This window comes from Rattus norvegicus, chromosome 2 (genome assembly GCF_036323735.1).
Source record: "Rattus norvegicus strain BN/NHsdMcwi chromosome 2, GRCr8, whole genome shotgun sequence".
Lineage (NCBI taxonomy): Eukaryota > Metazoa > Chordata > Mammalia > Rodentia > Muridae > Rattus > Rattus norvegicus.
This window is the reverse complement of record NC_086020.1, coordinates 189,243,829-189,532,186: the sequence shown is the minus strand read 5'-3', so window position 1 is coordinate 189,532,186 and position 288,358 is coordinate 189,243,829. Positions and strand designations below refer to the sequence as shown.

The 288,358-nt window shown below is 42.0% G+C and overlaps 1 protein-coding gene, 1 long non-coding RNA gene and 1 pseudogene across 3 annotated transcripts; 1 reads left to right on the top strand and 2 right to left on the bottom strand.

The window, feature by feature from the left end:
- Nucleotides 1-136,272: 136,272 nt before the first annotated feature.
- Rps10-ps12 (ribosomal protein S10, pseudogene 12) lies at nucleotides 136,273-143,504 on the bottom strand (annotated as a pseudogene).
- A 12,216-nt stretch (nucleotides 143,505-155,720) lies between these two features.
- On the bottom strand, nucleotides 155,721-266,814 carry Tbx15 (T-box transcription factor 15). 2 transcript variants are annotated; one of them, NM_001395075.1, is made up of 8 exons: nucleotides 266,054-266,814; nucleotides 208,487-208,700; nucleotides 204,671-204,772; nucleotides 202,717-202,888; nucleotides 201,555-201,722; nucleotides 191,442-191,506; nucleotides 177,454-177,551; nucleotides 155,721-158,115 (listed from the first exon to the last, which is right to left on the bottom strand). In NM_001395075.1, exons 1-8 carry the CDS (start codon nucleotides 266,256-266,258, stop codon nucleotides 157,331-157,333), a joined length of 1,809 nt encoding a protein of 602 aa, NP_001382004.1. In that variant the 5' UTR covers nucleotides 266,259-266,814; the 3' UTR covers nucleotides 155,721-157,330. The 2 variants fall into 2 exon arrangements, with proteins under 2 accessions (NP_001382004.1, XP_008759507.1); XM_008761285.4 differs by lacking the exon at nucleotides 266,054-266,814 and adding an exon at nucleotides 223,190-223,738.
- On the top strand, nucleotides 157,947-158,797 carry LOC102553016 (uncharacterized). Its single transcript, XR_351882.5, has 3 exons — nucleotides 157,947-158,087; nucleotides 158,484-158,601; nucleotides 158,709-158,797. It is a non-coding gene; the product is annotated as an uncharacterized LOC102553016 (long non-coding RNA).
- Nucleotides 266,815-288,358: the final 21,544 nt, after the last annotated feature.

Sequence of the window (288,358 nt, the reverse complement as noted above, 5' to 3'; positions counted from 1 at the left end):
CATTACTCAGAATTAAGTGCCTGTGTGTAAATGCTTATTTTGGATAATTCAGAAGTGCCGCTAACTCCCTTCTAATTTTTATTCACGATCAAAACACTTTCCTCAGGACGTCTAGTCAGTCCAATTGGAGGACAAGTTATTAAAAGTATGTCATACTTGACAGAGCCAGCTTGCTTTTTAGTCTTTCTCCCAGCTCCCCGCTCTACAAGATCTTTGACATCTACCAACTAGCACACTCCTGAGAAGTCTTGATAAATAATCGGGATTTCCCTCCAATGGCTATTGTACTGCTGCCATAACCCTTCTGCGCAACCACAGAGGGCTCAAGTAAGAAGTGAGACAATAAGGTAGGAGGTGGGACAGAGCTGGATGGACTTTAGGGAGGGGACACCATAATCACAATATATTGGTTGAAAAACTCTGTTTTCAACAAAAAATGAAGCAAGGCCAGCTGTGAGATGGTGTCTTCAATATGCGACAGGGAGGCTGCACCCATGAAATCTCAACAATATGGCTGCCTATACAAGGCCTGAACAATGACAACACCAAGTGACATGCCAATATGCGTGGGAGAAATCTCACAAGGCCTCACTCCCAGGTGGAGACCTACAGGTAACTGATAACTGCAGAGAGGAGAAGCAGTTTGCACCGGGGATGAGCTCCTGATAGGTTAACCAGTCCCGAACTGTCAGCCCTAAATGAACCCAGCATGTAAATTTGTGAATAGATATAATAATAACAATAATAATAATAAGTAAAGAATAAGAGGCCATGAACTTGAAGGGAAAAAATGAGAGTCACTGGAGACAGGATAGTGAATATTATGTAAATGTATATTCAATCAAATTTTCAAAAATTAATAAAATAGTTAAAAGAAGCACAACAAAGGTGCCGCTCACACTTTTTCTCATCATGATGTCTGTGCAATCAGCAGGAGTCCCAGTCTGAGACATTTAGATATTTAACCATAATCCTTTTAAATACCAAATACATCATCTTGATTTTTCCCCGCAAGGTACAGAAGTTTTCATCAAAACCTACATAAAATTTAAAGTTTTATTTCAAATGCCATCTTTCAACCCCACCCCTTATTAAGACACTGGCTTTAAGATTAATGTATAAGCATTAAAATGTAAAAGTTTCCTGTCAAGAAAGGCTCTGCAGATTACCATGGTAAGATGGTGATTGCACTTCAGAAATGGAGAAGCAGCAGCTCTGAGGGAGAGCAGAGGTGAGAGGGAAAGGGGAGAAGGATGCATTGTATGAGAGAAGAATGAATAGATGAATGAATTAATTAATTAATTAATGAATGAATGAGAACATAAATAAATAAACAAAAAACAAAACCAAAGTCATGTTAAGCGAAGAAAGATAACAACATTCTCTGGAGACCAGAGAAAGCCAGGGAGGCAGGACAAGGAAGTACAGTGCGGCACAGTGGCCAGGATTCCAGAAGAAAGAGAATTCTGGGGAAGAGGAGTAAGGACCTCTGTTGACGAGGCAGCCATGAGTCAACACTGGCTTCCCGGCTTTAGGAATGTATCAATGCAACGTTGGATAATACTAGCAGAAACTGGGTGAGGGGGACATAAAAATACCAGTTGCTCGATAATTTACAATGACTCTAATCTCTTACCAAAAATAAGATACTGTCTAAAGTAATCATTAATTCAAATATCTGTATACAATAGCCAAGCTTTTATATAAAAATGTAAGTCAGCAACATTGCCTGGACCATAAGTAAACAATATTTGTGTAATAGTGACCATAATGCATGCAAGCATATAATTAAACCACAATCTGTGCTATAGGGCTGCAGGTGTAGTTCAGTGGCTTGCCTAGCATGTCATGGGTTCAATTCCCAGCACAGGAGAGAGGCAGGGAGTGATAGTCAGCCCCAAACTCTGATATAGCAGTGGTGACAGAATGAAAAGAAAGTGGAAGAGGAGTGTGAAAAAGACCTTTATCACCACTCACCTAAAGACATCAATAGTGCCTATAAAAAGTTCAAGTTTTCTGATTCTTATAATTATTTTTATTGTAATGTTACAAAACGAGACAATTTTATGTTTTTTTATTTTTTATTAGATATATTTCTTTACATACATTTCAAATGTTATTCCTCTTGCCAGTTTCCTGTCCGTAAGCCCCCATTCCCTCACTTCCCCCTCCCCCACACGGGTATTCCCCCCTACATTCCCCTTACTGCTCCTCCATATTCCCCTGCACTGAGGGTCCAACCTTGGCAGGACCAAAGACTTCCCCTTCCACTTGTTCCCCAACAAGGATATTCTCTGCTACATATGCAGTTGGAGCCCTGGGTCAGTTCATGTATAGTCTTTCAGTAGTGGTTTAGTCCCTGGGCGCTCTGGTTTGTTGGCATTGTTGTTCTTATGGTGTTGCAAGCTCCTTCAACTCTTTCAATATTTCCTCTAATTTCCCCCAGGGGTCCTGTTCTCAGCTCAGTGGTTTGCTGCTAGCACTGACCTAGGTATTGGACATGCTCTGGATGTGTCTCTCAGGAGAGATCTATATCTGGTACCTTTCAGCATGCATTTTTTAGTTTCATCAATCTTATCTAGTTTTGGTGGCTGTATATATGGGCCACATGTGGGGCAGGCTCTGAATGGCCATTCCTTCAGTCACTGCTCTAAATTTTGCTCCCATATTCCCTCCTAGGGATATTTTTCTCCCTTTTAAGGAGTGAGAGCATTTATCTGCATTTTGGTCATCATTCTTCTTGAGCTTCCTGTGGTCTGTGGATTGTATCTTGGGTAATTCGAGCTTTTTGATTAATATCTAATTATCAATGAATGCATACCAAGTGTGTCTTTATGTGATTGAGATGCCTCACTCAAGATGATATTTTCTAGTTCATTCCATTTGCCTATGAATTTCATGAAGTCATTGTTTTTGATAGCTGAGTAGTACTCCGTTGTGTAGATGTACCATATTTTTTGAAATCATTCCTCTGTTGAAGGGCATCTGGGTTCTTTCCAGCTTCTGGCTATTATAAATAAGGCTGCTATGAACATAGTGGAGCATATGTCTTTGTTATATGTTGGGGCATCTTTTGGGTATATGCCCAGGAGAGGTATAGCTGGGTTCTCAGGTTGTTCAATGTCCAATTTTCTGAGGAACCTCCAGACTGATTTCCAGAGTGATTGTACCAGTCTGCAATCCCACCAACAATGGAGGAGTGTTCCTCTTTCTCCACATCCTTGCCAGCATCTGCTCTCACCTGAGTTTTTTTATCTTAGCTATTCTGACTGGTGTGAGGTGGAATCTCAGGGTTGTTTTGATTTGCATTTCCCTGATGAGTAAGGATGTTGAACATTTCTTTAGGTGCTTTTTAGCCATTCGATAATCCTCAGCTGAGAATATTTTGTTTAGCTCTGTACCCCATTTCTAATACGGTTATTTGGCTCTCTGGAGTCTAACATCTTGAGTTCTTTTTATATTTTGAATATTAGCCCTCTATCAGATGTAGGGTTGGTAAAGATCTTTTCCCAATATGTTGGTTTCTGTTTTGTCCTAATGACAGTGTCTTTTGACTTACAGAAGATTTGTAGTTTTATGAGGTCCCGTTTGTTGATTCTTGACCTTAGAGCATAAGCCATTGAAAACCAGACATTTTTAAACAAAAAGGGGGTATGGAGTAGAAGTTTCCAGTAGTGTCATGTGATGCAGACTCACATGGTGTTTTGCTGAGGCAAGACCTGTGGGAAGACACATGATGTTTGAAGTTAGTATAAATAGGATTCAATGGACAGTTATGGGGTGTTTTCATAGCTTTGTTGAGAGAGGTATGGCAGAGAATTTCTGGTAGGCTGGTCCCGGTTGCTTTGCTGACTCATGCTAATTAGGCGGAGGCCTGGCAGTTTCTGCTGTATTGTGCCACCACTGCTGATTTATGTTTGGTATGCTGACACTACTAAACTGGACTGCTGGTATCCTGACAAATGGAGATTGAAATTACCCCCCAAAAAACTACTTCTAAACAAGTCCACATCTTCATGTTCTATTTACCATCTTTGGATGATGGGCCAGAAGAGGGACAAAGCATTTAAAAACCCTTATTACTACAATCAGTAGTATCTAATACTAATAAAGAATGAATGCTGAGGTAAATGTTGCTGAAAGGAGCTAAATTGCTTTGGAATTTAGGAATAAGAACTAGGAAACAAAAATCACTGTTACTTTGTTTTAGTGTTGTATACCATCTTTAAAGATTGAAACCCTGAGATTACAACATGTTCACTGGTATAAATTCCTCTGCATTTTTCTCTGTGAATAGCTTAGCCCCAGCAGACTCACAGTTGCAGCATTTTGTAGTGGGGATATATCATTCAAGATATCCTGAGGTGTATCATAATTCAAGGTATAGAAATATGAAGAAAAGGAAAGAGATTGGAATACCATAGCCATGAGTCACAGAAGTCACAGGGATACCAGCATCTAGGTGAAGCAGGAAGCATGCTTTACAGAGGCTCTGGGGGAGCATGACCTTTAACATCTTGAGTTTATAATTTTAGCTTCCAGGACTGAGGGGAAATGAGTAGCTTACTTTAAGTCACTATGTTTGTAGTGCATTGGAAGCCTTAGGGATCTCATAGATCCACCACCTATAGCTTTCACCCCAGCAAAAACTACACGTGTTTTCAAATAAAACTGTAATTGCCAGAAATTTGAAAATATTGTTTAAGATTCATGACTTTGAAGTCACAATAGGGACTGATTGCTTAATAAGATAATGTATAGCAAATTTGTTTTTGAAAACTATTCAGTAAATTAACAGAGTTTTCTCCCACTTTATAAGCATAGACAATGAGTTTTTTCTAGTTCACGTTTCCAAGATACAGACCATCATGGTAAGAAAGTCATAGCAACGGGAGCTTGAGACAGCCAGTCATACTGCATTGCAAGCAAGAAGCAAGGGAAGATGAATGCTGAAGACATCTACCACTCTGTTTTTATGTGGTCCAATACCTAGTCAAGAAATTGTACATTTTGTCAAAATGGCATTCAATATTACTCATCATGAGTCACTTCTTGTCAACTTAACTTTCAAACATAGCATTTTCAAACCATAACTTTTCACCCTTCATCCTCATAAGCTCATGACTCTCTCATAATTCAAAAGAAACTCATTCCAATATTAAAAAGCCCCCATAGTCTTAACAATTCTAGCACTATTTAAAAGGTCAAAATCTCCTCTGGCATTCAAGAAAATTTCTTAATTATGAGACCTGTAAAGTTAAACTTATAAGTTAGAAGCATCTATTACATAACAGCACAAAAAGTGAGAAGACTAGGAAATAGGAATGATTAGACCGAAATCCAGAAGAGAAGTTGTCAAATTCTGCAATTGCTTGCATGGCATCTGGGGCTCATATATTAACATCTGTGCTCGAAAGGTCGTCGTGAGTATCTTTCCTCTTCCAATTCTGATGCCTGTAGCACATATGGCTTCTCAGACAAGCTCCATTGCATGCCTGCAGCTTCCCTTAGGAATTTCCCACATCATGGCATCTAACGTCAAGGCATTTCCACTAGCTTCACAAAATGAGCTATCAAGACTTCCATAGAGAGCCACACACGCTCTGGCCCCAGTGCCTCTCTGCACATTTAGTATAATGCTTCAGGACTGACCCTATCCTTCATCATTTATGCCAAAAAAAAAAAAAAAACGAATACCATGAGGAGGAAGATGGCAAACTTTGTTCCCAGTGGAATTGATCCTAGCCCCATTGGATCATTAGCTTCTGTGTGGTAAACCTGGAGAAACAATTCCCTAAAGCATTGCTTTCAAGGAAAAGGAAACCCCTTTCAGTTGCATGCTCAGTTCACTTGGTCTCCTTTCAAATAAGTTTAGATTTTATAAGTAAAAGCATTTGATAGTCAAGTTCCTGCCCATAAGGCACCTTCCTACTGCTTCAATGCAGGCCAGATATTCCATTTAAATTAATACCCTATTTCCCACCATGCACCTTGGGTGCAACTTTTAACAAATTTTTTTCCTCCGAGACAACCTGAATTTTTTTATTTTTCTGCATAACCTTTTGCAAATTTCCAGTGTGGAGTTGGATATGTGTAGTAAAAGGTAACCACGTCTCATCAAGAATTATCTCCTGTGTAGACATTTCCTCTGCCAAGGAAATTAGTCTATCACCTTTAAATTTAAATTTTCTTTTTCTTTTCTTTACAATATTACATTGCATATATTAGCACTGGGAGGAATAGCAGGTTTTCAACACATTATTTACTAACAAAAAAAATACTTCTTTACAGCAACTACTGCCGCATAATTTCCTAAATTTTGAGTATCTCTCCGTAGTTTTAAATCTTAAGGAGTAAACAGTACTTGAGAATGACAATCAATACAGCGCACACGAACTATAGTTAAAATCTAGTCAAGGTAATGAGAGGTGAGAAGTGTATACTACAATATGAGATGCAGTTTGGGCCTGTACTACATGATTTGCTGTCTTTGTGATACATGGAGATAAACTGAAATACTGACAGTTATTTGTAAACTAGCTCTTTCTCAGAAACAGATCAAAGAATATAAACATCTAGTTCATTATACCTGGCATCCAAAACACTCCACATTTTATTCCCCTCCCCGCCCCACCCCACCTGTCTCCACAAGGATAATGCCACACCCCTTACCACACCAGACCTCTAAATTCCCTGGGCTCTTCAGTCTCTTGAGCCCAGACCCCATAGTCCTCTGCTGTATATGTGTTGGGGGCCTCAGCTGGTGTATGCTGCCTTGTTGGTGAACCAGTGTCTGAGAAATCTTGGGAGTTCAGGTAAAACTGAAACTGCTGGTCCTCCTACAGGGTCGCCCTCCTCCTAAGCTTCTTCCAGCTTTTCCCTAATTCAACCAGACTGGTCAGCAGCTTCTGTCCATTGGTTGGGTGTAAATATCTACATCTGACTTTTTCAGCTGCTTGTGGGTCTTTCGAAGAGCAGTCATGATAGGTCCCTTTTTGTGAGTGCTCCATAGCCTCAGTAATACTGTCAGGCCTTGGGGCCTCCCCTTAAGCTGGATTTCACTTTGAATCTGTCACTAAACCTTTATTTCCCCAGGTTCTTCTCCATTTTCATCTCTGTAGTTCTTTCAGACAAGAACAATTATGGATCAGAGTTTTGACTGTGGGATAGCAACCCCATCCCCCACTTGATGCCCTGTCTTTCTGCTGGGCTCTACAACTTCCCTCTTCCCACTGTAGGGCATTTCATCTAAGGTCCCTCCCTTTGAATCCTGAGAATCTCTCTCCTCCCAGGTCTCTGGTACATTATGGAGGATCTTCCCAACCTCCTACCTCCCAAGGTTGCCCGCTTCCATTCTTTCTGCTGGCCCTCAGGGCTTCAGTCCTTTTCCCCCACCCAATATACCAGATAATGTTCCCCTCCCCACCCCACCCCCATCCTGTACTGTCCCCTTTTCCTCCCAGGCTATTTGGCATCATGAGAACCTAGTTCTCCCACCATAGCAAGTCCTGGGTAGCCCAACACACTGGAAAAGCAAGATTCAGATTTAAAATCACATATCATGATGATGATAGAGGACATTAAGAAGGGCATAAATAACTCACTTAAAGAAATACAGGAAAACACAGGTAAACAAGTAGAAGCCCTTTAAGAGGAAACACAAAAATCCCTTAAACAAATACAGGAAAACACAACCAAACAGGTGAACAAAACCATCCAGGATCTAAAAATGGAAATAGAAACAATAAAGAAATCACAAAGGGAGAGAGCCCTGGAGATAGAAAATCTAGGGAAGAGATCAGGAGTCATAGATGCAAGCATCACCAACAGAATACAAGAGATAGAAGAGAGAATCTGGGGTGTAGTATCAGAAGATCCCATAGAAAACATTGATACAGCAGTCAAAGAAAATGTAAAACACAAAAAAACTCCTAACCCAAATATCCAGAAAATCCAGGACACAATGAGAAGATCAAACCTAAAGATAATAGGTATAGATGAGAGCGAAGATTCCCAACTTAAAGGGCTAATAAATATCTTCAACAAAATTATGGAAGAAATCTTCTATCTCTTGTATTCCGTTGGTGATACTTACATCTGTAATTCCTGACCTCATTCCTAGGTGTTTCATTTCCAAGTTTGCCTCCATTTGTGTTTTCTTTATTGTTTCTACTCCACTTTTATGTCTTGGACCACTTTATCCAATTCCTTCACCTGTTTAATTATGTCTTCCTGTATTTCTTTAAGGGATTTGTTTCCTCTTTAAGGGATTCTACCTATATATCTGTGCTTCCTGTATTTCTTTCAGTGAGTTATGTATATCCTCCTTAAATGAGTCTTTTATCTTTATGAGGTGGGATTTTAGGTCAGCTTCCCGATTTTCAGGTATGTTGGTGTATTCAGGGCTTGCTGTGGTAGGAGAACTGTATTCTGTTGATGGCCATGTATTTTGGCTTCTGCTGCTCATGGTCTTGCACTGACTTCTCATCATTTAGCTATCCTTTGTGTTTGCTGGTCTGGGTAACACTGTCTAGAGTCTGCCTCTTTTGTCCCTGGGTTACTTCCGGTCTCCTGGTAGGCCTGGGCCCTGGCCATAGCAGACCTCCTGTGGGGCCTTCCAACTGGAAGGTCTTCGGAGGGGCAGAGAAGTTCTGATCTGTTGCCCCAGCTGCAGTAGATCTCCTGAGAGGCCTTCAGACTGTTTGGGTCTTCAGAGGAGCAGTCAAGCTGTTGTCCTATGTGAAGCTATTCTCTAGGGGAGTGGGTGTGGGTGTGCTATGGACTATGGTTTCCATTTCCCTGTGTGCAGCAGAACTTTAGGGAGGCTTTCAGTCTTTTGGGTCAGTTGCCCTGCATGCCAGAGAGTCTCTGGGAGGTCTTCAGACTATGGTGTCGTTTGTCCTATGTACAGAGGAAGTCTTAGGATGCCTTTAAGCTGTGGTGTCCTAAATGCAGAGGATCTTCTGGTATGTGACTGGCTGTGGTATCTGAAGTCCTGAGTGCAGCAGATCTCCTGGGATGCCTCAAGATATGGTGTCTTTCAGGGAGCAGACCAACTAGCAATCTATCCCAGCAGAAAGGACCAAATAGAAGGGGAGTGGTATTGGACGGGTGAGGGTTTTGGGGGTGATGGGTCCTGAGTCCACTGAGCTCCCAGCTGCAGCTGTGGGGCTTTAGGAGGGTTCTTACCAAATGCTCTGAGTGCAGAGGATCTTCTGGAATGCTTCAGGATATGTTGTCTTCTGGGGAGCAGATTAGCTAGCTGTGGGGTGGAAGGGGTGAATTTAAATTTTCTTAACCTCTCAGCTTATGGGAATAGCAAAAACTAGATTCTTGGCCAAAATAGCTTATGAATGGATTGTAGTCCAGCTCCTGATAGAATGCTTATCCCCCCTTGAGACTTCATGAGCCAGATGGACTTAGTCTGCACTTCTTTCAGCCTTCTTGTCTACCAGAATTCCATCAGAGTAGCCTACCAAGCTCTGGTAACAGTATCTGACGGGATTTCTTGCCTAAAGTTCCAAATTCTTCACATTCCTCCTATGAACCAATTCCAAAGTCCCAAGAGCCACCTGGTCAAGTTTATCATATAACACCTTCTCAGCATAACTTTTCTTAGTTAATTGTCTTATTGCTGTGATAAAATATTTTTACAGAAACAGCATAAAGTAGAAAGTGTTTTGATTGTATATTTGATTTGTTTATTTTGGATCATAGTTCTGATAGACAGTATATCATGTTTGGAAAGTCACTGCAGCAGGAAAATGAGACAGCTGATCACATTGTATCCATAGTCTGGAAACAGAGGAAGATGAATGCTGACACTCAAGTATCTTCCTCCATTTTATTGAGTCTAGAATCCAAATTCAGGGAATAGTTCTATTCACTTCTACGATAGAAATAGGTCTACCTCATTTAACCCAATCAAAGTAATCCTTCATAGACATGCAAGTGTCTTGTCTCTTTGATAATTCTTGACCCTGTAAAGCTGATAATCAATATTAATCCTCATAGTTATCAAGATGAACAACTCCCAACATGTACAAACAAGGACCATTCCCACCCACTTTAACTTGTTTTATCTCTTACTGTGGATCCAAACTAATATTTTGAATCAATGAAGTGAGTATGAGATGTGGAGAGAAATTCGCACTGTATTCCATCACTGACTACAAATCATCTTATGATAAAAAAAAAACGAACTAGAAGGTAAGTATTATGATTCACATATTATGTGGGTATTTGGTGGTTAAATAGTTAAATAGTAAGTGACAAATATGATGTATTTATGGCACTGTCAGCCTCCAAACCTCACAGTACCTTGTCACCTTCACCAGCCTACTTCCTATGACCCCCGTGGAGGGGGGAACAGAATGTATTTAAATGGTTAAAGATTCTTGAGGACGGAAATATGAAATAACTAGAAAGAAATAGTAGAAAACTGGTAGTACTTTAAAACAAAATGTGTGAGTGACCAGAGGAGGGAAACATTAGGCCATGAGAATCATCTAGTAACTAGTCAATAGAGCAAGGTCAATGTGGGTTGGATGACAAACAAGTTTCTCAGTATCCACCTATGATGACTTCATATTTTTTTATGTTTGAATCTTGGTATTGTTTTGTGATAAGTTTTTATTCCCTTTTTATCACAGTAAAACTAAGCTTCAAGATCTGACTATAATAAATATCTCAGTTCTGAGATTTAGGAAAAATATTGGAGCCTCATATGCCATAATTTCTTCCTCTATTAAGTGTTCTAAAATAGCCATATCTTCAAGGAAATTTTGGAATGAATGAAAGTTTGCTATTGCATAAAATTTAGGCCCAATTTATTAAGATCACAGTGATTTCTATTATACAGGTTACTTGACATGTCATAAAACCATTGCCATGCCTCACTCTAGCCCAGAGCATCCTCACAGTGGAGATAACTCATAGGAAATGGAAAACATTAATGTGCCACATCTCCTGTGATAGGTTCAGAAATAAGAAAGACAAGCTTCCCTTGCCCAGCTATCTTACATCAAATTCTGCTTGATACATAGAGCATCTCTATCTGACTGACTGTCTGTCTGTCTATATATCTACCTATATAACTATAATCTATATCTATTATCATCTACATATATATACCTATCATCTATCTAACATCTATCTCTATCTGCCTAGCATCTATCATCTATCTCTATCATATATATGTACATATATATAAATTAAATTTAAAATGGAAATAGAAGCAATAAAGAAAGCACAAAGGGAGACAACCTTGGATATAGAAAACCAAAGGAAGAGACAAGGAGCCATAGATACAAACATCACCAACAGAATACAAGAAAGAGAAGAGATAATCTCAGGAGCACAAGACTCCATAGAAATCATCGACACAACTGTCAAAGATAATGTAAAAAGGAAAAAGCTACTGGCCAAAAACATACAGGAAATCCAGGACACAATGAGAAAATCAAACCTAAAGATAATAGGTATAGAAGAGAGTGAAGACTCCCAACTCAATGGACCAGTAACTATCTTCAACAAAATCATGGAAGAAAACCTCCACACCTAAAGAAAGAGATGCTCATAAACATACAAGAAGCCTACAGAACTCCAAATAGATTGGACCAGAAAAGAAACTTCTCCCATCACATAATAGTTAAAACAACAAATGCACAAAACAAAGAAAGAATTTTAAAAGCAGTAAGGGAAAAATGTCAGGTGTCATATAAAGACAGACTTACCAGAATTACACCAGACTTCTCACCAGAGACTATGAAAGTCAGAAGATCCAGGACAGATGTCATACAGACTCTAAGAGAACACAAATGCCAGCCCAGGTTACTGTATCCAGCAAAACTCTCAATTAACATAGATGGAGAAACCAAGATATTCCATGACAAAACCAAATTTACACAATATCTTTCTACAAATCCAGCCCTTTAAAGGATAATAAATGGTAAAGCCCAACACAAGGAGGCAAGCTACACCCTAGAAAAAGGAAGAAACTAATCATTTTGCAACAAAACAAAGAGAAGACAAGCACACAAACATAATCTCACATCTAACCATGAATAGAGCAGGAAGTAACAATCACTATTGCTTAATATCTTTCAAAATCAATGGACTCAATTTCCCAATAAAAAGACACAGATTAACAAACTGGATACACAATAAGGACCCAACATTTTGCTGCCTACAGGAAACACACCTCAGAGACAAAGGCAGACACTACCTCAGAGTAAAAGGCTGGAAAACAACTATCAAAGCAAATGACCTGAAGAAGCAAGCTGGAATAGCCATTCTAATATCGAATAAAATCAATGTTCAACCAAAATCATCAAAAAAGATAAGGAAGGACACTTCATATTCATCAAAGGAAAAATCCACCAAGATGAACTCTCAATCCGAAATATGTATGCTCCAAATACAAGGGCAACTATGTGCATAAAAGAAACCTTACTAAAGCTCAAAGCACACATTGCAACTTACACAATAATAGTAGGAGATTTCAACACCCCACTCTCACCAATGGACAGATTATGAAAACAGAAATTAAACAGAGACATAGAAAGACTAACAGAAGTCATGAAACAAATGGACTAAACAGATATTTATAGAACATTCTATCTTAAAAGGAAAGGATGTAACTTTGTCTCAACACCTCATGGTACTTTCTCCAAAATTAACCATATAATTGGTCATAAAACAGGCCTCAAAAGATACAGAAAGATAGAAATAATCCCAGGAGTCCTATCAGACCACTCTGGGTTAAAGCTGGTCTTCAATAACAATAAGGAAAGAAGGGCCACATATGCATGGAAGTTGAACAATGCTCTACTCAATGATAACCTGGTCAAGGAAGAAATAAAGAAAGAACTTAAAGACTTCTTAGAATTTAATGAAAATGAAGATACAACATACCCAAACTTATGGGACACAATGAAAACTGTGCTAAGAGGAAAACTAATAGCTTTGAGTGCCTGCAGAAAGGAACAGGAGAGAGCATATGTCAGCAGCTTGACAGCAAATCTAAAAGCTCTAGAACAAAAAGAAGCAAATACACCCAGGAGGAGTAGAAGGCAGGAAATAATCAAACTCAGAGCTGAAATCAACCAACTAGAAACAAAAAGGACTATACAAAGAATCAACAGGACCAAAAGCTGGTTCTTTGAAAAAATCAACAAGATAGATAAACCCTTAGCCAGACTAACCAGTGGACACAGAGAATGTGTACAAATTAACAAAATCAGAAATGAAAAGAGAGACATAACTACAGAATCAGAAGAAATTCAAAAAATCATCAGATCCTACTACAAAAGCCTATATTCAACAAACTTGAAAATCTGCAGGAAATGGACAATTTTCTTGAAAGTCCTGGAAAGAATAGGAATTCAAGGCCGATATCTAAACATAGTAAAAGTCATAAAGAGCAAACCAGTAGCTAACATTAAACTAAATGAAGAGAAACTTGAAGCAATCCTACTAAAATCAGGGACTAGACAAGTCTGCCTACTCTCTCCCTACTTATTCAATATAGTTCTTGAAGTTCTAGCCAGAGCAATCAGACAACAAAAGGAGGTCAAGGGGATACAGATCGGAAAAGAAGAAGTCAAAATATCACTATTTGCAGATGATATGATAGTATATTTAAGTGATCCCAAAAGTTCCACCAGAGAACTACTGAAGCTGATAAACAACTTCAGCAAAGTGGCTGGGTATAAAATTAACTCAAATAAATCAGTAGCCTTCCTCTACACAAAAGAGAAACAAGCCAAGAAAGAAATTAGGGAAATGACACCCTTCATAATAGTCCCAAATAATATAAAATCCCTCGGTGTGACTTTAACCAAGCAAGTAAAAGATCTATAGGATAAGAACTTCAAGCCTCTGAAGAAAGAAACTGAAGAAGACCTCAGAAGATGGAAAGATCTCCCATGCTCATGGATTGGCAGGATTAATATAGTAAAAATGGCCATTTTACCAAAATACAATGCAATCCCCATCAAAATACCAATCCAATTCTTCAGAGAGTTAGACAGAAAAATTTGCAAATTCATCTGGAATAAGAAAAAACCCAGGATAGCTAAAACTCTCCTGAACAATAAAGGGACTTCAGGGGGAATCACTATTCCTGAATTCAAGCAGTATTACAGAGCAATAGTGATAAAAACTGTGTGGTATTGGTACAAAGACAGACAGATAGACCAGTGGAATAGAATTGAAGACCCCGAAATGAACCCACACACCTATGGTCACTTGAATTTTGACAAAGGAGCCAAAACCATCCAATGGAAAAAAGATAGCATTTTCAGCAAACTGTCCTGGTTCAACTGGAGGTCAACATGTAGAAGAATGCAGATCGATCCATGCTTATCACCTTATACAAAGCTTAAGTCCAAGTGGATCAAGGACCTCCACATCAAACCAGATACACTCAAACTAATAGAAGAAAAAGTGGGGAAGCAACTCGAACACGTGGGCACTGGAGAAAATTTCCTGAACAAAACACCATTGGCTTATGCTCTAAGATCTAGAATCTACAAATGGGATCTCATAAAATTGCAAAGCTTCTGTAAGGCAAAGGACACTGTTCTTAGGACAAAACGATAAACAACAGATTGGGAAATGATCTTTACCAATTCTACAACAGATAGAGGGCTTATATCCAAAATATACAAAGAACTCCAGAAGTTAGACCGCAGGGAGACAAATAACCCTATTAAAAATTTGGGTTCAGAGCTAAACAAAGAATTCACAGCTGAGGAATGCTGATGGCTGCAAAACACCTAAAGAAATGTTGAACATTTTTAGTCATAAGGGAAATGCAAATCAAAACAACCCTGAGATTTCACCTCACACCAATGAGAATGGCTAAGATCAAAAACTCAGGTGACAGCAAATGCTGGCAAGAATGTGGAAAAAGAGGAACACTCCTGCATTGTTGGTGGGATTGCAGACTGGTACAACCATTCTGGAAATCAATCTGGAAGTTCCTCAGAAAATTGGACATTGAACTACCTGAGGATCCAGCTATACCACTCTTGGGCATATACCCAAAAGATGCGCCAACATATAACAAAGACACATGCTCCACTATGTTCATATCAGCCTTATTTACAATAGCCAGAAGCTGGAAAGAACCCAGATGCCCTTCAACAGAGGAATGATTTCAAAAAATATGGTACATCTACACAATGGAATATTACTCAGCTATCAAATACAATGACTTTATGAAATTCATAGGCAAATGGATGAAACTGGAAAATATCATCCTGAGTGAGGTAATCCAATCACAGAAGAACACACATGGTATGCACTCATTGATAAGTGGATATTAGCCCCAATGCTCAAATTACCCTAGATGCACAGAACACATGAAACTCAAGACGGATGACCAAAATGTGAATGCTTCACTCCTTCTTTAAAAGGGGAGCAAGAATACCCTCAGGAGGCGATAGGGAGGCAAAGTTTAGAACAGAGGCAGAAGGAATACCCATTCAGAGTCTGCCCCACATGTGGCCTACACATATACAGCCACCAAACTACATAAGATGGATGAAGCAAAGAAGTGCAGGCCGAAAGGAACCGTATGTAGATCTCTCCTGAGAAACACAGCCAGAATACAGCAAATACATAGGCGAATGCCATCATTAAACCACTGAACTGAGAACGGGACCCCCATTGAAGGAATCAGAGTAAGGCCTGGAAGAGCTTGAAGGGGCTCGAGACCCCATATGAACAACAATGCCAAGCAGCCAGGTCTTCCAGGGACTAAGCCACTACCTAAAGACTATACATGGACTGACCCTGGGTTCTGACCTCATAGGAAGCAATGAATATCCTAGTAAGAGCACCAGTGGAAGGGGAAGCCCTTGGTCCTGCCAAGACTGAACACCTAGTGAATGTGATTGTTGGGGGGAGGGTGGTAATGGGGGGGAGGATGGGGAGGGGAACAACCACATAGAAGGGGAGGGAGCGGGGTTAGGGGGATGTTGGCCCAGAAACTGGGAAGGGGAACAACAATCGAAATGTAAATAAAAAATACTCAAGTTAATAAAGATGGGCAAAAAGTGGGGTTCGGAGCTAAACAAAGAATTCACAGCTGAGGAATGCCAAATGACTGAGAAGCTCCTAAAGAAGCATTCAACATCTTTAGTCATAAGGGAAATGCAAATCAAAACAACCTGAGATTTCATCTCACACCAGTCAGAATGGCTAAGATCAAAAGCTCTGGCGACAGCAGATGCTGCTGAGGATGTGGAGAAAGAGGAACACTCCTCCATTGTTGGTGGGATTACAGACTGGTTCAACCATTCTGGAAATTAGTCTGGAGGTTCTGCATAAAACTGGGCATTGCACTACCCGAGGACCCATCTATACCTCTCTTGGGCATATACCCAAAAGATGCCCCAACATATAAGAAAGACACACGCTCCACTATGTTCATAGCAGCCTTATTTATAATAGCCAGAAGCTGGAAAGAACCCAGATGCCCTTCAACAGAGGAATGGATACAGAAAATGTGGTACATCTACACAATGGAATATTACTCAGCTATCAAAAACAATGACTTTATGAAATCCATAGGCAAATGGATGGAACTGGAAAATATTATCCTGAGTGCGGTAACCCAATCACAGAAAAACACACATGGTATGCACTCATTGATAAGTGGATATTAGCCCAAATACTCGAATTACCCTAAATGCACAGAACACGTGAAACTCAAGAAGGATGACCAAAATGTGAATGCCTCACTCCTTTTTTAAAAAGAGAAAAAGAATACCCTTGGGAGGGAACAGGGAGGCAAAGTTTAGAACAGAGACTGAAGGAACACCCATTCAGAGCCTGCCCCACATGTGACCCATACATATACAGCCACCAAACTAGATAAAATGGATGAAGCAAAGAAGTGCAGGCTGACAGGAACCAGATGTAGATCTCTCCTGAGGGACACAGCCAGAATATGGCAAATACATATTCAAATGCCAGCAGCAAACCACGGAACTGAGAATGGGACCCCCATTGAAAGTTTCAGAGAAAGGACTGAAAGAGCTTGAAGGGATTTGAAACCCCATATGAACAACAATGCCAAACAACCAGAGCTTCCAAGGATTAAGCCACTACCCAAAGACTATACATGGACTGACCCTGGGCTCCAACTGCATAGGTAGCAATGATAGCCTAGTAAGAGCACCAGTGGAAGGGGAAGCCCTTGGTCCTGCCAAGACTGAACCCCCAGTTAACATGATTGTTGGGGGGAGGGTGGTGTGGAGGATGGGGAGGGGAACACCCATAAAGAAGGGGAGGGGGAGGGGGATGTTGGCCTGGAAACTGGGAAAGGGGATAACAATTGAAATGTAAATAAGAAATTTAATAAAGATGGAGAAAAAAGAAAGAAAGTTAAAATATCAAGGTAGTTAGCAAACTATTGAAAGATTAAAAAGTCATTCCAAGGATATAAAGTGCCAAAAATTCTCATTTGTTAGCAGTGGAAGTCTAATCTGGTGAACAAACCCTGAAAAATTCAACATGTCCTTGGTGGATCTAAAAATGTTTATTCTTATGACCAGAAATTTGTCTTTTACATATGTAAGCATTTAAAATTTCTAATCCAAATCATCTAAACTTCTTTTACAAATAAGCTAGTTTGTAAGAGCAAAAGGAACAAAACAAATATTCATAAGATAAATTGTGGCACTTCACAAAATAAAAGTGAAGGAAGGCAGCCATGGTATTCCAAGGATGATTTCAACAGCATATGGTACCAACTGGAAGAAGCAAGTCACCAGGGAGAACATACTAGAACAAAACTCATGATAGCCTCTATTTCTGGACTCAAGTTTACTGGGGTATAGTGGGAGGTTTAGATAGTTAATTCTGTTCTAGTTTTAATGGTGCATGTAAGACTTTTGTGTTTTTTTATTTTCCAGAAGGTTCAAATATATATTACAAACTTTCATATTATAACAATAACAATTAGATGTTTTATATGTGGGACCACAGAGATTACTCAGCAGGTAAGATTGTTTGCTGATTGTGATGGTTTAAATGATAATGGCCACTATAAGCTCAAATGTCTGAATGCTTGGTTCCTAGTTGGTGGAATTGCTTGGGAGGAATTAAGAGGTGTGGTCTTTCGGAGAAGGTGTGTCACTAGGGGTGGGATTGGGGCTTCAAAAGTCCACACAATTCCCAGTTAGCTTTCTCTGCCTCCTACATTTGATCAAGATGTAAGCTCTCAGCCTTATGTGATGTTCAGCACCATGCCTGTTTATCTGCTATCGTGTTCCCTATCAATTATGTCCATGGATTCACCTTCTGAGAATATAAACATGAAATAAACTTTTTCTTTTATTAATTGCCTTAGTCACAGTGCTTTATCACAACAATAGAAAAGTAACTAAGACATTATTCTTCCAGAAGTCCAGAGTTCATTACCTTTCTACACAGGAATTCTACAATAACCTATAATCACAATTCTAAAGGAATCTGATACCCTCTTATGGTCTCTAAAAGCATTCCCACACATAACACACGCACACACACACACACACACACACACACACACACACACACACGCATGCACGCACGCACGCACGCACACACACTATTGGTGAGGATGATAAATCAATTTTTATGTATTCATAAGCTCAAACTGAACATATTTATATGAATATGTGAAACTGCACAGATTTAACCTGGAATTCCTATAGCCTCTTTGCTAGCACTTGGCACAGCATAAGTGACTTGAGATGAAATGCTCAACCATAGATAACCTTGTTTTTTGCTAGTCTTGTTTTCTCAACTTGCTGGTAAACCAGTGAAGGAAAGTGTCTGACATTTACTTTCTTATACTTTTTGTAACTGCTCTTTCCTTTGGAAAGAGTTTTAAGTAAAGACAGTCAGTGCCTGTTCACATATGGTCCATATTTATTCAAAATAGTATTTTATTCTGTAATAACTGTGTGTGTGTGTGTGTGTGTGTGTGTACACAACATATCTCAATTATACTCTGACATTCTCCCTGCAAATTACTCTCACACCTTTCAGTGTTTCTACCCTTTAACTTCATCCTGTTTTTTCACAACTCACTGAGTGTTATAAGCATTGTAGACCCATTTACTGTGGCATGGACAGCCATTCCTAAAGAGAATGGGCTCAGCCATCTCCTAGCAGCCATCAACTGTCAATAGCTCTTCACCTAGGTTTGGGGCTCCTATGCCTTCTCCATCCATGTTGGAATGCTAACTGGCTTGATCCTGTACAGGTCTTATGCAGGCAGCCACAGCTGCTGAGTTTATGAGTGCAGTGGTCCTGTCATGTCCAGAAGATACTACCATCTTGTCCCAGGCCTCCTCAGCCTCTGACTATTACCATCTTTCTACCCTCTCTTTTGAAGTTTTCTGTGAGATTAGAGTGGAAGGGTATACTGGCTGGTTTTTGTATCAACTTGAGTTATCACAGAGAAAGGAGCCTCGCTTGACAAAATACCTCCATAAAACCCAACTGTAAGGCATTTTCTCATTATTGGTCAAGGGTAGGAGGGCCCATTGTGGGTGGTACTCTCCCTGAGCTAGTTGGTAGTCTTGAGTTCTACAAAAAGCAAGGTGAAAAAGCCAGAGAAAGCAAGCCATTAAGTAACATCCCTCCATGGCCTCTGCCTCAGTTCCTGCTTCCTGCCCTGTGTGAGTTCCTGTCTTGACTTCCTTTGGTGAAGGACAGCAACATGGAAGTCTAAGCTGAATAAACCCTTTCCTCATTAACTTGCTTCTTGGTTATGTTTTGTGCAGGAATAGAAACCCTGACTTACACAAAGGGCGTGCATATAGAGATATTCCGTGTAAGACTGAACACTCCAGAGATACTGAACTCTGATCTCCTTTGAGTTCCTCATTAACCATTGGCCATCATACAAAGTTGTCTTTCTGATGAGGACTGAGAGGTGCATTAATTTATGGATACAGAGATGCTGATTTAGATGGCAGTTTGATACTGTCTATTTAGCAAACTAGTAGGAGTGGGTTCACTCCTCCAGCCCATGAGCTCCCCAGATATGGAATCTTGGCCATATTTGTGGTCTCAGGCAGTCAATTGACTTCCATCACATCTCTGACTATTATAACTGTGGGAATGTCTTGTCAGACTTGTTGTAGCTCACAGGAATCACAGCTGGGCAAGACTGTTAATAATCTCTTCCCCAGCAGCCTGCATTGTACTTTTATGAGTGTTAGCCAGAAGGGAAGAAATTTCCAGGTCAGTATAAGCTTGACACTTTTCAAGTCCTATGACTGAAGTCTACGGTACACTCATCAATAAGGACTTATAATCAAGTTCTGAAGGACAAGCAGTAGCAAAGGCAATATCCTGCACTGTTTTTGAGGTCTCTGGGAACTTTCTGACCAACAACTGAAAAAAGATATCCCACACCTGAACTTGGATTTCTTTTTTATCAACTTGTGGCTTTAGGGGAGAAGTAGTGTCTTCCATGTGGGGTAATTGAATTTAAACTTCTATGTGGGGGGTGTAGAGAATAATGGGAAATTATGTTTCAGTGGGCAGGAAGATGGCAGGGTAGGAAATAAGTGTATGGAGGAGTTGGTTAATATTAAGAATGTTTGAGAAAGCAATATGGAAGTCTACTATTTTATAAACTTCATAACATAAACATATTAGGAATTTAGATAGTAACATTTATTTATAAATACACAATAAAGTAATTTCTAATGCTGGGTTAGTAGGACAAGCTTGTAATTGTATTTAGTTTTCTTTATGTTTTTCCACCATACAAAGTTTTAATATGGTAACAATCTAAAGGGAATAATCTTACCTTTTCTTAGTTAACACCAGTGAATCAGTGTGTCCTAAATACTTTCTGCTGTTGAATATATATGAGCCAACAAATACATAAAGATCAAGTACATAGAAATACAGACTGTGCTGGTCCCCTGCTCAGTGCTCCAAGGGGGCTTTTCTCCTGTAGGAGAGATATGGAGGTGAGTGTTAATGTGGGGTGGGCACTGGAGTCTACTTCTGTCATGCACATGGCTTCATCACATCTGTGACCATCGTATTTTAGCAAGGTCACCAAGGATTCCTTACTTGGGGTAACATAATTTGGACCAAAAAGTAATAGAATAGCCCTTATGAGCAAGGTATTATCTATGGTGCTGAAATTATAAAGAATTCAAGTGAACCAAGCCTCCTCTCCTCCCTTCTTCATCCTTTCCTCTCTTCCTTCTCTTCCTCCCTTTCTACCCATCTATGTTTCTCTTTCCAAATGGCTGTGTAGAATTGCTTTCTCACTGTCTGGATTAAGATGTAGACCTTCTGCTCTTTTGAGTTTCTTTCACTGAGGATATATCAAAAAAAAGTGCTGCAAGAAAAATCAGATCTCTCAATGAGCCCTATGTAGTGATCTCTGCTGTGAGTGTTTACCAAAACCTTAGTGTGGATGACAGTCTCCATGCATTGAGAGGAATAACAATCAAACAACCAAACAACAACAAGCTACCCCAGTTGTTCATAGCTAAAAAATCTTCAAGAAGAAATGGGACTAATCGGTACAGTGCAGCAATCCAAAAGTTGGAAGATGCATGCAGTTAAGTAGGGATAATTGGATGCTATTGACACCTGACAGGCCACCAGGGATGCTGCACAGGGAAATTTAGGCAGGATCTCAGAATGTTTCACGTACTCAGAAGCAACAGAATCTTTTCTTCACAGATCACTTCAGTTGTAGACAGAAATGTTTAAGTTCACTGCAAAGAAAATAGGACTCTGAAATTCAAGGGTATGCATGCACTGCTGCTGTGGAAGGCCCTACATGGTGACAAGAGTCTGCAGAAGATAACTCTGCCATTCCTCCCCTCTTGGGTCTTTGGAAGGGAGTGTTGTTAGATGGCAGGAATAAAGAGAAAAAGGCAAGCAAAAGACTGGGAAACAAATGAACTGGGTAGAAGGAAGGCGCCAAACTGGAAGGTGTATGAAAAGGATTATGCAGCCTTGGTGCCAGTCACAAGACTAAAATAAATCCCACAAGAATCACAGCCTGGTCTTAGCATGACCCTCAGCAGTCCCCTCACAGATCCTCAGTGCTTTTTCATCCTCTGGTCCTGTCAGTATTCCTGGAAGGAAAGTTACCATTTAGAGCACCCTGTTGAATGCAACACCCTTTTTAAATCAAACCTGACACACACATTCCCTCTCTCTCTCTCTCTCTCTCTCTCTCTCTCTCTCTCTCTCTCTCCTCCTCCTCCTCCTCCTCCTCCTCCTCCTCCTCCTCCTCCTCTCCTCTCCTCTCCTTCCCAAGGCATTTCTCTCCCAGATTTGACAAAATCCACATCCCTAAGCACCAAGTTCTCACTATTGTCTATCTTTTGGAGAGACGTGTGGTGTGGCGATGTGCCAGACCCTGATCATTTAGCCTGGGGAGCCCGCCATGGGGAGTTAATCTGAAAGGCAGAATCAGGAGCAAGCCGCCCTCTCTAAAGGTACTGCTAGACCATCAGTGTTAAATTGTATCTGACATTTAATTCCAGCTTTGGGCAGTTTCGTGTGAAACCTGACTTCAGTGAGACATTGATCAGCTCACAACTCTTCATGAGTTTTGACAAAATCAATTTTCTCCAGTTGATTGGGCGATCATTAGCTGACTTAGAGAAAGGCCTGGGTCATGTACAGCTTTCTGCAGGCCTTGAAACTGAGTGTGTGGAAGAAATGATGAAAAATTGCCACTGTCAGTCATTGCCCCTTTCCCCACAGAACAAGACCAACTCAAGTCTACAAAGAGTAGACTCATCTTTCATCTCATTGCTTCAGAAATATGGGACTTTGAGAAAATTATCTAGTCAATTTAGAAAACCACATATTCAACTTAGAGAAGGAGGCAAAGTTGGAAGAGACCGATTACTGGAACTTCCTCCAGTGTATCTTACTCTCTCGTACGCCTTTACCTCATCACCACATCTTTATTTACCCAGAAATGCATTGAAACAAAGACACCTGCTTAATGTAGGGGGTCACATGACTTATTGGGAAGTTTTGTTCAATGAATTGGTTCAAAATATTCTAACAAAACAGAGCAACAGGATTTCCACCTGTAACAATCATTAGTTTCTTAGATGATTCGTAACATACAGAAAACCCTTTCCTCTCAAAAGATGAACTGTACTATCAGAAGCTAAGTCTACATCTGTTTCCTGTAGCTAGCTCAGCATTGGCTACATAGTTAGCACTTGTTAATTCCCTGTTAAATACACTAATGAATAATTCAGCTATCATATTTTTATATTGGAACACTTTCCTAGGGGAAAGTGTTACTGAAAGCATGTCTTTAATATCCCCATTTTTACAAAAAATACCTAAAGACTGATTTATTTATACACCTGCATGGGTTAGCATAGCATAGCATAGCATAGCATAGCATAGCATAGCATAGCATAGCATAGCATAGCACAGCACAGCACAGCACAGCACAGCACAGCACAGCACAGCATAGCATAGCATAGCATAGCACAGCACAGCACAGCATAGCAGGGGTTTAATATTTATAGAGGGACTGAACTTTGTTCATATTCACAGTCACATTGTCATTGTGGAACATGGAGTAGAACTTTCAGGTGACGGGGTAGTGTTAGCTGCGTCACTAGAAACACAGTTTCAATGAGCAAGAACCTAGGTCATCTGACTGTGACATTCTCCAGGGAATCTGTGTACCATCCTACCTGCCTGTGTAACAGGGAGCTTTATAACTACACAGATAGTCACTACCCTTGACATGAATGACTCAGAATGAGACTGGGCCCTTAGTTTGCCTTTCTTCTCCTCTTCTGAAACCTTCTGCATTTTTTAAGGAGAGACATTCTTTAATCTTTAGTGAGAAGTCTCAATGAAGTTGGCTTTGCATGAATCTCTCTTTGAGTGACACTGCCTAAGGCAGCACTAACCATCCAGAAAATGACAAGATAGTGTAGCATAGCTCCGTCACATGATAGGCATTCAAGAAAGTCTGGGACACACATTTAATATATACTCAGTAAAGTTTGACAATGGAATTCAACTTTGTTGGCTTTCAGTAGATTTTACTTTCTGTTGTGTGATGTGAAATGAATGTGTCTCCTTCCTTCCCAAACTTCATCTTTTGAAGTCCCCAGAGCCACTTTTGAAGGTGTTTTGATTTGTTCTCTGTTCCTGTGTTAGAACACTGTGGTCAAAAGCAACTTTATGGAGGAAAGGATGTGTTTGCTTTGCATTCCCAACTTATAATCTCATTTCAGGGACACTTCCAGTGGATCTAAAACATCTCATGTGATCCCTTACTTACAATATATCACATGTAATAAGTGTAAACTGATAAGAGCAGCTAGCCATTGACGGGAATCCCTAAACTCTGACCTAACTCAAATCTTTTTTTCAAGCATACTGTTACAATACTGAAACATAGCTCACACCGAAAACTGGCATAGAAGATGCATTCTCATGATACATGATGGTGTTGTTCAAAAGCCTTGGGAATTAATTTCACAAAAAGTTTGGATTTTCCAAGCTAGAGAAAGCCTAGAATATTAATGTAGAACTTCAGTAAGAGTTCAGAACAAAGCTTCCAGTCTCCATCTGAGACCTGAAGTTAAGGCTATCCCAAAACCCTCCATATACAAATCACACTCAGAAAGAGCTGGTCTCTCAGGAATGCTGTCACTCTTAAGCACATGGGTGAGACCACTACTTTTGTTCCAAGAACTGTCCGAAGAAGTACACGGCAGGAGTGTACAATGCACAGGAACTTCGGAGAAGTTGGGGACAGGAGGCTTCCACTTTCCATCTATGCCCCAGAGTTAACCCTGTGACATAGCTCTCCACACCCAAAACCTACCCAAAGAGAGCAGGTCTCCCAGGAATGCTGACACACCTAAGATCACAGGCTCACAGGCTCACAGGCTCACAGGCTCACAGGCTCACAGAAGGATGTGCTCCAGTCAGAGACAGCAAGACCAGCTAAAACCAAAGATACTCAAATGGCAAGAGGCAAGCCCAAGAACCGAAGCAACAGAAACCAAGGCTAGGTCGCATCATCAGAACCCAGTTCCCCAACCACAGCAAGTCCTAGATATGCCAAAACACTGGAAAGCAAGATTCCAATTTAAAATCACAGGTCATGATGACAGTAGAGGACTTTAAGAAGGACATAAATGACTCCCTTAAAGAAATAAAGGAGGGGAAAATGTAAATAAAGAAATATATATAATAAAAAAGAAATATAGGAGAACACAGGTAAAGAGGTGGAAGCCCTTAAGGAGGAAACACAAATACACCTTAAAGGATTACAGGAAAACACACCCAAACAGGTAAATGAATTGAAGAAAATCATCCAGGATCTAAAAATGGAAATAAAAATGAAGAAATCACAAAGGGAAACAACCCAAGAGATAGAAAACCTAGGAAAGAGATCAGGACTCATAGATGCAAGCATCACCAACAGAATACAAGAGATAGAAAAGAGAATCTCAGGTGCAAAAGATACCATAGAAAACACTGATACAATGCCAAAGAAAATGCAAAACACAAAAAGCTCCTAACCCAACATACTTAGTCATCAGAGAAATGCAAATCAAAATAACCCTGAGATCCCACTTCATACCAGTCAGAATGGCTAAGATCAAAAATTCAGGTAAAAACAGATACTAGCAAGGATATGGAGAAAGAGGAACAACCCTCCATTGTTGGTGGGATTGCAAGCTGGTACAGCCACTCTGGAAATCAGTCTGGAGGTTCCTCAGAAAATTGGACATAGTACTAATTGAGGATCCAGCTATACTACTCCTGGGCATATACCCAAAAGATGCTCCAACATACAACAAGGACACATGTTCCACTATGTTCATAGCAGCCTTCTTTATAATAGCCAGAAACTGGAAAGAACACAGGTGCTCTTCAACAGATAAATGTATATAGAAAATGTGGTACATTTACAAAATGGAATGCTACTCAGTTATTAAAAATAATGAGTTCGTGAAATTCATAGGCAAATGGATGGAACATGAAAATATCCTGAGTGAAGTAATCCTGTCACAGAAAAACACACATGGCATACACTCACTGATAAGTGGATATTAGCCCAAAAGCTCTGATTACCCAAGATACAATCCACAGACCACATGAAGCTCAAGAAGAAGAAAGACCAAAGTGTAGATATTTTAGTCCTTGTTAGAAGGGGGAACAAAATACCCACAGGAGGAAATACAGGGGCGAAGAGTGGACGAGACACTGAAGGAAAAGCCATCCAGAGAGTGCCCCACCTGGGGATCCATCCCATATACAGTCACCAAACCCTTGCTGATGCCAACAAGTGCTTGCTGACAGGAACCTGTCTCCTGGGAAGCTCTGCTAGAGCCCTACTGACACAAATAAGGATTGCAGATAACCACTGGACGGAGCATGGGGACCCCAGTGGAGGAGTTAGAGAAAGGACTGAAGGAGCTGAAAGGCTTTGCAACCCCACAGGAAGGACAAAAATATCAATCAACCAAACCCCACCAGAGCTTCCAGGGACTAAACTACCAACCAAAGAGTACACATGGAGGAACCCATGGCTCCAGTCGCATATGTAGCAGAGAATGGCATTGTCCAGCATCAGTATGAAGAGACACCCTTGGTCCTGTGAAGGCTCATTTCCCCAATATAGGGTAATGCCAAGGCATTGAGATGGGAGTGGGTCGTAGGAGTGGGAGCATCCTCATAGAAGCAGGGTGAGGTGGGGTATAGGAGAGGGGAAAGGGAATAACATTTGAAATGTAAATATATAAAATATCAAAAAAACCCCACAAAATTAAGAAAAAAAGAATAGGGCCTCAGAATGCACCACATACCCTGAACCAGCTGTCAGGTGTCATTTCCCTAGAACTTAACGAAGAAAGGGACTCAAATTGCTACAGTTATGGTCTAAGCAGACACACGTACAGTTCACATTGTCACCAGAACTTTGTGGCATCTGTGTGATGTTGCTTTCCCAAATATATAATAATACAGGAGATACAGCTTTATGGTGTCTTCCACTGAGTTTTTAGGGAAAAGAATTGAGGGCCAGTCAGGATCTCTGCAAGTACTCTATAATACGGAAATATACAGGGCTGTGAGAATGATGCCATCATCACCATGAAGACAAAAATATGATAGAAATACCAGAAATGTGGATGCTGGCAAGGAAGCTTCAGGTGGTGTGCAAAGAGCTAGCAAGAGACCATCTATAAAACCTGCCACCAAGGCAACCTGGCCAAGGTCCAGAGAGCTGTGTGCATGCTGAGCAACACCACAGCCACTGCTGAGGCCTGGGCTCGCCTAGATCCCAAGTTTGATCTGATGTATGCTAAGCGTGCCTTCATGCACTGGTACGTGGGTGAGGTCATGGAGGAGGGAGAGTTCTCTGAGGCCCGTGAAGACATGGCTGCCCTAGAGAAGTATTATGAGGAGGTTGGTGTGGATTCTGTGGAAGGTGAGGGTGAGGAAGAAGGGGAGGAATACTAGTTCATTCCTCCAGTGCCTGTATCGTGTCAAACTCAAAACTCCAGCTCCAGCACTAGCTGCAGGCATTGATGCTCTGTGCTATTTCCCTTCTGTGATCATGTCTTCTCCATGTGTACCTCTTAAGTTTTCCATGATGTCTCAAAGTAAAAGCATTAAGAAAAGAAAAAGAAAAAAACTTGCCACCAAGAAGGCTATACAAGTGGCCCTGATGGTCTACACTGACACTGCCCAATGACAGCCACCAAATTGACCCGTTGCCATTAAGTACTGGATTTGTGACCAATCAGAACAGAAACATGTTAGTCTGAAACACAGGCTGGGTGAAATCCTAATAATTTTTTGCTCTCATTCTGTGTAAAATGATAATGTAATGTTTTGATTAGACTTAGGTAAAATATATTAAAATAAAATGAAAGTAAGTGTTTTACTTATCCATTTGTTCTTTTTAATGGAATCTAAAGGCACTTAAAATATAATATTGCTCTTCAGTCTAAGTAGAATATAGGTCTTCAGTCTCTGTACCAGTATAGGGCACAACCCAACTTCCTTTACTGCATTCTTTCTGTCTTTTGCACATTTGCTTGTTTGAACATTGGGATGCTAAATCCCAACTGTCAATGGGTAAGGCCCAGAACTGACTAGGAGACGGGCCCCTGGGCATACCTGTGGAAATTTTCTTGATTGGGTTCATTGGAATAAAAGGACCGACTCATTGTGGGTGACAGCACTCCCTGGTTAGAATCCTGAACTATATAAATGGAGATAGAGAATTGAGCAGCATTATTCATCTAAACTCTCTGCTCTTGTGGATGGGAAATGGGAAAGCTTATCACTCAGATCACTCTCATCGCTGAGGAAAGTTGGGGTAGAAATCTGGAACTGGGGATGTGGTGGTTTGAATATGTTTGGCCCAGGGAGTGGCACTAGTAGGAGGCATAGCCTTGTTGGAGTGTGTCATTTTGAGTGTGGGCTTTAAGACCCTAAGCCTTAAAGTCTTTAAGACCTAGCTGCCTGCAAGCCAGTCTTCTTCAGATGAAGATATAGAACTCTCAGCTCCTCCTGTACCATGCATGCCTGGATGCTGCCATGCTCTCACTTTGATGATAAAGGACTGAGCCTCTGAACCTGTAAGGCAGCCCCAATTAAAAGGTGTCCTTATAATAGTTGCTTTGGTCATGGTGTCTTTTTACAGCAAGGCAAACCTAACTAATACATAGGAGCTAATACAGAAACCATAGAGGAGTGCTGCTTACTGCCTTCTCCTCATGGCTTGCTCAATCTGCTTTATTATTATTTTTTCAGCATATCATCATTATTATTAGAAATAGTTTTTTATTCAATATATTCTGATCACAGTTTCTCTTGCCCTTACTCTACCCAGGCCCTCTCCCTCCCATCCCAATCCACACCCTAAACAGACATCTAAAGAACAATAATAAAACAAAACAAAAGCAAAAGAATCAGAACAGGACAAAGGAGAATTACAAATAAATAAGAAATACAAATAAATGTAAAAACAAATAGGAAAAAAGGTCCAAAGGAAAAAGCATAAGCAGCACATAGAGATGCAGAGGCACACAGAATCAGCCCTGTAGTGTCTTGAAGACAATAAACTACACATGGGCTTTTTAAAAAATATATTTAATCATAGTAATAGGGAACAAAACAAAGACAAACATTTTCACACCTGAAACCCAGTCAGGACCTCTTCACTCCTGTTAATCTCTCATTAGACGAAGTATCAACTTCTGCTTGGCAGAGACATCAGTCAATCCTATTTTGTTCACTCAGTTGTAGATGACCAGAGAACATAAGATTCATCTTTTAGACGTCCACATATGTTAGTATAAGGCCAGATCAAGTATAGACCAATTCAATGGTGCCTCAAGGCTGGGCTATCAATTGTCAAAACAAAACAAAACAAAACAAAACAACAACAACAACAACAACAACAACAACAACAAAAACTTACAGCTTTATGATAGGGGAAATCATTGTTCTTAAAAAAAGAAAAAGGAAAAAACTGCCAGGTGTCTTGCTTAGAGTTTCTATTGTTTCAACAAAATACCATGACCAAAAACCAAGTTGGGGAAGAAAGGGTTTATTCAGCTTATATGTCCACACCATAGTCTATCACTGAAGGAAGTTAGGACAGGAACTCAAATTGGGCAGGAATCTAGAGGCAGGAGTTGATGCAGAGGCCATGGAGTAGCATTGCTTACTGGCTTGCTTCACATGGCTGGCATTTTTATAGCACCCAGGATCACTAGTCCAGGAATGGCACCACCCACAATTGGCTGGCTCCTCCCAAGCTGATCACGAACTGAGGCATTTTCTCAACTGAGGCTCCTTCCTCTCTGATAACTCTAGCTTGGGTCATGTTGTCACACAAAACCAGTCAGCACACTAGGTCAACTGCTTGTCTTCTTTCCATTTATAAACAACTTTTTCTATCATTTGCTTTTCATGGGATTCTCAACTGATAGGAATTAAATTTATAAAAAAGTTCAAGGGCCTCAATGCTGATTCCGAGCATACTGTTGTAATTTTAGAAGAAAATCTAAAGGAGGAAATTCCCATGGGAGAAAAGAGAAAAGGTCCGAGAATTTATTTAGTCAGAGATTTTTGTTGCTATGACAAAATACTTAAGGCATGTTAAATGGGGAAAAGGCTAATTTAGCTTTTTTGTATGCTGGTCATCCACACAATATTGATCATGCTGTTACATGGGTTTCTGTCTACTTTCTTGTTCTTTACTCTGGCTGCATCCTCCCATCCCATTTTATCCTGAATTAGTACAGAGTGGTACAGTAGATCACCAATCAATGGAAGTCAATGGCCCACTGAGTGCCAATGATTCAATGTATGTGAGCTAAACTGGGGGATAAATTAACCCTATAGCAGTCCCACACCCGCGGATCCCGGCCCGCAGCAGCTCTCTGCTCCCAGACCCGGTGAGAGAGAGAGACCCAACCGCCTGGTCAGGTGGGCACTCCTGAGGCTGCAGAGCGGAGGAGACCACCAACACTGCTCACCCCTGCCCACATCCCTGGCCCAAGAGGAAACTGTATAAGGCCTCTGGGCTCCCGTGGGGGAGGGCCCAGGAGCGGCAGGACCCCTGCGCCTGAGACATCGCCTGAACCTGAAAGAAACAGACCAGATAAACAGTTCTCTGCACCCAAATCCCATGGGAGGGAGAGCTAAACCTTCAGAGAGGCAGACAAGCCTGGGAAACCAGAAGAGACTGCTCCCTGCACACACATCTCGGACGCCAGAGGAAAAAGCCAAAGACCATCTGGAACCCTGGTGCACTGAAGCTCCCGGAAGGGGCGGCACAGGTCTTCCTGGTTGCTGCCTCTGCAGAGAGCCCGTGGGCAGCACCCCACGAGCGAACTTGAGCCTCAGGACCACAGGTAAGACCAAATTTTCTGCTGCAAGAAAGCTGCCTGGAGAACTCAAGACACAGGCCCACAGGAACAGCTGAAGACCTGTAGAGAGGAAAAACTACACGCCCGAAAGCAGAACACTCTGTCCCCATAACTGACTGAAAGAGAGGAAAACAGGTCTACAGCACTCCTGACACACAGGCTTATAGGACAGTCTAGCCACTGTCAGAAATAGCAGAACAAAGTAACACTAGAGATAATCTGATGGCGAGAGGCAAGCGCAGGAACCCAAGCAACAGAAACCAAGACTACATGCCATCATCGGAGCCCAATTCTCCCACCAAAACAAACATGGAATATCCAAACACACCAGAAAAGCAAGATCTAGTTTCAAAATCATATTTGATCATGATGCTGGAGGACTTCAAGAAAGACATGAACACACTTAGGGAAACACAGGAAAACATTAATAAACAAGTAGAAGCCTACAGAGAGGAATCGCAAAAATCCCTGAAAGAATTCCAGGAAAACACAATCAAACAGTTGAAGGAATTAAAAATGGAAATAGAAGCAATCAAGAAAGAACACATGGAAACAACCCTGGATATAGAAAACCAAAAGAAGAGACAAGGAGCTGTAGATACAAGCTTCACCAACAGAATACAACAGATGGAAGAGAGAATCTCAGGAGCAGAAGATTCCATAGAAATCATTGACTCAACTGTCAAAGATAATGTAAAGCAGAAAAAGCTACTGGTCCAAAACATACAGGAAATCCAGGACTCAATGAGAAGATCAAACCTAAGGATAATAGGCATAGAAGAGAGTGAAGACTCCCAGCTCAAAGGACCAGTAAATATCTTCAACAAAATCATAGAAGAAAACTTCCCTAACCTAAAAAAAGAGATACCCATAGACATACAAGAAGCCTACAGAACTCCAAATAGATTGGACCAGAAAAGAAACACCTCCCGTCACATAATTGTCAAAACACCAAACGCACAAAATAAAGAAAGAATATTAAAAGCAGTAAGGGAAAAAGGTCAAGTAACATATAAAGGGAGACCTATCAGAATCACACCAGACTTCTCGCCAGAAACTATGAAGGCCAGAAGATCCTGGACTGATGTCATACAGACCCTAAGAGAACACAAATGCCAGCCCAGGTTACTGTATCCAGCAAAACTCTCAATTAACATTGATGGAGAAACCAAGATATTCCATGACAAAACCAAATTTACACAATATGTTTCTACAAATCCAGCACTACAAAGGATAATAAATGGTAAAGCCCAACATAAGGAGGCAAGCTATACCCTAGAAGAAGCAAGAAACTAATCGTCTTGGCAACAAAACAAAGAGAATGAAAGCACACAAACATAACCTCACATCCAAATATGAATATAAAGGGAAACAATAATCACTATTCCTTAATATCTCTCAATATCAATGGCCTCAACTCCCCAATAAAAAGACATAGATTAACAAACTGGATACGCAATGAGGACCCTGCATTCTGCTGCCTACAGGAAACACACCTCAGAGACAAAGACAGACACTACCTCAGAGTGAAAGGCTGGAAAACAAATTTCCAAGCAAATGGTCAGAAGAAGCAAGCTGGAGTAGCCATTCTAATATCAAATAAAATCAATTTCCAACTAAAAGTCATCAAAAAAGATAAGGAAGGACACTTCATATTCATCAAAGGAAAAATCCACCAAGATGAACTCTCAATCCTAAATATCTATGCCCCAAATACAAGGGCACCTACATACGTAAAAGAAACCTTACTAAAGCTCAAAACACACATTGCACCTCACACAATAATAGTGGGAGATTTCAACACCCCACTCTCATCAATGGACAGATCATGGTAACAGAAATTAAACAGTGATGTCGACAGACTAAGAGAAGTCATGAGCCAAATGGACTTAACGGATATTTATAGAACATTCTATCCTAAAGCAAAAGGATATACCTTCTTCTCAGCTCCTCATGGTACTTTCTCCAAAATTGACCATATAATTGGTCAAAAAACGGGACTCAACAGGTACAGAAAGATAGAAATAATCCCATGCGTGCTATCGGACCACCACGGCCTAAAACTGGTCTTCAATAACAATAAGGGAAGAAGGCCCACATATACGTGGAAATTGAACAATGCTCTACTCAATAATAACCTGGTCAAGGAAGAAATAAAGAAAGAAATTAAAAACTTTTTAGAATGTAATGAAAATGAAGGTACAACATACCCAAACTTATGGGACACAATGAAAGCTGTGCTAAGAGGAAAACTCATAGCGCTGAGTGCCTGCAGAAAGAAACAGGAAAGAGCATATGTCAGCAGCTTGACAGCACACCTAAAAGCTCTAGAACAAAAAGAAGCAAATACACCCAGGAGGAGTAGAAGGCAGGAAATAATCAAACTCAGAGCTGAAATCAACCAAGTAGAAACAAAAAGGACCATAGAAAGAATCAACAGAACCAAAAGTTGGTTCTTTGAGAAAATCAACAAGATAGATAAACCCTTAGCCAGACTAACGAGAGGACACAAAGAGTGTGTCCAAATTAACAAAATCAGAAATGAAAAGGGAGACATAACTACAGATTCAGAGGAAATTCAAAAAATCATCAGATCTTACTATAAAAACCTATATTCAAGAAAATTTGAAAATCTTCAGGAAATGGACAATTTCCTAGACAGATACCAGGTATCGAAGTTAAATCAGGAACAGATAAACCAGTTAAACAACCCCATAACTCCTAAGGAAATAGAAGCAGTCATTAAAGGTCTCCCAACCAAAAAGAGCCCAGGTCCAGACAGGTTTAGTGCAGAATTCTATCAAACCTTCATAGAAGACCTCATACCAATATTATCCAAACTATTCCACAAAATTGAAACAGATGGAGCCCTACCGAATTCCTTCTACGAAGCCACAATTACTCTTATACCTAAACCACACAAAGACACAACAAAGAAAGAGAACTTCAGACCAATTTCCCTTATGAATATCGACGCAAAAATACTCAATAAAATTCTGGCAAACCGAATTCAAGAGCACATCAAAACAATCATCCACCATGATCAAGTAGGCTTCATCCCAGGCATGCAGGGATGGTTTAATATACGGAAAACCATCAACGTGATCCATTATATAAACAAACTGAAAGAACAGAACCACATGATCATTTCATTAGATGCTGAGAAAGCATTTGACAAAATTCAACACCCCTTCATGATAAAAGTCCTGAAAAGAATAGGAATTCAAGGCCCATACCTAAACATAGTAAAAGCCATATACAGCAAACCAGTTGCTAACATTAAACTAAATGGAGAGAAACTTGAAGCAATCCCACTAAAATCAGGGACTAGACAAGGCTGCCCACTCTCTCCCTACTTATTCAATATAGTTCTTGAAGTTCTAGCCAGAGCAATCAGACAACAAAAGGAGATCAAAGGGATACAGATCGGAAAAGAAGAGGTCAAAATATCACTATTTGCAGATGACATTTAAGTGATCCCAAAAGTTCCACCAGAGAACTACTAAAGCTGATAAACAACTTCAGCAAAGTGGCTGGGTATAAAATTAACTCAAATAAATCAGTTGCCTTCCTCTATACAAAAGAGAAACAAGCCGAGAAAGAAATTAGGGAAACGACACCCTTCATAATAGACCCAAATAATATAAAGTACCTCGGTGTGACTTTAACCAAGCAAGTAAAAGATCTGTACAATAAGAACTTCAAGACACTGAGGAAAGAAATTGAAGAAGACCTCAGAAGATGGAAAGATCTCCCATGCTCATGGATTGGCAGGATTAATATAGTAAAAATGGCCATTTTACCAAAAGCAATCTACAGATTCAATGCAATCCCCATCAAAATACCAATCCAATTCTTCAAAGAGTTAGACAGAACAATTTGTAAATTCATCTGGAATAACAAAAAACCCAGGATAGCTAAAGCTATCCTCAACGATAAAAGGACTTCAGGGGGAATCACTATCCCTGAACTCAAGCAGTATTACAGAGCAATAGTGATAAAAACTGCATGGTATTGGTACAGAGACAGACAGATAGACCAATGGAATAGAATTGAGGACCCAGAAATGAACCCACACACCTATGGTCACTTGATTTTTGACAAAGGAGCCAAAACCATCCAATGGAAAAAAGATAGCATTTTCAGCAAATGGTGCTGGTTCAACTGGAGGGCAACATGTAGAAGAATGCAGATCGATCCATGCTTATCACCCTGTACAAAGCTTAAGTCCAAGTGGATCAAGGACCTCCACATCAAACCAGACACACTCAAACTAATAGAAGAAAAACTAGGGAAACATCTGGAACACATGGGCACTGGAAAAAATTTCCTGAACAAAACACCAATGGCTTATGCTCTAAGATCAAGAATTGACAAATGGGATCTCATAAAACTGCAAAGCTTCTGTAAGGCAAAGGACACTGTGGTTAGGACAAAACGGCAACCAACAGATTGGGAAAAGATCTTTACCAATCCTACAACAGATAGAGGCCTTATATCCAAAATATACAAAGAACTCAAGAAGTTAGACCGCAGGGAAACAAATAACCCTATTAAAAAATCGGGTTCAGAGCTAAACAAAGAATTCACAGCTGAGGAATGCCGAATGGCTGAGAAACACCTAAAGAAATGTTCAACATCTTTAGTCATAAGGGAAATGCAAATCAAAACAACCCTGAGATTTCACCTCACACCAGTGCGACTGGCTAAGATCAAAAACTCAGGTGACAGCAGATGCTGGCGAGGATGTGGAGAAAGAGGAACACTCCTCCATTGTTGGTGGGATTGCAGACTGGTAAAACCATTCTGGAAATCAGTCTGGAGGTTTCTCAGAAAATTGGACATTGAACTGCCTGAGGATCCAGCTATACCTCTCTTGGGCATATACCCAAAAGATGCCTCAACATATAAAAGAGACACGTGCTCCACTATGTTCATCGCAGCCTTATTTATAATAGCCAGAAAATGGAAAGAACTCAGATGCCCTTCATCAGAGGAATGGATACAGAAAATGTGGTACATCTACACAATGGAGTATTACTCAGCTATCAAAAACAATGACTTTATGAAATTTATAGGCAAATGGTTGGAACTGGAAAATATCATCCTGAGTGAGCTAACCCAATCACAGAAAGACATACATGGTATGCACTCATTGATAAGTGGCTATTAGCCCAAATGCTTGAATTACCCTAGATCCCTAGAACAAACGAAACTCAAGACGGATGATCAAAATGTGAATGCTTCACTCCTTCTTTAAATGAGGAAAAAGAATACCCTTGGCAGGGAAGGGAGAGGCAAAAATTAAAACAGAGACTGAAGGAACACCCATTCAGAGCCTGCCCCACATGTGGCCCATACATATACAGCCACCCAATTAGACAAGATGGATGAAGCAAAGAAGTGCTGACCGACAGGAGCCGGATGTAGATCGCTCCTGAGAGACACAGCCTGAATACAGCAAATACAGAGGCCAATGCCAGCAGCAAACCACTGAACTGTGAATAGGTCCCCTATTGAAGGAATCAGAGAAAGAACTGGAAGAGCTTGAAGGGGCTCGAGACCCCAAAAGTACAACAATGCCAAGCAACCAGAGCTTCCAGGGACTAAGCCACTACCTAAAGACTGTACATGGACTGACCCTGGACTCTGACCCCATAGGTAGCAATGAATATCCTAGTAAGAGCACCAGTGGAAGGGGAAGCCCTGGGTCCTGCTAAGACTGAACCCCCAGTGAACTAGTCTATGGGGGGAGGGCGGCAATGGGGGGAGGGTTGGGAGGGGAACACCCATAAGGAAGGGGAGGGGGGGATGTTTGCCTGGAAACCGGGAAAGGGAATAACACTCGAAATGTATATAAGAAATACTCAAGTTAATAAAAAAAAAAATAAAAATAAAATAAAAAATAAAAAAAATTAAAAAATAAAAGAAATACTCAAGTTAATAAAAAAAAATTAACCCTATAGTGACAGTAGTGAAACACAGTGCCCTATGACAATTCCAAAGTCGTGTTTCTAACCTTGCACTCAGAGAAACAGAAAAGGTCATTCTCTCACAGATGTATTGGGGGTTTCAGCACAATCAGAAATGAGAAAACAATGGGTTTTATTGGCACTGAGATCAGCTTATTTATACTTGGGAATTCCTAGTAGAAGCTCTCATATAGCTCAGTCAAGGCTTAAAAGTTTAGTTCAGAGACAACACCCAGAACTAAAGGGAACCGCTCAACAGTTCTTTGCACCCAAATCCCATGGGAGGGAGAGGTAAACCTTCAGAGGGGCAGACACGCCTGGGAAGCCAGAAAATACTACACTCTGCCCACATTTCTGACTCCAGAGGAAAACACCTAACACCATCTAGGACCCCAGTGCACGGGGGTCTCCAGGAAAAGGCGGCTCCTGCCCTCCTGGTTGCCACCCTCACCGAGAGCTCAGAAGCAGCCCCCCACAAGCAACTTGAGCCACAGGACCACAGGTAAAACCAACTTTTCTGCTCCAAACAACCTGCCTGGTGGACTCAGGACACACAGGGGCAAAATTCCTCTGGGACCAGACACTTCTAGTTTTTAGCTGGAGCCCCAACCTCCTGATCCCTGCCCACAGCTCACTGCTCCCAAACCCCTCGGAAGAGAGAACTCACCACCCTGACAGGTGGGCACTCCTGAGACTGCAGAGCAGGAAAGACCGCCAATACTGCCGACCCCTGCGCACATCCCTGGACCAAGAGGAAACTTTATAGGGCTCTGGCAACTGGAAGATAGGGGCACTGGAGCTGCAGGTCCCCCATGCTCCAGACACCACTAGGACCTGAAGGGACCTGATCAACAGTCCTCTGCACCCAAATCCCGTGGGAGGGAAAGCTAAACCTTCAGAGAGGCAGACACACCTGGGAAGCCAGAAGAGACTACAATCTGCCCACATTTCTGACTCCAGAGGAAAACACCTAATGCCATCTAAGACTCTGGTGCACAGGTACCCCTGGAAAAGGCAACACAGGCCTTCCTGGTTGCCGCCCTCACCAAGAGGTCAAAAGCAGCCCCCAATAACAACTTGAGCCATGGAACCACAAGTAAAACCAACTTTTCTGCTCCAAGGGACCTGCCTGGTGGACTCAGGACACAGGGCCACAGGAATAGCTGAGGACCAGTAGACAGGAAGGACTATATGCCTGAAGGAGAACACTCTGTTCCCATAACTGGCTGAAAGAAAACAGGAAAACAGGTCTACAGCACTCCTGACACACAGGCCTATAGGACGGTCAAGCCACTGTCAGAAATAGCAAAACAAGGTAACACCAGAGACAACCTGATGGCGAGAGGCAAGTGCAGAAACCCAAGCAACAGAAAAAAAGACTATGTGGCATCATCAGAGCCCAATTCTCCCACCAAAGCAAACACTGAATATCCAAACACACCAGAAAAGCAAGATCTAGATTTATAATCACATTTGATCATGATGCTGGAGGACTTCAAGAAAGACGTGAAGAACTTCCTTATAGGAAAACATAAATAAACAAGTAGAAGCCTACAGAGAGGAATCACGAAAATCCCTGAAAGAATTCCAGGAAAACACAATCAAACAATTGAAGGAATTAAAAATGGAAATAGAAGCAATAAAGAAAGGACACAGGGAAAAAACCCTGGATATAGAAAACCAAAGAAAGAGACAAGGAACCATAGATACAAGCATCACCAACAGAATACAAGAGCTAGAACAGAGAATCTCAGGAGCAGAAGATTCCATAGAAATCGTCGACACAATGGTCAAAAATAATGTAAAACGGAAAAAAATACTGGTCCAAAACATACAGGAAATCCAGGATACAATGAGAAGATCAAACCTAAGGATAATAGGTATAGAAGAGAGCTCAAAGGACCAGTAAATATCTTCAACAAAGTCATAGAAGAAAACTTCCCTAACCTAAAGAAAGAGATGCCCATAAACATACAAGAAGCCTACAGAACTCCAAAGAGATTGGACCAGAAAAGAAACACTTCCTGTCACATAATAGTCAAAACAGCATATGCACAAAATAAAGAAAGAATATTAAAAGCAGTAAGGGAAAAAGGTCAAGTAACATATAAAGGCAGACCTATCAGAATTACACCAGACTTCTCACCAAAAACTATGAAAGCTAGAAGATCCTGGTCAGATATCATACAGACGCAAAGAGAACACAAATGCCATCCCAGGTTACTGTATCCTGCAAAACTCTCAATTAACATAGATGGAGAAACCAAGATATTCCATGACAAAACCAAATTTACACAATATCTTTCTACAAATCCAGGGCTTCAAAGGATAATAAACAGTAAAGCCCAACATAAGGAGGCAAGCTACACCCTAGAAAAAGCAAGAAACTAATCATCTTGGTAAGAAAAATAGAAAAGAAAAACACACAAACATAATCTCACATCCAAATATGAATATAACTGGAAGCAATAATCAGTATTCCTTAATATCTCTCAACATCAATGGTCTCCACTTTCAAATAAAAAGACATAGATTAACAAACTGGATATGTAATGAGGACCCTGCATTCTGCTGACACAGGAAACATACCTCAGAGAAAAAGAGAGACATTACCTCAGAGTGAAAGGCTGGAAAAAAACTTTCCAAGCAAATGGTCAGAAGAAGCAAGCTGGAGTAGCCATTCTAATATCGAATAAAATCGATTTTCAACTAAAAGTCATCAAAAAAGATAAGAAGGACACTTCATATTCATCAAAGGAAAAATCTACCAAGATGAACTCTCAATCCTAAATATCTATGCTCCAAATAAAATCGCACCTACATCCATAAAAGAAACCTTACTAAAACTTAAAGCACACATTGCACCTCACACAATAATAGTAGGAGATTTCAACACCCCACTCTCATCAATGGACAGATCATGGTAACAGAAAATAAACAGAGACATAGACAGACTAAGAGAAGTCATGAACCAAATGCACTTAACAGATATTTATAAAACATTCTATCCTAAAGCAAAAGGATATACCTTCTTCTCAGCTCCTCATGGTACTTTCTCCAAAATTGACCATATAATTGGTCAAAAAACAGGCGTCAACAGGTACAGAAAGATAGAAATAATCCCATGCGTCCTATCAGACCACCACGGCCTAAAGCTGGTTTCAATAAAAATAAGGGAAGAACGCCCACATATACGTGGAAGTTGAACCATGCTCTACTAAATGATAACCTGGTCAAGGAAGAAATAAAGAAAGAACTTAAAGACTTCTTAGAATTTAATGAAAATGAAGGTACAACATACCCAAATTTATGGGACACAATGAAAGCTGTGCTAAGAGGAAAACTCATACCTCTGAGAGCCTGCAGAAAGAAAGAGGAGAGAGCATATGTCAGCAGCTTGACAACACACCTAAAAGCTCTAGAACAAAAAGAAGCAAATACACCCAGGAGGAGTAGATGGCAGGAAATAATCAAACTCAGAGCTGAAATCAACAAAGTAAAAACAAAAAGGACCATAGAAAGAATCAACAGAACCAAAACTTGGTTCTTTGAGAAAATCAACAGGATAGATAAACCCTTAGCCAGACTAATGAGAGGACACAGAGAGTGTGTCCAAATTAACAAAATCAGAAATGAAAAGGGGAGACATAAGTACAGATTCAGAGGAAATTCAAAAATTCATCAGATCTTACTATAAAAGCCTATATTCAACAAAACTGGAAAATCTACAGGAAATAGACAATTTCCTAGACAGATACCAGGTGCCGAAGTTAAATCAGGAACAGATAAACCAGTTAACAATCCCATAACTCCGAAGGAAATAGAAGCAGTCATTAAAGGTCTCCCAACCAAAAAGAGACCAGGTCCAGACGGGTTTAGTGCAGAATTCTATCAGACCTTGATAGAAGACCTCGTACCAATATTATCCAAACTATTCCACAAAATTGAAACAGATGGATCACTACCGAATACCTTCTATGAAGCCACAATTACTCTTATACCTAAACCACAAAAAGACCCAACAAAGAAAGAGAACTTCAGACCAATTTCCCTTATGAATATCGACGCAAAAATACTCAATAAAATTCTGGCAAACCGAATCCAAGAGCACATCAAAGCAATCATCCACCATGATCAAGTAGGCTTCATCCCAGGCATGCAGGGATGGTTTAATATACGGAAAACCATCAACATGATCCATTATATAAACAAACTGAAAGAACAAAACCACATGATCATTTTATTAGTGCTGAGAAAGCATTTGACAAAATTCAACACCCCTGCATGATAAAAGTCCTGGAAAGAATAGGAATTCAAGGCCCATATGTAAACATAGTAAAAGCCATATACAGCAAACCAGTTGCTAACATTAAACTAAATGAAGAGAAACTTGAAGCAATTCCACTAAAATCAGGGACTAGAAAAGACTGCCCACTCTCTCCCTACTTATTCAGTATAGTTCTTGAAGTTCTAGCCAGAGCAATCAGACAACAAAAGGAGACCAAGGGGATACAGATTGGAAAAGAAGAAGTCAAAATATCACTATTTGCAGATGATATGATAGTATATTTTAGTGATCCCAAAAGTTCCACCAGAGAACTACTGAAGCTGATAAATAACTTCAGCAAAGTGGCTGGGTATAAAATTAACTCAAATAAATCAGTAGCCTTCCTGTACACAAAAGAAAAACAAGCAGAGAAAGAAATTAGGGAAATGAAACCCTTCATACTAGTCCCAAATAATATAAAGTACCTTGGTGTGACTTTAACCAAGCAAGTAAAAGATCTTTACAATAAGAACTTCAAGATTCTGAAGAAAGAAATTGAAAAAGACCTCAGAAGATGGAAAGATCTCCCATGCTCACGGATTGGCAAGATTAACATAGTAAAAATGGCCATTTTACCAAAAGCGATCTACAGATTCAATGCACTCCCCATCAAAATACCAATCCAATTCTTCAGAGAATTAGAAAGAACAATTTGCAAATTCATCTGGAATAACAAAAAAAAAAAAACCAAAAAACAAAAAAAAAAAACAAAAAAAAAAAGGAACGCAGGATAGCTAAAACTATCCTCAACAAATAAAAGGACTTCAGGGGGAATCACTATCCCTGAACTCAAGCAGTTTTACAGAGCAATAGTGATAAAAACTGCATGGTATTGGTACAGAGACAGACAGATAGACCAGTGGAATAGAATTGAAGACCCAGAAATGAACCCACATACCTATGGTCACTTGATTTTTGACAAAGGAGCCAAAACCATCCAATGGAAAAAAGATAGCATTTTCAGCAAATGGTGCTGGTTCAACTGGAAGTCAACGTGTAGAAGAATGCAGATCGATCCATGCTTATCACCCTGTACAAAGCTTAAGTCCAAGTGGATCAAGGACCTCCACATCAAACCAGACACACTCAAACTAATAGAAGAAAATTGGGGAAGCATCTCGAACACATGGGCACTGGAAAAAATTTCCTGAACAAAACACCAATGGCTTATGCTCTAAGATCAAGAATCGATAAATGGGATCTCATAAAACTGCAAAGCTTCTGTAAGGCAAAGGACACTGTGGTTAGGACAAAACGGCAACCAACGGATTGGGAAAAGATCTTTACCAATCCTACAACAGATAGAGGGCTTAAATACAACACATACAAAGAACTCAATAAGTTAGACCGCAGGGAGACAAATACCACTGTGAAATAACGAGGTTCAGAACTAAACAAAGAATTCACAGATGAGGAATGCCAAATGGCTGAGAAACACCTAAAGAAATGTTCAGCATCTTTAGTCATAAGGGAAATGCAAATCAAAAGAACCCTGAGATTTCACCTCACACCAGTGAGAATGGCTAAGATCAAAAACACAGGTGACAATAAATGCTGGCGAGGATGTGGAGAAAGAGGAACACTCCTCCATTGTCAGTGGGATTGCAGACTGATACAACCACTCTGGAAATCAGTCTGGAGGTTCCTCAGAATATTGGATATTGAACTACCTGCCGACCCAGCTATACCTCTCTTGGGCATATACCCAAAAGATGCCCCAACATATAACAAAGACACATGCTCCATTATGTTCATAGCAGCCTTATTTATAATAGCCAGAAGCTGGAAAGAACCCAGATGCCCTTCAACAGAGGAATGGATACAGAAAATGTGGTACATCTACACAATGGAATATTACTCACCTATCAAAAACAATGCCTTTATAAAATTCATAGGCAAATGGTTGGAACTGGAAAATATCATCCTGAGTGAGGTAACCCAATCACAGAAAAACACACATGGTATGCACTCATTGATAAGTGGCTATTAGCCCAAATGCTTGAATTACGCTAGATGCATAGAACACATGAAACTCAAGATGGATGATCAAAATGTAAATGCTTCACTCCTTCTCTAAAAGGGGAACAAGAATACCCTTGGCAGGGAATAGAGAGGCAAAGATTAAAACAGACACAGAAGGAACACCCATTCAGAGCCTGCCCCACATGTGGCCCATACATATACAGCCACCCAATTAGACAAGATGGATGAAGCAAAGAAGTGCAGGCCGGCAGGAGCCGGGTGTAGATCTCTCCTGAGAGACACAGCCAGAATTCAGCAGATACAGAGGCGAATGCCAGCAGCAAACCACTGAACTGAGAATAGGACCCCCGTTGAAGGAATCAGAGAAAGAACTGGAAGAGCTTGAAGGGGCTCGAGACCCCTTATGAACAACAATGCCAAGCAACTAGAGCTCCCAGGGACTAAGCCACTACCTAAAGACTATACATGGACTGACCCTGGACTCTCACCTCATAGGTAGCAATGAATATCCTAGTAAGATCACCAGTGGAAGGGGAAGCCCTGGGTCCTGCTAAGACTGAACCCCCAGTGAACGTGATTGTTGGGGGGAGGGCGGCAATGGGGGGAGGATGGGGAGGGGAACACCCATAAAGAAGGGGAGGGGGAGAGGTTAGGGGGGTGTTGGCCCAGAAACCGGGAAAGGGAATATCACTCAAAATGTAAATAAGAAATACTTAAGTTAATAAAAAAAAAAGTAATAAAAAAAATATATACAACTCTTGGCTCCTTCTCCAGCACCATGTCTGCCTGGATGCTGCCATGCTTCCCACCATGATGATAATGCACTGGCCTTCTGAAACTGTACGACAACATCAATCAATTATTGTCCTTTATTAGAGTTGTCTTGGTCATGGTGTCTTTTCAGAGCAATAAAACCCAAAACCTATACAAAAAAAAAAAAAGAAAAAAAAAACAGGCCTAACAGATACAGAAAGATAGAAATAATCCCATGTGTCCTATCAGACCACCACGGGGTAAACCTCGTCTTCAATAAGAATAAGGGAAGAACACCCACCTATACTTGGAAGCTGAACAATGCTCTACTCAATGATAACCTGGTCAAGTACGAAATAAAGAAAGAACTTAAAGACTTCTTAGAATTTAATAAAAATGAAGGTAAAACATACCCAAACTTATGTGACACAATGAAAGCTGTGCTAAGAGGAAAATTCATAGCTCTGAGTGCCTGCAGAAAGAAACAGGAGAGAGCATATATCAGCAGCTTGACAGCACACCTAAAAGCTCTAGAACAAAAAGAAGCAAACACACTCAGGAGGAGTAGAAGGCAGGAAATAATCAAACTCAGAGCTGAAATCAACCAAGTAGAAACAAAAAGGACCATAGAAAGAATCAACAGAACCAAAAGTTCATTTTTTGAGAAAGTCAAAAACATAGATAAGCCCTTAGGCAGAATAATGAGAGGACACAGAGAATCTGTCTAAATTAACAAAATCAGAAATGAAAAGGAAGACATAACTACAGATTCAGAGGAAATTCAAAAATTCATCAGCTCCTACTACAAAAGCCTATATTCAACAAAACTTGAAAATCTGCAGGAAATAGACAATTTCCTAGACAGATACCAGGTACGGAAGTTATATCAGGAAAAGATAAACCATTTAAACAACCCCATAACTCTTAAAGAAATAGGAGTCATTAAAAGTCTCCCAACGAAAAAGAGCCCAAGTCCAGATAGGTTCAGTGTAGAATTCTATCAGACCTTCATAGAAGACCTCATACCAATACTATCCAAACTGTTCCACAAAATTGAAACAGATGGAGCCCTACCGAATTCCTTCTATGAAGCCACAATCACTCTTATACCTAAACCACAAAAAGACCCAACAAAGAAAGAGAACTTCAGACCAATTTCCCTTATGAATATCGACACAAAAATACTGAATAAAATTCTGGCAAAGTGAATCCAAGAGCATATCAAAACAATAATCCACCAAGATCAAGTAGGCTTCAACCCAGGCATGCAGGAATGGTTTAACATACGGAAAATCATCACAGTAATCTAATATATAAACAAACTGAAAGAACAAAACCACATGATCATTTTATTAGATGCTGAGAAAGCATTTGACAAAATTCAACACCCCTGCATGATAAAAGTCCTGGAAAGAATAGGAATTCAAGGCCCATACCTAAACATAGTAAAAACCATGCACAGCAAACCAGTCGCTAACACTAAATGTAGAGAAACTTAAAGCAATCCCTCTAAAATCAGGGACTAGACAAGGCTGCCCACTCTCTTCCTACTTACTCAATATAGTTCCTGAAGTTCTAGCCAGAGCAATCAGACAACAAAAGGAGACCAAGGGGATACAGATTGGAAAAGTAGAAGTCAAAATATCACTATTTGCAGATGATATGATAGTATATTTTAGTGATCCCAAAAGTTCCACCAGAGAACTACTTAACCTGATGAACAATTTCAGCAAAATGTTGGGGTATAAAATTAACTCAAATAAATCAGTAGCCTTCCTCTACACAAAAGAGAAACAAGTCGAATAAGAAATTAGGGAAACGACACCCTTCATAATAGTCCCAAATAATATAAAGTACCTCGGTGTGACTTTAACCAAGCAAGTAAAAGATCTTTACAATAAGAACTTCAAGATTCTGAAGAAAGAAATTGAAAAAGACCTCAGAAGATGGAAAGATCTCCCATGCTCACGGATTGGCAAGATTAACATAGTAAAAATGGCCATTTTACCAAAAGCGATCTACAGATTCAATGCACTCCCCATCAAAATACCAATCCAATTCTTCAGAGAATTAGACAGAGCAACTTACAAATTCATCTGGAATAACAAAAAAAAAAAAAAAAAAAAAACACAGGATAGCTAAAACTATCCTCAACAATAAAAGGACTTCAGGGGGAATCACTATCCGTGAACTCAAGCAGTATTACAGAGCAATAGTGATAAAAACTGCATGGTATTGGTACAGAGACAGACAGATAGACCAGTGGAATGGAATTGAAGACCCAGAAATGAACCCACATACCTATGGTCACTTGATTTTTGACAAAGGAGCCAAAACCATCCAATGGAAAAAAGATAGCATTTTCAGCAAATGGTGCTGGGTCAACTGGAGGTCAGCATGTAGAAGAATGCAGATCAATCCATGCTTATCACCCTGTGCAAAGCTTAAGTCCAAATGGATCTAGGACCTCCACATCAAACCAGATACATTCAAACAAATAGAAGAAAATTGGGGAAGCATCTCGAACACATGGGCACTGGAAAAAATTTCCTGAACAAAGCACCAATGGCTTATGCTCTAAAATCAAGAATCGATAAATGGGATCTCATAAAACTGCAAAGCTTCTGTAAGGCAAAGGACACTGTTGTTAGGACAAAATGGCAACCAACGGATTGGGAAAAGATCTCTACAACAGATAGAGGGCTTATATCCAAAATATACAAAGAACTCAAGACCGCAGGGAGACAAATAACCCTATTAAAATGGGGTTCAGAGCTAAACAAAGAATTCACAGATGAGGAATGCCCAATGGCTGAGAAACACCTAAAGAAATGTTCAACATCTTTAGTCATAAGAGAAATGCAAATCAAAAGAACCCTGAGATTTTACCTCACATCAATGAGAATGGCTAAGATCAAAAACTCAGGTACAGCAAATGTTGGCGAGGACGTGGAGAATGAGGAACACTCCTCCATTGTCGGTGGGATTGCAGATTGGTACAACCATTCTGGGAATCAGTCTGGAGGTTCCTCAGAATATTGGATATTGAACTACCTGCCGACCCAGCTATACCTCTCTTGGGCATATACCCAAAAGATGCCCCAACATATAACAAAGACACATGCTCCATTATGTTCATAGCAGCCTTATTTATAATAGCCAGAAGCTGGAAAGAACCCAGATGCCCTTCAACAGAGGAATGGATACAGAAAATGTGGTACATCTACACAATGGAATATTACTCAGCTATCAAAAACAATGACTTTATGAAATTCATAGGCAAATGGTTGCAACTGGAAAATATCATCCTGAGTGAGGTAACCCAATCACAGAAAAACACACATGGTATGCACTCATTGATAAATGGTTATTAGCCCAAATTCTTGAATTGCCCTAGATGCACAGAACACATGAAACTCAAGATGGATGATCAAAATGGGAATGCTTCACTCCTTCTTTAAAATGGGAACAAGAATACCCTTGGCAGGGAATAGGGAGGCAAAGTTTAGAACAGAGACAGAAAGAACACCCATTCAGAGCCTGCCCCACATGTGGCCCATACATATACAGCCACCAAACTAGATAAGATGGATGAAGCAAAGAGGTGCAGGACGACAGGAACCGGATGTAGATCTCTCCTGAGAGACACAGCCAGAATACAGCAAATACATAGGTGAATGCCAGCAGCAATCCACTCAACTGAGAACGGGAGCCCCATTGAAGGAATCAGAGAAAGGACTGGAAGAGCTTGAAATGGCTTGAGACCCCATATGAACCACAATGCCAAACAACCAGAGCTTCCAGGGACTAAGTCACTACCTAAAGAATATACATGGACTGACCCTGGGCTCCAACCTATAGGTAGCAATGAATAGCCTAGTAAGAGCACCAGTGGAAGGGGAAGCCCTGGGTCCTGCCAAGACTGAACCCCCAGTGAATGTGATTGTTCTGGGGAGGGCAGTAATGGGGGGAGGATGGGGAGAGAAACACCCATATAGAAGGGGAGGTCGAGGGGTTTGGGTGATGTTGGCCCGGAAACTGGGAAGAGGAAGAATAACTGAAATGTAAATAAGAAATATTCAAGTTAATAAAGATTAAAAAAAGAAGTTTAATTGATCTCAAGCTATATTAACGTCACTTGCAAACTCTGTCCTACTGAGTATCTGCCTTGCACTGGAAGTGTCTTTGGAATTTTCTTGTTTTCTACTCTTAAGGGACTCTGTTATCTCTTTATTGACTTCAAATGAGAGTGTTTTTCTTGATATGCATTATGAAACTTGCACAAGAATTCACGGCCTGTTAGATAGATAGATAGATAGATAGATAGATAGATAGATAGATAGATGATAGATAGATAGATAGATAGATAGATAGATAGATAGATAGATAGACAGATAGATAATTTTTTTAAAAAATGTCTTCTTCTTGAGGGTTCATTCAGTAAAAAGAACTCTCAAGTTCTTTTGGAGACCATGTCTCCTCTTGACCCAAGAATTTTGGAACAGAGACAAGTCTACAGGAACAAAGAGAACCTGCCCCAAAGTCTAACTTCTAAGAAAAAAATATAAATTGCACCTCCACAAAGAGTACATTATAAGCAAATTAAGGCTACCAAAATTGTAGCTTTCATCGGAGGCCCCTACTCTTAACCCTTTGCGTTCTGGATGCCACATTCAGTGATCATGGGCCACTTCTCTGGCTCAAATTTAAAGGGTCTTTCCAAACATCTTTCTGGAAATTCTGTCACATCTACCTCAAATCCATGTATGGGGGTGAAAGCAGCGCACTTAAATGCAACTATTCTTCCCCTTCACTGCATCAAATGGAAACAAAGGAAGAAGGGGTACAGGGGAGAAGGGAGGTTTGCAGCCAGAAGCAGAGACAGCCATACAAATACATTAGATGATGTCTGCCTTGGACTGTAGAGATGATCTGCTCTTCCAGAGGTCTGGGTTCAATTCCTAGCAACCACATGGTGGCTCACAAGCATCTGTAATGGAATCCAAAGCCCTCTTCCGGTGTGTCTCAAGAGAGCAACTGTATACTCACATAAAATTTAAAAAAAAAGAAAGGAATGAAGAAAAGAAGAAAAGAAAGGAAGGAAGAAAGAAAGAAAGAAGAAAGGAAGGAAGGAAGGAAGGAAGAAAGAAAGAAAGAAAGAAAGAAAGAAAGAAAGAAAGAAAGAAAGAAAGAGAGAGAGAAAGAAGGAAAGAAAGAAAGATAGATAGATAGATAGATAGATAGATAGATAGATAGATAGATAGATAGATAGATAGATAGATCTACCTCCTGACTCAACAAAGGTAAGAAGAATGAGTTGGGGGCTGGTCTTGAACCCTAGCCAGAAGCTTTGCTGTTATCAGACATATGCATCCAAAGTAAGATCAAAAGTCCATCTTTGAGGTCACTATTGGGAGTTCAGTTCTCTTGTCCTCTGTATTATTATGTTATCATAAAATAATTTGCTGAAAAACTTGAGGTTTAAAATAACAAACGTGCCACATCATAATTTCTTTAAATTAGAAATGGAGGCCAAATTAGTCCAGCCCACACATGTTCTCAGCAGGTGGTGGCTAAGCTGTCTCAGCCAGAGCTCTGGTCCTGTGGATGTTTAACTTAGAGTGATTACTACCAAATTCATTCATGTGGCTGTGGACAGGACATAATTTCTCTCACTAAGGAGTTTACTAGACCTACTATCTGTTGACTCAAGAAAAACCATTTTCAGCAGGACACCAGTGTAAATTCCTGGAAAGAAGCAAGTCTACAAAGAATGATTGACAGATTAAAAGGTAAGGATGTGGAGGGATTGGAATATTGCAGGACAGGAGGCTACCCATAGCCCCCTGTAAGCCATTCCTCATCCACCTCTGTGTCAGAACTAACACACTGTGACTAATAGATGAAAAACCTCTTGCAAACTATTAACTTAGCGGACCAGTAGCTTCTACAGACCTCAAAGCTAAGAAAGCAGTAAGATAACATCTGAGGCCTATGGAAAAACTTTCTACATCTTGCAGCATCCCCTTCCCTGATATGCCTACTAATATATCTTAAAGTTACCTAGATTTGTGACTTTCTTTGTTCTATAAAGCTGTAAGATTTCATGAAACTGCTTCCACATGGCAACATGGAATTTGAGGCAACCTAAGTCTCTGTTCCCAGGCCATGGTCATTCAAACTTGGCTGTAGAAGAAACTCTTTTTTTTTATTTTTTTAATTAACTTGAGTATTTCTTGTTTACATTTCGAGTGTTATTCCCTTTCCCTGTTTCCGGGCCAACATTCCCCAACCCCTTCCCCTCCCCTTCTTTATGGGTGTTCCCCTCCCCACCCTCCCCCCATTGCCACCCTCCCCCCAACAATCACATTCACTGGGGGTTCAGTCTTACCAGGACCAAGGGCTTCCCCTTCCACTGGTGATCTTACTAGGATATTCATTGCTAACTATGAGGTCAGAGTCCAGGGTCAGTCCATGTATAGTCTTTAGGTAGTGGCTTAGTCCCTGGAAGCTCTGGTTGCTTGGCATTGTTGTTCATAAGGGGTCTCGAGCCCCTTCAAGCTCTTCCAGTTCTTTCTCTGATTCCTTAAACGGGGGTCCTATTCTCAGTTCAGTGGTTTGCTGCTGGCATTCGCCTATGTATTTGCTGTATTCTTGCTGTGTCTCTCAGGAAAGATCTACATCCAGTTCCTGTTGGCCTGCACTTCTTTGCTTCATCCATCTTGTCTAATTGGGTGGCTGTATATGTATGGGCCACATGTGGGACAGGTCCTGAATGGGTGTTCCTTCTGCCTCTGTTTTAATCTTTGACCCCCTATTCCCTGCCAAGGCTATTCTTTTTCCCCTTCTAAGGAAGAAGTGAAGCATTGGCATTTTGATCATCCGTCTTGAGTTTCATGTGTTCTGTGCATCTAGGGCAATTCAAGCATTTGGGCTAATAGCCACTTATCAATGAGTGCATACCATGTGTGTTTTTCTGTAATTGGGTTACCTCACTCAGGATGATATTTTCCAGTTCAAACCATTTGCCTATGAATTTCATAAAGTCATTGTTTTGGATAGCTGAGTAATATTCCATTGTGTAGATGTACCACATTTTCTGTATCCATTCCTCTGTTGAAGGGCATCTGGGATCTTTCCAGCTTCTGGCTATTATAAATAAGGCTGCTATGAACATAGTGAAGCATGTGTCTTTTTTACATGTTGGGGCATCTTTTTGGTATATACCAAAGAGGTATAGCTGGATCCTCAGGCAGTTCAATGTCCAATTTTCTGAGGAACCTCCAGACTGATTCCCAGAATGGTTGTACCAGTCTGCAATCCCACCAACAATGGAGGAGTGTTCCTCTTTCTCCACATCCTCACCAGCATTTGCTGTCACCTGAGTTTTTGATCTTAGCCATTCTCACTGGTGTGAGGTGAAATCTCAGGGTTCTTTTGATTTGCATTTCCCTTATGACTAAAGATGTTGAACATTTCTTTAGGTGTTTCTCGGCCATTCGGTATTCCTCGGCTGTGAATTCTTTGTTTAGCTCTGAACCCCATTGTTTAATAGGGTTATTTGTCCCCCTGCGGTCTAACTTCTGGAGTTCTTTGTATATTTTGGATATAAGCCCTCTATCTGTTGTAGGATTGGTAAAGATCTTTTCCCAATCCGTTGGTTGCCGTTTTGTCCTAACCACAGTGTCCTTTGCCTTACAGAAGCTTTGCAGTTTTATGAGATCCCATTTATCGGTTCTTGATCTTAGAGCATAAGCCATTGGTGTTTTGTTCAGAAAATTTTTTCCAGTGCCCATGTGTTCAAGATGCTTCCCCACTTTTTCTCCTATTAGTTTGAGTGTATCTGGTTTGATGTGGAGGTCCTTGATCTACTTGGACTTAAGCTTTGTACAGGGTGATAAGCATGGATCGATCTGCATTCTTCTACATGTTGACCTCCAGTTGAACCAGCACCATTTGCTTAAAATGCTATCTTTTTCCATTGGATGGTTTTGGCTCCTTTGTCAAAAATCAAGTGACCATAGGTGTGTGGGTTCATTTCTGGGTCTTCAATTCTATTCCATTGGTCTATCTGTTTGTCTCTGTACCAATACCATGCAGTTTTTATCACTATTGCTCTGTAAAACTGCTTGAGTTCAGGGATAGTGATTCCCCCTGAAGTCCTTTTATTGTTGAGGATAGTTTTAGCTATCCTGCGTTTTTTGTTTTTTGTTTTTTGTTGTTTTTTTTTTTTGTTATTCCAGATGAATTTGCAAATTGTTCTGTCTAACTCTCTGAAGAATTGGATTGGTATTTTGATGGGGAGTGCACTGAATCTGTAGTTCGCTTTTGGTAAAATGGCCATTTTTACTATTTTAATCCTGTCAATCCATGAGCATGGGAGATCTTACCATCTTCTGAGGTCTTCTTCAATTTCTTTCTTCAGAGTCTTGAAGTTCTTATTGTAAAGATCTTTTACTTGCTTAGTTAAAGTCACACCGAGGTCCTTTATATTATTTGGGACTATTATGAAGGGTGTCGTTTCCCTAATTTCTTTCTCGACTTGTTTCTCTTTTGTGTACAGGAAGGCTATGGATTTATTTGAGTTAATTTTATACCGAGCCACTTTGCTGAAGTTGTTTATCAGCTTTAGTAGTTCTCTGGTGGAACTTTTGGGATCCCTTAAATATACAATCATATCATCTGCAAATAGTGATATTTTGACTTCTTCTTTTCCAATCTGTATCCCCTTGATCTCCTTTTGTTGTCTGACTGCTCTGGCTAGAACTTCAAGAACTATATTGAATAAGTAGGGAGAAAGTGGGCAGTCTTGTCTTCTAGTCCCTGATTTTAGTGGAATTGCTTCAAGTTTCTCTCCATTTAGTTTAATGTTAGCAACTGGTTTGCTGAATATGGCTTTTACTATGTTTACATATGGGCCTTGAATTCCTATTATTTCCAGGACTTTTATCATGAAGGGGTGTTGAATTTTGTCAAATGCTTTCTCAGCATCTAATGAAATGATCATGTGGTTCTGTTCTTTCAGTTTGTTTATATAATGGATCACGTTGATGGTTTTCTGTATATTAAACCATCCCTGCATGCCTGGGATGAAGCCTACTTGGTCATGGTGGATGATTGTTTTGATGTGCTCTTGGATTCAGTTTGCCAGAATTTAATTGAGTATTTTTGTGTCGATATTCATAAGGGAAATTGGTCTGAAGTTCTCTTTCTTTGTTGGGTCTTTGTGTGGTTTAGGTATAAGAGTAATTGTGGCTTCATAGAGGGAATTCAGTAGTGCTCCATCTGTTTCAATTTTGTGGAATAGTTTAGATAGTATTGGTATGAGGTCTTCTATGAAGGTCTGATAGAATTCTACACTAAACCCATCTGGACCTGGGCTTTTTTTGGTTGGGAGACCTTTAATGACTGCTTCTATTTCCTTAGGAGTTATGGGGTTGTTTAACTGGTTAACTCGTATTTCTCTTTTAAGGTGAAAGCTGTGGTGTTTTCTGTGTGTTTTTTTTGCATTTTATTTTTGGTTTTTGCATTAATAGAAAACACCAAAGCTGCCCCAGATCCTAAGAGGACCTGGCATGACCATAATACTGTTTTTAAAACAGGGAAACACCAACAACTAGTTGCTATACCTACTCTTTAGTCTCATTTTGATTTTTTTATATGCACTTTGTAGTGAGGACTTTCCCCGGTGCTAAAGAACATGCGAGTAACATACTCCTGCAGCAATATGTATTCCCTAATAAAACATTATTTCCAAAACTGAAGCTACACTGTCCTCACCTTCTAACCTTAGACAGTTGTAAAAGAACAAGGTAACAGATAGGATGTCTCTCAGCCCGTCCACTATACTGTCTTCAGAACTAGATCAATTACTCCATCCAGGATCCATCCAACAAGGTAATACTATACAAGATCATAAAGGGCAAAAGTGACTTACTCTCCTCGGGGCTTCCCATTCCATTCCTCATTGTTGATTCATCTCAGAGTGCCAGTGCATTGTCTTTAATAGAGTTACAGAATATGTTTCTTAATGTTTTATAGATCAATTAGAGGTGAGATATAAAAAAGGACTACCACATGATGAATGATTTTGCCAGAAACAATTTGACTGAAAGCAATTTTGTGGAAACAAGAGTGATCCAAAATCAATTTGGTCAAAACATATCCTGGTCACCAGAGGAATAGAAATATAAAAGCAAAATACGAGTAAAAGTCCCCCAAATCCTAAAAGACAGATGAAAATTACTAAAGACTAATAAAAGGTTGCAAAAGTACTTTCTGTCACGAACCAAAATAAACAATGTCGTGAAACTAGAGCCAGACTATTAATATTCCACAAATTATCATATTGGTCAGCTTGTTTCATAAGAAATTGTATTGAGCCAAATTGCTCTCAGCTGAATTGCCCTATCCCATTAGAAAACACAACAGCTCCTAACAATGTGGTTGAAAATCTATGGTCAGTTTAGAGTGAGAGTTCCAGGAGAAGTAATTAGTGTTAGTAGGCCAAGAGCTGGTGTGAAGTAAGCAATTACCCTGGAACTTATTCTTTTAAAATATCAATAATTTATAATTTTCCTGTTCATTTGAATCAGGAAGTAGGGACTATCTTAGACAACATCATTAGAATCTATCATGAAACAATAATCAGATGCTAGCTGACGCTGTCATCAACTGAAGGCTGATCCTCTGGAGCTGGTTCCTAAGTGGTCCAACAGCATAGCTATCAGCTTATGTCAGTATGTCTGTACACAAATCTCCCAGACAGGCATTTGGTGTCGATCACCACAGGTATGTCAAACTGCTTGCCCCAAAGTGAAGGAGCCAGGAGAGGATGATGGGAGCTTACTGCCTTGACCTTAGCACGGGAAGCCACATACTCTCATTCTTACTACAGTCTCTTTGTGGCATAGATCCATCTGATCTAAAGAGACAGAACACTACAGAGGTGTAAATTCCACAAAGCATTAGCCATGGCATGTTTTCTTGGAGTCTAGGTGTCTTATAAACAAAAAAGATGAGCCACTTCCAGCCAAATTTCCATAGCATCTCTTCCTACTTTCTTATTTGAAAGACGATGACTGCTCTCTCCTTTGTTAACAAAAATCCTAAGTCTAAGAAAGTTCAGGTTTCAACTGCATCCAAGATGGATAGTTCAAGCACAATGTACGGAAGAGCCAGGCTTATCCACTAGAGCTACCTTGCTCAGTCAAATAGCAGGTCTATTGCTTGGGACTAGAACTTTAATTCCTCTAGAATTCTACAGGAAGAAAAGTGGCGTTGTGTATTTAAAGGGGGAAAAAATCATCAAATGCAAATACCCTTGGGAGAGGTAACATGCTCGCCTAAATTTGCATCGAGGTGTGAATGATGTGTGACAGACCATTTCCTGAGCCATGTTCATAAAGGCCAGGCAACAAATAGAAAGTGGAAAGGGCCCTAGGAGAAACATGGGTGAGGCATCCAGGGAAGTGGAAGTAAAAGCTCTGACATCACCGTTTTTTCCAGAGCCCACACTTCTCCCACAGCAGTTCAAAGAGAGAATTATAGAAATTTAGACCTACTGCCCAAAGGATATAGCAATGAGCCCTAAAATAGAGTACAGTTAGGAATCAGCAATTTAAAGAAAAGTCATTTTTAGATTGGGGCCCAAACCCTGTGGTTTATATTGTAAATTATCTGTGCCTTTTGATTAATGGCCTCTCCAGATGTGTAACTCTGCACATTCTGGCTCTAACAACTCAGATAGGGCACAGTATTAATAGGAGAGTGGCAGGAACTGAAGGAGTGGCACACAGTGAAGACACACTCGTAAAAGCACACTTGGACCAGGAGTGAATAGCCACTGCCAAGTTTGTGTTGGTCCTTTACACCACCTGGCATGGCCCCAAACAGGCAGAAAAAAGTCTATCAATGTGAGTTTGTATTTCCAGGAATGACTAAGAGCTGGCGATGTAAAGAGTGCTTTAAGCCAAATTCCATGACAATGACCTTCAAAAAGCAAAGTGGGGTCTTTAAATGTCTCCACGGTTCTGCAATTTGGTTGCACCAAATATTACTCAGGATCACTCCCGAATACCTGAAAATTGTCCCAATAAAGTAGTTTTATTCAAGTCAATTATAACTTATAGGTTATAATCTTGAAAAAAAAATCAGGGGGAACAGCAACTCCTAACTCTCTTTCTGGGACTCCTTTCTTTTTTCTTAGCCCCAGCTGTGCTACCATGTTCTCTCTTTCTACTAAGACAGTTCTCCTGCTTCTGTCTCTTTCCCTTAAATATCCATAGCCAAAAGATTCCAGTTTTGCTACTGAAGATCCCACAGGTCGTCTTGCTTTCCTACCATCCCAGGCACCTGGATGGTTTGTATTTTGATTTTAAAGGGAAATCCATCAGTTCAACAACAAATCTCTCTCTCTCTCTCTCTCTCTCTCTCTCTCTCTCTCTCTCTCTCTCTCTCACACACACACACACACACACAGAGAGAGAGAGAGAGAGAGAGAGAGAGAGAGAGAGAGAGAGAGATCATCAGAATGCCCATATACATAAAGGAACTTTTAGCAAAGTCCTTCACTGATGAAACCCTGTTGATAAAAAAAAGTTATCTTCAGCCAGAGTCCGAAAAGAAGCCCTCAATCATAGGAACCAAATATCTAAAATGGCATCTATCTGCTTTTTTTCTGATTGCTTCAAAGGATTATTGTGTATTTTGTTCAGTGTTGTGAGTGATGAACTACCTAACATATAACAGACACTCAGTAACTACTCATGAGATTTATATGATAATAAACTGCCCAAGAATTGAAGGAAGTCTATTTTGATTCTTCCCCTAAATGGTTAGGGCCTAACCTATGACATAACACCCCATAAATATTGGGTATTTTTTAGGCTCTAAATCTAATCCCACACCTTGTACTTATCTGAATCGCCTATATTCTTTTCTTACTACCTGGCTGTGATGTACAAATGTGTAAATTCCTACTCTCTCTCAACTCTGCAGTCCCTACTGATTGCCAAGCTTTAGATGGATAGTTTTATAATTCTAAGGACAAAACAAAATTAAAATCTTACTAAGGAAAATGGAAGTTTACGGGGAAAAAGCCACCTACTTATCTTACTATATCCCACCTAAACACTGATGGCAACCAATCAGACATTCCTGCATTAGCCTACATACTATTTCATCAATAATTGAGTAATTACTGATACAAAGATACATTAAACACAGAGCCTCTAGGAGAGGAAATTCAGTAATCAACATCTGCCCCCAAAGAAAGGAAAAAAAGAAGAAAGGAAGGAAGGAAGGAAGGAAGGAAGGAAGGAAGGAAGGGGAAAGGAAGGGAAGGGAAGGGACAGGAAGGAGGGAGGGAGGGAGGAAGGAGAGAAAGAGAGAGAAAGGAGGGAGGGAGAGGGGGAAGGAGGGAGGAGAGAGAGAGGGAGGAAAGAAAGGAAAGAAGGAAGAGAAAGAAGGAAAGAAGAAAGAAGGAAAGAAACAAACAAAGAAACAAAGAAAGAAAGAGAAAGAAAGGAATTCCTAATGCTGAATTGCCAAGTTTCTGCTAGGGCTGAATCCCATTTTAGTGATGATGATTATAATAGAAGTCTGTACTGTGTGCCAGGCACTGTACTGGACACTTTCCATGTGTCACAAAACATTATCACTATGGAGCCTGAGTAATGTCCTCAGATTCTGTTTTTATTGCATTGGAGCAATAGAGCTCCCCAAACTTCCAGAATCCCCTGGTTGTTGTGAGGCCAACAACTGAGTCCCAGGTAACACAAGCAACTATAACTATCAAGTCTCAGATCTTGCCTGTGTTTATGGAGCTGTAATCCCACCAGAGGTAACTTTGACTCTGGATATTATTAAGTGTTGGGTTAAACTTGCATTGCTCCCAAACTTCTCAAAAAGCTTAACTGCAAGTTAGTCACAAAGGAGGTGACTAAGTCTCTGAGAATAAACATTAAGGAAACCAAGAATGGGTCCACTGGGAAAGGCTTTGGGTCAATTAAACTTTTTTCAAAATAATATATCCATGTCTTTTCTTTTTCTATCATGTAAGCTGCTTTCTTCTCCATTACCTGGTCCTCAGTCCCATTTCCCCATGCCCAGGTATGAATTATTTTACATGCATTAGCATTGGGCACTTTGAACACAGCACACCATCCAAAACACTTCTAAGTTTGAAGACCTCCTTCTAAGAATCAGGAAAGTAGAAATAGCTTTGCCAGGTGTACGAGTTCTCAGTGCAAGCCAAGTGTAGTGTGCCAGATCGCTGGACAGACTAGAAGACTTTTCAGTATCCAGATGAGCCAACGGACTGTTTTAAATGACTGAAGTATAAATTGACTACATTTTGTGAAAAGATTCTCTGTTATAGCTGGAATCTGGCAGGACGAACAGCAAGCTGAGGAAAATTTCTCTCCTCTCTAAATTGAAACCTCCAAGGATATGGGGTTTCCCTTTTGTAGGTATGGTTCCCAATGAATTCAGTGTTGTTGTACTTTATATATTTTGAATTCCAGAAAATGTCCACTAAAGAGAAACTTGACCATTTATGTTCATAAAATTCCAGACCATTTGGTACGTTTATTCATACCTGGAGTGATGAGTGGACACAGTGGTTCAGTTTAGTGAATTAAGCATCTGATAAAGCAGGGTCTGCAGGAGCATTTTTTGGGGGTTCATAATTAAAAAGAATCGTCGCGATTGTTCTAGCAAAATCTACTATGGGCAAATGGTAGGCATGGAAGTATCTACATAATCTTTTTTATAGTTGATCTGAATCAAAAAGGCACCTAGAATAGTTACAATGATTGTCAACTTGACAGAATCTAGAATCATCTAGGAGGTTTGTCTGTTGGAGAGCTTACAGATCCGATGAGCTGAAATGGAAGGATCTATGCCAGACATGAGTGGCATCATCAGATGGTGTCTGGATTCGGGTTTTATTGATGTGAAGAAACACTGTGACCATGGCAACTCTTAGAAAGGAAAATACTTAATTGGTGTTGGCTTTGAGTGTTAGAGGTTTAGTCCATTATCATCAAGGCAGGAAACATGGAAGAAAGCAAGCAAGTGTTGTGCTGGAGAAGAAACTTCCCAGTTTCCACACCTAGATCTGAAGGCAGCTGAAAAGAGACTGTGTATCACACTGGGGAGCTTGAGCATAGGAGATCTCAAAGCCACTCCCACAGTGACACACTTCCTCTAACAAGGCCACCCCTACTCCAAGGAGGTCATATCTCCTAATAGTACCACTCTCTATTACAAAGCATTCAACCACATGAATGTCTGAGGACCATCCCCATTGGAGCCCCTCCACAAAGCTAGAGTTTTAGACTGAATGGAAAGGAAAAAGTAATCCATGCACCAACATTAATCCCTCCCAGCTTCCTGACTGTGGATATAAGGTGACCACCTGCCTAATGCTCCTGCCACCATCTCTGCCATAAGGACTGTATCCTCAACTCTGAACTAAAAGAAACCCTCCCTTAAGTTTATTTGACAGCCATTTGTGACAGCAATTAGAAAATTAACTAATACATGCTACATAGAAGCAGACAGATCTCTGTGAGTTTGAAGCTGGCCTTGTCTACATACGAAGTGCTAAGACAGCCAAAGCCACACAGTAAGACCGTGTACTGAAACAAAGAGTAACTAATACAGTACATAAAATCTAAATGATAATTGTAGATGATTAGCAACACCCATGATATTTTTTAATTTACAAAAAAATCTGTCATCTTCTGTCCCAAACATGAAAAATGTCAAAAAATAAGTCAGACTAAAAGAATAATGGTCAGAAACATTTACTATTGTACTGATTTTTGCATTAAATGAAAAAAAATTACCAAATATTTCAGAGTTTCAAAAATAGTCTAGTCTTATTTTTGTCCCAACTCTTAATTAATAAATGTCATCATTGGGAACATTTATTACACAAAAATGAAGAACTGAGCAAATTCTCCAGAAATTCATTCTGGATTGTTATCATCAATAATATTTTCTAATGCTTCACACTATTTTCTTCAAAGGAGCATGTTGTCACACGGAGACGGTGATGAACCATACATCCTCAATGGCATTCTGTTCTTCGTGCCTGGGAAGATCACAAATAGCAAAGATTTCTTCCATCCCTTCTTTTCCTCATATGTAAGTAAGACCTATGTTAAGAGAATTCATCCAAGTAAGAGTTGTGGATGATGAAATAGGGATGCATTTGTTTTAATTTTTGACTAGAATAATCTATGAACAATCAAATCAGAGGTGACTACTGACAAACACATAACAAGAGCAACAACAACATGAAGTCTAAGGGAAGGCTGTAGGTTGCAATTCCCAGTGGAATGGTTTTTCACCATAAAGATGGACAAGACTTGATGCCTTGAGTTCTTCTGTAATGCTTCATTCATATTGCATAGGCTAAGGAACACCCAAACCTCATATGCAGGACTCGTTCTAGGGTCTTCCCAGTAGTCCTCCTCTGCATGCATGGAATTCGATTCTGAGTTGTTTTCAGATCCCACAGGCTTCCCCAGTGGAAGCACAGTTACATAGCTACCACTCCCTTCTAATGTGTAGAACAAGACCCAAAATATAAGGCCTTTAATGTTTGGATTTACTAAGCTCCTCCTGATAGGGGTCACACTAACATAAAGAGCTTGGCATTCTGTAATCAGATTGCATTACTCTGGCTCTTCCTCTTAAAACCAAAGAGAGTAGAATACACGTTTCTTCCTTTCTGGTCTTGTACTTCTAGTGACCATCTCAGGTTATGCAGCTGCTAGACTCCACACTGAATATAGTGGCATGTCACAGAGCATAAACTAAGCCTGATCATGTTGATAAACATGGTTCTTTATATACCCTATGGGTATTTTTAAATTCTGTGTTTTTGGTTCTCTTTTCCTTCACTCTTCCCATTTCTGTCTGAATTATCTTCCTTCCCATTCTAGAAAATAATTTTCTTAGTTACAATTACTATTGCTGTGATAAAACACCATGACCTAAGCAAGAGATTATTTGGCTTAAACTTCCATATCACTGTACATCATTGAAGGAAGTTAGGACAGGAACTCAAACAGGTCAGAAATCTGGCAGCAGGAGCTGATGCAAAGGCCATAGAGGCTTACTGGTTTGCCCCCATGGCTTCCTTAGCCTAATTTCTTTTAGAACCCAGGGCCACCACCAGTCCAGGGATGGCACTACCAACAATGGCCTAGGCCCCCATCAATCTCTAGTTAAGAAAATGCGGTAGAAGCTTGCATACAGCCTTATCTTATGAAGGTATTTTCTTAATTGGAATTCCCTGCTCTCTGATGAATTTAGCTTGTGTCAGGTTGACATAAAACTATCCTGAATTGTCATGCTTATAACATTTTTAGCCTTGTATAATTTGATGAACCATACACAGACATAGACATGCATACCTACAAGGAATCTATTAAATATTTTTGTGGTACTAGTTATTGAACCCAGGTATGTTAAGCAAGTGCTGCACCACCAAGTGACTGTCAGCCTTCATTTATTTTGTAAGCAAAGTTGGGATTCTAGATTTTTCCTATATCCTGTTTTGATTCTCACATACTCATTTTTAAAGAATTGTTACTTGTTATATTTACTTATGTGTATGTATGCGAGTACAAACACATATTCTGTCTCCTGGAGGCCAGAAAATGATGTAGGATGATCCTCGTAAGTTAGAGTTGCAGGTACTTGTGAGCTGCCCTACGTGAGTACTGAGAAGTGAACCTTGGTTCCCAGGAAAAAATAGCAAACTCTCTAAATCATGGAGTCATCCCTACAGTTGCAATCATATAATTGCCAGCATTATTAATACAATTTTTGTTTGTTTGTTGTTATTGTGAAATATGCCAATGTATAAATACAGCATTTACTCTGAAGTCTAGGAGTAATACTCTGTCTGGTTCCCATACTTTCCTTGTGCTGACACTGTTGCTCACCATAGGTAGGAACTGGAACCAAGCCTAGACAGCCATCAACTGATGAATGAGTGATGATGAGATGGTACATTTATCCAGTGGAATTCCAATCAGCACTGAAGAAAAGGCAATCATGGGGTTTATGGGAAAATGTGCAGAAATGGAAAATATTATACTAAACAAGGTAATCCAGGCCCAGAAAGACAAATGTCATAGATTCTCTCTCATATATGGATCCCAGCTTTGAAGTTTTAAGTTTCCCCGTTTTGGACAAAACTTGTCTATAGAGAGCCGAGAGCAAGAAAAGACCCTGAGAGGTAAGGGAGACTTGAGGGTAGCCAATCCATGAAAATAGAGCTGGAGAATAGTGTTAGAGTTGGGAAGTTTGGGGGGGTTGGTATTTTATGAATGCACTGTAGCTGTCTCCAGACACACCAGAAGAGGGCATCAGATCTCATTGCAGATGGTTGTGAGCCACCATGTGGTTGCTGGGATTTGAACTCAGGACCTCTGGAAGAGCAGCCAGTGCTCTTAACCACTGAGCCATCTCCCCAGCCGTGAGTTGGGAAGTTTTTAACAGGGATGGTTAAGTCAGAGATGCGTAACGCGTCACCTACCTAGAATAGAAGACTGTTGAGTGCTCAGCCCCAAATGTGACATCTACAGCACCAAGAATGGGGGACAATCACAGGACAGGGGACCAGGATATTGTAAAGCTGGCAGTACGGAGGAGCACTCTGAAACTCTTCTGGATACAACACGGCTGTTTCAGTCAGGAAGGCACAGCAGTAATGGTCACCTGCACAAGAAGACATGAAAGTTGAAGGGGTCCAGGTATGGTGGCACGTACCTTTAATACCAACATTCTAAGGGCAGAGGCAGGTGGATGTCTGTGAGTTCCAGGATAGCCTGGTCTACATAACAAGGTCTAGGTCAGCCGAGGTTACATAACAAGAGCCTGCCTCAAAAATAAATGAATGAATGAATAATTAAACAAATAAGTGAGTAAAGCAAACATATGAACGAGAAGAGCTATGAAGAAGGTACTCTCCAGGAGAGGGAGGGCCATGAAGAAGGTGGGAGGAGTTGAATATGTTCACTACATGGTAGGCATGTATGTAACTGACAGAAATTAAATTAAAGAGTAGAAAAGATACAGCAAGTATGGTTGATAGTCCCTTCCCCCACCAATTTTCCTTTCTCTTAAGCAATAACCTGAAATTTGTACATATTCTCTTTAGTTTTCTTCATGCTTTTAACAAGCGTGTATAGATTCTAATTTGCACTTTAAGCAGTGTTCCAGTTTGGGAATCATGCCTTTTGCCACCATTCTTTTAATGAATATCTTTTATTTTTTAATTTGCCTACTTGACAAAAAATATGAAATTGATCATTATCACTTCCTTACAAAACTATACAGGACATTAAAACACCTGTTATATCACCCTCCCTTGAATCATGATGTTTTAAAATTAGTGTTTACTTACACTTATCTACTCTTAAAATGTTTTTTACATTGGGACTGGAAAGCTGGTTCCACAGTTATGAGGAGTCGGTGCTCTTCCATAGGCTTCAATTTGGCTCCCAACACCTACACTGGGCAGCTCGCAACACAAGAAAGAGGAGGGAGGGAGACACTTGGATGAAAAATATTTTTAATGGTTTTAAGTACCTAGGTGCATATGATTCTTTGCATTCTAGTCCTTTATAGCATTGCCCTCCTTTGTGTCACTTCTTTCTGAAAAACTTCCTTCAGGAGTTCTCTCAGTGAGATTTGTGGACCAATGGTCAATATTCACTCTTACATAAAAACGTGGGAATTCTAGTTGGCTGGATCTTAGCCTTTGGCTCTAATTTCATTTTTCTTTCCTTTTCTATTTCCTACTCTTTGGAAAACAGTTTAACTAAAAGTTATGAGCATATTTTCCTTAGTTTTGTTTGGGTCTCACTGGGTTTCTCCAAATAAGCATTTACATCTAAAATTTTTATTCTAAAATATTATATAACTTTGATTATTAGCTTTTATTTAGTTTCTCACTTCTCCCATTATGTGTCTTATTTCCTATATGTTAGTCTTTTACCTTGTGTTTGTGTGTGCCCATGTTCATGTGTGTTCGTGTGTGTGTGTGTGTGTGTGTGTGTGTGTGTGTGTATAGACCTCAGGGGATATTCTCAGGCATAGTTCATCTTCTCATTCTAATATGTATTTGTATTGAGGTAGGCTATCTCAATGGCCTACTCAATGGCCTATAACCCAGCAAACAGGCCATGCTGACTGGCAAGAGAGCCTCAGGAATTCACCAACGCAGACCATGAAGTGCAAGCACATGCGAACACACCTAGATTTCTTTTTCTTTCTTTCCTTTTAAGTTCAGTTCTGGAGAACTTGGGTTCCCATTCTTATAAAGCAAACACTTTATTAACTAGGCTACTGCTTCTTCTCTCCATTTGTTGCTTTTAGCTTCCCAGCTTTTTTTAATTGGATATTTTATTTATTTACACTTTAAATGTTTTCCCCTTTCCCAGTTTCCCCTTCCCAAACTCCCTATCACATCCTCCTTCCCCCTGCTTCTATGAGGATGCTCCCTCACTGACCCACACACTCCCACCTCACTCACCTATTATTCCCCTACACTGGAGCATCAAGCCTTTACAGGACCAAGGGCTTCTCCTCCCATTGACGCCAGACAATGCCATCCTCTACTACATATGCAGCTGGAGCCATGCATCCCTCCATGTGTACTGTTTGGTTGGCAGTTTAGTCCCTGGGAGCTCTGGGGGTGGAGGGAGTCTGGTTGGTTGATATTGTTGTTCTTTTTATGGGGTTGCTAACCCCTTCAACTACTTCAGTCCTTTCTCTAACTCCTTCATTGTGGACCCCATGCTCAACCCTGTGACTGTGAGCATTCACATCTGTATTGGTCAGCTTCTGTCAGAGCCTCTCAGGAGACAGCTATATCAGGCTCCTGCCGGCAAGCACTTCGTGGCATTCCTTATAGTGTCCAGGTTTGGTGTCTGTATATGGGATGGATACTCAGGTGGGGCAGTCTCTGGATGGCCTTTTCTTCATTCTCTGCCTTACACTTTTCCCCCGTCTTTCCATTATATAGGAGCAATTCTGGGTTAAAAATTTGGATATGAGTGGGTGGCCCCATCCCCCAAGCAGGGGCCTTGCCTAACCTCTCCATATGGTCTCTACAGGGTCTTCCTCCTCTTTGTTGCACATTTCAGCTAATTCCATCCTCAATGAGTCCTGGGAGCCTCTTGATTTCCTGGCATCTGGGATGTTCTAGTGGCTGCTTCCAGATCAACATCCCCCATTGCTAAACTCTGTTCAATTTCTTGACCTTCAATACATCATCCAGATCTCCTCCCACATCTGATCCCAACCCCCTTTTTCCTTCCCTACTCTCTCTTTCTCCCAAGTCACTGCCACCCTCTACTTGCAATGAGTATTTTGTTACACCTACTAAGGAATAAAGCATTCAAAATTTGGTCTTTCTTCTTCAGCTTCATCACTTCTGAATATTTTGCTGAATATCCACTTATCAGGAGTACACACCCTGTGTGTTATTTTGTGACTATGTTACCACATTAGGATGATATTTTCTTTCTTTTTTTTAATTAACTTGAGTATTTCTTATTTACATTTCAAATGTTATTCCCTTTCCTGGTTTCAGGGCAAACATCCCCCTAACCCCTCCCCCTCCCTCTCTATATGGGTGTTCCCCTCCCTATCCTCCCGCCATTATCGCCCTCCCCACAACAATTACGTTCACTCAGGGTTCAGTCTTGGCAGGACCAAGGGCTTCCCCTTCCACTAGTGCTCTTACTGGGCCATTCATTGCTACCTATGAGGTTGGAGCCCAGGGTCAGTCCATGTATAGTCTTTGGGTAGTGGCTTAGTCCCTGGAAGCTCTGGTTGCTTGGCATTGTTGTTCATATGGGGTCTCGAACCCCTTCAAGCTCTTTCAGTCCTTTCTCTGATTCCTTCAATGGAGGTCCCGATCTCAGTTCAGTGGTTTGCTGCTGGCATTCGCCTCTGTATTTGCTGTATTCTGGCTATGTCTCTCAGGAGAGATCTACATCCGGTTCCTGTCGTTCTGCACTGCTTTGCTTCATCCATCTTGTCTAATTGGGTGGCTATATATGTATGGGCCACATGTGGGGCAGGCCCTGAATGGGTGTTGCTTCAGTCTCTGTTTTAATCTTTGCCTCTCTATTCCCTGCCAAGGGTATTCTTGTTCCCATTTTAGAGAAGGAGTGAAGCATTCACATTTTGATCATCCGTCTTGAGTTTCATTTGTTCTAGGCATCTAGGGTAATTCAAGCATTTGGGCTAATTACCACTTATCAATGAGTGCATACCATGTGTGTTTTTCTGTGATTGGGTTGCCTCACTCAGGATGATATTTTCCAGTTCCAACCATTTGCCTATGAATTTCATAAAGGCATTGTTTTTGATAGCTGAGTAATATTCCATTGTGTAGATGTACCACATTTTCTGTATCCATTCCTCTGTTGAAGGGCATCTGGGTTCTTTCCAGCTTCTGGCTATTATAAATAAGGCTGCTATGAACATAGTGGAGCATGTGATTTTTTTATATGTTGAGGCATCTTTTGGGTATATGCCCAAGAGAGGTATAGCTGGATCCTCAGGCAGTTCAATGTCCAATTTTCTGAGGAACCTCCAGACTGATTTCCAGAATGGTTGTACCAGTCTGCAATCCCACCAACAATGGAGGAGTGTTCCTCTTTTTCCACATCCTCGCGAGCATCTGCTGTCATCTGAGTTTTTGATCTTAGCCATTCTCACTGGTGTGAGGTGAAATCTCAGGGTTCTTTTGATTTGCATTTCCCTTATGACTAAAGATGTTGAACATTTCTTTAGGTATTTCTCAGCCATTCGGCATTCCTCAGCTGTGAATTCTTTGTTTAGCTCTGAACCCCATTTTTAATAGGGTTATTTGTCTCCCTGCGGTCTAACTTCTCGAGTTCTTTGTATATTTTGGATATAAGCCCTCTATATGTTGTAGGATTGGTAAAGATCTTTACCCAATCCATTGGTTGCCATTTTGTCCTAACCACAGTGTCCTTTGCCTTACAGAAGCTTTGCAGTTTTATGAGATCCCATTTGTCGATTCTTAATCTTAGAGTATAAGCCATTGGTGTTTTGTTCAGGAAATTTTTTCAAGTGCCCATGTGTTCGAGATGCTTCCCCACTTTTCCTTCTATTAGTTTGAGTGTATCTGGTTTGATGTGGAGGTCCTTGATCCACTTGGACTTAAGCTTTGTACAGGGTGATAAGCATGGATCGATCTGCATTCTTCTACATGTTGACCTCCAGTTGAACCAGCACCATTTGCTGAAAATGCTATCTTTTTTCCATTGGATGGTTTTGGCTCCTTTGTCAAAAATCAAGTGCCCATAGGTGTGTGGGTTCATTTCTGGGTCTTCAGTTCTATTCCACTGGTCTATCTGTCTGTCTCTGTACCAATACTATGCAGTATTTATCACTATTGCTCTGTAGTACTACTTGAGTAATGGGATAGTGATTCCCCCAGAAGTCCTTTTATTGTTCAGGATAGTTTTAGCTATCCTGGGTTTTTTGTTATTCCAGATGATTTTGGAAATTCCAGATGAAATTGTTCTGTCTAACTCTTTGAAGAATTGGATTGGTATTTTGATGGGGAGTGCATTGAATCTGTAGATCGCTTTTGGTAAAATGGCCATTTTTACTATATTAATCCTGCCAATCCATGAGCATGGGAGATCTTTTCATCTTCTGAGGTCTTCTTCAATTTCTTTCTTCAGAGTCTTGAAGTTCTTATTGTAAAGATCTTTTACTTGCTTAGTTAAAGTCACACTGAGGTACTTTATATTATTTGGGACTATTATGAAGGGTGTTGTTTCCCTAATTTCTTTCTCGGTTTGTTTCTCTTTTGTGTGCAGGAAGGCTACGGATTTATTTGAGTTAATTTTATACCGAGCCACTTTGCTGAAGTTGTTTATCAGCTTTAGTAGTTCTCTGGTGGAACTTTTGGGATCCCTTAAATATACTATCATATCATCTGCAAATAGTGATATTTTGACTTCTTCTTTTCCAATCTGTATCCCATTGATCTCCTTTTGTTGTCTGACTGCTCTGGCTAGAACTTCAAGAACTATATTGAATAAGTAGGGAGAAAGTGGGCAGTCTTGTCTTCTAGTCCCTGATTTTAGTGGAATTGCTTCAAGTTTCTCTCCATTTAGTTTAATGTTAGCAACTGGTTTGCTGTATATGGCTTTTACTATGTTTAGATATGGGCCTTGAATTCCTATTCTTTCCAGGACTTTTATCATGAAGGGGTGTTGAATTTTGTGAAATGCTTTCTCAGCATCTAATGAAATGATCATGTGGTTTTGTTCTTTCAATTTGTTTATATAATGGATCACGTTGATGGTTTTCCGTATATTAAACCATCCCTGCATGCCTGGGATGAAGCCTACTTGATCATGGTGGATGATTGTTTTGATGTGCTCTTGAATTCGGTTTGCCAGAATTTTATTGAGTATTTTTGCGTCGATATTCATAAGGGAAATTGGTCTGAAGTTCTCTTTCTTTGTTGTGTCTTTGTGTGGTTTAGGTATAAGAGTAATTGTGGCTTCGTAGAAGGAATTCGGTAGGGCTCCATCTGTTTCAATTTTGTGGAATAGTTTGGATAATATTGGTATGAGGTCTTCTATGAAGGTTTGATAGAATTCTGCACTAAACCCGTCTGGACCTGGACTCTTTTTGGTTGGGAGACCTTTAATGACTGCTTCTATTTCCTTAGGAGTTATGGGGTTGTTTAACTGGTTTATCTGTTCCTGATTTAACTTCGGTACCTGGTATCTGTCTAGGAAATTGTCCATTTCCTCCAGATTTTCCAGTTTTGTTGAATATAGGTTTTTGTAGTAGGATCCGATGATTTTTTGAATTTCCTCTGAATCTATAGTTATGTCTCCCTTTTCATTTCTGATTTTGTTAACTTGGACACACTCTCTGTGTCCTCTAGTTAGTCTGGCTAAGGGTTTATCTAACTTGTTGATTTTTTCAAAGAACCAACTTTTGATTCTGTTGATTCTTTCTATGGTCCTTCTTGTTTCTACCTGGCTGATTTCAGCTCTGAGTTTGATTATTTCCTGCCTTCTACTCCTCCTGGGTGTATTTGCTTCTTTTTGTTCTAGAGCTTTTAGGTGTGCTGTCAAGCTGCTGACATATGCTCTCTCCTGTTTCTTTCTGCAGGCACTCAGAGCTATGAGTTTTCCTCTTAGCACAGCTTTCATTGTGTCCCATAAGTTTGGGTATGTTGTACCTTCATTTTTATTAAATTCTAAAAAGTCTTTAATTTCTTTCTTTATTTCTTCCTTGACCAGGTTATCATTGAGTAGAGCATGGTTCAGCTTCCATGTATATGTGGTCATTCTTTCCTTATTGTTATTGAAGGCCAGCTTTATGCTGTGGTGGTCTGATAGCTTGCACGGGATTATTTCTATCTTTCTGTACCTGTTGAGTCCCGTTTTTTTTTTTTTTTTTTTTTTTATTAACTTGAGTATTTCTTATATACATTTCGAGTGTTATTCCCTTTCCCGGTTTCCGGGCAAACATCCCCCTCCCCCTCCCCTTCCTTATGGGTGTTCCCCTCCCAACCCTCCCCCCATTGCCGCCCTCCCCGTTTTTGACCAATTATATGGTTAATTTTGGAGAAAGTACCATGAGGTGCTGAGAAGAATGTATATCCTTTTGCCTTAGGATAGAATGTTCTATAAATATCTGTTAAGTCCATTTGGTTCATGACTTCTCTTAGTCTGTCTATGTCTCAGTTTAATTTCTGTTTCCATGATCTGTCCATTGATGAGAGTGGGGTGTTGAAATCTACTATTATTGTGTGAGGAGCAATGTGTGCTTTGAGCTTTAGTAAGGTTTCTTTTATGTATGTAGGTGCCCTTGTATTTGGAGCATAGATATTTAGGATTGAGAGTTCATCTTGGTGGATTTTTCCTTTGATGGATATGAAGTGTCCTTCCTCATCTTTTTTGATGACTTTTATTTGAAAATTGATTTTATTCGATATTAGAATGGCTACTCCAGCTTGCTTCTTCCAACCATTTGCTTGGAAAGTGGTTTTCCAGTCTTTTACTCTGAGGTAGTGTCTGTCTTTGTCTCTGAAGTGTGTTTCCTGTATGCAGCAGAATGCAGGGTCCTCATTGCGTATCCAGTTTGTTAGTCTATGTCTTTTTATTGGGGAGTTGAGACCATTGATGTTGAGAGATATTAAGGAATAGTGATTATTGCTTCCTGTTATATTCATATTTGGATATGAGCCTATGTTTGTGTGCTTTTCTTCTCCTTGTTTTGTTGCCAAGATATTTAGTTTCTGGCTTTTTCTAGGGTGTAGCTTGCCTCCTTATGTTGGGCTTTACCATTTATTAACCTTTGTAGCGCTGGATTTGTAGAAAGATATTGTGTAAATTTGGTTTTGTCATGGAATATCTTGGTTTCTCCATCTATGTTAATTGAGAGTTTTGAAGGATACAGTAACCTGGGCTGGCATTTGTGTTCTCTTAGAGTCTGTATGACATCTGTCCAGAATCTTCTGACTTTCATAGTCTCTGGTGAGAAGTCTGGTGTGTTTCTGATATGTCTGCCTTTATATGTTACTTGACCTTTTTCCCTTACTGCTTTTAATATTCTTTCTTTATTTTGTGCATTTGGTGTTTTGACTATTATGTGACAGGAAGAGTTTCTTTTCTGGTGCAATCTATTTGGTGTTCTGTAGGTTTCTTGTATGCTTATGGACATCTCTTTCTTTAGGTTAGGGAAGTTTTCTTCTATGATTTTGTTGAAGATATTTACTGGTCCTTTGAACTGGGGGGTCTTCACTCTCCTCTATACCTACTATCCTTAGGTTTGATCTTCTCATTGTGTCCTGGATTTCCTGTATGTTTTGAACCAGTAGCTTTTTCCATTTTCCATTATCTTTGACAGTTGTGTCGAAGATTTCTATGGAATCTTCTGCTCCTGAGATTCTCTCTTCCATCTCTTGTATTCTCTTGGTGATGCTTGTATCTACGGCTCCTTGTCTCTTCCTTTGGTTTTCTATATCCAGGGTTGTTTCCCTGTGTTCTTTCTTGATTGCTTCTATTTCCATTTTTAATTCCTTCAATTGTTTGATTGTGTTTTCCTGGAATTCTTTCAGGGATTTTTGTGATTCTATAGGCTTCTACTTGTTTATTTATGTTTTCATGTGTTTCTCTAAGGGAGTTCTTCATGTCTTGAAGTCCTCCAGCATCATGATCAAATATGATTTTAAATCTAGATCTTGCTTTTCTGGTGTGTTTGGATATCCAGTGTTTGCTTTTGTGGGAGAATTGGGCTCCGATGATGCCATGTAGTCTTGGTTTCTGTTGCTTGGGTTCCTGCACTTGCCCCTCGCCGTCAGATTATCTCTGGTGTTACTTTCTTCTGCTATTTCTGATAGTGGCTAGACTACCCTATAAGCCTGTGTGACAGGAGTGTTGTAGACCTGTTTTCCTGTTTTCTTTCAGCCAGTTATGGGAACAGAGTGTTCTGCTTTCAGGCATGTAGTTTTTCCTGTCTACAGGTCTTCGACTGTTCCTGTGGGCCTGAAGAGTTCCTATGTGTTCCTGTGAGTCAGAAATGTGGGCCGAGTGTAGTCTCTTCTGGCTTCCTAGGCTTGTCTGCCTCAATGAACGTTTAGCTCTCCCTCCCTTGGGATTTGGGTGCAGAGAGCTGTTAATCCAGTCCCTTTAGGTCCGGCAGTGTCTTGGGTGCAGGGGGTCTGCGCCTCCAGTGCACCTATCTACCATTTCCCAGAGGCTGTATACAGTTTCCTCTTGGGCCAGGGATGTGGACAGGGGTGGGCAGTATTGGTGGCTTTGCAGTCTCAGGAGTGCCCACCTGTCCAGGCGGTGAGCTCTCTCTCCCACGGGGTTTGGGAGCAGTGAGCTGCGGGCAGGGCTCCGCGAAGTTTGGAATCCAGCTAGAAACCGGAAGTGTCCGGTCCTAGAGGAATTTTGCCTTTGTGTGTCCTGAGACCACCACTCAGGTCGTTTGGAGCAGAAAAGTTGGTCTTACCTGTGGTCCCGAGGCTCAAGTTTGCTCGTGGGGTGTTGCTTATGAGCTCTCCACTAGGGCAGCAACCAGGAGGGCCTGTGTCGCCCTTTTCAGGATGATATTTTCTAGTTCCATCTATTTACCTGCAGGTTTCATGAAGGCATTGATTTCAATAGCTGAGTAGTACTCCACTGTGTAAATGTGCAGTATGTTCTGTATCCATTCCTCTATTGAAGGACACCTGTGTTCTTTCCAGCTTCTGGCTATTATAAATGAGGCTGCTATGAACATAGTGGAGTGTGTGTCTTTGTTGTATGTTGGAGCATCTTTTGGGTATATGCCCAGGAGACGTGTAGCTGGGTCCTCAGGTAGTGGAATGTCCAATTTTCTGAGGAACTTCCAGAGTGGTTGTACCTGCTTGAAATCCCACTAGCAATGGAGGAGTGTTCCTTTTTCTCCACATCCTTGCCAGCACCTGAGTTTTTGATCTTAGCCATTCTGACTGGTGTGAGGTGGAATCTCAGGCTTGTTTTGATTTGCATTTCCCTGATGACTAAGCATATTGAACATTTCATTAGGTGCTTCACAGCCATTTGAGATTCCTCACTTGCGAGTACTTTGTAAGTTCTGTACCCCATTTTTAATAGGATTATTTGGTTCTCTGGAGTCTAACTTTTTTACTTCTATTTATATATTAACTATTAACCCTCTATCAGATGTAGTATTGGTAAAGATCTTTTCCCAATCTGTTGGTTGCAATTTTGTCAAATTGGCAATGTCCTCTGCCTTATAGAAGCTTTGCAATTTTGTGCATCCAATCGTCAATTCTTGATCTTAGAGCATAAGCCATTGGTGTTCTGTTCAGGAAATTTTCCCTGGTACCTATGGTCTGAGGCTCTTCCCTGCTTTGTCTTCTATTAGTTTTGGTGTATCTGGTTTTATGGGGAGGTCCAAGATCCACTTGGACTTGAGATTTGTACACAGCAATAAGAACGCATTTTTCTACATGCTACAGCCAATTGAAACAGCACCAGTTTTTGAAAATGCTGTGCTTTTTCCATTGGATGATTTTAGCTCCTTTGACAAAGATCAAGTGACCATAGGTGTGTGGGTTTATTTCTGGGTCTTCAATTCTACTCTATTGATCTACCTATCTATCTCTGGACCAATACCATACAGTTTTTATCACTATTGTTCTGTAATACAGCTTGAATGTATTACATTCTGGTGATTTTCCCAGAAGTTCTGTTATTCTTGAAAATAGTTTTCACTATTCTGGGTTTTTTGTTATTCCAAATGAATTTGCAAATTGTTCTTTCTGACTTTTGAACAATTGAGTTGAAATTTTGATGGGGATTGCATTGAATCTGTAGCTTGCTTTTGGCAAATTGGACATTTTTACTATATTAATCCTGCCAATCCATGAGCATGGGAGATCTTCCCATCTTCTGAGATCTTCTTCAATTTCTTTCTTCAGAGACTTAAAGTTTTTGTCACACAGATCTTTCATTTGCGTGGTTAAAGTCACACCAAGGTATTTTATATTATTTGTGACTATTGTGAATGGTGTTGTTTCTCTAATTTTTTTCTCAGCCTGTTTATCCTTTGGGTAGAAGAAGGCTACTGATTTATTTGAGTTAATTTTATATCCATCCAGCTTGCTGAAGTTTTTTATCAGATGTAGGAGTTCTCTGGTAGAGTTTTTGGGGTCATGAAGTATACTATCACATCTGCAAATAGTAATATTTTGACTCTTCCTTTCCAATTTGTTTCGCTTTGACCTCCTTTCATTGTCAAATTGTTCTGGCTAGGATTTCAAGCACTATATTGAATAGGTAGGAAGAGATGGGCAGCCTTATCCTTGATTTTAGTGGGATGGCTTTAAGTATTTCTGCATCTAGTTTAACGCTGGCTACTGCTTTGGTTTACATTTCTTTACTATGATTCAGTATGGGCCTTGAATTCCTAAACTTTCCAAAACTTTTATCATGAAGGGATGTTGAATTTTGTCAAATGCTTTCTCTGAATCTAAATGAGATGATCACGTGGGGTTTTTTTCTTTGAATTTGTTTATATAGTAGATTACATTGATGGATTTCTGTATATTGAACCATCCCTGCATCCCTGCAATGAAACCTACATGATCATGGTGATGATCACTTTGATGTGTTCTTGTATTTGGTTTGTGAGAATTATGTTCAGTATTTCTGCATTGATATTCATAAGGGAAATTGATCTGAAGTTCTCTCTTTGTTGGATCTTTGTGTGGTTTAGGTTTAAGTGTAATTGTGGCTTCAAAGAACAAATTGAGTAGTGTTCCTTCTGTTTCTATTTTGTGGAATAGTTTGAAGAGTATTGGTATTAGGGCTTCTTTGATGGTCTGATAGAATTTTACACTAAACGCATCTAGTCCTGGGCTCTTTTTGGTTGGGAGACTTAATGACTATTTCTATTTCTTTAAGGGTTATGGGATTGTTTTAGATGGTTTATGTGATCCCAATTTAACTTTGGTACCTGGCATCTGTCTAGAAAATTGTCCTTTTCATCCAGATTTTCCAGTTTTGTTGAGTGTAGGCTTTTGTAGTAAGATCCGATGATTTTTTAATTTCCTCAGATTCTGTTGTTATGTCTTCCTTTTCATTTCTGACCTTGTTAATTTGGATACTGTCTGTGCCTTCTGGTTAGTCTAGCTAAGGGTTTATCTTCTTCTTGATTTTCTTAAAGAACCAGTTCCTAGTTTTGTTAATTCTTTGCATAGTTTTTTTCTTCTTGGTTGATTTCAGCCCTGAGTTTGATTATTTCCTACCATCTACTCCTCTAGGGTGTATTTGCTTCTTTTTGTTCTAGAGCTTTAAGATGTTCCGTAGGCTCTTTCCAGTTACTTTTTGGATGCACTCAGAGCTATGAGTTTTCCTCTTAGCACTGCTTTCATTGTGTCTCATAAATTTTGGTATCTTGTGCCTTCACTTTCATTAAATTCTAAGAAGTCTTCAATTTCTTTCTTTATTTCTTCCTTGACCAAGTTATCATTAAGTAGAGCATTATTCAGCTTCCTTGCATTTGTGGGCTTTCTGTTGTTTTTGTTGTTATTGACAAACATCCTTAGTCTGTGGTGATGTGATAGGATGCGTGGGATTATTTCTATCTTCTTGTAATCTGTGAGGCCTGTTAGTCAGTGTCTGTTTATTGGGAAACTTAGTCAATTGATGTTAAGAGATATTAAGGACCAGTGATTGTTGCTTCCTGTTATTTTTGTTGTTAGAAGTGGAATAATGTTTCTGTGACTAACTTCTTTTGAGTTTGCTGAAAGATTACTTTCTTGCTTTTTCTAGGGTGTAGTTTCCTTCCTTGTTTTGGAGTTTTCCATTTATTATGCTTTGTAGGATTGGATTTGTGGAAAGATGTTGTGTAAATTTGGTTTTGTCATGGAATATCTTGGTTTTTCCATGTATAGTAAATGAGAGATTTGCTGGGTACAGTAGCCTGGGTTGGCATTTGTGTTCTCTGAATGTCTGTATGACATCTGCCCAGGATCTTGTTTCCTTAGAGTCTCTGGTGGGAGGTCTGGTATAATTCTGATAAGTCTGTCTTTATATGTTACTTGACACTTTTCCCTTACTGCTTTTACTATTCTTTCTTTGTGCGTTTGGTGTTATTATGTGACAAGAAGAATTTCTTTTCTAGTTCAATCTATTTGGGGTTTTTTGGGCTTTTGTATGTTTATGAGCATCTCTTCCTTTAGGTTAAGGAACTTTTATAATTTTGTTGAAGATATTTACTGGCCCTTTAAGTTGAGAATCTTCACTCTCTTCTATAGCTATTATACTTGGGTTTGGCCTTCTCATTATGTCCTGGATTACCTGGATGCTTGAGTTAGGAACTTTTTGCATTTTGCATTTTTTTGACTGTTGTGTCAATGTTTTCTATGGTATCTTCTGCCCCTGAGATTCTCTCTTCCTTCTCTTGTATTCTGTTGGTGATGCTTGCATCTATGACTCCTGATCTCTTTCCTAAGTTTTCTATCTTCACGGTTGTCTCCCTTTGTTATTTCTTTATTGTTTCTATTTCCATTTTTAGATTCTGGATGATTTTGTTCAATTCCTTCACCTGTTTGATTGTGTTTCCCTGTATTTCTTTAAGGGATTTATGTATTTCCTCTTTAAGGGCTTCAACCTGTGTTCTACTGTATTTCTTTAAGGGAATTATTTATGCCCTTCTTAAAGTCCTCTATAATCATCAAGAGATGTTATTTTAAATCATAGTCTTGCTTGTTCAGTGTGCTAGGGTATTCGGGGCTTGCTATGGTGGGAGATCTGAGCTCTAATGATGCCAAGTAGCCTTGGTTTGTATTGATTAGGTTCTTGCACTTTCCTTTTTTTTTTTTCTTTTTTTTCGGAGCTGGGGACCGAACCCAGGGCCTTGTGCTTCCTAGGCAAGCGCTCTACCACTGAGCTAAATCCCCAACCCTCTTGCACTTTCCTTTTACCATCCTGTTATCTCTGGTGTTAGCTTGTCTTGCTGTCCCTGACTACAGATAGCTCCTTCTGTGAGCCTGTGAGCCTATGATCCGAGGTGTGTCAACATTTCTGGGAGATGAGCTCTCTTGGGGCATTATTTGCTTTTGAAGAGCTGTGCCATAGCATTAGCTCCAGGTTATAAATGGAAACCAGAAAAATACTGCCCCGGGATATTTCAATACTCTTGTGCCCTAGTGGGTCCTTCTTGGGCCAGCTATTGGAGCAATAGGAGTGGTCTCACCTGTGATCTTCTGTGTGACAGCTCTTCTGCATAACCAGCTGTCTCTGGGCAGGATTTGGGCATGGAAAGCTGTGGTACAGGGTAATCTCTAGAGCAGAGACGGAAGTGGCTCTATAACCCTGTTTGCAGCTACCATGCCTACCTATACCTCATCTCTACTAGTATAGGCACTTTATGTGACATTCCCAGTCCATATCTTCTCCTCAGGAGTCTATGGCCATGTGTCTTGATGTCTTAATAGTACCCAAATTTTACCTTCTATTTGGGCCTCTGATAAGTAAGTGTCAAGAGCACTCTTGTACTTCTAGCAAGGTTTTAGCATCAACACAGAATATCAATGATGGGAGTAGTCAAGATAGGCCAGAGTGGCAGAAGTCTCCGAATCAGGTCAAGTGGGGGATTAGTCTACATATATCTTTATTTTATTCTGACTCTTGCTAATAAGACTTTAGTTGAGTAAAGAATTCTAGATTTATATTTTGGAGACACTTAGAATTCTGGGACAATTGGCGTGGAAAGTGAGCCTAAGGTGGATAATATACATTTTCTTTTCAAATATGTGAGGAGATGTCCTATGTAATAACAAAACTTTCTGCATTACCCTGCATTATACTGCTACTAAGTACCTTCCCCAGAGAATGGCTTTATATTTACATGGAGAAGATTTGTTCGGCATTCAGAGGTGCTAAGAATGGTGTAGTCACTCTCAAAAGCATATGTGCAAAGGTTTTTCAAATATTGAGAGGAAAATTAAAGGAAGCAAATGCTTGGCAGGAACACTCTAAGGGAGCATGAAGCATCACATTGATTGTAGAAGTTACTGGACTTCTGCTTTTCCAGACCTGAGAGTCACTTGAGTTCTCTGTTTCATCGAGAGATCACTTCACAAAAATGTCTGTGCATAAATAATTCTGCAGTGTTTATTTGATGAATGATATAGGATGCAAACCTAAAAGTCTCCGCACCTTCTAACAGCAAGCATTGACTGCTTCTGGCACACAATCCATCAGAATTGCCAATTGACTGAGGTTTTGCCAAGATGTCCTGAAAACAGTCACATTTAGGAAGCTCCACCTATTTTTTCATTGTGCCATCCAGTGTATATGCTATTCTAAAAATAGAAGAAAGAAACTCAGAGAGGGTATGGAATGCAGAGCCAAACCATGGAATCACGCAAACCAATGCTTAAAAGGACCCTATGACATTTATTCATATTCCAAAAGGCAACACAACCTACATAGGCAATCTTGAAGTCAATGAAACAGAAAAGCTAGACCCCTCTATAGACAAAGCTTGATGCGGGCAAAAAAAAAAAAAAAAAAAAACACTCATGGGATACTAGAACCAATAGACAATTCTTTTAAGTTCATGGGATGACCAGGCAGTCATTAAGCCAACAATATTATGAATTGTAAATGTACCATGGAAGTTTGCAAAGGACCAATCAAATCTCCTGCTTCCCCTGGGCTAGTTTTAACACTTAGCAGCACACCACTAGAGGGAACCAGTAGCTGTAAACAGATATAGCTGGCTACCATCGTTTCCTTGGCAATCAGAACCTCAAGGAACCCAACAATAATAATGGATTAATAGTACTTAAATATATATACATATATATATATACTCATGTACACATATACACATATATAAGCATACATACATAACTATACATATGCGCACACACACATGTATATACTTCAAGATAAGTCTCTTCTCTGTACTCTAAATGACTCTGCTTAGTTTCTTTGCTCAGAGGAAAGAATCAGCATCAGTTACACCTTCTTGTTGTTGTTGTTTGTTGTTGTTGTTGTTGTTGTTGTTGTTGTCACATGCCTTTATTTCCAACATTTATGAGGCTGAAATGGGAGGGTTATTGAATTTGACACCAGCCTACACCTCATAGTGAGATTCCCATATCAAATAAAAAGTGAGCAGTACTTTAATAAATATTTCTCCAAAGATGACATAAAAATGATCAAATGGTACATGAAAGCTGTACTGAATACTAGCAATCACCAGGAAAATGCAAATAAAAATGAACTATAGCTTCATACCTATTGGATAGTTATTAATGTATAAGCAATAACAAGTATTGGTAATGGTATAAAGAAAACTCTTATACACTTAATAGGAAAATAATATAGCCACTGTGCAAAATAGCATGGTGATTCCTCAAGAAAATGAACTACTGTGTAATCTAATTATCTCACTTCTGTGCATATATCTAAATAATATGAATAATACACTCACATTCATTGTAACGTTATTGATAATAGCTAAATGAATAGATAAGGAGAATGTCTGATGTGTATATTTGCACAGTGAAATTCAGCCATTAAAAAGGAATCCTGCGTTCCTGGTTGCTGCCGCTGCAGAGAGCCCCTGGGCAGCACCCCACGAGCGAACCTGAGCCTCGGGACCACAGGTAAGACCAAATTTTCTGCTGCAAGAAAGCTGCCTGGTGAGCTTGGGACACACGGAAGCAGAATTTCTCTAAGACCGGGCACGTTCTGTGTTTACCGGAAGTCCCACACCCGTGGATCCAGGCCCGCAGCAGCTCTCTGCTCCCAGACCCGGTGAGAGAGAGACCCAACCGCCTGGTCAGGTGGGCACTCCTGAGGCTGCAGAGCAGAAGAGACCACCAACACTGCTCACTCCTGCCCACAACCCTGGCCCAAGAGAAAACTGTATAAGGCCGCTGGGCTCCCGTGGGGGAGGGGCCAGGAGCAGCAGGACACCAGCCTGAGACACCGCCGGAACCTGAAAGAAACAGACCAGATAAACAGTTCTCTGCACCCAAACCCCGTGGGAGGGAGAGCTAAACCTTCAGAGAGGCAGACAAGCCTGGGAAACCAGAAGAGACTGCTCCCTGCACACACATCTCGGACGCCAGAGGAAAAAGCCAAAGACCATCTGGAACCCTGGTGCACTGAAGCTCCCGGAAGGGGCAGCACAGGTCTTCCTGGTTGCTGCCGCTGCAGAGAGCCCCTGGACAGCACCCCACGAGCGAACTTGAGCCTCAGGACCACAGGTAAAACCAAATTTTCTGCTGCAAGAAAGCTGCCTGGTGAACTCAAGACACAGGCCCACAGGAACAGCTGAAGACCTGTAGAGAGGAAAAACTACACACCCGAAAGCAGAACACTCTGTCCCCATAACTGACTGAAAGAGAGGAAAACAGGTCTACAGCACTCCTGACACACAGGCTTATAGGACAGTCTAGCCACTGTCAGAAATAGCAGAACAAAGTAACACTAGAGATAATCTGATGGCAAGAGGCAAGCACAGGAACCCAAGCAACAGAAACCAAGACTACAATGCATCATCGGAGCCCAATTCTCCCACCAAAACAAACATGGAAGATCCAAACACACCAGAAAAGCAAGATCTAGTTTCAAAATCATATTTGATCATGATGCTGGAGGAATTCAAGAAAGACATGAACACACTTAGGGAAACACAGGAAAACATTAATAAACAAGTAGAAGCCTACAGAGAGGAATCGCAAAAATCCCTGAAAGAATTCCAGGAAAACACAATCAAACAGTTGAAGGAATTAAAAATGGAAATAGAAGCAATCAAGAAAGAACACATGAAAACAACCCTGGATATAGAAAACCAAAAGAAGAGACAAGGAGCTGTAGATACAAGCTTCACCAACAGAATACAAGAGATGGAAGAGAGAATCTCAGGAGCAGAAGTTTCCATAGAAATCATTGACTCAACTGTCAAAGATAATGTAAGGCGGAAAAAGCTACTGGTCCAAAACATACAGGAAATCCAGGACTCAATGAGAAGATCAAACCTAAGGATAATAGGTATAGAAGAGAGTGAAGACTCCCAGCTCAAAGGACCAGTAAATATCTTCAACAAAATCATAGAAGAAAACTTCCCTAACCTAAAAAAAGAGATACCCATAGACATACAAGAAGCCTACAGAACTCCAAATAGATTGGACCAGAAAAGAAACACCTCCCGTCACATAATTGTCAAAACACCAAACGCACAAAATAAAGAAAGAATATTAAAAGCAGTAAGGGAAAAAGGTCAAGTAACATATAAAGGGAGACCTATCAGAATCACACCAGACTTCTCGCCAGAAACTATGAAGGCCAGAAGATCCTGGACTGATGTCATACAGACCCTAAGAGAACACAAATGCAGGCCCACGTTACTGTATCCAGCAAAACTCGCAATTAACATTGATGGAGAAACCAAGATATTCCATGACAAAACCAAATTTACACAATATCTTTCTACAAATCCAGCACTACAAAGGATAATAAATGGTAAAGCCCACCATAAGGAGGCAAGCTATACCCTAGAAGAAGCAAGAAACTAATCGTCTTGGCAACAAAACAAAGAGAATGAAAGCACACAAACATAACCTCACATCCAAATATGAATATAAAGGGAAACAATAATCACTATTCCTTAATATCTCTCAATATCAATGGCCTCAACTCCCCAATAAAAAGACATAGATTAACAAACTGGATACGCAACGAGGACCCTGCATTCTGCTGCCTACAGGAAACACACCTCAGAGACAAAGACAGACACTACCTCAGAGTGAAAGGCTGGAAAACAACTTTCCAAGCAAATGGTCAGAAGAAGCAAGCTGGAGTAGCCATTCTAATATCAAATAAAATCAATTTTCAACTAAAAGTCATCAAAAAAGATAAGGAAAGACACTTCATATTCATCAAAGGAAAAATCCACCAAGATGAACTCTCAATCCTAAATATCTATGCCCCAAATACAAGGGCACCTACATACGTAAAAGAAACCCTACTAAAGCTCAAAACACACATTGCACCTCACACAATAATAGTGGGAGATTTCAACACCCCACTCTCATCAATGGACAGATCATGGAAACAGAAATTAAACAGTGATGTCGACAGACTAAGAGAAGTCATGAGCCAAATGGACTTAACGGATATTTATAGAACATTCTATCCTAAAGCAAAAGGATATACCTTCTTCTCAGCTCCTCATAGTACTTTCTCCAAAATTGACCATATAATTGGTCAAAAAACGGGCCTCAACAGGTACAGAAAGATAGAAATAATCCCATGCGTGCTATCGGACCACCACGGCCTAAAACTGGTCTTCAATAACAATAAGGGAAGAATGCCCACATATACTTGGAAATTGAACAATGCTCTACTCAATGATAACCTGGTCAAGGAAGAAATAAAGAAAGAAATTAAAAACTTTTTAGAATTTAATGAAAATGAAGATACAACATACTCAAACTTATGGGACACAATGAAAGCTGTGCTAAGAGGAAAACTCATAGCGCTGAGTGCCTGCAGAAAGATATGTCAGCAGCTTGACAGCACACCTAAAAGCTCTAGAACAAAAAGAAGCAAATACACCCAGGAGGAGCAGAAGGCAGGAAATAATCAAACTCAGAGCTGAAATCAACCAAGTAGAAACAAAAAGGACCATAGAAAGAATCAACAGAACCAAAAGTTGGTTCTTTGAGAAAATCAACAAGATAGATAAACCCTTAGCCAGACTAACGAGAGGACACAGAGAGTGCGTCCAAATTAACAAAATCAGAAATGAAAAGGGAGACATAACTACAGATTCAGAGGAAATTCAAAAAATCATCAGATCTTACTATAAAAACCTATATTCAACAAAATTTGAAAATCTTCAGGAAATGGACAATTTCCTAGACAGATACCAGGTATCGAAGTTAAATCAGGAACAGATAAACCAGTTAAACAACCCCATAACTCCTAAGGAAATAGAAGCAGTCATTAAAGGTCTCCCAACCAAAAAGAGTCCAGGTCCAGACGGGTTTAGTGCAGAATTCTATCAAACCTTCATAGAAGACCTCATACCAATATTATCCAAACTATTCCACAAAATTGAAACAGATGGAGCCCTACTGAATTCCTTCTACGAAGCCACAATTACTCTTATACCTAAACCACACAAAGACACAACAAAGAAAGAGAACTTCAGACCAATTTCCCTTATGAATATCGACGCAAAAATACTCAATAAAATTCTGGCAAACTGAATTCAAGAGCACATCAAAACAATCATCCACCATGATCAAGTAGGCTTCATCCCAGGCATGCAGGGATGGTTTAATATACGGAAAACCATCAACGTGATCCATTATATAAACAAACTGAAAGAACAGAACCACATGATCATTTCATTAGATGCTGAGAAAGCATTTGACAAAATTCAACACCCCTTCATGATAAAAGTCCTGGAAAGAATAGGAATTCAAGGCCCATACCTGAACATAGAAAAAGCCATATACAGCAAACCAGTTGCTAACATTAAACTAAATGGAGAGAAACTTGAAGCAATCCCACTAAAATCAGGGACTAGACAAGGCTGCCCACTCTCTCCCTACTTGTTCAATATAGTTCTTGAAGTTCTAGCCAGAGCAATCAGACAACAAAAGGAGATCAAGGGGCTACAGATCGGAAAAGAAGAGGTCAAAATATCACTATTTGCAGATGACATGATAGTATATTTAAGTGATCCCAAAAGTTCCACCAGAGAACTACTAAAGCTGATAAACAACTTCAGCAAAGTGGCTGGGTATAAAATTAACTCAAATAAATCAGTTGCCTTCCTCTATACAAAAGAGAAACAAGCCGAGAAAGAAATTAGGGAAACGACACCCTTCATAATAGACCCAAATAATATAAAGTACCTCGGTGTGACTTTAACCAAGCAAGTAAAAGATCTGTACAATAAGAACTTCAAGACTCTGAAGAAAGAAATTGAAGAAGACCTCAGAAGATGGAAAGATCTCCCATGCTCATGGATTGGCAGGATTAATATAGTAAAAATGGCCATTTTACCAAAAGCAATCTACAGATTCAATGCAATCCCCATCAAAATACCAATCCAATTCTTCAAAGAGTTAGACAGAACAATTTGCAAATTCATCTGGAATAACAAAAAACCCAGGATAGCTAAAGCTATCCTCAACAATAAAAGGACTTCAGGGGGAATCACTATCCCTGAACTCAAGCAGTATTACAGAGCAATAGTGATAAAAACTGCATGGTATTGGTACAGAGACAGACAGATAGACCAATGGAATAGAATTGAAGACCCAGAAATGAACCCACACACCTATGGTCACTTGATTTTTGACAAAGGAGCCAAAACCATCCAATGGAAAAAAGATAGCATTTTCAGCAAATGGTGCTGGTTCAACTGGAGGGCAACATGTAGAAGAATGCAGATCGATCCATGCTTATCACCCTGTACAAAGCTTAAGTCCAAGTGGATCAAGGACCTCCACATCAAACCAGACACACTCAAACTAATAGAAGAAAAACTAGGGAAGCATCTGGAACACATGGGCACTGGAAAAAATTTCCTGAACAAAACACCAATGGCTTATGCTCTAAGATCAAGAATCGACAAATGGGATCTCATAAAACTGCAAAGCTTCTGTAAGGCAAAGGACACTGTGGTTAGGACAAAACGGCAACCAACAGATTGGGAAAAGATCTTTACCAATCCTACAACAGATAGAGGCCTTATATCCAAAATATACAAAGAACTCAAGAAGTTAGACCGCAGGGAAACAAATAACCCTATTAAAAAATGGGGTTCAGAGCTAAACAAAGAATTCACAGCTGAGTAATGCCGAATGGCTGAGAAACACCTAAAGAAATGTTCAACATCTTTAGTCATAAGGGAAATGCAAATCAAAACAACCCTGAGATTTCACCTCACACCAGTGCGATTGGCTAAGATCAAAAACTCAGGTGACAGCAGATGCTGGCGAGGATGTGGAGAAAGAGGAACACTCCTCCATTGTTGGTGGGATTGCAGACTAGTAAAACCATTCTGGAAATCAGTCTGGAGGTTCCTCAGAAAATTGGACATTGAACTGCCTGAGGATCCAGCTATACCTCTCTTGGGCATATACCCAAAAGATGCCTCAACATATAAAAGAGACACGTGCTCCACTATGTTCATCGCAGCCTTATTTATAATAGCCAGAAAATGGAAAGAACCCAGATGCCCTTCAACAGAGGAATGGATACAGAAAATGTGGTACATCTACACAATGGAATATTACTCAGCTATCAAAAACAACGAGTTTATGAAATTCGTAGGCAAATGGTTGGAACTGGAAAATATCATCCTGAGTGAGCTAACCCAATCACAGAAAGACATACATGGTATGCACTCATTGATAAGTGGCTATTAGCCCAAATGCTTGAATTACCCTAGATCCCTAGAACAAACGAAACTCAAGACGGATGATCAAAATGTGAATGCTTCACTCCTTCTTTAAATGAGGAAAAAGAATACCCTTGGCAGGGAAGGGAGAGGCAAAGATTAAAACAGAGACTGAAGGAACACCCATTCAGAGCCTGCCCCACATGTGGTCCATACATATACAACCACCCAATTAGACAAGATGGATGAAGCAAAGAAGTGCAGACCGACAGGAGCCGGATGTAGATCGCTCCTGAGAGACACAGCCAGAATACAGCAAATACAGAGGCGAATGCCAGCAGCAAACCACTGAACTGAGAATAGGTCCCCTATTGAAGGAATCAGAGAAAGAACTGGAAGAGCTTGAAGGGGCTCGAGACCCCAAAAGTACAACAATGCCAAGCAACCAGAGCTTCCAGGGACTAAGCCACTACCTAAAGACTATACATGGACTGACCCTGGACTCTGACCCCATAGGTAGCAATGAATATCCTAGTAAGAGCACCAGTGGAAGGGGAAGCCCTGGGTCCTGCTAACACTGAACCCCCAGTGAACTAGTCTATGGGGGGAGGGTGGCAATGGGGGGAGGGTTGGGAGGGGAACACCCATAAGGAAGGGGAGGGGGGAGGGGGATGTTTGCCCGGAAACCGGGAAAGGGAATAACACTCGAAATGTATATAAGAAATACTCAAGTTAATAAAAAAAAAAAAAAAAAGGAATCCTGCTAGTTGTGACAACATGACTGATTGTCGAAGATACATTAATAAAATAAACTGAGCTAGAGAGATGCCTCAGAGGTTAAGAGCATTTGCTGCTCTTACAGAGGTTCCTGTGTCTGGTTCTCACCACCCATATGGGAACTTATAATAACTTCACTTCCAGGCGTTCTGATGCACTCTTCTAGCAGCAATGGACACAAGGCACTCATGAAGCACACAGACATATATGCAGGCACAGCCCTTATATACCTAAAATAAAAATAAAAAAGTCTTTTTCTTTACTTTTATTTTTTATATATTTAGGTGTTTTGTTTTGTTTTTTTCATCTTTATTAACTTAGGTATTTCTTATTTACATTTCAATTGTTATTCCCTTTCCCGTTTCCAGGCAACATCTCCCTAACATGTCCCCCTCCCTTTCTATATGGGTGTTCCCCTCCCCATCCTCCCCCCATTACCGCCCTCCCCCCCAACAATCACGTTCACTGGGAGTTCAGTCTTGGCAGGACCAAGGGCCTCCCCTTCCACTGGTGCTCTTACTAGACTATTTATTGCTACCTATGAGGTCAGAGTCCAGGGTCAGTCCATGTATATAGTCTTTAGGTAGTGGCTTAGTCCCTGGAAGCTCTGGTTGCTTGGCATTGTTGTTCATATGGGATCTCAAGCTCCTTTAATCTCTTCCAGTCCTTTCTCTGATTCCTTTAACTGGGGTCCCATTCTCAGTTCAGTGGCTTAATGATGGCATTCGCCTCTGTATTTGCTGTATTCTGGCTGTGTCTCTCAGGAGAGATCTACATCCGGCTCCTGTAGCATGCACCTCTTTGCTTCATCCATCTTATCTAGTTTGGTGGCTGGATATGTATGGTCCACATGGGGAGCAGGCTCTGAATGGGTGTTCCTTCTGTCTCTGTTCTAAACTTTGCCTCCCTATTCCCTGCCAAGGGTATTCTTGTTCCTCTTTCTTGACTCCCCTTCTGGCACAGCAAGAAGTAAAAGCAAGGAGGTAATGCTGTCATCCTCCCCTCTTACATGAGCTCCGGTTAGGGTCTTGTTTCCTTGGCAACACACCTGACACTAAAACTACTTCCAGTTCCCACTTCTCCCAGCTACTTTGAGTGCATCGAGTGAAACATTCCCTCTTGGCACCCCACATGAGACCATGGGATGGCTTCCAGACTAGGCCCCTACTTTAGCACCAAGTCCCTTCCTTAAGCTAAGCTCTAATTGAGCTCAACGTTTTCTTTCCTGCAGTGTGGGTTGCATAGTGCTAAGTGCTGTCATTTAAGGAACCCCAGGTGCAAAAGCTGGGCTTCCCCCAGCCCCATGCTGTCATCTCCCCACCTCCCACATTTGCCAATTGACCTCTACTGTCAAGATTTCCTCCTAAGCCTGTGCCTGAAGTCAGGGGTATTTGCAGATTCCTCCTGGACACCATCCCATTTGAAAGGATGATGAAAGGATTAAGGAGAAACCAACTTGAAAGGATAACCAATAGGTTTCTGTAGAATTGCTCTGGAAAGCACCAGGGCTGTGTTGCTGCAGAAAACCCATGGCCATTCCCACCCTTTGTCCTCCCCTTATTGCTACCAATTTCCCCCCCTCAATCTCCGCTCCCGACCCCCACCCTCTACCCCCCATCCTGGCCCATGCTCAGATCCACAGCTTCAGAGGGCTGGTTCCAATTGCAAGGCTATTCCTGCACCAATCTCTGGCAACCGGAGTGAAAGGTGCCGACAAAGAGGCTCTCTCCACAGCTCCCTTTTCACAAGAAGCATGTATCCAATTAAAGGATTTTAATTAAAATGCTTTCTGTAGCATCCTGTTTCTACTCACTATTATAAATTAAACTTGACATTCTCTGATTTAACAGGTGGGCGAGATTATTCTGAAAGCTGCCAGATGAGAGGAAATAGAAGCTAGGCTAAAGGAAGCTGTGTGCTCGTGTGTGTGTGTGTGTGTGTGTGTGTGTGTGTGTGTGTGTGTGTGTGTGTGTGTGTAAGTGTGTGTATGTGTGGGGGGGTGATCGGGTGGGTGCACATGTGCACTCACATGCTGATGGAAATGCACTGTTGTGTATGCATGCATATGTTTGCCTTTAAATTAGTTTTAAGTCATTTGGCTTAAATACAGAAGTCTTGATATAGCCAAGGGATCACAAGAAGAAATTAGAACTCTAATCTTTAAAAACTAGAATCTCAAGTAAACTTTTTAAAAATCTAAGCCCATGGCCTCTGTTTCTTTAATTGTGTGTGCATGTGTTTACCTCATATTATAAATATTCCTGAAGATATAAATATAACCTGCTTACTCTGTGTAATGTATAGAACTTGTGTGATATATGATGTATAATTTGCCTATGCATCATGTATGATGAAGAACTCATGTGGAAAAAAGTGAGCCTGGAAGCACAAGAAATTTGTGGATTTATTAGTCTGATTTTATTTCTAAATATCAGCTGAAAAATATCTGAAACCCTCATTTTTCCATAAAGGATATTTTACTTGTTGTTTCCACAAGGAATAAGGAAGAGGTTCAGTATTGCTGTTGCCAATCAAGGCTCTCTGTCTTCAGTACTGTAGAACTCTGTCAGTTGAATGTCTTGAAAAGTGCTTATAGAAACATGAACTGTGACTTTAGATAAGAACTGACAAGTTGTTGAGGGGCTCCTTTTGTTCAAAATCTGGAAGTTCATTCATAAAGCCAGTCCTCACAGGGTTTTATCTGAGTTCCACATGGGAGGGGATACTCTCTCCAAATCTGGACATCTCCCCCTCCAAAACCCCCTTCTTTTGGTCCTGCCTCTACCCCTCCTCTCTGCAACACTCTACCACTTTAACACAAACCCTCTGCTCTAAATGCCTTCCATATTTGTTAATTTATTCATTTTGTCAACAAGACCAACCAGCATTGTAGCTATTAAAAGTTCAGCAATGCAGGGGGAAGAGAAATTCAGGAATGAACAAGGAGAAAATAAATAAACAAAATACATTTAATGCTGAAAATATGTTAGAAAGAAAAGACAAATTGAGGTAGGTAGTGTCGTTTTCATTGTATCTACTTCAATCATAATCTTAAATCATATGTTTATACTTCGTTTCCTCATTTGGGCTGTTAGTCCCTGAGGGCAAGGGTTATGTCCAATACCTTAAAGTAGTAATCAACCTTTTAACAGTGAACGCAGCTGAAGTACCAGTTAGGGAAAGCAGAATGTTCGATCCTCACATGCCCGATTGGCTATTACCTCTGCAAAACTACTATACCCCCCTGATTTCAAGGCTACCCACTGTATTTTGATCTACATGCTGATTTTATAAGATAACTTTTTTCTTATACTATATAAATGTTAATCTAGTGGCCTCAGTGAACGTCTTTCAGTCACCAGGTCTAATTTAACTTTAAAGAGTGTGAATGTATTCAGTTGCAAACCCAGCATTTTCAGAGACTGAGGTAGAAGGATCCAGAGTCCAAAGCCATTCTCAGCTAGAAAAGAGTTATGAGCCAGTCTTGGTTACTTGGAATCTGTCTGGTTGGGGGTATTGAGGAAGGAAGAGAGAGAGGAAAGAGAAGATGGGTGAAGAAAAGAGAAAGTGGAAAGAGCGGAGAGAAGGGGGACAGGAAAAGAAATGTGTGTGAGAGAGAGAGAAGTGGGAATTGAGAGGAGAGAGAGAGAGAGAGAGAGAGAGAGAGAGAGAGAGAGAGAGAGAGAGAGAGAGAGAGACTGAGAGAGAGAATATATCATCAGGGACTTTTTAATTTAAGCTGGACAGACACCATGAAACATTAGGGTGAATGTTCTCACTCCGAACAACCCGTTAGCTCTCTTCTCTATATAGGAAGTCTTTGCTGGACAAGCAAGCTCTTTAGAAACTTATTTCTACTGGGAAGTCCTAAGAATTAGTGTCATTGTTTTACATTCTGAGCTGAACAAAGTAAGAAAAGTTCGTGATGGCCACCTGCTGCCTGATCTGTGCACTGTGAACAGCTGTTTAATCGTGGTTATCTGTTGGTATCTATAATGTCTAATCCCACATGAGCACAGCACGTATAGTGTACAGATAGGCACTCCTCAACTGATTGGGGACACCTAGTGCATAGTTCATGCCACAAAGACTTAGAGATCCACTTTTACCTTCAACCTACTGTCAGTGTTCAGGAAGTAGGAGCCACACCTCAAGTGCCCTAAACATCTTCACAAACCTGTCAGCCTCCTCAGGACATGAGTGACAACTTCCCTCTCCTCTAAGTCTTTCCTTCCTTCATTTCTAAGGCCCCACTCATAAATAACCCAAAGCAAACTGGAAAACTAGAGAGAAGCCATCTACATGATCCAAATAACTAGTGGGTTGAGGGAGCTGGACAGTGGCTAATCTTCCAGGCAGACTGCAAGGGGCATGCTGGAAGCCTAGTGACTGTCTAGCCCATCTGTGGGCACATTCCTTCACCAAAAGACACCTACCTTAAGCTGAAAGAAACAAGCCTAGAAGGAAGAAATAAGCATGCCATTTTTTTTTCATAATGGTGGGATCCAGTGGAGTACTGCAAGCTGAAACTCTGAATGGTTGCAAGTCTGAGTAAGAACTCGGAGAGCTCATTAGAAGGTGGAAGAGCACGTGAGGTGGACAATCAACCATCACTGAAGTAGCCCTGGCTCAGGGCATGAGTTAGGTACAGACAGAAAGGGGAAAGGGGAAGGATCTTGGTCCCAGGACTGATGTATTTTACACAGCAGGAGGATGAGATTCACCCATAAGTGATAGGATGGATAGTTAGAAACTTATCATGGACAGCAGTAAAATTATCCGGAAATGAGATCCCAATGCCATCTGTCTTCTTCAGTACGTATCCTAAAGGTTCCATCTTCCTTGGCACCTTCAAGCTTCCAGAACGTGGAACACCGTTGAGAGGAGATCTAGCCCCTTGAGTGGAGAAGCTTGGGTTGGATATGGGTTTCTGGGCTCCATGATTCCATCCCACCTACCATACAATATGGGAGCAGGGGAAGAGAAATGGTAGAAAAGTTAAACAAAGACATGAAATGTAAATGTCATGAAGTTCATCTGTCTGTCAAACAACAGAGGGAGGAAGTTACATGGTCAGATACCTCAAATCTCTGCCATCTCCAGAAATACCTTAATTTTTTATACCTCACTCTGATCTGAATGGATTCAATGCCCAGTACAATGGCACTACTGCAAGGCTTAGGATATGCCCCCACAAGTGGAATAAGTACACTAGAGAAGGGTTTCCCACACTATAACACACAGAGGAACAGACAGGATCCAAAAGCGAAGTGAACTCTGAAAATCAGGCAGATATGTTTCTGGTGGTCCAGGTGTGGGCAGGGTGTTTCCAGGTTCATGTTTCCAAATTCCTGGCCTCTTATTCAAGGAATTTAAACCAAGTCTCCCACAAATTGCAAGAGTAATAAGGACACTCATTAGAGCCAAGCAGTGGTTCTGGTGAGAAAGAAAACACACTGCCAAGATTGACAGCAGGCATAGGAATAAAGTTACTCAAGGGCCCCGTTTTTATGGGGTCTTCCTTTTCAGAACTCAAGAAAAGGAGGAGTTTGGTTGCTAAGGAGTGTAATACAAGTGGTTCTTAAATTATATACACAATTCTCCCTACAAGATAACTCAGGATATGGTTTGTCTTGTTACATATGCACAAAAACAGCTCCGAGTAGATTAGCCCCATTTCTCTTGGTTTTACAAACTGTTCTAGGACATATTTGAATAGAAATGGAATACTGTCAAGGGATTGCTAAAGGGAGTAATTTATTCTCATTGCTTAAATCAGATACACATGCAGCCTTATGAAGGAAGATCCCATGTTGCTAGGTGGGTGATTAGGGACATGTTTCAATAGAAATGGGGTACTGTCAGGAGAACTTATTCCATTGTTATACATGCAGTCTTATGTACGGAGATGCCAACAGGTTGCTATGTGGTTGTTAGGGAATGGATGCATACATAGTCCAAACCAAAGACAGTCCTAAGTTGCTAAGCTATCCCCTGTGCTTTCCTATCCCAACTCTGTATTTCCAATTCAATCCACAGGAAGAGATCATAGTACAATGAATGAGAAAGGATAATAAACGACATGAGAAACAGTTTCCCTATGTTCCTGGGAGAGCTCTAATTTTACCTTGAACATCACACTTGGTTTCTCAGATGATTTTCCAACTCCCAGCACTTCACCATTTTAAAAAATGCCGTGTGTGTGTGTGTGTGTGTGTGTGTGTGTGTGTGTGTGTGTGTGTGTACAATTTTAAAACATATGAAAGAATGTAGGAAATATGTAGAAATGCAGCTTGGAAAACCATTGTAAAGCTGAAAACCAAATTTAAAATGGTCACTCGCTGTCTAAGCAGTTGCCCTTTATGTCCCTAGGGTGAAATCCATACATGGGTCAAATCATTTTCCTTCAAAACACCCAATGAAATAAACTTTCCCAAGAACTCTCCCCAGATTTAATGTGTTTTTTTTAAACAGCCTACTTATGAGAGTCTGTGTCTGTCCTGTTCATAAGAAATGAATTTGCCAAGCCTTTTGGCATTGAATAAGTAGGCCATAAAATATGCCCATATTTCCTCAAGTGATTGAGTTATTACACATAGAATTCTTGCTATGAAAACATTGGCAGCCAAAGAGGAAAAAGCCTAGTTCCTGAGTATCAGCACCAAGCAGAAGAGTCTAAACCTAGTCTGAACCTTTTGCCCAGTGGCTCTGCCATTAAAATGCATACAGCATTATGGGAAAGTCCTGAAATCAAAATGGTAAACAGTTAATCATGACCTTCATACAGAGATATACTGCAAAACTCTCTTGGTTTTCAGTGACAGAGAAGAGGTTCCATTCAGGGTTATTATTTCTGAGTCTTGAATTTCTTTGCCCAGACATGGCAACTAGGCAGACTTAGAATGTAAAGCTCTCCTTGTGCTAGTGTACCTGGGAGAGCATCTCAGAAACAAGAGGGAGAATAATGTTTCTATCAATCCTCTTGGTTAGTCTCAGGTACACTGTCTCCCAGCCTCAGTTCTGACCCAATCTTATCACTAGAAACTCCATGCCCATACCGGCCCTTTATCCCAGGTAGAGCACAAAGTTTGGTTCTGAGCAAGAACCAGCCACATTAAACATGAAGTTACTGAGGAGACACACATCGACTGAAAGTGGCAGGGACATGTGTAGTAGAATAATAACTAGACCAACATTGAAAGTTATAAAATGAAAACAACATTCAAACATTCTCCAAATTGTCTACATAAATGAAAATGCTTTGACAAGAAACTCTAAAACTTAGGACCTGTGGCATCTAGTTTGTTTGTTTCCAATAGTAAATGACTAACTTTGGTGGTACAACATTAGATTTTTAGTTTAAAAAAGTCATAGCAATTCACACATGAAAGTTGTGAAGGATAAGGTTTCCCAACCTCAGTTCTGCCACACGCTGGTTTGTGTGAGCATGGGAATGATAAATTAGTGTGCTGTCTAGGTGGTTTTGATGTATAGTTAGCATTGTGAATTTTAATATTAGACAATTTAAATTTAGACAATTAAAACTCACCATTAGCGAACTTACATGAATTGTTCTTCAAATTTCTTCAAGAGACAATAAGACTGAACAGTAAAGGATGATGTTCTTTGAGAGGGGTGTGTGTGTGTGTGTGTGTGTGTGTGTGTGTGTGTGTGTGTGTGTGTACATACACAATATGTGCATGGTTGGCGGGTGTGTTCGTGTGTGCATGCCCATACACATATATGTATATGGAGGTCAAAGGCTGATACTAGGTGTCTTCCTTGATTGTCATCCTCCTTACTTTTTAAAAACAGGTCTCTTGCTGAACCTGGAGCTCACTGATCTAGCTAGACTGGCTGACTCACAAGTTCCAAGTGTCTGCCTGTTTCCACCACAGCCACAGCTCTTAGATTACAAGTGAGCTACCATGCACATAGGCGCATGTTGGGGATCCAAACTCAGGTTCTCCTGCTTTCATGGAAAGCACTTTTCTGTGCCACCTCCCCCACCCCAAGATTATTTTCTTTTAGTAGATATCAGATATCTACAATCCATGGTATAACTCTGTTCTAAGGAAAATGAACTCTTGTTCTCCGTTTTTCCATGTAAAATGAGCTCAAAAAAGTAATCTCCAAGAGCTGATGTGAGGAATAAATAAATAAATTCATATTGTGCTCTTAAAAGCAGGCACGATGATGCATATGTGCTTAGCACAGGGGCGTTGTCCTCACTAATGTTAAAGAACCAGCTGGAGAGAGGTCGGAATTGCCACAATGATTCCATATGCTTAAGAATGTGAGAAAGGAGCAGAAAGTCATATAACTACACTAACTCTCTCTCTCTCTCTCTCTCTCTCTCTCTCTCTCTCTCTCTCTCTCTCACACACACACACACACACACACACACACACACACACACACACACACAAAGAAACCACAACAAAAACAAAAGTCTCTTTAAGAAACTTCATTTTTACCACTATATAACTGAATACATTTTATTTAAAATATGTATAATTTTGTATCTAACTGCTATTCTATTTGTATACTTAATACAATTAGCAATAAATCTCTGCTAAAAAGTTCTCTATGTAAAATTCTCCAATGTTATATGAATTCAAAGCTTTCAGGGGAAAGTAATTTAAAATAAAAGCAATAGTTTCCTGACCAAACAATAATTATTGAATTTGAATTAAGTAGTCTCATTCATTTGAAAGCACCCAAGAATTATTTTTTATCTTAAAAATTATTTATTTATCGGTGTGTGTACATATAAATACGTGGAATAAGGAGGTCATAAGGACCTCATATGGAGTTCAGAGGGCAACTCTGTGGAGTTGGTTCTCTCTCTTCTATCATAATGTGAATCTAAGAAATAGAACTTAGATTGGAAGTGTGGGGCCCCAAGTACTGTTACCTGCTGAGCTTTTTACCTCCTTTTTTAATTTAATTTTATTTAGCAATTAAACTAATATCAAAACAATTGAGTTTGGTGGAGTTTTTGTGGTTGCTTTTGAAAATTTGGCTTTTTTTCTCTTTAACTTATATATAAATGTTTCATGCTAAAGAGTTGTGAATTATTCAGTTAATAAATAAATAAGAGGAAAAATTAAACTTCATTTCTAAGAAACTACAAAATTATGCATTGTTGAAAATACTCACTGAAAATACAATCACTGGGATTTAGTGCATAAGGCATAGGAATGCAAACACGTTGGTTGTCATTCATAGCTGTTCCTTTTATGTCAGGGGAGGCTGCTCCCAAAATGCTTAAGGATGTGATGAGCAGGAGATCACGACCACAGTATCTCAAGATGAACATGCTCAGAACAGAACTCCTAGTTCTTTCCCATCCTATATAACTTAAGTTTACCGGACTCTCTCCATATCAGAGAGAGCCACCATCTATGTAGATACCTGGGGATCACAATCACTAATCTCACACAGACACGTCTGCAGCAGATCAGACAAGCCTCATAAAATTTGCCTCTAAAGGATATCTTGAAGCTGTCCACCTGTCTTCAATAACCTTCTCCATCTAGAATCTCACTTCAACCCCTCCTGAATCCCCGTGGAGTGTTACCCACACCAGTCATCACAATACTTTAACTCAGCTCCATGGTACTCCCCAAAAGTAAGTAAACTATAATGAGAGTGGTTTTGTGAGGTAACGTGATTGATCATTTGAAATACAGGTATTGCATTACACACTATTCCTTGGTACATCTCTGGGAGTCTCTGGATAAGATAGACATTAGAATGGCATAACCGCATGTCTGCCTTATATGTTTCATGCTGCTATGATAACATACACTCATACAATTGACAGTTGGTTAAAAATATAAAGTTATTATTCTCACATTGGGGGATGAGCTTAAATATTCAAGATCGAGACAGCAGTAGATTCAAATGAGGACTCAATCTTCATAGATGTCCATTGGGTTGATTTGCTTTGCTTGCTTGTTTGTTTGTTTGTTTGTTTGTTTGTTTGTTTAGTTGGTAGACTTGTTGACTTTTTTCCTATATTCCAAGTAACTATAAAGACTCACAGTCTCCCTTGTTTCATTGTTAAAAGTGCTATTAAAGCACTTCCTTTATTATAGTAAGGACTTGAGATAACCTACTTATAAAGAGAAGTTTTATATTTCCTCTTATAGTTTGGGAGGTTCTAGTCCAAGCTTTGGACTTTGGAGAAGTCATGAAACAGTACACCATGGTTGGAACACATGACAGAACAAAATCACTCACTGCGTAAGGAGGGAGGAAGAGACAGTTCAAGGAGACTGGATTCTCGAAAGCCTCCTCATGGTATTACTCAAGTATACCAAACACTTGTCCCTGGGCTCGATCTCTGAAAGATTCCACCATCTTCTCATAGTTTGCCTGCTATGGACCAACCCTTTACTAAACAAACTTTTGAGGAACAAAGTAATAACCCAGCATGGTAGATAAGCCTGTGAGCCCAGATACTTGGGTAACTTAAGCAGAAGAATATTTAAGAACCTTAGAGTCTAGCCTAAGTAACCTGGCAAGACCCTATATCAAAAAAAAAAGTAAAAAAGAGAAAGAAAGAGTGTTTAATTAAAAGAATAAACCAGGCCAAATCCAAGATGGCAGCTACTGCTGGCAACTTCTGGACTCCAGAGCAGCTCAATGAGCCTGAGAGTCCCAAGGAGGCTCCAAGGGGAGAAGTGGTAGTGGAGGAGTCTACAGATCCTGCAGTGTCCCCAGAACAACTGGCACGACAGGTCTTATGGGAAGATGCTTTTACCAAGCTGACTCATGAAATTGGAAGGAATGGTGATGGAGCAGAGCCACCGGAACATGCAGTGGAGCGTATGGGACTATAGTGAAGCAGAGACGGGTACAGGAGGGCTATGGGAAGGAGGCCACAGCGGGCAGAGCTGCTGCTACTGCAGCAGGTGCTTCATGCCCTGCTATGGTTGGCTACTAGCACTACCACAAGCCAGTCCCAGTAAGCAGGAGCAAAGAGGTGTCCAGCAACCAGGAACTCTCCTGTCCCCAAGACACCCTGCCCAAATGCAAGGTCACCCTAACTCTAGGCATCAGCAGGATGACCAAGACAACTCTTTTCAATGGTCCAGTAATTACAGTGCTTCATAAATCAGAGACCTTGAACCAGACCAATGACTCCTTGCAATAAGTTCATGCATGGAAATTCATGTGGGAAGATATATATATATGGTGTGAAACACTGCAGTTTTCAATGCCACTTCAATGAATAAAGCCGCGAGGGACAGAGTAAAGATGGATAGAGCTGATCTTGTGGCCCAGAGGAGAAAGGCAGAACTAGAGACACACCAGCAGTGAAGGCTACAGTATTGGTGACAGGGAGGAGACTGAGGCTGCAGTGGACAGGGCATGCCATTGCCAAGTAAGGCTAGCAGGTTGGCGTGCAGCAGTCTGGAGCTCTCACAGGGCAGTCTCTGCCTGCAAATGTGCTACCCAGCCACACAAACGCCTTGGCTCTGAGCAAAGGCAGGATCACATAGAGACTGGTTCTCAACCTGTGGGCTAACGTCTTTGGCAACTCTCTCAACAAAGGTATTTACATCATAATTCACAACAGTGACAAAATTGAGAGTTATGTAGTAGCAACAAAAATAATTTTATGGCTGGGGAGTCACCAGAGCATAAGGAACTGTATTAAAGGGTAGCAGCACTAGGAAGGTTAAGAACCACTGGCATAGGTGTGTTGGGAGTAAGTGAGACCCACAGCAAGTAACAGAGCTGAATAAAGCCCCCAAATGGTCATCTGAATTGACTCTTCATGGTCACCCTCATATGGGTCTCTGGAACATTTTAGAGGATCACCCCACCCCTACCTCCAGCAGCTGCATACTTCTATTCATTCTCCTGGCCCTCTGAGACTCTCTCCTGTCTCTCCTCATGCCTGATCCTGCCCCGCTCTTCCCCTCTTCTTCCCCTCTCCCATCCAGATCATTGGCCTTCCTTCTTATTTAACTTCTTTGGGTCTGTGAGTTATATCATGTGTATTCTGAGCTTTTTGGCTAATATCCACTTATCAGGGAGTACATGCCATGCCTTTTGGGTTTGAATTACCTCACTCAGAATGACATCTTCTGGTTCAATCCATTTGACTGCAAAATTCATAATGTTCTTGTTTTTAATGCTGAATAGTATCCCATTGTGTAAATGAACCACATATTCTGTATCTTTACTTTGGTTGAGGGATATCTTGGTTGATTCCAGTTTCTCGCTATTATGAATAAAGCTACTATGAAAATAGTGGAGCATGTGTCTTTGTGGTATAGTGGGGCATCTTTGGGGTATATACACAGGAACAGTATAGCTGGGTGTTCAGATAAAACTATTTTCAATTATCTGAGAAACCGCCAGATTGATTTTCAAAGTGGTTTTACAAGTATGCAATCCCACCAGCAATGGAGGAGTGTTTCCCTTTCTCCATATCCTCACCAGCATGTGCTCTTGCTTGAGTTTTTGACCTTCGCCATTCTGATTTGTGTAAGGTGAAATTTCAGGGTTTTTTTTAATTTGCATTTACCTGATGACTAAAGATGGGGATATGTGTTATGGATTTGATTTAATGTTTATATTATGTTAATTGGGTTCCCAAAAAAAATCACACACAAGAATTCTGCATGTAAGACTCTGTAGGTCCCTGCCCCTAGTTGGTTCTAATTGGTAAATAAAGCTCCAGGCAGCCAATGGCTGGGCAGAGAGACAAAGGCGGGACTTCAGATTTCCCAGCCAAGGAAACCCAGAGAAGGATTTAGAACCTGTATGCTGAGGAAGCAGAAAGATCAGGCCTGAGAAGAACAAGACAGAGAGACAGCCAGCATGAAAGAGTAGGGGACTGTGGCCCAGGAGGTCTGTAAGCCAGGTCTGCCAGGATGGAATATAGGTCTTAATAAGTGATAATTCAGAAATGTAGAAGGGGAGAGTGTGCTAGCCACATGGAGGTTTGGGAATGGCCCCACCATTGAGCTGCTTAAGGCATATTAAATATAAGGGGTGTGTGTGTGTGTGTGTGTGTGTGTGTGTGTGTGTGTGTGTGTGTCTTTCATTTGAGAATCTACCATGTTGGGGCAGTAGTGAGGAACTTGTGCTACTACCACTAGACAAGTAGAGCAAATTAATCAACAGCAACAGATATGGAACCCAAAGAGACTGCCTCCAGTAGCCAGATAGGACCCCCAGTGGAGGGATGGGGACATCCACCCACCTATAAAACTTTTGACCCAAAATTGGTCTTGTCTAAAAAATTGCAGGGAGACAGATGAAGCAGAGACTGGAGGAATGACTGAGGAGTAACTTGCCCATTTTGAGACCCATCCATGGGCAGGTACCAATCCCTCACTGTTAATGATACTATGCTGTGCTTGCAGACAGGAGCCTAGTACAGCAGCCCTCTAAGACTCTCTGTTCAGCAGCTGACTAAGACAAATGCAGATACTCAGCAGATAAACATTGGAGGGAAGTCAAGGATCCCTATGGAAGAGTGAAGGGAAGAATTGAAGGCCCCCAAGGAGATGGCAACCCAACAGGAAGACTAATAGTGTCAACTAACCTGAACTCCTGGGAGCTCCCAGAGTCAAGCCACCAACCAAAGAGCAAACACAAGCTCATCCGAGGCCCCAGGCACATATGTAGCAGAGGGTTGCCACATCTGGCCTTAGTAGGAAAAGATGCCCTTTATCCTGCAGAGACTTGATACACCAAGGTTGGGGGATACCAGGGGGGAGGGCTGGCTTCTCAGAGAAGAAGGGCAGGAGATATAGGGCAGGAATTCCATGAAAGAGGGCCCGGAAGGGGACAGCATTGAGGATGTAAAAAACAAACAAGTAAATAAATAAATTTATAAATAAATAAATATAAATTTAGAGATAAATAAAACCCATGTCAGAGGTCTACTTGCCTTGTCTCTAGGTTTCTCCTCACAACAAAACCTACACAAGAGTTCTTAGCTAGAAGCCAGAGGAGATGATGAGACTTCCACACCCAGTCATTCCTTCCTAAGCTAGTTCCCTGGGCAAGATGTTAATGAACATTCAAGAGGCCTGAAGGTAATGAGGAGGTGGGGGAAGATGGATTGTTCATAACCTGTATGATCAGCCCCTGGGATTCACAGATTCACAGAAATCCCTTAACACCCAAAAGTGTAAAGGAAATTTGGGGGAGATGCTGAAGTATCAGGAAATGAAACATGGCCCTGTTAGGAATCTATAAGCATTGATGCTTCCTCTATTAAAAGTGCCCTTTGTGGGCACTGAGAGAGGAACTGAGGGCTTGTCAGTGGCTCTCTGCCTGTGGGGATTTTATATACCTCTTTGAGTCACAAAACTACTATATTTCAGAAACGTTTCTGAAAATCTTTTCTGTTTGTCACTCCCGTGGTTTTAGTCTGTGCATTTCCCCCACAGAGAAGTAATTGATCAATGCCAGACACAGGGAGGGTCAAGCCGAGTTCCCAAATGTGACACACATTCTAATGTGTACAATCTGTGTATTTCTAAGCAACAAAATGACTTTGCTGAGGTTGAATTTGGAAGAGAGGTGCAAATTCACAGTTACGTGTTGGCCTCAGGGTGTGAGAGATTCATACATGGATTTTAGGAATCAAACATATTAGGTTAAATCTAGGCTTGCATCACCAGTTATGTTACCATGGAAAAGTTATTATCTCTAAGTCTCACACCCTTCAGCTTTTAAACAGGAAGAGTTTAGATAAAATACTTGATACAAACTCTGTAAATCAGTCTGGAGGTTCCTCAGAAAATTGGACATAGTACTACCTGAGGACCCAGCTACACCACTCCTGGCCATATATCAAAAGATGCTCCAATATATAACAAGGACACATGCTCAACTATGTTCATAGCAGCCTTGTTTATAATAGTGAGAAGCTGGAAAGAACCCAGATGCCCTTCAACAGAGGAATGGATACAGAAAATGTGGTACATCTATACAATGGAGTACTACTCAGCTATCAAAAACAATGACTTCCTGAAATTCATTGGCAAATGGATGGAACTAGAAAGTATCATCCTGAGTGAGGTAACCCAAGCACAGAAAAATACACATGGTATGCACTCATTGATAAGTGGATATTAGCCCAAAAGCTCGTATTACCCAAGATACAATCCACAGACCACATGAAGCTCAAGAAGAAGGACGACCAAAGTACAGATGTGTCAATCCTTCTTAAAAGGGGGAACAAAAATATTCATAGGAGGAGATGTAGAGACAAAGTTTGGAGCAGAGACTGAAGGAATGGCCATTCAGAGCCTGCCCCACCTGGGGATCCAGCCCATATACATACAACCACCAAACCCAGACAGTATTTCTAATGCCAAGAAGTGCATGTTGACAGGAGTTTGATATAGCAGTCTCCTGAGAGGCTCTGCCATAGCATAACAAATATAGAGGTGGATGCTCGCAGCCAACCATTGAACTCAGAACGGGGTCCTCAATCTCTAACTTGAAGGAGTTAGAGAAAGTATTGAAGGAGCTGAAGGGACTTGTAACCCCATAAGAGCAACACCAACAACCAACCAGAGCTCTCTGCCAAGCCCCACCTCCCAGTGTAGGGAAATGTCTGGGTAGGAAGTGGTAGGGGAAAGCAGATAACATTTGAAATGTAAATTTAAAAAAATATTCAATTAAAAAAACATACTTTGTACAGAAAAGACACCTGGCAGATGCCCATCAAATGACAGAAGATGGTAATGAGGTATTACTGATAATGATTGACTTCTACTGAAACAGCCATGACTACCATAAGGAACTGAGGGTATCCAAAGGCTCCCACATCACAGGGCTCACCTAAATCCCAACAAAGTTAACTGTTGAGCCACTTTCATGGAAATGAATTGAAAACAAAATATACACTACAATTTCTTATTAGAAATATAAGGTGAATTGGTACAGCAAACTTTAACTTTGTATCTTAAATGTATAATTGTTTTTAAGTTTAAGAAAAACTTAAAGACCTCAGAGTGGTGGCACACTTTAGTCTCAGTACTCAGGAGGCAGAGATGGATCTCTATGAGTTTAAAACCAGCTTGATCTACATAGCAAGTTCCAGACTACCCAGGTCTGCATAGTGAGAGCCTGTCTCAAAAATAAGGTTGTAGAACAAAAGTTTAATATTGAACTTTAAAATTGAGCTAACTCCTTCAACAGAGGAATGGATACAGAAAATGTGGTACATCTACACAATGGAATATTACTCAGCTATCAAAAACAATGACTTTATGAAATTCATAGGCAAATGGATGGAACTGGAAAATATCATCCTGAGTGAGGTAACCCAATCACAGAAAAACACACACAGTATGCACTCATTGATAAGTGGCTATTAGCCCAAATACTTGACACATGAAACTCAAGAAGGATGACCAAAATGCGATGCTTCACTCATTTAAAAGAGGAACAAAAATATCCATAGGAGGGGATAGGGAGGCAAAGTTTAGAGCAGAGACTGAAGGAACACCCATTCAGAGCCTGCCCCACATGTGGCCCATATATATACAGCCAACAAAACTAGATAAAATGGATGAAGCTAAGAAGTGCATGCTGACAGGAACCAGATATAGATCTCTCCTGAGAGACACAGCCAGAACATATCAAATACAGAGGTGAATGCTAGCAGCAAACCACTGAACTGAGAATGGGACCACCCTTGGAGGAATTAGAGATAGGACTGAAAGAGCTGATAAGAACAACAATGCCAACCAACCAGAGCTTTCATTAACTAAACCACTACCCAAAGACTGACCTTGGGCTTCAGCTTCTTAGGCAGCAGTGAATAGCCTTTTTGGGGCACCAGTGGAAGGGGAAATCCTTGGTCCTGCCAAAGCTGGACCCCCAGTGTACGGGATTGTTGTGGGATCAGTAATGAGGGGTGGATGGGGATGGGAATGCCTAAATAGAAGGGGAGAAGGAGGGGTTAGGGGGCTGATGGACAGGAAACCAGCAAAGGGAATAACATTTGAAATGTAAATAAGAAATACCCAATTTAATAAAAATGGAAGAAAAAATAATAAAAAAATGAGCTAACAATAAATTTAAAATTGAATAGGAATGACCCTTATAGACTCATGTGTTTGAATGTTTGACCCATAGGGGGTGGCACTATTAGGAGGTATAGCCTTGGAGTAAGTGTGGCTTTGCTGCAGGAAGTGAGGAGGCGAGCCTTGTATGCTCAAGTTATGCCCACTATGACATGCAATCTCCTTCTGCTGCCTGTGAATCAAGATGTAGAATTCTTGGCTCTTCCATCTCCATTCCTGCCTGCACACTGCCATACTTCCTGCCATGATAATAATGGACAAAACCTCTGAACTATAAGTCATCCCTAATTAAACGTTTTCCTTTATAAGAGTTGCCATTTTCATGGTGTCTTTTAACAGCTATAAAATCTTAACTAAGACAATATCTCATATGTTAGAGGATCATATATAGACCCAGGGACAATTTTAAAGATAAGCATGGTGGAGTCAGAGAGCAGAGTATGGCACAGATGCCCTAAGAATTGGGATTATATAAAAATAATACAAAAAGTTTATATAGTCTTGGGGAAGCAAGGACTGGAGATGATGAATTGCAATGACAGCATGTGCTTAGAAACTGTTTTGTTTCACAACCTAAACACCTTAAAAATCTATGGCAGAGCAGCAAACCACTGAACTGAGAATGGGACCCCCGTTGAAGGAATCAGAGAAAGGACTGAAAGAGCTTGAAGGGGCTCAAGACCCCATATGAACAACAATGCCAAGCAACCAGAGCTTCCAGGGACTAAGCCACTACCCAAAGACTATACATGGACTGACCCTGGACTCTGACCTCATAGGTAGCAATGAATATCCTAGTAAGAGCACCAGTGGAAGGGGAAGCCCTTGGCCCTGCCAAGACTGAACCCCCAGTGAATGTGATTGTTGGGGGGAGGGTGGTAATGGGGGGAGGATGGGGAGGGGAACACCCGTACAGAAGGGGAGGGGAGGGTTAGGGGGATTTTGGCCCAAAAACTGGGAAGGGGAATAACAATCAAAATGTAAATAAGAAATACTCAAGTTAAGATGGGAAAAAAAATCTATGGCAGGTGCTTCATGTCGGATCATGTGTTTATTTTGTATGTCAACTATTGCGGGGTGGCCTGGGAGCCAGTCAGTACTAAGAGTGAAGTGGTATCCTGTGCAGGCTCTGGAATGTTCTAGGATATATTCATATTCCCATCACCCAGCTCCTCATAAAGCTTTGAATTGCAGGAGGCTCTTTAAGATCTGACTCAGAGGCAAGATCACCACCATTGGGTACCAGACATTTTTTGGTCCACTTGCTTTCTGAGAACAGTAGTGTTATCGTCCAAATTGCAGGGGTCAATCCCCCATACCCTGGCCAGAGCCTACCCAAGAGGCTACAGCACACTCCCTTGTGAAACAGCAGTTAAATGCTTCATAGCAGGGATGGGATGCATTGACCAGGTAGCTACAAGGAATGGTGACATCGGTGGCGGCCTGATCCGAGTGGCCAGATGCATCTACAACCATGCACCGGGGACAGTCAGGGTTAAGAAAAATGAATTTAAAACATTTAACCTAAATCTATTCAAAAGATAACTAGATAAACTGTTGTTGTCAAAAAACAGATTCTTTACTATTCAGAATACAATCATTTTACATGTACTAATCTCTGTTGTTAAGCTTAATTCACAAAATTTAGTCGCAAAACTAGTCACCTTTCATTGACAATAGCTTTCACGTACACGTAGTCACTAAATTTAATGAATGAAAAATAAGTTTAATTCATGTTCTGTTTGGGTAACTCTGATACAGTGCCTCAAGAATTCTCATATATAAGTCCTGATTCAGACTGACTAGTTAGTAGTGGTTATTTTTTTATAAATATCCGTGTGTGTGTGTGTGTGTGTGTGTGTGTGTGTGTGTGTGTGTGTGTTTGTGTGTGTGTGTGTTTTAGGTGTTTCTTGTTATTATTGTAGAAGAGACTTCACTGAAAATTACAGAAAAAAATATAATTTCTGTTTTATATTCTGCAATTCAACCAAAGAGTCCTGTTTTAGTTAAACACCAGCCTCTTGTATATTTGTGTGTGTTGCAAATAAATGTGTCCATATCAACCATATGTGTATACGAATGTCAAATCTTGGATTTCCCCCTATGTTTGTACCCTGTTGTTAAGCACTTTGACCCTGGCTTTCGGACAGGTACTTGGATGCACAGAAACGTAAGCTGTATGTGACGAATGTAAGTTCTATAGGAAAAAGCATGACTTCTAGACCTAAGTATTGGTGGGGAGAAGCCTAAGGGGTGCCACTGGGAATAAACATCTCAGACAGCTGCCTTATTCTTTAAGAATTTCACATATGCATACAATATATCTGGTCATAATCATTCCCATCTCTTCCCCACAGTACTCCCGAGACCAACCCCCAAATCACCACATTCTCATAACTTTATGTCCCTATATATCTTTAATCTCCTACTGGGTTCATATACTCATAGACATGTGACCATTCACTGGACCATACATTCTAGGATACAAGTACAGTAACTTCCTCTGGTACAGGAAGGTACTCTGCATGCTACCAAAAGAGAAACAAATACCAACAAACTCTTTGATCTACAATGGTGTCCTCCATGCACAAAATGCCAGGCCAACGGTGCCACATAGCTTGTGGAAGTAAACAACCAAGATCCAATACAACTTAAGGTCAACTCTTTGAGATAGACCTGATGCCCAACACTGCTTGGGTGACCAAAAACCAGAGATTAGATAACCTGAAGACCTACAGTAAAACCAAATACTATTTTTTCTCCCAAAGTCTTAGTTTTTTTATTATTAACATTTTATTCATTTACATTTCAAATGATGTGCCCCTTCCCCACTACCCGTCCATCCCATTCCATCCCCACTCTCCCCGCTCCCCTTTGCATCTATGAGAGTGCTCCTCCACCCACTCGCCTACTCCAGCCAGCCTTGCTGCTCTAGGATCCCCCTAGACTAGGGCATCAAAACTCCACAGGACCCAAGGGCTTCCCCTCCCAGTGATGTCAGATAAGGCCATCCTCTGCTACATATGTATCTGGAGCCATGGATCCCTCCATGCATACTCTTTGGTTGGTGGTTTAGTCCACTAATGTTTTTAAAATAAAAAGTAGCAATAAAAAGACTCGTAGTGGCAATTAATTAATTAATAAGGTTAACTGACTTGATTTTATGCAGATCTTGTGCAAACAACCAAAGCTCTGGTGAATTCATGAGTATAGTTGTTGTGAAATGCCTAGAAGATGTTCATTCACTCCAGTCCTCGCCAACCTCTGACTTATAAATGAATGTTTCCACTGTGTCTTCCACAATGGTCCCTAGGCCTTGGGGGATGGACCTTCCATTTGTGGATGAGCACTCCACAGTCACTCACTCCCTACACTTTGACCAGCTGTGAGTTTGTTCATAGCTACCATCCACTGTACAAGAAAGTTCTCTGATAGACTGGGAACTGCACTAATCTATCGATATAGAGATACAAACTTAGAAGTCAGCTTCATTCTGTGCCCATTGCCTCTGGAACCTATGAGTGCCACAACCATGAGGTCTTGGACAGTTTTAGAAGAGTTAAGCCTAGGTTTCCTCCTGTGAAACAGATCTTAAATCCAATCAGAAAGTGGTTGGTTAGCCCTTGAACGTTCTTCCACTAGTGCATCTATGGGCACATGCTAGTAGTTAATACAGCTCACAGATGACCTGGGCTCCTATACCTACTTTGACAAGAGAATGCAGGGTGATGGCCCAATGGCCTCACCAAGTCCACTTGTTAGGTCGATGGTCAAGTTTGTATTACTAGTAGCGTCCATCTTATTAGTGCAGACTCAACACTGAATAGACCAATGTGTGTAATCACATGTTGCCGAGGTCCTTCGCTAGCAATAGGGCAAGGTGAATAGTATATCTATTCAAATGCTTTAGTAAAGTTTGCTGTTATTGTAGTTTTTAAAACTAGGCCCTCTGCACATATATAACAGTTGTTCAGTTGGGGCTTCATGTAGGACTCCTAAAAACAGAAGCAGGGACTGTCTCTGACTACATTGCCTGCCTTTGGATCCCATTCCCCCTAATTAAGCTGCCTTGGAGCACAAGGCATACAGCAGGAAGGATCTTAGAAAACAGGGCAGCATCAAGCTGGTAGTCTGGGGATTTTTAAAGGGCACATGGCAACCCAGACCCGCGGATCCCGACCCGCAGCAGCTCTCTGCTCCCAGACCGGGTGAGAGAGAGACCCAACCGCCTGGTCAGGTGGGCACTCCTGAGGCTGCAGAGCGGAAGAGACCACCAACACTGCTCACCCCTGCCCACATCCCTGGCCCAAGAGGAAACTGTATAAGGCCTCTGGGCTCCCGTGGGGGAGGGCCCAGGAGCGGCAGGACCCCTGCGCCTGAGACACCGCCGCAACCTGAAAGAAACAGACCAGATAAACAGTTCTCTGCACCCAAATCCCGTGGGAGGGAGAGCTAAACCTTCAGAGAGGCAGACAAGCCTGGGAAACCAGAAGAGACTGCTCCCTGCACACACATCTCGGACACCAGAGGAAAAAGCCAAAGACCATCTGGAACCCTGGTGCACTGAAGCTCCCGGAAGGGGCGGCACAGGTCTTCCTGGTTGCTGCCGCTGCAGAGAGCCCCTGGGCAGCACCCCACGAGCGAACCTGAGCCTCGGGACCACAGGTAAGACCAAACTTTCTGCTGCACGAAAGCTGCCTGGTGAGCTTGGGACACATGGAAGCAGAATTTCTCTAGGACCGGGCACGTTCTGTGTTTAGCGGAAGTCCCACACCCGCGGATCCCGGCCCGCAGCAGCTCTCTGCTCCCAGACCCGGTGAGAGAGAGACCCAATCACCTGGTCAGGTGGGCACTCCGGAGGCTGCAGAGCGGAAGAGACCACCAACACTGCTCACCCCTGCCCACATCCCTGGCCCAAGAGGAAACTGTATAAGGCCTCTGGGCTCCCGTGGGGGAGGGCCCAGGAGCGGCAGGACCCCTGCGCCTGAGACACCGCCGCAACCTGAAAGAAACAGACCAGATAAACAGTTCTCTGCACCCAAACCCCGTGGGAGGGAGAGCTAAACCTTCAGAGAGGCAGACAAGCCTGGGAAACCAGAAGAGACTGCTCCCTGCACACACATCTCGGACGCCAGAGGAAAAAGCCAAAGACCATCTGGAACCCTGGTGCACTGAAGCTCCCGGAAGGGGCAGCACAGGTCTTCCTGATTGCTGCCGCTGCAGAGAGCCCGTGGGCAGCACCGAATGAGCGAACTTGAGCCTCAGGACCACAGGTAAGACCAAATTTTCTGCTGCAAGAAAGCTGCCTGGTGAACTCAAGACACAGGCCCACAGGAACAGCTGAAGACCTGTAGAGAGGAAAAACTACACGCCCGAAAGCAGAACACTCTGTCCCCATAACTGACTGAAAGAGAGGAAAACAGGTCTACAGCACTCCTGACACACAGGCTTATAGGACAGTCTAGCCACTGTCAGAAATAGCAGAACAAAGTAACACTAGAGATAATCTGATGGCGAGAGGCAAGCGCAGGAACCCAAGCAACAGAAACCAAGACTACATGCCATCATCGGAGCCCAATTCTCCCACCAAAGCAAACACGGAATATCCAAACACACCAGAAAAGCAAGATCTAGTTTCAAAATCATATTTGATCATGATGCTGGAGGAATTCAAGAAAGACATGAACACACTTAGGGAAGCACAGGAAAACATTAATAAACAAGTAAAAGCCTACAGAGAGGAATCGCAAAAATCCCTGAAAGAATTCCAGGAAAACACAATCAAACAGTTGAAGGAATTAAAAATGGAAATAGAAGCAATCAAGAAAGAACACATGGAAACAACCCTGGATATAGAAAACCAAAAGAAGAGACAAGGAGCTGTAGATACAAGCTTCACCAACAGAATACAAGAGATGGAAGAGAGAATCTCAGGAGCAGAAGATTCCATAGAAATCATTGACTCAACTGTCAAAGATAATGTAAAGCGGGAAAAGCTACTGGTCCAAAACATACAGGAAATCCAGGACTCAATGAGAAGATCAAACCTAAGGATAATAGGTATAGAAGAGAGTGAAGACTCCCAGCTCAAAGGACCAGTAAATATCTTCAACAAAATCATAGAAGAAAACTTCCCTAACCTAAAAAAAGAGATACCCATAGACATACAAGAAGCCTACAGAACTCCAAATAGATTGGACCAGAAAAGAAACACCTCCCGTCACATAATTGTCAAAACACCAAACGCACAAAATAAAGAAAGAATATTAAAAGCAGTAAGGGAAAAAGGTCAAGTAACATATAAAGGGAGACCTATCAGAATCACACCAGACTTCTCGCCAGAAACTATGAAGGCCAGAAGATCCTGGACTGATGTTATACAGACCCTAAGAGAACACAAATGCCAGCCCAGGTTACTGTATCCAGCAAAACTCTCAATTAACATTGATGGAGAAACCAAGATATTCCATGACAAAACCAAATTTACACAATATCTTTCTACAAATCCAGCACTACAAAGGATAATAAATGGTAAAGCCCAACATAAGGAGGCAAGCTATACCCTAGAAGAAGCAAGAAACTAATCGTCTTGGCAACAAAACAAAGAGAATGAAAGCACACAAACATAACCTCACATCCAAATATGAATATAAAGGGAAACAATAATCACTATTCCTTAATATCTCTCAATATCAATGGCCTCAACTCCCCAATAAAAAGACATAGATTAACAAACTGGATACGCAACGAGGACCCTGCATTCTGTTGCCTACAGGAAACACACCTCAGAGACAAAGACAGACACTACCTCAGAGTGAAAGGCTGGAAAACAACTTTCCAAGCAAATGGTCAGAAGAAGCAAGCTGGAGTAGCCATTCTAATATCAAATAAAATCAATTTCCAACTAAAAGTCATCAAAAAAGATAAGGAAGGACACTTCATATTCATCAAAGGAAAAATCCACCAAGATGAACTCTCAATCCTAAATATCTATGCCCCAAATACAAGGGCACCTACATACGTAAAAGAAACCTTACTAAAGCTCAAAACACACATTGCACCTCACACAATAATAGTGGGAGATTTCAACACCCCACTCTCATCAATGGACAGATCATGGAAACAGAAATTAAACAGTGATGTCGACAGACTAAGAGAAGTCATGAGCCAAATGGACTTAACGGATATTTATAGAACATTCTATCCTAAAGCAAAAGGATATACCTTCTTCTCAGCTCCTCATGGTACTTTCTCCAAAATTGACCATATAATTGGTCAAAAAACGGGCCTCAACAGGTACAGAAAGATAGAAATAATCCCATGCGTGCTATCGGACCACCACGGCCTAAAACTGGTCTTCAATAACAATAAGGGAAGAATGCCCACATATACGTGGAAATTGAACAATGCTCTACTCAATGATAACCTGGTCAAGGTAGAAATAAAGAAAGAAATTAAAAACTTTTTAGAATTTAATGAAAATGAAGATACAACATACTCAAACTTACGGGACACAATGAAAGCTGTGCTAAGAGGAAAACTCATAGCGCTGAGTGCCTGCAGAAAGAAACAGGAAAGAGCATATGTCAGCAGCTTGACAGCACACCTAAAAGCTCTAGAACAAAAAGAAGCAAATACACCCAGGAGGAGTAGAAGGCAGGAAATAATCAAACTCAGAGCTGAAATCAACCAAGTAGAAACAAAAAGGACCATAGAAAGAATCAACAGAACCAAAAGTTGGTTCTTTGAGAAAATCAACAAGATAGATAAACCCTTAGCCAGACTAACGAGAGGACACAGAGAGTGCGTCCAAATTAACAAAATCAGAAATGAAAAGGGAGACATAACTACAGATTCAGAGGAAATTCAAAAAATCATCAGATCTTACTATAAAAACCTATATTCAACAAAATTTGAAAATCTTCAGGAAATGGACAATTTCCTAGACAGATACCAGGTATCGAAGTTAAATCAGGAACAGATAAACCAGTTAAACAACCCCATAACTCCTAAGGAAATAGAAGCAGTCATTAAAGGTCTCCCAACCAAAAAGAGCCCAGGTCCAGACGGGTTTAGTGCAGAATTCTATCAAACCTTCATAGAAGACCTCATACCAATATTATCCAAACTGTTCCACAAAATTGAAACAGATGGAGCCCTACCGAATTCCTTCTACGAAGCCACAATTACTCTTATACCTAAACCACACAAAGACACAACAAAGAAAGAGAACTTCAGACCAATTTCCCTTATGAATATCGACGCAAAAATACTCAATAAAATTCTGGCAAACCGAATTCAAGAGCACATCAAAACAATCATCCACCATGATCAAGTAGGCTTCATCCCAGGCATGCAGGGATGGTTTAATATACGGAAAACCATCAACGTGATCCATTATATAAACAAACTGAAAGAACAGAACCACATGATCATTTCATTAGATGCTGAGAAAGCATTTGACAAAATTCAACACCCCTTCATGATAAAAGTCCTGGAAAGAATAGGAATTCAAGGCCCATACCTAAACATAGTAAAAGCCATATACAGCAAACCAGTTGCTAACATTAAACTAAATGGAGAGAAACTTGAAGCAATCCCACTAAAATCAGGGACTAGACAAGGCTGCCCACTCTCTCCCTACTTATTCAATATAGTTCTTGAAGTTCTAGCCAGAGCAATCAGACAACAAAAGGAGATCAAAGGGATACAGATCAGAAAAGAAGAAGTCAAAATATCACTATTTGCAGATGACATGATAGTATATTTAAGTGATCCCAAAAGTTCCACCAGAGAACTACTAAAGCTGATAAACAACTTCAGCAAAGTGGCTGGGTATAAAATTAACTCAAATAAATCAGTTGCCTTCCTCTATACAAAAGAGAAACAAGCCGAGAAAGAAATTAGGGAAACGACACCCTTCATAATAGACCCAAATAATATAAAGTACCTCGGTGTGACTTTAACCAAGCAAGTAAAAGATCTGTACAATAAGAACTTCAAGACACTGAGGAAAGAAATTGAAGAAGACCTCAGAAGATGGAAAGATCTCCCATGCTCATGGATTGGCAGGATTAATATAGTAAAAATGGCCATTTTACCAAAAGCAATCTACAGATTCAATGCAATCCCCATCAAAATACCAATCCAATTCTTCAAAGAGTTAGACAGAACAATTTGCAAATTCATCTGGAATAACAAAAAACCCAGGATAGCTAAAGCTATCCTCAACAATAAAAGGACTTCAGGGGGAATCACTATCCCTGAACTCAAGCAGTATTACAGAGCAATAGTGATAAAAAACTGCATGGTATTGGTACAGAGACAGACAGATAGACCAATGGAATAGAATTGAAGACCCAGAAATGAACCCACACACCTATGGTCACTTGATTTTTGACAAAGGAGCCAAAACCATCCAATGGAAAAAAGATAGCATTTTCAGCAAATGGTGCTGGTTCAACTGGAGGTCAACATGTAGAAGAATGCAGATCGATCCATGCTTATCACCCTGTACAAAGCTTAAGTCCAAGTGGATCAAGGACCTCCACATCAAACCAGACACACTCAAACTAATAGAAGAAAAACTAGGGAAGCATCTGGAACACATGGGCACTGGAAAAAATTTCCTGAACAAAACACCAATGGCTTATGCTCTAAGATCAAGAATCGACAAATGGGATCTCATAAAACTGCAAAGCTTCTGTAAGGCAAAGGACACTGTGGTTAGGACAAAACGGCAACCAACAGATTGGGAAAAGATCTTTACCAATCCTACAACAGATAGAGGCCTTATATCCAAAATATACAAAGAACTCAAGAAGTTAGACCGCAGGGAAACAAATAACCCTATTAAAAAATGGGGTTCAGAGCTAAACAAAGAATTCACAGCTGAGGAATGCCGAATGGCCGAGAAACACCTAAAGAAATGTTCAACATCTTTAGTCATAAGGGAAATGCAAATCAAAACAACCCTGAGATTTCACCTCACACCAGTGAGAATGGCTAAGATCAAAAACTCAGGTGACAGCAGATGCTGGCGAGGATGTGGAGAAAGAGGAACACTCCTCCATTGTTGGTGGGATTGCAGACTGGTAAAACCATTCTGGAAATCAGTCTGGAGGTTCCTCAGAAAATTGGACATTGAACTGCCTGAGGATCCAGCTATACCTCTCTTGGGCATATACCCAAAAGATGCCTCAACATATAAAAGAGACACGTGCTCCACTATGTTCATCGCAGCCTTATTTATAATAGCCAGAAAATGGAAAGAACCCAGATGCCCTTCAACAGAGGAATGGATACAGAAAATGTGGTACATCTACACAATGGAATATTACTCAGCTATCAAAAACAACGAGTTTATGAAATTCGTAGGCAAATGGTTGGAACTGGAAAATATCATCCTGAGTGAGCTAACCCAATCACAGAAAGACATACATGGTATGCACTCATTGATAAGTGGCTATTAGCCCAAATGCTTGAATTACCCTAGATCCCTAGAACAAACGAAACTCAAAACGGATGATCAAAATGTGAATGCTTCACTCCTTCTTTAAATGAGGAAAAAGAATACCCTTGGCAGGGAAGGGAGAGGCAAAGATTAAAACAGAGACTGAAGGAACACCCATTCAGAGCCTGCCCCACATGTGGCCCATACATATACAGCCACCCAATTAGATAAGATGGATGAAGCAAAGAAGTGCAGACCGACAGGAGCCGGATGTAGATCTCTCCTGAGAGACACAGCCAGAATACAGCAAATACAGAGGTGAATGCCAGCAGCAAACCACTGAACTGAGAATAGGTCCCCTATTGAAGGAATCAGAGAAAGAACTGGAAGAGCTTGAAGGGGCTCGAGACCCCAAAAGTACAACAATGCCAAGCAATCAGAGCTTCCAGGGACTAAGCCACTACCTAAAGACTATACATGGACTGACCCTGGACTCTGACCCCATAGGTAGCAATGAATATCCTAGTAAGAGCACCAGTGGAAGGGGAAGCCCTGGGTCCTGCTAAGACTGAACCCCCAGTGAACTAGTCTATGGGGGGAGGGCAGCAATGGGGGGAGGGTTGGGAGGGGAACACCCATAAGGAAGGGGAGGGGGGAGGGGGATGTTTGCCCGGAAACCGGGAAAGGGAATAACACTCGAAATGTATATAAGAAATACTCAAGTTAATAAAAAAAAAAAAAAAAAAAAAAACAGAGACTTGATAGCCCAGTGACCTAGGGTACAAACAAACACTACAGGTACAAACAAACACAAAAGAAATCAATAAAATGAATTCTTATGAAAAAAAAAAAAAGGGCACATGGCAGAATCTGGGTGACGCATGTGATCCATGAAGTCAGTCCTGCTGGCCCCGCCAGGTATCCAGGAAGCTCTTCTCCATTGTTTCCCTGTAGAGCTTCTGAGCAGAGATAGCCATTTAGGAGATAGCAAAACAGGAACCAGAGCTCCGTTCTGGCAACCCTGGCCTCCAGCAAGTGCATTCTCAGAAGTGTCAGCTGGGCTCTGCCTTAGCCAGCGAGGTTATTTGTGCAGCTATCACTACATCGGTTGTAACTCTTGTCTTCACGAGTCAGTGTTTAATAAAGTACCAAGTACATAAACAGCACGGGCTGGTAAAGAGTGTCCCCTAGCCTGCTAATCTGAGTTTAATTCCTGGGACCCCACATGGTGAAGAAGGAGGAGGGGGAGAAGGAGAAAGAGAAAGAGAAAAAGAAATAACTCCCTCAAGTTGTTCCCTGACCTCCACATGTATGCCATGATGCGTGTGGGCTCACCCCCTCACCACCCCTACACACAAATAAAATAAATGTTATAAAAATCTAATGACCCAGGGAGAGGAGTGACATTAGCCTTGTTGTAAATCGCCTTCTCAGAAGATACTCCCTAAGCCAAAACTGATGGAGGCATTTCTTCAGATTTAATACAAATGATTTTACACTCCTTGTCTAAATTGTTTCTAATAATTAACGCATGGTTTAGATGAAGGGATCATTAATAGTATTATTCCCATCAGCATCCTAAGTGCCCAGGGCCAAGGGTCCAGAATACCTGTCTCCACTTTGCACAGCTGGAGTGTAGTGGCTATCAGACAGGGGTTAAGGGGACAGTGGCTAGAATTATACACTTGGACCCAAGCCACTCTCCGCTGTGTGACCGTAGGCTTGGCTTTGCTCACTGGCAATGGAGAAAAATAATCGTCTTTACGTCATATGATTGTTGCCGAGATTAAACGGACCAATGCAGACACTGAGAACAGGGTCTGGCAGCCAGTGAGCATTTAATACGCCTTCACCACTCGTATCAAACTTGTCTTCTGGGGCCCAAGTCCCTGCCTGCTGCTTTTGTATGTAACTTCTGATTATATTTAGCTTGGAGCTTTTCCTCTCTCCCATCAGAAGCGTTTATATCTCAAAAATCTCAAATTCTGACTATCCCAATCAAAACTACAATGGAAAAGCCTTAAGACTGGTGGCTGGGAACCAAGACAAACAGGTTGGCACTTTGCACAGGGAAAGCACTTATGTTTTCCAAGTCCATCCACCGCCCCCTCGTCAAAACCAAACCACCTGAGACTCTGGCAAGCGTGCTGTGCTCAGCCTTGAAGCATTAAGTTTTTCTCTGGGTGTAATAGAAGTAAACTTGTTTTAAGGAACTGAGACATGCTTTATTATATATGCAGACAGGGATCTCTTGAGAATTAGGGGAAAAAACAGTTTCATTCATTCTAGTTAAGGAAAAGTTTTGTGGCTCTTGTTTTCTACCCCTGCCCCTTAGCCAGCAGGGAGTGAATACCCATTTGCTGAGCACTTGCCTTATACAGCAAACCCTAGAGATTCCAAGGCAAGTGAGAAAGGACTCCTTATACCACAACCAGAGGAAAATCTCAGAAGCATCTGCCCGCCAAATGGGTACGTCTTTGCCTATGGAAGTTTGCTTGTTTGGGGAAAGCCGATTTGGAAGGAGTGTTTAAAAACAATGATCTGAACTCACATCTTATGGTGCTTTCAGCAAGTGGCCATGCCAAGAAACCAATCAACCTGTGATGAAAAGTCCACTGCCAGTCAACACCAGAGACACAAGGACCACACCACAGGAAAGATTAAAAAAAAAAAAACTCATCCATTCTATCTGTAAAGTTACAGATCAAGGGAGAACTCTGGCGATTTTGTGTCCAGAACACAAAGAAGCTTTGCTAAATATACATCCTGTGATTCTGGCAGGATGCCCTTGCAAAAGCTGTCACAGCATAGTTCAGAAGCCTTGTGGGAAGATAGTTACTTCCTGCTTCAGGGTAAGGAGGTTTAAATTCTTACATAAATGCTCCCACAGGTTGGTTGACTACCATAATGATTTCAAAAGGTGTTGATAATTGTGAAAGACTCAGAACCAAATGGATTAAGTTGCCCATAAAGTACTCAGTTTAGGAATTAAGCAGAGAGAGAGAGAGGAGAGAGAGAGAGAGAGAGAGAGAGAGAGAGAGAGAGAGAGAGAGAGAGAGATGGTAATTATCCAAAGCAGAACTCAGTAGGGCTCACAAACCTGCAGCTTCTCTGCCAGATCTTTTGCTTTCTATAGCTGTTTGTATGCTCCCATGTGAACCACGAACCCTGGGTCCCCTTATCATGCAGGCTGCTTCCCTTGCGTGCTCCCTAAGCACCATTGCCATGAGATGCAAGATGCACTGTTGCTTCTGAAGATGCCCAGGAGCTCGTTCCCACCATCCTTTCTGCCATGAGATGCAAGATGCACTGTTGTTTCTGAAGATGCAGGTGCCTATGAGCTCGTTCTCACCATCCTTTCTGCCAAAGATGTTTCTTGCTACTGAAGTCAACCTTCCAACCCCCACCCCAAGGCCCACTTTGTCTCTTGAGGCTTTCTCAATCCCATCCCATTTCATCGTGCCTGACAACTGCACTTCCAGTTCCATGGCTCCACAGCTGACAAAAAAAAAAAAAAAAAAGCAAAACAAAATAAAAAACATAGATGTTCACAAACCAAAGAATGGGCAAAGCAGAATGAGAGCCACTACCAAGTCCATACTGCATTGTTATCTGTTACATAACCATGGAGAAATCATTAACATTATGGTTTATGAGAATGGCAGACTCCCCAACAATGCACAATGAGCACAATGCTTCCTGCTATCCTGCATCACTGGTTCATGGTCCTATCTCCACACACTTGGCTGTGCAACGACACCAGGAACAAACACTGAGACCACAATCTAAAACAGGGGAAAATCAGGATGTGGTGATAACCAGGGAGGAAACCAAGACGTACAATGCTCTGTCCTACAATTGACATAAGCCAATGAGTACATTCTATGGAAGGTTAGAACTATTACAAAGAAACATGGTTGGGGAGAGAGACCCGACCGCCCGGTCAGATGGGCACTCCTGAGGCGGCAGAGCAGAAGAGACCACCAACACTGCCCACCCCTGCCCACATCCCTGGCCCAAGAGGAAACTGTATAAGGCCTCTGGGCTCCCGTGGGGGAGGGCCCAGGAGCGGCAGGACCCCTGTGCCTGAGACACCTCCGGAACCTGAAGGAAACAGACCGGATAAACAGTTCTCTGCACCCAAATCCCGTGGGAGGGAGAGCTAAACCCTCAGAGAGGCAGACACGCCTGGGAAACCAGAAGAGACTGCACTCTGCATACACATCTCAGACTCCAGAGGAAAACACCAAACGCCATCTGGAACCCTGGTGCACTGAAGCTCCCGGAAACGGCGGCACAGATCTTCCTGGTTGCTGCTGCCACGGAGAGCTCTTGGGCAGCACCCCACGAGCAAACTTGAGCCTCGGGACCACAGGTAAGACCAACTTTTCTGCTGCAAGTGACCTGTCTGGTGAACTCAAGACACAGGCCCACAGGAACAGCTGAAGACCTGTAGAGAGGAAAAACTACACGCCCGAAAGCAGAACACTCTGTCGCCATAACAGGCTGAAAGAAAACAAGAAAACAGGTCTACAGCACTCCTGACACACAGGCTTATAGGGCAGTCTAGCCACTGTCAGAAATAGCAGAACAAAGTAACACTAGAGATAATCTGATGGCGAGAGGCAAGCTCAGGAACCCAAGCAACAGAAACCAAGACTACATGGCACCATCGGAGCCCAATTCTCCCACCAAAACAAACATGGAATATCCAAACACACCAGAAAAGCAAGACCTAGATTTAAAATCATATTTGATCATGATGCTGGAGGACTTCAAGAAAGACGTGAAGAACTCCCTTAGAGAACAAGTAGAAGCCTACAGAGAGGAATCACAAAAATGCCTGAAAGAATTCCAGGAAAACATAATTAAACAAGTAGAAGCCCATAGAGAGGAGTCACAAAAATCCCTGAAAGAATTCCAGGAAATCATAAATAAACAAGTAGAAGCCCATAGAGAGGAGTCACAAAAATCCCTGAAAGAATTCCAGGAAAACACAATCAAACAGTTGAAGGAATTAAAAATGGAAATAGAAGCAATCAAGAAAGAACACATGGAAACAACCCTGGATATAGAAAACCAAAAGAAGAGACAAGGAGCTGTAGATACAAGCTTTACCAACAGAATACAAGAGATGGAAGAGAGAATCTCAGGAGCAGAAGATTCCATAGAAATCATTGACTCAACTGTCAAAGATAATGTAAAGCGGAAAAAGCTACTGGTCCAAAACATACAGGAAATCCAGGACTCAATGAGAAGATCAAACCTAAGGATAATAGGTATAGAAGAGAGTGAAGACTCCCAGCTCAAAGGACCAGTAAATATCTTCAACAAAATCATAGAAGAAAACTTCCCTAACCTAAAAAAAGAGATACCCATAGGCATAAAGGAGCCGACAGAACTCCAAATAGATTGGACCAGAAAAGAAACACCTCCCGTCACATAATAGTCAAAACACCAAACGCACAAAATAAAGAAAGAATATTAAAAGCACTAAGGGAAAAAGGTCAAGTAACATATAAAGGCAGACCTATCAGAATCACACCAGACTTTTCCCCAGAAACTATGAAGGCCAGAAATCCTGGACAGATGTCATACAGACCTTAAGAGAACACAAATGCCAGCCCAGGTTACTGTATCCTGCAAAACTCTCAATTAACATAGATGGAGAAACCAAGATATTCCATGACAAAACCAAATTTACACAATATCTTTCTACAAATCCAGCACTACAAAGGATAATAAATGGTAACGCCCAACATAAGGAGGCAAGCTATACCCTAGAAGAAGCAAGAAACTAATCGTCTTGGCAACAAAACAAAGAGAAGAAAAGCACACAAACATAACCTCACATCCAAATATGAATACGACAGGAAGCAATAATCACTATTCCTTAATATCTCTCAACATCAATGGCCTCAACTCCCCAATAAAGAGACATAGATTAACAAACTGGATATGCAACAAGGACCCTGCATTCTGCTGCCTACAGGAAACACACCTCAGAGACAAAGACAGACACTACCTCAGAGTGAAAGGCTGGAAAACAACTTTCCAAGCAAATGGTCAGAAGAAGCAAGCTGGAGTTGCCATTCTAATATCAGATAAAATCAATTTTCAACTAAAAGTCATCAAAAAAGATAAGGAAGGATACTTCATATTCATCAAAGGAAAAATCCACCAAGATGAACTCTCAATCCTAAATATCTATGCCCCAAATACAAGGGCACCTACATACATAAAAGAAACCTTACTAAAGCTCAAAACACACATTGCACCTCACACAATAATAGTAGCAGACTTCAACACCCCACTCTCATCAATGGACAGATCATGGAAACAGAAATTAAACAGAGACCTCCACATCAAACCAGACACACTCAAACTAATAGAAGAAAAACTAGGGAAGCATCTGGAAGACATGGGCACTGGAAAAATTTCCTGAACAAAACACCAATGGCTTATGCTCTAAGATCAAGAATCAACAAATGGGATCTCATAAAACTGCAAAGCTTCTGTAAGGCAAAGAACACTGTGGTTAGGACAAAACGGCAACCAACAGATTGGGAAAAGATCTTTACCAATCCTACAACAGATAGAGGCCTTATATCCAAAATATACAAAGAACTCAAGAAGTTAGACCGCAGGGAGACAAATAACCCTATTAAAAAATGGGGTTCAGAGCTAAACAAACAATTCACAGCTGAGGAATGCCGAATGGCTGAGAAACACCTAAAGAAATGTTCAACATCTTTAGTCATAAGGGAAATGCAAATCAAAACAACCCTGAGATTTCACCTCACACCAGTGCGATTGGCTAAGATCAAAAACTCAAGTGACAGCAGATGCTGGCGAGGATGCGGAGAAAGAGGAACACTCCTCCATTGTTGGTGGGATTGCAGACTGGTAAAACCATTCTGGAAATCAGTCTGGAAATCAGTCCTCAGAAAATTGGACATTGAACTACCTGAGGATCCAGCTATACCTCTCTTGGGCATATACCCAAAAGATGCCTCAACATATAAAAGAGACACGTGCTCCACTATGTTCATCGCAGCCTTATTTATAATAGCCAGAAGCTGGAAAGAACCCAGATGCCCTTCAACAGAGGAGTGGATACAGAAAATGTGGTACATCTACACAATGGAATAATACTCAGCTATCAAAAACAACGGCTTTATGAAATTCGTAGGCAAATGGTTGGAACTGGAAAATATCATTCTGAGTGAGCTAACCCAATCACAGAAAGACATACATGGTATGCACTCATTGATAAGTGGCTATTAGCCCAAATGCTTGAATTACCCTAGATGCCTAGAACAAATGAAACTCAAGACGGATGATCAAAATGTGAATGTTTCACGCCTTCTTTAAAAGGGGAACAAGAATACCCTTGGCAGGGAAGGGAGAGGCAAAGATTAAAACAGAGACTGAAGTAACACCCATTCAGAGCCTGCCCCACATGTGGCCCATACATATACAGCCACCCAATTAGACAAGATGGATGAAGCAAAGAAGTGCAGACCGACAGGAGCCGGACGTAGATCGCTCCTGAGAGACACAGCCAGAATACAGCAAGTACATAGGCGAATGCCAGCAGCAAACCACTGAACTGAGAATAGAACCCCCATTGAAGGAATCAGAGAAAGAACTGGAAGAGCTTGAAGGGGCTCGAGACCCCATATGTACAACAATGCCAAGCAACCAGAGCTTCCAGGGACTAAGCCACTACCTAAAGACTATACATGGACTGACCCTGGACTCTGACCCCATAGGTAGCAATGAATATCCTAGTAAGAGCACCAGTGGAAGGGGAAGCCCTGGGTCCTGCTAAGACTGAACCCCCAGTGAACTAGACTGGTGGGGGGAGGGTGGCAATGGGGGGAGGGTTGGGAGGGGAATACCCATAAGGAAGGGGAGGGGGAGGAGGGAGGGGGATTTTTGCCCGGAAACTGGAAAAGGGAATAACACTCGAAATGTATATAAGAAATACTCAAGTTAATAAAAAAAAAAAAAAGAAACATGGTTCTCTGGTTAATTTGATTCAGGATTTCTTTACAATTCATTAGCATATGTGACATGCTTGTCTGTGTTAGGAACTTCAAAAGTGCAGGTGAAAAGAAGATAACTGGTGACCATGGATCCCAGACTCACTTGACTAAAGGATCTGTCTTCAGAAAGCATCAGTGGGACTTTCTGAGAACACACAAAACAAGAAAAGGATGTTTTCCTGTATATCCACCCAAACTTACTTCAATCTGCCTGCCTCACTTCTAATCCATAATGGTTTCTCTCCACTAACTGACTGTATCAGGTCTTTTGTGAGTACCAGAAAGTTTGTGAGTATCTTTATATTGACGCAAAGTTTACATCTATTCATTTTCAGAAGAGAAGCTTTTAAATATAAGGAGAAACTAGGGTCTTCAAGGAAAGGCAAACTCTCTATCAAGCTTCCCTGCAAAGTCTTGGTGCAATTTCAAGGAAGGGGGAAAGGAAGTCTTTTTTATCAGGTGAATGAGAATACAGAAGTAAACTCAGGAACACATTGCTTACCTCCATAGTATCTTCCACTTGTCCATATCAAGTGAGTGAGGTTAATTTAGCCTTTTCTAGGCTGGGTGTTGAATTCTCATTTTGAAAGGTCTGGTTTGGCATTGAGCCTCATGATGAGAATTCTGGTTTCCAAGGCCTTCCTCCATTACACCAACAGGCTGGCTGGCAAGGGCATAGGTAGCAAATCCAATGGAGAGGCTCAAATGCCTTCAGGCACTACAGAAAGGGGTCCCATGGTACAGGAAAGGTATCCAAGATAAAACGAGAGAGTTCAAAAGATCAGGATGCCTTTTCATTGATCTTGGACTTGTAAGAGCTGCACCATCAATCATAGTCGTTCAAAAATTCCTATTAATGGCCCCGAGTGCTGGGGTTCCCATATGGTTTGTCTTTGTAACATTTGGTCTTGGGCATCTCTTTGGAAGCAACATGAGAATCTGTCAGTGTCAGATCCAGAGCCGTATTGGCCACCTCACTCCCTGAATCTGGGAAAGACGAATGTATATCTACATACATGCTTTGGTAGATGCCATTTGAGGCCAGCTAACAAGCCTGCAGCCTGACAATCCCTTGTCCCTGCAAGAAAACTAAACAAGAGTTGGTCAAGCCAAGATGCAAATCTGAAAGGTAATTCTTTCCTATTCTTATCTACCTCAGGTGCACATGGGTGAGATTTGATCCTTGGTAGAAAAGTAATGACTGTGTGGAGGGTATTGTGTTTACCACAAATCAATATACGTTTATCAAGGGTGGGAGGGCTTTCCTTCTTGCTCTTTCTTTGATCCTCCTGAAGCCTTGAAGGTATGCCAACAAGACAAAGCAATAAAGAACCCCGGTGTGATATTACCCAGTATGGGAACCACTTATCATTGCAAGAGACAAGGACCCAAAATATCTAAGACATTCAAGAGGTACTCCACATGCAAAATACACACTGAATTCAAAGAATCAAGACCAAAAGAAATGTATTATCAAACACAGTATTATCTTTTCATGGATGACATAGTAAAATGATGACATTTCATACTTGGTAAGATTAAGTATGTTCCTGGAATTGATATCCTTTGTAAGATAGCTACTAAAATATTCAAAAACACATCATATTTATGTCAGAGAGTGCTGTTGCAAAGTAGGACTACATCAACTGAGTAGCATTGCCATACTAAAACTAGATGGATTTACTCGTTTTCTCCAGTCTCATAAACAAAGTCCACATTAAGGTGTCAGGGATGTTGGATGCTTCCAAAGCCCCTGGGGACTAATGTGCTTCCTGCAATATTTCCAAATGTTGGTATTTGTCGGCAGACTATGGAGCTTCATGACTCGTAGATACGTCACCTCCATCTCTGCCCCAATCACACAGCATCCTCCATGTCTCTGCATCTCTTCAGAAAGAACAGATTTGCTTTATTTTTAATCATATGTTTTTGGGGGGGTGGATTATGTGCTGTGAGTGCATGCGAGTTCCCAAGGAAGACAGAGGTACTGCATCCCCTGGACCTGAAGTTACAGGTGGCTATGAGCTACCAGATGTAGGTTCTGGAGACCAAACTCGAGCACAGAGCTCTTAGCTGCCTCACCACCTCTCTAGGACCATCTCATCTTGTTTCATAAAGGAGCAGGTTTAGAGCCTGATCCTCTAGTACATCGCCTCAACTAACTTAGCGAAGATCCTATTTCCAAAGTCATCCTGAGGTCCCAAAACCGATACGAATTTGAAGACTCTGTTCAGCCAACATACTGGCAAAATAGTCCTTTTAAAGAAAATGGAGAGAGGCCTCCATTTGTGGAGATGGCACACTATCTCAGCTTTAAGTGGTGAGGCAGATCTGCCCTGCCTCCTCTGGTGGTGCATTCCAGCGCACACAAATCTTGAACCTCCGAAATGTTGCCACCTGATGAGGAGCTTGCTGAGAAAAAATGCAAACCTGAGAGTTTGCCTATTTCTTTTTAATTGGATTTTTAATTTACATTTCTTCCCCCACCCCTCCCCCCACCCCTCCTCTCTCCCCCTCCCCCAACCCCACTCCCTCCTCCCCCACTCCCACCCCGCCGAGCTGAGGACCGAACCCAGGGCCTTGTGCTATCCCCTTTTCCCCACCCAAGCACCCACACCTTCCCGCCTCCCCACCCTGACATTCCCCTACACTGGCAAGTCCAGCCTTGGCAGGACCAAGGGCTTGTCCTCCCTCTGGTGCCTATTTCTGTAGCAGAAATAAACCCCCTGAACTTTCAAACTCAGAAAATAGCCTTGGGATTCTCATCAGATAATTACAAAAGTGCTTTTAGACATAGGTCAGGATGCTACAGAACTCAGCGCCTCCATGATTGCTCATAGTCTAACCTCCCCATTTACCAAATGACTATTTGTGAATGTAGAACAAAGAATCTGCTCATGTTAGTCACCCTTTTTTGCTTTTACCAAACACATTTGTGTCTAAGAAATTCACTTATCACAGCATCAGCCCATAATAATCCATGACCATTGAGAATCTTTTTCTTGCTGTTGTCTTGTCTTGTTCTTTTTTCTTTTAGGTTTTTTGAGATTATAATTTTTTGTTTTGTGTTTTAGACAAGGTCTTACTCATACCCCTGGCTGTTCTATAACTCACTTCTGGAGGCCACACTGGCCTCAAACTCACAAAGGCCACCCATCTCTGCCTCCCAAGTTCTAGGAATAAAGGCATGTGCCATTAACCCAGTTAAGGGCTATAGTTTGGTTACAACATTTCTTCCTTTCTTTTACTCCTCCCAAACACCCCTGAATCTGTCTTCATGCTCTCCTTCAAATCCATTGTCTCTGTTTTGTACAAATTGGTATTATATGCAAGTAAGTATATGTGTATTCTTATATATTCCTAAATATAATCTGTTCATTCCATATAATGCCACCTGTATACATGTTTTCAGAACTGGATGTCTTTTAATAAATATCTATTCACAAATTCTAAGGAAACAGATCACAAATACTTCCCTGCAGTATAAAGAAGCAAACCCAGAGTCCTGCTTTCCTCAGATCCCAGATATCGGAGCCTTGCTCAATGGAAGTGATCATCCTATTGCCCAGGACCTATCCTGAATTACCAGCACTGGTCAGAACCAGATTTTGCAGGTCAAAAAAAAGATAAAACGGGTCAGTGAAATGGCTCAGTGGATAAAGCCATTTCCTACCAAGCCTGAGAAGCTGAGCCGTATCCCCAGGATTGTCGTGGCGGAAGGAGAGAACTAACTCCTGAAAGTTCTCCTCCAGCATCCACATACGTCCACATTGCACTGTGACCTCCCTATATGCGTACACATACATACATTCAACTAAATAAGTGTAATTTTAAATTTTAAAAATAGTTTTAAAAAAACCCTAGATGATGTGGTTTCATATGTCTGACCTGATCTAAAACTAAAATGCATTTTTTACATCAGAGTAGACTCAGCCAAACTCCAGTCTTCTCTCTACTTTCCTGTCTGTATTCTCCTTCATGATTGACCTAAGAGCAGACTTCTGCACTTCACCAGAGGCTAGATGCTTGAGCAAATTGGCTAACTACTGTTTCTTAGAAGCATTTAAAGAAAGAGAAGTTCATTGGCTCAACACATAATATATACATGTCTGGAAGCTTAAAAAAATAAAAGAAACACATAATTTAGAAAACAAGTTCATCATAGAAACAAGGTAGGCAAGGACTCTCAGGGTGGTTAAATGACCTCCACAAAACTAACAAGTGTAAAACATTACAACACTGCTTAGAAGTAAGAACAAATGCAGGAGTGCTGAGAGATGGGGACAGAGCTAGACTGCCCAGAGGCACAAGAGTAGACAGCCAAGGCCTTACTACTTAATAACTTCAAGATTCATGACCATTTTGCTCCAGGTTGTCACCAGCTTTCATGCCGTGAAATGACAAAGCATCTCTTAGTCACCGTGTCAAAAGCTCAAAGTGTGAGGTCAAAGCCGAGCAGGGATGAGGATGGCGCTGATGAATTTCCCTGCCCAGTCTAAGAGGATCCGTATGCGCTCTAAAAGTAGTTGCACCCGGGGCCAGGAGGGGTATGTACGGACCTCACTCATATTGCCTTACATGAGACTTACAAAGGATTTTCAAGACAAATGTATATTGGATCCAACCCTTAACAACTCCAGCTCTAGGAAGAATCGTGCTAGTCACAAGCTCAGCTTAATATGCCTTTACTATACCTCATCGAAGCATCCTTGATGAGGGTAACTGGAACCAGAAGCCTATAAAGAGTCATGATGTCACCTGATTAAAAAAAATGGGTGTCAATTTGTGGGTTTCAGCTGGGCCAAGATCAGTGTTTCTCCAAGCTTAAAGACAGAGCAAGCTGTCTGAAAATTGACAAGTATTGTTTGACACGGCTTCTCAGAGAAAATAGCATGCTGGTGTGCTTTCAGTAGCTAGCACTCTGAGCAGAAAGCCCAGATGTTGCCATTAACATAGGAGCTGATAGGAAACTGATGTAGGCACACCCTACCCCCTCATTGCATGCTTTCTCAACAAGACTCTGGTTCCCAATAGCGCAAAGGTCACTTTTTAGTAAGACACATGACAATATCTGCAAAGCCAGACTTTTATGGCACTGAGTCTCACAGATATAAGCATTTCTTTCCTGTATTATTTCCTGGATAATCATTGTTTTAACTTATTCTCCCAGAAAACTTCCTCCAAGTTTTATCTTATTGTCTGTGCACCAGTAACTCTGCTGTTACCAAACCTAGTTTCATGAGTCATATACATAGGATCCTCCCCTCTGTTTGATTCTCTGCTATTATTGTCTAAAAATTGTTGATAAATTTGAACGAAGGCCCTACCTCTTCATTTTCCACTGGTCTTGATATTACATTGCGGTTCTTTGTGCAACAAAAAAAACCATAATCTCTGGCTTTGAAGAAGTGGTCTTACATTTTCAATGTGTTTTTTATTTTATTTATTCATGTATTTTGTGTATATGAACACTCAGTCTTCATGCCCATCAGATCAGAGGATCAGATTCCATTACAGATGGTTGTGAGCCACCAAGTGGTTGCTGGGAATTGAACTCAGATTCCTGCAAGAGCAGGCAGTGCTCTTAAGCACTGAGCCATCTCTCCAGCCCCATGTTCTTACCTTTTCCAGGGGAGTTCACATTTATTTTCTCACTTGATGTTAACTGGGGAGATTGAGAGAAAAGACAAAGTCCTCAAGTTAGGAAAGACCTGCTTCCAGTTCAGAATCTACAGACATCATAGCACCTTGGACCAACGTCTTTGATTCCTCCCTCAGGTCATGGCAGGTAAGAATATATCTCTGTTCCCTCTTTTCTTCTAGCTCATCTTTCTGTTATTTTTTTCAGCTTATAAAGTATGAAAATTAAATCCAAGGGGTAGGAAGTCCAGTCTTAAAAACCTTTCTGGGTTCATCAAAAATCAAAAGTCAATCTTGGATTAAACATACATTGACTTATTGGAGAAAAATGGCTGCATAAGTAAGTGAAATGAGAAAGGTAGAAGAGACACCAACCAAGGAAGCCTGACCCTGACTGAGGGAGAAACAGCCAGCTGCGCAAAAGTGTCCTAAAATGCTGTGCTTTCTAAGAAAGGTTTGGAAAGGCCATCAGGGAGTCTACGACACAGCCAGAGGAACTGCACATCTACTGGAATGCTCTTATCTTAGTGTCCTAGCTGCATTGAGTCATTGGTACTGGGAGAGCTCACTGGAAGTATAAACTCTTAACAAAGACTGCAGTTTTCAGGCTGTGGCTCCTGGCTGCTTGCCCTATGCTGCATGAACTTGCTGGTCTGTGGTGTACATTTTCATGGCTACCACACCGAACTTCATGCAGAGTTGGTGACAAAGACAGATCCACCCTATCCACTCTTACTTGCAAGGAATTCATTTAGCCCAAGCCATCCTATAATGAAAAGAAAATTTCTCTTGAGTGATTGCTTTGTTCAAGGGCAGAAGGGAATTTGTTGAAACTGGCAATTTTACCTGGGCTGAGAGACAGAGAGTCTGTCTGATGAACAGCCCTTCATCCTGTCTTTCTGAGGAAGTGAAACTCCTAAGACTTCTGCTGTATGCCGTTGCCCAACTCTGGGGTGTAGTATATGAGTGCTCCCCAACCTCCAGTTATGAGACATTAAAGGTGGTCCAAAGGAAGCTTTCTCGTAGACTATGAGATATTTTTAAAGGAAACAAAAAGGAAATGAAATGTTAAAGGAGGTGGGCCTGAGGAAGAAAGACACTTTTTGCTAGCAATGAACTTTCACATACATTACAATGCTGGTGCATTCATTGGGAAGTGGGTGGAAATAAGGTAGCTGATTTTATTGGCTGCTTTTCTTAAAATGTAGAAACTAAAACAAAGCAAGTGTGAACCACTTGTCCACATTTTCATAGTTTCAAGAAAGGCAGACGTGAAACTTCACACTGTACCCTCTGCCTTCTTCCAGCACTGGGGTTCCCAAAACGTCAACAGACTCCTAGTCACAAAAAATGTTACCCCAGGATCTGTTTCCTCATGTGGAGGCTCTTTCTCTGCTCTCAACACTTCTTCATAAGCTTTTCCGGAGCTCAGGAGCTCAGGCTATATCATCTCTGCCAGCATGTAGGGGGATGGAGAAAGAGATAACAAGAAATCACAAAGGTTACTAACCAAGAGTAAGCAAATGTGTACAGAGAAAGAGGAAAGGGGGAATAACCCCAAATAGGGAATTTTTAAATAAATGAGCTTCTTATCATCCAAATAAGGTTCTAGTTCACATTTCATAAACAAGCATTATTTGTAGATATTTGTTTCTCAATAATTCAAATTTCCCTGTGTCAGGGTTTTAATGCTTAGGAGGAAACCCAAAATTCGACTTTTGTTTCTAACAGTTAGCTAAGGAAGATGGACGAAACCAATTGCTTGTAAAATAATAATATAAATAACATGGTGAACTTTACACTATCCCATTTGAATGACAAACAAAAGCCATTTACACCATTTACGAGATTAGATTTATTTGCAAGAGAGAGAGAGAGAGAGAGAGAGAGAGAGAGAGAGAGAAAGCTCCATACACAGTAGATGAGGCAGTGCTCATTAAAGTAGACCTGAGGAGGAAGTAAGGTTAATCTGGTTGGAAACAATAGAACAAAATCAATTTTCTTCTTTTAACACATTGTTGCAGTCATTCTTAAGATCTAGGCCAGGCCATATTTTTTTTAAATTCTACTTCCTCTCCACCACCTCCACAAATTCACACTTACACACCCTTCCTTGGTTAGACATTTCATTGTGTTTGCATGGGAAATTTTCAAAGCCTATTTCCATGCATGATGCCAAGTTAAAAAAAATGAATGCCAATGACAAAAAAAAAGTGTTTAAAGGCACATTGCCTTTTTTATATCCCATTGGAGAACCAAAAGTTTCTATCCAACTGGAGTTCCCTCAACAGCAACAACAACAACAACAACAACAACAACAAACAAACAACAAACAAACAAACAACAAACAAAAACTTAGGCACAGATCCCCCTGCAATAGTTACAACTTTCAGGAAATCACTTCATTATACCAAGTTTGAAAGTCAACTCTTCAGCAAGGTCAAAGGAATTATTATAGCACATATCTACCTGATGCTTACAAGATCTATTGAAGCTCTCTGTAAAGGTCCCATTTCATATACATAGAACCACAGGGCATTTGTAAAGGACCCGTTGTTTTGAAGCATATAACTTATTATTTCTAAACACACAGATTTGAACTGACCCTACATGCATCTGTTTTCCCTTCAAACAGGAGTGAGCTGTACCATCAACCTTGTAGGTATGCATTAGAAATTAAACAAAATAACTTAGATTGTGAGTTTTTCCAAAATATGTGCTTCACCCATCCTCTTGGACACACAACTGGAGTGGATCTGGACTCTTGTCCTTAGGAAAAGCCACAGGACTGAGTTGTACATAAGGAGGTATGAGCAGGAAAAAGAATATGCTAGGAAAAAATAATGTTGGAACTAGCAGTTTTGTCCTTCGTTAGATGAATCAGAAATACTTATGGGCTGAGGACCCCGAAGGTCCCACAAAATTCACGTGGTACTTGTGCTTGCCTCTTCTGCTCAGCAGTCTGCAGAGACAGTTTCCGAGTCGTCAGCGTTATCACATCTAAACAAGAAATTCTAAACTCACACACCAGTGATACAGACCAAATGAAGCCAGTCCAACTGCAAAGTCCATGACCTTGACCCACTTGGCTTCTTATAAAATTGAGGCTGCAAAATTATCCAAACCTGCTTTTTATATAAAAGATACTAGAAATTCAAACTGGGGGAGGGGGACCCTCTATTTTTAAATTTTGGCCAGTTATTTTCCAGTGTATGGTATTGTATGTGTTTGAGAACATACTGTACTCAGTCTTCCCCTTCTGGATGGAAGCTTGAAGCCTGAAACTCTTCTCTCTGGTCATGAAACAGACTTGTGCCCTGAGCATGTGGTGACTATGGTTACAGATAATCTGAGATAGGTCAGGAAACTTTATCTTATTTATGGAGCAATTCCAGGCTTGGAAAACTGTGTGTCTACTCAGCTATGTGCTACGCTCACCACTTTTTGTCACAGATATTGGTTTACCACAAGACTACTCTTGTCAGATCCCTCAGAATCTACAGGTCAAATTCCTGGCCCATCCCAGGATTCCAACCACTCACCGGTGATTTTAGTTATGGTGTCAATTACTAATGGTCCTGAGATTAAGAACTTGATAAAACAGATGGCAGTAAGGCCGCTGCTAAAATTGTCTATGTATGGTCAGAGACAGAGAGCAGGCTGCCCCTGCCCTGTGCATCTGCAGAAGAAAAGGGGAGGTTATTGGAGGCAGTATCCAATTTGTTCACGGTCAAGTCAACTGAAGTTCACATGGTTACCCCTTTGGGGAAGGTGGAGCCGCTAGCAGCTGTTGGGTGAGCCTTAGTCATTCTAAGAGGACCGAAGAAGCCTTGATAAGTTGCTAAGAGCTGTGTCTACCTATAGAATCCAAATTATTTTCCAGCAGCTTTTATCTATAAAGAGCCAGAGCTAAAGCAAGTCTACAAGTAGCTAAAGTGTATATTTAAAATCTTTGACTTGGGAATGGTGGCACACGCCTTATTATAATATCAGCATTTGGAAGGTAGAGGCAGGATGACCATGAGTTCAATGCACTCTTGTGCTACATAGTGAGTTCTATGCGTCTAGCTTATGTAGAAAGATATTCTCGGGAATTATTTTTATGGCAATGAAGAAATAGCCCGGGTTGGGGATTTAGCTCAGTGGTAGAGCGCTTGCCTAGCAAGCACAAGGCCCTGGGTTCGGTCCCCAGCTCCGGAAAAAAAAAAAAGAAGAAGAAGAGATAGCCCAATGGTTGTTAAACTTCCATAGGACTAGGGGTTAGCTATCAGCACCTACATAGTGGCTGACAACCATCTCTAAATGTACTTTTGGGGAGTCAGACACCTCCTTTTGGCCTCTGAGGGCACCAGGCACAACAAGCATGGTGCCCATGCATGCATGCATGCAGGCAAAATGCTCACACAGAGGAAATAGAAACAAAGAAATCTTTTTAAAAATCATTTTCTTTCCAGGGACTAAACCACTACTAAAAGCCTATACATGGACTGACCCAGGGCTCTGACTGCATATGTAGCACAGAATAACCTTGTTGAGGCACCAGTGGAAGGGAAATCCCTTGGTCTTGCCAAGGTTGGTCCCCCAGTGCAGGGGAATATAGGGGGGCAGTAAGGGGAATGTATAGGGGGAATACCCATATAGGAGAGGGGAGGGAATGGGGTCTTATGGACAGGAAACCGGGAAGGGGAATAACCTTTGAAATGTAAGTAAAGAAATATATCTAATAAAAATTTTTAAAAATCTTTTTCTATTGGAAAATATGAACTAGTAAAAACATATCAAATGTCTGACTTCAGAGAAAGAGATGAAATTTTGATAGACCAGCCTATTATGGTTGCTTACACCTAAAGGAGGATTGCTATGAATTTATTGAGGCTAGCCTAAGCTGTAGAATAGGACTCTGTCTCACTATTGAACTGAGAACGGGGTCCCCAACGAACGAGTCAGAGAAAGGATTGAAGAAGCTGAAGGGGTTTGCAACCCCATAAGAACAACAATATCAACCAACCAGAGCTCCCAGGAACTAAACCACCATTCAAAGAGTACACATGGACAGACCCATGGCTCCAACTGCATATGTAGCCTTGTTGGGCACTAATGGGAGGAGAAGCCCTTGGTCCTGCCAAGACTGGAATGTCAGGGCAGGGAGGCAGGAAGGGGGAGTGGTTGGGACGTGGGAACACCTTCACAGAAGAAGGGGGAGAGGAATGGGATAGAGGTTTATGGATGGGAAACCAGGAAAAGGAATAACATTTGGAATGTAAATTTAAAAATATCCAATTAAAAAAAAAGATTGTCTCAAAAGACTCCATCAAAATTATCATATATCTATTATGAATAGTATACAACTATCTATGGAATAAATAAAATTAATTTTAAAGGCAATTCATAGGCTAATATGCATGCTGCTTCTTTTAAAATAAAGAATGGATGAAATTGATGGAAACCTTTATTAATGTACGATATCAGTTCTCCATGCCTATGTGTCAGTCACTTCACCTGTTGAACCCTGTGCCCAGCCTCCATGGCTCTTTTGAATCAGTGTCTACTGTGTTATTGTTTTCTGCAACATGAAATGATCAAAAGGTGAGAGAAAGATGGACAAGCACAAATACAAGCTGTACCCGCCACATTCCTCTTGTGCCACTTCACAGAGCTGGGAGCTTTTGTTCCATTGAACACTATCCTTAACAATCTAGGAGGCAGGGCGTGGAAAGATGGCTCAGTGGATAAGAGCAATGACTGCTCTTCCAGAGGTCCTGAGTTCAAATCCCAGCAACCAACCACATGGTGGCTCACAACCATCTGGGATCTGATGTCCTTTTCTGGTGTGTCTGACAGCTACAGTGTTCTCACATAAATAAAATAAACAAATCTTTACAAAAACAATCTAGGAGGCAGATTATAGCCCCTATTTTATCTTGAGAAAAGATTAATCCAAACACTCAAATTCAGACTTTTAAAAAAATAGTTATAGGGCTGTTTCCCTTTATATTGCTTTCTGTGATGTGGTTGAAAAAAAACTTGAAAAAGGAAAAAAAATTGGAATTTGTCCAAAGTCTGTAGCTTCTTTTGAAAATAAAAAAAAAACATGCTAATAAAATGTCGGCTTCCAGGGAGAAGTTGATAGAAATCAAATAAGAGTACATTTCATTCTGTCATCTCCTGGTCTGTAAAACTGAGAAGACCAAACTCCTGGAGAGACACTGCCCCAGGCCTTACAGGAGTCTGCTCATTTCTCGTTCCAAATCTCTGGATCTGGTCCTTAGCATTCCGTCTTTGCCTCTAAACAAAGCAGCTCTCAACCCCGTGCTTATGCAGCCTGTGGAAGCAACACTCCTCTTTTGGAGCAAATGAAAAATCCCAAGCTAAAAATGTCTACAATCATTGTGCTTTGGGCTTCTTTATTTTTTGCTTTTATTGGATTTTTTATTTGCATTTTAAATGTTATCCCCTTTCCCAGTTTCCCCTCCAGAAATCTGCTATCCCATCCTCCCCCTGCTTCTATGGCGGTGCTCCCTGACCCACCTACCCACTCCCTCCCACCTCCACACCCTGATATTCCCCTACACTGGAGTATCAAGCCTGGACAGGACCAAGGCCTCTCTTCCCATTGATGCCCAACAAGTCCATCCTCTGCTACATAAGCAGAAGGAGACATAGGTCCATCCCTGTGTTCCTTGGGATGGTGGTTTAGTCCCTGGAAGCTCTGGGGGTCTGGTTGATTGATATTGTTGTTCTTCTAATGGGGTTCCAAACCCCTTCAGCTACTTCAGTCCTTTCTCTAACTCCTCCATTGGGGACCCTGTTCTCAGTTCGATGGTTGGCTGCAAGCATCCACCTCTGTATTTGTCAAGCTCTGGCAGAGACCCTCAGGAGACAGCTACATTAGGATCCTGTCAGCATACACTTCTTGGCATCCTCAGGATTGTCTGGGTTTGGTGTCTATATATGGGATGGATCCCCCAGGTAGGGCTCTCTCTGGAAGGTCTTTCCTTCAGTCTCTGCTCCACACATTGTCTTCATATTTCCTCCTGTGAATATTTTTGCTCCCCCGTCTAAGAAAGTCTGAAGCATCCACACTTTGGCCTTCCTCCTTCTAAAACTTCATGTGGTTTGTGAATTGTATCTTAACTATACCGAACTTTTGGAATAATATCCGCTTATCAGTAAATGCATACCATGTATGTTCTTTTATGATTATGTTACCTCACTCAGGATGTTTTCAAATTCCATCCAATTGTCTATGAATTTCATGAAGTCATTGTTCTTATTAGCTGAATAGTTAGTATTCCATTGTCTAAATGTACCACATTTTTTGTATCCATTCTTCTGTTGAAGAACATCTGGGTTCTTTCCAGCTTCTGGTTATTATAATTAAGGCTGCTATGAACATAGTGGAGCATGTGTCTTTGTTATATGTTGGAGCAACTTTCAGGTATATGCCCAGGAGTCCTGGGTCCTCAGGTAGTATTATGTCCAATTTTCTGAGGAACTGCCAGACTTATTTCCACAGTGGTTGTATCAGCTTGCAATCCCACCAACAATGGAAGAGTGTTCCGTTTTCTCCACATACTCTCAAGCATCTGTTGCCACCTGAGTTTTTTATCTTAGCCACTCTAACTGGTGTGAGGTGGAATCTCAGAGTTGTTTTGATTTACATTTCCCTGATGACTAAAGATGTTGAACATTTCTTTAGGTGTTTCTCAGCCATTTGGCATTCCTCAGTTGAGAATTCTTTGTTTAGCTTTGTAGCCCTGTTTTAAAAAGGGTTATTTGATTCTCTGGAGTCTAACTTCTTGAGTTCTTTGTATAGATATTAGCCCTCTATCAGATGTAGGATTGATAAAGATATTTTCCAATCTCTTGGTTGCCATTTTGTAAAATTGACAATGTTCTTTGTCTTGCAGAAACTTTGCAATTTTATGAGGTTCCATGTGTCCATTCTTGATCTTAGAGCATAAGCCATTGGTGTTCGGTTCAAGAAATTTTCTCCTGTACCAAGTATTTGAAGGTCCCCCCCCCCACTTTCTCTTCTATTAGTTTCGGTGTTGTATGTGGAGATTCGTGATCCACTTTGACTTGATCTTGGTACAGGGTGATAAAAATGGATCGATTTACATTCTTCTACATGCTGACCTCCAGTTGAACCAGTACCATATGTTGAAAATGCTATCTTTTTTCCATTGGTTTTAGCTCCTTTGTCAAAGATCAAGTGACCATAGGTGTGTGGGCTCATTTCTAGGTCTTCAATTCTATTCCACTGATCTATCTGCCTGTCTCTGTCCCATTATCATACAGTTTTTATCACTATTACTCTGTAATACTGCTTGAGGTTAGGGATGGTGATTCCCCTAGAAGTCCTTTTATTGTTGAGGATAGTTTTTGCTATCCTGGGTTTTTTGTTATTCCAAATGGATTTGCAAATTGCTCTTTGTAACTCTGTGAAGAATTGAGCTGGAATTTTGATGGGGATTACATTGAATTTGTATATTGCTTTTGGCAAAATGGCCATTTCTACTGTATTAATTCCGCCAATCCATGAGCATAGGAGATCTTTTTATCTTTTGATATATTCTTCAATTTCTTTCTTCAGAGACTTGAAGATCTTGTCATACAGATCTTTCCCTTGCTTGGTTAGAGATAACCCAAGGTATTTCATATTATTTGGGACTATTGTGAAGGGTATCATTTCCCTAATTTTCTTTTCATCCTGTTTATCCTTTGAGTAGAGGAAGTCTAATGATTTGTTTGAGTTAATTTTATACCCAGCCACTTTGCTGAAGGTGTTTATCAGGCTTAGGAGTTCTCTGGTGGAACTTTTGGGGTTACTTAAGTATACTATCATATTATATGCAAATAGTGATATTTTGACTTCTTCCTCCAATTTGTATCCCTTTGACCTCCTTTTGTTGTTTAATTGCTCTGGCTAGGACTTCAATTATTATGTTGAATAGGTAGAGTGAGAGTAGGCAGCCTTGTTTAGTCCCTGATTTTAGTGGGATTGCTTCATGTTTCTCCCCATTTAGCTTGATGTTGGCTACTGGTTTGCTGTATATTGCTCTTACTATGTTTAGGTAAGGACCTTGATTTCCTGATTTTACCAAGACTTTTATCATGAAGGGGTGTTGATTTTTGTCAAATGCTTTCTCGGCATCTAATGAGATGATCTTGTGGATTTTTGAGTTTGTTTATATAGTGGATTACATTGGTGGATTCCCATATATTGAACCATCCCTCCATCCCTAGGATGAAGCCTACTGTTTTTTCTTTAAAGTTTATTCAATAAAACATAATCTCCAACTTCACTGAGGTGGCTGACCATGTCCACGACTGAAACCCCCTTTAAACTGAAATTCTGTTGCTCAACAGTCCCACCTCAGCTTTCTTGTCAGCTCCAGGAGGCACAGCACTCCTTCTGCAGGTGTCTCTGTCTGCCTCCCTTCTTGTGAATCTTTTTTTTTTTATTAACTTGAGTATTTCTTATATACATTTCGAGTGTTATTCCCTTTCCCAGTTTCCGGGCAAACATCCCCCTCCCCCCTCCCCTTCCTTATGGGTGTTCCCCTCCCAACCCTCCCCCCATGGCCACCCTCCCCCGCATAGTCTAGTTCACTGGGGGTTCAGTCTTAGCAGGACCCAGGGCTTCCCCTTCCACTGGTGCTCTTACTAGGATATTCATTGCTACCTATGGGGTCAGAGTCCAGGGTCAGTCCATATATAGTCTTTAGGTAGTGGCTTAGTCCCTGGAAGCTCTGGTTGCTTGACATTGTTGTACATATGGGGGCTTGAGCCCCTTCAAGCTCTTCCAGTTCTTTCTCTGATTCCTTCAACGGGGGTCCTATTCTCAGTTCAGTGGTTTGCTTCTGGCATTCGCCTATGTATTTGCTGTATTCTGGCTGTGTCTCTCAGGAGCGATCTACATCCGGCTCCTGTCGGTCTGCACTTCTTTGCTTCATCCATCTTGTCTAATTGGGTGGCTGTATATATATGGGCCACATGTGGGGCAGGCTCTGAATGGGTGTTCCTTCAGTCTCTGTTTTAATCTTTGCCTCTCCCTTCCCTGCCAAGGGTATTCTTTTTCCTCATTTAAAGAAGGAGTGAAGCATTCATATTTTGATCATCCGTCTTGAGTTTCGTTTGTTCTAGGGATCTAGGGTAATTCAAGCATTTGGGCTAATAGCCACTTATCAATGAGTGCATACCATGTATGTCTTTCTGTGATTGGGTTAGCTCACTCAGGATGATATTTTCCAGTTCCAACCATTTGCCTATGATTATCATAAACTCGTTTTTGATAGCTGAGTAATATTCCATTGTGTAGATGTACCACATTTTCTGTATCCATTCCTCTGTTGAAGGGCATCTGCGTTCTTTCCAGTTTCTGGCTATTATAAATACGGCTGCAATGAATATAGAGGAGCACGTGTCTCTTTTATATGTTGAGGCATCTTTTGGGTATATGCCCAAGAGAGGTATAGCTGGATCCTCAGGCAGTTCAATGTCCAATTTTCTGAGGAACCTCCAGACTGATTTCCAGAATGGTTGTACCAGTCTGCAATCCCACCAACAATGGAGGAGTGTTCCTCTTTCTCCGCATCCTCGCCAGCATCTGCTGTCACCTGAGTTTTTGATCTTAGCCATTCTCACTGGTGTGAGGTGAAATCTCAGGGTTGTTTTGATTTGCATTTCCCTTATGACTAAAGATGTTGAACATTTCTTTAGGTGTTTCTCAGCCATTCGGCATTCCTCAGCTGTGAATTCTTTGTTTAGCTCTGAACCCCATTTTTTAATAGGGTTATTTGTTTCCCTGCGGTCTAACTTCTTGAGTTCTTTGTATGTTTTGGATATAAGGCCTCTATCTGTTGTAGGATTGGTAAAGATCTTTTCCCAATCTGTTCGTTGCCGTTTTGTCCTAACCACAGTGTTCTTTGCCTTACAGAAGCTTTGCAGTTTTATGAGATCCCATTTGTCGATTCTTGATCTTAGAGCGTAAGCCATTGGTGTTTTGTTCAGGAAATTTTTTCCAGTGCCCATGTGTTCCAGATGCTACCCTAGTTTTTCTTCTATTAGTTTGAGTGTGTCTGGTTTGATGTGGAGGTCCTTGATCCACTTGGACTTAAGCTTTGTACAGGGTGATAAGCATGGATCGATCTGCATTCTTCTACATGTTGCCCTCCAGTTGAACCAGCACCATTTGCTGAAAATGCTATCTTTTTTCCATTGGATGGTTTTGGCTCCTTTGTCAAAAATCAAGTGACCATAGGTGTGTGGGTTCATTTCTGGGTCTTCAATTCTATTCCATTGGTCTATCTGTCTGTCTCTGTACCAATACCATGCAGTTTTTATCACTATTGCTCTGTAATACTGCTTGAGTTCAGGGATAGTGATTCCCCCTGAAGTCCTTTTATTGTTGAGGATAGCTTTAGCTATCCTGGGTTTTTGTTATTCCAGATGAATTTGCAAATAGTTCTGTCTAACTCTTTGAAGAATTGGATTGGTATTTTGATGGGGATTGCATTGAATCTGTAGATCGCTTTTGGTAAAATGGCCATTTTTACTGTATTAATCCTGCCAATCCATGAGCATGGGAGATCTTTCCATCTTCTGAGGTCTTCTTCAATTTTTTTCCTCAGTGTCTTGAAGTTCTTATTGTATAGATATTTTACTTGCTTAGTTAAAGTCACATCAAGGTACTTTATATTATTTGGGTCTATTATGAAGGGTGTCGTTTCCCTAATTTCTTTCTCGGCTTGTTTCTCTTTTGTATAGAGGAAGGCAACTGATTTATTTGAGTTAATTTTATACCCAGCCACTTTGCTGAAGTTGTTTATCAGCTTTAGTAGTTCTCTGGTGGAACTTTTGGAATCACTTAAATATACTGTCATATCATCTGCAAATAGTGATATGTTGACCTCTTCTTTTCCGATCTGTATCCCCTTGATCTCCTTTTGTTGTCTGATTGCTCTGGCTAGAACTTCAAGAACTATATTGAATAAGTAGGGATAGAGTGGGCAGCCTTGTCTAGTCCCTGATTTTAGTGGGATTGCTTCAAGTTTCTCTCCATTTAGTTTAATGTTAGCAACTGGTTTGCTGTATATAGCTTTTACTGTGTTTAGGTATGGGCCTTGAATTCCTATTCTTTCCAGGACTTTTATCATGAAGGGGTGTTGAATTTTGTCAAATGTTTTCTCAGCATCTAATGAAATGATCATGTGGTTTTGTTCTTTCAGTTTGTTTATATAATGGATCACTTTGATGGTTTTCCGTATATTAAACCATCCCTGCATGCCTGGGATGAAGCCTACTTGATCATGGTGGATGATTGTTTTGATGTGCCCTTGAATTCGGTTTGCCAGAATTTTGTTGAGTATTTTTTGCATCGATATTCATAAGGGAAATTGGTCTGAAGTTCTCTTTCTTTGTTGTGTCTTTGTGTGGTTTATGTATAAGAGTAATTGTGGCTTCGTAGAAGGTATTCGGTAGTGATCCATCTGTTTCAATTTTGTGGAATAATTTGGATAATATTGGTATGAGGTCTTCTCTGAAGGTTTGATAGAATTCTGCACTAAACCCGTCTGGACCTGGGCTCTTTTTGGTTGGGAGACCTTTAATGACTGCTTCTATTTCCTTAGGAGTTATGGGGTTGTTTAACTGGTTTATCTGTTCCTGATTTAACTTCGGTACCTGGTATCTGTCTAGGAAATTGTCCATTTCCTGAAGATTTTCAAGTTTTGTTGAAAATAGGTTTTTATAGTAAGATCCGATGATTTTTTGAATTTCCTCTGAATCTGTAGTTATGTCTCCCTTTTCATTTCTGATTTTGTTAATTTGGACACACTCTCTGTGTCCTCTCGTTAGTCTGGCTAAGGGTTCATCTATCTTGTTGATTTTCTCAAAAAACCAACTTTTGGTTCTGTTGATTCTTTCTATGGTCCTTTTTGTTTCTACTTGGTTGATTTCAGCTCTGAGTTTGATTATTTCCTGCCTTCTACTCCTCCTGGGTGTATTTGCTTCTTTTTGGTCTAGAGCTTTTAGGTGTGCTGTCAAGCTGCTGACATATGCTCTTTCCTGTTTCTTTCTGCAGGCACTCAGCGCTATGAGTTTTCCTCTTAGCACAGCTTTCATTGTGTCCCATAAGTTTGAGTATGCTGTACCTTCATTTTCATTAAATTCTAAAAAGTTTTTAATTTCTTTCTTTATTTCTTCCTTGACCAGGTTATCATTGAGTAGAGCATTGTTCAATTTCCACGTATATTTGGGCATTCTTCCTTGATTGTTATTGAAGACCAGTTTTAGGCCGTGGTGGTCTGATAGCACCCATGGGATTATTTCTATCTTTCTGTACCTGTTGAGGCCCGTTTTTTGACCAATTATATGGTCAATTTTGGAGGAAGTACCATGAGGAGCTGAGAAGAAGGTATATCCTTTTGCTTTAGGATAGAATGTTCTATAAATATCCGTTAAGTCCATTTGGCTCATGACTTCTCTTAGTCTGTCGATATCACTGTTTAATTTCTGTTTCCATGCTCTGTCCATTGATGAGAGTGGGGTGTTGAAATCTCCCACTATTATTGTGTGAGGTGCAATGTGTGTTTTGAGCTTTAGTAAGGTTTCTTTTACGTATGTAGGTGCCCTTGTATTTGGGGCATAGATATTTAGGATTGAGAGTTCATCTTGGTGGATTTTTCCTTTGATGAATATGAAGTGTCCTTCCTTATCTTTTTTGATGACTTTTAGTTGAAAATTGATTTTATTTGGTATTAGAATGGCTACTCCAGCTTGCTTCTTCTGACCATTTGCTTGGAAAGTTGTTTTCCAGCCTTTCACTCTGAGGTAGTGTCTGTCTTTGTCTCTGAGGTGTGTTTCCTGTAGGCAACAGAATGCAGGGTCCTCGTTGCGTATCCAGTTTGTTAATCTATTTCTTTTTATTGGGGAGTTGAGGCCATTGATGTTGAGAGATATTAAGGAATAGTGATTATTGCTTCCCGTTATATTCATATTTGGATGTGAGGTTATGTTTGTGTGCTTTCACTCTCTTTGTTTTGTTGCCAAGACGATTAGTTTCTTGCTTCTTCTAGGGTATAGCTTGCCTCCTTATGTTGGGCGTTACCATTTATTATCCCCTGTAGTGCTGGATTTGTAGAAAGATATTGTGTAAATTTGGTTTTGTCATGGAATATCTTGGTTTCTCCATCTATGTTAATTGAGAGTTTTGCTGGATACAGTAACCTGGGCTGGCATTTGTGTTCTCTTAGGGTCTGTATGACATCAGTCCAGGATCTTCTGGCCTTCATAGTTTCTGGCGAGAAGTCTGGTGTGATTCTGATAGGTCTGCCTTTATATGTTACTTGACCTTTTTCCCTTACTGCTTTTAATATTCTTTCTTTATTTTGTGCGTTTGGTGTTTTGACAATTATGTGACGGGAGGTGTTTCTTTTCTGGTCCAATCTATTTGGAGTTCTGTAGGCTTCTTGTATGTCTATGGGTATCTCTTTTTTTAGGTTAGGGAAGTTTTCTTCTATGATTTTGTTGAAGATATTTACTGGTCCTTTGAGCTGGGAGTCTTCACTCTCTTCTATACCTATTATCCTTAGGTTTGATCTTCTCATTGAGTCCTAGATTTCCTGTATGTTTTGGACCAGTAGCTTTTTCCGCTTTACATTATCTTTGACAGTTGAGTCAATGATTTCTATGGAATCTTCTGCTCCTGAGATTCTCTCTTCCATCTCTTGTATTCTGTTGGTGAAGCTTGTATCTACAGCTCCTTGTCTCTTCTTTTGGTTTTCTATATCCAGGGTTGTTTCCATGTGTTCTTTCTTGATTGCTTCTATTTCCATTTTTAATTCCTTCAACTGTTTGATTGTGTTTTCCTGGAATTCTTTCAGGGATTTTTGCGATTCTTTCAGGGATTTTTGCGATTCCTCTCTGTAGGCTTCTACTTCTTTATTAATGTTTTCCTGTGTTTCCCTAAGGGAGTTCTTCACGTCTTTCTTGAAGTCCTCCAGCATCATGATCAAATATGATTTTGAAACTAGGTCTTGCTTTTCTGGTGTGTTTGGATATTCCATGTTTGTTTTGGTGGGAGAATTGGGCTCCAATGATGCCATGTAGTCTTGGTTTCTGTTGCTTGGGTTCCTGCGCTTGCCTCTCGCCATCAGATTATCTCTAGTGTTACTTTGTTCTGCTATTTCTGACAGTGGCTAGACTGTCCTATAAGCCTGTGTGTCAGGAGTGCTGTAGACCTGTTTTCCTCTTTTCTTTCAGCCAGTTATGGGAACAGAGTGTTCTGCTTTCGGGCGTGTAGTTTTTCCTCTCTACAGGTCTTCAGCTGTTCCTGTGGGCCTGTGTCTTGAGTTCACCAGGCAGCTTTCTTGCAGCAGAAAAGTTGGTCTTACCTGTGGTCCCGAGGCTCAAGTTCGCTCGTGGGGTGCTGCCCACGGGCTCTCTGCAATGGCAGCAACCAGGAAGACCTGTGCCGCCCCTTCCGGGAGCTTATGCAGCCTCAGGAGTGCCCACCTGACCAGGCGGTGATGTCTCTTTCCCACGGGGTCTGGGAGCAGAGAGCTGCTGCGGGCCGGGATCCGAGGGTGTGGGACTTCCGGTAAACACAGGACATGCCCGGTCCTAGAGGAATTCTGCCTCTGTGTGTCCCGATTTCACCAGGCAGCCTTCTTGCAACAGACAAATTGGTCTTACCTGTGGTCCCGAGGCTCAAGTTTGCTCGCGGGGTGCTGCCCACGGCTCTCTGCAATGGCAGCAACCAGGAAGACCTGTGCCGCCCCTTCCGGGAGCTTCAGTGCACCAGGGTTTCAGATGGTCTTTGGTGTTTTCCTCTGGCGTCGGAGATGTATGTGCAGAGAGCAGTCTCTTCTGGTTTCCCAGGCTTGTCTGCCTCTCTGAAGGTTTAGCTCTCCCTCCCACAGGATTTGGGTGCAGAGAACTGTTTATCCGGTCTGTTTCCTTCAGGTTCCGGCGGTGTCTCAGGCAGGGGTCCTGCCGCTCCTGGGCCCTCCCCCACGGGAGCCCAGAGGCCTTATACAGTTTCCTCTTGGGCCAGGGATGTGGGCAGGGGTGAGCAGTGTTGGTGGTCTCTTCCGCTCTGCAGCCTCAGGAGTGCCCACCTGACCAGGCGGTCGGGTCTCTCTCCCACGGGGTCTGGGAGTAGAGAGCTGCCCCCTCTTGTGAATCTTGCAGGCAGTTCACCCTCTGGACTTTTGAGCCGAAGTCTGCCAGTTTCAGGATGGCTGCGGCTCAGGGTGGTGGGCACGATCTCCAGAGGTAGGTGCAGGTAATCTCAGAGATACTGGACGCCCTCATTTGTGAGGTACCAATAGAAATGTCTCCAAGTAAACTGCTTCTTCATGTAGCCTCGAAACTTGAGAGACTGCATAGCCTTCATGACATGAAGGTTGGACATGTTCTTGTCTGTCTGCTTGGGGGTTTTGGGCATGTGGACATCTTTTTTAACAACCATCACCCCTTCCTTTAAAAGGAGTTCATAGATGGCAATCTGATTCTTCTTAGGTATCAACATCACAGCGGCTGCAGGGTCTGAGGCGGAGGCTGGAAAAGGGAATGAAGCCTACTTGATCATGATGGATGATCTTTTTGATGTGCTCTTGGATTCAGTTTGGGAGAATTTTATTGAGTATTTTGGCATCGATATTCATGAAAGAAGTTGGTCTTCTTTCTTTGTTGAATCTTTGTGGGGTTTAGGTATAAGTGTGACTGTGGCTTCATACAATGAATTGGGTAGTGTTCTCTCTGTTTCTATTTTGTGGAATAGTTTTAAGAGTATTGGTATTAGGTCTTCTTTAAGAGGGTATTCGAGAAAGCTTAAGCAAACAATAGCTGTCCATTCCAGCTAGAGAAATGGATAAGCAGTTAAAAAAAATGTACTACTCTTCCCAAAGACCCAAATTCAGTTCCCAGCATCCTTGTGGGACAGTTCACAACCCCTTGTAAATCTACCTCCAGAAGATCTGATGTTTCTGGCTTCATTATTTAAGCCTAGTTTCTAACTTCCTAACTAACTAAACCTGTTCTACTAACTTCCAGTCTTAATTTCCTAATTTTTAAATTTTGGGGTGCTGGGGATTAATCCAGTCTCTCAAGCATGCTATACTAGTATACTACCTCCATGGTACATTCACAGACCTCTTTCCAGAGGTAGGGAAGACATGCTATGTTCAGTTGCCCAAGCTGGCTTTGCCATCCCTCTGTTGTCCAGATAGGCTTTGAAATTGTCCTGTTCCAACTTCTGTAGTAGCTGGAATGGCAGAAATTTTGTCACAAATCTTAGCTCCCATCTCTTTAGCACCACCTACTTGAGAACAGGGACTTAATTCTGTGAAAGAAAAGTATAGTAAGTATAGTGTACTTGCATTAGGAGATCCTGTTCAAATTACACACCTGCATTATAGCTTGTCTCACAGAAATATTACCCAAGAGATAACAGCTTGGTTCATTCAACCTCTACTATTGGGTCTTCTTTAGTTATTACTCCAAACAGAAAGGATTATGTCATTGGAAGCATAAAATTCACCTTAAACGCATTCTACAGCAAAGCCAATAGAATCAAGTTGTGACATCCCAGGGGACAGCCAAGTCACAAAAGAGCTAGTCATACTGAAAGCCAAGTTAAATAGCCCTTAATTTTGGATCTCTGGGTCCCTCTAGCAACCTCTCAAGCGCAGGCCTATGCAATGCCTGACAGTCCCTATCGAGTCTTGCTTGACTTGACCCTCACAGAGCTAGCTCTTCGGTGATTTGGCTTTCCCTGTGGATCTCACACCTTCCCACAAATGATCTTTGCACTCTACTTGAATTTTCTAGTGTAGGTTAAGTGTTTGTATACACTCACACCATCAGGTTCCCTGGGAGAAGATGACCTGGCCATACTTGAAATTGTTCTTGAGATAAAAACAAAAAAGCAAGATCCAATTTCTCCGCAGGATCCTGAGATAATTATGATTCTGAGAGTATAGCCAGATGCTAAGGGTGCTACTTTTACTCTCTTGAGTTGTTTATCAAATCGAACCTACACCTATCTTAAAGTGGATAGTTGTTCAGATTGTCAACCTTAAACCATGTTGTTATTCTCTACATTTTAGAAGCTATTTTGTTAGATGTGAAATTCCCCAGTTTCAAAACACATGCACCATGGTCCCACAATGAACTGATACAAGTCTTTGGAGCATGACTTCAGATTCTGCTTTGTGCAGGTATTGGCCTTCGGTTTATTCTTTATCAATAATAAGCAATCTTATTTCAACCACTCAGTATCATCTCTAGGTAGCTTACCCGAACTCTGAATTGACCCACCTTCATCCATAAAGTCTACATTTATTTCTATGGCGCCATTACTCATGGATCTTTCCCTTCTCTATACTTCATTATAATCTCCAGAATTCATATTTATTTATTTTTATTCATTTTACATCAAACTCACAGTCCCTTCCCTCATCTCTTTCCAGTCCCACCCTTACAAATCCCTCCCTCCGTTGCCCCACCTACTTCTGAGAGAAGGGTAGCTTCCACTGGGTACCACCCCATCCTGGGACATCTAGACCTAGCAGGACTAAGAACATCCTCTCCTATTGAGGCCCAACCGGGCAGTCTATGTAGAGGAAGGGGATCTAATGGCAGGCAACAGAGACTGAGATAGCCCCTACTCCACTTGTTAAATGAATCATTGGAACACCAAGCTGCACATTTTCTACAAATATGTAGGCAGTCTAGGTCCAACCCTTGCATGCTCCTTGCTTGGTGGTTCAGTCTCTGTGAGGCCCACATGGGCCCAGGTCAGTTGATCCTATGGTCCTTCTTGTGGTGCCCTTGTCACCTCCAACTTGCTCACTTCTATTCTCAACTCTTCCACTAGAGTCCCTGGGCTCCACCTGATGTTTGTCTGTGGGTCTCTGCATCTGCCTTCATCTCCTGCTGGATGAAGCCTCTCAGAAGACAGTTATGCTAAGTTCTTGTCTGCAAGCATAGCAAAGTATTGATAATAGTGTCAGGGACTGGCTGTCTGGCATGGGACGGGCCTCAAGTCAGGGCTGATCTCCAGAATTTTATGGGCTAGCTCCACTTACAGATGTTACTATTACTCAGTAATAAAGTCCTGTGTAAAAGAGACGTTCAGTACATGTTAGATGACCCATGGTTGAAGGCTTAGTTGAATGGGTTAAAGTAAAAGTTATTTCCAGGCCTATGAATTAATGATATTCCAGAAACTCTTTCAGTTGTAATGGAATATCAGTATAGCTAGTATTGACACTTAGGTAGAAGGACATACTCCCAGACAGAATTGTCCCTGTAGGAATAATTTTTTCCTCAAAGGATAATTTTATTTAGCAAGCCTTGGGGATAGGGAAACTGACATATACAACCTTGTTTTTTGTTTTTGTTTTTTTTTTTTTGTCTGTTTGTTTTTTTCTTGTAGCAAGCAAGAACTTAGAAGCCACTGGCTTGACCTTTATTTTGGTCTGTAGCTCTAAATCCTCATGAACATCTTCCTTAAACCTACACAGATGACTGTGATGGACTTCATGAACATTACTAAAACCAACTGTCTCATAAAACAGATGGACCACTCAACCCTGCACCCAAATTTCTAGTCACACTTTCTGTGCTGGTTTGAGTAAGATTGACCATCTTAGCTCTTACATTTGAATGCTTGGTGCCCAGTTTGTGGAACTGTTTGGGAAGGATTAAGTTGTGTGGTCTTCTTGAGGGGTGTGTCACTGGGTGTGGGCATTGAGGTTTCCAAAGCCTCACCTTTCACTGTAGGTGCTCTCTCAGACATGTGCTTGTGGATCAGATGTAAGCTCTTAGCTACTGCTCCAGCATATCTGCCTGCGGCCATGCTCCCTTTCATGATGGTAATAGACTCTAAATCTTGGGAAGGAACCATGAGCCACAAATTAACATTTTCTTTTATAAGTTGCTTTGTGTGTGGTATGTTATGGTGATAGAAAAGTAAATAAGATACTACCTGAAACCCCAAGCATGAGCTTGTCTTAGACGTAGACAGAGCCCCATAGATTATCTTTGCTAGTCTCAAATTGGCACTTTGTTGAGACAGCTCTGCTCAGTCACACAACCCCGAATGTCTTTAAGAAGATTCCCAGGAGAATACTGAGTCCTTGTGGTTTCAAAAACTCTAAACTTTCTATCCTTTCCAATGATTATTTTACCAGGACCTTAGTCTAAATAGTGAAGAAGGAAGGCCCTTCTCAGATTATGATTAAAGGGAATGAACCCTTAATTCAGGTAAGGTTTGAAGAACTTCGATGAGGTTATCGAATGTTATAAAGATACAGAACCAGCATTTAGGAAAGGAATCAACTGAAGAAAACTGAAACTTGCCTCACATAGCCATCTGTGGCTATGGAAAATGTATTGTGGGTTAGCATACCTACCTTCTTCTGTGACCCCTTCGAGGGAAAGGGTGACTAACTTTCTTCTGGAAAACTGACTAATTGATGAGAAGTTCTGAAATGCTGGTTTACAGTCAGGTTCCTGACTCTGTGTGTTTCCTCTCCGAGGAACTTTTGAGCCATGGGCTGGATCACTGTCATAAGGCTTGAAGAAACCCAATTCCAGAAACTCATTTTAGAAGACATTTAGGAATGTGACTGCCAAACATATTGTATCTTTGGGCAATGAGGGGTACAGTACATGGGCATCTTTCCACACTATTGCTTTTGAATATCAAGTGTCATCTAAGACCAGATAAAATGACACTTGGTATAGAGGGTGATCCTGACACCACAGAGCTGACATCCACATGAATTTGGTCATTGGATTGTTTCTGGATGAAATCAAGTGAGAGGTAATTCCTGTTGCACTAAGAGATACATAATATAACACACCTGTAGTACTGCCATTGTTATGCCTAAGCAAAGCAATCTCATATTGACTGGCGGTGCAAGCTCTAAATCAAACCTTGAACAAGATTCTTAGCCTTTCAGCATTGGTGTCCCTCACACATAATATAAGTAAAACAGAATAATTAATGATGATGGTGATGATGATGATGGTGGTGGTGGTGGTGATGATGATGGTGGTGATGATGATGATGATGAGGAGGAGGAGGAGGAGGATGGTGATGGTGCTGATGATGATATCAAATTTAAGGCTGGAGAGATCAATCAGCAGTTGAGTGCCCATGCTGCTCTTGCATAGGAACTAAGTTCAGTTACCAGTACCCATACGGCGTCTTACAACCATCCATATTCCCCATTCCAAGGGATATGGTGCCATCTCCTTGCCTTGTGGACACTGCATACATACATACATGCAGGCAGGCAGACAAATATCATACACATAAAAATGAATCTAAAATTAAAAAGTATTATCAATTTCATAACATGATTTACAAAATTAAAGAAGATGAGGCTTGTAAACCAATCATTGGCATATGATAAGCACTTGTCGTATACTTTTTTCTTCCTCTATTTTAAGAAAAGTCAAAGTCTGCATCTTTGATACATTTTAGGCAGCAAAGAAGAAATTCTTACTGAATGACATAGTCTATAGACCATCAGTTCTCAACCTGTGGATTGCAAACACTGGAAAATACGTATTTCTGATGGCCTTAGTTACCCACAACCAAAACTTATTTTTGTTGCCAATTAATAACTGTATTTTTGCTACTAAGCTCCAATGAAGCTCAAGTTGATTCTTACAGATTATTTTACAAAGCAGCTGAGAATCTGACAGTAGATGTTAGACTTCTCTTTATCTCTAAGTGTGATAAGAATACCAGATTAAGTTGACTCAGGAGAGATTGACTGAGAGTCTCCTAAACTCTCCCCGATGTCTAACAGATATGATTCTTTTCTCCTAGAAATTCAGGCTACATTTTTCCTTCCTTCTCAGTTGAAAATGATCATTAGAATATCAACCATTGGAACAGAGAGCAAGTCATGTACCCAATTCTATATCTGGCTTATAAACATGATCCAGGTTTTGTAGAATATCTTTATATAGTTTATTGTTTAATATATTGCACTAATATGAACAAATAGAAAAATTACTCTCACTCTCAAACATGGAAGTCATTCATTCTCTGTTAACTGAATGCAGACTTACCACTGTGATGAAGATGGTGGAGCTATAAAATGCAAGATGCTTGGTTTCCGGAATCACTCTTCTACACAGGAACCCCATGATGGAGTGTTGGAAGGATGAGAAATCAACATTGCTAGGATAAGATTTGAAGCTTCATTCATTATGGAGAGTTTAAGAGAATTGAGAATGGGTGCACATTGGGGAAGAGGATGAGAACTCCATTAACTTTGTCATGGAGTACCAAATGCCCCCATTAAATAAGAACCATTCAAGGTTGCATTGGCAATCCTTTTCCAGCCCCATATCCAGTCTGGTTTCATGGGGCGAAAATAATACTAAAATGATTCACCCACCTTTGGTTTTCTGTGCCTGGGCAGGGCATGCAATGCAGTCTTTAAAAGAAAACGTGTGAGAAGGAAGCATCCGAAGTGGGAAAAGCCGCTGGGCTCGCCCATAAAAGATGAGTGCAATGGGTTGTAAAATGAGCTCAGAAGGAAAACATGATGAATGTTTTCTTGGCGTTCAGCAGCAAAGTCCCCTTTCACCATCCCACGTGGTTGGAGAGAGCAAGGGGCCTGACTCAGGGAGTGTGGAGGCTGAACTCTCCCTCGGGCCCTGGCAAGGGGTATGGGTGGAGGTGTTAGAGACATGGCTCGACTCCTCCATCGCCTCCCAGACACCACAAGTCCTTTTAAGGTTGAGGTTTCCACTCAGACATGGGATGAAATTCTGAACTTCCCAAGTTGCACAGCCAAGAAACCTCATGCAGGAAAAGGGAACCCAGAGTCATGCAGAAGCAGAGCAAACATGATGAACTTTGACTTGGAGGAGTGGCCATCTTCTCCCACAATCAGAACCCATTCATCTGAGAAGTATCTGTTTTCTCTATGCTACTGATCACCAAGAAAACCGTTTCTCTCCAATTTACCATTCATAGATTTTCAAAGTAAAAGTCAAGGTACCTTTACCATAAAGCTATCTCTCTTTGTTTTATTCCCTATAACTCTTTCCAGGTCTGAGTTGGAATCCTATCTTTGTTTCTTACAAGTTTTGTCATTTTGTGTGAGTTTCAGTTTCCTCTTGCATAAAATAGAGACAACTCTTACCGGGTGGTTACAAGGATTATAGGATATGCCTTGCATAAAGTATAACGTGTAATAAACACTCTATAAAAATTAGTTTCCTCCTGAAAGTCAGCAGCGGGCATGCTTTTTATCACTAACTTAACACGTCTTACTCACTTTCATATGACGTCTTAACTCCTCAGCCAAGATGAAATCTTTCAAGGTAGACATATTCTGTATCCGAAGAATACACAGAAGCATTGTAGAATATCAAACTGCCTATAACTTCCCATAGTCTTTGTTTGTTACTAATATAAACAAATAGGAAAAATAACTCTCATTCTCTACCTAGGTTGCTATAAAAGACAGTTTCATTGAGACCTTGTAGATTATAGATCAAGGTTTGAAAAGTCATAAACGCTTTTTAAAGTAGGAATACCAGAAAGGATATACAGATTCCAAAATGTCTGGCCTCATTTGAGACAAGATTATGTGAGCAGATCTTCCAATGAAGGTGCCACTGCCCGGGATGAGTGCAAGCAAACATGTACATGATATCAGCATGTGTGATGCTTTAACTCTATCCTCCTTCACTCCCTCCCTAAAATCCTGGAACCTTTATCTCTCTTAGAGTCTTAATCCCAATCTGAAATTATACAATTCGGTCAGGCATCAATGCAATCACTGCCAATCTCACTTCTGGTCCTGGGCTGCTTACAAATGGGAAGGTACATGGTGGCTCACCACCCTATTGTAGTGTCTAATGCAGCATTTGGAGCAACAGTTCCTGAGTTGAACCGGTCATGAGTGTAGACCAAATCTCCAACAATTAATGACCATAAGCAAAAGAGGTTTGGGGTAAAGATACCTGTGACCAAGCTTCCTTGAAGAAATCATCTTCTAATAAAGGTGACTCAGTACTGCAGAACATCTCTGGAGTAATCTAAGTACTAAGCAACTAGTCAAACACTGGCATTAGTCCAGCTGTGCTCTTGGTGTCAGCCCTCAACATTCCACTAACTGGAAAGCAGTTCATGGAAGAAGATAATGATCAGGCTGAAGCTATAGCTTGGGGTAAAATGCTTGTCTGACACGTAAGAGGCTCTGCATTTAATTCGCTACAAAGATATGGGCAGTTGGCTGAGGGGGGGATAGTGAAGAGGAAAGGAGGAGAGTAGAGTGAAGGGAAGGAAAAGGAAAAAGGTTCAAAATGTCTCTGCCTTGATTAAATCACCCAGTTTTAGTTGAAACACTACATTTGTGATTTGTGAGATATTTTCTTGCATTTTAAAGTTACTATTTCATTCTTAAAGCCATTTCCCCTTATATCTACAAAAAACTCTGAGCATTCTTCTAAGTTCAATGGACTCCAACTTCCTTAATGAAAAGAATCCAGACCTGGTCCTCTTACCCTGGGCATCTTCTCTGAATTCTCAGAGCTTTCATCAGCATTTGCCACATATGAATGGTTGACAAAAAGGGAGTCCTTTCCAGAAAGAAATCATGACGGCTGGAGAGATGGCTCAGTGGATAAGAGCTACAGCTAAACCAGATTCTAGCACCAACGTTGTAGGCCAGGTGTGGTCTGCTGCTGACTGCCATCCCAGTCACAAACCAAGAGGTGTAAGTTCAGGAGGTTACTCCTACTCAAAGGAGTAACGCAGATAGTAATAAGCAGTGGTTCTCAACCTTCCGAATGCTGCGACTCTTTAATATAGTTCTTCATGTTGTGGTGACCCCAACATAAAATTATTTTCCTTGATACTTCATAACTGCACTTTTGCTACTGTTACAAGTTGTAATGTAAACATCTGATATGCAGGTTATCTGATATTTGACCCCCCCAAAGGTTTATGACCTACAGGTTGAGAACCGCTATAATAGAGGAAAACAACGTTTGATGCTATCTTCTGGACACATGGTATCTCCATGGATACATATTGTGTGTGCACCTATAAACACATACACACTAAATGAGTAAATAATGGCACATATTTGTTTTTTATGTTGTTATTATATACAATGGTGCTACCTAGTATATAAATTACCTTTATAGTCACCTCTAACATAACACTCTGTGAAAGAAAACATCCTTTAACTAATTTAACTCCCCTTATTGTGGAATGAATTCAGCCATGCCATCATTTTGTACTATCCCTGAAAAAAATTAATTTGGTCATCAAATTCAACAGTGAAAATCTGTGATCCTAGGATCTGTCCTTGGAATCAAGAATTTAGAAATAAAGCAGTGTTTCCTTTGGGAAAAAATAGCAAAATGAACCATCTCAGCCTATATATATTTAAGAAATGATATCCTTTTGTGAATGATCATTTTATGAAACATCGTTTTGTACATAAGCAGAGTATAAAATATAATGGTGTTTTATGATTTTATTAAAATTGTAAGAACATTTTATATCTTTGAGATGATTTAATTATACCATTTATCCCTTCCCTTTCACTTTCCCCTCCCCTCTCTCCTACAAACTCATTGCCTCTTGGTTCACTGTTATTACATGTATTTATGCATACATATATCCATATATTTCTAAGTATAATCTGTTCAGCCTGTGTAATGTCATTTGTATGTGTGCTTTCAGAGATGACTGTTTGCCATGGGACAACCAATTGCTGTGCTCGTCTATAGAGAAGACCACCTGTCCCACTCCCAGCTTTCTTCCTTTGCCTGCAATTCTTTGTGCAGGATTGCCACCTCATGAGCTTTTCTCCATCTGGTTGGGCATAGAGCATATTTGTGACCGATTCATTTTAATTACATTTTTATTGATTTTATGTATGTTTTGACTGTGTATATGTAGGTGCTCCACGCTCATGCAGAGTGTTCACAGAAATCAGAATAGGGTATCGGATCCCCTTCAACTAGAGTTTCCAGATGCTTGCAGACTACCATGTGTGTGCTTCGAATTGAACCTGGATCTTCTTTGCAAAAGCAACGAGCGCTCTTAACTGCTGAGCCATCTCTCCAGCACCCTCTTGCAAATTTCTTTACCCAGTGTGTTTTATCTTTTCTATTATATCATCAAATGCAAATGAAACGCATGCCATAGTATGGGTATAAGTGGTTTAGGTTTTTCTAAAAGAGCCAACATTACAGAAATGTATCTTATTTGATGCTCTAAAATTCAGAATCTAAGTGACTGTCCAATTTTTAAGGGGGGGGAGTTCAAGACAAGGTTTCTCTCTGTGTAGCTCTGGCTGGCTTGAAATTCACTGTGTAGACGAGGCTGAGATCTCAAACTCAGAGATCTGCCTGCCTTTGCCTCCCCCTCCCGAGTGCTGGGATTAAATGTGTGCATTATCACTGCCTTCTTTTTCCCTTCATTGCTATTCTTTCCAGATAAAAGCATGGAAATGTCTATGCCACGCTTGTTGCATGCCATATTATGATTATGTATTACCTCTGACCTCAGAGGACACTAAACCAATCAACAGTGCTTGGTCTCCTAGTAAATCCAAAAGAACCAAGTGTTTCCATGTACTTAGTTTTGTTCCTCCAGTCTTGCAGAGAAGCAACTTAAGGTTTCCAAATAGGAGTCGCTCATGTTTTGAGACAAGTCATGCCCAAACAGTCTCAAATTCATGGAGATACTGAGTTGACCACTGTCTCAATTAGCTTGGCAGCAATTTGGTGGCTAATGGGATTAACTGACATGCCACTTTCTAAGTTATTTATACAGTCAAAGCAATGATTAAGATTTTTGTTCCCCACCCTTTTCTGCTACTGGGTTGCCTCACCAAGCCTTTTTTTTTTAATCTTTTTTTTTTTTGGTTCTTTTTTATTTTCGGAGCTGGGGATCGAACCCAGGGCCTTGCGCTTCCTAGGCAAGCACTCTACCACTGAGCTAAATCCCCAACCCCCTCACCAAGCCTTAATAGGAGGGGAGGTACCTAGTCTTATGGCACCTTCATATGCCATGGCTGGTTGATCTTTATAGGAAGCCTGCCTGCCCTTTTCTGAAGAGAAATGGAAGGAGAGTGAGGAAGAGAAGTGGGAGGGGAATTGGAAGAAGAGAGAGGGGAAAACTGTTGTCATGATTTTAAGATAGAGATAGATAGATAGATAGATAGATAGATAGATAGATAGATAGATAGATAGATAGAACAAATGAATGATAGAGGTAGAGAGAAAAAGAAAGATAGATGCATGATAGATGTAGAGATAAAGATAGAGAGATAGATGATAGAGGTAGATGATAGATAGATAGATAGATAGATAGATAGATAGACAGATAGATAGATACTACCTAACAAAAGCAATGTTAGATGAAAATTCTAAAAAAAAAGCTTATAGTCTGTTCTACTGTTGACATATATTGTTGGGCATGCAGCCTACCCTTATATGTGATTTATGTACCCACTAAGAACCAATTGCAGAAAACTTATTTTTCTTTTATTTTTTTGTCAGCTGGAGATAGCTTCTTGGTTAGGGATATCAGCTCCTATTTGTCACTCTCAGCACTGGGACCCTGTCCGACTTGAACTTGAGCAGGTACTGTGCATGCTGCTACTGCCCGTGTAAGTTCATATGTGCATCTGACCTGTCCTGTCAGGAAAACATCATGACAAAATTATTCAATACACACCCCATCACACTCTATAGAAATTCACTAAATAAATTCAAGTTCAAATGCAGTCCTGAAAAAAATAAATTGTCCCCCAAACCTAGCTCCAATTCCAGTGGATGTGTGCAGTGTCCAGCATCCTGAGCTGCCCACATATAATGCCAGTAAAGTGAGTCTGTGGGTGACCAGTGATCCGACAGGACACAATGCGGTATAGGGATAAGAGTGAATTTTGTGTTCCCGCCCTGCTGTTTCCCAATCACATAAGTGGGGCTGAGAGCACGATTCATGGTCCTACTGCTCCACTTACAAGCAAGATCTTTCCCCATACCCTTTATGGACATTGCTGGACTTGCCTGAAGTATGGAGAAGAGCTTCAAAATAGTACGGCCCTTACTCTTCCAAACCACTCCTCCCATGCTTCATAAGGGAGTGTAAATTTAGTATCAAATACATAAGGCAAACTCCAGCCTCAGTCATCCGTGCCTCAAACTTTCAGAATATACTTCTGTTTCCGATTCTCCAAATGGTACCATGCTCTGGCATAAGGGGGTACAATGCTAACTTCACAGATATTAGATTAGTTTGCCAGTTCCATCACTAACTGAAGACCTTGGCAAAGTATTTGACCCTCTATAAAACTGCTTCCAGATCTATAAATACTATTATTAAAATCATACCCATCCCTCGGAATTGTAGAATGATGAGTTATTAGAAATAGTGGGATACTGGCATACAGCAACCTTAAAGGTTGTTATTGGATCATATCCGTGCTGCCAATATGCAAGTGAACGTCCCATTAAATATGAACTCTAGCCCCAGGTCTTAGTCCCTCTGTGATGGCTTGTACGGTCCTGAATAATTCACCCAGCTTTTGAGTATCTCAGCTATCTTCATAAAACAAGGATAATACTGACTTTATGTTATCTGCATAAAATTCACCTAGGATAGCACATTTCAAAGTGTTTGACTTATTGTAAGACAGAACGCAATACCTAACTTTTCTATATGAACAAACACACAGTGAACAATTGCAAAGATTTTATTTAGCGGCTTTCTGTGCTTGGCACTCAGAAACAGTTCCGTGCATAAGGGCAAATTTTTATACACCTTTTCTTCATACATATTTTACATACCCTTTTATTGCCCCCTTTTTTAATATTCATAATATTGAATACCCTACTAGGCATATAAATACATTTATCTACATCACCTCAAAACAAAAAAAATTCTTAATAATATCTGTATTATCTTACTTGGTATCATTCGAGTTTCCACACCATTTAAAAATTTTAGCTTGCACCAAGCTTCACTTGTTTTCTTATCATTAAAGGATTTGAAAAGAAAAGTAAAGAAAAAACAATCCCCAAACTTCAGAATGCAATGAACTATTTAATCAAAATGGAGAGCAACAGGCAGATAGAAAAGGGGCAGAAGACCCATCTGCAATTCTCTCCAGTGTGTCAGGATTTTTCTTGCATGGGGAACAGGGACAGATTGTCCAGGTCAGCACTTTGGATCTGGCATGTGAGGCCAGGTCTGTCTTCCATGACTGTTTCTGTGGTAACATCTGGGAGATAAAATCATTCTTCATTCTTGACACCTGTTTCCCTCACCCTGCTCAGCTGCATGCCGTGGAATGGCACTCCCACAAGGGACACCTCCCTCCTGCGTCATTATAGTCAGAGCTCTGGAATGAGGAAGCATTCCTTATCCTAGCCCTTCTCATCCGTACCCTTCACTCTGAGCAGGGTCCCCAAGAGGCTTACTCTCCACCACCACCAGCATTCTTTCTATAACTTTAGAGGCTAAACAAACCCAACCAACTCTCCTTGGTGGATTAAATCTCATTTGTTTACATCTTCTTTGTCTTGCTGTCCACTCTCTCCTGCCCTCGATTCTCTTTCTCTCTCCCAGCTTTTCTCACCCTGTCTTTCCACAGGCACCACTATAACATCAAAGACAGCACGCTGAATGAAGAGGATAAAAAGCAATCTTTCTCAGGAAGCCAAGTCCAGGTGCAGCACTGATGCCTTTCCACCTCTGTGACGAGGAGAAGTTCTAGGTACACGGTTCATTCCAGGAACATGGTAAGCTGCGAGGGAGAAAGGCTAATGGTTAATGGTGGCCCAATCCGTCTAGGATTGTACATGGGCAAATTTTTGGTGAAAGCACCCATTCTGGGCCTCCCTTCACAGAGTTCACCCAGTTCAGAGTCAGTGTGTATGTTTGTGTTTGTATTACTTTGTGTATGCAAGTGTGTACATGAATATATTCATGTAAATGTGTGTGTGTGTGTGTGTAACTTTCTTGGCTGCTACATGCTAGCATTTCCTTCAATATTATTATAAAATGATTATTCAGTCTCTTCAAGGCCACTCTGTCATACACAATGCTTTTATAAAACTAAGATTTTGGAAGGCAGAGGATTGACCACTGAGATACGGATGATGGACTCCAAGGATCCTTCAGCGGTATCTATTGTTGGTCTGTTTTCCTTATCCAAACAAAACAAAAACAAAAACAAATGCACAATTTCTATTTTCCCAAGGCACGGGCCTCCCGAAGAGGAAGATCCACCGACAGAGATTCTGGAGTCTTGACCGCCATCACCTCCATGGTGTCTGGACAGCTCTTTAAACCATGTGTACGGACATCTGAGAGGAGGAGCCTGGGACTGCCCCATACTGGCGACCATCACAGGTGTTGGTGGCCTGCTGATTATTAGTTGAAGGGCTGATCATGTGCACACTGTGCTCCATCCCTGTGGGCAGGTACTGCCTCTCTCCAAAGGCCCCGTTGGAAGGAGAAGAACAGAGTAAAGTGCTTTGAGATGCGCTCAGTTTCTCTGGGCTTGCAGCTAGCCTTGGGGAAGTGGGGAAATTGTATCCATACAGATTGTAGGGGTTATGGAGGGAGAAGGCATTATAGGAGCTCTGCTGCATATGGCTGCCACCAAACATGTGTGGCGATGAGGAACTAGAGGCTGCGTTGCCTGCCTGCATGACATACTGAAACTGGGAAGTGGGGAAGGACCCCAACTGGCCACCATAGGCTTCCATCTTGCTGTTGCTGGGCAACGAGGGAGGTGTTGGTATTCCTGAGATCAGAGATGGAGTCCTCTGAGGCATGAAGGTTTCAGAGGGCTGAGTGGCTGAAGCTGTGCCACTCTGGAGCCTGTTGTAGCCACTGTCACTCAGCCCTGGATAGCTCTGTAAAGCAGCCATGTTACTTCGGGCACATGGTGGATAATCAGAGAGGTTTAGGTTACACAGCTGGCTTTCTCGACAGCCCACATTGAAAGTATTCGGGGCCAAATGAAAAGTTGGAGGAGAACAAGATGGAGACAGGAGATGAGAAGAAGCCGAAGGAGATGGTGTCCCAGTGCTGGAGGTGCTTGGAGATGTACCTGTACTGCCCCCTGAAAAAGAAAACAAATTCCATTGATTAAGATGAGTCTGTCTAGACCAAATATCCTAAATTTTTACAGATCAATTCCTCCTGTTTGCATCAGATGATGTCACACGTTTGAGCACACATTGCAAAGGAGAGGATGGGGATGACGTGAGACCAGTAGTCTTTGCATACATGGTCTTAATCATACTTTTAAAAATTAGAACGAGCCTCTGGCATTTGTTGTTTATATCCTTGCCATCAAATTCACTTCCTAATAAGACATTTAGTGGTCAGCAGTGGGAGCCACTAGCTCAGACCTTCCCATGCTGAGGGCAAATGTGTAAAGTGTCTATTTTATCCAGTGGCTTTTTCCTATCTTGGAATCTTTAATAGAATACCGAAGCAGGAAACAATGGTCATGGAGATGGAACAGGGTACCAAGCCAGAACTCGGACCTGAGAGGACCTAGCAAAGGGGCCTGAGTGGTGGAACCTGGGACATTAAACTGGAGGTCTGTTATATCAAAGACGCATGATCATCATTAATTATAAGACGTAGGCTGAAGTGAATCAGGACTAACTTGAAACAAAATCATTGTTTGCTGATTTTCTTTTACAGGAGCCTGCCCAGTCTGAGACATTGGAATAAGAGGTGGACTTGGAATATTTGAATGTGGGTGTGAATAAAACCAAACTGGTTATAAAATAGATTCTGCTCTCCCTACTCTGCACTCTAACCCAGGAGCCCCATTCCCTCCACTCCCCTCCACAGCATCCAGCCTCTTCATCACAGATGAGGAATCCAGTAAGAAAAGGCTGCTTTTCCGGGATTCAGCTTCAGACCAACTAATGGAGAGTTTCTGGGCATGAGAATTCCGTGTCAGCATGTCAAAGCACCTCTACTGTACACCTGAGGCTGAAAACTAATGATACCATACCCAGACCACAGTACCCAGACCACAGTACCCAGACCACAGTACCCAGACCACAGTACCCAGACCACAGTACCCAGACCACAGTACCCAGACCACAGTACCCAGACCACAGTACCCAGACCACAGTACCCAGACCACAGTACCCAGACCACAGTACCCAGACCACAGTACCCAGACCACAGTACCCAGACCAGTGATTCTGAAACTTCAGTGCATGTATGAACCTGCTAGAGGGCCTATGAAAATAAACTGCTGACTCCACTTGGTTTCTGAACCTGTGTGTATGGAACAGAGCTCGAGGACGTACACTTTAGGTGCAAAGACTGCACTTTGCTAGAGAAGACCTCCAAAATCCTATTTCCAAATGACCCTGAATCTGTCTTGCAAATCACTGATCATCAGCCATGTCGATGGCGGGCTAGATGAATGGTTGAGGCTCCCATGAACTGAGGAGTCAGTTCAAGTCAATCTTCATTAAAGATGTTCTCCAAATAATGAAATCAAAAGTGACGTTTGTAAGAACCATTTTTCTCAGGGGCAGGAAGCAACCACTCCCCAGCTCTCCGAGTGGAATTTGAAGGTATCCTTCACTGGATTCTAGAATATTCAACTGCTTTATCCTCTCTAGGATCCTCCTTGGGGTAATTCCCTTCCATGTAGCAGTATGGCATTTCTCACAATTGTTGACAATCATGGTCGTTTTGTTTTGTTTTGTTTTGTTTTGTTTTAATCCATGAAGAAAATCAGGAACATTCCAGAGATGTTGGGGAAATATTTATAGTAGTGTAGGAAAGGAAGGATAGGGTAGAGGAAATAAAAACTCAGACTAGATCTACAGGCAAAGAAGTAGTATTTGTGGTAGAAGTAGAGATTTGGCTTTGTCAGTATTTCTTTCTAAGTTAATAGCTCAACTGATACCTCTCCCATGGTCAGAGGAGCTTTCCCCAGTGAACTTTCAGATTCTGTTGGAATTTAAGACAACCCAATCAGCTGCTCATATCAGAAAATTTACCTCTGTTCATAATAAATTCCTGTAGAAGAATGAAAATTGTTTTTTGGCAGTCTGTGGTATGGCTGACGTTGTCAAGAACTGTCAGCAGCTGGTCATGGTAGGGGACGCTTCTCTGCAGCTTACAGCCAAACACTGTGAAGTCTGCCTCTGAGTTCTCTGCAGCTGCGGAAGGAAGGGCTTGAACCCATAAGCCTCCGTTTTTCTCATTGTCATACTGTAGCTGTGTCTAACACTTAAAGGAAGTATGAATACCCAACCCCAAATACTTTCCAAAAAAAATCATTTTACTATAACGAGGGAGTTCTGGAAGGGAAGGTTCCAGAAACAGAAGTGGACCGTTTTATGCTTTCTGCTGTTGGGTAGCTGCACAGCTTTCTCTTCCTCTCCATCCTATAGAAAGCTCAGAGATTTATTCTCTTCTCTTTGGAGCATACTACATCTTTTCTTGCTTTCCCACACTAAATGCCATGAACTAAGTGCTGTGACAAAAAAAAAAATGGTGAAACTTGACTCCGACTGTAAAGAGATTTGTCTTTTACGAGATATGAATGTAGTCTTCTGTCTTTGAAAGCTAGTCCTGCTCTCCCCGGTCTGGTGTTTGTGTGGCCCCGGAGGAGCCCACCTGTTCAGCACACTGTCCTATCCTGTTATAGGTAAGCGTCATCAGGGCCTGGCCTCGGCCCTACAGCCGGAAGTGCATGATGGAGCAGATAGCTTGCTACAACTCTAAATGGTTTGCTCAGATGTCCCAAAATGGAACAAATGGTACTGATTTAAGGCTCAATTGGTTTCACTACAAAAAAAAAAGAAGAAGAAGAAGAAAATGAAGAAGAAGGGAATTATTAACAAGTTACAGGGTTTTCTGCGGAGCAGATGAGAGGCACATGTTAAAAAGTTTGTAGTCAGCTTGCTTTGGCTTTTAAATGGCAGCCACTAGAAATGAGACTCGGTGGCTTGCTGAGCTTCAGGGGGTGGGAGACTCCACGTGAGCTAGTGTTTGAAGGAGAGGGCAAGCCCATCCAAAAAAGGGTCACATCGCTTCCATCCACTTTAAAGTAACATTGTTGTACACTTAAAGTACTCAAAACAGTTAACAACTAGTTCTCAGTCCACATGGAGAGAGCATTTTCAAAATGCTAACCTAGATGCTTTGAAGTCTTCGTCCCCTTATGATCTAATAGCTTGTCACATGTTAAGAGATTGGGAGTGCCAGTCAAGTGCAAACAAGCTTAAGGAGGCAGCCTTCATTCATGTCCACACTTGATGAAGCAGAGACCTCTCCTCACAAAAAGCACCAGAGCAGTGTGGGAAGCCAGGCTGGGCTGATGAGGGCTGCCACTCAAAGCAAAGCTTGCCTTGCTTGTTCACCACATCTCCTTTGTCCATGCAAGGTCATGGGTTCTCTGAGCATCTTCATATGGGTTTGCTTAATGGACAAATTGTGGACGGTAGACCTGAACAAATCTGGTTCCAATCCCTTGCTATCTTACAATAGGACTTTAATAAATCAGTCTCTCTGTTTTGGGCTCCATAGATACGTAAGTGGGATTTCTAACATCTACCTTTCTGGGGATGTTTTAAGAAATTACAAAGTAATCCTATTTTGGCATCTAGACAGAAAACAAGCTCTTTCCTGAGAGAAGGAGTAAAGAATGAGAAAAAGAGAACTTGAAGAATGTCCACTCCAACAAAGATGGCTCACATGTGTTGGCTCCTGTCCAGAGCGAGCAGGGCATCTTGGCCTCTCTACACACTAATGAGCATGATGTTCCAAGATGTATGTGCCACATTGTTTCGAGCTAAAAGGACTTCCATGGTGCGGATGATGGAAGACAGAGCTAATTGACAGCTCTGGGCCCACCTGAGCTATGTCCCCAGGGGAGCCACAGTTCCTCTTCCAATGGTCTATCCTTCCTCCGTACCCAATGAGCCCACAAAGAAAACAAGCTGTTCTATGCCTTGCTTTCTTCTCATCCAGCAAAGCAGAACTGGTAGGACATGCGCACACCAGTGCCTTCCCCATCATCCTCAGGGATGCTACTCAACTTCTGAGAGGGGATTCAAACATAACGTCGTCGTTAACAACTTCATACTCTCAGGTAACCCAGAATTACTCTCTACCACTTCAGAACCCTAACATTCCATTTTACTCAGGAACCCAAGTGAGGAGGCACACATTAAAATGCGCATCCAACATTAACTGGTGCCAATATTCAAGGCTAAGAGCCAAGACAACCAAGAATGCATATTTAGCAGTGATCCCATATGAGGACAATAACCTAGAATACACTTGTGGACCATGAAGACAAGTTAAATGTGTCCGTGAAAATCCTGAATACCAAACCTGCTGACTTTTGCATCTTTAAATTGATCACTTCCAGACTGTAATATGTGGGTTTTCACATATAGCTTCCTTTTGGGTTTATTTTGTTGTGACACACACACACACACACACACACACACACACACACACACACACTCAACCAGTAAGATAATACCTCATCTGGATGAGTAAAGAATAAGTTTCCATGTAATTACTTGTTCTAGTGACTTGACTCTCCTCGCCTTATAACTTGAGAGTTTTTGTCCCTGGAGAGAGCTGATTCCCAATGTAGGAGGTAAAACATCAGCAGCCCATGAACTGGTCCCAGTGAAGAAGCTCATGGGCCGTAAAGTTTAATGAGCGTGGCAACTGAGATACTATCCTCAGCTGAGATGAGGACCTTTCTCATGATGTAAATGTGAACATCATAGTCCCAGAGGGAAGTGTACAGTTCACATTGTAGAAAGATGGAAACCTCATTCATCCTTTTCCATAAACTGTAAAACCCTGTATAGCTCCAAATTTATTCTTCTTCAAACAGCCTCATCCAATCACACTCTGTACCTGGCCCTAAAACAGCCTCATACAATCACATTCTGTACCTGGTCCCATTTTCCCTGTCCTCTAGGAGCACACCCACACACACTTCTTAGCCTCCCTCCTTCATTTTTCCTGCTCATTTCAGGCTTCCTTGTTGCCACTGGCATTTAATCTGCTTCTCCTAAGGCAACAATGTATCCACTGGAACACCCTACCCCCACCCTATCCCTCACCCCTGCTGCCCTGCTTCCTTCTGCTTTCACACTTCACCTCCAGGAAAAGACTAAGTACCTGGCCTGGAAAAGCAAGGTGTCATATTTCCCCAGCACTACAGTAATTGGTTCTGAGGGGACCCAATTAGAATCAATGAGAGTTAGTGAGACTTGGTAAAAGCCCTTGAGGAGAAGCATATGTCCTTTCCCCTTAGAGAGGAAACAAAAATATCTAAGGCCAAGAATCTTTTCAAAGCTACCACAGGGACAATTGAGAATGAAGTCACCATGGAGGAAACCTGAGTGTAAAGAAATGGGGCAGGTTCTAGCCAGGGTGATCTGCTTAAGCCCCTGACTTAGATTTGCCTAAAGAAGCTATCTAATCCTAGCTGTTTTACAAGTGAATGAGTTGCTCTTTTGATTTGCTGTTTTGTTTTGATTCTTTTCTACTTACATAAATATTCTAATTTATATATGTCTCTGATTCTACAAGCTTTCTGACTATGAATCTCAAGTCTGAGAACATTGGAATAAATCCGAAGAAGAAAAAGAAAATGATTGGGGGACAGTCTCTAGACCCTTGGTGAGTGGAAACTGTGACTGAAACCCTTGACTATCAATAACTAGGATTTGAACTGTCTGGATGCCTGGCAGTTACCTGGCTCTGCTAAAAGAATATCTGGTGAGCTATCTGCCTTAAGTCCAAAACATACAATCTCTTAAGTGGAAAAGCCAATCAGAGGCGCTTCTGATCTTCCCTGGTTCTCCTCAATGAGATCAAATTAAACAATTAGATACAAATTGAACAATTGGAAACAAATCAAACAATTGGATACAGGCAGGCAGTTTTCAAAAGGAGGACTTTTCATACGGACACATTTATATCACATAAGAAATGCAAGGTGGAGATTATAAAAACAGCTACTATATATATAAAAGAGTTGTCAAGATGGCTCAACAGGTAAAGGCACTTACCACCAAGCCTGATTAAATTATCTGAGATAGGTGATGCAAGGAAAAGACTTGAAAGTTGGAGATAGACTCTGAAAGTTGTCTTCTGACCTTTACATGTATGATGTGGTACTTAATTGTGGATGGACACACACACACACACACACACACAACATAACAAATTTAAAAAAAAAACTTCTAAGTCCATCGTAAAGACATATACACATATATCAATGCAATGGTTACAACAGGAAAGAGATTCTGAAAACCAACTGCAAACTCGCAAATCATCTGAAGAATCAAAGGAAAGACTGACAATTACCAAGGTGCTGTATTCTGGTTTATGAAGCACAGTCAAATAGTTGAAAGATATAAAGGAAGATATATTTCAAAATGGAAGTAAACAATTGTGGGGTCTGGATAGGGTGACTTTGGGAAAACCAGAGTTAAATGAGATTCGTAGATTCCTGAGCTGGTGGTGCCCTTATTCTCCTTCTGGGCTAATACCCTGCAGACAAGCATGACCACTTTGCATTGTTTCTTAAAGTCCACCAATATAAGGATTATGTTTTGATGCATCTCCATATTGTAAACTTTTTAAATCATGATTAGGATATATATTTCCTCAAACATTCGTTTTGTTTTGGTATTTTTTTTTCTTGTTGGGTTTTGTTGGTTTGATTTTTCCTTTGACTTTTGGGGCTTTGCAGGGAAGGAATTTTGTGAAAGAGAGTGAAGGAGAGAGAAGATGAACTTAGACAGGAAAGGAGACTGAGAAGACCTGGAAGGATTGGGGGAGGGGAAAGAATATGATCAAAATATATAAAGATATTAAATAAGAAACAATGTTTAAGAAATGAATAATTCTTCTCTTTAGTGTTTGAAATATAGAGTGCTCCAACATACAACAAAGACACATGTTCCACTATGTTCATAGCAGCCTTATTTATAATAGCCAGAAGCTGGAAAGAACCCAGATGCCCTTCAACAGAGGAATGGATACAGAAAATGTGATACATCTACACAATGGAATATTACTCAGCTATCAAAAACAATGACTTCATGAAATTCATAGGCAAATGGATGGACCTAGAAATTATCATCCTGAGTGAGGTAACCCAATCACAGAAATCTACACATGGTATGCACTCATTGATAAATTAATATTAGCCTAAATGCTTGAATTACCCAAGATGCACAGACTATATGAAACTCAAGAAGGATGACCAAAATGGGGATGCTTCACTCCTTCTTAAAAAGGGGAACAAGAATACCCATAGGAGGGGCTAGAGAAGCAAAGATTGGAGCAGTAACTGAAGGAATGGCCATTCAGAGCCTGCTCCACATTTAGCATATAGATAGATAGATAGATAGATAGATAGATAGATAGATCGATCGATCCACCAAAACTAGATAAGATGGATGGATAAAGCTAAGAAGTTACTGACAGGAACCGGATATAGATCTCTCCTGAGAGATGCAGCCAAAACATGTCAAATACAGAGGCGAATGCCAGCAGCAAAGCACTGGACCGAGAATGGAATCCCTGTTGGAGGAATTAGAGAAAAGTCTGAAGGAGCTGAAGGGGCTTGCTACCCCATAAGAACAACAATGCCAACCAACCAGAGCTTCCAGGGACAAAGACTGATGGACTGATCCTGGGCTCCAACTACATAGGTAGCAGTGAATAGCCTTGTTGGGGCACCAGTGGAAGGGGAAGCCCTTGGTCCTACCAAGGTTGGACACCCAGTGTAGGGGATTGTTGTGGGTACGGGTAATGGGGGGAGGATGGGGAGGGGAACACCCATATAGAAGGGGAGAGGGAGGGGTTAGTGGGCTGATGGACATTAATCCGGGGAAAGGGAATAACATTTGAAATGTAAATAAGAAATACCCAATTTAATAAAAATTAAAGAAAAAAAGAAATATAGAGTACATTACCATTTTTCTCGTCTCCCACCAGTGTCATGGGACACCTGGACTTTAATTCTATCTTACCTATCAATCAGCTTTTCACCATTCTTTCCTCACCAACTGTTAATTATTTCTGTTTCACACTAATCTCCTTTCCCTTCAACTTTAAGCATAAAGCTAGTGAGTCCCTGCCGAGCACAGTAACAATATTCCCCTACTACAGCACTCATTGCTATATTAGTTGTGCTCATTCCATCCCTATTTGAGCTTCAAATGTGAATTGGATATTGTGCCTGGACCCAAGAATTTTATCATTAAGGGGGTAGTGCTGAGAAAAAGAGCAGTGAATGATATTAAACAAAGAATGAAACCAACAAGGGGGATACCCTAAAAGACCAGCTTGCTAAGAATGGCAGAGAAAATCCCTCAAGGCAATGCTGCTTGAGCTGAAATTTCAGAAAGGGGTAGTTCTCAGTAAGCAAGTGAGTAAACATGAGCCCTCTAGACAGGCAAACAGCATGTGACAGGAAAGAGCACAGCATGTCTGAAAAAAAATGATGGAGGTGAGCCTGGTGCAGGGTAGAAGGGAAGTAGGACAGAGGACATCCTATCCCACTATAGGGAACTATAGGGAACAATATCTTATCCCACTCTAGGGAACTACAGGAAACATCCTTGATTACTTAGTAAATCCTAGGTGATTTTCTAAGTAGCTTATCTTAAGGTACCAATTTATCTAATCCTCGTGGTTATTATCTCTACTTTAGAGGTCTGTATGTTAACAGAACAAAAATAAATCATGGCCACTGAACAATTTTAAGCAAGTTGGGGTATAAAGTTGGTATGAGTAGGTGTGTATTTTGAAACACTGACCAGAACCCTGTGCAGAATGTTGGAGCAGAATAGAGAGGCTTTGGAGGACGTCATAATCATCCAGGTGAAAATGATGATGGATCAAAGTCAGGCGGCGGCATGGGAGAGTAGAGATGTGAATAGATTCAAGACATGAGTGATAGGCTGTGAGGATGGGTCCAGGAAAAACACCCTTGATGTTAAGTGTGTGGTACCCTTCTCTCAGGAGAGGCTCTTATGTCCAGACTTTAGGACAATTGTTATCAACCTGTGGGTTGCAACTCATTTGGAGGTCGAAGGACCCTTTTACAGGGGTCATATATCAGGTATCCTGCATATCAGATATTTATATTATATATGATTCATAACTGTAGGAAAATTACATCTATGAATAACAACAAAATAATTTCATGAATGATACCAGCACAACATGAGGAACTCTATTAAGGGGCTGCTGCATCAGGAAGGTTGAGAACCATTGCTTTAGGAAGTATAAGTATGATATGTTATCCATTACAAATTGAGTATCTTTGATCTGAGATTATTGAAACTAGAAGATTCCTGAATTTATAGGTTTTTTTTATATTTTTAGAATATTTATATATACCTCTGAGACATTCTAAGGCTAGAACCCTAACTTCAAAATACGAAAATGTGTCTTGTTTCACATATACCTATACACATAACCTAAAAGTAGTTGTATGCAATATTTTTTAATAATTTTGTGCGGGAAGTCCCCCACCCGCGGATCCCGGCCCGCAGCAGCTCTCTGCTCCCAGACCCGGTGAGAGAGAAACCCAACCGCCTGGTCAGGTGGGCACTCCTGAGGCTGCAGAGCGGAAGAGACCACCAACACTGCTCACCCCTGCCCACATCCCTGGCCCAAGAGGAAACTGTATAAGGCCTCTGGGCTCCCGTGGGGGAGGGCCCAGGAGCGGCAGGACCCCGCCGGACCCTGAAGGAAACAGACCAGATAAACAGTTCTCTGCACCCAAATCCCGTGGGAGGGAGAGCTAAACCTTCAGAGAGGCGGACAAGCCTGGGAAACCAGAAGAGACTGCTCCCTGTACACACATCTCGGACGCCAGAGGAAAAAGCCAAAGACCATCTGGAACCCTGGTGCACTGAAGCTCCCGGAAGGGGCGGCACAGGTCTTCCTGGTTGCTGCCGCTGCAGAGAGCCCGTGGGCAGCACCCCACGAGCGAACTTGAGCCTCGGGACCACAGGTAAGACCAACTTTTCTGCTGCAAGAAAGCTGCCTGGTGAACTCAAGACACAGGCCCACAGGAACAGCTGAAGACCTGTAGAGAGGAAAAACCACACGCCCGAAAGCAGAACACTCTGTCCCCATAACTGACTGAAAGAGAGGAAAACAGGTCTACAGCACTCCTGACACACAGGCTTATAGGACAGTCTAGCCACTGTCAGAAACAGCAGAACAAAGTAACACTAGAGATAATCTGATGGCGAGAGGCAAGCGCAGGAACCCAAGCAACAGAAACCAAGACTACATGCCATCATCGGAGCCCAATTCTCCCACCAAAACAAACATGGAATATCCAAACACACCAGAAAAGCAAGATCTAGTTTCAAAATCATATTTGATCATGATGCTGGAGGACTTCAAGAAAGACATGAACACACTTAGGGAAGCACAGGAAAACATTAATAAACAAGTAAAAGCCTACAGAGAGGAATCGCAAAAATCCCTGAAAGAATTCCAGGAAAACACAATCAAACAGTTGAAGGAATTAAAAATGGAAATAGAAGCAATCAAGAAAGAACACATGGAAACAACCCTGGATATAGAAAACCAAAAGAAGAGACAAGGAGCTATAGATACAAGCTTCACCAACAGAATACAAGAGATGGAAGAGAGAATCTCAGGAGCAGAAGATTCCATAGAAATCATTGACTCAACTGTCAAAGATAATGTAAAGCGGAAAAAGCTACTGGTCCAAAACATACAGGAAATCCAGGACTCAATGAGAAGATCAAACCTAAGGATAATAGGTATAGAAGAGAGTGAAGACTCCCAGCTCAAAGGACCAGTAAATATCTTCAACAAAATCATAGAAGAAAACTTCCCTAACCTAAAAAAAGAGATACCCATAGACATACAAGAAGCCTACAGAACTCCAAATAGATTGGACCAGAAAAGAAACACCTCCCGTCACATAATTGTCAAAACACCAAACGCACAAAATAAAGAAAGAATATTAAAAGCAGTAAGGGAAAAAGGTCAAGTAACATATAAAGGGAGACCTATCAGAATCACACCAGACTTCTCGCCAGAAACTATGAAGGCCAGAAGATCCTGGACTGATGTCATACAGACCCTAAGAGAACACAAATGCCAGCCCAGGTTACTGTATCCAGCAAAACTCTCAATTAACATTGATGGAGAAACCAAGATATTCCATGACAAAACCAAATTTACACAATATCTTTCTACAAATCCAGCACTACAAAGGATAATAAATGGTAAAGCCCAACATAAGGAGGCAAGCTATACCCTAGAAGAAGCAAGAAACTAATCGTCTTGGCAACAAAACAAAGAGAATGAAAGCACACAAACATAACCTCACATCCAAATATGAATATAACGGGAAGCAATAATCACTATTCCTTAATATCTCTCAATATCAATGGCCTCAACTCCCCAATAAAAAGACATAGATTAACAAACTGGATACGCAACGAGGACCCTGCATTCTGCTGCCTACAGGAAACACACCTCAGAGACAAAGACAGACACTACCTCAGAGTGAAAGGCTGGAAAACAACTTTCCAAGCAAATGGTCAGAAGAAGCAAGCTGGAGTAGCCATTCTAATATCAAATAAAATCAATTTCCAACTAAAAGTCATCAAAAAAGATAAGGAAGGACACTTCATATTCATCAAAGGAAAAATCAACCAAGATGAACTCTCAATCCTAAATATCTATGCCCCAAATACAAGGGCACCTACATACGTAAAAGAAACCTTACTAAAGCTCAAAACACACATTGCACCTCACACAATAATAGTGGGAGATTTCAACACCCCACTCTCATCAATGGACAGATCATGGAAACAGAAATTAAACAGTGATGTAGACAGACTAAGAGAAGTCATGAGCCAAATGGACTTAACGGATATTTATAGAACATTCTATCCTAAAGCAAAAGGATATACCTTCTTCTCAGCTCCTCATGGTACTTTCTCCAAAATTGACCATATAATTGGTCAAAAAACGGGCCTCAACAGGTACAGAAAGATAGAAATAATCCCATGCGTGCTATCGGACCACCACGGCCTAAAACTGGTCTTCAATAACAATAAGGGAAGAATGCCCACATATACGTGGAAATTGAACAATGCTCTACTCAATGATAACCTGGTCAAGGAAGAAATAAAGAAAGAAATTAAAAACTTTTTAGAATTTAATGAAAATGAAGATACAACATACTCAAACTTATGGGACACAATGAAAGCTGTGCTAAGAGGAAAACTCATAGCGCTGAGTGCCTGCAGAAAGAAACAGGAAAGAGCATATGTCAGCAGCTTGACAGCACACCTAAAAGCTCTAGAACAAAAAGAAGCAAATACACCCAGGAGGAGTAGAAGGCAGGAAATAATCAAACTCAGAGCTGAAATCAACCAAGTAGAAACAAAAAGGACCATAGAAAGAATCAACAGAACCAAAAGTTGGTTCTTTGAGAAAATCAACAAGATAGATAAACCCTTAGCCAGACTAACGAGAGGACACAGAGAGTGTGTCCAAATTAACAAAATCAGAAATGAAAAGGGAGACATAACTACAGATTCAGAGGAAATTCAAAAAATCATCAGATCTTACTATAAAAACCTATATTCAACAAAATTTGAAAATCTTCAGGAAATGGACAATTTCCTAGACAGATACCAGGTATCGAAGTTAAATCAGGAACAGATAAACCAGTTAAACAACCCCATAACTCCTAAGGAAATAGAAGCAGTCATTAAAGGTCTCCCAACCAAAAAGAGCCCAGGTCCAGACGGGTTTAGTGCAGAATTCTATCAAACCTTCATAGAAGACCTCATACCAATATTATCCAAACTATTCCACAAAATTGAAACAGATGGAGCCCTACCGAATTCCTTCTACGAAGCCACAATTACTCTTATACCTAAACCACACAAAGACACAACAAAGAAAGAGAACTTCAGACCAATTTCCCTTATGAATATCGACGCAAAAATACTCAATAAAATTCTGGCAAACCGAATTCAAGAGCACATCAAAACAATCATCCATCATGATCAAGTAGGCTTCATCCCAGGCATGCAGGGATGGTTTAATATACGGAAAACCATCAACGTGATCCATTATATAAACAAACTGAAAGAACAGAACCACATGATCATTTCATTAGATGCTGAGAAAGCATTTGACAAAATTCAACACCCCTTCATGATAAAAGTCCTGGAAAGAATAGGAATTCAAGGCTCATACCTAAACATAGTAAAAGCCATATACAGCAAACCAGTTGCTAACATTAAACTAAATGGAGAGAAACTTGAAGCAATCCCACTAAAATCAGGGACTAGACAAGGCTGCCCACTCTCTCCCTACTTACTCAATATAGTTCTTGAAGTTCTAGCCAGAGCAATCAGACAACAAAAGGAGATCAAAGGGATACAGATCGGAAAAGAAGAAGTCAAAATATCACTATTTGCAGATGACATGATAGTATATTTAAGTGATCCCAAAAGTTCCACCAGAGAACTACTAAAGCTGATAAACAACTTCAGCAAAGTGGCTGGGTATAAAATTAACTCAAATAAATCAGTTGCCTTCCTCTATACAAAAGAGAAACAAGCCGAGAAAGAAATTAGGGAAACGACACCCTTCATAATAGACCCAAATAATATAAAGTACCTCGGTGTGACTTTAACCAAGCAAGTAAAAGATCTGTACAATAAGAACTTCAAGACACTGAGGAAAGAAATTGAAGAAGACCTCAGAAGATGGAAAGATCTCCCATGCTCATGGATTGGCAGGATTAATATAGTAAAAATGGCCATTTTACCAAAAGCAATCTACAGATTCAATGCAATCCCCATCAAAATACCAATCCAATTCTTCAAAGAGTTAGACAGAACAATTTGCAAATTCATCTGGAATAACAAAAAACCCAGGATAGCTAAAGCTATCCTCAACAATAAAAGGACTTCAGGGGGAATCACTATCCCTGAACTCAAGCAGTATTACAGAGCAATAGTGATAAAAACTGCATGGTATTGGTACAGAGACAGACAGATAGACCAATGGAATAGAATTGAAGACCCAGAAATGAACCCACACACCTATGGTCACTTGATTTTTGACAAAGGAGCCAAAACCATCCAATGGAAAAAAGATAGCATTTTCAGCAAATGGTGCTGGTTCAACTGGAGGGCAACATGTAGAAGAATGCAGATCGATCCATGCTTATCACCCTGTACAAAGCTTAAGTCCAAGTGGATCAAGGACCTCCACATCAAACCAGACACACTCAAACTAATAGAAGAAAAACTAGGGAAGCATCTGGAACACATGGGCACTGGAAAAAATTTCCTGAACAAAACACCAATGGCTTATGCTCTAAGATCAAGAATCGACAAATGGGATCTCATAAAACTGCAAAGCTTCTGTAAGGCAAAGGACACTGTGGTTAGGACAAAACGGCAACCAACAGATTGGGAAAAGATCTTTACCAATCCTACAACAGATAGAGGCCTTATATCCAAAATATACAAAGAACTCAAGAAGTTAGACCGCAGGGAAACAAATAACCCTATTAAAAAATGGGGTTCAGAGCTAAACAAAGAATTCACAGCTGAGGAATGCCGAATGGCTGAGAAACACCTAAAGAAATGTTCAACATCTTTAGTCATAAGGGAAATGCAAATCAAAACAACCCTGAGATTTCACCTCACACCAGTGCGATTGGCTAAGATCAAAAACTCAGGTGACAGCAGATGCTGGCGAGGATGTGGAGAAAGAGGAACACTCCTCCATTGTTGGTGGGATTGCAGACTGGTAAAACCATTCTGGAAATCAGTCTGGAGGTTCCTCAGAAAATTGGACATTGAACTGCCTGAGGATCCAGCTATACCTCTCTTGGGCATATACCCAAAAGATGCCTCAACATATAAAAGAGACATGTGCTCCACTATGTTCATCGCAGCCTTATTTATAATAGCCAGAAAATGGAAAGAACCCAGATGCCCTTCAACAGAGGAATGGATACAGAAAATGTGGTACATCTACACAATGGAATATTACTCAGCTATCAAAAACAACGAATTTATGAAATTCGTAGGCAAATGGTTGGAACTGGAAAATATCATCCTGAGTGAGCTAACCCAATCACAGAAAGACATACATGGTATGCACTCATTGATAAGTGGCTATTAGCCCAAATGCTTGAATTACCCTAGATCCCTAGAACAAACGAAACTCAAGACGGATGATCAAAATGTGAATGCTTCACTCCTTCTTTAAATGAGGAAAAAGAATACCCTTGGCTGGGAAGGGAGAGGCAAAGATTAAAACAGAGACTGAACGAACACCCATTTGAGCCTGCCCCACATGTGGCCCATACATATACAGCCACCCAATTAGACAAGATGGATGAAGCAAAGAAGTGCAGACCGACAGGAGCCGGATGTAGATCGCTCCTGAGAGACACAGCCAGAATACAGCAAATATAGAGGCGAATGCCAGCAGCAAACCACTGAACTGAGAATAGGTCCCCTATTGAAGGAATCAGAGAAAGAACTGGAAGAGCTTGAAGGGACTCGAGACCCCAAAAGTACAACAATGCCAAGCAACCAGAGCTTCCAGGGACTAAGCCACTACCTAAAGACTATACATGGACTGACCCTGGACTCTGACCCCATAGGTAGCAATGAATATCCTAGTAAGAGCACCAGTGGAAGGGGAAGCCCTGGGTCCTGCTAAGACTGAACCCCCAGTGAACTAGTCTATGGGGGGAGGGCGGCAATGGGGGGAGGGTTGGGAGGGGAACACCCATAAGGAAGGGGAGGGGGGAGGGGGATGTTTGCCCGGAAACCGGGAAAGGGAATAACACTCGAAATGTATATAAGAAATACTCAAGTTAATAAAAATAAATAAATAAATAAATAAATAAATAAAAAAATTTTGTGCAAGGGAACTTGCATCATTCCCCTGCTCATCAGGATCTGTGTAAATTAGTCATCTTTGAATCACTGCAATGACTTCACAATTCAAACATTAACTTTCAATGACCTAGTTTCTAAATATCTTTAATACTTTGTTTTTATGTGTATATGTGGAGTAGGGTATGTGTTTGCATGAGTGCAAGTGCTATTGAAATCAGTCAGGTCTCCCAGAGCTGGGGTTATAGACAGTTGTGAGCCACATGGCATGGTGCTGGGAACCAAGCTTAGATCATCTGCAAGAGCAGTATATGTTCTTATCTGTTGAGCCTTCTCTCCAGTCCTTCAATGTGTTATTCATATGACAGGTCAAGTATATAATCTCTCTCACTGGCCAGCTTCTAACTACACTCAAATGAATGAAGAGCCAGTCACCAACAGGGACTGTCCATAATTCTACTGTTCTAATTGCCTGACCAATGCTGAAACAGCCAATGGTGTTGAAATCTACAACGATGTCTGCTAGCCCATGAGCAGAAAGCAGGCTTGTCAAATGCTAGGTCCATGTTTCCACAGAAAAAGACAAAATATTAAGTGGGGTACAACTGGAATCATTCCTTTCAGCACAACAGCTCTCAAATCACTTGGATTACTGATCATAAAAGTTCAGTTTTGTCATAAAGATACAGTGTATGTATGGGGAAACCAAGGCAGAAATTTTATTTAAAACACCCATCAGAGAACGACAGGATCGCATTATATTTGGTTATAACAGACCCAGATTCTTGGTTTTCTGTTTATATGGCCTTAATTACCTTCCCCAAATGTGATGGGCAAACTGAACTGTCAAGTTGATTGAACTGAAACACTCTAGATTAGTAGAGCACATTTTCAGGTCTCTGTGAGTTTGTTTCTTGGCCCAAAGGTCATGCTGTTTTGACCAAGTCAGTTATTTAATCTGTGGATGGATTCAAAATCTGAACAGACCATCATGATGTGGTCGGACCATGGAAGAATGAGAAGAAAAAGCTGGTTTGCTTACTCTGACAGAGTCCTGGTCAAGACTTATTGCTAATCATGTCTCAAATACTTAGTCATCAGAAAAACCCATGGTTCACATTCACATTCATCCTTGTACAAAAGGAGTGGGCAGTCAGGGAGACAGTGATTGTAAAGACGTGACATCTACTCTGTACTGAGAGTTTGTTAGGATTTTAAATATCCATCTCCTTTAATATTTATTGGAATAGAGTATGTTTTTCCATAGCATACAGAAAGAAAACCTGAGTGGCAAGAAGACTGAGAAACTCATGAGGGTCCCAACTCTAGGAAGTAATGGTAAGAACCTAATTCAAATTGTGTAACTGGAGTCTATGCAGGACTAGGAATTGAAGCTAAGTCCTCAAGCACCTTATAGAAATGCTCCACACCTTAATTAAATTCATAGCTCCCATTTTACTTGTGTGTGTGTGTGTGTGTGTGTGAGAGAGAGAGAGAGAGAGAGAGAGAGAAGAGAGACAGAGACAGAGACCGAGAGATATGATAATTTTTGCCAACTTGACACAAATTCAAGTCACCTGGGAAGAGAGACCCTCAGCTGAGGAATTGCCTCTATCAGATTGGCCCGTGGACCTGCAGTCGAGCATTTTCTTGATTAATTATTGACATGGCCACCCCTGGACAGGTGGTCCTGAATTGTATAAGAAAAAAAACTGAACTTGAGCCTCTGTGTGAGCCAGTTAGCAATGTTGATGGTCTCTACCTCCATTCCTGCCTCTAGTTCCTGCCTTGAGTTACTCCTTGCCTTGGCTTTCCTCCCTGATGGTCGTGCCACCTACCAGTAAATAAGCCCTTTCCTCCCCAAGTTCCTTCTGGTTGGTGTTGTATCATGGCAACAAAAGCAAAATGGGACGAATAGAGTAGACGCTGTGCTTGAACTTACTCTGTACCCAGTTTTTATATTTGTGATCCTCATGGCCCAGCCCTGCAAACAGCTGTACCACAAGGCGCATATGAGTCTATGTTTTAATTATATCCATCTTTAAAACTCAAAATATTTCAGCTATGTTGGTCACAAATCAAAATCAGTGTGCAAAGCATCAGCTACTCCCTGTGAGAATAGTAAGTGGTGTCAGATATTATAAAGTCCTAGAATGGCCTCCTAAATAAACAGAAATTTAAAAATTAGGCTTCTGTCTAATGATGAGTATTTACTGGAACAGAAGGAACATAAATCTGAACATCATGCCCAGAGTCACTTTGGGAAGGAGAATACTACAGAAGGAAATATAAGCCAGTCTACACTCTGAGAAACTTTCACTCAAAAACCTAGATGATTGGGCCTCAGAATATGACTGGACTGACAGTAGGTTCAAATCCTGTGATCCTTCTGTCACCTCACCGAAGTTTTTCAACCTGAGCTACAAGAGAGGAAAGATTAGAAAAACCACAAAGTGGGCAAAGTCCACTTAACCCACAATGTGACAAGGCTGTGATAGTTTCAAACAGGCCAAAAATACATACATACATAAATAAATAAATAAATAAATAAATAAATAAATAAATATCAAGGTGACATGTCGTAGAGCTCTGATGGACTTGAAACAGCCTCCTTCTCAATGTGAGACCTCATTTCATCCCACTGAAAATCAGAGCTTTTGTCACTAAAAGACTAGGAAAAAAGAAAAATGATGAGATTTCCGTAAAGAGTACATGAATACATTATGATGGTCTCTTTAAACGGCAAGGCCTGTGTGCGTGCTTAGAGTAGAGTAATCACAGTGGTCCCATTACAGTCATTGTAATGGAATTGTACCTATTGGGCTACAGATGTCATTTAGAAGGAAGGAAGGAAAGAAGGAGGAAAGGAAAGAAGGAACCAATGATGCATGGTGGTTTAAATGAAAAGTATTTCCCATAGGCTCACATATGTTGACAGATGGTCCCTAGTTGGTGGTATTGCTTAGAGAGATTGTGGAACCTTCCAGAGGTAAAGACTTGGAAGGCATACATCACTGGAATCCAGCTTTGAGGGTTTATAGCCTTGCCCCTCTGTCTGCAATACACCTCTGCTTCCTGTGTGTGGTTGAGATATGATTTCTCACTTCTTGATCTCTCCCACGTGCCATGACTTCTCTGCTCTTATGGACTCCAGTCCCCTAGAACCATAAGCCAAAATGAACTATTGTGTTCCTGAAGTTTCTTTTGATTGTGGTATGTTATCACTAGCAGAGGAAAGGAAATGTCACAGAAATCTATGGCTTTAGCAAAGAATTCTGAATGTAAATGACACGCTGACTCTAGGTCCAGCTAATTTGCAGAACTGGTGGTGCCTTTATCATTCGTGGAGCCGCAAGTTCTTTGTTCCCAGAGAATTGGTATAATCACTGTGTTGGCTTACAGTCCCTGTGCCACACTCAATTCAGCTTCCCCATCCACTGCTGTCTACAGAGCAGAGGCCTTGCCCAAAGCTTTACCTTGCTGCTTTTGCATGGTAGTGAAGTCCTCAAAGGTCAGTGTGCGCACAGGAGGTCTCCAGAATGCATAAGTCTCCATGATGGCTTCAAGTCCAGTTCTGGAATCAAAAGAGACAGAAAATCAACTTGTAGCTAATTCCAAAATGTCACTGACATTAAAGGATGACAGGTGTGTTGTCTGTTGAGAGGCATACTATAGGCACTGAGGGAAGTCAGCCTGGGAAAGTACAGGTTCTGGATGCTGCTACATTGGTGGAGAAGGAGAGAGGAAACTAATTCAGATCATTCACAAGAAAGTCCTTAACCATGATGAAGTTGAATGCTGACTTTCCTTCCTAAGAGGTTCAGTGAGCATGATAATAAAGTGTACTTAAGGTCAAGGGTACCATGAGTACAGCTGAGCAAAGAGTGACACTGACTGCTTCTCATGCCACCACCATTACCTCATCATGGCTGATACATCCTGTCCCAGAGCCAACCCCACATCCCGAGAGTGTGAAGGCTCAATGAAGCTGTCAAGCTGAGGTGACTCCAAAGTTCTCTTAAGTCAACAGAGAAAAGTAGGGCACCAGAAATAAAGGGGAGTAAACAAATACACTCAAGTTTTTTATTGTAGCAAAAAATATCTACCCAAAGGAAAAGGAAAACTATGCAATGGGCAAAAAGAACAGTCCATATCTCCAAATACTTTGTCTTCGTTTGTAGCTTAGTAAGTGGTCATTAAAAACCATAAAGTGTCAGACTTTAGAAAATGTCTAGTATTTTAAGATACATTTATTCACAGCTTCTGTTGTGCTCATGTTATACAACCTGTAGATTGGAATGTACACACATGGTTTCTTTACCATTCAACTACTTCCTTGTAGGAAGTGCTGAAGTCATTGCCAGATGACTACCAGAATATTGTTGATGATACACAACATCCTCAAAACAGAACAATGCTTGGAGCTCTGCTGAAAGCTTTGAGTAGAGCTTTTTGAGTATTTATTTCAAAACTGTTTCTCCTGTGTCAGGAAAGAAACCCAGGGACTGCGGTAGGTGGGGGTAGAAGAATGGGGAACCACAATGGTATATGTTTCTTCATTGTGAAGTCACCACAAAGGGCCTAATATGCCTCTTAGGAGGAGACAGGTCTTTCCCCCTGGAAAAAAAGTATGCTCTCTGACCTTCTACCTGAGTACTTCACTTGTTCAGCTCTGTTACATACCAAGAACAAAGTGAGAGGTTTTATTTTAAGGGAGAACAAATACCTTCTCCCTTTAACTGGTGATGACCCCCCCCCCTGCAATCTTCTCAGATGAGACACACACACACACTGATCGTCTCCTTGTGTTGGAAAATTTGCTTTCTGAATCAGCTTTAGTCACACACTTCACTTTCTAAAGTCTTTCCTGGATCTTGGAGGCTTTAAATACACGAACGCTGGCAAACCAAACTCTGTATTTTAAGAAGAAGTTCACAGGAGAAAGCAGTGCATGGTGTTTATTAGCTGTTAATCTGTGAGAGGCAGGAATAGACAGTATCTCTACCATCACCCTACATGGGTCCTGAATGTAGTTCGTGGAACTATTTGTGGATAGAAAGAGCTCAGGCAATTAAAGGGAGTTCAGAATAATAAGGGGATAGTCAGATAAAACCATGCTGAGCCTGGGCGGATAGAAGAAACAGATAGGCCCAGCTTAGATCTGACTGCTTTGTCCTGGAATGTTGGCAGCCCACCAGAAAAACCTAGGATTCCCTTTAATGGCACAGGAGGTCACGGCAGATGGCAAGGGTTTATTGTTCCACCTTCCAGTCCATGTTTTTCAGGGACAAGTGTATGTCATAAGGACAAAAGCTAGCACAAGGACGAAGAGCAACCCCTTCTCATTCCATAAAAAAGTGCTAGCAAACTGCGAAATTTCAATAGTACTATAGCATAATGCCTATTTTCCTGTTAATTCTATTTATTGAGTAAGTAGAAATGGGTTTGGATTCTTTTCCATAATACTATTTCAAAATATTATGTTATGGTATGAATTACTTTATAAGTAGTTGACTCTAAAATAATAACTATGTATCAGCTATCAAATATAACATAATAAAAACAGTGATGGAATAATATATTTAAAATATAAGATTTATAGATGTTGGGTATTCTGTCTCTTCTGGCATTTTCTTCAATGATTATCTAGCCTCTGTTGATGCTAGAATTTCTTGAGAAGATATTCTGAGTTTTTGTTAGATCTGTTATTAAACTACTTCTGACATTTGGCTGAAATCTCTGATGTAATTATTTTCATCCTGCAGTGAAATGATGAAACGCTCATACGTTGCCCACTAAGCATCCTTCTTCCACATCTCCTCCTTTCACCTTCCTTAGTCTAAAAATACAGCATGCCTTCCATAGACATATCCAGGAGTTCACACAACAAGGGTTTTCTCGAGGCAAAGGTGTAGTGATAGCATTTGTATCCCACCCCCAAGATCAGTGGCAAAAAATTATCACATTACTAGTCACATAATTGGACTAGTCACATTATAGTCTTATTATTGGACTATACCTTTCACAGTTCAATAATTATATTTTTACTATATAAGAAAAGTATAAATTAACCTTTAATATATATTCTCCTGTGTAGAATGATAGAAATCTCTTGCATTTATATTATTTAGTCTTTTAATAGAGTCTGGATGCTTCTCTTTTTAGAAAAATTTAATCCTGTTTACTTGTTATATGCCTTATATTTTGTCTCAAACTCTGTCCAGCTTCACTGATTAGATCTAAGTGCTAGAAATTACTAGCACTGTATCTCATAATGTAGTATAGGGCCATGGCACCATTTAATAATCCCCTTCTTTCTATAGCTAACTTGTATATATTTCAAGGAATTTAGAGCCAATGTCTGCCTTTGCCCAAGTGCCTAGGAAAATACTTGTTGCACACACAGCATGTCTCAATTTATATTACTGAATTAACGAACAGGTGTCACTGTTTCATAACTTTAACAATTTCCATTTTCTCAACTGATACATGTTGAGTTAACTAAGTAGTAGAACTATTCCACAAATTTCAGCTAGTATCAGCTCTCTTTTCTAAGCTTAATATTTTTTTAAAAATCAACTTGGCATAAAAATAAAATCTCTGAAGACAGAAAGAGTCCTCTAGTGCCGGAGATTAGGGCTTTTTATTCTGTCTGATTGGGATTGTGCTTTTATTGATCTAGGTCTCATCTCGGTTTCAGGTTTCCCCCTGCTTCTTTTGTCCTAGATTTAGGACTTCTGACCTTTCACTGAGCCTGAGTGTTCTAGCAGAGTCCAGGCATTTCTACCCTTCGCCTTCTACAAGAATGTTTGTCAACGACCTATTAAGATCTTCATCTACTAGATGTCTACACAAGGTATATTGGGCTAACCATTGTGTCATTTTATAAAATTTTATCTCCAATATTTACAAAATGGATCATTGTTTCACAGATGCGAGAAGCCGCAGTGTCTGGTTAACATGTTCCACATGGCGGGCCTCTGTGGGCTATGGGCACAGCAGAGACCTAGCGTCGTCTCTGGAGTTTCCAATCAGAAACAGTCAAGCTGGCAGTTGTTCCCTCTTGCTGACTTTTCCTCGTTAGTCCAGTGACAACAGAGGCCATATCTAAACCCCCTTTGTTTGGTCTTTTGGCTGTAACTTCCTCTCTGGTTTCCAAGATGCTTCTCTTTTGTCTTGGCTGAGCCAAAAAATGTGCTGGAGGAGAAGAGGAAGGAGGCAGAGCTAGCCAAAGAGCTCCTTCACAAACTAATGATGCCTCCAGATCAACTGCTCTGGAATCGTAACCAGATTGTGAAGGAATACCCTTCCAACTGCATTTAAAAAATACTTCTTTTGAAGTCCCCCAAATAAATTGCAATAACAATTATTAAAATGTCTGATTTGGGTATCACCGTGTGCAGTTCTCACATTATCCCGATCCTCTTCATCATTATTGTCTGTTTATTTTCTCTTTCTCTTCACCCACTTAACTTCTTCCTATACTATGTACTAAGACTACCATGAAGAGAGCACATGCAACAGGTTGATGTGGCCAATGGTCCCCTCTCAACAGAAGAAAGTCCACAGCTAAATCTTTTCTAAGGGAACAGGAATTTTGAAAATAGAAAGGAGTAGTCAGACAAAGAAAGAACTTAGGAGATGTAAAGGCAAAAAAGGCACAAGGTTGTTGGCCTTAAGTAGTGTCTTCTTCAGTTAAAAAGTGAAAACAGTATAAAAAAATAATTGCACTATAAAATGAATTAATTGGTGGAATGTATGATATACTGGAGATATGTAATAAGTGCTATGAAGCATAGAGCAAGAAGTATTTAATATACCTAGAAAACTAAAGGAAGATTCTACAAAACGTCATCTATAACCTCATCTATTAAACAACACTCTAGCAATCTTCTACTAAGGACAAGTGGTAGCTTTTGTGGCAGGGTCAACAGTATGTGCAAAGACTTAGCAATGTGGAAGCAAAGGGATGCTCTGGGTACTTAACACGGAAGCTCTGTGTCTGATGAAAGTGTGTACAATGGACATCCAGTCCAGATCTAATTACCATGTCTCAAAGTCCTTAATCTATCCCTGTTCTCTGGAGGCAAGGTCAAACCTTTCACCCTTCCCTCTCTTTCATTACTTTGTGGAATCAGCTCCAACCTCCAGTTGCTTAAGATATTTTCTGTTGTCATGATCTAAAGGACCACAGATAGAAGCCTACAAATTGATTAAACAAAAACCCATCATGCAAATTTTGGCTTCACAGGGTATAACAATTATATCTACACAATAAAGAAGCTGCTATCAATAAGCCTTCTTCACCAGTATGGAAATAGAAGGAATCAATGGAAATGTGTTTGGAATTGATTTAAATTGTTCACCACCTAGTGGTCCCCACTACATTTCTTTGGATAAGCTATGATATCAGTTCAATGTCTCATGAATAATAAAATTTGTAACAATACTAAACAGGCTAACTAAAGCATTAAGTTCCTGTATATTTGACTGAATACTGTGGCTTTGGTACAATGAAAGTCACACAAGGAACAGATGAATTCTTTAGTTAAGAGCTTAGACTCTAAAAAGATACTCTGGCTTTTAACTAAGGCAACTTTGGCCAAAGTACGGAACTTTTTCATAATTATAGTCTCCATAATTATAGGATAGGGAACTCTGGATTGTGTTATAATAATTGAGACTTAATAAACACAGCTTGATTGAAAACGAAGTTTATCAAGGCAAGTGAGAGTGAGATGAGAAGTTGGTCGTCATTGTTCCAATTCAAGCAAAAGAAATTCTGCTCAAGTTGCAGCTTGGTCTAGCAGATACAGCCTTACTTCCCTGGAATTCATAGCTCTATTAGTCCTCTGGCTCTGGATAAAATGCCGAAGGAGCTCCATGTTACCTAATTCCATTTCTCGTTTTCTCATCAGAGAACCACAAGCGTGCCCCTCAGCCCCTATAGGCCTCATTATCTTGCAGATGTTTCAGACTCCAATATACTAGTCATTAAAAAGATGTCACTGCGTTCAATGACACCATCCTTGGGCAGAAGCCATAGATGATAAAACAATTGCCAACATTCTCTGGCAAATCCATATGGCCAAGAGGACAGTGGTGGAAACAGCTCATGAGAAGGGAGGGAGAACAAATAATAAGGCAGAGAAGAGCATTAAGTCCTGGCTAAACAAACAGCCATGGCTTGGATGACTAGGAGGAATACAACTGCCAATAGGAGGAGGAGGATTCCAAACTCTAATACAGGGCCAGCTACCTTGAACGACAAATACAACAGTCCCTGAGAAGTCCAACACTGATTGCTTCCATAGACCCGCTGAATGGCAGAAGTCACCCATGCCAGGGATAACAAGAAGGTATGCAAAAATCTACAGAGGCTGTGAAACTGCCAGGAAAGAGCAGGATGAGGTTAGCTGAGAAACTGCAGCCAATGGCCCTAGGGGGGGACAAATGAAAACACAGCGGTTGAGCTTGAGGGGGACACTTGGGATGTAGTGATAGTTGAGAAGAGGCAAATGGTCAACTCATTGGCTCTAAGCTTGCTACTTGAGTCTCATGAGCAATGGGGAGCCAGAAGAGGTGGAAGCAAGGTTGGCCAACTGTGCCTTCAGAGGACAGTGAAGTCATTCTCTGGATGCTGTGACAGGCTGGGTCTGCATATTCTGAAGCCAGTAGCTCAAGATTCAGATTTGCCATCAGCGTAAAGGGAAGCTCTGTGAGGGAACCTCAACTCTGAAGTAAAAATAGACAACTTGGACTTCAATTCATATATGAAATAATTATTACTGTTATTTTAAACTTATAACTTGAGTACCTAGAAATAACTATTAGATTGAATTGTACAAAGCACTGGTGCTTTGTCCTTTTAATCTGTAAACAGCCATTTCTTCTGTTTGACTTAATAGATGGATACAGATGCAAGCAGGATTTGAATTAATTGTATCTGACAGAGCACTCTATTACCAGATGTCAGATGAAGTACATCTACTGGTATTTTCCTCCCAACTCTCCAAGGAAAGTCATTTTAGATCTAAGCAAAGATGCGTTGGCCTGGGGGTTAATGTATAGCTGACTTCTCTTTGTCTCTCCATCCAGTTAATTGGGAAACTCCTCACTATACACACCTCTTCCTACTAAGCATTGTGGGCCTGGACCAGGGGAGACCTCCTGTCTAAAACTCAGGAGAGCAGTTCCTCATTCCTTAGGCACGGCCTTGGGATAGTAGCTGCTGAGAGTAGGTTTTAGTAACATTTTTGTTCTCAAATATTTTCTCTACCACCACTCAAGAAAATTTTCTTCCCCTTGTTTAAGTAGTGACATCACTGAATATCCCTTTTCAAAATGTGAATTTATCCCCTCTCATGATGTAATACCTGTTACCTCCTGAAATAGTGTGTACATAGGAACAAACTATATGAAAGACTTCCACCAGCCACACCCACAGCACACATACTGCTAGCTCGGCACAATGAACAGACCCAGAATTCCTTTTGTACTTCATGTGTTTCTGCAGGTCTTATGAGAAAAAAGTCTGCTTTAATAAAAAAAACCTACATCCATATATAAATCAGCCTCCATGACAGATGACCACTCTCTGACTACTCTTGAGTTTCAGGTTCATGTGCCCAGACTCAATACTCCAAAGATGGACTCCATAAAAAGGACATATGCTCCTAAAATACTGCATAACTTCAATGGCTAAAGAAGTGTCAATCTAACAGGGACCTGACTTGGCACCATCAGCTGTAGCTTCTAGAATGCCGTGTCAGCTAGACAAAGGTAGAGGAAATCTTGAGGACTTTCAGTTGTTATAGATACAGTGGAACTGGGTATAAAGATCAAATCTAAGGCTAAAGGCAGAAGGAAGGGTACCATGGGGAAGAAGACAGGCTGTCACTGTGTAGTATGTTTGAGAAAACTTTGAGAAGAACTCTTTGGTTCTCATGCAGATCCTATTTTAATCCTTTCTTGTTTATGCGTATGTTTGTTTCTGAGGAAGTATTTGGGAATTCCATAAAATTTCCCAAGAAAGACTTAGCAGCCACATCTAAGAGACAAGGGTTTCACATCAGATGTGGCTTGGGAGACCCATAGAGCTCTCTTTTCCTCCATTGCCATGGCTCCTCCATTTCCAGGCAACATCTGTACAGTAGTCTTTCCCTCTAGCTGAGCAACAAGGACTCTTGAGGGAAGATGAATCTCCCAAGGCTACTTCTGACCTCTTGAAAAGTGTCCCTTTTGTCTTCAGCTTCATGACCCATTTCTTGCCTATGCTTCATGCTTCCCAGTAGGCATAATTTACTTCTCGGTTCGTTGCCAAGTGACCTTGTTCAACCAAACCTCAATCTGCTTTAGCTCTGCCTCTGAGAACTTCTCCGTGTCTCTTACAAACATTGAAAACTTGTTGGTATCCTTCTCCAGGAATCTAGGAAGCACAGGGATGCCTGGTCTCTGCAGCAGATCACATGGCCCCTTGGACATGTGGGTCGAAGCAACAATTCTGTCAAATGAGAATCTGACAGAAGTCAGCAGGCTCAGATTTGCATCCAAATGGCCCTTAGTTTTTCTAACTAATCACAAACTCAATCCTTCTTCTCTCTCCTTGTGCATTCAAACCTGGCCCTTGGTTTCTGGTCTCCTTCATTTGCCACTTGTTGGAATGAGCCTTTCTTACTGTTCTATTTAATTAATTTCTTATTATTTCTTTTTAATCTATCTCTCACTCATCAATGTGGTTTCGCAACTAGTGATCAGTTTTCAATTGACTCTGTACACCGGCACTGTGAGAGAAGGAATATGTAAGAGGATAAACTTGGAAAAATACAGTTCTGGATTGCTGACTCAATCAAGAGAATGACACAGCAATCTAACACAATGAAGACCAAAATACCAATGTAGTAGCTGGTAAGATTGTCTGGAGATTATGGCACAAATGTGGGGTTGAATAAAGGGTCAGAACTTCCCTAAAAGAAGCTGACTCCCAACTTTATAGACCTCCTCTGCTAGGCTTAGCACCCAACAGGAAGTCTGAGACTACACTGTAGATGCAAGCAGATCCTGGTGGATCCTCCTTCCAGACCCAGCCTTTAGATCAGCCACTGGATCTCATAGGAAAAAAAGGACAAAAGAACAATTCTATACACCAGGAGCCCATATATATCTATAGCTAAGAATGGCAGCTAGAGTTCAGCTCTTGTTCTGTACTACGCTGTTTATTTCAGAGGAAATCTATGGCCTGGGCCTCACTCTGATGGGATTCAGTGTGTGAGCCTCAGAGGCCCAGGAACACTGCCCAAGGTACAAGTCAAGCATACAGTGGGTGGTTGCATCTTTCCTCTTCCCCCTTCTCCAGCCTCTGGATTGTGCTGGGATGGATTGAGATCGACAAACCTGAACGTGTTTTGGTTTGAGGTTTGGCAACCTCTGTAACTCCAAAGTATTCCACAAATGTTTTGTGTTCTGTGAAACCAAAAAACATTGGCCAAGCACTTTCCCCTCTAATTTTTAAGCCCATGTGTTTTTAAAGGAAATGTAATCCGTATGTTTTAGTTACATTTATATGCAATTCATCAAGCTGTGCTCCTCCGCATGAGTCATTTGATGTCTAAAATGCATGTGGAAGAACAGAGGTTGGGAAGAGCAGTGTTTGCATGAAAAAGCCACAGATGAGAGGCTGGACAGAAGGTGATACACTGGTCCTGATGCTAACTCAGAACCACCAGGTCCAGGATGCAAATCACTCTCCATACACTCCTCCATCCATCTTTCCTATACACATGATAACACCAAAAGTCTTGCCCACACCAGACCTTGTAGTTAGCTAGTGAGAATTAAGACACTTAGCAGCTAATGATAATTGGGTGATTTTTGAACTTTTGAAAGAGGAAAACCATTCAAAATCTTTATACTTGCCTTAGCAAGTCTATTGTTATGTAGTTTCCAAGAATGTTGGAGAAAGAAGCCATACACTCTTGTCCCCATTGTAAGGCACTGAGAGCGCACCCCAGCTTCAGCTGCTAGAAAGGTTCAGCTTGGTTTTTTGTCCTCATCTGGGGATCCTTGTTTATAGGGCATATGTAGTGAATGAGAAGACTACTATTGGCAATAGTCTATGAACGCAGGTGCAAGCTCACAGGTGGCTTTGAGACAGACACAGCATTTAAACAATGTATGTTATGTAGAGGAAGAATTCTACACTCAGGGTCTGTTGTCGCTAACTCAGTCAAGGACAGGATGCTAGCACAATGCATGGGTTGTACATTTCTGAAGCTGGGCAGACATGGGTGTTCACCAGCACTCCAGCTTTGCTCTGACAAACCCGCTTAACACCTTCATGTCTCAAAACGTTTGTAAGAAGTAGAAGGTTTGTAAAATGCAAGATGAACCCCCGGATGCTAAGTGTTCACTTGCAGAGAACGGAGAAGTTACTAATAACCCTTCAATTAACCTTTACGGAGTTTTACTTTAATTGACACATAGTATACAGCTTACATAGCCCTCTATGTGTTGCAGGATAACTCTATGTGTGCACAATATGCGATGATCAAATCAGGCCAATGTTTTTCTTCTCCTTAAACACCTCATTTCATGCAATCGGGAAGTTTTGAACTCTTCTAAATGTGTGATAAATTGTAACTTCAGTTATCTTCAAATGCTGTTGCATATCAGAACTCACCTTCTTGTGACACTCTATTTTGTTATTTACTGTTCTTCTTTCTTATATCTCTCCTTACTCTCTCTCTCTTTCTATAACTTCCAGGAACAACTGCTGTGTTTCTCATTTCTACAGAAATCAACTGTTTTAACTTCTGGATATGGAATATACTATGTGGCTTTTTGTGGTGACTTATTTCATTTACTGTCCTTTGGTCCCATTAATGCACAAATGACAGGATTTCATTCTTCTCCTTTTAGTATGGCTTGCAGGGTTTGATATGGCATAGGAAAGAATTCTCTTACTATAAGAAATAGGCTAAGCCTGACTTCCAACCTCAGCCTTCTGCACTATCACATAAACAGTCTGTCCTTGATTTACCCATAGTTGTATTTTCAAGGAGTCTTACAGAGAAGAGCAGCCCATCAAGCAGGAGAGGAAAACCCCCATCATCTCTGAGCAGCAAGACATTCATTCCCTAGTCCCCAGGAGAAACTCCTCTCAGCAGTTCAGCTAAGTAGCCAGTAGCCAATCCCTCAACACATAGCAGTCATAGTCTCAAGGCAGAAGGCAGTGAGCCTCGGTTCCTGAAGCATAGGTTTAATATTAGTGAGCACAAGCTATTTTGTCATACACGGGCATTTCCCATCCCATGCTACTGAGACGCAGTTATAAAAAGGGCCTCACTGTAGCCACAGAGGCTCCCCAATATGCAAACACAGCAAACACACGTCTGTCCTTACACCTGATTTCTAGAAACCTCCCTTCTACCTGCTTCTTAGCATTGGATCATCTAACCTCAGCCGTCCTATTGAAACAGCTTCCATTCCCACTTGACCTTCTGGTTGATTTTTATCAAAAATCTATGAATTTTTCCTTGCTATCTATGCAACGCAGACAAGAACATTCTAAATAGTAACTTCCAAGAGTGTATACCTTCTATTATAACTCCTAAGAGTGGGGTGCCGATCAACAGGAAGCTCTAGCTGAGGAATAAAAATCAACTCTAGAATAGGTGTTTGAACAAATACTACACATTGCAAGGGCTCCAATGAAACACAAAGGCAAGGGGGTAGCAGGGGGAGAAAAGTGATACATTAAACATCCATAAGAAAATAAACAAAACACTAAATACTACTAGAGAGTCTCACCCTCCCCCAATGAAAAGAAAAGAATAGCTGAATAAATGATATGACCATGCTTGGCCCTGGAGATAAATATTCAGGTATAGAGCAGAAATTCTTACCTTGGGTGGTGGATATGTCAAAATATACAGAGCACTACAGACTTATCAGAAAAAATAATATACAACTGCTCATGTACACAGTTATACTTACACACTAGGGACCCACAGACCCTGAAAGCCATCCATGATCTCCAAGCTATAGACTTTGAATACTCTTGCCATCCATGGCCTGCCTACCATGAGTACCCTGCCATTTTTTAAATACCTTATCACTAATTAAGTCTTCAAGAAGCTCAGAGAGCAGTATCCTAGAAATTCAGAAAATGGAAATGCTTTTGGTGACCTGGGCAATGAGTTCAAGGTGGAGCACATCTGAGACAGAATGAATATGTGTTTGTTCTTTATTGACACGGCTATGAAGAAGAAGACCTTTGTGAAACAGGAAATCTTTTGACCAAGAGTCACTCGCTCACTGAGTTCTAGAATACTGTTACCTAGACCACGTAACTTAATGTTAGCTAAACACTGGAAAATTGAGTGAAGTTTATGTTACTCAGTGGAGGTGACCTTATGGATTTTGAGTCAAATGAAATTTATAGCTATCTAGATGTATGTCGAATATACGATAAGAGTTCAGTAAAAAAGTGCTCCTCTAAGATATTTTGTGAAAGAAATGATCACCGTGGGCGGTTTGTACTATACATCTACGGTTTAGTGAAGTGTACACTAGGAATTCACAGATCCTGAAGCTATCCATGAACTCCAAGCTACAGGCTATGAATATCCTTGCCATCCATGGCCTACCCGGGGAATGTGATTAGGTGGTTTAGTCATTGTGTAGGCATCATAGAATGTCCTTCCTCAAATCTAGACATATGCCCACTGCACATCTTTACCCTAAGGTAGACGCCATCACACATGGGGTCTGTTCATGCTCAAACACTGGTCTGTGATTGGATAATGTATCTCATCTTTCATCGTTCTAAATATAAATTGTTGATTTATCAAAAAAAAAAAACTTCTGTAGAGAGAATACCAAAGATAATGCCTGACAATCTGTTGTCCAGATGTAAAGCAGTCCTTGCAGATTATGAAAGAAGCCTGGTGTCTGCTGAAAGTCAATCATGTCGCAATGCCCATGCTACAACCGGTGTCCCCATCACACTCTCCCAGTCTCTAGTGCCAGTACCTGGTGAAACTGCCTAATTGGAAGCTGAAGACATGTCTGGCTTCCCAAGTTGCCATAGATTTTAATTTTATGTAGGAAATCATTTAGAAGAAAGTGTTATCAGTCAAAAAATCAGTATAGTCTCAAAGACATTTCACAATGGGAGAAAATAATCCTGTGACCATCTGGCAAGTCCTGAAACCAAAGGTGTTGGTAATAAAGAAAGCTGGTATTCCCCCTCATCACTGAAACTTCTCCTTGCTCTAACGGATGGAGACTGCTGCAGAAAACAGCAACCAGCCAAAAGATAAGAGTTACGAAGCAAAGCCCAGCTAACACATCTAACAGCCCAACCCTCACACCCAAAGCTCAAGTATCAGTTTGGAAAGGGGGGCGGGGAGATTCTAAGAGCCAGAAGGACAGGAAGGTTACTGTCAGAGTGTGTCCCCTAGAGACATGAGAGAAGCTACACACACGACGTCTCAACAGCATGGCTATCTGAGCATGACCTGAACAAAGACAACATAAACGAGCAACCTAATGTGGAGAAAGAAGAGTGCACAACCCCCATTCAAGAGCTACAGGCCGCTAGGGAAAGCTGAGAGAAGGAGAAATAGTCTCTGCCTCCAGTTGGTTGTCTAATACCAAATGGTCAGGCACAAAAACATCCATGCACGTACCACTGTACAGACAGAGAAGATTGGATTTGTATATTTAGAAATACACACACACACACACACACACACACACACACACTCACACTCACACTACAAAGAGAGGGACATGAATTTTGAATTGTAAGGGGAGCAGGGGCAGAATACATAGGATGATTTGGATGGTGGAAAAGAATGGAAGGACTGTCATAATTTTAATCTCAAACACTAGAAAAATTATTTTTAAAAAATGAAAAGAGAAAGGTGGTATTCTAGAAACACCCCCCCCCCTTTATAAAGTCAGAAGTGCATGTGTCTTGGAGGTATTCCCCAGGAGTAAAATTATTATACTTGTTTTTACAAATTCAGCTCATGAAGGTAGTAATTTTCTGAAATCTTCCATTTTCAGAAATGTGAAGGGTGTAAGACACCACTGTAGGCCATACAGCCTTCAGAATACCAGAGCAGTACACCATTGCACTGACAGCCACTCCACCGATAACGATAAATCACCATGTGACTTGCACTCTACATAGACTGAACCACAGAACATAATGTAGAGGGCAGAACAGCATGAAAGATTGGTTATGGTATTTTAAGTTGCGTGACAAAAGTTTGGAAGATGAGCTTTCTGCGGGAGGGGACCTGGGGACTCCTGGATAAGCTATCCATTTCTGAATCAGTGCCGCTGCAGAGTTACAAGCGCTCTTTGGGAATCGGGAGCCCAAGGATCACCAATGAGATCTGGGGGAAGGAATTTCATCAAGAAGTCAGTAAGTTGCTTATCATAGAATTCTTACCTGTTTCTGCCAGAATCTCTGAATCCTTTAGCGAAAGGGTTTCGGTCAATTTTTAATCTGGTGATCTGAAAACAAACGAACAAATATCAGTTGTTTTCATATTAGCTGATTTCCTTTCGTGTTACCCCTTGAAAATTAACCAAAAAAAAGCACTCTATTAATAACAGCTGTTGTTTTTATTCCATTTCCTTTTAGAGATTTAAATTTCAGCTTGACATAAGGCTTAGGCCTGGCACCCAGATGTGTAACTCACTTCTTTCTGACAACCAAGGTTTGCCCTGTGTGTGATTGTGATCTCACTCCCACTCCCTGTCCTTGCTCCAAACTAGTGACAAACTAGTGTTTGTGTGCAGACAAACACAGAAAACAAACATTGAATGGTGGTGTGGTCCGTTGTTGGTGACGCACAGGGAGGCCCTTCAGGAAGGCTTGTTGAGTGCACTCTGTAAGAGAATGAGTGATGAAGAAATGGTTCTATTCATCAGTTCAGTCCAAGAAACTACCAACAGGAAATCAGCTTCGGACCATGGGAGCCAAATAATTGGCTGCATTTCCCATTTTGCATAATATGTGCCTTTCCTGCTACCAGAAATTGCTCATTCAATGACCTGAAATGTTTGTAGAAATGACGCAAAAGGCTCCTCAGCTTTGACCCAAAGTGCTGGGGTTCCTCAAATATAAAACCAAATGAAGCTACATGAAATGCATTTCATTTGGTCTCCAAGACTCACCAGCAGATCAGAAGGAGCAGAGGCTGCTTACAGGAGTGATAAAACCAGCACATACACCTATTGGCCAGGTTCTCGGAGGCCGTTCATTTTTAACCTCCTCTTAATATCTCAGACTCTGCGATTGCATCCTATGTTATTTCCAGTAAATCCTAACACCATTGAATATATCATCCTCATGCTTCTAGACTAGAAAATGCCTAAACAACACGTTCCATATGAACCCTGGTGTTTCTGCTTCCAGCCTTGGTCACGGGAGGCATTTTGATACCTTTGTGTCTGAACCAGATGTAAATGACTTGCTCTACTGAAGCCATAGACCCTCAGGCTTCCAGATGAGAGTTTAAAAATTTAATTATACACATCCTTCAAGATCTGGCCCTCCTGCAATCTCTAAGGTAAAAAATATGAAGCCTTTCGACTTGCTGATCCCTCAGAGTTTTCAAGCTCATTTGAAATTTTGAAGTTTCAGAATAATATGAAAATGTTCTATGAAATTAATTTCCCCATCTCTCGTTGTTGGCCCTTGACTCCTGGTTCCCAGAAAATGCTTCTATACTCTGCAATAGTGTTGATTCAAAGAGAGAGAAATAAGTGGTTTATTCAAGAATCCCCAAGTTCCCTCCAGCAAAAGGCACATCTTCCAAATTCATTATTACACAACTTAAGGGCTGGGAGCTCAAATAAACGAAAGGCACTCTGCATAAAGCAAGTCTAGAAATACGGAAATCTCATCGTTTAAGGGAAGACTCAGATTGCTGCTAACAGCAAAACCTATTCTCACTAAGACAATGAAAGTCGGTGCCGCTGCTGCAGCCATTTCCTAGTCCTTCTTCCTTCTCACATCGTCAGAGTAGAATTTTCCAAAGCCAGAGCCTTTAAAATGTCTTTAAAACGCAATGTGAGATTCCCACAAACAGACTCTAACTTGAAAGCTCCAGACTGGCTTCAAGGTTATTTTGCTCCCTAAGCATTCCCTGCCTCTCGAATGGTGTGCTAATAACGTAGCAAAGGCAATTTTACATCTATTTTATAGACCAGAGCAGGAGCCTAAAGGTTTGGCTTTCTGAAGTCCGGTGTCTGCCATGTGAATACTGTATTGAATTTAAAGAGTGTCACTGCTTTTCTGTGTTTGACTTAAAAATCAGTTCTTTCTTTCCCCATAACCCACTGCAATAAACCACACACCATATTTTCTTTTCAAGTTGGGGTTATAATATTTTATTTTCTCTTTCAAGTTGGCTTATCCTGTCCAACTCATTTATGATAGTGGTTTCTGATATACAGTTGCACTGCTGTGTTTGGGGTGACTCCAGAGACCCCTGTAAATATCACATTCTAGTTCATGGCTTGGGAGAAATAGTTGAGGATGTGATTGCCACAGCCCAGGCCACGGGATTTGTATGGAAATTTAATAGAAAGGGCCAAAGATGTTGGTAAAATAGCACTCCTGTACTTGCTCCAAGAGTTTTAATGGGAGGTTTGGAGAGATTTAGGAAGAGTGTGGCTGTGATGATCATTAGTTATCAAGTATTTTTTCTGTGCTAAAGGTGACAGGTGACACAGGTGACAGGCTTGGTGGGCACTCAACATGTGGCTGTGTCACCTCTTTGCTCTCAAGAAGTTTATAATCTAGAAGAACAAAAGGCAGACATGTGGAGTAGTAACAACATAAAACCAATCATAATTAGATTCACAACAAAAGCAACTTAGCCTAAAAACTCAGAAGAATCAGCAAGTTGAAAGACTTTGAAGTTAAGAATTATCTTTCTCTTTCCCATTTGGAGACAAAGAGTTGGGCTTCCTGTGCCTAGGTCTTCCCATTCAAATTGAAACCTAGGGCCTGATCAGAAGAGTATGTATGTATGTATGTATGTATGTATGTATGTATGTATGTATGTATGTATCTATGTATCTATGTATCTATGTATCTATGTATGTATCTATTATGTATCTATGTATCTATGTATGTATCTATGTATGTATTATATATGCATGCATGCATGTATGTATGTTGTGTGTATGAGGGATGGTTAACAATTACACAGACATGTTACAGACTCATCAGAAGCTAAATAGAGGACTTGGATAAGATCTGGAGGAATGCTGGGTCACAAAGGAGACCTAAGAGGCAAGAAAACAAAGCCTCACTTCAGCATCTTCCTCAATCTGTATCATACCAGGGACCCAACAACAGACTGAACAGATGGCCACAGCACTGCAATGAACCCAGAGAACATATAAGAACCCACAAGCACCCATGAGGACACATAAATCTTCCATTTTCACCCTGGGTGTGCAACATACAACTAGAGGCCTGAAGTCCAGTGGGGGAAGAGATGTGCACCCAAATCAAATCAAGTTATGCTAAGAGATAGAAAGTCAAAATAGAAATACAAAGGGATCTATTCCCCTGCCCTACTCTATTACATATTAGTCAAGGCCTTTTAGGGAAACCAGCTACACAAAATTTATATATATAAATGTATGTATGTATGTATGTATGTATGTGTGTATGTATACATGTATATATGTTTAAAATATGAAGAGGGGAATGAGAGAACGTCTGAGTGAATTCCAACTCCAGGTCATACTGTTTTACTAGTGAGATTCAAATATGTCTTCTCACCTCCCAACCACAGACAGTTCCTTGACTAAACTAACCTAAATGGTCTTAAAATTGACCTCCTTCCTTCTACCTACTATCCGGTCTAAGCAATTCCAATGATCTGCAGTTACACATTCCTACAGCATGTTTCATTGACTACCCCTGAACAGATTTCAATCCAGCCTCCTTGATCCGCCCTTGTCCACAGGCTCCAGCCAAACTGAACTGCAGTCCATGCTGCTGTGTTTCAAACCCTTCTCTCGAGAGGCCCTCACAGAGCTGACTTCATATTAAATCTCAGTTCTAAAGTCTGTGCACAGGAGACAACTCCCCTTCCTCTGTTGGTCTCTTCAATTTAAAATACCCTTAACCCATCTCTCCTATTTTTTTTCTTTTTTCTTTTTTCTTTTTTTTTTTCAGAGCTGGGGACTGAACCCAGGGCCTTGCGCTCGCTAGGCAAGCGCTCTACCGCTGAGCTAAATCCCCAACCCCCCATCTCTCCTCTTAATCCAACTATGTTTCGTTCCTATTTCCAATTCACTGTCTCGTCCTCTGTGCGACAGGTAGAGTTCACATCAATTTTAAGTACTGTTTCATTAAGTAGAGCCTAGAATGTCATGCATTAGGCACCCAATGGGTTTTTGTTAAATGAGGAATGAATGAATAGATGATTATGTGGGAACCAAGATCACTAACACAAAGCCAAGACAAGGTTGAGCAATTCTCCCCCAAGCCCTCCTTCGACCCTCAGATCTGCTTGCTTTCACTTCTGCATCACAAAGATCATGAGTGTCTTTCCAGCTAAGTTAAGGTCAATTAGTAACTTCAAGTGCCCTTGAAGTTGTTCAAGAGTAATCGTGTTCAGTCACTGCCCCATGAAAAGGAGAAGACATGGGAGATGTGAAGGCCATAAAAAGCAGTATTCATCACTGACTTTATTTTCCTAACCTTCGTATTGTTCAGTCAGCGGTAACAACCCATAGTATGGACATGAGCAGCACAGGCTCTGGAGATGGGTCCTGAAGATGGGCATGATCAGATAGAACCCAGGCTACACGACCCTTTAATACAGAGCTCAGTTGTTCCTCTTTACATTTTAATCATACAGATTAGAAAATTTTCAACCAAGAATAGGGCAAAAGGGTTGGAGAGATGGCTCGGCAGGTAAGAGCACTGGCTATTCTTCCAGAAGACCTGAGTTCAGTTCCCAGCACCCTCATGGAAGCTGTCTGTAACTCCTGGTCCAAGGGATCTGACATCCTCACACAGACATACATGCAGCCAAATCACCAATGTACATAAAATAAAAATAAATTCTCCTTAAAAGCAAAGAATGAAAAAAAAACAATCAAAAACCACTTGAACTAATGTGTTCAAAAGAAGTCTGCATTGGTCTAATTGCAAATTAGAGAACAGCTGGCTGGGCAGGGTGGGATGTAGGAAGTAGCTCAGAGTCCTGCTGGATTTACTTCCACAACCTGGCAATGCTGTCAGGCCTCCTTTCTGATCTGTGGAGCCAAATCTCACCAAGAATAAGGCTGTTACATAGGGAGAGCATGGCTATATCTTTTTGGAATCTAGTTCGTTGCTTAGGAAAGAAAATCAAGATTCATCAGTCTTTGCCCTCAGAGAAGACAAAGACCACAATGGAAACTTCCTGATAATTCCACAGGCATCAGCATCTTCCAGGAAAATGGATAAAGTATTCAGTCACCATCATGCCCAGTCTACCAATGTACTCTCTGTGCTGAGATTCTGGGCACAGTGTACTTCTCTCTCATAGATCTGCCAAGTTGGCATTCTGAGAGCAAATATTAGCAATAATTACTTCAGTGTGTTAGGAACTCTGAGAGTCTACAGATTGGGAAGACAAGTATAAGGAAGCAAGGGAAAGGTAGAAGAATACATAAATACTACGTGAACTTAAGAATGTTTAATTCACATTTCATCATGAAAGAAGCAGGGTCATGGATATATTAAAACAAAACAGTAGCAAAGTCATGATAGCTAATGCTCTCAGGGATGTATCACTGGGAAAAACACATGCCCAAAGCCATGCCACCAATCAGATGTCAGTAGTTTAAAATTGTGGAAGCATCCTCATCCTAATTCATGGCTTGTAGGCTTTAAAATTTCACAAGCTGGACTAGTCCCCCCTCCAACATTTGACGGATCAACATTCATGTCCCAGGATTTTATTCTAACTCTAAAAATTAATATCTCTACTCTACTGGTATCAATATTTCATAAAATAAAAAACATTTTGCATCAAAAAATAGACAGGCCAAAATGGATCAGCCTATGTTTGTAGCTGTGGTTGCTGTTGTCTTTTATTTTTTTCAATGAACTTCGGAATGCTGATGCTGATTCCGACCCTAAGATCAATTTCCAAGTAAGAACACTGGAGAACAGTGATTTACCAAAGCAGGGCAGTCCACCAGCTGCAGAGTTCAGAACTCACTAACACCTCTCAACTTCCAATTGGCAATTTCTACCACATCACATGCACTGTTTAATTGTTCTCAAAAAGTACCATCAAATATGAGGAAGCTTAGATACAGTTACATGAAGGCCCTAATGCAGTGAAAGGTCATGAAGCAGTACAGTGCCCCAGGAGGACCATAAAGGCTGAGCTCATTTGCAACCAGGAAAGCAGGTTACACAGGTGGAGGTTAATATTTTCACCAAACTTGAAAGAAACACAGACCGAGAAGGTGGAAGGAAGGGACCATTCCTGGGAACCTACCTGTAGTAGCAAGGCAGTATGAGTTCAACAATAGAACTTAAGTGAGATCCCTGTACTCTTGCAAGTGGGTGATGGGAATAACAGTAAATGGGCCTAGAAATGAAGCCAGTGATTGGCCATCAAAGGCCTGAGGCTTCACTGAGAATTGGTGACAGATAAATAATGGAGTCAGCATTATGCTTAAGCAAGATCCTTCTAGTAATGCTGTGAAACAGCTAGGGAGACATTCAGATGTGGATCTAAGAAACCAAGATAAATCTGCCTTCAGAGCCAGGGAGCAGGGAGGGCAGGGCAGAGAAAGGGCAGAAGCAATGAGATTAAAAAGAGGAAAATGTGTTATTAGGGGAAATGGAGTCAAAAGGAATATTTGTGAGAGATTTTGATGTGTAGTCCTGAGACTAAGAACAAGTCACCGAGGATAGTGCCTTAATTAATTGAAGATAGATAAAAGAATTTAGGGTGCTTTGTTTGTTAAAAGCAAAATACGAAGTTCTTACCTCTCAAGAATGGACCTGTTGAAAAAATATGATCTAGAATATTACAAGAATCTTGCAAAATTTACCAAACACTCATGCTATGCTACCTCAGGTTAATGAGAGGATATTGCTTCCAATACTCTTTGGGGGGTAAATGGAGGAATAAATAATTTGAGATGACTCATTTTCTAGGAGAAATTGATGTCTAGACCAAGAAAGTTGCTTTCTCAACGTGAGTGAGATGCTCACAGAGATGTAGGACTCTGATCCAGCCTTCCAGATGTCTGGTCTGCTGCTGTTTATGCTACAGGACACAGATCTTCATTGAAAGACCTGTTAATACTTCAGCTAAGTCCCATTCCTTCCACTGGGCTTCCTTCACTGTGTTCCTCCAGACATCTTCCTGAGCACGCTGAAGACCTACTATTGTCTTTTCCTCCACACAGGCCTCCTAGCCATTTCCTTTAAAATACTCATGATAAACAGCTTCATCAAAAGATATTAATTATGCTCATTCCAGAACATAGAGGGTAATAAGAACACAGCAATGAAAAGATATGTCTTACCAAAGAACAATTTCTGTTCCCCAGAATCTTCAGGAAATGCCTGAAAATTACTGCTATTATGGGAAAAAACCCAAGGTTGTTTTGTTTTATTAGAAGGTGCTGTATTATATTAAATCTCATCTACACAGCCAAAGGGAGTATTAAACAATCGTGCTGGTTGATTTATGCAGCAACTGGGGACTTGTTAAATAGGCAAAAGCTGTTACTTCAAACTCAAAACCAGCAGAAGCGAATGCGACCCATCCATTAGGAACATCATCACATCATGAATTCATCAGCTTTGCACAAAGACAGAGATCAAAGTAGTAACCCATTTGCCATAATCCCTTCACAAGCAAATGCACCTTGTCCAATTCCCAACAATCTACTTCTCCCTAATGAGCAATTTATTCTTTAAAATTGCCTCTATCCCCCACTTCCCTCCATATCTTTTTACACGCAGCCATATGGCAGTGTTGGCTGGTTCATATACACCACACAACTACCCCACACAACTCCACGAGGCAGGCATATTTGTGGCTACAGTAGGAACAAATTGAAAGGAGTTAAGAAATCAAGGTCAGACAATTCACCAGGGTTTCAGTCATAGTTAAAAAGGTGTACTTGCTACGGAATCTCGAGCTTTTAATCATGCCACTTGTCCCAGCCCAGACCACCTGCAAACAGAATATATATCTGAGTAGAATGCACTCAGACAGTGGATACTTCTACTGGAGAAAATGGAGTAATGAGAGAGATATCAGGTACCTGTGTTAAATCCCCCTTCACTCTCAAGGAAGCTTCTGCCTTCCAGGTGGGTTACAATAACCACTCTCTTGGCCTCTAAACTCAGACTGGATGAAATAGTTCTATGTTTAATGTTCAGTATTCTCTATTTTTCTACTACATATGTCCTGAAGTTCAAATGCTCATTACCACAGTGTTACCCTCAGAAGAAGAAAAAAATTGCTAATTAAAACAGTAATTGGACTCACAGTCCCTCTCTTATGAAACACAGTGAACCTCAGGTCCCAGTTATTTAAAAGGCCAAGTGCATATTGTTGCTTAAGGTTGTATCAAAATTTGAGAACTTTACTGAAGTTTTCTGTGCAGCCCGCTGTGGTCTCTGCACCTTCCTCTGCAAGAAGCTTGGAAGGACTCAGTAATTTAAACAGTGTCCAAAGCAAACTCAGGTTCTCCCCTACCTTAGGTAAAATAAGGCATCTGCAAAGAAAATCCAAACTTAGGAACACTGTACTGTGTTGAAAAGGAAAGTCCAACAGAGTGCTTATTCTCCTCAGAGAGTAAAGAACCTCTAAGGAATGCTACCCAGTAGAGTAAGACAGCTAGAGATAGCCTTTCCATATGAGACATAGATTATAAAAAAAACCCACCACCATCACCTCACTGGTACAAAGAAAGAGCTTGATGATTAGCAGATGTTTTTCCTCAGTTGCTTTAAGCACAAAATAGAGCATCTAGTTCAAAGAGCATCAAAAACGGTGACATTGGAAGTTCATTTTACTTCCAATCACTCCCAAATGAAAGGATGCTAATATATAGGCTTAATAAACTGAAATCTTGTTTCAGCAAAGGATCCATTCACTGCAAGTATTTTACTAATCGGACAATTTGACAATAGAAAATATGATATAAAACTGGTTTGATGTATGTTTTAGAGAACTTAATAAAGTAAGAGATCACTTATAAATTCATCCAACCACTGTCTTCACAAAGCCAAACTGAGTAATGCTTAGAACATTAATGCCCTATGGTCACCTCGGTCCAATTCTTACCAGCTATCTTCTATGTGAGTCTGGCTGGTTCCTATGTGTGTAACTATCTCAAAAAATGGATCAGCACTTCGAGGAACGCTTTCTCATTCTACAGATCAAGAAGTTCTCTGTCCTGTGTTTGTTGTTGGATTATTGTACAGTTGTCATTGTGTATTTACATGTTTTCTCCCAACTAAAGCTCTTGGCAAGGAAACTAATCCTCTAAACTATTTCATTAGCCAATTCTATCTCTCTACAAAGACTAGAACCCAATAACTTCCCAATACCTACTTAGTGAATAAATGTGTACGTGCCAGAAACAAAATGTCAATGATCCCTGTTGTAGCTGTTGATTGCATGGAAATGTACAGAGTCTGGAAATGAAGATGTGTATCTTACAGCTTAGAGGCCTCATGGCTTTGAGATCACATAGAAGAGAGATATACACAGAAATCTTCAGATACAAGAAAGAGCAGGAATCAAACCTGTATAATGAGAAATGTCAGGATGGGGAAAAGGTCACAAACACAGGGAGACATAAAGACAACTAGGTGCTCTAAATGGAGGAACGTGTTCCTGAGCTAAATGCAGACCATGTCAGCTGCCACTGGCCATCACCACGCTGTCATTACCAATGTTCCATGTGTGCTACAAGACTAATGTCTCTCCCATGAGAACGTGGCCCACAGAATCAACTAAGACCTCACGGGTGCTCATGGAGACTGAAACAATTGTGGACCTTGTATGGATCTGAGCTAGGTCCTCTGCAGATAAGCTATGTACCTTGGTGTTCTTATGGGACTCCCAACAGTGAGAGTGAGGGGTGTGCTTTTCTTTTGCCTGCTCTTGGGGGCCTTTTCCTCCTACTGGGTTGCTTCATCCAGCCTTACTGTAAGGTTTTGTACAGTTTTATTGTACCTTGTTATGACAAGTTCAGCTGATTATTACCACCACCACCACCACCACCACCACCACCACCACCACCACCACCCCTCAGAACCCTGCTCTATTTTGAAGGGAAACAGAGGAGTGGATCTAGAGGAAAGGAAAGGAGATGAGGTAGAGAGATTGGTTGCAGTTGGAGTGTAATGTATAAAAGAAATTTTTTTTTCAAAAACTGGTGTCTCTAATTCCAACTTTTCTGTGTCATTGAGAACTAAGCATTCCTCACCAAAAACAAGATAAACCTTCTCTAAAAACTGTGAGGCAGCAGGCTCACCACAGTGGCCTCTTACCTGCTGGTTCTGATAGGCTGTGACTGTGGTAAACACGGTCTCAGGAAAGTTGAATGTTTTTACTCCATCCCCCACAGGCACAGGTTTGGTGGGCGAAAGATCACTGCTGAAGTCCTTGCGGATCACGTGGACTCGAGGCTGGTATTTATGCATGGAGTGCAGAATGATCTAAAATTCAAAGAGGAAAGGTTTTGCATGGCTTTAAGGTTCCTGAATCTTTTCAAACCCTCAAGCAAAATAAATCAAAAAGCAGAAGCATTATAGGACTAGGATGGATTAAGATGGGAAGCACGAGAACCTAGAAACCAGGGCAGTCCGGAATGGCGAGAACTAAGCTATAGATAGCATATGGAAACATGACAGGTCGCACCCATCGTGGATGTTAGATGTGGTTCTGACCACCCATTCTTGTGCTAAGACAACACTCCACTGCAAGTTCTTAACCTCTGCCCTCTGTCATCTTTCCCTCCACCTTCAAGTTTTCAGCAGATGTTCATGTTGCCTCTGCATAGTTATTCGTGCTCATTGAATTTGTAGACATTCTACATTTGTCTACAGAGTCTACACTTGTCGATAGAGATGCAGATGACGTAAAAGCTTTGATCTGACCAACTCAGAACATAGCTCCTTGAAGAAAATAGCAACAGCAACCAGGAATGATGCTGGCATTGATTGAAAACTCAGTGCATGTTTTTGGCCAGAGATAAATTAATAATCTCGGTTGTTTCAATTATACCAGAAGAACTTAAGACTTGTTTTGTAAAATCCCAGCTTTCTCAACCAATCAGCCAAAACTGTCATTCATTTTTTTTCCTCTTCGGGATTGCATTGTGAGGAGTTATTCTATTGAAGGTTGTGGTTTCTTTTGCCAGTGTATAACCTCCCCTGTGTTTCTGTCTTATATCCTTAACTGGACTGTGAGTCTCTGGAGGTAAAAAGAACTCCACTTGATAAATATGAGCTGATGCATGGCCAATGTTTCCTAAATGTTAGATTTGTAATAAATGAAACAAGTAAAAAAAAGTCATTTATGCTTAGTTACTTGAAATGGCAGATTCTTATTTTTACCTAATCAGCTATAAAACAAAAGGGGAAATGGGGATGCAGGGGTGAGGGATGCAGGGGTGAGGCGTGCAGAGGTGAGTGGGGTCCTTTAACTCACGTGTCCTTGATCATCCAGTTCATTGTTGGTCAGCTTGAGCTTGTCGAAACTGACCACCTGTCTCATCCAGGTGTCTCCAGATGCTAGGGAATCCGGGTGTATGTAAACTCTCGGAGGCACAGGGGAGTCAGCATTGCCAGCCACCATCCACTTGGAGCTATGATACACATATCTGAGACACAGAAGGAGGAGAGAGAATTTAGAGGCAGATGCTCAGAAGGATCTGAGTCCAAGAAACGAATAAAGGGACAAGGAAAGATGGAGAGGTGACAGTGAAACAAAATGCAGGGGTGACATGCAGAGTATGAATGAGAAGAGAAAGGTGGACAAACAGGCGTACATGAAATTGAAATGACAGTGCACAATCAGATGGGGTGGGAATGACAGAGCTGTCACAGCGGATGATCAAAGCCTCCGCTCTCATGAGGAAAACATTCTCAGAGTCACTCTCTGTGCCATGCACCCCTGTGTGCACACAGGCATCCTGAGTCTATGTGACTAGCTAAAGAAAAGGTATTTTACCGTGACCTTTCACCTTTCAAATGCAAACCATATCATCTTCAACCACTTGTTCAGCATTTTGTTCCTTATTAAAAACATCTTCCATACTGTCCTATGAAAAGGAGCCATGTGCAGAGACTCTCCAAGCCTCTCACTTGTTAACCATTTCCTTGCTAGCCATCCAAATTCTACGAGGCACTTCTAACAAACTTGGTTAGGAAAGTTTTCATCGTTCCCATCATTTTCCCATAATGCCCCTATACATGAGATGCTGATGGTAGCAAAGAATTCCCTTTTCCAGAGCTCACCAATTTTCCTATGGTACTCAAGACCCGTCCCGTATATCTGGCACCTCCCCATGTTTCAGGTCTAAAGGACTACCTGGGCCCTGAACTCGGGCAAACAGAGGCATTAAGCCCTAATTATAGCTTCCAAGATTCTCTTCAACTTACAAGAAGCATTTTCTCTCCTAACCCCTACCATATAGCTAGCTCTCTCCCCATAGTTCTTCCCCATCCATATGTCACCTCCACATTCACAGGCTGACAGCAAAGTTCTCATCAGTTAAACATTTTTAAAATGTACCACTGATTTGACTGGGGTCTCAAGACACCGAGTAAGCCATCATTGTTTTATAATAGCAATATATGTGCCATCAAAGAACTTGGAGGATACACAGAGATAAATATGAGAAACCACCAACCAAAGAGTACACACAGAGGGACCCACAGCTCCAGCCACATACGCAGCAGAGGATGGCATTGTCTGGCATCAATAGGAGAAGCCCTTGATCCTGTGAAGGCTCATTTCCCTAGTGTAGGGGAATGCCAGGGTGTTGAGGTGGGAGTCGGTGAGTGGGAGAGGGAGCACTCTCATAGAATCAGGAAAAGGGGGATGGAAGTGAGGGAAACCAGGAAAGGGGATAACATTTGAAATGTAAATACATAAAATATCCAATAAAAAAATTTTTTTAAAGTTATTTATCAGACTCATCCACACCCATATTAAGGACAGATAAGATTCACTTCTTACAATCTTTTCAATTGTTCTATTTGTTCCTATCCATCTTTTCAAGAGTTGCATATCAGAGGTGAAATTTTAAAATATCAGACTTGCTACTTCCTTCTTAAAAAAAAAAAAACAAATTCCAACTCACTTATCATTTCACAAGACAGACCATCCAATGTGTTCATCACTTTAACATGAGCTCAGTTAATTTCAAATTCAAGAAAGAACCACTTACTGTTTGCCCCTGTAGGGGACACTGTAAAAAAAAATATCCCATTCTGTCCAGAGACACGGAGAGGAGCTGAGAACACACTTACTAAGCCCTGGTTTCCTACCTGGGACTCTACCACATAGACCATTGGCGTATACTCTAACCTTATTCACCTAACAAGTCTAAAGAACCCCCTTGGGATATCGGTGATGTCCACAGTTCCAGAGCCCTTACCTGTATCTTTTATTGTCTACAGGCACAATATCCATTGCTATATAGTATTGCTGATGTGGATCCAGGCCAGTGATTTTCACTCTCATGGCGGGAAACATCCTCCTGTGAAGATCAATAAGGTCATGAACATGGAGAGGATCGGAGTAAACTGGAGTGTGAGCTTCGAGTGTCTTCTCACTGGGTATTTTAAGCACATCAAAACCCAATATCCACTAAGTCTTCAAGTTGGCTAATTATCATTTCACTGTAATGTTCACCGCAAACTGTGATGGAGACTCGAATTGCTGAAATAGCATCTCTTCTTAGCTTAAACTTAACCTATCTCTTCACTCATACGCTCAAACAGTTGTGTGTGCTGGTTGTGCTTTATATTTTAACTAACCTTTTAGTATTATGCATGAAATACTTCACTGAGTTTATTTGAAATTTTTCACTGAAATTTAATTTCTCAAGAAAAATAATAAAGCAAATGAATGTGCCCCTGGTTTCCAAACAAAGGGCCACCAAAGGTTTTCTTTCTTTCTTTCTTTTTTTCAGTGCATAAAACTGAGCAAAAATTTCTGCAATTTCTCAGGCTGTCAACGTGTGTGTCAGAGGAAAGACCCTGTGGAATAAGGAACAAATACCAAATGAAGTCTACTGGCCTCTGGGCAATACCTTGCTTCCACCACAATGGCTTGTTAAACTTGCCAAAACAAGTGAGGTCAGGATGTGGCACTTTACAGCTTCTCTCATAACTGAAGGGAGGAGAGGGCACAGCCCAAAAGAGGTATTGGGTTTCAACTAGCCTAGAATAAAATTTGCCATTTTCCTCACAAACTCCAAGAAGAAAAGAAAGACACCAAATTTGTTTGCATCAACCCAGACATTTAAAAAGTGCTCACTTCAAAAATGTGGGCTGCCCTGAGTGTGCTCTAGGGTACTTGTATACAGAATGCTACATTAAGCTTAACCATCTGGGGCTAGTTAATAGAGCAGAGTCGATCACGGTGCTAATGAGGTCAAGGTCACAAGCTTGATCCACATATGGCCTAATTGGCTTTGCTTCATTTCACGGCCATAGACCATGCCCTGACCTTAGACAGCCATCATGCAAATGTGTGCAAGGCTTTCAATACAAACCTCACATTCACTCCTTATCCAGGAAAAGGAACCCATAAAGCAAATATCTTTCTGGAAGCAAATCTGTTCCATGAGAATCACATTGGAGAGACAAGAGACCTTTGATAGGAATGGTGGTGAATTCTGAAATAGTGGCATTAAATGCATAGCTATTTCTCCTTTCACACTTTATTATTCTCCAAGTTGTTTTCTATTTTCTCATCCCATCCTCACAACTTTAATGAGGGGGTCTTGAATTTTAGTCTTCCCAATAAAATGTGATGATTGGCTACACTTAATAACATTCACTATGAGCTACACACTTTGATCTACATTAATTCTTTCAAACATCTGAGACCCTTAGTCTATACTTTTAAACACAGATCAGTAATTGCATTTTTAACAGCAATGAATTACAATCCTCCTCTATGTTTTAATTACTAGAAGGCATCTGGTGAGAGACAGAGAAAACCCTCTCACAAATGGAAGCGAGATGTGCCTCCTCTTGGCCACCTGCAGAGGCTGTGCTCCATCCAAAGAAATAGGTTTGGTTTTGCCTTAATAAAGAAAGGGAACTTGATATTTTTAATTTGATTATTTTCTCTGGAACAGTTATCTAAGCCTAAGTAGTAAAATTCTAAACTTATTTTAGGAAAAATCATTCCATTCCTATCAACCATAGTACAAAGTGTTCTGAACGCTCCAGTTACTGACTTTTCTTTATGTTATTATGTTAGTACTTTATACAAAGATAATTCACAACTTGATGAAAAATAAGTTATCTTCCATATAATGTGAGTTGTGTTTAGTATTAATTTTATGGTTAAATTTAGATCAACTTTTTGACTTCTAAATCCATTAATGGCAACATGCACCTCTGTCCATGGTGCTGATTGCACGGATTGGTTGGTGTTCCCCAAACTGAGGTCTCTGCACACTGCAATCACTCCAAATCAGCAGGAGGACAGCTTGGTGTATAGGAAGATATAGAATATAGGAAGAAATAAGATTTCTCTGATTGTAATCAGACATATAATCCAACCTCCCTATCATAACTTAGAGAAATGGATCTTCACTATGACTAAAGAAGGAGCTGCTAGGGAGTATGTTGTTATTGTCAATAATCGAGAGAATCTTGTGAAAACAAGTGCATAGAAATCCAAAAAGTAAACACTGAAAGGTTGGGGGTATGCCAGTGCGCTGAACTCCAAAGTGGGGTGATGTGGAGGATGGAATCAGGAACAAGACTGTGTGGCAAACGTAGACCCAGTGACCATGTAAAACCCAAATGGAAAAACATTCTAGACAAAAAGTAGTTGTGATGTTCACGACTTTCTGTTCAGCCTCTCTACCAAAAGGCAATTCCTTTAATTGCCTTGTTTTCCTCCAACTTTCAACACCATAAAATGTAAAAGAGAATAATAAAATCCAAGAAATAGGAGCTAGCATTAAAGATGATTCTCCTTCAAAGTTGTACTACACAAAAGAGCATTTCCATCACTACTAAGAGTAAAAGGGCAGGAGGGTACTATCGGGGAAACAAAACAAGCATGAATTCGGGTTCATTTAATCCAAGTTTTCAGATGCTTCATTGGATTGGTTGGTTTCTCTATATCCATGGAGAGGAAGAACCTAATGAGTATTTCCATGAAAACAGTAAGCAAGCAGTGAGGTGGAGCCTTTTCAACCCCAGGACATGAGTACAGATGTAGATATAGATTAAAGATAGAGAGATAGAGATCAAGGCATAGCTATAGACTATGGAGATGGAGACAAGAATAGATAGGCTTTAAGAATATAAAAATAGTGTGGTTATGCTTAATTTCATTAGCTAGACCTATATACTTGAAGGCTTAATCCAAATTCAGTTTTATCAAAATCAGTTTCATTTTGAGTCAGAGGCAAGAACTACAAATATTAGAGTGGTAGATCAATAAATAATCATGGTCATTATCTTAGAGCAAGCCACATGTGTGAATTTTGGAGCTAAACCACTCAGCACTCCTTCCCTTCCTTCGTCAAGGGGCATAGCCTCTTTCTTAAAATCTGAATGGAAGGTCACAGCTCAACTCCGTAGGATACTTTTGAAGTTTAAATACCATATGTGTTCAGTGTCCAGCACAAAATAGATACATAGCTATGGAAAACAGAAAGGTGCTAGTTAAGTTATCATTTTACCAAAGGTGCTTCTTTTAAGAGAGACAGTAGTTTCCAAACTTTTATTATCTTGGGTAACTAGTTCCAAAGAGACGCTCCTAATCATCATGAATTTTATATAATAATTTCAACAGCAAAACACTACAAATTGACAAGCCTGGCTCCACAGCTTCACCAAGCCGCGTTTTTTATACAGTTTATGATTATTTTAGTCTTGGAAGGTATAAACTGTTGTTTTTAGAAAGGGCTTCTTTAAATTTTTGCTCTGGGGAGTAAGCACTTGCTTTGGACCTAACTTTTTTCTGTTATGCACCAAGAACTAGATGACGAAGAATATCTGAAGATGGAGATGCTTGCGAGAGTAGACATGATGCTGAATTTAAGCGCTTAGAGGAAAATAGCAAAATAATAGCACACAGAGAAAGAGCACAGCAGCAGGTGCAAGCATGGAGAAGAAAGTGCAAGGTGCTTGAGCTTCACTGATTTTTACCACAGGTAAATGGCGATGGGTGGAAGGGGCCCACTTCTGTAGTGTCTTTTGAGTTTGGACGTCCTTACCTGCCTGCTTTGGTGATGATCATCTCTGTTCCAATGTCGTGGAACCTCTTCCAGAGGTCAGCACATTGTAACTCCACCTGAATCTCTTCCATGGATGACATGGCCACAGGCACGGAGCCTGCAGCACCAGACGCCAGGTCAGTGTGAGCACTGAACGAGCAGGAGGTCCGCTCAGTGAGCACTTCCGAGTCCGACCCAGTGCTCTGCTCGGAATCTGCAATGTGAGCAATCAAGGTGGAAGTGAGAAACTGCCCAGTTGCCCCCATGCCTGGCTCTAAAAGAACGGTGTGAGCAGTCACGGGGAGCTTGGGAGAGGGGTGAACAAAGGGGGACTGGAGGCAGAGGAGCTCCAGAGCACATGCCCGGGAACTTTATTATTTATTTTATGGATTGTTTTTGTGATTTATGACTTTCTTTCAGGTTTCCTGTTTCCAACATGACACCTGTCATTTATAGTAAGTTTTAACAACAGCTGAGGAAAATTGGCCTGAAACAGTCAAAATGAAGAGTCACCATGTTGGAAGGAGGCAATGCTAATGTCGCCATGTTGAAAGGAGGCCAGGCTAGAGTGACAAGGTAAAAGACACGTGAAATGGGAATCGTCAACACAAACTCCACCTCCAGGTCTTGATTGCACCATTTTATTTAGGGGTCCCAGCATCTTGTCCTCTATCTCCCTGACACGCCACACCACTGCCGATACCTCCATATTTTCTCCACCCATCACCAACATAAATGAAGCATGGCTTGGCATCTTCAGATGCGTCTGTCACACATTCAAGTAAATGGCTTTTCCTAAGACCCAATCAGACCATTTTTAATGGAGGGGGAAAAGCACCTCTTGTGTGAGGCAAGGACATAACCATATAGAAAAAGTTACCAGAGAAATCAGTGGAAATGATGGGGATAAATGGGGTCAGGAGACACCTTGAATGGTTTCTAATGTGTGGGTGAGGGAGGAGTGATCTGGACAGGAAGGTGGGAGTCAGAGCAACCAAGTAAAAGCTGAATCTATTGTTCTTGCTGCTGTAGGCTTTCCTTGTGCTTTCTGTCCTCAGAAGAGGAGGTGGGCAGAGGAACCAGGCAGTGCTAAGAGGGAGAAGGAGAAGGCTGGAATCGGCCATTCTGAAGTGCCAAAGCTTTATTTTTAGGAGCCTGATAATAAAATTGCTAAATCCTAAGATTATCCACATTTGGGTCATCTTACATACTCTTCTGAAGTCAAATGATGACAAGGTGAAAGGACCTGTTTATCTAACCCATCCCTTAACACCATATAAGACCATATATAAGTCCCACAAACAAGAGAAATATACACCACTTGGCTTTCTAAGCCTGGCTTATTTACTTAATTTTATGATACTTTGGTTTTTACAGTACGATGATTATCTCCAATTGCATCAATTTTCCAGCAGACAAAATGATTTCACTGTGCATTATGGCTGGTTAAATCCTATTGTGTATATAGGCTACATATTCTTTGTCCGGTCATCTATCGATAAATGATGCTACAATAAGCATGAGTTTGCACAGTGCTGTGGCTTACAATCATTCAGTATATATCCAAAATGGATACAGCTAGATTAGGTGGTGTTCTAGTTTTAGATTTCGGAGGAAACTCCACGCTGATTTCTTTAGTGAGCGGGCTAATTCCCATTCCCACCAGCAGTGTATAAATGCTGCCTTTCCCCCCACCTCCTTACCAAGACATGTTGCCATTTGTTTTATTTTCTTACTTAAAGTATAATTACATCATCTCTCCCCTTTATTCTTCCTTCCAGCCCATCTTATACCCCAAACTCCCTTTCAAATTCATGACCTCTGATTTACTGTTGCTGATAAATTGGTATATCAATCATATATGTGTGATGTTGATAGATATGTACAACTGAATGCATAACACAGTCTGATGAATCCATTTAGTGATGCTCAGACCATGTGTTTTTAGGGCTGACTACTTGGTGTTCAGTAGCATTTAGAGCTTATCCTAGGAAAGACGAATCGTCTCTCCCTTCGCAGCTGCTGGTTACTTCGTCTAGACATGGGACTCTGCGAGAAGAACTCCACCCACTTTGGCATGTCACCTGGTATTGTCACTGTTCGGGTCCTGTTTAGGCAGTCGCATTGCTTAGGTTTCATGGAAGTAGCTTGTCTATCATTTCCACATGTCACAAAAGATTCCTGATAGTCATTCCGACCAGGTGAGATGGAATTTCAGTATTATTTTATTTTTACTTCCCTAGTGGCCAAGTATGTTGAGCATTTTTTCATGTATATTGGCCATTTGTACTTCTTATTTTTGAGAGCTTCCTATTCATTTCGTTAGCCCGTTTATTAATTGGGTTATTTGAGGGTGTTTGGATGGATGGTACTTGCAGAGTTCTTTATATATTCTGCATATTAATCCTTGTCAAATGTATAGTTAGCAAAGATTTACTTTATCCTATAGGATGATTCTTCACTCAATTATGATTTCCTTTGCTTGCTTTCCAGAAGCTTTTTCTTTTCACACATCTCCATTTGTCATTTCTTCGTGTCATCTCTTTGTGTTGGAGCCCTTTTCAGGAAGCCCTTACTTCTGCCTGCATGTTTATGTCTTTCCTGTCTTTGCCTCTAATCGTTTCAGACTTGTGTATCTTTGACACACTTTGAACTGATTTTGTACAACCTGAAAGATAGGACTCTAGTTTTATTCCTACATCTGTATGTCCACTTTCTCAGCTTGTTAGGGAGGTCACCTTCTCTTCATTGTATGTTTTTGGCATCTTTATCAAACATCAGGTTCTGGTAGCTATGTCAGTTTAATTCCGAGGCCTCTCCTCTATTTTCTTGGTCTGTATGTGTGTTTTTGTGCCAGCATCATTGTGGTTGTGTTACTGTGCCTCAGCAGAACAATTTGAACACAGTTGTAACACATCCTACATTGTTCTTCGGTTTGGCCCATGATTACTCCTACTATCCAGAGTCTTCTATGCTCTCAAATTAATTTGGAATTTTTTCCTATATCTGTTTAGAATGCCATTGGCACTCTTACATGGGTTACCTTAAATATGTAAAATTGTCTTTGGTAATGTAGCTATTTTTCAAAGTATTAACTATGTCAATCCATGAGCATACCATAATGTTTTTATATGCTTACACTCTGCACAGTGTTTAAACCAGGTTCAACATGTTCTAGGGCACCAGTCACTTCCTTATGGTGAAAACCTTCAAGCTCTGCTTTATAACTTGTGGAAGTGTGTGTGTGTGTGTGTGTGTGTTAAATTATTATCACTAATCACCTGGCTATATATAGAACATCAGAACAAGGGCTGAAGGTCCTCTTCCAGAGGACCTAAGTTCAATTCCCAGAAGATCCATTAGTCTCCTCCAGCCTCCAAGGAAGCTGTATTCTCACAAACTACATCCATACACACACACACGCACGCACGCACCCACGCACTCATGCACGCACACACGCGCGCACATACACACACATTAAATTCTAGAACACCAGAACTTATTGTTCCTACTGAGTGTAACCTAGTAGCCACTGATGGAGTTACTTTACTCCTGCTCTTATGAGCTTCTGATAACCACCATTTTATATTCAGTTTCAAAGATGTCAAGATTTTTGAATTCCACATATAAGTGAGATTTTGCAGTGCTCTCTTGGATTCTTTTAGCGAAACTAATGATCTCCAGATCTATTTGTGTTGCTGCAAATGGCAGGATTTCATCCTTTTTATGGTGGTCTTGCATTGTATAAATGTACCACATTCTCTGTACTCATTTTTCAGTTGATGGGTACATACACTGTTTTTATTTCTTTGCTATTGTGACTTAGTGGAAGTTTCTTTGACATGGTGACTTAATTTCTTTGGATCTATATCTAATAGTGAGATAAGAAGATCAAATATTAATTCCATTTTAAAAATTTTAAGACCTTCTATAATGGTCTTCACAATGGCTGTACTAATGTTCATTCTCACTAACAAGTATGCAGAAGGTCTCTTTTCTCTGTGACTTGACTAGCACTTGTAAAATCATCTGTTTTAGAATAATCATTCTTGCTGATATAGATAACATGTCTCTAGAGTTTTGATCTCTGATTATTTGCGACATTGTCTCCCCTTTTTACATATTCTTTGGCTATTTGTACCTCCTTTTGAGGATGTCTGCTTACATCTACTGACAAATGACTTCTCAGTGTTGTCAAGGGTCAATAATAAAATGGGAAAAGGCTGAAACCGAAAGCCAGAACATCTTGCCACCATTCACATTTGCCTATGGCTGATTTCTAGGCTTGTGAACAACACATCTTATTTTCTCCAGCTCCAGATTTTTCCTTTCCCAAATCCAGACATCATCTCTGGAAACATCCACAGTTTTGCCATCATCCACAGGGAACAAAGTACCCACAAGAGGCAAATGTTATTTCTGTCCAGTCTTCCCAAGTTGTCATCTATTACTTCTGAATAGAATCGAGTTCCTATGGGATCAAACTATTGTCTACATAAAAAGTTGATTCTGACCAAAAATTTTAGTTTATCCATGATCTTTAGTCCAGAAGCTATCTTTATTAAAAGTCATTAGAAGGTTTGATAGCTAGACTACATATCTGAGTATAGTTTTATGCCTTGCACTAACCAAAGCTTTTTGTTCATCTCTTCCCAGCACAAGTTTCAGATAAGAGCTGCTGCTCCGGGATGAACACCCATCCTAGCTTCATCAAAATGTCCTTCAGCAACAAAGAGATTGTAATGTCAGACACTCAGCCACAGACAGAGATGGGTTTCAAAATTCCATTTGTCTCTTAAATACTAAAAGTTCTTTATTCTTCATAATAGTGAGTGTAACATCTTTAAAACCCTCTCAAAACAAGATGTTTCAAACAGCTGAGATGTTTTAACTTACCTAAGATTAAAGTGTTTACCACTAACCGATATAATTACAAAATAAAATTGGGAGTAGACACTGGAAGTAGGGTCCAGCAGAAGTTTTAGACATGAGATTTCATCACTGAATGTTGGGGAGGGAATAAGAGGGGACAGCATCATCACACTAAGCTGCAACAGTCAAGTTAAGAAACTGAAATGGGGTCCATGGCTGGGAACTAGGAAATAAGAGACTCCCCCTCCCCTCGTAATACACTGTCAGGAACAAGACAAGGACTCAAAATGTGATACCAAATGGATTAACACATAGCCTTGGCCAAGTCACTTGACCACAAAGGATCTATTTTCTTGTCATGCCCTGGAAAGGGCCAAACTAGACACTTTTAGAATCTCTCTCGTCTCCAATGACGTGGAGAATATATATAAGAAACCTCTCCAATGGGAGGGATAACCAGGAAGTCTCAATTAGGGCAAGTGCAAAAATGACTTGAACCAGGTTGAATGTAGATAGATAATAGATAGATAAATAGATAGACAGACAGACAGACAGATAGATAGATGTCCAGCTTTACATTACAGAAATTAAAAGACTGAGCAGAGATTCAGTGAGTACTTAAGGTTTCAAACAGGCTGATCAAATTAGCAGCTATCAGCATGTAGCCCCAGATTACAGACCGCGTAAATAATTAGAAACAGAATACAGACCATAAGAGTTTTCCAGTTAATGTCGATTAACTGTGCATTCATAGAGTGGTTACTGTATGTCTTACACTGTGCTAGATTCTGAAAAGTGACGAGAAGAGAGTAAGACTCTCTCCAATGTGTTACAAGGCAGTTAAGATATTGGCTGAATTCACAAATATTCAGAGACCCACACAGGTAACTACCACACTGTTTTCCACCCTGTTACATAGTGTCTTGTATGTCTGATAAAAATCTAGAAGACAAAGAGGTTTGAGAGGGTTAGGAGAGAACTTTGGAGACCCCATCAATCTTTAAAAAGCAAAAGGCCAGGTTTATGGTAGCACAAGCAATGTTTGCTCATGAAGAACAATTTCAGAAACAACTATTTGAAGCACTGGAAATATTCTAAACTTCCAGGACCCCATGCTCACAAAACAGAAACAGGAGCTTTTATTACAGACTACAGACTCTAGCCTGTGAGTGAAATTATTTAGATGCTCAGCTCTCTGTTGCTTTGTAGCTGTCATAAATTGAAAATAAAATTGGCTCTGTATGTTAAATATATATATAAAGGAATAGAAGCCAACTGTGAGATCAGCTACCATGCAAGAACCTTAAAATAGTCATCTCGGGGCTGGAGAGATGGCTCAGCGGTTAAGAGCACCCGACTGCTCTTCCAGAGGTCATGAGTTCAATTCCCAGCAACCACATGGTGGCTCAGCCATCTGTAAAGAGATCAGATGCCCTCTTCTGATGTATCTGAAGACAGCTACAGTATACTTATATATAATAAATAAATAAAAAAAATAGTCATCTCATAATCAAGAGCAATAGTTTGCAGAAAAGTAAAGTTTAACCCTTTGTAAAAAAAAATTGGGGTTGGGGATTTAGCTCAGTGGTAGAGTGCTTGCCTAGCAAGAGCAAGGCCCTGGGTTCAGTCCCCAGCTCTGAAAAAAAAGAAAAGAAAAAAAATTACTTCTAAGACAGAGTGATGGTGGCGCATGCCTTAAATCCCAGCACTCAGGAGGCAGAAGCATACGGATCTCTGTGAGCTCAAAGCCAGCCTTGATCCAGTCAAAAACATGATAACCCTTTGTAACTGCAGTCCCATGGAATTCAATGCTCTCTTCTGGCCTCTTCAGGCATGAGCATGATAGACAGACAGACATGAATGCAAAACATTCAAACAGATAAAACAGAAATAAAGGGAAATTTAATGGCTAATTCCTTAAAGATTTTAAGTCACTCTGATTTTTATTTTATTTTGGGCATTTTTTTTGCTTTATTTCTCCAATAAATAAATAAATAACATTTAAAAACTAAATTGAATGACTCAGAATTTTTCCCCTAATAAATAATATTTCAACAGAAGGTATTTCAGTAAATTTGGAGCACAAATGATAAAATTACACTCAGAGAAGTTAAGGAGGAAACCCTGGTAAACCCTCATTCTGCTGGTTACATTGCACGGCTCACGGGGCAAATCCAACATAAATACCTAAATTAATGTTCCTATCTAAAATGGCTTCTTCAGAAAGGGCTCCTGGCCACAGCTTGTCACTCACTTTCTGTATCTAAACAATTGCTTTATTAACATGAATGTCATAACACTGAGTTCCCACAAGAGACGAGCTTAGTTTATGAATCATAGCAATAAGCATGTAGTTTTTTTTTTTTTTTTTTTTTTGGTTCTTTTTTTTCGGAGCTGGGGACCGAACTCCGGGCCTTGCGCTTCCTAGGTAAGCGCTCTACCACTGAGCTAAATCCCCAGCCCCAGTTTTTTTTTAAGCTCCTAGTATATTCTAGCTGGTGGGGTGGAACATATCTGTAGTCTCTCCACTTTGTGGATGAGCAAATTAAAACCAAGAAAAGACTGAAAATGAGAGAAAAAGAGCACAGACTTCTGCCTCCTGATCCAGTGTCCTGCTCTTCCAATATCATGCTAGGTTTGTCCCTGACCAAAGCATCTGACATCTGTGTAACGTTTCTTAACCCTCTTAACTACCCCATAACTGAAATGGCTTCAACAAGTTAATCTTGGCTAAGACACATAACCATTCTGGTGCTCACTTTCCTTAATCTTCACGGGACTGCACACACATTCCTTAGAGGAACTATAAAGTCCCTTCTAACACTGAGGATGAATTAGGAGTGCAGCTAAGAGAGCTCCAAAACTAAAAACAGAAAAATGCCACAGTAAGTTGATTTGGTTACCACAGATACAAAATGCCTTGACTGCATGCACATAGATTTTAATGGCACTTAATATCAAAACTGGGCATTTTAATATTATTTTATAGTCAGTAAGGTGATTATCTTCTTGCATATATGACTATCGAATATGTGTTTGTGTATATACATACATGCGCATGGCGTGCGTGCGTGTGTGCATGTGTCTTGAGACATGACCCGGCCTGGGACCCAGTAAATAGTTTCATTTAGCCTTAAACTCACAGTAATCCTCCTGCCTTGCTCTCTCAAGTACTGGGATTACAGGCATGAGTCACTACACCCAACCTTGACAAGTCAGACCCCCATTCATTGACAGTAAAGAAAGCACATTTACTCCTGTGGCTCCCCCATTCCCCTGCTGTGATACCTTCCTTCCAGAGTTTCTTTTGCTTCACTGGGCTTCAGTTCCCTTAGCTTTAAGATTGGGAGCTGAGGTTTAAAGCATAGTGCTGCTTTTAAAATCATATTTATGTCCTGATGATAAAACAATCTATTGATTCTCTTGATAGAGACTCAGTCTTTGATACCCTGCTTCATATAGACCAGATTATATGTTAATAGGCAAAGATAGATAAATCACATTTCTAATCTCAAGCCACTGAGAATCTGGTAGAAAGAACATGCAAAATGTTAAAGTCTGACTGTGCTAGACGCTCTAACAAACACAGGGAGAAAGTGTGAGGGAATTATGAATCAAAGACAAAACAAATCAATATCAAAAGACTTCATAAAATGACATTTGAGTGGTACACTCTTAAAATATAGGTTCAGTGGTTTCAAACAAAAGATGAGACAATTTTTTTTAGGTAGTAGAAATAGCAATAATAAGGATTTGGATGATTTTTGAACACAAGAAGTAAACTGGAATGGTCAGACTTTAGAGTGTGTACGGGTAAATGGTGTATAACATGAGGGATAGAGGTGAAGAGTCAGGCTCACCTGAGCTTAAACACTGTTTACTAAACATGTACTATGCGCTCATCATACTTCTAGACTCGAGATGAGATAAGCAAAATTATGAGGCCATGTGGAGCTTAGAATTTGTGATGAGCATGTAGATTTCTAGCCTCGTTCTTTATGTTCTCTACCTTTTACATGCACGTGATGGTTCTCTTTCACTTCCTGCCTGTGGATCCTGTAAGGCAAGTTGAATTCTGTGTCCTGTCTCCTGTGTAAATGAAGGATGTAGGATGGTCTAGTTTTAGTATGGAAGACTGGTTACAGAGAACAGCCACAGAAGTAGAACTTTCTGAGATTCGATGCAAAATACCACATCCACAAGATGACAGCTGAGTTGTCAAATTTCCCCTACAGAAAACAAGTTTGAAATGACTACAGGAGAAAAACACACCCAGATATTAATAAGCACTCATTGAGGGTGTTTTTTCCTACCAAGTAATAATGCATGACAGTGAGTGATATTTCCCACCTTGTATTGGGAAGACAGACACTCTTTTTCCTAAATTCCAAGCCTCTAAAGTCAAGACCACTTGACTATCTCAAAAGTCGCCTTCCAACCAGAGCAACTATCAGAATCTTATAACCCAAGTAATGCTGTCTGTGTCGGGCACAAGGAAATGATCCCAGAGTCCCTCTGGAATGGAGATTTATCCTGGGCTGCCAGATTTCAAGGTAGCTTAGATAGAAAGCTAGTGATGAAAGTTTTCATAGAGTAATTCTAGATATGGAAAAAGCACAGTATTTGGCATTAACCTGAGTACGAACTGAGCTCAAATTTGATACTCCACCCCCCTGAGCTTCAAGGGACTGACCTGTAACCCAGGTTGGATTAAACTAAAATCATGATGATAGCAGACACTCAGATGAGCCTGTTAGATGGCTTTGGTAATGGAATGGTGTCCCTGAGCTCTCCATGCCCTCCAAGTTCTATTTGGGAGAAAGGGGAAGGTAACCTGAAGCCTGCAGTTCCTGTGCCAATAAGCCAATTAAGGAGACTAAGAGCTCTTATCTTTTTAGCTGCTCAAAGCACTCTCCACCAAAGCGGCAGCTCTCCCTGTGATACACAGAGCCATAGTACATCGCAGTTACCCCTTGGGTGCAAGTCTTGTGAAACAGCAGTGGTCAGTATTTTCTATTCTATTTCTAGTTGAGTAAGCAAAGACTCAATGCCATCATAGTCCAACCTTCCAAGCCTCTGTGTGCTTCAAAGTGAAAGGGTAAATGCCAGATGCTTAAAGATGTTCTTTCATTAATTTTCACAGAAGTGCTATAAAGTAGGGGGGGGGGGTTGTTGTTGTTTGTTTTTGTTGTCGTTGTTGTTACTTTTGGGTTTTTGGTTGTTGTTTTACAAGTAGAGACTGAGGTTCGTTTGTGAGTAAATGCTTCTCCTGTGTTATATAACTGATGTTAGAATGGGACATGAGTTACTCTGACATTTAGGTTGGTATTCTTTCTACCCTACCCTGTTGCCCATATGAGGATCTGGAACCTTCTAAGCTGTTCAGTCATAAGAGAATTTTCCAGAAACAAAAATGTTGTCAATTCTTTTGGGAGAGGAAAAGAGCCAAACAAAGGCGCATGGGAATTTGCCTTCCCCTTATGACCAAGATAGTCATAATCTGCAATATATTTAATATTTCTTCATCAATTTAAACATTATTACATAAGGAAGCACAAGTGTAAATGGCCTCTTGTTGGATTTCACTTGCTATCCACAGTCTTACTCAGTGTGAGATCCAAATAAAGTAGACACTGAAGGTCACCGTCATCATCAGATCACCCCTCCGCTTTAAGCTAGAGTGACAAGCAAAATAACAGAATGTATGATGGTTGCAGGATGTTTGGATTTTGAAAAATAATTGAAAGCACTGAGAGACGTGAGAAGGGAATGGAATTGGTTCCTATTGGTGCAGATTTTGGTTTATTTAGATTTAATTCAGGTCAGATTTCAGGGCCCAGAAGTTTCTGACAGTCCTAAATGTATCCTAAGTGTACTTAAGGAGAAACTACCTGGTGATAATGCTAAGGAGTGTCATAAAGATACAAGTGTCAAAAGAGCATGCAAGATTCACCAGTACCAGGACGACCTAGAGAAAATAAGACACATACATGGATCTTGGATTTTCTAAAACAGCCTTAATTTTAGATTCATTTTGCTCTCCCTACAAAATTAAGTTTTAAGAAACAGATTTTTAGTTCAGAAAATAGTCATGATGAGTAATACACAAGTGAAATAATAAAACAATAGGCCGCAAGCCACAGGACAATATCTAAGCTAAATAAATACCTTGTGTCAAAACTCCTTCACAAGTTGATTCTGACCAACTGGGTAGGCTTCAGAATTTACTGGTGAATTTTAGGCTAGCTGTCGTCCACACAGGCCCCTTCCTGGGGATGTTGGCACTTGTCCTGGCTAACATGATGTATCAGCTCATACCTCAGCCAGTGTGCATCTTTGTTCTTTGCACCCATGACTTCCATCCTGTGACCAACACCCCAGTGGCAGCCACAGTTACTGCACCACACATTTCAGCCATCATTGCTTACTTCCTGCACACTGGAAAACGGGCTTTTCTCAAAACCTGCCTTACAGCATCAGAGAATGTTCTCACTAGGCACTAGTTAACACACAGGCATACTGGTGTGCTAGAAGGGAAGAACTTTGCACCCAATTTCTAAGCAGTAAGTGTAACTTAATTGTGACTTCTGGGGACAGTGTCCTTGGTGGTGCTAAGTCTCAACACATGAATAGGAGAGACATTTGAGCACCCCCAGAAATACACAGAGCCCTTCAAGTGACACTCAGGAGACCTCCAACTACATACTTAAAACCCAACAACTTCACCATGTAGACATAGTAACCTCTTTAGTACTCTGAATCTATCCATTCATTCAACACATTTGTCTAGCAAATAGTTATTGATTATGTGTTTCTGGTGATATGCAAAAAAGTTCATGATGATACATGAACTATGCTTCTAGATTTTCAGAAAATTGTACAGAGAGGCAGGGTAAATCCATGGATAAGTCTAAAACTGTAGAGTACACCAAACCCAGCATAGCAATTAGGTTGTGGGATCCAAAGGATGACATTCTAGAATTCTTTCTTCTCCTTCCAACGGTCTGCCTCAAGCAAGGACTTCATCTCTTCACAATTATTTTATAATCTATTGAATGATCTATCATTAGTAACCACTTTATAAAATTTTATGAACTGCAGAAAATATATATGAATATGTGTGTAGAGAGATAGATAGATAGATAGATAGATAGATAGATAGATAGATAGATGATAGATATGCAGTTCCAGAATTACATTATCAAAAGAAAAAGATATAGATATAATACTAATTTGCATGTCTTCTCAACTGAAAAAAAGCATCCAAATGAGAATTTGGAGGCAAGAAGCACCTCTTCATTCAAGACATCTTTTAGAAGTAAACCCCCAAGAAATGTATGGAAAACAGTAATCGATGTCACGCATATCACAGCTATGTTATGCCTCTTGTACCTTTAGTCCCTGGAACATTCTCCTGCTATGTATAACATGCACTTGCTATATACTCAATGAAATACTATTTGTTGCTGGATAAATGGATGGATGGGTGGATGTTGAGTAGATAAATTGATGGATAAAATGCTATATTTTAGCAGAGCAAGATAAGACACGTAGGTTGAAAAGAGGTAGAAGGTAGTCCGGTATCAAATTAAAAGTCTTAGAGTTGTTCTTCTGATCTTCTTCCAGAAGATAAATATATCTCTAGTACTAAGGTGTCTTAATTCTCCCAGCAAAATCTCCGTTAAATCCTAAGGTTGCTGCCTCCTAACTTCACAGCCTGCCCTAGGCCTGTGAGTTGTATTAAACATATTGGCAAAGTCTGACTTGAAACATTCCAGGGGCTTTGAATGAAGCCAGTGAGTCCAGCAGCTTCTATAAAGTAGCAACCATAGGCAAGCACCTAGAAAGCACTCAGATGCTGACTCCCTTCTGTAAGCACCTGACTAGAAAAGATACCTGTAGTCATGGTGATAAAATAAACGTAGAATCAAGGCCTACATCATTACACACAGTGGGGCTGAAGGTGAAATACAAAGCCCCAGCCCCGCTTCAAGAGGTGGGTGTCTACACAGGAATGGTATCTATGCAGACAGCTGCTGGGACCCATGTCTACCGTGCAGTATTGCGCCTGCTACCTGCAGCAAGACAAGCTGTGTAAGAGCTTTGAAGTAAAGGAAGAGCCATCCAGTGTATGATTGTGCAAGAGGCACGCCCTTGCAAACAGCATTTGTTTAAAGTGGAAATAATCTAGAGAAGCAGGTGACCCTCAGTACAGCCTCTGGAGCACAGCAAGACTACATCTAGTCCTTTCTATCATTTGGAAAGGTCTGTGAGCTGTTGTGATCACTCCCCTGTCTTCTGTGTGTCCTTGCGAATGAAGAAAGGCATATCCTAACAAAGAGCGTGTAAAATACAGAGCAGAAAACGATCACAGCTGAAAACACTTCAGGACCGAGAGAGCAAATAACGATCAAAACTGGATGGAGTTGGGATAAATGGTAAAAAGAAAAAAAAAAAAAAAGAAGGAGCAAAAGTGAAGACACAATGTAATCATTGACTAAGAAAGATCATTTCTGGAGGGTTTACTTAAGTGCTACTCTCCCAGCCACACCTGGGTCTTGGAAAAAAAGAGACAAGAAGGAAGACCACTGAGTTCCCACAGGCTGTTCATAAAGAAGGGTCCAGGAAAGCAGCACTAGCACTGAGCAGCGGAGATGAGCAGCAGAGAAGGTAACTATTGCTGATAAGGCCTCACCCTAAGAAACACGGAGAGAAATAGAAAAGATGTAGGAGGCTGAAGAGAGCCCTGACATCAGCTCAACAACCAAGTCAAGAGTGTTCACGCTCTGGTGCAAGAGGAGGAAATACACACTGTGGGGAAAGGAAGATTAGTGAGTGTGTAAGTGACGTTCCTGTGGGGAAAGAGGGGAGGCTAAGATTGGACATTCTAGACCTTTGAAAGATGGAGAAACATCTAGTGGCCCCCACCCAGAAGTATTAAAGGAAAAAAGAGACTATTGAGTTCTTAATAGAAATATTAGGTTATATATCATCCTACATGCAAACATCAGGAAGCCAGCCAGATGTAATAGTAATTCACACCCATAATTCCAACACTGGGGAGGCTGAGACAGTTGATCACGTGTTCTAGGAAAATCTACTACAGAGCAAGACAGACAGATAGAAAGGGAGAAAAAGTGGAAAGAAAAGGAAGAAAGGAAAGAAGGAAGGGAGAGAGGGAGGGAAGGAGGGTACGGAGGGGAGAAGGGAGGAGCAGAAGAAAAAGAAAAGGAAGAAGGAGAAAAGGAAGAGTGGAGTAAAGAAAAGAGGAAGAAGTAAGAGACAAAAGGAGAGGACAGGAGGGAGAAAGAGAAGGGGAAAGAGGGGAGGAGAGAGCAGAGATCAGATGTTTTGATAGCAGGAAAACAAAGTTCTCTTTGTGGACACAGGTCAAATGCTGGAGGCAAGAGAAACATCCTGGATTCATGCATGGTTTGTCTTTTTCTCTATAACTTGCTGGCTGAGCTTAAGACACTTGCAAAACTTTGTCTACTCTTAACACGTCTCATGTTCCTTGACCTCCAAGGAGAGCTCAGCTCCTTGAGTCATTCCTATCTTCCCCTTACCTTTCCCCAAAAAGGAATGTATCAAAGGTCTCTAACCCCAGGATGGACATTAGGTGATAGCCAAGAAGCAGCAGGTGGAGTGAGTTAGGAACTGCCTATTTGTCCTCTATGTAGAAGACTGACTTGGGAATCCCAGCGCCAACCTGTTATTCCTAACCCCAACCCTTATCTCCTTGGGTAATCTGTACAAGGTCACTTGATTCCACCTGCTCCTCACCCAAGAACTTGGCTACAGCATCCTCCATCTTTTTCCAGACCTACCTACCTTGAAGGGTCAGAATGACCTTTGAAGAGACAGTGTCCTCCAAGTATGTCAGCAATTCAGAAGCTGACAGCTTCTAAAATAGCCGATGTGTTTGCGTCTATTGCTCTCTGAAGGAGTGGCAGTGTCATTGGCCCCTGCAGGATTTCAATGCCAAAGTCACGCCCTCCCTTCTCCCCATAAGGCTCCGCACTGCCTCTTGCTCCTGGCTTGGGATGCCCAGAAGCCATGGCATTTAAGCACTGTCAGAGCTCCCACTTCAATTCCCGTAATGGTGCCAGTTCAGCAACTGTCATGATGACCCAGCCCGAACTGTATTTAGAAACTTCGGGCACAGCACCATGTTCCAACCCATCTTAGAGTAACAAGAGATTTCCTGAGCTCCTGGGCTTGTGATTCAGGGTCCCCTGCTCCAAAGGATTGAAGGGTTCAAGATGAATTTCTGCTGATCTGTTTTCCTCAGGAAGAGAATCCTAGTTTTCCATGAATGTTATTATATAATACTACTTTGAATATCCATACTTTTTAAAGTAAAGTTTCTGAAAGATGACCAAAGAGAAAATGAGAAAATCACTCAGAACAAGGTTAGTGCTGTTCATATGGACAACTGATACAGTGATAAATCCCCCTGAAAATACATTCTGCAAGTGCTCAGGATTCAGATATATAAGGATTTTATGGCACAGTGATAATAACTCAATTCATCTTTTTAGCAGCTTCTATGTCCCTTTTAAAAGTATTCTAGTAGAGTCCCATAATAGTTACAGGATAATTCTTTTAATGATAAAAGACAGTCTTATCACTTATACTTTAATGTAATGTCTTCTACCCAAAGAAAGGAGTCTGATCACCTATACCACTAGTTGTGTGGTCTGTCAGTTGGGGGTCTTGCTTCATGCAGAGGGGCTCAGGCTCTCTGTGCCAATAAACCACAAGAGAAAAGAAGACTGATCTCCAACTCTCCACCAACTGTCTCTGACCAGAGTCCCTCATAGATACCCTGTCATTTAAAAGGCAGTGATGTTTGGCCTTTCCCCATTTCTGGGCAAAGAACCAACATTCAGAGAATGTGGGTTTAGGATCATGGCATCTAATCCATTCAAGGATTACCCGCCCCAAGTCCTGCTCAGATGGCTGTGTTACTCATCGCCTGCCTTTGTTCTATAATAAATCCAACGCTGGCTAATTCCAAGCCTCTATGCATCACTGAAGTTTAAGGATGGCATTTTGACAGGTCAGGTACTTAGAACCAGTGGACCACCAACCACGCAAAAATTTTTAGTCATTTTAGAAACACGTGGAAATCATTTTCCCCAGGAATTCACAAGTCTGGAGGATGAGATCTTATTGATGGCATATGAACTGTTGTATATGTTAAATTTTTATTGTATGTACTATATTCTTTGTATAATATAAGTTGACTTAATATTGAAGGTGGGTTTTCCTTATTGTATGAAGTATCACATGAGTGTTATCAAGAACAAACACAGCGCTCCGTATAGAGCATGCTTATAATAAGAGCAATGAAAAGCTAAGACTATAAATGAATGTACAATGAGTATCTATTTAAAATTCAAATGTCATAGGTAAGATTATATCGTACAGAACAGATATCCAACTATATTTTTGAGGCAGTATTTCATGTAGCCCAGGCTGAATTCCTGATCTTCCTGCCTCAGTCTCCCAAAGTAACACAGGTAGTTTCTCTGCCTATGTCTTTCATGGCGACCACATATATATATCTGACATACAAGCCAGATCTTTCAGGGAAGTCAGGGAGCTGCACTCTGCAGAGTTGGGGGCTTCCCCTTTCAGACTCTGTAGTTGTTCTTTCTCATTCTCCTTCCCAATGTCTCAGTAAAGCACCAGCGGCACAGGACCTCGTGCTCTCATTGGCCAAATCTACACCTACTTCGCTGTTGTGAAGAGAGATGTACAGTTCCTTGCAGGAATATGCTCTCTGGACTCTTTGCGCGTGACCCTCCAACCTCAGAAGCCCCCATCCCATATTCCCTGAGTCTCTGTCTGTCTGTCTGTCTGCCTGTCTGTCTGTCACCAACATTGAGAAGTAGCAACTCCTGGGGGAAACTAGGCACAGCAGGTGGTGGAGCTGCCCATGCCAAGGCTTTCCTAAAGGCTGTGCTGCCTGAATCTGCCAGAGGAAAGGACACTGTGGTGAGCTCAGTTTGTTTGCTGCTGAGAACCGACTTGTCCTAGTGGCTCAAGGTCTATTTTTACCACCGAGTGACACTGAAGACGCTCTGCTGTCATCAAAGCGAATGATAAATACAGTCAACTCTGAATTATTCGTCATTTTCCTGTGAAAAGGGACCTTGGATTTTGAATCTGAAAGCAGAGGTGTGAGTCCAGGTTCTTTCCCTTCAGATGGATGTCACCTGAAAAAAAAGTGACCTTTCCTTGCCAGCGCTCTGCCACCCAGCTGTGAGGAGTGCCCACATTGCCACACACCCAGTGTGGTGAGTCACCATAAGAGTACAATAGTGCACATGAAGGCATTTTCTAAACTGTAAAGTACTCGCAAACGCACATTAGCAACCTCTCGATGCGCTTCAAACACTGCTAGAGCCAAGCGCCGTGCCCATTAGAGATGAAGAAACAGACTTTGGGAGCAGTGTGGCTCAGTGGGAAACCAGTTCTCTGGATTCTGTCTGCTCCCTCAAGCTTATGCGGCTCACTCTCCCTTCCCATCACACCTCCCTGGTGGGAAGTGCTTCGTTTCCTATTGCTAGAAAACCGTGGCCTGGTTTTCAGGATGGAGACGATAAGCATTTACTTCTGTGAGGCAAAGATCAAAACGAAGATCTGCCTGTGATTTTTGTAAGGTGTGACCCAGTCATAAGACATCATGTGATAGCCTGGAGACTACAGGCCAGGGCTGGTAGCAATAGATTTACTCAACTTATTTCATTGGCCTCTGAACCATTGGCCTCTGAACCATCTCCCCAGTGGTGACCCATTGGAGAAGTCATGGGGCAAAAAGACTCCATAGTAACTACGTGCATTTTGCTTTAATCTGATTTTCTATTCATCTGCATGCAAGGCAGTCACTTGTTGATAGGGAAAGAACCCCATTTCTCAATGGGGGTGGCCTGGTATCTCCTTTCAGAGGGAAGGCCAATGCTCTCCAAAGCACAAGTCATCTGGTCATTGATGGTAGCAGTTGGGGGCTCAGAATTGAGACCCATGAAACCAAATTTAAGGTCAGAGGGAAGAGTAACAGATTGATTAGTGATGTCTGTCAGGAACAGAGGGGGACAGAACAGCAGCATTTGTGCCCAGTGTTCACTATGGCAGTCTTCCTAAGGTCTCTACTGAAGACCTACCTAAGTTCACACAATGTCCCTTTTACCTGTTTTCAGAGAGTAAAGCCCACGATGTCATTGACCATACCATGTGTTGCTCTTTCCAAGTGGTCCAGGTTTTCCAGGGACCTCTGAGAGGCCACTAATATTTCTCCTCTGGTGATAAGGTCATCACGTTAATAAACGTCTGCTCTGACACAGTTGTGGTTTTAATGGAGAACTAATGTCTTCGTCAGAATCTATGCTATTTCACACTTCATTTCCTCCTCAGCTCTTGGATGCAAACCATCGGTCCTGATGATTTACTTTGTGGGAGTTTCCTTCAAGTGAGTTTCCTTCTCTGGGGATTGCCACGCAAGCATTCTCAGGGCTCCAGCTGGGGAGCACCCAGCCTTGAAACATCAGTGTGTGTTCAAGTCATTCAAGAAAGCCAAAGATCTTGGCAGCCAACTGGCTGTGAGTTCCCTTAGCCCAGGCCTTCAAGTGTGAGGCTAACAGAAGCAACTGCTATGCTTTCTGCCACTCTGTCAGTGCTAGCTTGGTGGTTCGAAGAGGTCCAGACTGCCAGGGCTGAGATGTGGGAGGAGATGGGGAGAAAACAGATGCTCTGAACTTGTGATCCATAATTCAGACTGTCTCCAGATCTCTCCAAGAGTTTCTCAAAGTCTCTCTTCAATTTATTTCATTTGACACACAGACTTTCTATCATTCAGTCCAGATTCCCCAAGAAAGTCTTGACACCTATTTATCTGTGCTCAGGATACATTTGCACTCAAAGTATCTCCTAACAACTAGCTTGAAAGAGTGGCCCTTAGCACGGGCATTCAACTAATGCTCTGTATTTTACTTAATAAAATGCTAGTTACATGGTACAACTTGGAGGGGTGGGTTAGGAGGAATGAATAGAAAATTCTACAGGTCCAACACAGCACTGGGCTCCTCTTCATAGACAAGACGTAGCCTTTATGGTCACATCTGCATGCCATCTGGGTCTACATATACTGGTTTGTGAAGGAGAGATTCTTTCTGTGACTTGAAACCTATGACCTAATCACTGAAAGTACTTCCCTGTGAGGGGACAGGATAAATATTAAGGAGGAGGGACTCAAGATGACCCCAACTAATGCACATCCAAGTCTCATAGGCATGAAGATGACCCATTCTTTAGGCATCCTTAAGACAGAAGCTCTAACAATATGGTTTCATCTGTGGGCTTCAACAAAGTGAATTGAGGACAAGAGATATATTGTACCACTGAAGTGTTTACCAAGAACACTTCACAAAACAATGTATAAGGACCTTGTCACAGAGGGAGCCACAGATACAGGCCCAGAAGGCAGCTTTCCCAGAGAAGCCTATATGAAGTGCTGGCCTGAGATGTATGACCCATGAGATCCTCTTGTTCCTGTTGTCATTGCTGCTTTAAATGAGCGTCCGACATTCATTTCTTGATAAGAATGGGCCTGTCTTCTTTCTCATGCCAGAGCAGAATCTAATGCTCCTCAGAACACCAGATACAACTCAAAGACTTCTGAAAAAGAAAACAAGAGCCAGGCAGAGTGGTGCCTGTAACCCCAGGTCGGGACACTGGGACAAGAAGACTAAGTTCTAGAGCTAGACAATGAGACTGTCTCAAAAAAAAAAAAATCACGAGGCTGGGGACACAGCTCAGTTGTATGAAATGACACAACTTAACATAGCATGCACAAAGCCCTGGGCTCCATTCCCACATGAACTGGCACTGTCATTGTACTCTATAATCCTATAGCATTGCAGAAGTACACACAGGAGGGTAGGAGGTTCAAGATCATCCTCAGTGCAGAGAAAGTCAGAGGACAACATGGGATACACGAGGCTGTCTCTAAAACTAAAGAAGTGCAAGGCTGGGGTGTGACTCGATAGCACACCATTGGCCTAGCATTGCACGAGACCCTGGGTTTGAAACAGCACTGGAAGAAAGAAGAAAGGAAAGACTTGGCGGGGAGGGGTGAGAGCACTTTATTTCCTCCAAACTCACTGGTTCCTCAGCACAATACCTCAACACATTCCCTATTTCTCACAGAAGGAACAGCTGGGTCAGCCAGTGTGTGATCTCGGTTCTTTGCCAATGCGACAGGGAGCAGAGAGAGGCCCAGCAGATCATAATGGCACCCTGAAAGGCACTGGCACCAGCTACCCACTCCCAAACACAACATGTGGCAACTTTCATACTGTAATAAATTTAAACTCGTTAGAGCAGATAGAAACACGGATGAAGTCAGGAGCTGAACAGTGGCTCACTCCATGAAACAAATAACTAGAAGTTACAGCCTGATTACATCTGTGACGTCACGAGACACCTGGTTCAAAATAAAGTTCCTCAGCAGGGAAAATAAATCAAGAGTCGAGTGACCTAGTGATTTAAAATCAAATTCCAACTGTCCAGACGACAAAAAACAAAAACAAAAAAGGAAAGACCTTTATCTTCCCAACAATGAGATTCCTCCTCCAGTTGGCTGAAGTTTTAGAATAGTCCTGCATTAAGTGCTGTAGAGTTCTGTGCAAACGACTACTAGATGTGAGTTCCCCATAAACCTTCTGCTGAGGAGTGAGAGTGACTTATGTGCCCAAGCTTCTCCCAGCTGGAGAAAGGCCACTGGAGGGGTTTGGGTAACAATAATAACAGCTGTTGGCTCCCTGCCCAGGGCAGATCTGTGGAATCCTTGGCCTTGGCCCTCCCCCCTCCTGCTGGCAAGGCCTCCACACTCTCCTTGGCAGGCATTGAAGTTCACCTGCTGGAGCCGCAGGTGCTATTTTCTGCCTGCCTTGCTTCGTGGCCTGAGTTGAGTGGCATTATGGTTTCTAAGCACAGGTAGGAAAACACACAAAGGTTAGCATGACCCTAGGCTGAAAGGTGCTCCCGCCCTTGACAAACTACACTGTACCGTGAGTAAGGTTTCCTACTTTACAGGTCAGTGCCCCCAATCCCTATAAGGGCCTAACTCATCCTCCATACCTATAGCCTTGACCTGTAACCTTGACCTAAGTAAGCTATGACTCTTGCTTCTTCCTTCTACCCTGCAAATGTGAGAAGGCCCAGAATCCCCCAGTGTTAGAAAACTGAGTGTGACTTAGGACTTTGAGTTCACAGGAGTGTAGGGCTTCAGTGGGAAATAATACCGGTATACTATTAGGCTACAGTTAAAAATACTATTTTTTTCTCCATCTTTATTAAATTGAGTATTTCTTATTTACATTACAATTGTTATTCCCTTTCCCAGTTTCCAGGCCAACATCCCCCTCCCCTTCTATATGGGTGATCCCCTCCCCATCCTCCCCCCATTAACACCCTCCCCCCAACAATCCCGTTCACTGGGGGTTCAGTCTTGGCAGGACCAAGGGCTTCCTCTTCCACTGGTGTCCTTACTAGGCTATTCATTGCTACCTATGCAGTTGGAGCCCAGAGTCAGTCCATGTATAGTCTTTGGGTAGTGGCTTAGTCCCTGGAAGCTGTGGTTGGTTGGCATTGTTGTTCATATGGGGTCTCAAGCCCCTTCAGCTCTTTCAGTCCTTTCTCTGATTCCTTCAACGGGGGTCCCATTCTCAGTTCACTGGTTTGCTGCTGGAATTCACCTATGTATTTGCTGTATTCTGGCTGTGTCTCTCAGGAGAGATCTACATCCAGTTCCCACCAGCCTGCACTTCTTTGCTTCATCCATCTTATCTACTTTGGTGGCTGTATATGTATGGGCCACATGTGGGGCAGGCTCTGAATGGGTGTTCCGTCAGTCTCTGTTTTAAACTTTGCCTCCCTATTCCCTGTCAAGGGTATTCTTGTTCTCTCCATCCCTGCTCCATCCACAGGACCATAGATAAACAAATACAATCAATAACAGACACAAAATGGAGCGGAAGTAAACTAACTCCTACAGATCCCTAACTAAAACATAATCTTTCCTCTTCTCCTTTCTTCCTGACTCCCAGTCTCAGAGACATGAGTCTGTCAGCATCTTATTCCAACTAGAAAGAAAAAGATGAGAGACTCAAATTTCTGATTATAAATTCATTTTAATTAGTATCATTAACACAATGAGATTTCAAATGATGCTGGAAGGTAGTCAGGAAAAGACTACGTGCTGCGACTGGAGAGATCACTCAATGGCTAAGAGCATTTGTTGCTCTTACAGAGGACCTGGGATTCCATCCCCAGCACCCACATGGTGGCTCACAACTCTCTGTAACTCCAATTCCAAGGAATTCAATGATCTCTTCTTAGCTCTGTGAGCACCAGGCATGCAAGTGTGCACCTGCAGATATGCAGGCAAAACATTCATCACTTAAAATCAATCATTTATTTATTTACTTATTTTAATGTTTATAGAATATTTCACCAACATGTATCTGTGTACCTCCTGCATGCAGTGCCCAAGGAGGCCACTAGAGAGCATCAGATCCCCTGGGAGGAGTTACAGATGGTTGTGAGCAACCGCCTGGGTGGTGAGTATTGAACCTGGGTCCTCTGAAAGAGCAGTGACTGTGCTTAATTGCTGAGTCTTTCTCCAGCTCCTCCCTAAAATAAATGAATCTCTTCAAAATTAAGGTCACATGTTTAAAACATGTATGATATCACACATAGGGGAGTTATCTAAAATCCATGTCTTCCTAACCCAGAGCTAACATTGTATACACAGAGTTTCTTTCAAGATTGTTTTAAGTCAATTACCCTTCACTCAAGATAGTCAAACTTTTAAATGAATAGATGACTACTTTTTGTCCTCTAAAAAATGTATGCATTATTTCAAAGTATCTAAATTGGTTCTAAATAGGTATTCTAAATTTAACGGAACAAAAGTATTGTCCCTTTCAAAAGTGGGAGTAAGCAAGCCCAAGGCCCTGGGTTCGGTTCTCAGCTCCATGAGCACTGTAACTTGTCTACAACAACCTTTACCCAACCTTCAAAGATCTCATAACCTGAAAGGCCAAACAAGATCCAGATCCTAACTCTCAAAAATTGTCACCAGCCAGGCAGTAGCTGAGGTCATTAATCTGCATGTGGACTCCTGGAAAAAAAAAAAACTTCAGTCTGATCAGATACTTGGCAGTGTGTTTCAAAGCCCCAACCTGCCATCAGGTTCAAAGGTAGCAAGAAAACTAAATATCACAAAGTAACAAAGTCAGATGAACTTTGGGGACCAAAGGGAACACTAACAGAGTTCCCCTACTTGGCTAGCCAAAGCAAGGATCAAAGAGAGCTTGAAGGAGGTGTAATACCACAATCCTGGATCAGAGGTCGGCCATTTGGCCTTTTCCTGGCTTCCAGTGATATTGAATACAACAGATAAATTAAGATCAAGGCATGAGGCAGTTCTAAAAGCACCAGCTTGTCCCCGGGAGATCTTGGGGGCAGAGCTCTCATACACCATGAGCCAGATTGTACCCTCATTTGGAGGAATGCTGCTAGCACAGGGGTATATTACATACTGCAATGTCTAGTTGAAGTCCCGAGAGTATGGTCGCAGAAGAGAGCAAACTCTTTAAGAGCTCTCCCTTGGCCAAGCAAGACACTCCAATGTAGGGCAGGACAAGGTTGATGGAATCCGCTGTGCCCTAGTTCCTGATTGAGCATTTGTGTGTGGAGAGACCGATTACTCAAAATAGCAAGAGAGCTCAGGTGCTTAAAGAAAAGTCTGACCATTTCACCTAAAGCAAGCGTGCCTACCAGCAAATCTCAAAGACAGGGAACATTTCTGGGATTAATAACTCAAGCCGATATTCATTTCACCTGCGGGGAGTACCCTCCTCCAACTGTCAGTTTCCAGTGTTGAGTGACAGGGGAAACTCAGCAGGATGTTCTGTGTCGTTTGAAAGTTCTTTGCACAGTACGGTTCCCAGGTTGTTTCAGAAGCTGCCTGCACCTCAACAAGAGAAAGCCCGACCACCTTATGAATTCGTGCTTTAAACTTCATGGGGCCCAGGAGTGGGACCCAAGGAAAGAAATAGAGTGTAAGTAATCTTTCTGAGGCCCATCTTCACAAGACATAGACAACACTGACGTCATTTATGCATTGTCATTTTGGGATTATAAGGAAAAACTTCTTGCACTAAGATTACCCAGCAGTGAATCAGTGGAGATCATTGTGGCCACAGCTTTACTTGAATTTTTTTTTTAATTTGAGGCATGGCTTCTCTATGCAGCCCTGTCTGTCCTGAAATTCAATAAACTAAGCTCCCTGGATCTCAGAGATCAGCCTGCCTCTGCCTTCAGATCCCTTGTTTAAAAGCAAGTTCAACCTTCCAGCTTGGACTTCTTGATATACTGAGGCTTCTTCCTTTTAAAGGGCTGTCTTCCTCTTAAATAGAACATTGTGTGTGTGTGTGTGTGTGTGTGTGTGTGTGTGTGTGTGTGTGTGTGTGTGTAGGATGATGTCATTATGCAGCAAGGCATGTCCAGGATAAGGCAAAGCTTATCACTTGATGAGAAGGAAGGGTAGGCAGACAAAGTCTAGGAAGGAGAAGGGGAGAGGAAGATGACAGAGGAGGAGGAAGATTCCGATACAGGTGATCTAGGTCAATTTTATCTCATCTAGGTGGGCAGTTTTTATCTTTATTAATTGGCAGTGAATTTATTCTGTGGATGTATTGTGGACTGAGTATTTAACATATAAATCTGGTTGTTGAGTTACAGTTTGTCGAGACTTGATACTACCAGGTAGCTGGGACCAGAATTCCCTATCTTTTATTATTACTGCAACATATAGATAGATAGATAGATAGATAGATAGATAGATAGATAGATAGATAGATGATAGATAAAAATTAAACTATGAATTGCTTTAGTGATTTTGACTTTACAAGGAAAGTCCAGACCATCCCAAAGCCACGAGTGTAGGTTAACACAGAAAGAGCTCTATTTCAGGCATCAACACATCTCGTACATCCCAAAGCAATTAGAGCTGGCTTCAGAGAAGCAGTCAATTAAAAATTACCACATATATCAAATGGGAATGCTAATAAGTGTAATTCAGGACTTTACCCGCAAGGCAATTACAATATAATGTAAATGGTGTGAAAAATATGGAAATTTGGTGTTTTCTGACTTAATTACATGTATGATCCTACCCTAGCCTCTAAGGAAATATTGTGGCAATTCAGAAGGTCCAATACTTATTCATAGCACCCCACATTTCTGTACTTATGACATGTAGAGGTCTACAGTAGAAATATAAAAACACCATTTATAAAATAGTGTATCTTTCCAGGAAAGTAAGTGTGAACAGATTTAATCAAATAAGATCAGATATCATCAACAAAAAGATGAACCAATAGAAGTGCATTGAGTGATCACGAAGACAGGAGTCGATTCCTTCCCAGCCTTACTTTAGTTCATAAGAAGCATGCTCTAAGAAACCAAGTAAGTCAAAACGATTTACCACTGGAGCTCTGGACTTGAAATTCAAAACAGTAGATCCAAAAGGGGGCTTTCTAGAACAAACATGGATACCATCTCAGAGCAAATGGGCATGGTGCAGTGGCCATGTCAAGTGGCATTAAAACTATCACTTTTCCACTTGGAATTCAAACTCAATCCTAAATTATAATCAAAATATTCTAATCAAATTAAATTCTATTGCTCTTGGAACAGCCAGGTACACCAGAAGGTCCAGTATTACTCAAAGAATTGGTGTAGTCACAAATGAGCACACAGCAGCATTCCCCAAGTCAAGGACAATTTGAGAGAGAGAGAGAGAGAGAGAGAGAGAGAGAGAGAGAGAGAGAGAGAGGTGAAATAAAATAGGTAGCATTCATTCCACAGCAAATAGATAGGAGATAGATAGATGATAGATAGATAGATAGATAGATAGATAGATAGATAGATAGATAGATAGATAGATAGATAGATGGATGTGAACTCCTTCCCTTGTAATGTAAGTTAAATTTGAAGTAGAGACAAAATTGAGCAGAGAATACTAAAAGAAGTAAATGAAACTGTGATTAGGAGCAAGATGTTTATGAGGTTTTAAAATATCTCTGCAGATTTACTTGCAAAATATTTTTACACAAAGATAGGAGAAACAAAGCTGACACCAGTTAGTCAAGTGTTGGGAGTTAGCATCCCCAATGGGATAAACCAATGTCAGCAGCTTTTGCTATAGGATAATTCACCCTTACAGTGCTTCTATCTTAACCTCAGTATAAGCACAGGGGAATATCACACAGCCGTAGCCAGTGAGCAGTCCACAAGGCAGCGCTTGTCTATGCACTTCTTAAGTTAACAAGGTCAATAAAGGAGGCTAAGTAAGAGTGACAGATTAAAGAGAATTAAATGGACTTTCCACCATAGGATCCAAGTAGAACCCATGGGAGAATGAGAAGACAGGGTGCCTTGGAACTGTGAGCATCTCTTTCTGTAAGCTGCCCTCTTCACCTCTTCATGCCATTTTAGTAGGAGATGGAAATAAAGGAGACATTGATCCTGGACTAGATGTACAGAACGTTTGGACCAAGAGTAAAGTCTACAGAGCGTGGTGGGAAGAGCTGTGGATACATGAGACCTGTGTCTTAGTAAGAATTTGCAAACTGTTTAAGTGTGATTAGATGCACACATACTTACACAGCATAATAAAAGGCAGGGGCTGATTGGGAGTGGGCAGCATTTGGGAGGTTAAATAAATAAATAAATAAATAGGAAAGGTAACGATGAATGGATGTGATGGCCAGCATGTATTCATCACTTAGCAAAGAACAAATGTTATGCTGGGAGTTTGGGGTGATCGTCTCACATGTACTGCTGTTCTCCCAACAGCAGGAATAAGCTTTCATTATCCTAATTTGATCATTGTGGAAAAATAAAAAGTGAATTAATGTCACAGAAACAGAGAAAAACAGAAAGGTGGAAACTACAATTGATGAACCAAAGGAAAGGTTATGGGGGTTCAGAGTCAGTTTCCAAGCTTCTGTAAATTTGAAATCACATCAAAATTTAAAAAAAAAATAATCATTTTGAACAAAATAACCAGGTCAGAGAATATGAAGACAATTGTACGCTTTAAATGTGCTGATAGCTCAGATTTTCAAGTTATGATTTAAAAAGATGCCTAGCAAAGCTGAAGGTTTAGAATGGGCTGTAGTTCCCAGATTATCCCAGAGAGATCCGAGACGTTATACTCGGTTGTAGACTATTGTATTTAATTACTTACATTGGTGTTAAATAAAACTTGAACTGCTCACGGAAGAACAAACGTGGGCTGCAGATGCTATCATGCACTCAAAGATAAGCAAGGAAGAAAAAAGGAATGAGGTGGATGATCAGTGCTGGCCTGATCCAATGAGTGGCCAGCCCTCATGCATCCAACTCAGAGTAACGTCTTAGCCCATTGCCTCTTCCCAAGCCTAAGGGTTAGGTTTTCCCTAGAAGAAAGTCTAGGGTGTGATGAGTAAGGCCCTGGCCTAGAACATAACATTCAATGTTTAAGATAAATGATAGTTCCATACAACATTCCAAAAAAGTCAAAATAAAAATGTATGAGCCAAGTTATCAAAGTTTCAAATGAGATAAAGCCATTATTAGAGGACTATCTTTTTCCCAAATCTTATATTTGTAATGAGTCTTCAGGGAGACGCATGGGTTAGCTAAAATCACAGGGGGGTGGTCTCATCTGATTGAATGAGTGCCCTTACTCAGATACCTGTGAATGTGTGTTCTCTCTTTTTCACCGTAGGAGAACACAGGAAGAAGGTATGTATCTAAATTTAAATTCTCAGATTTGGATGCTGATCAGTGTATAGTAGGGTTGGTGTCTGGTGAGAGCTTTCTTTCTGGCTCTAGATAATCTGCTTTCCTGCTGTGTCTCACATGGTGTAAAGAGGGGACGCAAGCTCTCTGGTGTGTTTCTTACGAGGACCCAAGGCCCCATAGTCTTAACTTGCTAAGTCTCGTTGAGGTACTAACCAACTTCCCAAAGGTTCTACCAGGCTTTCCCGTCCTAGAAAAAGAAAACAGCAACTGAAAGAGTGATCAAATGAGTTGGGGATTTAGCTCAGTGGTAGAGCGCTTGCCTAGGAAGCGCAAGGCCCTGGGTTTAGTCCCCAGCTCCGAAAAAAAGAACCAAAAAAAAAAAAGAGTGATCAAAAGGAAAGATTGGCAAAGCATTGACGGAGTGCCATGTTTACTGTTCCAATACTATAAATATTAGTAGAAAATTTTGAGCATAGACACTTGAGCATTTATTGAATGATTGGACAACTTCCATTAGATAGATGATAGTAGGTAGTAGGAAGGTATTAAAGAACTCAAACACATGTTCTGGTCAATTTTCCTATAGGAGCAGGAGAGAAGTGGTTTGGAAGAGAAAGGAAGGTAGGGAGTTAAGAACTCCTGTGCACCAGAATCTTTGCAAGGTGCTCCCTCTATCACCTGACCATATCATCCCACTGTGAGTGCTGGGTTATGCAGGATGTCTCTGCTCACATGCCAGAAAGCTTTCAGACAAATAAGGTCTGTATTTAGACATCTGCAAGAGACTGTCACTCTCCCTCAGAAGGTAGAAAGTTGTAGGCTGCAGGTGTTCGGGGCTTCTGCATCTAAATGTGAAACAACATACAAGCCGTCTCAGGCTGGTCCTGGAGAGATGATGTTCCTTGATGTTTCCAGTCCCTGCCCTCTGTCAGCACTGCTGGGGCACCAGTCCTTGGAGCTGGAAAAGAACACACTAACCTTGGCAAGCTAGGCTGAGCTCTCCCGGAAGTTACTGGTGGGCAGCACCTGTTTTGTTACAATTGCCTTTATCCATCTCCTAAAATCACCTTAGCACTCAGAATGCCAGCGAAGCACATGGCTTTGTTTTCCAGAGCAATGTCAGTTCCACTACAGCCCCATAATTCATCATTATTAAAGAGTGAATGAATTCAGCACAGTGAGAGCTGCGCAGAGACTGAATAAAAAATTGATAGAATCTGAATGCAAAGCCAGAAGGAACACACGTATCTGTAATAACGTCAACACATCTAAAATAAATCTCTCTGATTGAAACTGAAGTTAGGAGCCAGTTTCTCCTGCTTGCACAGACACCTGCAGAATGATGCCTAGGAGTGCAATAAAGAGGTAACTTTTCCGTGGCTTCCCCAGAAGGAGAAGCTCTCCGTAGAGGCCAGCTTTTCTCACTCTTACAGCAGCTTGGAGACTGGCGAGACGATTATAGCCCTGTGTGGTGGCTGAAGAGTCCCTGGAGCCAGAGGAAGCTCGGAGTGAAAGAAACAAAGAGAAAGAGGGAAGCCTAAGCAAGAGAACGTGTCTGGCAGGAGCTGGTGATCTGAGAGAGGCAAGATGGGGGACCCCCAGCTATTTCTGCCTCCGCATTTGGCAGCCTCTCCATCTTGCCGTGTTTATGACTTCAACGTGACTTTCTGCCCAAGTACACCCACTAGGCTTGCAGGGAGAAACTTACCACCTTTCACTTAGTTCAAGTTTCATCTGACTGGCACTGGTGAAGCTCTGGTTTCAAGAGCTCTGTGCACCACCCCACCCCCCACTGCAGAATGGAAACAACTGGACACAAAACAGACCTAAGGAACACCTGCAGCACATCATCCTTGACACCAGTTCTTGTTTCAACATCTGTGTGTGTGTGTGTGTGTGTGTGTGTGTGTGTGTGTGTGTGTGTGTGTGTGTGTGTTGTGAATGCGTGCATATGGATGGGTGCTGTGCATGCACATAGAAAGGGGTCACAGGTCAGTTTGGGGTGTCTTCCTCTAGTTCTCTTTACACATTTTCTTATTGGACCTGAAGCTCACGAATAGCCAGACTGGCTGGCCAGCAAGCCCCAGGGAGCCTCCTATCTCCACATCCCAGCACTGGGATTACAGAAGCTCACAACACACTCGGCTGTTTCTGTGGGTGCTCAAGATACAAAGTCGGGTCTTTACGCTTTTATTCACTGAGCCATCTCCCTAAGCTCCCCCATCTTCTGTGTTTTGAAGTGAATGATTTGAGTGGCCAGACTTAGTGGCCCACTTTCTTTGGGTCCACAGCCACCAGCTTTCCAGTGATGCTAGAAAAGAAAGCTAATCCCAAAACTGTTCAAAGCTTGCACGGTGCAGTACGGAGACCAGGAGGCCACAATGGAGAAAGAGGGGAGGGCTTCTGAGAAGGTATGCCACACAGACAGCACAAGGCCGTAACTTATAGGAGATAATAAGACAGCCTCCCAAGCAGGCTAATGGATAGGATGGCAGTTTTTCTTGGGATTAGGGCTGCATATTCTGAAGCTGAGAGGGTGTGAGGAACACCGACAAGAGGTCATCCCAGCTCTGTCATCCCAAAGGCTACTTGAAGGGAGGAGGGAGGGCACGATCTGAGGTCTGGTCTACACAGCAATGACTGGGAGTGCAATTTAATGATCCTGGATGTCATCCAACCTGTCCCATTGGTGTGAGAGAGGAGCAATTTGTTACTTCTGCTGTCATCAACACCCAGAAGCCCCAGCCAGGGGTCTGCAAGCAGCGGTAGTAGAAAAGGGCAGAGGGAAGAGTAGGGATAGCCGTTCCTCTGGGCTGAAGGGACAGTAGGAGAATGGTGGCCTCCTGAGTCCAGCTTCATCCCTAATGTAGGGAACTAAGTAGGAATCAAGGGATGAAAAATAATATTTTGGCCCTGCTTGACTTAGTCAGGTCATTCTCCTAGCTTCTTCCACAACCTGCCAGGATGTTCACCGCCCTATACTTTATTTATCTTGCTATGTGTTATCTTTTAAAAAGCAAGGTCCACACTTATTCACCCTTAACCCTTCCAGTTACCTACAATTCTGCTTGTTGAACGAGCAAAGGAGGCACTGCTAGGATGAACATGGGATTTGTTTTCTCTGCTGGACCTGAAGAACATGGCTGTGATACATTCTGTCTACACAGCACTCATTATTTGGAATAGGCTGTCTGTCTTCCAGAGGGCAAAGGATCTCTGTTTAAAGTGGGAAAGGCGAGGTATCAGAAGAAAGTCCCATTCAGTATTTAAAACTCTGATTCTTAGCTCTCCTAGTAACTGCCTCATACTGTCCTGAGGGCAGATGTCTTTCTCTGAGCTCTGACAGAAGGTGAAAGGAAAGGGAAGGTTGCATCTCTCTCCTTGTTGAATGTCCAGTCAAATTGTCTGGAGGCAAGTACCAGTATTCTCATGTACTCAAATGGCACTTTGTCCCAAGGCCCTTGGAGTCATCTACACAGGCAACAAAAGGATGGCTGAGGTTCTTCACCAGGTGTGAAATACAGGGGCGTCATCCCAAGGGACGCTCAGAAAGGACGGTGCCATGTGTCTTCATAGTCCTATAGAATAGAAATCCCAACCTGTAATTCTCTCTATGTCTCTGCATGGCAGAGGCATGGTACACATTGGTACATTGATACATTGAAGCAAACATGTATGATTGAGACCAGAGATGGTCTCCAGGGACCCATCAACATGTGAACGCTATCTTTGTAAATTTAGCAATGGTTGTTACACAGCTAGGAAGATAGACCTCTAGAAGCAGAACTGGTTTCCATTTGTCCTTTCGTTCCATTAAGACTAAAGCTCTCCAGAAAAGAGATGAGAGGAAGAGGTGCCTAGTTAGCATGCAATGGCATACAGAAACTACAGAGAGAACGTGGAACACTGCCCAACACTGAGATGAAAGACATCTGCACTTACTGTCCAGTCACCCTTTGGAGGCACCACTGAGAAAACCTGTGACACCTCAGAACGCAGGGAAACCATCCTGCTGCATCCTGGATGCACAGACTCGGGAACAGACAGAGTAACAATTCTGAGCTGCTGAGTGTTTTGAACCAGAAAGGAATTGGTAACTAGATCAACAAGCAGTAAGAACTCAAGGTTTGTCAGCACTAAGAGACCTAACTCTGACCTCCCCGTCTCTTATCCATTCGCAACCTCCATCCATACTTTGACATTTGACTCACTAATGTTGTATGAATTTTTCTAAGGAATCGTGACTACATGATACCAGCATATTTACATCACTGGCTGTGATGACTTCATGCAATTTTTTTTTTTGAGACAAAGTCTCTCTCCACAGCCCTGGCTACCCAGGAACTCACTGTGTAAACCAAGCTGGCCTCCAACTCACAACAATCTGACTCTTCCTGCCTCTGCCTCCCAGATGCTGGGATTAAAAGGTGTGCAGCACCACATCTAATGACTTTGTGGAATTCTTAAAACAAATAAGGGCATTAAAGTTAAGAGAATAAAAAGTGTCCACTTTCTTGAGAACTCATAGGGACAGAGTCACAATTCAAGTCCACCTTATGTTCTTACTACCATCACCAAAAACTCTCAGTAGTTCCAAACAACTACTGAATTATCTTGACATCTAAATTTTAAAATCTTTAGAGTAGAGAGTTCTACTTACTCAATTACATGCAGTCAACGTTGGGAAAATACTTGTTGACTTTGACTGAATGGACTGCTTGTCTCGGACCTCTTATAGAATGAGTGGATGCCTGTGTGCATGGGTCACAGGGGGCTTAAGCGCTGGGTCAGACACAGCATGGCTCATAACTTGTCACGGTCGTTCTTTAGAGTGGTGTGGCCAGAGCCGGTTGCAGTCATTGTCTGGGTTCCCCTCCAGGCTCTCCAGCAGTTGCAATTCTTTCCTAGTACAGGAAGGGATAAACACCCTTCATGTATTTCCTCTCACCCCCAACTGCAAGGAAAACAGTAACACTAATTAGTTGTAACGGGGTGTTCATTTCACACAGGTCTCTCAGCAGGCCGCCCTGCCATCCTTTGAAATGGTCTGGAAACAGCCTTGATTTTAAACATCTGAAGATAATTGAACCAAAGTTGCACTCACTCAAGCCCTCTGAGTGACGTGCCTTTTATTCTCTCTCTTGCTAATAAGAAATGGTCGCTGCCACTTCTTATTTACTCGACACCTTGACAGCCTCTGGCAATGAAGACTTGCACCCCAGGATCCTAAAAGAATATGTTAAAGTCATGATTGGTAATAAATAGAGGAGCAGGGAAGCCTGGGCGACATTAAACAGTTTAAAGGCAAGAAGGAATTGCCCTGGACATCTATAAACTTAAGCTCCATGGCTGGAAAAAAATGGGGAGCTGGTGGAAGACCTGAAGGTCTATGACAAAAAAAATCAATTTGCAAAGCACTTTCGAAAGGCAAGAGCATTAGTTAGCAAAGATGCAGCATTTTCTTACACAAAGTTGGCAGCAGTAGAGAGATAGATTGTTCTACACAATGAGCAGAAGTATTGATTGGCATGCCACTTGGAGAGTGATCTGGAATATCCATCAGAATATTAAATGTCATAACATCAACCGCACAATTCATCTTCTAGAATTTACTGCGTGAATGCCAACACAAGAGTACCCAAAGGTAACCGTGGAACTTTATTTAAAACACCCGAAAGGGTCATTAAAATAAGCTTGCGATGAGATACGGTAGGTCCATGGGACATAATGCCTTTGTGACTTTAAATTACAGGAAAGAGGGGAGCTGCTTGTGTGGCTTGGAACAATCTTCAGTGCAACTGCTCAAAAGTAAAACCATGACAGTTAAAGCATTACATGCCTCATGGCACAATCTTATCTTGTGGGTTTGTGAATACCTCACACATCTGCGTATGCATATGGTCACTCACATGTGTTATTAATGTGAGGACATAAAGTCTTCACTTCTTCTGAAGTCAAGAAAAGGAAGTTCGTGGTAGGTATTCTGAGATAATAAGCTGGGAGTCTTAGGGAAGGAATTTGGTCTGTAGAGGTGTGTGCGTGTGTGTGCGTGTGTGTGTCTCTGTGTGTCTATGTGTGTCTGTATGTGTATGTGCATGTGTAAGTCTGTGTGTATCTGTGTGTATGTCTGTGAGTCTGTGTGTCTGTGTATATCTGTATGTGTCTCTGTGTCTGTGTGTCTGTGTGTGTCTGTGTGTGTCTGTGTGTGTCTGTGTGTGTGTGTATCTGTGTGTGTGTCAATGTGTGTGTGTGTCTGTGTCTATCTGTGTGTATGTCTTTGTGTGTGTGTGTGTGTGTGTGTGTGTGTGTGTGTGTGTGTGTAACCTGGGATGTCAGCCCTCGACTCCCACCTTGTTTGACACAGGTCTCTTATTGCTCACCACTGTGTACACCAGGTAGCTAGCCTATGAGCTTGCAGGGTTTCCCGTCTCCACTTCCTATCCTGCCACAGGATTAACTTGGATTCCAGTTATGTACTACTCCATCTGGTTTCCCTAGGCTTTGAGTGTCTGAACTTGTTCTTCACACGTGTGTGAAATGCTTTACCCACTGACCTATCTCCTCAGACATAATTTTTAATATGTATACAATTAATCTGAATTGTTAAGTTTGTAATTAAAGCAGAGATACAAAACAATTATTAATACCATAGCCTGGGAGAAAGCAGAAACTTAGAAGCCATCGTAATCTCCAGCACAGAAGCAGCTCTAGTCCCTTCAGAGAAACAGAAATCACTATGTAACTCAAGGCTTTGACTCTTTTAGGGACGTTCTGTGAACGGCATTTGCTACTCAGATGTTGGTTCAGCAAATGTGGAGGTCAGCAGACACTCCTCCCCAGAAGGAGATACCTAATGACCACTGTCACCTGGTAGGGATTTGGTAAAAGATACAGAACAGATGGTCTTCAAACTACAGGCAGCAGCACCAAGAGAAACACACAGGTAAACACTGCAGGCTCAGACACACTGGCTCCTTGAAAAAGCTGGAAAACACTGCCCCACGTGAGTCCCACAACACTGCCGGTCTAGATTGGATCAGAGCCCATATAACTAAAGGAAACCCGCTGCTAATTCAAGAGGGCCTCAAGCAAAAACCAGTATTCCAGCTGCTGGAGCACAACATTTAACCTCCCTCCCACCCTAACCCAGAGTAAGGAAAGGAGATTGACAGCCTTAGCAGGAGAGGAATGTGTCTGCCCAGCTACCTGACTGTGACCTTGAACAAGTCGTCCTCATTTGTTTTCACATATCTAAGATAGTATGACTAGTGGTTTCATTTTGTATGGCCTTAAATGCAATTTTTAATGTGATTTTCCATTCTGGGACAGACAGTACTTTGAGAAAACAAACTGCAACACAAAAAGGAAATATTAGCAGTATTACACAAGTGATCTTTTTGGTAGAGAACCAACAATTTGTCTTAATTTTCCAGGCAGTTGGATCAACTGAAGTAGTTACTATGATAACCCAACACAAGCAAAAGTCAAAATATGGTGAACTCATTTCTTGCCATACAAATTTAGTGAGCATTTATTACAAGCTAAGGGTGATATGAAGACTAGAGATAGATGAAACAAATAAAGAAACAAACTCCTGATGTATAGAAAAGAAAAGGCTTAGAGACTGGCCTAGACATAAATGTGCATGTCCTAATACCCTCACTGTGGAATTCTATTAGAAGCACAAAGTACCACCCAGAAAGAAGAGTTGACACTATGATGCTTGCAGTTCTGACCTTCACATCCAGTCATACTCAAGATCAAGGTACAAGGACTTACCATGCAGTACACATAATTGTCAAGGAATGTGAAAGCCATTAGAACTAATTTTTATAACTGGATACTAATCAATGTGTTTTTGGCATTGTTTTGAGTTAGTCGAGCATCTAATTGAATAATTGCAAAACTGGAGGACTAAAACAACTCAATTAATTGGTGGTTACTTCAGATTTCACAGTAGTAGGAACGCTGTGTAAAAATTATAGATGTGACCTAGAAGTAGCAACATGTTTATGGAGACCTTCTTTTAAAATGTGTTCCCCATTACCGTCCAGTGCTTAATCAACGTAACTCTAGTTCATCAGAACAATTAACTAGTCTATCCATTCAGAAAATCCATCAGTTACAAACCACGAGTGTCACTCACACAAAAGAAAAGATGAGTCAAGGGTTGTTCTTTCATACGTGTGTTCCACTCGGTGCCTCGTTCAGACCTAAACAGCCTGAGAGTTGCACATGTTGGGCAGAGCTTTCAGAGCTAACCTGCATAAAATTAAATTTAACTCTAATGTAATTTCACTTCCAGCACGGTATTCTGTTGTCAATGTTAAGACCCTGAAGGAGTTTCGTTTTCCACGACCTCTGTAAAATAACAAGACGCATTTGCCACAGACAGAAAGCATCTCTGTGCTTGTCTGCCAAGGGATCCTGTAAATCGGAACGCACGCTCCCTGTTGCACGTTGCTTTTCAGCTATGAAATCTGTTTGGGTTACCGGGAGAGCTGCTACCATACTCTTAGAAGTTTGGATTCCACAGCACTAGTATTCTATCGAGATATGCACCTTGCAGCCTGTGTCCTCACAGGCATTCCTCGGAAGCACTCAGTGGCACTCAACAAATTGCTCTGACAAATCCCAACATATTACCTAAGGACTGTCCTGAAACGCAGACTGCAGCCTCCGTACTCCATTTGAACACCTTGGGAAGAGTATTCCTGGGTAGGGTAGCATACCCTCCAGCCACGTTAAGTAATGAACTTAACACAGACCCTTGCCGAGTGTCGTGTGTGGGCTGCTCAGAGGAGAACAGTTGTGGTTAATGAGAGTGTTGTAGTTTCTCAGTAAATCAGAGAGACCTGACTACGGACCAACGAAGATTCTGTCAAGACGTTAGTGTAAATTGGATGGCATGTGATGATGATACTATGTCTTGATAAGAAAAAATTTTTTAAAGACTACTTGAGTCATGTTCTTAGTAGTGAAATGGCACGATACCTCAGGTTTGTTTTCAAATGCTCCAAGACATAAAAAGGCAGGCAATACAATACGTATACGTGGCATTGGAGGGGGACGGTGGTACGTCCATGGAATTTGATGGCAGCTTTTCCTAACTATTTGAAAGATGGTTATAAACGCTAGTGCCTACTGCTGTCATGGAAAGCTATTTATTTATTTACTTATTTATTTACTTATTTATTTATTTACTTATTTACACACACCTCTGAAAGACAGCTCATCATTGTCCTCTGCATTAATGGAGACGTCCTACTTACACAGGGGAAGTGACTCCCGTAGTGCCAGATTTCTCCTTCTCGTAGACACCTAACACTTTTCTTCATGAACTCCTCTCATTATTCTCCTCTGAAAACGGACTTAGAGTGTTTCCTTAGTCATGACTTATGGGCTGCTGTAGGAGATGACCTACAGCACTTTAATTTCTCTTTTAGAAATCTTCTGAGAGGATTTGCCTAGTACTGCAATGACCTGATTGAGAGGTATTAGGAGGATCTGCATGATGGGGGACTGGGAGGGAGGGGGGGCTGATGTTGGGATGTAAGGCAAATAAACAATTAATTTTTTTAAAGGAACTCCAGGACAAAAAGAAAAAGAAAAAAATCTCCTGAAATAAGGTGTTCTTTAATTTCAAGCAGAAATACACAGAATCTGAAGGCTAAGTAAAATGGGAGGTAAAAGTTAAATCAAGTGTACATAGTTTTCCAGCCTATATGACTCATTGTAAAAAGATGCAACTTGTAATACATTTAACATATGAGAATCAAGGTATTTGTCCTCCCTTCAACCTTGAAAATGCTTGTCTGTCATCCTGTCTCTCTAGAGCGCCCCCTAAAGGTAACATATGTTCCTTTCTCATGGAAAATTATTTTATGTCTCCCCAAAAACAATATTTATTTGTACACATTTGATGAAAACAGTGAGCTCTGGTAATATCAATAATTTCCATCATTAAAAATAAAATATAGTTGTATTCATGGAGTCTGCTCGGAATATCTGAAGAATTGGTGTAAATATAATTTACACTTATAATTTTTAAAAGCTGCTTTACTAAATTGCTGAATGAAGGAGAGAATTGGGAGCTCTCACCATGGAAGCTAGTTAGAGGTTCTGATTTGGGACTTCAAAACACTGTGGGTTTCATGTGATTATACATAGAAGTGCCTACTGTTGTAGGCTGGATGCTGGCTTATAGTCCATGTTGACCACAACCCTTGATGTACGCAGGGGGAGTTTGCCCATTTATTCAGACTCCTTTCAGACCTTGGACTCTACTTTGAATACCAAGCACATTACATTTTGAAAATTCTAAATGCCTCTGGGATTAAGAGGTCAGTTTTGGGATTTCCTGGGATAGAATGGCTACAATGTATTGTCAATACATAACAGCTAGCATAGGTTTGGAATGAGACTTTGGTTAGAATGACTACAATGTATTGTCAGTACATGACAGCTTGCATAGGTTATGAATGAGACCTTGGTTAAAGAGACTCCCTCCCAAAAGTTACAAAAGGCAATTGGCACAGCAGCCAGAGCGTCTTTCTCTTAAACACTTTATCCCAAGGTCCTTAGCATCCTGGACAAATTACTCATTTCCTATAGAGTTCAGGCAGCTTAAGGATTAAGCTTTTCCCTAAGTCCTATGGCTCCACGTCATCCCATCTCCCTCACCCAAGACAACAGTCTGTTTGCTGACGTCAAGACAGCAGGCTTCTTGAGTTTCACTATGGTTATTTATCCTTACCTCCTAGTCTCTGACAGACCTGAAAGAAAGCCTATAATTTAATTGAGAATGAGGCTGCGAATCAGCGAGTGGGAATTTCTGCATCTTTATAGACAAGAAACCTCGGCATGGGCAGTGCTCCCCTATCTATGCACGTGCAGATGGGATTTTTGATGGTTCAGAACTAGGTCTTTGGGAGTCATCATGTGCTTCCCTCCTAAGAGGGCCATAGTCACCCTGTAAAGAGGGTACTGAGAAGCACTGTGCTGAAATTATATACCCCTCCCCAATTACCAAGACATTCTACAATCCATGGAGTCTGCAGGGCATTAACTGTGAGGAAACTACAAATGAGTCTTGAAGTAGAATCTTCATGATTCAAGATTAAAGATACTCAAGTAGAGAGAGAAAATTCAAAGACTTGGCCATCCTTCTTGTTTGTAGGAAAAGTGCATAGAACTCTTGAGCTTAAGACAAGAGCTGCCCCCAACTCCGCCTGTCAGGCTCCCTTGGAAGCTTCATACTCAGACTCCCACCAACTGTTTCCAGTCTACAATGTTTCAAGCATATGGCAGTGGTCAAAAGCCTCCATTTCCTCACAGTCTTCAGTGGGACTGGGTCAGCCTTCATAATGCACCACCCATGTGGGCATAGTAGCAGAGTCCAAACAAGTGCGGAAGCCTTTTTTCCCCACCCAGAAAACCCCAATGACAAACAATAGGTAAGAAGGTCAGAAGATACACAGGACAAAAAGAAATAGCAAAATCATGCTTTTTGCTTCCTTATTACCTGAGTAAGCCCAGGACAGTACTAAAAGGTATAGATACAGATATAGATATAGATATAGATATAGATATAGATATAGATATAGATATAGATATAGATATAGATATAGATATAGATATAGATATAGATATAGATATAGATATAGTTGTAGATAGATAGATATCCCTTACATTTCTTCTCCTTTGGTAGACAGAAAGACAGACTGCTGTGGACACAAAGCCTCAAACCTATAAAGAACGATAGGACAAAGAAACTCCATCGACTCCACCCAGCAGCTGACTCACATAGATGCAAAGACCCAAGCCAAAAGTCTTGAGAACTCTTAATGGAAGACTTGGGGGAAGGATTGAGGACCCGGAAGAGGATAGGAACTCCACAAGCAGACCAACCGAGTCAACTGGACCCTTCGAGCTCTCAGAGACTGAACCAACAATCAAAGAACACACACAGGTTGTACCTAGCCCCTGCCCCCTGCACATATATGGCAGATGTGCAACTTGGTCTTCATGTGGGTCCCGAACAACCAAAGCGGGGGCTGTCTCTAAAGTTGTTGCCTGTCTACAGAGTGTGTTCCCATTCTGGGCTGCCTTGCCCGACCTCAGTGGTAGAGAATGTACAGACTTGAGGTGCCAAGGTTGGGGTATACCCATGGGGCCTCTACCCTCTCAGAGGAAAAGGGGAAGGGTCATTGGGGGAGGGATTGTGGGAAGAGGCACCGGTCAGATTGTAAAGTGAATAAAAAAACAAGCGAAAATGACACCAGCAAAAATAAGAGAGATAAAAAAGAAAAGAAAAGAGAACAGAACTCTCTCAAAACTAATCATGCCTCTAAATATTAGCACTTTTTCAGACAAAACAAAATCCAGCATAAATCTCTATATGCAAGGGGAAGTTTTGGGCTACAGAAATGCCTTGTCGGTAGTACAAGTAAATAAGCTTTTCTCCTTACTCAAATCCAGTGCTCTCATCCCCATTGCAGAGGGAGACTCCAGAGTTGAGAGAGATCCGTCGACTTGTCTGACACCTAGAAGTGACTGGCAGACATGTCACACCAGGCCATCGTGAAGCCACGCTTACAGTGACTGCATTACTTACAAAACCCACCATCGAAGTGGGACAAGTGTCCATTCCGTTTTGGGAATTTTGTTCATAAGAATGCAAAGATAAGTAAGTCAGTGTTCTCCAGGGTTTTCCAGTCAAAATGGAACTTACAAAGTATTGAGGTGGGGGCTGGAGGGATGGCTCAGTGGTTAAGAGCACTGACTGCTCTTCCACAGGTCCTGAGTTCAAATCCCAGCAACCACATGGTGGCTCACAACCATCTGTAATGGGATCAGATTCCCTCTTCTGGTGTGTCTGAAGAGAATGACAGTGTACTCACATGCATAAAGCAAGCAAATAAATCTTCTTTTAAAATATTGATTTTGAGATTGTAAGGAAATGTTTGCTTGTTTGACTAATTCGTTGATTTTTATTTTATGGAAAAACGTCTCACTATGTAACCCAGACTGACTTTGAACTTATTACCCTCCTGCTTCAGTCTCCTACTTTACTTGTTTTATATGACCAGTTCCACATTATGGGTAAAGACCAAGGAAAAGTATTATGTGGGTGTGTATATGTATTTACCCATGTTCAAAACTGTTCACAGAGCAGAGGGAGATCACAAAAGCCATCTCCTTGGGTACGTTCATCAATTGCCCAAAGGACTGAGGTTAATGACAGCTTAATATAGGGCAATATATACATATACTATACATATGTGTATATTATACATATATATGTATATGTGTATATTATACATATATGTATTGGTTAGCAGTGTGCAGATAGTTTCTTACAGCAATAGCTAAAGACAGACACCCACCTTCATATGGTCTTAAGTAACCCTGTAAGAGCCACAGATTACTTAGTGGGATTCCTTGTCACCACTAAGTCATAGGAGCACAATGGTATATTGCTGAGAGGAAATCATGCAGGTGCCTCTAAAGGAGAGCTCCCTGCAGCAAACACCAAGTAAAGATAAAGCCGTGGCATCTAAGTAAACCTCCCTCTATGGTATGGCCATGTGTGTGAGCTGTGCACAGCATACATAGATTCTTTTTTAATCTGTCACAGATCTGAGTTGTACATCATATCTACTAACATAATAATATCAACTGCCCTTTTCCAAATTGAAATGCCCCTGCATCTTGGGGCATTAAGATGAGACCTGGAAGTAGGATGAACTTCCTTCAAACAGAACATTAAAGGAGAAATGCGCTCTAAGCAGGAACAATAGTAGGAAAGTCACCAGGAAGGTGTAGAAACAGCCGGTGAGGAGGAAGGACTGCAGAGAGCGTGCAGAGGGGTCGGGAGGGGAGTTTGGAGCCTCCGTGTCCAACAGTCTCCAACCGCTTTCTCACAAAGACACCAAAGAGTTTGCAAGTTTTCTCCTTTACCAGAAGTAAAATTTGAAGCAAGACATAATTTGTTTGAATCCTTCCCGTGTGCTAGGCACTGCACCAAGCACTTGAAACCTATCTCGTTTAATTATTGCAGCAGCCTTGCAGTGGGCACTACTATTCTCCTTCCCGTACCTGGAACTGAGTCACCTGCCCAAAGCCACAGAGGTGGGATTAGATCCAAATACGAACCTCCTCACATCCAAACCCCCATTTCTACGTTGTACAGGGCTGCTTACCTTCTGTGTGGGTCACTGTGACAACTTAAAGGATAATACATTATTTTGTCTCATGGTTTCAGGAGTCTTGGGACTGTGCCATTTCTGAGCCTGTGCTAAAAAAGACCATCACTCAAGGGAGAGCATGACATACAAAAGCTGTTTACCTCACCTCATGACAAGCAGGAAGTAGAGAAAAAGGAAGAAGCCTAGGCCCTCTAAACATATCCCCCATGACCAAATTTCCTCCAACTAGGCCCCGACTAATAAAGGTTCTACCTCCCAAGCAACACAGTCTGGCTCCCAAGGCTCTACTGCACACTATCTGGGTCCAACCTACAACAGCCTGCCTGTTATGGCTTAGTTTCCCTCACTATCTAGTGCTTGTCTGCTTTCCAGAATATTCTATATGCATCTCCCAGATGAGACCCCAAAGAGTTGATTATATATATATATGTACATATATATATGTATATATATATAGAGAGAGAGAGCGAGAGAGAGAGAGAGAGAGAGAGAGAGAGAGAGAGAGAGAGAGAATAGTCCGGGTGAAAACTCTAATGTCTAACTATGTACATATCCCAAAACGTACCTATGTGAAAAAATATAACTTCCATTCTCAGTATTCACTAGCAGGATTGGAGATTTGGCTCGATGATAGAGTGCCTGCCTAGCAAGCGCAAGGCCATGGGTTTGGTCCCCACCCAATGCCAGGAAAGAGAAATCTCAATACTCACTAGCAATGAGCCCCACAGCTGTGGAGAGCTGACAATGTGGGCAGGAAAACAGACAGGCAAAGAAAAAGAAGAATGTAGTCAAGCCCCAAGGAAAAAATGTTAACATCCGGAACCAATTCACCCACACAGGCTGAGGAGCATTACACCCAGATCTCCATAACACTCCTCATTACTCCAGCCACACACACACACACACACACACACACACACACACACACACACACGCGCGCGCGCATGCTTAGTTTGCTATCTGCTCAGACTGGCCTTGCCTATGCAGGCAGTCCCATCAGCAGTACCTACCACCCTGTCAGAATATCACAGAGAGGCCTTAAATCTCTGTGATATCACAGTCTAATCTGGGTAATGGACAGATGTACCAGATGGCATCTAATGTTCCCTGGATTTAAACCAGTCTTGCAGTTCTGAATACTAGAGGAGAGACGGAATGGCCAAAGTCAGGCAAGTGACACATCTCCCACAATCTCACACAATCTCTATTTCGACTTGGACAGATCTCAAGAGCCGGAGCCAGAAAAGCGCACCATTGCAGCATTCACCTCAGCATCTGCACCTCAAGAATCCATGCATTCCTTGGGAAAGGAAGTGGACCTGGAGCTTCATAAGCTCCTGTTGCCTCAAGAATGTATCAAATCCCAAAGATGAGTGGCCGTGGAGCAGGGCTGGCAAGGAAAAAGCAAAGCTGTAAAACAGACAGACTCTCACATCTTGCTCATTTCAGCTTGTAAAGGCTCCTTTTCTATCCTTGGGCACAGCAGACAGGAATGGAACAGACTGCGCGATTAAATAGCCAAGAACTGCATTAATGGAGTGTGTGTGTGTGTGTGTGTGTGTGTGTGTGTGTGTGTGTGTGTGTGTGTGTGTGTGTGTATTTGAAAATCAGGGAGGTAAACGGGTGTAGATTTTCTCCAAATCCCTGTTGGAGACATCTGGCTCTCTAAGAGAGGAAGGTTACATAGAGTGGGAGGGAAAGAGATGGAGAGACAGTGAACAGGTGGACAAAAGAAAGTAAAGAAGCTCTCTGATAAGTTCCTTGTAACTGACCGGATGCTGGCACCTCATCCATGACAGCAGGAGAGGAGAACCGGACTTTGAATGTAGGTGTTTATCTAGATGACAGATTCCTGAGAGCCTCAGAGCAAACAAGTCTGCTCCAAATAGAGCTGTTGCAAACAAATCAGAATCAGAGCAGCCACTGAGAGGTTAACATTAAAGCCGCCGACTGGAAGAGTGGGTGTACTTGCCGTGGGTCCTCAAGGCAGTTTCCTAATCCTCCGGCATTAAAAGGAAGCCACTGTGGAAATCAGAATCTCTTCCTTTGTAAATTCAATCCATGGCAAAGGGATTTCAGCTGTGATTGCTGACTTTGAGAAAATCAGCAGTACTTAGGAGCGCGGGAACTGCCCGTCGCTGCAACTGATACTTTCCTAAGCTGTTCCATTTTGAATCAATTACCAATAAAACTCCATCCATCCCATCGTGAGTGGAGAAGGGGAATGGGTAAAACAGGGCAGTTTGTCGTCCTGAATCTCACTGCAGAAGGGGATTTAGGATGAGGAGGCTTTAGGTCTATTCAATATGTAGCCACTACCCTTCAGACTGGAGATGTCTGTTCTTTACAGTCCAAAAAAATCAGAGTGCATCGAGAGGGAAGGCTGAACATGTCCCATCCTAAAGATCCTGGACTAGAAACGCCACTGACTCTGCTGCCACTGGAACCCTCTATAGTGGGTGCCACTGAAGCCACCTGAAGACAGGGGGGCTAACAACAGAGAGGCAGGGACCTCAAAGTATAAATCAGATCTTCCTATGATTAATGATCAGTTTGGGGTACAGCAGGCAGCAAGCTCAAAAATGTTCTCCCTAAAGCAGTTAAAAATCATCTCAGCCAGACTGTGGTGGCACACAGCACCCACACTGCCACAGGTAGAGGCAGGAGGATCTCTGTGAGTTCAAAGCCAGCCTGCTTCAGAGAGAGAATTCCAGGACAGCCAGGGCTACACAGGAAAACCTTTGTCTTAGAAAACAAAAACAAAACAAAGCAAAGTCCCCAGAGGAAACGGTAGGGAGCTCTGGAGACTGGTGGCAGGCACGGCTAAGGTTCAGACTCCCGCCAGCCAGCCGGGTTAGAGTAAACTGGAGTTCATGGCTGTATGGTGAATGTTTTTAAACCTCAATTTCCTGGTCTGCACAATGGAGAAACAATGATTTTTTTTCCTCTGGGGATTAGCCGGTAAGTGTGATAAGAGAATGATGAAGGGCCTGGATAGGTGTCTCAGTGGTTACGAACACTTGCCTCTCTCTCATAGCACACACATTTAAAAACAATTTTTAAAAAATGTGAGGAAATGAACAGCTATCTGGCTTGAAAAGGCTTTCACAGAAGGAGGCCTGACTTGCTACAGGAACGGGCAGTTCCCTTCCCTGCAGGGTCGGGGCCTGAGGATTTATTCTGAAAGGTCCTAGGCTGCCAGGAAGAAGTCCAGAGGGGCACCGCTTCTCCACTGTCAGGAAACACTATGAAGAAGGTATAGGATGCAGCTGCATTAAAAACAAAAAGCATTTGTATGTATTTCTATAGTGAAGCAAGCACGTTACCTCCGTCCATTATAGCATGAGGGTTCTTTTTTTCCACCCCGTTTGAAGGATTTTTTGGTGATCTATTCTCTTGATGTTAATCATTCTAAGGGGTACAATGGAGTCTCAAAGTATTTGTAATTTGCATTTTATTAATAGGTAAAAATGTTGAATTTTTTTGGATATGTTTTTATTTACATTTACAAATGTTGTCCGCCGCCCCCTTCTTCTATGTTCCCCCACCCAACCTCCCACCCCTTCCTGCCTCCCCACCCTGACATTCCCCTACCCTGGGGGGGGGGTGGAGGGGTCCAGCCTTGGCAGGACCAAGGACTTCTCCCATTGGTACTCAACAAGGCCATCCTCTGTTACATATACTGGGAGCTCTGGTTGGTTGGCATTGTTGTTCTTATGGGGTTCCAAACCCCTTCAGCTCCTTCAATCCTTTCTCTAACTCTTTAAAAACTAAAAAACGAACAACAGCAAAAATCAAAAACAGAAAATGATCAATTTTTATCATCTGAAAGCAAGAAAAATGGGCACACCAAGGTGGTCAAATGAGGGGTCTAGTTCAGGCTAGCCCAGGACTCCTTCTCCCTTGAGTCCAAGCTCTTTTCCCCTCATTTTCAGGTGTTCTTTTAAGTCAATCTCCTGGTGCCTGAGAGGTGGCTCAGCATTTAAAAGCACTGGCTACCCTCCCAGAGGAAGAGGGTTAGAACCCCAGCACTCACAGGGTGGCTCCAGGCGATCCAGTGGTCTCTTCTGGACTCCAACTGGCACTGCACACATGTGGTGCACAGACATACATGTAGGCAAAACTCCCATACACATTTTTTTTTAAAAAAGGAAGAATCTAAGTTATCTCTTAAACTTACCCCTTAATTTCTTCCTGATTCCCCTCCTCCTCTGCCTCTCATCTCTCTCTCATACGTGTGTACACATACAAACACACACACACAGAACCACCCACACACACGGACACACTCACATGCACACGCGCAAACACTTTTGTAGCTCTAGTCTTTTAATTCAACCAAACAGCAGGGTAGTCCAAAATTACTGTGCATTCAACTAATTATTGTAATCCTGGAGCTCCTTGAGAATATGGCTTTTAAAGGAAGAGTTAATCTTCCTATTTGGCAAGGGCTAGCCTTGTGGGGACTCTGGGTTGCAAGTAGAAACTGACCATGGAGCTCTGGTGTTTCTCTACTTCCTGCCCCCAGACATCCCGCTCTGTCCCCTAAGAGCTGAGTTCGGGGGTTAGTCTGAATGGTGCAGCCCTACCGTCCTTCTAAGGCACAGTAGCCATGGGCCTTCATCCTTGGACACCCCAACTTCCTCCCTTCCTGCTCATCATGTTCTGGCTTTTGTCTCAGTGGAACATTGATTCACAACAGCTCTCAGTTCTACTTGTTTATTTACCACACATACTTGGACTCTGTACTGCCTCTATCGTGGCCTGTCAATGGGATGTGGAGTCAACTCCTAGAGAAAACTAGGGAAGTGCACACCGGCTGCTCACAGAGTGCAATGTTCACCCGTTGCATACTCAGGCTCGTCACTAACGTGACAATTATTGTCAACTCACATGGACCGTCAAACATTGAGCTAAAAATCTTTTCTCCCCGTGTGTGTATGTGTGTGTGTGTGTGTGTGTGTGTGTGTGTGTACCATCTCAGCTGATCCTAGTAACAACCACTGGTAATAAATGAACACACATATTGTTACTATTCCACAGAGGCAAAAACTTGTGTTAAGGGACATTAAGCTGCCCAAGATCATGCAATTAGGAAGCCTTGGAACCAGAGCTCTGAAGCTAGCAACGTGACTCCAAGAATATGGGCTTTGAACCAGGATCCTATGATGCATTCATTGCACATAACACAGGGCTGGAGAGATGGCTCAACGGTTAGGAGCACTGGCTACTCTTCCAGAGATTTTGAATTCATTTCAAAACCACATGGTGGCCCACAAACGCCTATAACGAGATCTGATGCCCTTTAGCATGCAAGTGTACGTACAGATAGAGCATTCATACATGTAAGATAAATATAAATAAATAAATCATTTTTGATTTTTGTTTTCTAGACAGAATTTCTCTGCATAGCCCTGGCTATTCTAGAACTCACTGTGTAGACCAGCTCCGTCTTAAACTCAGAGATCTGCCTGCCTCTACCTCTCAAGGGCTGGGATTAAAGGTGTGCACCACCATGCCTGGCAATTTTTTAAAAAGAAAGAAGGGAGGAATAAAGCAACAAGAGTAACTCTTTTTTTCATATGTGTACTTGCTGCATGTAAACAATTAGAAATACGTATGTAAGTGTGCATACATGTATACTTTATATGTCAACACAATGGCTGATACAGTTACATAGCCAATAATGTATAATGTTGCTATTTGTATTGGGCTATGAATGTCATTGCCTTTTGTTGTTTACTAAATGCTAAAAAATAACAAAAAAAAACAAAAAACAAAAAAAAAGTAATCAGAACAAAATCCTTCTACAGCAATCTCCAGAGTAACAGTGAGCAAGGGAAAATAGTAAAATTAGTATATCCCAGGCTTGCAGGAGTCCAAATAGGATCTGTGTAAAACGAGGTCATAGGTGAGAGTGGGAAGCCAGCACTGGGGGGAGACAAGTCTGTAAGAGAGCAGGGCCTCACAAGATAGGAACCAGAGAAACACCGCTAGGTGTGTGCAGGGCCCGGGTTTTGCCTCTGACCCTGGCCTCAAGTTCAGCTGCTATGAATAGAGGTCTTGAATGCTAAGCTGCCTTCTGATCTATCTTGTTGACAAGCCTTTTGCCTGTTACTAAGTCATCCTTTTAGCATTCTCATGTCCTTGCCAGATCAAGGTCTCAGCTTAGCAGGCTAGACATGGAAAATAGTTCCTGGTGCTTTCCATCAGACCCAGGCAGGGATAGAGGGCGAGCGGTTTTCCCCCAATTCAGCTCACCAGTGATACATTACTTTGCTCAATCTTTATTTCGCAGATGCTTGATTTTCCTGATTATTTCTGGGAATTGAACAGAACCTAGTCAAAGGGTAAATCATTTGCATTTCCTTTCAGTTCACTGGTGCCCCAGAGCTCTCGTTGGCCTTTTTCATTTAGGCATCAAACACATAGGACTGAAATCACCGCTCTCTGATTTCTGAACATGTGATATTAATATAATATAATTTCAAGAGCTCCATGAAAGCACCTAATTTTAGCTCTAAAATGTTTTGACCTTAGATTGGTATTACTACAACGTTCCACAAGTGCAGTAAAATTTCCCTCATTCCACCGGTGTAAAAGGGCGGGTCAAGTATTGGCCAAGGTACACTCGGAGAAAGTGTTAATATGTTCAAAACAAAAGCTCACAGGGGCAGTGGAATCTTGTGGCTAAATGGGCTTCATGTTTCATTTGAAACTGACTCTCTCACCTCACAAGCCAGAAATCAGGGCCTCACTAGCTGCTACGAAACAATTTTAAAACTTTCTTTCAACATTAATATGTCTGCTTTTATATCCCTGCTTCAACGTTAATACCAAAGCCAGCCCTAGAATTTTAAGCTTCCTGCTTTAAGTGAGTCCCACCCTCTTCCTACCACAATACAGGGACATAGAATAGAATCTGGAGAGAGGGGGTGGGTGTCTTTGTTGTGAAGCCTTTGAGAAGAATCATAGGCAACATCCTTCCTCTGGTTTCTGAACCTTCTTGTCCTTTTGGATTGGAGCCAGATTACTTACTCTGTGCTTCTAAATTTTAAATTGAACGGTTTTCTTTTCTCCTTCTTCTACTAAATGGTGGATAGATACAGTCTTTCTGCTCTAGGCTGGTAACACCTGTGACAATGACAAGTCAAATGACTGATTAAGCTTCTGGATTGAAAAACATTGAATTCAAGGAATGCTTGCTGCCAGCCATTGACCCAAAATACTTTGCCCCTTCCCATTAAGAAGACCAGTTGTGAGTTTTTGCTTTTGTTGTTGTTTTGTTTTGTTTTGTTTTAGACACACTCTGGAGTTACCTAACTCCAGGCTTAGATCCAGGCCATTCTGGTCTGGCACAGTGGGTGGCCTGAGGCAGGATTTCCCTTTACCCACTAAGACTGAGCTCACCAGAGAGGCCTTCCTGCTGAATTTGGTGATTCTTCTATGAGTCAATCTCAAGTCTACTTTGAAAAGTTGAGTGGGTTCCCTTTTAAGAAAGTCACTGCTTGTCTGTTCAGTCTCCCTGAGAACAGCCAAAGGACAGGATCTGTCCGCAGGGGGCAATGCAGGGTTCTGAAAGGACTCTACCTTAGGCAAGGTAACTAACAACAGTAAGATTCTCTTTCTTTTTAACAGACTGGCTACAATATTTACTGACCCTAGAATTACCCATTTGGAAATGGTTAAGGATTAAAAGTTCTACAGGCCCAGGGATTCTTGCTTTCTAATTGCTAATGTTTGAAGTCAGTTTGATTCCTCGGAAATTTGTTCAGCCTGATGAAAGCAAAACTCAAACTCCCCTCGGGGCTCGAGGTGTAAGATCTTTGGGTTCCGTTGTTTTTCTTTCGTTGTTTGGGGGGACTCTGATTGTTTTGAGGGATGGCTTCTCCTAGGACTTCCCGGGTTAGTCAGGAGATCTTCGCACTCTTCCAGTTTGTAATTAGAGCGACACTGCGCAAGGCCCATCACTCGAGATTCGAAACTCCACAAAACAAAACAAAACAAAACAAAACAAAACAAAACAAAACAAAACAAAACAAGGCTCAGCTGCTCCCTCCTCCCGTACCCCGGGTGCCTGCATCCCCGGCCCCACCGGCCACCATCCGTGCTCCACAGAGCTGAGCCCAAAGTTGTTCAGGGGACACCACGATCTCCACCTTTCTGCCCTTTCTGCGCTGCGGAGGCCTAAGTGACTGGCCCAGTGCGACCGATGCGGTTTCTGAACTCACTTGTGAAGATTATCTGAACTTCCCCAGATATGGATTCACAGGGAAGGATCCAATCTAGTCCCTTCCCTGGTGAAATGTCAGCTGAAATTTCTTGAGAGATTCCGAAAACAGCTATGGTCCCCCCCCCCCCAGCCCCACCCCGCGAAAACAGGGCAGCCGAAGTGAGGCGGGAGGAGCAGAGAGCTAGGATCCTTAGAGATGCTATCCTTATGCTGGGAAAGACAGGGAACATCAGAGAAAGCCGCAGGTATGGGATTTAGGGAATCTGTTCGTCTAGTAAGATGTACACGAAAGTTCCCAGGCTCCCACTAGAGGTTTAAGAATCTCTAATAAAATGAAACTTTACACACCTTGGGATGAGTTTGTCTTTGGGTTTTTGTTTCTTTTTGTTTGTTTTATTGAGACACTTTGTAGCCCTTTAAAGAGCCCGGAACTCTTTAAAGAGCACGCTGGGCTTGAACTCACTCAAGTCCAACTGACTCTGCCTACTGATTACTGGACTAAAAGCGCGACTAAAAGAGCCTCCACACCCGCGTTCATCTCCAGTATCTCCGGGAGTTCGTGTGTTTGTTGATTTTCTTTAGGTCTCATCCTATAAAGCATGCAGCAGTTTTCTGCACGCATCTCATCTAAGCTTTGACAACTATGTGATGGAATAAAAAAGAAAGAAAAGAAATAGAAGGCAATTAGGGGATACATTCCTACATTATTTTATATATACATAAATTAATTTTTCCAATGTGCAATGCTTATCTCAACTCTATAATATAAACTTATTATCCAAATTTCTCCTATTCCACTTACTTCCTGGGGGAGGCATGAAATTATCTCCTAGAATTGAAAGTAACATTCTGTCCATACAAACTAAAAGTGGCATTATCCACAAAATTTAATAACTACTTAAGGGAGAAAACTTGCTATCAGTGTCTAGTGTTGTTTTGAATCACGTTTGTACAATTTCATTTGCTGATATTTCTCTTAGAATTTGTTCAAAATCGTTGGGTGGGTCAAAGGGATAAGTGGAAACACTCGGTATCTAGAAGTTTCAAATCTTAAATTCTGCAGAATATGTACACATAGAAACTCACAAGCTGGGTGACTGTGGCCTTTAGTTCCAGCACTCAGGAAGCAGAGGCAGGCAGATCTCTGAGACTGGGCACAGCCTAGTATACAAAGCAAGTTCTAGGACAGCCAGGGTTACATAAAGAAACTCTATCTTGAAACACACACACACACACACACACACACACACACACACACACACGAAACTCACAAACCTTTGCCTTTCTAATGTTGTGTGTTCCTAATCTGTTAAACTTGCACCCTACACACAAGGCAGTTTGTGGGACTGGGGAGGCAACAACTTCTTCTGGAGATGATTCTGAGGTTTCCCACGGATAGAGTATTTACAGGCACTGTGGTGTTCCGGTGCATAAACGTGTCCTTTTTTTACACCTTTGTAATGGGGAAAGCTGGATTCTAGTCTGTTTGTTCATTTGTTTTAAATTCGGAGTACATGTAGAGATTGCCTGTTTTCACTTCTATTATGAAAAGGTCCTTAGCCGTGTGTACGCAACACCCAGCCTCTAAGCGAAGCCATTAACCCATTAACGGTGCTGAATACATGTCGATTAATCCTCTCCAGTTGTTTAAGTTCCCCACGTCTTCCATTTCACAGCAGGTCCTTCCTACCAAGTCTCATTTTTCCACCCGGACACTTGGAGCAAGGGCCTCACTTAAATTAAGTAATGATTATCCTTCCCCCAAAGAAGTGTAAACAGACCTGATTTATAAATTTGCTAATTGCTGTTCCCAGTGCAGACCCAGGGAGTATCTCAATCACATGCATATAAAATTCCAGGCTTACTAAAAACCAGAAGAGGCAAAGTCAGAATAAACCCCATGCATAGGAGAGGGCAAAGAGATCCCACAGTCAATAGTTACTGTGTTGCCCTATTTGAAAAAAAAAAAGTATTCCAAAAAAATCAAAACTTGAGCCTTAGATGAGCGAGTGGTTTCAATAATGTCTATTCAACTGGTCTGGGGTTTGTGAGTAAGAAAGACCAGCTATACTTCTGGGTTGCTCATCAGCTAGATCTCTGCATTTCCAGGATGGAGAAAGAAAAGTGGCATTCCAATCTACTCTTTAGCCCTGTGGAATTTGCACCGGTCAACCCTCCCTTGCCCCCACCACACACACTTTTTCTACTCTGAGACCACACCACCACACTGAAAGGAATTTACAGGTACATTTTTTTTACAGTAACTATATTTGTCCTGATATAAGAACAGAGTTCTAGTGGGGTCCGTGATTAGAATCTCCAAAGAATTTGTGCCTCATATTAATACTGAGTTTTTTTGGCTAACAGTCTTGCTGTGATGGATCTGGAATAGTCAGCTTTTTAATGAAATAGGGTAGGCTTGAGTAAACAACATTTAGGTCTTCTGATCTGGACTGAATTTGGCTTTCTGCGTTTGTCTAATCTGATAGGTGGGATTAAGGTGACGGGTGCACTTCTATTAGAGTTGTGTCCACATGCCAAAAGAAAAGAGAAAATACTGTACAGAGAAACAGGGAACACACTTTACTGTTCTGTTTTTGTTTCTTTGTTTTTTTGTTTTTGTTTGTTTGTTTTGTTGTTGTTGGATTGACCCTCAGGTTAGGGACTCTAGACCATTCTACACTCACACCACACAGACTAAAAACATTTTGCATTAATAATCATCTTTCATAATTAAAATTTTTACAGCTCTGGGGTTATAGATATGGAGGTGCGGTTAATTTCTGTTTGAATTCCGCTCCAAGAAATTTCATTCTTTCTCCCTGCACAAACATCATCTTACGGTACGAACTCTGGGAATTTCATCTACAAACTCAGTAGAAGTAAAGTGGCTGGAGGAAAACGAAAAAGTTCAAGGACTAAAGTAAGAAATCCGGAAATGGAGAATCCAGGGGAAAAAAACAAATTGAGAATTTCAAGGCCCCAAGGTTGTGAGCAGATTTGCATAGGGAAGCCTTTGTTGGGGGTAGGGGGTGAGTGCCAAAGAGGAATCTGAAATCCCTTGGACTGTAGACTAGAGGTGCAGGGGTGACTCCTCCGAACCCCGAACCTCGGAGAATGTATTGCGCAGACCCGTTTGTCAACCCTGAGCCTGGTGTGAGGAAGCTTGAGGATGAGGTTAACTACCGAGAAGTAAACCACAGGAAGGTCGACTTGGTTGCCCCTCACAGGAAACCCGGGCCATCTAAATTTCCCTCAGTCCCAGACCTCCTAGCAGCGCCTAGCAGTCCACTATTGTTATTTCTGTAAGGTGGGCTGAGTTAGGATTACTCTGCTTTTCAACCGCTGCCTTCTACACCGCTGGGATTTTAAGTAGTCTCCACAACCAATTCCTACTGCCTAGCCGCGGATAAATAGGACCGGTTTTCCAAGCTCCGCGCATCCACAGAAGTCTGCCTTAGACACTGACACACGTTTGAAACGACACCTTGGCCCTCATTTTCTAGTGAAAGGTTGAATTCTTTGGTTAGACCACCCTCTCCAAGCAAAGACAAATTGGATCCTTACCTCCTCCTCCTCCTCCTCCTCCTCTGCTTCTTCTTTCACACAAGATCATTTACCAAGGAGGTGGCCTCTGAGGAAGGCCGTTTTGAAGGCAAACTTCCAAGTCCCACTAAATAATCCCTTCCCTGGTGCCTGGTGCACCCTGGACGTTCTGCTTATGTGTCGGGGTAGTGTACACAGCACAGAGGAATAACAGTTCTATGCGCAGGCCTCTAACCCAGGCAAATCCTCCCGAGCTGCTTAGGGTCCCTGCTTACCCTGGCCATCTGAACCTGGTGCTTAACATTGGTGTTCCTTCCACTGACATCCAACTCATCCCTCTATATCCGTTTCTCAAACGTCAGCGCGTTGTCACTTGCTCCCTTTCACCCCATTTCCCTATTGGGAATGGGGTGGGTATAATGTCAGGATTAAAATCTCAGTTTTGCTCTGAGCGAACAAACAATACACTGGAAGATTAATTAATGTGACCAATTGGTCACAGTAACTCGGCGGTAACTAGAAACGAAGTGCTTTGGGGCCGTTGAGGTTTGTCCCCGTCTCCTTTCACGAGGGTTTGCGCGCGTGGATGCAAACGAAAACGTTAAGCAATTCGCTTAGCCCGAGTGTGCTTGAATGTGCTTGCCTGTACCTGCTCACCCGCGACCGATGCCACCTCCCTACGCCGGTGGAACCCGGGGCTGGCTGAAAGGCCTTCGGCCTGCAGCCTGGAAAGGGGGAAATCCCTTCCCAGAAGGTTTGAATTATTTCGCTCCGCAGGAGACCGGGCCTTGGCCATACTTCGCTGAAGATTCGGGCGGGAAATGTCCAAACCAGAGATGGGGGAAGGAAACCCGGTGGAGCGCCGGATGGGACAGAGCGCAGAGGGCGCCGCCGCGCGCTCGAAATACAGTTTCAAGGCCGCACCCGCAGAAGCTGCTCCGCCAATCCTGGGTGAAAAGTTTCTTCTGTTGGGCTTAACCACCGGCCAGGGCCTCGAGACTCTCTCCCGCTGGTGGCCTCTAAATCCTAGAGACTTCCCCGAAAGACAGAGGGCGCGAGAGCGAGTGCCATTAGGAGACTAGGGTGGCAAGGGTCTGTACGGAAGTCCCGCAGGCCTTGAGATTTGGGAAGCCACAAGGCTTCCGTGAAACTTTTTAAAAGTAGTACTGTGTCCTCTGACCGATGAGTGGCCTCCAGAGTGGAGGTCTTGACCGGTTGATCACCCCCATCCCACCCGGATCCCCCGCTACAGGTTGGTGCCCCAGGCTTCGGATGCTCAGATGCCAACTAAAGCCAGCTTTGTCCAGACCTAGAAAGAAAATCGGGTCTTGAAAGAGCAAAGTGCCAGCTTTTTAGTCTCTTAGTTAAAGCTTGCTTTGCTGTTCAACTTTACAATTCGGGCCCTCGGTTGTTGGATGGTCTTGTTGGTTTCCACTCAGGTAGGGCCGGCCGAAAATAGTTGAACAGGTCAAAGAGAAGATGGAGAGAACTACTACAAATGCGACTACTTTGCCCCAGGCCCCAGGCAGTTTTGGTTTTATTTTGTATTTATTTTCTCCCTTTGCCTAAGACCAACGAACCACATAGCAATTTCTCCCTCCCTAGTAGAAAACAAATCCTGAAACCCATCAGGAGAAAGCCACTGCTCTGAACAGGATAAGTCAGCCATCTAAAAGATTGCCCCATATGTGTCTGTATGTGGGGGTGAGGAAACTACATTAGAGGAGGAAGAAAAGCTACATGACCCCCAATTTCTGCTCACAAATTGTGCAGTTGGGTGCAGAACGGGACACCAGGGTTCGGCCTGTCTCCAACCAAGCTCCCACTCCCCCCTTTTTTCCCTGAAGGATAATTTCTCATTCCAAATCCAGAGCAAAAGAAAGGCTCTAAGTCGTTGCCAGAACTCCAACCTGAGGGTCCCAAGGCCAGCTGGGTTACCTAATGTTCTCAATTTTTAATTCCTTCTTCTGAAACTTCGTACATTAATTAATTTCATTGTTTTCTAGCTCCAGTGTACTCTCCGCCTTTTTAAACAGGTGATCAAATGATGGGACAGAGCGGCTGAACTGTGTGGCTCAGGGTTAGCTCTATATGCCATCACATCTTCATCAGGTCCAGACTGCGGCTCCTAAACAAAATTCTGGAGACTGACTCTCCACATTCAAGTGTCTGGAATATTCTCTTTTTCAGCCCCTCTCTCTTTGCTCCCCTCATGTATGGCTGAGAAAGACAGAGGATGAGAGCTGTGAACTATGTCCACCATTTCATCCCTTTTGAGCTTAAGACACCAGACACACTCCCAGCAACCTCGATTCTCCCCCAGAGAAAAGCACCCTTGACCAGACATCAGTCTTGCTAAGTCGAAGAATTTCTCCCTTCTCCTCTGTCAGGAAAATAAAATAGCAGAAATTCCCAAATCGAAAGTTGCCATGCGGCCTGCAAGACATTCCTGTGACTATAAAGACCTTCACTAAAATTCTGACAACAGGTAAGTTGGGTGAGGGAATGGACTGTGGCAGAAAAGAGAACACACATTAGCTATCGGCTCCTTCCTGAATTGCCCACACAGCAGTCGGAGTGGACCTGCCCTTGCTCCCAAAGAGAGAAAGTCGTGGATAGATGAAATAAATCTCCTTTTAATTTTCTTTTCATCGACTAATAAAAATAATTCCCCAGCACTAAACCCAAATTCCATAACGGGCCCGCAAGAACACAGAGAATTCATGAGACTCTGTCTCTGCAGGTCTCTGGCTAATCGAGTTATTATTAGCCTCGGGAGCGTGGAAACTGAACTGTCACTGCTGAAAGAGAAAATGTAAGCGACAGCTGTCCCTCTTCGGGCTTTGGCTGGCTTTCAGGCCAGGATCCCCAAGCTCCCGGGGCTACTGCTGCTCCCATTCCTGTGTGGGCGGCTGCCCGACTCTCTCCCCCTCCCCCAAGCCGTAGGACCAGGGGTCCTGGATCCTAGCTGGTCCGCCGGGACGACTTCTGCTGGGTTTTAGAAATCTGGGCTGAAAATACTATTTGCTGAAAATACTCTGAAGCCGCTAAAGCAAGTTATGAGTGTTGTGTTTGTGTGCGGGCGTACAAGATTTTGACAACAGCTGTTCCCCCGGGCTGTTTTGCACTGTTGAAATCTTGGCACTTAATACAAAATGTGAAGCTGTTTTTCCCCCTTCTAGGGTCCCGTTAAAATACACACATTGACGTCTGCTTTGAGTTTTAAGTGTTCTGTGCATATTAATTGTGTACAATATGGATAGATCCAAGAAAATTAGTTGAAACCTGCACCCACCCAAATACAGAGATGTGGGCAAGGATCAAGGACCTGGGTCTCAGGATACAGTGTCTACTATGTCTCCAGTGAGGTAGAAATAGTTATAGTGTACCATCTAAAGTTTAATCGGGAGAGAAACTAAAAGAGCAAACCAGAACTTTTCCCATGGCTGCCTTATGGGCTTCGCAGCGCTCGAAAACTCTCAGAAGCAAGTCTCAGTTCCACTGGGCTCTTTCTCCAGTGTCTTTGACTGAGCTCTTCCGAACCCAGGGACCCTCAGCCCTTCAGAGTGAGCGCCTCACAGTGCTGCTTGGTCTCTGCCACAAGAGAAGGGGATGGACGCAAGTAGGCCTTGAAATTGGCGATTAAAATGCAAGGCTCGGGCCAGGCCCCCAAATTGGTTCCGGCGAATTTAGGGAGGCTCAAGGCATTTAAGCCAAGAAAAAGGAACCCACGTCGGAGTGAAGCTAGGAGTCAGCAGGCAGGGCCTCCCTCCACTCGCGGGGATACCGGTTGGTGTTCCTTCTCCACCCGCCTCCCGTCGTCCGTTCCGACACACTCACCCGGGTGGGGCTCCAGGCCGTGTGTCGCCGGGTCGTCTGTGTCTCCGAGTGGGCCTGTGGGACTCAGCGCCTCCATGGACAGGTCCAACCCCTTCTCCTCCCAGTCTCGCAGTTTCCGCTTTTTATTTGAGCCGATCAAGGCTTCAACGGAGAAGGCATGTGCTCGGGAGCTCAGGGCGACTGCAGATCTTCTCCTTTCACTCATTTTAGCCGCCCGCGCCCGGCTCTCCTCTCGCCCGCGCTACTGAGCTGGCAGCCCCGGGGCCGCACGCTCGGAGCGCCCGCCGACCCGGCCCTGGAGAGGCGGCGGCGCCGCGGCCGAAGCTGGGGCGGCGGCTCCGCGGGTGATCTGCTCCCTCCCTCCGTGTCCTCCCCCGCCCTCGACCGCCGGATCAGACCGGTGCCCCCAGCTGCCCCAGCCTCTAGGAACGAGCGCGGGGAACGCTGCCCGCCCGCTGCATGAGCGCTGAGTCCAGCTCCCCACCCACCCGGGCAGGCGCTCACAAACTCTGCGGACTGAACTTCATCTTTCCCTTTTTTTTTCTTTTCTTTTCTTTCTTTCTTTTCTTTTTTTTTAAAATTCACTCCCTCTCTCTCTCTCTCCTCCCTCTTCCCTTTTCTCCTCCCTCTCCCCCTTTTCCTCTCGGTCTTCCCGTTCGTCCCTGATCCAAACTTCTGGGAAACTTTTCCCCCCTGAATTCCTCCCTTCCCGAGGAACAGGGGGTAGGCAGTGAGCTCCTGTCCGAGGGGTGAGGGAGAAGGGAGGGGGAGCAGAAAAAGGCAGAGGGGAGGAAAGCCAGCCCCTAACCAATGGCAAGAAAGGAACAAGAGAAAGCCCAAGAGCTCGGGCCAATGGGGAGAAGGGAGAGACTGAGGCTCGGGCCAAGGCTGTGTGCTGGCCAACCCCAGGACGCTTCCCTGCCAACTTTAACCCCTGGATTCCCGGCGCCCGACTTGTGTCTCTGGAGGAGGAGGGCAGTCCGGACAGCTCAAAGTCAAAATCTGATCTTTGCCGTTATAAATTCTACAAGTCCAAATACATATCCGTACATTTTCCTTCCAAACTCTCAGGATCTAATAGACCTGGCTCCCCTTACTCAATTCAGATGCAGGTCTGGAAAGTTGGTGCTGTGACAAAATGCTAACCTGCCCCCCCTCCTCAAAAAAAAAAAAAAAAGCAGAAGATATTTCTGATCCTGTCACCCATGCCCCCAGAAGTTTTGCGATCTGCCCAAATTTCTCTACACGGGTTTCTACTCTGTTCTACTCTGTTCCAGATCAATGGTTTTCTAAGCAGGTCTGGTTAAGGCAAAAAAACGAAACAAACAAAAATCTCTTGCTGCCATCCAGTCTTATAACTGAACATTTCAAGACGTCACTCTCCTTGTTCGTTCTACCTGGTGGAGGGAGGAGACAGACCCGCTGAGAGACCAGCATGGGCCGCTTAGCTTGCCGCGGCTTCTGCAAGCTTACCCTGCTAGACTGGACCCCTGCACCACACAAATAGTAACTTTTATTTCGCAGCACTCTCTGAGCTGCGCTTCGCCTATTCCGGGCTCTTATTCCAAAGAAGCCACAGCGGGTGCCCCGAAAAAGCCAGCTAAGACTTCTGGTAGCAAGGAAGGAACTTTCAATATTCCTTCAAATCCCCTCACCCCTCTCATCTCTTACTAATTATCTCCTTTTGCTGCCGCCCCGCTTAAAGTTTTCAGTACAGTTCGTTCACCACAGATAACCTAGAAACTTAAAAACCAACGTTCCCCACCGTTTTCACTTCCATCAGCCCACTGGGTTATTTACCCTGATTATGAATGGAAGAAGGCCTCAGAGTTCAGACTTATATGGAGACCAGAGGGAGGGGGAGAGAGGGAGGAGAAGGGAGGAAAGGAGAGGCGAGAAGAGGAGAGGGGAGGGGAGGGGAGGAGAGGGGAGGGCAGGGAAGGGGAGGGGAGAGGAGAGGAGAGGAGAGGAGAGGAGAGAAGAGAAGAGAAGAGGTCTCATATTTCAGCACAGAGGCCTAAAAGCCTCATTTCCCCATTCCAAAGTCCCTGGTCAAATATTTCCCTCCGGAGGCTCTAAAGCTAGAAAAGGGGGAAAACTTAGCACCAATCGAGAGGCCCAGCAATAAGTCTAGCCAGGCACTAAGCAAGGTCTGAGCACGGAAGTTTAGATGAAGGAGTATAGAGCCTCTGAGTAGCTACAAAGACCATTGGTGAGGTAAGAAGAGTAGGAAGCTTGCACCACTTCTGAAAGGATACATTTCCTTGCCTGACCCAAGGACCAAAGAAATTGAGTTCCTGCCACTATCATTGAGAGCCCTCTGCTGCTGGAAGCAACAGTCATTCACTGAATGTCCACTGGCCTTTTGAGAAGTAGGATTGACGTTCACTTTTTAATTTCCCTCAAATCATGCTCCAGCCTGGACAAGAGCATGCCGGTGGCACAGCAAATATAAAAAGCCCTTCCTCTCGATGGGTGTGTTGCCCTCAGTCCTGGGTTCCAGGGCATCCTGGGGTCTTCTATGAATTGAAAGTCCCCAGGCAGCAAGAATATGAATTTACCATGTCTGGAAAGCCAGGGGCATCTGTGGTTGTTCCTGCAGATCCTGGGAACACGTGAGGGTCAAAGGGCCCTCACCAACCAGCATTTCGTACAGGGACTGTGGCCGGAAGTGAAGGATACTGAGTTCCTACAAAACTATTGGAGACAAGACAAATTTGGAGCCCTACAAATCACTTCCCCGTAGCTCTGGGCTTCTGGTCTCATAGGGATTCTCAGAACCCTATGACAAGGAGCCAGCAGCACACCAGGATGACTAAGAAAGCTATGGGTCACCTTCTAGACTTTTCCAATTCTTTCCTCCATCCCATTATGTTTTTGAAAGTCTCTTTGTTTCTATTCTCTGGAAGGCCTGATTTGGACTGAAAAATGGATATACCATATAGGGCAGATACCCTCTGTGAGCCCACATTAGTCCTACCCTGTCCCTCCCACTACCTTGGGCCAAAAAGAGGCCTGGGACTGGTGATCTGGCTCAGCCTTCAGGGTGCTCGCTGCCATCAGGCCCAAGACTTGTGTTTGGTCCCTGAATCCACAGGACAGAGTACCAATTTCTGCAAAGTTCTCTGGTCTCCACATGTATGCCATGGCATGTGTATAGATGAGAAAAAGTGTGCATGAGTACTTCTTACACACACACACACACACAGATGTAAGGGAGAGAACCCACATAAATATAATTTAAAACATTTAAAGAGCTCTTTTAATCATACAGCAACCCAAGCACAGGTCCAGCAGCATGAGCCCAGCCATGGGGCTGATCACAGACAAAATGCCCCAAAGAGCAAGAAGCAGCAACGGTGCCTTCAGGGTGAGCATCTACAGCCACCTCCAGAGCTTATGTCCAGCAGAGCCCTCTACTCTGAAGTCACTGTATGTCTTCTTCAAGTTGCACCCACCCTGTCCCATTTTCACACGTACTCTAGAGTCCCAAATTAAGCCACAAAAACCAACCCTGTGAAAGTGAAGACAAGACAAGCAGATTTGGAACCAATGAGAAAATGGAAGTTTCCCCCAAGTGTGAGGGGCTATAACTGTACCCCCCCATAGGAATTAATCTAACCCACCCCTCCAGGGGTGTGCACTTCTTAGTGTATAAATTTTTGTCGGTGGGGGAGGTGTGAGGGAAATTAAACAGTATGGTTTAGTATATTTGGCTTGGGTACACGGATTGTGGGTTAGCTGAAATGTAGACGTGGCTGTGTGCATGTTTTTTTTTCTTCAATTAATTACTCAGAGGGCTTCATAAATTATTCTGCTACCTTGGTTTCTTTCTCCTTTAGCTAGTAGGAAGAAGAGTGAAGCTTCCAGCTTGAGACTGATGTCTAGATGATCTCGGGGCTTCCCAGCTACAGGCTCCACCTTGTGACCTGAGCTGATTCTACAGGCTATGGTTCTGCCTCAGGTCTATTTCAGGCCTGAAACTGACAGACAAAAACCTAGCCTAAGGAACTAGCCCAGCTCCTGCTTGAATGCAAGGAGGAAGGGAGCGCGTTGAAGCTCTGGAAGGCCAGAGAAGATTCCCCGGGAGGGAGATGCTGAACACCAACAGGGACTTACTTGGAAATGAGATCTCAGTATAGCCTGTACAGTGAGACATCAGGGAAGAAACGGGTAACACAAAGACTGCTCTCCTCAGACTGGCCCTGCCCAGCCAGCAACATTTCAAAGGTTAAAACAGATTTCGTAGCACCAAGACAAGAATAAAGAAAAAACAGGCATCCCAGAAATGGAGCCCCATCTACATCCACCGAGCACATTTCTTTCCCTCCTGCTACAGCACACTAAATACCACCTTAAATCGCTCTCTGCTAATGCCCCAGTGCGGAGGTGACCCACCAGCCGGCTTTGATTTCAGAGAATTTTGAGTAAGTAATTGAAAACAAAGTTAGGAATAACTGGCCAGCAGGACGAGTTAGGCTTGCCCCTAAACACGTGGGAAGGACACTCTGTGCGGGCAAGGGGATGGTAATGAACTTGGCCATCAGGGGAGGTGTAAAATATTATGAGGCGACTATGGGGTGGGAAAAAATCATGGAGACTCCAAGGTGAGGTGTGCGCCTGGTGATCAGGCCTACTTCGGACCCCAAACTGTGTGACCTTAGGCAAGTCGATTAACAGGCTAGAACCTCAGTTTCCCTTCTCCATACCGCGGCGATCTAAGAGATTTGCAGCTAAGAATAAGCAAGTTATTTAGGGGGTGGGGCAGAAGACCAGCAGACTTAAGGGTTTATTCTGACTGTTATCAAATCTTCTGGGAAACTGAAGCCACTGTTTACCCCTTTCATTTCTGCTTTCAAACGAGCATTCCAAAGTAAAAGAAGCACGGATGGGACAGTGAGTGGCCTGAGCCCTAGGCTGCAGCGGGAGGAAGAAAAGTAAATTAGGACAAGTCCTGCCCAAAGCAGCTTGGGCTTTCTTTTCTCCTGTAGTGCGCACCTCCAGTCGCCTGGGCTGGCTTTGGTCCCCGACAGCTGAGACACTGCCTTGAGTCCTTGGCTATCAAGCGCTCCCTTCCCGCCCCGCCCCCGCCCCAACACGGAGTTTTTAAAAATAAAAGTCAGTGGGAGCAAAAGGTCTTTAATGATGTTTTTTTGTTTTCGCGAAATAAAAATCGTCTATTTTTATTTTAACCCAGCAGCATGCCCACCTCTCGGTCCTTCCAGATGTTTGCAATAAAATCGCAGGTTTTGCCTTTGGGACTTGAAATAAAATTTAACGGCCTTCACCCCGTAATTATTCTCTTAGCTCGCCCTTCATAAATTTATCTGCTTTCTATCGGCGTTGGGGCAAGAGGCGAGCGAAAGGGGGGAAAGCCCCGATTTTATATTTGTGACTATAAAAAAGCGCCACCCGGTTTCCTCGCCTTCGGCCGCCGCCGCAGTGTGGCCGGGCAGGCCGGGCAGGCGGGCCGCAACATTGAACTATTGTTTCCCCGACTTAGGTCTGCTCAGGAGCTCGGCCCCTCCACAAAGGGGGCCTTGTGTGGCCCTGCCCGCTGTGGCCGCGCCCTAGAGGCGAGGAAATCCTGTTCCCTCAGGCTCAGCTCCTCTTTCCCTCCACGATTGGAGCTACCCAGCGGCGGGGTTTACGCCTTCCTTGAGCTCCCCTTCGCAGGAAGCGGAACTTCCATCCCGAGCATTGCCCTTTAGTGAAAGGGAGGAACTTGCCTGAGGATCCCCAGGCAGGCTAGAGGAACTTGTCTAGAGTTCTCACAAAGTCACGGTAGAGGTGAGCACTGAGGCCTCAGATTGGGGGCAGTGTATTTGAAGCTGGTGACTATCTCGCCCCACAAACACCGCATGTATCCTTGTAATCAGCCATTCTAGACTTAAACATAGATGACACTTTGCTAGGATACACAGCATCACCCACAGCATGCTGGGAAACATCCTGACCTCACACTCCTCCGACCCGAATTTATAGAGGATGCCTTTGGCATCTCTTTACCCAAACCTCAGCCAAGGCTCTCCCTGATCTAAAGCTTAATCTGTGTTGTTGTTTTGACCCTTTCTCCCTCTCCTACGTGGTTCACATTCAGGTTCAAATGGGAGGTGACAAACGGAAGACATGAACATTCTGATTCCAGGGTTCACTCCTTGTGAGAGTCACCAATTGCCTAGCTTTGGGCAAAGCCCCTAGAATCCAACCAAGGACTGGGAAACATAAACAGGAGAACGGGGAGGACCAGCTGAGAGCAGCAAAGCTTTGCTTGCCTTCAGTCACAAGGGGTGGGTGATCCCTTGAGCCAGCAGGCCCGGGGCCAGAAAAGCCAAATCCAGAAGCCAGACACATCTGAGGCAGAAAGTTCTCTAGGGCTTCTTTCTGGTCCCAGGACTCCCAGCAATTCTAAGTTTACTTCCTAAAGGTACCTTCACCTTCTTGCTGGTGGGTTTGCAGGTGCTTAAACAGTTCCTTCATGCTCTTCCCTCCCTCAGTCCTCTTTACCCATCCTTCCTCCTTTCTTTAATTTCCTTCTTTTTTCACTTATATGAAGAGGGTGAGACATCTAAAGACTTACTAGATGAAAAGATAAAGAAGTGCCAGGCTCTGCTGGGTGCAATGGCACAGTCTTTTAAATCCCAGCACTTGGGAGGCAGAGGCAGGCAGATCTCTGTGAGTTCAAGGCCAGTCCAATCAACAAATCCAGTCCAAGACAGCCAGGGCTATTACAGAGAGACCCTGTCTCAAAAACAAAATAAAACAAACAAACAAAACAAAACAAAAACAGAAAAGGGGAGAAGGAGGAGGAAGAAGAAGAGGAGGAGATGGAGGAGGAAGAGGGTCCAGTCTCTGCACTCTCTCGCCATAGAAAATTTGAGACATAACTATGGCACCCCAGGTTTCTTGGGTGAGAGTGCAATGGTCAGAAATGAAGCAGCCCAGGGCACAGCTAGTGCATCTGTTATCGAAACCTGTTGGAGCTCAAGGATCAGTAGCTCGATGTGAACACACATTTGGATGCATTAACATGTTGATGTATTGGTGGACACACACTCCACACTCTGCACCCCACACCAGAAGTGCTTAGATTTTATTTGTCATCAATAAAACAACCGCCTAGGAGCAAAATGTTCTCCGTGGAGCTGTGGGAGTCTACCCCACCCACCAAAGCTGGCTGGTGGACTCTTGAGGTCCACCACTCTTGAGAATTCTCTGTCTTCCCCTGCCTTCAAAGAATGAGAGCTATTATTCAAGAGTGGATAAGAGTTCTCCATAGTAGACAACTGTGCAGCCGCTGGAGAGAGGCTGAGAGATCAAATCATTTTGCAGGTCAAGGTCAGTGAAACCAGCAAGGCTGGAGTTCTGCTTACATTGCTTCTGTAACCAAGTGGAGCTGCAGGACCTAGTTATGGTCTAAATGAAGTCTTAAACCCATGAGCTACTTCGTGGCCTCCAAACCAAACCAAAGAAGGTGGGAAGGAATTCACAGTTCTATACTTAGCATCCCGGATAATGCACACAGTGGGTAGATGACTAGTGCAAGCAGTCTGGTTGTCCAACCAGAAAAAAGAATGAGCCTTTACAACGGCTGGGAGTTGCTTTTATAATCTGGTCAGCCTTTCAGAGTAGGCACACATATGTGGGTATCTGTGGAGAGGCACCAGTGCCACTACGGCCCTCCTGCTGCTGAGCTAAAACCATCCCTTGCCTGAGAGGCTTTGCTTTCCAGCCCAAATACCCAAGGCATCCAGGAGTGAGGAAGGTTGTCTATCTCTAACCAGGTACTTTTTACTCAATTCATGTTCTTCCTAAGGTCTTCCTACAGACAACTGACTGGTCTAGACAGGTCAAGACCTTCTCCAAATGGAGCATGAATTGGTGTTCCTAATTCTCAATGGTGTCTGCCATACCAATTGATTAGGGAGATTGATGGCTCTTGGAAGCACCATTGGTGACATGGTGTGGGCCAGAACCATATTGCTGTCTGTCGTTAGCACTCTCTGTTTCTTCCCTATTGGAAAGTTCAGATGCAACCCAGATAACAAGAAAAGGCAAAGTTAAACATAAAGCACAGGGACTTCCAGGACAGAAAGGCTAAGAAGTGTGTATCTCCACAGCTTTCTTTTCTATCCACCCACTCTCATCTCTAGCTCTTCTTTCTGCACCACTTGCAAAGAATTAATGTTTATTGAGCCTTTTGGATCCTGGGCTAAGTGCTTCACACTGACCAGCTCACTCCACCCACTTTAACTTCTATAAGCCAAGAACTGGTATTACCAGCCACATTTCACACACAGGGAAACTGTGAGGTAAAAAGGACTTATGTAACTTGGCAAGGATCTCACAGCTTTTAGTGCAGGTAATCTCACTCCAGAGCCAGAATTCTTAACCCCATATGTGTACTGAAGTGGCTTGCATACCTAGGTTCTCCCTGGCTTCAAGAAACCCAAGCAAAGTGGCTGGAAATTGGGAGGCACCAATGGAACTGTCTTATACAGAATGAAGAGTGCCTGCCCAGTTATAAATACACATTGGAGCCTTTCCCAGTCTCAGCAGGGAATCTATTTTAACATGGAGCAAAGGGGCAGGAGCTCACTTAGCATCTTTTCCCAATGGGAGATGCAGTCAGGTGCTAGCCTGAGTGTTGTTCACTGTGCAGGTACCAGTGGTTGCTTGCAGGAAGGCAAAGCAAAACACTCCTCTCAGGCTGGGCTCACCAAGTGAGATCAGGCTGCAAAGCTTGCTTTTGGCTTCTTGGGCTTCAGGCAACTTAGTAACTAGGGCCTGGACTTGAACAAACTTTCATTCCCATAGCAGTAACTCTTTAATGACCCAACCTCAAAGCCATCTATTCCCTGCCTTCCTTCCACCCATCCGACCCCACTAATTAGCAACTTCGGGGAATTCTATATACACTTGCAGCTGAGACATGTGATTAAAAAGCAACAGTAACTCTTCCCAGGGTCTACCTCAGTTTGAAGAATATGTCTGTCTCAGAAGTGTGGAGGGCGGTACCCAATACCCAGCAGCCAGGCTATGCCATTAGAGGGGGCTGCTTCTTGAAGACAGATCTGCTCATCTAGCCTGAGAGAGGAGCTATGTTTGAAACTTATGGTCACCAGAGAGCTGCTACTGACCCTGGAGGTTCCTTCAGTGCTACCATCCTTTCTCCCTTGTTTCCTGATCCTGGCCCTGATACACACGTATAGGGGTTGAATTGGAAACTGATACATACACCATAAGAAACCATGCCTGCAGTCTAGATCCACATAAAATTCAAATAAGAACAAGTCTTCTGGCCCTTCTAACTATCAATAATTTATATTTGAGTATCCAAAGCCTCAGAAATCAAATTTGGTATCAGGTGGGGAAGAGAGAGAGAGAAAGAGAGAGAGAGAGAGAGAGAGAGAGAGAGAGAGAGAGAGAGAGGTAGAGGTGGAGGGGGAGCGTGCAGAGGTTTGATGTTTGTTTGCCCAAGGGACTCTGGTAATGTCAGCTCATCCTGGGTAACCCATTTGGGCAGGAGCATCCTCAGGGATGCTGAAGTCTGTCCCTGGTCTCTGGACTGTGATACTTCAATAGGAGATCATTTGGCTACATTACTGCATCCAAGTAGAGCCTACTCCTCCCTCCACCTCTAGCCTCCAGCAAGGGTGGGGGAACAGTGAGTGAAAAGAAGCTAGTCCCTGGAACAGCCTGGGCTCTGTCACAACCAGCTTTGCCAAGGGATCCAGAGGGGAGAAGAAAAGGACAGAATGCAAGAAAAGCACCCCCTTCTCCCATTTTAGGTTTCTAGGTAGAATGCTAGCAATACTTGTTGGGCCACATTTTTTTTCCTCCTCTTGATTTGCAAATCCTGGAGATTTCGCTGGAGAACCAATTTTGTTCAACGTGATTAAAACATCACGTCTTGTCAAGGAGAAGTAATGCTGTCCCAGGGTTGAGCTTGGTGCTGACCATTGACCCTGTGGTATCCTTATCTGCCCCCATGGGAGGTCTCCCCACCTCTACAGATGTGCTGTTTCAGTTATCTCACCTCTGCACCTTACCGTCTGGAACTTCTGTTTGCCCCCTTTCATCAAATTTGCTTGCATTTTAATGTATCACTGAATCGTGGCAAGTCCAACTCCCACATAATCCTTGGACAAGGAAAAGTGTGTCCTAGGAGGATGCCCCTGGGCTCCAGAGGATACTAAATCCCCCCTCCCCCCACTTTGCTTTGCTGACCGTCCCCAGTGCCCCCTGTAAGTTGTCTGGGTACAACGGTATGAGTAAGTAAGACCATTAGTGGCCTCCTCAAAGGCAACGGGGATGAAGGTGAGCTTTGGACTTTTAGGACTGAGGGAGGCTTGAGAAAAATTAAAAGCTAAGGGAACTTAATAGGAGAACAAAGGGGAAAGAAGAAAAGGTAACAAAGTAAAAGAAAGATAAACGAGTTAGGGCAGCTCAACATGAAATACATTATTTTCACCGTTTTCCCAAGAAGCTTCGTATAATACAAATTTAGGGTGAATCTGTCCAGAGAGTGTAGGACTCCTGAAAGAGTCTGCGTGAAAAGCACCAAATGTCAGAATGTCAACTATAGCAAAGCCTGAGTGAAGTGCACCACGGAGGGTTCCTAACCCTGAAAGACTGCTGCTCCAGTGAGTCAACTGAAGGACCGGTAGGGTGGACCTCTTGATCTTCCTCCCCAAGCATTGACTACTGTATCCACGGAAAGAGACAGCTACGCTGCGGAGGCCGAGGGTCCCTGGGAAATGGGAGCCAAGAAGCAGACCCTAGCAAGGGATGAGTTTTGCCACTTTGACCTTGTAGAAAAAGGAGAGACCCTGAGCTGCTCCTGGTTTGGTGAGATGTGTTGGAGGGAAGCCAGTAGTGTTTGTTGTTTTATATGTCCGCCCCTCCCTATCTTTAATCCAATTTGGGGTTGGTGAGCAAAGTGTGGAGAGAACGCTTTCAGATCAGCCCAACTTTTGGCAGCAAAGGAATTGGATGAGAACTGGCTGACACGGAGGCCCTCCATAACCCCTTGCCCTAGCCCTCCCCTCTGAGAAGAGAAAAGTGCTTTTATTTCTGGGCGGCTCCTCAGTTTCTAATTAACCTCGGGAACTGGAGCCCCAGCTTTAGCCCTTCCTCAAGTTCCTAGCCCCATCCCTCCACACCTTCTCTGAATTTGTCAGGGTCAAAGACAAATAAAGCCCGGAGGTGAATCACACCAACTGGTCTTCCTAAAGAGGAGATTAAAAAACCACCGGCGAGGAGAAATAAGCTCCAGGCAAACCGGGGTGAACTCAGGAGCCGGTGCCCTGAACCCACACTCCCCGGCCCGGGCCTGAAAGCTGTCCTTAGTCCTGCACCCGCGGGATTGCATTATTTTTCCCTAGTCCAATCAGTTTTAAAATAGAAAAAAAATTGAAGAAATATAAATTGCTTCTTTAAGGAATCAAAGTGTTTCTGCTACGTGAGTGAGAGTAGCGGGGGTGGGGTGGGTGGGTGGTGGTCACGATTGCCCAACTTCAAAGTATTCTGTACTTGGGCCGTGGTATTCAAAGTCTCTTTCTTTCTGACTTCGTGGGCTGCACAGCAGAGACGCTATTCATCGCGCTTGTTCTGAGCACAGGAAGAAAAGGCTCCCCCAACTAATTTGCGCTTTCGCCTCTGGGCACAGAGCACCTGGGGCCCCTGCACTTCCCCCAGAGGCTGAGGGTGCAGGGGGCGTGGTGTGGGAGAGGAAGGGGGTGTCTGATACCAGACTGTGGAAATAACCAAATATACCAATAAATAGTCGACCCCCACCCCCCACCTCCGAGGTCGCCACGCCCGGGCAGATTTAGCTGTGGGTGATCGTCAGCTTCCCGAGGCACAGCCAGCTAGTTCGCCCAAGGGACTGGGAGAAACAGGTTAGGATTCGCGCTATTCGGACCACCCGGGTCAGTTCCGGGCTGAGGCTAACAGGAGCCTCGCCGGTTGTTTTGTTTCGGTGTGACCCAGCAGTCTGAGGTACTGACTGCGTGGAACTGATGGGCAAAGCCAGACTTCCCTGGGACCCTGGGGGCACTTTCTTCCATATCCCTCCCAACCCACAATCCGCACGCCACGGACAGGGCTGGGCAAGGTAGAAGGGTTGCCCGTGCTGTGCGGGAAGCTCAGCCACTTCCCAGGACGATCAAGTTTAGGCGACAGAATAAGCTGGCCGCAAATCGAGCTGTGGATCCTGGAGAAGTTGCCCACCTCTCCATTTTTCCTAGGGAAAATTATCTGGGGTCCCGGCGCAAAAGGCACAGAGGAGGGCTCTTTCTCGCGCACGCTTTCCGCAGACCTGCCTCCGAGCAAGACGCGCGCCAGGGCTGCTACAGCCCCCAAGCTCCTAGCAACTTTTGGGACCAAGCGGCAAAGCTAGACTTAGTTTCTGCTGGAGCGCTGCATCCTTTCCCAGAAAGATTCCGGGAGCGATCTCACCCAGTGAGCGTGACCTGAATGCCTCCAGAGTGGGCCGCTTCTGATGTTTTAAATTTCAGGGTTTTGTTGGTTTTTTCCCACCTCCTACTAAAATAGGGTCGATTATAACAATCGAAAGTGCTCCTTATCTTCGTGCCAGGGATCCTACAACTCCTCAAACGCCCACTAGATCTTTCCTCAGACCAGAGAATTTTGTCATCCCTTCGGGTGGGAGGGAACAATATGCTATTTTTCTCGTTTCTCAATAAGGAAAACAAAATCTCTACAACTTTGTTAACTGGTCCTAAGTTTCTGATCTGCAAAGTTAGTACTTTCATCCGGGTCACCTAAATATTCTTGCCTTCCTACTACAGTGGCGCATCCACCCGCCGCTGTAATCCCTTCTCCCGCCCATCACTGGAGGTCATCAACCTCTGGCAGCCCAGCAGCTGGGCGCTGGCGGGTGAACACCACCCTCACCGTGCCGGGCATCTCACCTCAGCAGGCAGGTGCAGAGGTGGTGGGCCAGGCAGCCGCAGGTCCTCCGGCCGGCCGAGGGGCAGGAGTAGGCTGGGTGCCTGCCTCCTTCTGCTGCCCGCTGGCTGAGGGGGCGGGAGGGGGGGACTGGGCCGGAGAAGCCGCCGTCAGCGGGTCCCGGCCCCGCCTCCTGAACGCTACGTCCAGGAAAACTCGGGAACTTTCCATTGTCTGTGGAGCCTCACCAAACAAATTGTCCCCACAGATAGAGGGCTGGCTGCTGAGAAGAGATGGCGGGAGCAAGCCTTTTGCTCAATACTGCGAGGATTTTGATTGGAAGCCCGCTGATGTCCTGGCACACAGAATACAGCAGAAGCGCAATCTCAGTACCAACTGACACGAGGTCAGGAAGTTGGATCCACATCAAGGATCCCATGTCAAGGACTCATATCTGGACCAAAAGGTGCAAAAGGTCGTAGTCTGTGGCAGACTCCCTACCCTAACTGTCTGCCAGGGAATACCCTTGGCCAGGCCCAAGCCCCAGGTTTCCCAGTCAGGTTCCAGTTGTCACAGATGTTCATCCCTAAGCCAGCTACCACCATCCTAGGCGAATTCTTGGTCTGCACAACACACACACACACACACACACACACACAGAGAGAGAGAGAGAGAGAGAGAGAGAGAGAGAGAGAGAGAGAGAGAGAGAAAGAGACTGTAAATCTGCATCCCACTCTTCTTAGGACAGAACTTCCTACAAGTCCTTATCCTCAACCCACTCTGAGAGGTGAATTCGCTGAATCTGAAGCTCTAGTCTTATCACAGACCTCCGGTGAGAAACCGGCCACCTTCCTCCTGGAACAAGTGAGAGTGCAGACCGGATTCTCTGGGGCTAACCTGACTGAGAGCACATTCCTCGTTCATAAATTGTGATGGGTAGGGCAGCCCATTGGTTCCCAGAACCTGTCAACTGCGGGCCTGCGTGTCACTGAGACAGTATGGCCTGTGTGCATATCTACCTTTGAATCCTGCCACCTGCACACCGCGCAGACACAGACCCTTTCCTGTTTGCCGGTTCTGCTCCGTGATTAACGACTCCAGATAGTGTAAGGAATTCGACTTCTCAAGCTCAGCATTTTCAATTTCTTAATTTGTCCCCAGGTAACCGTTAGCAATCGGTGTGTGCGGAGTGGGGAGCTGTAGATCACATCGGGCGGGCCAGGTAGGTGAGCAGCTGATTCAACACTGTTGAGTTGGGATTTAGTTTCGTTTTTTAAAAGGCTGTTGTGAAAAGTAGCCCCGGAGTACGTGAACATGGAGGCAGGCTACAGACTGCAGAGGTTCCTGCCCCCGTGCTAGAGCTTTGAGTTGTCACCACTCTCTGTCATTATAAATAGCCAAACAGGAACAGGTCCTGATACTCCTCTGGGCCTTTGCCTCTGATGTGGGTGGGGCAGGTGCAGGAGGAAGCCCAGAGGCAGAGATTTCCAGCTTCTGGACTCATTAGGAGAGTTTCTATGGATGGAGCATGTTTCCAGAGGGGGTTCTGGAATACATTGTCCAAGTGAGCTGATGTTCACTTCAAGGCTTGGCAGTGACTGGTAATCCTTTAGGTTGGGAAGTGAGAGGCCTCTTCACCCTTCTGCCTCCCTTCCACCCAACTAGGTCTTCTACCCCTTCTCATTGGAGGAAGGTAAACAGTCCTTTGGAAGTTCTAGGGTCATTGGTCTGGAGCATTCTTTTTTTTTTTTTTTTTTTTTTTTTTTTTTTTTTTTTATTAACTTGAGTATTTCTTATATACATTTCGAGTGTTATTCCCTTTCCCGGTTTCCGGGCAAACATCCCCCTCCCCCCTCCCCTTCCTTATGGGTGTTCCCCTCCCAACCCTCCCCCCATTGCCGCCCTCCCCCCATAGACTAGTTCACTGTGGGTTCAGTCTTAGCAGGACCCAGGGCTTCCCCTTCCACTGGTGCTCTTACTAGGATATTCATTGCTACCTATGGGGTCAGAGTCCAGGGTCAGTCCATGTATAGTCTTTAGGTAGTGGCTTAGTCCCTGGAAGCTCTGGTTGCTTGGCATTGTTGTACTTTTGGGGTCTCGAGCCCCTTCAAGCTCTTCCAGTTCTTTCTCTGATTCCTTCAATAGGGGACCTATTCTCAGTTCAGTGGTTTGCTGCTGGCATTCGCCTCTATATTTGCTGTATTCTGGCTGTGTCTCTCAGGAGCGATCTACATCCGGCTCCTGTCGGTCTGCACTTCTTTGCTTCATCCATCTTGTCTAATTGGGTGGCTGTATATGTATGGGCCACATGTGGGGCAGGCTCTGAATGGGTGTTCCTTCAGTCTCTGTTTTAATCTTTGCCTCTCCCTTCCCTGCCAAGGGTATTCTTTTTCCTCATTTAAAGAAGGAGTGAAGCATTCACATTTTGATCATCCGTCTTGAGTTTCGTTTGTTCTAGGGATCTAGGGTAATTCAAGCATTTGGGCTAATAGCCACTTATCAATGAGTGCATACCATGTATGTCTTTCTGTGATTGGGTTAGCTCATTCTAGACTGACCCACTGGCTACAACCTTTCTCTCAGCACTTCTGGCTTCAAAAAATACTTTTTTTTTTCCTGAGTCCCGGCCCCATAAAGAAGGCTTCCATCCAAAGTCATTGCATTTCCCAAATGCTAGGAAGGTAGGATGCTTGGGAAGGGAGGACAGAGAGAGAACAGGCAGGTATAGCCTTTTGTTGTCTTCCTGGCCACAGTAGATGGATTCTGCTCCAATGAGGCAGTCCCTGGCTTGTTTCTTCCTTCCCATTGCACCTTCCAGAAATAGTCTAGGAGAGATGGGGAGACCTTCTCTGGTCCCCCAGGGTTGCAGCAGGCCTGGCAGAGGACCAATCTTTCACCTTCCTGGAGGGTGGCGCAGAAATAAGATTCTTCCCTCTGCTTCCCTGAGAACTTAAACCACAGCAAAAGCTGCCTGGAGTCTGGAGGTCAGGAACAAATAGAGTCAACCTGCCCATCTGTAGGCTTGCAAAGCCCACACACACACACACACACACACACAGAGAGAGAGAGAGAGAGAGAGAGAGAGAGAGAGAGAGAGAGAGAGAGAGACCCCGCTGGGAGGGAAGACCTAAGTCATAAGTCATTTGGTTTTTCTGGCCAGTTGACAGGCTTTGGTAGGCATCTAGTGAGCCTAAACTGGTTGCAGAGACCTAAAGTTCCTTGCTGGTACATAGAAGAATGAAGAGAAAAATAGTTTAAGAACAACAACAAACTCTGTGTATCTCTCTCTGTCTCTCCCTGTCTCTCTGTGTCTATCTCTGTCTCTCTGTCTCTCTGTCTCTCTGTCTCTCTGTGTCTCTGTCTCTGTCTCTGTCTCTGTCTCTCTCTCTCTCTCTCTCTCTCTCTCTCTCTCTCTCTCTCACACACACACACACACACCACAAAAGCTTAGCTATAAAAGTGTTTTAGCCAGAATAGATGTGCATATAACTTCTTCTGTTCAGTAATTATTAAACTCTATCACTGAAAGGGCATTTTGCTACTTTCTCCCTTACATATTTTTAGTGTGTGGAGCAGAGTGAGTGAGAGACCACATTGCAAGCTGGCCTCTTGTGAGATTTTAAGACTCACAGCTCCAACTATCAGAATTATAGGGCTCAGATTTGAGGATATTCACACTTTGGGTCATTATGAAAAATAGTAAGAAGACTGCTGACACCCTAGGAGTTCAGGATTTTCCTCCTGGGTTGTGGAAATAGAAAAGAAACAGCTTTGTGTTCCGACTTCAGTTTCCCTGTTGAGGTTAATGCCGAGAAGCCATTTAAATCGCTCTAAAGAAATGCCTTCCATTCCTAAAGGCTGATCTTCCAGGAGCATTCAAAGGAGCTTAGGAATAATAATCCTAGAAATCAATGTTGTTGTTGTTTTTTCTCAATACATCTTACTGAAGGAAGGAAAGATTGACTTAGGGCTATTCCCACAATTAAGCACTTCATCAGCACCCAGGAGCATTAACACACACAACTCTATTCACAGGGTATAGTCATCCTTAAAAAGGGGGCTAAACAAGCATTCCCCAAACTCAAAAACTTCAGAAATACACACAAAAGATCACTTCACTTTCAAAAAAGTTATTGGGAAAATAACCTTTGTTATTTTGTGGGTTTTATGTACATAATTTGAAGTACTTGTGTGTCACAAAATGGCTCAATTTATTTAGCTTTACCTTACATACTTATTTTGTGGTGAAAATTTCCTAACAATTTTCAGGACTAAAACTACAGTTGCTACACTGTATTCTAGATCTCCTGGATTTACTCCTTCTAGCTAAAGTTCTGTATTATTTGACCAAACACGAGGTTTTATTTCCCATTCTTTCAGGTCTTCCTTCTTGCTTTTTTAAATTTTTATTTTCTTCTTATTTATTTTTGGGACCGGATCTTACATGAACTCTTCGACCTCCTGCTTCAGCCTCCAGAATGCTGGAATACGATGTCTGTGAGGGGAAAACACTAACCAACTTTTGCATGCCTTCTGTATTTATCTATTATATCACTATATAATCAGGGCAGCAGACACCAGCCTGGAAAAGCAAATGACCCCTTGTCTTATGGCTCCATGGAAAGCCTTAAAGGCTTTAGTGTAAGTATCTGCTAGTTCAAGCATGTTCCTAGGCTGTGACATTGAATTCTACTATCCTGGTCAAGCAAGAGGGTGACCAGTCACAACTACAGTGGAAAACATTGCCACTAGAAGAGTGGGACGTGGGTAGGGATGGGGCGGGCAAAGTGATGGTTTTGCCCAGATGCCTGTTTGGCTCAAACACAGCGAGTAGTATTAGATACAGTTCTCCAAAGGCGAAAGCTGCAGGGACTGTGCCATGCTAAATGGAGACTTTGCTGCCACAGATTCAGCGGACCTTCTAAATCACACACAACCCCCTCATGGTTCATTCAACCAAGGTATGTCTAGGAAAATATAGTCTGGAGAAAACCATTCTGCGCCCTCAAGCCGAAAGCAATCTCTTTCACCTTTTTGGTGAATCAAACAGCTTCGACTTTTAAAGCCCAATTCTTACTTTCCCACTTAGTTTAGGACCATTTCTACCCGCAGAGGTGGGACAGGCTCATACCCTTTGCCGTGTCGGGTCATTAAAGTTATTCAACCAAGCACCTACCACTTAAGGGGAGCTCTAACTGGGAGTTTTCTTTCTTGGCAGGAGTTCGTGAGCAGGGCCAAGATACGGTAGGTGGGTAGTTCCAGAACGCTAGACCTAGGTAGGAAGTGGAGTCTAGACTCCTAATGCTTCGAGGTAAGAATCAGGAATGCCCTGGTGTCACCGCATCAGAACCCAGGATGCCTTGTGCACAGCCGGCAGCTCTGCTTTCACCGCTGGTCTCGCAGGAGAGCATAGCATTCGGTTCGCACGCAGTGAAGACTAGAGCAGAACAGCACGAAGCTCTGGAGAGTTATTGTGATTCAGGCACAGACAGAAAGGAACTGCCTTTGTTCCAGGCGGGCAGCAGCTGCTCCGTGCTGCAGTGGGGGGTGAGAGAAGGGGAAGAAAAAGAAAATGTTGCGGGCTGAGTTTGTAGTCTGGCCCTGCTGAAGCCTGATCTAGCTTTGCGTGCGGCTGAGGTCCCAGGCTCCTTCGGCCCGAGGCACCCGGCGATTCTTCATGCTTCAAGGAAGGCAGGGGGCTTAAGGCCATTCCGGTGTGGACATACTCTGCTTCTCCAAGAACACCTTCCCTAAGCTCCAGCTCCAGCCATTGTCTCGTTTAGCTGTTTACTGATGAAGAGGGGAAAGAGTCTCTTGCATGCTTCTCAGTTTTCTGGAGGGGAAAACTGTCGCATTGAAAGTTAACTATTTCTTTTTTATTACATTCCCCTCAGAATTTGCAAGACAATTGCCCTTTCCTTTCTAGAAGGGCCTAACCCTTACAGCACAAGGGTCTGAGTAAAGGTGAACTCATGCCATTTCTTTGGACTTCGTAGCTGTGATCTCTCTTGTCGCTGCGTGGACCTCTTTTGTGCGTGCTGGAGACGCGGAAGTGAAGTCTGAGACCTGACCACGGTCAGAGCTGAGTTCTCACCCCGACCTTTCCCATTTTCCGGACTTTTGAGGGTGTATTTTATTTTGCCTGGTAGGTCTGTGGGAGAAGACGCGGGATGTGTTTCTTCCTCAGACACCAGCGCTGCGATAGACTCCACCACCGTTTTGGAAAGCGAGGTTAGCTGTTTGCTCTTAGGGCTCTCAACTTTTACTTTGCATTCTTTGCAACTTTTTACTTTGCTATTCTGAGACACCCCAACACTCAAGTCCACAAACAAGCAAATTCTTTCTGGTCTTGGGGTTCTGGGCCAGCTCTCCCAATTCTTGGATATGGGAGAGGCCACGTCTTGCTTCTTTTCGAAGGATTTTAATCTCCTGGTTCACGAGGATCCTAGACATTAACCCCTTTGACAAAATCGGGACGAAAGGAACGGATACTGTTGTGACTTGGACTGTTTTGAGGTGTGTGGTCTAAGATCAGTTCAGTTTCGTTCACCACAGAACTCCTACCGCCACTCGCCGCCAGGTCCTGCAACCAGGCGAGCCAGGCCTTGGGCATGCTGCTCAGCCTGCGGCAGGTCTGGAAAGCCCGAGAGGTCAGGATGCTTGGGAAACCACTTCTGTGGCCGCAACTAGATTTTGAGGAGTTAGTAAGCAGTCCCCTAGGATCCACACTCTGCTCCCCTCTTCGCTCACCAGGTTCTACTAGTTCCCAAGGGTCATAGACTTGACTCTGTGTCACGGGGTGGGGGGGGGGGGGTTGGAGTAGGGGTGGGGGGCTGGCAGGTGTGCATTGTGATGCAGGTACAACTGCGGTGTTCATGCTCTGTTGTCCCCACAGCCCCGGCCTCCTCAGTTTCCAAGACCCAAAGGAAAGCTGCAGTGACTGTTCAGCGGTCCGAGAATTCTCGTGACATCACCTGGCCGACGGTGTAGCGTGCAAAGTTTATTTCCTAAGTTGCCTTCTACATTGCCCTCCCCTTCCCCCATCGCTTTCAGGTAAAGAAAGCGAATACTAGGAGAAGAAAATGTAGCAAAATCTAAGGTAGCAACCCAGGAAATTTAACAGTCACAAGACTGCCCCCAAGTGATTGTTTTCAGAATGGCAAAGCCGGCTACTTGGGGTTCGTCTTTGTAGCTAATCGCCTCTTAGCTGGACAATCATTGACTCCACACGTTTTCATTAGTTCCACAAGGAAGGAGGAACGGCTCCAAGAAACCCGCTGTTCGAAGACTCGGATAATTCGTCCAATTTGTCTTTCAGCCTTACTACTGTTAGCCTTTTAAACTGCACTTTCAACATCAAACTCCTCCCCAAGAGGCAGCATTCCTCCGCCCATCTACTTTCACTCCTTCACCTTCTTCCCAGTTTCCTCTTTTCGAAACAATAGCACGGGCCGCTGGAGTCGGTCTGATGATATAACCCTTAAGGTATTCACAAGCAGACCCGGGCCGAGTTATCAAAGGGCCGAGCTTTTTCTTCTGCTTTTTTAAAAAAGCTGTTTACTATTCAGGAAATTTGGTAATTATTTTTTTCTCTCTCCAAGTAGTGGCATTGCCCTCTTTCTTTTGATATTAGATCCTCCTCGGGCCCCTAGCTTCATGCTGTAGAAAGAGGAGAAAGCTGAAGGGACCGGATTCATTTTCCTTTACGTCATTATGTCTGCTAAAGACCAGCTGAGGGCTTCTGAGGCGCAGGAAGCCTGGAGCTGGGAAGAGTCTTCAGGCTCCCAGGGCAGAGGAGAGTAGCTAGAGAGTGGAGGTCTCGCTCATTTCTTTAAACTACAAGCTCAGGGCTTTTGTACCTCTCCTGACCACCTTCAGTGCTTTCATAATAGGATTGAAAAGACATCTCATGAAAGGAAAAGGAGTTCACAATTTTAAAAATGCTTTCGTTTAGGATGCTCCACGCAGAAACATAAGAGTGTGGGATGTGAACCTTTCTGATTAGTTTTGATATCTATTGTGTGGTTTCCCTGTGGCAGATACAGTGTACTACTGGTCACAGGGGACACTCATTAAATATTTGCTTGAGGAATTTTTGGGAAGAGCAAGGCAAAGGAGCTCCCAAAGAATTGGACATTTAATTCAATTACGTTTTTTAAAAATTCCTTCTCTCTCTCTCTCTCTCTCTCTCTCTCTCTCTCTCTCTCACACACACACACACACACACACACACACACACACACACACACACGACAGGGTTTCTCTTTGTAGTCTTGGCTGGCTGGCGAGGAACTCAGAGAGATCGTCCTGCCTCTGTCTCCTGAGTGCTGGGATTAAAGGCATGACCTGTCACCACCACCTATTTGGACTATTTTTGTTGTTGTTTATTTGTTTTTCAAGAGAGGGCTTCCTTTGGTAGCCCTAGCTGTCCTGGAATTGGCTCGGTAGACCAGGTTGACCTCAAACTCAAAGAGATCTGACTGGATCTGCCTTCCTAGTGCTGGGATTGAAGGCTTGTGCTCCCACTGTCCAGCTTAGTATGTCCTTCAAAGCACGAGTATGTATGCTGGAAAGTGGGAAACTGACTTCCTTTAATGAGGTGATGTTTTTTCTCCCCCACTAAATTGTGAGACCAGAGACTCAATGGCCATACTCTTGTTATAAACAACATCTTTCATATTATTGGACGATTGGTCACGTTGGAAAAATCATAAAGGTAAAACTCAGCTTAAAATAGGATGTATTTTGGGGTAGTAGTGGTCCACACCTTTAATCTCAGCACTCAGGAGGCAGAGGCAGGAAGATCTCTGAGTTCAAGGCCAACCTGGTTTACAGAGCAGACTCCAGATAGTCAGGGCTACTCAGAGAAACCCTGTCTCAGGGGTAGAGGGAAAGAGGGAGCATAGTAAGTGAAATTCAACATGCAGGCATCCTCTTGGGATATCTGCTACCCTGCAAGAAGGTAATAGTGGCCCAGGGCTAAGGAAGTTTCAGTTGAGATTCCCTCAATTTAATTACAGCTTTTCCTACCCGAATTCTCTTCAGAACCATTACACCTTCCTCCCACCTTGCCACATTAGGGTGTGTAACTATAGAGAAGATGAAGCAAGGGTGGCATCCCTCCGATGGCCTCCCTACTCCTCTTCTGACCTCTTCACTCCTCACACTCCTTCTCTTCTGCACCCTCTCTCTTTGAAGGCCTTTGCATTTGTTCTTCCTCTGGCTGGCTGAGTTTTCTCCCAGATATCACACAGCTCTCTTTGAACCATTAAGTCTTCCATATACATTTTAAAACATTACTTGCAAGCCTATATCATTTTTCCCTTTTAAAAAACCAAAATAGATCCCCCCCCCCATATAATACATTTTGATTATGGTTTTCCCTCCAAC

What these genes read in the sequence shown, in the direction of transcription:
- Tbx15 (NM_001395075.1), bottom strand. Translation starts at nt 266,258, where the DNA reads ATGAGTGAAAGGAGAAGATCTGCAGTCGCCCTGAGCTCCCGAGCACAT. An exon ending in AGAGATTCTGGCAGAAACAG is followed by an intron (nt 177,552 to 191,441) that starts GTAAGAATTCTA and finishes TTTTGATTCCAG; the next exon opens with AACTGGACTTGAAGCCATCA. An exon ending in TACCATGCAAAAGCAGCAAG is followed by an intron (nt 158,116 to 177,453) that starts GTAAAGCTTTGG and finishes TTTCTTTTTCAG; the next exon opens with GGGGCAGTACAGGTACATCT.